This window comes from Acartia tonsa, chromosome 14 (genome assembly GCF_053477335.1).
Source record: "Acartia tonsa isolate MP-2025a chromosome 14, ASM5347733v1, whole genome shotgun sequence".
Lineage (NCBI taxonomy): Eukaryota > Metazoa > Arthropoda > Copepoda > Calanoida > Acartiidae > Acartia > Acartia tonsa.
In genome coordinates this window covers 36331579-36619936 of record NC_137273.1, presented here as the reverse complement: position 1 = coordinate 36619936, position 288358 = coordinate 36331579, and the positions used below count along the sequence as shown (strand labels likewise).

Genomic DNA, 288358 nt, shown 5'->3' with positions numbered 1-288358 from the left:
TTTACCTCCTCCGACTTTTATAACACATAAAAACAAAATAGACTAAGGAATTTAATGTTAAGTGCCACTCCTTAGTTTGAAATAGTTTTGATTTATATTTTTAATGGTTACAAATAAAGAATTGAGTACAATAGCTTTTATATTTCATATCTATCTATCTGTTTATCCATCTACTTATCTATCTATCTACCTATTTATCTATACATCTATCTATGTTTATCTATTTATCAACCTTTCTACTTCAATGGTTGCAAAATAAAGAATAGAGTACAATAGCTTTTATTTATTATATCTACCTATCTTTTTATCCATCAAATTACCTATCTATCTATCGATCCATTTATCTATATGTGTTTATCTATTTCCCTACCTCTCTGCTTTAATGGTTACAAAATAAAGAGTTGAGTACAATAGCTTTTATTTATTATATCTATCCATCCTTTTATCTATCTATCTATCTATTTATCTATCTATCTATCGATCCATTTATCTATCTATCTATCAAACTTACTAACTATCTATCTATCTATATCTATCTCCATATCTATCTAGAAGATGAGAGAGATACTACTAGTTCAATAGTACAACTGCCCACTCTGTCTGTATCAAGTTCAGCTGAGGAAAGAACTAAGACGACATTTGCTGACCTACCAACTACGACATTTGCAGGTAGCCATTTGGTTTTAGTAGTAAAGCTTCTATAAAGGTGTTTGTGTCTGTCTGTCTGGTTCTGTCTATTATGATGCAGAGATGGAGGGGACAATGGGCTGTTTATCACACTAGTCCCCAAAGTTTTATAATAACCTTTTTCTTCATTCATTGGTTTAATAACTTTGGGGACTTTGGTGAATTTTGATTGGTTGGCTCATTAAACCTTTGAATTAAAGACCCAAAAACCATCCTGGAGCCTCCCTAAAAAGGAGATCTTAGCAGACATACATACAAACAGACAGACATCATCTTACTTTGTGTAAGAATAGCTCCGTTATTTATAAATATACCTTATTGTTCCAGGTTCGCCATCCTCTGCTGAACAAACAACAGTGAACACAGACGATGAAACCACCCAAATTCAACAAGGACAAGCACAACAGTCGGAGGGTGACCTTATTCTCCTTCCAAATCTCTCAGAGCAACCCAGATCTTTTGGTAAGTGTCTTCATTTGCAGGAAGCAGCTTTTAGTACCTAATATAAATGACGTCATACAATACAAATGACCAATGATGTAAATGTATATTTGCCTATCATTGGTAATTTTATTGTATGGCATCATTTTTATTAGGCACTATATTTTTCATGAATTGGTGCACATCCCCAATGAAAATAAACAAATTTGTCCCCTTTGCAGATTTAAATTAATTCTGCTATAATCTATCAAGATTTGGTAAAAGAACCCAAAGTTTTTAAGCCCAAATTACTTAAGTAGCATGTTTATAAAACTATGAGTACCAGTTTTCTTCACAGCTCAAAGTCTTTTGAATATTTTCTTTCTTTGAAAGCATATTTCTTGTCTGTTTGTCCATCCATTACTTTTTTGTGCTTCGCTACTTATAGATGTTGCCATCCTTTTTTTTTTTGGTTATCCTCTAACCTTTAGGAAAACTTAACACTTTTCAAAAATAATCAAATTATCATTTTTATTTCGTGTTTTCTGTTTTTCTTTGTCTTTCAATTAGGAATTTTTCATTTCTCTCACTTTTTAAAAAGAATGTATGTTAATACAATTATGCCGAAAAAAAAACGATAGCGTTTTCTACAAGTCTTTGCTTTCCCAACTAAAATTACGCAAGTTTTCTTTATTGACGAGGCTTTAAAAAATAACGTCATATTGACCTACCATTATTAATTAATCTTACAACTAGCTACAAGATACCTTTATGTTAAATGTTCATCAACGAGCAAACAACAGATGTCCACCTGGTTTATACAGACAACTACCTCCCTTTCTTTTCCAATGACCTCTTCCGTCTGGTTCTAAAATATTTTCTAAAACTTGGCTGTGTTTTAATATAAGTGACAACATTGGTTGATTTTCAATGACCCAATAGAAAGGTTGCACACGGTTGATGTGATGGGGAGTTACAGTTATTTAACCCTTTCTCCCTCTAGTGTTGTACTCTAATGAGTAAACTATATCTATTTAAAAACAAAATAGCCATTGTAATATAAGCTGTTTTAAAGAAACATTAAGAATTAATATAAGAATAAATGGAAAAAGGAAAAGTTCAAATTTATTAAAGCCAAAATTAAGTGGGTTGGTTATGGGTTTGAATCTTAGCCCAAATATCTAGGCAAGTTTAAAACTATTTCTACTGCTGCTATGTCAGCTATGTTACACTAATGGTAAATAGGGCAAATGCCTTGATTCTTAAAAAGGTCCAAATCCAAAACTTATAATTCATCTATAAGGATTTTTAAAATGATCCTTTTTCCATGATTTAGATGACATTTCGTGATGATATCTATTTACAAGAAAAACAACAATATGATCTTTAAAGTCCTGTTGTTACCATAAAATTACAGCATAGTAGAGTAATGTAGTATACAGTAAACTAACTGTTATTATTTGGTTTTAAACAACGCTAACACCAGTCATTGTGTAATACAAATTAGCATTAGGTCGAATCTAAAAGAAATTATATACCCCTAACCCAGAGAGAATGAAAGGCTGGGATATTTAAGGGATAATACAATATGGAAGATATTATGATGTACACTCCTTAATATCCCTTGATTAGATTAGAAATGTTTAATCTTATTATTATAGAGTTAAAATAAGTTTATTATTGGCTACATATCTTCTTTTATTAAAGTTTTTTTTAATTGAATTAATCTACAAATGCTTATTTGAAACAATAATTATTATCTAAGATAATTATCTAGATAATGATTTTTACACATAGTAATTAGGACAGAATATTTATATTGGCCATTTTTTTGAGGGGAGGGGGGATTTTGTAGAATATTGTCTCAATTTGAAATTTATTTTTGCTGTTGTTTAAATGTGCCTTAATATTGTTATTACTTAATTTCTAGGAAAATAAAATAAAACCTTGATATGGCCAGTAGGTATTATCTGAAAAGGAGAACCTGATCAGTTTAGCAGTTAGAGAGATCTTCATCTTAACGATCGGAAATTCTTCTATATTATATTAAAAGGCACTGCGCCCTTAGCATCTAAAGGGTTCTTATTCGATGGGGAAGGGATCGTCAGAAAAATAGCCGAAAACCATCCCAATACTTAAATCTAGAAAATGAAAAAGCCTAAAACCATCCAGCGACCTATAAGAAGCTTTCATAAAATGGAGAACTCAATCGGTTCAGTAGTAATTATCGAAATCTTAAACTACAGACAAAAAAACTTACTACTTTATATAATAGGATATATATTTACTAGCGGATGCGCAACTAGCATCTAAGAGCTCTGCATTTAAAGGAGGCAGAAAAAGCCTAAAATAATCTTTAAAAAATTACCTAAATTAAACCATCATGGGACCTATGTAAAGATTCTCTAAAAAGGAAAATCATTTAAGCTATCAAAATCTTAAGCTTCAGACAATAAATTAATACTTTATATAACAGAACTAGCGGCTACGCATCTAGCATCTAAGGACGCTGTCTTCAAAGGGGTGACAAAATAGCCTTAACCCATTCTGGATCTTATGTGAAGATTCCCTTAAAAGAAGAGCTCATCCAGTTTAGTAGTTTTTAGCCTTAGAAAAAAATATATTTTAGATAACATGATAAATTTCTCACTTTTGTCACAATATTTTTAGCTACACAAACATATGTATTACTTAATAAATTAAGAAAAGATTTATTATTAATCCATATTTATATATCGAGTAAGCAAAACCATTTTTATTGTAACACTGTATCCCTCCATCCCAGATAAAAAGTTCTAAAATAAAAGCTTAAAAAAAGAAGACATCTAATAAGATGGTCCATTTAGGATGGTTACACTTCGCGTTTTATTTTTTTCTACAACAAAAAATAATATTTTATCAATTTCTAAAACTTTTGCTATAATAGATGTTGTAGATATGTATTTCTGTAAGTCCATTAGTATCTCAAGAACGGTTTTACCGGTTTTTTCCTGAATTCTCATGGAAGTTTAGAATTGGTCTGGGGAAGGTTTCAGGCTATATTAGACAGAGGGTTGCGTTAGTCCTTCCCTATTTCCTATTTAAAAATATAAAGTGCTATCCTCCCACCCCCCCCCAATAAACCATCAAATTTCTTTCAAATTTTTTGACGGATGGTTCAACCTGAAAAATGTATCCTACCAAACAAATGGCTTTTAAAAAATGTATTTTAAGTAGTTAGAAAACTGGATGCTGAATATATTTTCTACAGTATTTCTGAACATCGTTTCAGTACTTTCCGAGATCTTAAAGGACATACACACACATATAATAACAACTTTAGTATATGGATCTACTAAAACAGTAAAGTCTATATAAAAGACCATCCCATTTAGAATTATCCCCTATGCATTTCCGTAGGGTCTTAACTTATACACTTTAAATACTGCATCAACCAGGGAGGAAGAGGACAATATTGATCATATTTAGAATTATCCCCTATGTATTTCAGTAGGGTCTTAACTTATACACTTTAAATACTGCATCAACCAGGGAGGAAGGGGACAATATTGATCATATTTAGAATTATCCCCTATGCATTTCCGTAGGGTCTTAACTTATACACTTTAAATACTGCATCTGCCAGGGAGGGAGGGGACAATTGACGGTAGAATATATTGTTCTCAAAGCTTCCTTGAGACAGCTGGTCAAGTACTTGCACTTGAGCATGGAGTTTGAGCTGGCCCTGGTGGCTCGCATACAAAAGTGTCTCGTCCTACCACATGACTACTTAGGTCCAAGCACTAAGAAACTATGGCTACACACACATTCAAAGATACATAAAAAAAACTTTGAGGGTTAATATAATTTGAAAGTAACAGTTTCAAAACTTTTCCACCCATAGTTTTAATCTACATAAGGGGTGCCATTGATTATCCTAATGTGAGTAACATCTAATGTTTCTTAACATCCGTGGATATGTAGTTATTAACTTCATAGACGGATAGACTAAACAAGAACGACAACATCCATTAAAACAAATATTAAAAAACATATGAATGGACATTCGTTCGCTTTAAAACGTTATGTATTTTTAATATATTTTGATTGGTGTTCAAATTATTCAACCAATGATTTTAATCTATAGAAAGTTAGGATTTATTATCAAAGGCTGTGTACATTAATTGTCTTTTTATTAACCGAAGCCCATATATAGTTGATTTGCTTGCTAGAGTATGGAAGATGATTAAAGTCCCTCAACGGATTATGACGTCATAAGATAAAATAACCAATGAGAGGCCAGCAAAAATTTTACCATTGGTCAATTACAGTGTATACTGGCCTCTCATTGGCTATTATATCGTATGGCGTCATAATCTGTTGAGAGACTTTAATTATCTTCAGAGTATGTCAAAATGCTACAGGAATCATTCTGCAAGATTTGCTATAGATTTGAAATTCAACACACCCAATTTGGGAACGAGAGTTTAAATACACTCAAATCAGAGAAAGAGAGAGACAGAGAGAGAGACAGAGAGAGAGAGAGAGAGAGAGAGAGAGAGAGAGAGAGAGAGAGAGAGAGAGAGAGAGAGAGAGAGAGAGAGAGAGAGAGAGAGAGAGAGAGAGACAGAGAGAGACAGAGAGAGAGAGAGAGAGAGATAGAGAGACAGAGAGAGACAGAGAGAGAGAGAAAGGGGACAATGGGCTTAACAACTTTGGGGAATTTAGTGAATTATGACCGTTTGGTTAATTAAGTTGAGCGTTAAAACTTTTCAACCACTAATTCTAATCTACAGAATTGAAGGGGTAATTTTGTGTATCATCATTGGGGATGTACTTCAATTTATCGGCCATTGTCTTATCCCTTTAGATCCCTTGCACACAAAAACATTAGCGTACACCAAGGAGTTGCGAGTTTTCATCCGAAAACTTTAACACCCCCATTAATTTTTGCCAGGAAGGAAGATAAATCCCTCCTTCTGACTGCATCTGCTCAAAAAAAGAAAAGTTTCGCTCTGAAAAATATATAGATAGATAGAAAAGGTTTTATATTACATACTTTAAAAGAGATGCATTCAAAGTTTTAAAGTTTTTTTTTATAATTCAGCTAAATCATTTAGAGGGTCAATTCCTCCAACAGCCTCTATAAGCTTACAAAAGAACAGTAAAATATAGTCATACATTGAAATTTCAAAAATAATGCTTAAATTTTAGAACAAATTTAATATAAGATATTTTACGGTTTAGGATATCGGTTTTAATTTTGTAAGTTCGTCCATGTAGACTGTAGTATATAGTATCAACGATTCTAATTCAAGAGATTTTTAAATTTATTCTTTTTAGATTTTTATTTTATTCTTTACTGCAGAGCCTTTGAAGTTGACCCTAATATAACTCTAAATAGCCATGTTATTAAACATAATTGACAAAGAATATCACCATTATATTAATATGCAATTTAATAGATTTTTGTCGACGATATGGTTTTAGTATAAAGTGATCGTGGCTGACATCATATTGATATGCAATTTTTTTTAATAGAAAAGTTGACAATATTAAAGTCGAATTTATTGCTTTAATTAAAGATCATGGCCAACATATTGTATATGCCGTTTTATTGATTATTAATAACTGATATTATTTTACAAACGCATGACGGAGGAACAGACGAACTTAGAGGATATACAGTTTCCATTCTTCTAGCAAACTCTAGTCATTTTTCTAGTATTTATTTTACCCTGACCAATAAATTTCAAAATGAGCGTCCGTACGTTTATGCAAAGATTTTTTTAGCTAAGCCACTCTATAAATGTTTGTGTTTGTCTGTTCTTTTATTCATCAGTATCGTTTGTGTGTTGGCGATTTTCATTTTAGAAAAGCAGCCCCCTTCACTCCCCATACAATCTCTCCCTTCCCCTCCTCTTCTCTTTGCTCCTTTTCCCTTTCTCTCCTGCTCTCTTTTCTCCTTTTTACTTTCCTCCTTTTTCTCTTTTCTTCTTTTTTCATTCCAGTTCTCTTCTCTTTTCTCCTTTTCCCTTCGCTGTCCTGTTTAGTTATTACCCTTCCCTGCCTCTTCTTTAATTTTTCTCCTCTTCCCTTCCCTTCCCCTCCTCTTCTCTTTCATCCTCTTTTCTTTCCTTTACTGTCTCGTTTCGTTTCCTCCGTCCCCTTCACTAACCCATCACTGCAACATAAAAATATTTCTAGAAAAAGGAGAAATTGAGACACTCTAATGAGTAGTAGGAATACTTTTAGTGTACAAATGCCGCAACTTTTAATGTTTCAGAATTTTCTTTCATAATTTTTGACATCTTCGCTACTCTTGGACGAAATCTTCCTTGTTTACAATGAAAATTTCTAAAAGCCAATTATGTGCTGTTTTGATGGTACTATTTGTTTATGGGCTTGTATTTAAAAGCGTAGAGCTGATTAAAAAACATTTTAAGCCTTCTTCCTTCATGGAGTAATTTCTTAAAAGTATCAAAATAAGTTGCATGTAATCTTTGAATTTAAAGATCAATGCATAGTTTCAGTCTATTAAAAAATTCTATTAATATAAATATTTTTATTTTATTTTTAGGTTCTGGTAAGAAAATCTTCAATTTCGGTGGTAACTCATTCCAAGGCGGGTTCAACGGTGGAAACACTTTCTCTAGTAGCGGAGATAACGACAAGAAAACGGCGGAAAGCTTCTGGAAGCAAGGAACGGATTTTTAACATTTTCATTATTTAAAAAAAATCTATATATAATTAATCTTCTTTTAATTAGAAATAGCGACAAGTTCGATCTAGTGGCTCTATATAGGGCTCTAAATAGGGATGTGGGAGGGCAGAATAATAGCCAAAAGCATACCCAGACATATTTATAAAACAAAGAATAACCTAAAACCATCTCACTGTAAAGGAGAACCATAAAGGTTCAATGGTTAGCGAGATCATTTGTTACAAACAAAAAAAGGCATCAGTTCCAATCAGTCTTTTCATTTTGAATCCTTTAAAGAGACTCTTTTATTTTTTTTATATTGTCCAAAAACAATTTTAAGCTACTTAATGTAGAATATTTACAATATATAAAACTTGAAAATCTGTGCCAGGCTTCAAAACCTCTGGCGAGCACGGCAGCTCTGAGTTCAACACTGACCACGATGTTGACTTTACAGTTATTCGGGTTATGACGAGCCATAGCGAGTCAACCAGTAGGGCCACGGACTCACCACCAACTAGAAGTCCAACAGGTATACACTTTAGTCGTCAATTCAATGTCAACATGATACTCTCTGGTTTAACTTAGATTAACATAATTTTTGTGATGACTTTCTTACTGCCTATGAAAATGACGTCATACAATACAAATGACCAATGATAAGCCAACACACAGATTAGATTACCAATGGCAGGCCAGTTCTTATTTTAATTGAACAATGGTAGGCCGGTATGACGTCATTTTATATGCACTATAAAAAGCTTAAATTTTTTATACTTTTTTAAAGAGTTGTTGTATATCTGCCAAAGTAGTAGGATGTATATTTGTATGTGTTTAATATTTTGTGTATCTTTGCATAAACAATCAGAAAATAAATCAATAAAGTAGCAAGACAAAGTGTCTAAAAAATGAGCCATGTGACGTCATAAAAATGAGGGAGATAAGAGGAAAAGTGGGAAAGAAAACCATAATAAAGAGATGAATAATCCCTTATTTTTTGACGTCACATGGCTCATTTTTGAGACACTTTGTCTCGCTATCAATGCAACTTTTAATACATTAATCTGTCTATAAATCTATCTATTAATCTATATCTATCTATCTACCTATCTATCTATCTACCTATCTATCTATTAATTTATCTATCTATCAATCTATCCATTATTATATCTATTAATCTATTTATAGCTACTACAACTGTGCACGATGACTTCCTAGTTAGCCGTGTGGTGAGCCACTCTGTGAGCCACTCTCAAGACACCAAATCCACCATTGTGTTGTCTGAGAATAAAACGTCATCTGCCAATAGTGGGCATGTTTTCACTCTTTCTACACCAATTACTACGCAGGTTAGATTTCTTATTGTAATGTTTTAACGTAGCGCAGCCACTCTATAAATTTGGCATAAGAAATCAGGGATCTAAAGGGATAAGACAATGACCGATAGATTAATGTACATCCACAATGATGATAGACAAAATTACTCCTTTTGCAGCGAAATATTAGGGGTTGAAACGTTTGAACATTCAATTTAAAAAAAATCTCCAATAAAAATTCACAATAAAAGTCCACAATGTTGTTAAGTCAACGAATAAGAAAAAAACATTATTTTAAAACTTTAGGGACTAGTGTAATAAACAGCCCATTGTCCCCTCTCTCTCTCTCTCTCTGATATGAAACCCAATTAAAGGGGTACATTTTTAGTAGCTAAGTTACTTTATAATTTGAAATGTCTTTCTGTCTGAAACATTCTTATAGAAATGTGGTTTATCAACTCTTATCTGAGATAGAAAACTTAAAATAGATTATGGAAAGAAAACCAAGTAGCGGGTGTCGTCGTATTTTCACAGTAGCCTTTCTCCACTTTATAGCCCATGCGGGGAAATCATTAAAATTTACCTAACAAAAACCTATCAAAAGCTGCTGTGAAGTTATAACGAAACCCAATAATTTGTTACATCTAAAAAGATTCGGGTTTAGTCCCTTTAGTGGCAACGCCTCTTAAGGGGTGTTTCGTCGCATTTTCACATTAGTTGTTATAGGTATAAGTTGGGTTAGGTGATTGCCCTGCAGGGTTAAGCAATGGGTCCCGCAGGTTTAGAGCATCACATTGGGGCTAGAAATAGAGGAATAGCTACTGTGAAAATATGACGAAATGCCCCTTAAGAGGCGTTGCCACGAAAGAGACTATACCCAAAATATCTTATGTTGTCTCTAAAATGTTATTCAAGTAAACTAAATAATATAACTTAGGGTTGGACCGGATACTTTTTTGGCCGGATATTAAAATGGCCCCATAATTACCGGATATCTGGCTGAATAACCGGATATCCGACATTACAAATCAACCGGATATTCGTTATCCGGTTAAATTAAATACTCGGGATCCGACCGGATATTAAAAATGGTTGGATATACAGCCAAATCGGATATCCGGCCCAACCCTAATATAATTATAATATATTTCTTATTTCAGTTTGTCCCCTCTTCAATCCACACATTTACTCTGGAATCTGAAACTGATACTACCCAGGTAATTATCAAACTTGCGTTAATTGATTGATTTCACTAAATGTTTCGTCACTAGCATCTAGGTGCTCTGTTTTCAAGATAAGAATAAAAAAGGAAAACAATAGCATAAACCTTTCTAATCGGTTCATAAGTTTTCAAAATAACAGATCTATAGTATAAATGTATATACAGATAACTACCCCCCCCCCCCCCACCCCCCCTCCTTTTTCCAATAACATTTTTTCGATTGCTAGCAAATTGTTTTTCTTGTTGGCTGTGAATTTAATACAGTTATTTAGCCCGTTCTTCCTCTAGTGTTCTACTCTAATATTTAAAAGAATGCAAATATTATCTTTTTAGGAAACCTCGGAGCATACCACCCCCCGCTCTTCCAGCTCCCCCCTGATAGAGGTTGAGCTTGGCAACCTTCCCGGGGGGAGGGTGCACCTATTTTCCACCCCCGCAACTTCAGACGATGTGACAGAAACTACATCTATTGAGGCTGAAATTACAACAACTACAATAGGTTAGCTTTTTTCCTTTTTTTTGTGGCGCAGCTTCTCTATAAAAAGTAGTATATGTCCGCACGTACTTTCATTGGTACGTTATATGTCATTAATATTCTTGTTCTAGTTTTAGTATAGATAGAGGCCTCTAGAGGCACTTGAAGGGACGAGAGAGTACGCTCCAATTTTAATTTTTATTTTAAGATGAAAAAGTACAAAAAATATTTTGGTGGATTATTTTTTGGGGTATTTCTCTCGGGAGAGTGAAATCCATCGGTACACACAGTCTGACGCACATCCTGCTACTTTTAAATAAGATAATTTTATTTTATAGATATCAACGAGAATAAAAGCAATGAAAACAAAGATCTTGACGACAACAAGGATGAAGACAGTGATAAAATAGCCAATGCTTTCTCAATACTTGATGATATTGAACACGAGGAAGAATCTGAACATACCAATGAGGATAATGATGATGATGAATCTTTGGAAGATGAAAACGTGGATATTGAAAGTGAAGGTACTTCAGCAAATCTTATAGTAATTGTTTTAAAATCTATCTATCTATTTATCTATTAATCTATATATCTATCGATCGATCTATAGATCTATCTAATTATCTATCTAACTATCTATCTAATTACCTGCCAATCGATCAATCTATCGATCTATTTATCTATCTATCTATCGATCTATCTAATTATCTATCTAACTAACTATCTATCTATCTAATTATCTACCTTTATTTCTATCTATCTATCTATCTAATTATCTACCTATCGATCCATCGATCTATCTGTATATCTACATATATATCTTTTTATCAATCTGTCTATGTGTCTATCTATCGATTTATCTATTGACTTATCTCTCGATCTATTTATCTATCAATCCATCAATCTATCGATCTATCTAACTATCTATTTATTTAGACGAAGATGTGATAGCTGCCGTTTTAAAGCCCCGGAAACCACCCGTTGTCACCCACAGACCTAAGGTTTGGATTTAATTAAGTTTTAGTTATGCAGCTATTCTAGAAATTGTGCATTTCAATTGTCCATTCGTCTGTTGTAACATGTTTAATAACCCTTGTCACATTTTTAAAAGCAAAGCTTTTCTATAATTAGGGTCAGTCAGTCCGTCCTTCCGTCCGTAACGGATAGCTTTTTTCGTTAATTTAGGCATGTTAGAATTGTCCTATCGATTTTAACTTTGCATGATGGTTCCTGTAGTATTTAGGTACGATTTATAAAGCGTAGCAACTCTATAATCGTTACCAGAATGTCCGTACGTCCATTTTAAACATGTTGATTTTTTACTTTTACATACACACTCACACGCACACCCACAAACACACACACAAACAAACATACACAAACTCACACACACATCCAACTACTTTAGTTATTGTAATGATAATTATTTTAGGTAAAGGTGAACACAAGGAAGGACTTATTCAAGAACCCGAAGCGTATACCAACATTATTTAGAACTAACCATACAGATAGTGATAACCAAAGGAATGTTATACTTTAAAAATAAAATTGTGACTACACCCCTAGTATCTAGGGACTCTAAAGGACAGAGAGGGGTTAGAAAAATAGCTTAAAACCCTCCCAAGATTTAAATCAGGAAATAAAATAGACTAAAACCATCACAGAACTCATATGAAGCCTACCTAAAATATAGAACCCAATCGGTTCAGTAGTTATTAAGATCATAAGCATCAGACAAAAAAAACCTACTACTTTATATAATACTAGTGGCTCCTGTGGATAATATGGTTAATATTTGTTAGAGCAATCGCTCTATACTCATTACATAAGGGGGGGGGGGATATTTTTTGTTTTTAGGGGGGTTGGGGGAGTCCCCCCCAAGAAAATAGCCTAAAACCACCACAGGACCGATAGATATATACCCTGAAGAGTAGAATCCAATTGGTTCAGTGGTTACCGAGATCTTAAGCTTCAGACGGACGGACAGACATCAAGCTACTTTGTATTATTGAAGATAGAGAAAGTCTAGATCTTCAATTACTTAATTGAATTAATAGACACCCAGTGTGGAAACATTGGTCATATAATAGGTCATCTGCCGGATCTTGGACAAAGTAGCTTCGGACAAAGTAACTTCAGGACAAAGTAGCTTCAGGACAAAGTAGCTTCAGGATATTTACTTAAGAAAAGTAGGTTCCTAAGAAAAATAGTCTCCAATATGGCCGCAGCGCTCGGCCTCCTGGCCTGCCTAGCCGCGGGAGCTCGGCTCCCTAGCCTATAACCTAACCTCACCTAACCTATGTTAGCCTCAGAACATTTATTTAAGAAAAATATCATCAACTGATAATACATAGGTGGTTTAGAATTTCGAGGATTTTGCAAAAAGTGGTTGATAGATTTTTACAATTTTTAATATTTTTTTTACAAGTTTTAATAATGTTTTTACAATTTTTTGGTTAGGTTAGGTTAGGTTATAGGCTAGGGGGCCGAGCGCTGCGGCCATGACCTTTATTAACAGTGGATGCTACTTTCCTTAGGAAGCTACTTTGTCCTGAAGCTACTTTGTCCTGAAGCTACTTTGTCCGAAGCTACTTTGTCCAAAGCTACTTTGTCCAAGATCCTCCCTAATCCCATCTGCCTGAATTTCTCAAGTATAAAATTTGGCTTTGGGAAAATAATATCGCCAAAATATTCCTTTGCCTTTGGGGTCTTTAGATTTTGATTGGTTGGTTTATTTACTTGAGTGTCCAAACGAATCAATGCAATCTACAAAAGGGGTAATTTTGTGTATTTACATTGGGGATATTGTACATCAATAACATGCATCGATTAAATAATTAAGAGAGGGAGGGGAAATTGAAATGAAAATTAGCTAAACATTGTGATGGAGGAAAAGGTTTAAAGAAAATTTAACCTAATAATAATCATCTACGGATGGATTAATATTGAGGGGAAATTAATTCACATCCATTGTCCTACCCCGAAATTATTTCCTAAGTATAAACAATGTCCACTAGTGAGGAGAGTGAAGATAACGAGAGACCCATTAATGTTATTGTGTCTCGTCCTCCCCAAAGACTAAATCTGTTCCAGCCTAAGACTGTTCCTTCTCCAGATACACCAGGTACGACCTCCTGTCTATTTATAACTATTTTAGGAGAGAGTACCACAACCCTCCGTATAAAAATCATCCCTTGGGAAAATGCCCTCCACAAAAAACCCCGTAATATTGATCATTTTCAATTAGTATTAAAATTGGAGGGTACACCACCCCTCCCTCTTCAAGTGCCATTTAGGAGCGTAGCCGTTAGTATTTGAAGTATTTGAATGATCTCTAAAAATTGTATAAAATTACCATTGCTATCCTGTGAGTTGAGGTTTTCTTAGCCTAATATAAATAGAAATATGTAAGACTGAGGAAACACTAACTCCTAAACTTAAGAAATTCTGAAGGATTTTTCCCAACATCTTTTCTATTTAGAGCCAGAATCCAGTACAACACCGCGACCAAACAGGTTTTCATTGCGACCTTTCAAGCCACCAGGAATCAAACCTTTTGAAAGTTCGGTAGGTTCAAATTGTTATTTAATCTTAGGGATAAACAATTGACGATTATTTAATGTACTCCCAATTTATGTAAACAAAATTATCCCTTATGTAGATTAAAACTATGGAATGGATATTTGAACACTGCTAGTTTGTACAATTCAATCGATATTTAGATTTAAGACCTATTGGACATTGCCTCTGCTATACCTTCCATTTTTACTTAACCTAACCTAACCTAAAAAAGTTTAATTTCTTATAAAGTTTATATGTGGTCCAGATGCAATATGAGTGAAACCGCCGCAATTTGTCATATAATTCATTATACAAAGTCTTATTTCAAGAGTTTAAGATAAATCTATTTTTAATATTTTAGGCAAATGATGACTCAGAACCCCAATTCTCAAATACAACTCCAAGATTATTTTCTAGCAGCCTTGCTACCTCCGTAGAGACTATCACAAGCCCTAGGTATTTTTCTATCTTTCTATCTATCTATCTACTTATCAAAAACTATCTTTATCTTTCCATTTTCTAAAGTAGCTATCTCCGTAGAGACTATCAGAAGCCCTAGGTATCTTTGTATTCACTATTTGTCTAGCTACCTATCTTTCTATCTGACTGCAACAAACCCTAGTATCTTGCTGTAAATCTAGTTATCTATCTATCCATCTAGTCAGTGATCAATAAAACAATCCCTCTATTAATTTATCAATAAATATTCACTAATCTATTTATCTATCTTTCAATCTATCTATCTTTTTATCCACCTAATTATCTATCTATCTTTCTAGTGATGAATCAACCATTAATCTATCTATCTATTTCTCAATATATCTATTTATCTATCTAATTTAAATCATCTATCTATCTTTCTAGTGATAAAACAATCATTGATATCTATCTATCTCTCAATCTATCTATCTTTTTATCTACCTGATTATATCTATCTATCTTTCTAGTGATAAAACAATCATTAATCTATCTATATATCTACCTACTTATCTACCTAATTATCTATCTATATTTCTAGTGATGAAACAAGTTCTCGTCCCCCTGCCTTTACAACTCCTAAGCCAAGACAAACATCTACTATTAATATAAGGTTACAATAATGAAATTTTGACTGACCTATTTCTTTGAAGGGATGGGGCGGGTAATGGAAGGGAAAATAGAGGAGAAGGTAATAGAAAAGGAAATTAGTAAAAAATTGGTTTAGATTGACAATACAGACTTTAAGAAAAACAGTCAGACAGACGTTCAGAAATTAATATTAAGAAAAGTTGACAAAGTTATCTATATTAGAGAGAGAACCAAATAGACAACAGCGTAAATGATGAAAAAATGAAATACGAGGTTGCGTGTTTATTTTCAGAAACCTATTCCCAAAACTTGGAGGATTTTCCACCTCACCAGAATCCACGTCTGAGGATTCAGAGAGGAGCAGCAACAACCAAGAGGATGGTGATCTTCAAGTTCCCAAAATTATAGATCTTGATAAAATGTAAGTTTCAAACAATCATTGAAGTGCGTAGCTACTATATTTAGTTAGAATATGCCTATACGTCCGCCCGACTGTTCGACTGTATACCGTTTACAGAAGATTTACTTCAAAGACATACTGTATACTATAAACAAGTAACACTTTAACAATATATATTATTTCAAGTCGTTATGTCTTTGGTATATTTAACTGTTTAACATTTTACTGTGTTTTTTAATTACTATTCTTTTACTATTTTAGCATTAGAGTAAAACACTAAAAGGAGAAAGGGTTAATAACTATATATCCCTATCACAATGACCTTGTGCTGACTTTCAATTGAGTCTTTGAAAATCAACCAATGATAACAGGAATATTAACACAGCCAAGTAGCTGAAAATAATTTACTAGCAGACTCAAAAGGTTATTATACATCTATACTATAGATCTTTTATTTTAGCTTTGGATTCAATAAAGAAGATCGCAACACAGAAACAACGGCAAAAGAACGGGCTACAGAAACCACAGTCCTCACAACAAATCCCGCCGAAAGAACAGAGGCGCCATTCAACTTGCCGCCCATCTCCACCATCCGCCCGAGGGTTCCGCCGTTCCGAACAAGCGCCGCACCACAATTCTTCGACGACACCACGGAAAACAACGAAATAGGCAGTGTGCGACCGCCGTTCTTCAGCGGGTCAACCATTTTACCGCGCGTTCCACCGTTTAGAACCACGCCACGACCATCGCCGTTAAGAACCACGCCTGGCAGTGAGGAAGAAGGTAAATTCAATCATCCAAAATCCCCAATCTCTTAATTGGACCAGTATTAACGCACATGTAGGAACAATCCAATCACACTACTAGAAAGTATTCACTGTTTGTAAGAAATGGAAGTTATTTGTTATATTTGATATATGAAATAAGATACAAATAATTGAATTTGTTAGGATAAAGAGTATTAAATTACAATATTCATGGCTACTAGAAATTCCTTTATAATATTGACGATTTATTATGTCTTATTGGCCATCTAGCGAAATAAATCTATTATCTAACCCTGAAAATAAAAGGATCACGGAAAGAAAACGAAGAAACGAGTTTCATCGTATTTTTATAATAGTTTCTTGCTTATTTTTAGCCACTAAGGATGGCTCTAACCCAGAGGGGCTTATTTCTTAACCCTGTGGGGCAATAGTTAACATTTACCTAACCTAAACTAGAATAACCTATCTAAAGCTACTGTGAAAATACGACAAAACCTTCTACTTCATATTCTTTTCATGATCTAAATAAAATTTCAGGAGTATCAAACTTTATCCTGTTGAACTCATTGACATCCACTGACGCCTCCAACATTCTAATACCAACTCCAAACAACGACCAGCCAACTTTGGTCGACGAACAAGGCAATTAGTTTTAACATGTCGAATATTTAGACAAAGTAACATCAAAGTCAATTATGACCTTATTTGCAGATTTTAAAAGAAATTTATGTCAAAATGGACAAAAAAATATGAATAGCAAAGCACAAAAAAATTCTCTGATGGACAAACGGACAGGGTGAGTTATAACAAAGAAAGAGAAAAAAAAGAGAGAAAATCATAAAATATTTATAAATATATACATATATATGTCTTTTTTAGCATGACCGACAGACCAAGTAAATTATATATTGCAGGCTCATTAGTATAACAATTTTCAAATTAAATTTCAGACGTATATCTTAAACAGGAACTGAGAAAACTACAAAAAAAATCTTTATACAGACAGACTGATGGACTTTTGATTTTGGGAAAAGCTACGTCTCTAAAGTTTAAAACTAATCAATATCAGAAAAAGAAACTGTACAAAATCTATTGGGGGAAATAGAAAAATCCGCGAACACAGATGATGAAGATAGTGCGGAAGACGACGTTACAAAATCAGCTGACGACGAGACGAGCACACGAAGGTCGTTGTTTAGACAGAGAAAGCGCCCTGGTTCCTTTACAAGGTAATCATTCCTGGCCATTCATCTATAATACAAAGTAGAATGATGTGTGTCTGCCTATTTGTCTTTCAAGTTTCTGAACTCTGCCTTTCAGGGAATATCCCTACTAGACTGGTCAAAAAAGGTTTTAGGCTATTTTCTATAAACACCAGGGAGGGAGGTGACATTGGACTGTAACTTTTACTTGGGTACTTCTATTAAACTTTTATTAGTTTGTTTTAAACTACCAATGTCAAAAATAATTTTAATCTTCAGAAGGGGGTTATTTATTTATCATCATTGGGGATGTAAATCTATCCAATGTCTTATCCTTAGAATCCCTGTATTCCTAAACATATTTAGCAATGTAAATTTGAAAATTAGATTTATATTTTTTTCTAAAAATTTTTAGAAGACCATTCCAGTTTTCGCCTAGACCCAAGCCTGAAGGAGCACCCCTAATCAGAGACTTTGAAGAAATTTTCAAGAGGTGAGCAAGCTTTACAAAGTTTCTAAAAAAATCAGCCATGTGACGTCATAAAAATGAGTAATTATCAATCTCTTTTTTTTGGGTTTCTTTCCCACTTCTCATCTCATCCCTCTTTTTAATGACGTCACAGATTTTTTTACATTTTTTTACGTGGAATGTTTTATCCTTTTTAGCAATAAGTAATATCAAGAAACATATTATTATCAAGACCATAATCAGAACAATCCATAATTTTATCAAACAACAAATTTGACACCCCCCCCCCCCCCCCCACCCATTCCTTCTTTGATGTTCCGTTATGCAAAATCATAAAAAAAGACGTCTTGTTTTTTACTTTTTCTAAAAGTTAAATGTTATTTAAATTAGAAACAACGTATAATGTCCAATAAAAATGACGTCATACAATACAAATGACCAATGATAGGCAAGTATATAATTTACCATATTGGTCAATTACAATGTATACTGACCTGTCATTGGTCATTTGTATTGTATGACGTCATTTTTTATTGGACATTCTATTACTTTCTTTAGCCGTTTGTAATATAATCTTTAAAAATATTACTATATTCCTGCTTTTCACAATTAATTATAATCACGCATATTTGAACGAAAGGGCACGATCATTCGCAGATTAATTTTGCTACTTTTCATAAAAAAAATAGAAGCTTGGTTTACCTCAAATTATTTGGCGAATTTTTATAATAAATTGAAACCGCACCAACATGACAAATGATTTAATTTTTAAGGCGAAGATCAACAACTACTGCCAGATCCATAGACGAATCAGAAACAGATGAAAATAGGTAAATATGAAAAGAATAACATCGAACCTGCTACATAAGCTTACTTTTTTTAGTTGGGGGGAAGAGTGTGTAAAGTGGTTTTAATGTAAATCCCCCCTCTGTATATGAAGCTAGCGGCTTCACCCCTAGAGGACTTTTGGTTCACTTTAGACAACCCAATTTTTGTATTTTAGATTTTAAAAAAAATCAGGGGATTTTTTTTTGGGGGGGGGGAATCCCACCCCCAAGAAAATAGCTTAAAACCATCAGAGGATTAGTAGGCATATTTCCTGAAGCTTCAGACGGATGAACGGATTGACAGACATCATTCTACTTTGTATTTTAGATAGTTTACTATTATTTTTTTTGTCAGTGAAAGTAGAAACAACTTTGAAGAAGATGATGACAATGAGACAACAGAATCATTTGAATCACCCTCCAGGATTCCAGAGACGGACTCTATACCTGAACAGCCAAGGTAAATAGATAGATAAATACATTAGTCTTTGTATGATTAATGGCTACGCCCTTAGAGGCCTCTTGGGGTACTTGAGGTAAGGGTAGAAACTTTACTGTTAAGGAGAACCCAAGGTCCAAGCCACTGCCTTAAAATTTAGATATAATAAAAATTTAGTAAATATTAATAAATTAAATTTTTTAATTTTTTTTTAGAAGTCTTGGTCAAGGCAGAAGAACAGATCTATTTTCAAGGAACAGAGTTAAAGTTGATAGAAAGAATTTCCCCTCCAGGTAAAAACATTCAAATAGCATTAAACATACCAATATAAACGTTCTTTTTTTATCTTACAATTTTTATATTCTAAATGCAATAGGTTGAAAATATGGAAGTTGAGTTATTCCATTCCCCATTGTTCAAATCCTAAATTATTTTGATATTTTATTTAAGATTGAGGCCTGTGCGTCCATTTATCCGTCGTCAGTCCACCACTGAAGATTCTACCTTTGAGACCACCAACACACCAGTTGGCGCCATTTTTGACCAAGAAGACGACATTTCCAACGAAGTGGACTCCGATATTTTCAGCACAATTCAGACCATAGAAGAAGAAACTGGTTTTGGCGCCAAAACTTCTGGAGACGACGACACATTTGTCAAAAAGTTTGACAATGAAAATATTTTTGTGCCAACTGTGCCGCCATTTATCTCCTCGCCATTTACAACTCCGATTACAACAGAGAGAACGGCTGGCCCGTCCCGACGGCCGTTTAGCCGCAGGTCAACCACTGAGTCAGCCCTGCTAAGACCTGCAGTTACGACTCCCAAGGAAGTAGCTGAGCAAATCAACATTATTGATGATTTTACCTCAGAAAGAGATGAAAATATCCTTGATATTGGCGACGGATTTGTCAGCACTGCCAACGGTATAACAACCCCTCACTGGGAGTCAGGCAAGATTGGCGGTGGCATTCAAGTCACTACACCTTCATCCGGCGGTATTAGAGTCTCACCCTCCGGCGGAGACGGCGGATTTTCACAAACAGCCGGCGGTGGCGGCATTCGCGTGACAACACCTGGTGCCTTGGGATTTTCGCCAGTCGGCGGCGTTTTTGGCGCAAGTCCTCAGCCTGGTGGATTTTCATTGGTGGGCGGTAGTCCTACACCGCCAACGGCGGTTGGTGGACGACCAAGGTTTAGAGTGACAACAGAATCAAACAATGGAATTAGGCAAGATATTTTTTTAAAAATTTTAACAAGTGTGTCAAAAAACAGGGAGGAGAGGAGAAGTGGGAAAGAAAACCCCTAAAAAAAGAGATGCATAATCTCTTATTTTTATGACGTCACATGGCTGATTTTTTAAAGACACTTTGTTATGCTTCAATTTTGATATTTTGGTTTTTAGAAATAAAGATAATTTGATATTTAAAATAAACTTGGAAGGCCCAATTCTATTCAATTTAAAGTTTACAAATGTTTCACCCCCTAAATGAAAAAATAATAATAAAATTTTATTTATAGAATAAGAGGAGGGGATGGAGTAAACGGGGTGAGCTTGAGACCTTTGACTACAGATGCAACTGTTACTATAAGGTATACAAATAGATAGATAGATATAGAAAGACAGGTAGGGAGGGTACATTGGACTGTAAATTGTTTTGGTTCCTAAAGTTTTATAATCTTTCTTTTTGCAAGCTTTAAACTTTGGGTACTTTTATAAAATCTTGATTGGTTGATTCAAACAAGCTGAGAAAAAAGGTTCAAGCAATAATTTGTATCTACAAAGTAGTAATTTTGTGCATCATCATTGGGAATGTATAATTATTTATAATATGATGCAAGAAATGACTATTATACAATTATAATCATAATTATAATTCATTTAACGAGAAATGTTTTTTTTATAGATTTGAAGATTTTGAAGATGAGGAAAATGGAATTCTACCAAATTCTCTAACAAGCACTGGGTAAGAAATGCGATTTGTTGATAATACCTTCCAATTTGTGCGTCTCTAGTTTAATGCCCTAGTGTGTGACATGCCCTAGGAAAATGGGGATATATGTCACCGCTTTTGGTCTACCTATTGAGCTATTGACGTCATAGTAGAGAGAATGAGAAAAGGAAAGAGGGAAAAGAACCCCCTATAAAAGATGGTATTTCCTGACGTCAATAGAATAGGTAGGCCAAAAGCAATGACATCCATCCCCATTTTCTAGGGCACTATAGACAGCTACAAAAAATGTGATTGGAGGAGTTTGTATGTTCCATTTTCAAACTAAAATATTTCCCGGACAAAGTGCCTCAAAAATCAGCCATGTGACGTCATAAAAATGAGAGATTAGCCATATCTTTTCTTTCCCACTTCTCCTCTCATCCCCCTTTTTTATGACATCACATGGCTGATTTTTGGGACACTTTGTCCGGTTACATTTGCATCATGGTAAGAAAACAAAGTAGCAGATTTCGTCGTATTTTTAAATTTTAAAATTCTTTTGATAGGTTATTTAAGGCTAGATAAATGTTAATGATTGTCCCGCAGGGTTAGGAAATAGGCCCTGCAGGGTTAAAGCCCCCCCCCCCCCCGCTGGGGCTAGAAATATGAGAAAAGCTACTGTGAAAATACGACGAAACCCGCTACTTTGTTTTCATTCCATTATCCGAACATTTTCTTTTTGTTTCCTTTTTTTTTCTCTTCCTTATTTCTCTATCACAATTAATGGTTGGCCGTATTTGTTGGTTTACTACTATTAAACATAATTGTCCATGTTTTCTATAAAAACTAATTATATGACACTTTGTTTAGGTACAACCCTTGTGACCTGCAGGGCTCCTGTGGACCTAACGCTGAGTGTGTTGCTCAGGATGCCACCCCTGTCTGTACATGTCCTCCAGGTTTCTCAGGTATATAATTATAGGATACCACTCCTGTCTGTACATGTCCTCCAGGTTTCTCAGGAATATAACTATAGGATGCCACTCCTGTCTGTACATGTCCTCCAGGTTTCTCAGGAATATAACTATAGGATGCCACTCCTGTCTGCACATGTCCTCCAGGTTTCTCAGGTATATAACTATAGGATGCCACTTCTGTCTGTACATGTCCTTCAGGTTTCTCAGGTATATAACTATAGGATGCCACTCCTGTCTGCACATGTCCTCCAGGTTTCTCAGGTATATAACTATAGGATGCCACTCCTGTCTGTACATGTCCTCCAGGTTTCTCAGGTATATAATTATAGGATACCACTCCTGTCTGTACATGTCCTCCAGGTTTCTCAGGTATATAACTATAGGATGCCACTCCTGTCTGTACATGTCCTCCAGGTTTCTCAGGTATATAACTATAGGATGCCACTCCTGTCTGTACATGTCCTCCAGGTTTCTCAGGTATATAACTTTAGGATGCCACTGTATGTATGTATGTATGTATGTAGCCTTGATTCTCTGAAGTTAGGATTCAGATGTCCTCCAGGTTTCTCAGTAATATAACTATAGGATGCCACTCCTGTCTGTACATGTCCTCCAGGTTTCTCAGGTATATAACTATAGGATGACACTCCTGTCTGTACATGTCCTCCAGGTTTCTCAGGTAAATAACTTGGGCGCTGACAATTTTACAACTGGTAGAAATAGAGCTGTATGTTTTTGACAAAATGTACAAACCTCTGCTTTCTACACAATGTTACTTGGAGTAACTGCCATAATTAAAATATCATTCCATTGAATGGATCAAAATTATAATATCACTTGCGGTTACATCCCTAGCATCTAGATGCTATGTATTCAAAGGGACGGAGAGGGGTTAGAAAAATAGCCTAAAACCATATAAAAAGCATAAAATCAAAAATAAATAGCCTAAAACTATTACAGTACCTATGTAAAGCTTACTTAAAATATAGATAACCCAATCAGTTTAGTAGTTATTGAGACTTTAAGGTACAGACAAAAAACTTGGTTTTTCATGTAATAGGATATTTATAAATTCTATTGTTTTATGTTTATGACAGTATACCTAAACATTTCATCAAAAAACATCCATTGTAAAGTTGCCATTTATTCAAATAGATCCTGTCAAATTTTTAAACAATGATGATTGTATTTTTTTCAGGTATACCCCGTAACGGACTGCCTGACCCCCAGAACGGATGTGTCCGTACCCCGCTGGCCTGCCACCAGAACGATACCTCTACCTGTCCAGTTAGCTATGTCTGTGAGAGAGATGCTTGCCTTCTGGAATGTTCAGGTTAGCCGCCAGCAGTTTACCTACTATTGTGAAAAAAAACCACAAACGTTTTTTTTTAGAAAAATAGTATTTGTATTGCATTATTGGTTAGGTTTGTTGAGTATATATTTAAATTATAAGTCATATAATTAAAATTTCAAGTAAAGTAACATCATTTTGAACGATGTTACAATTTATGTTAGTTTGACCTTCATAAAGCTTTTGAAAAAGTAATATAATATTTCTAGCTATTATGCCTCTAGCGTCTAGGAGCTCTGTATTTGTTAAGAAAGCAACAAAAATATCCCAAAATTCTTATTTAAAAGTTATAAACCATCCTGAGACCTTTGCTTCCATAAAATGGAGAAGTCCATCTTTCTGTAATTATCGAAATATAAAGCACTAGGCACAAAATCTTACTTCTCTATACAATAGAATTTAAATAGGTAATGATGGAATAAGTTAAATAATTGGTGAATATTATTTTCAGCTGACAGCCACTGCGCCCTGGGAGAGAGATGTAAAACTACAAGAGAAGTGAAAGGACAACCTTTGTCTGTGTGTATCAAAATATGCTTCTATGATGCTCATTGCTTGGGTAATAATTAGTTATCTGATAGATTTAATGGGTCATTTATAGAGTAGCTTTGCTAATAAACCAATCCATTTATTTTTTAAATACTAACTGTTGCGCCCCTAGCATATAGGGGCACTATTTTCAAAGTGGTTTGGAGGGAGCAGAAAAATAGCATAAAACCATACAAGTCTTAGATCCAAAATATTGCCTAAAACCATCCCTGGACCCATGTGAAGTTTTCCTTAACAGGAGAACTCAATCAGTTATGTAGTTATTAAGATCATAAGCTGCTCTAAAAAACCTTACTGCTTTATATAATAGGATGTACAACAGATATCAAATCTGGCGATTAGTCGTTGGGAAGGTGATGGGATCGAATCCCAGCAAAAACCATGATGTAACTAAAGACGTTGAAAGTTGTAACTATCGTTGCTATGTCAGATGCGCGACATTAATAGAAATTCTGTGGTCAAAAACAAGAGCAACTCATTACAATACAATGGTACTTCTAAACAGAGGTCTTACAATCAAAGGATTGGTTGTCTGCTAAAGTATAAGCCTTTGGATCTAATTTTAAATTCGTGTTCTATGTTGTTATCAACCATTTTCAAAGGTATTAGCAACGATTATTTTTAAGTTTATAGTTTATACTACATTGCTTTATTTTTTATATGTACTGTAATCATTAATTTTTTTTTAGCTGGAGAATATTGTGAAGATAATGTATGTAGACCAGGCTGTCAGTCTGATAGTAACTGTCCATTTGGTCAGGTATTAAATATATAGATAGATAATGTATGTAGGCCAGGTTGTCAGTCTGATAGTAACTGTCCGTTTGGTCAGGTATTAAATAGATAGATGGATAATGTATGTAGGCCAGGCTGTCAGTCTGATAGTAACTGTCCATTTGGTCAGGTATTAAATAGATAGATAGATAGATAGATAGATAGATAGATAGATATATATATAGATAGATAGATAGTCAGATAGATAGATATAGATAGATAATGTGTGTAGGCCAGGCTGTCAGTCTGATAGTAACCGTCTATTTTAAAGAAGTACCATATCGGGTCAGCGGTTGGTGAGATCCTTTGGTACAGTCAGAAAAACAGATAGACAGATGGATATGTGAAAAAGAGGTGTGTAAAAAAAGATAAATAGATAGATAGATAGATATAAATAGATAATAGATAGATAACATGTAAATACTCTTAGATATGTGGAAGCGGGGAGTGTGTAGATGGTTGCAATTTCAACAAAGACTGTCCAACACATGAGGTATTTAGTTATTTTACTATTAAATATTCATAAACATTTTAAAATTGTAATTTTGTCTGTTTCTCTCTCTCCTTATCCCCCTTACCCATTCTCTCTCTCTCTCTCTCATTCTCTCTCTATCTATCTATCTCTTATTTTCTTTTTCTTTTTCTCTTTTTCTCTCTCTCTCTTCTCTCTCTATATCTCTCATTTTCTTTTTCTTTCTCTCTCTATCTCTCTCTCTCTCTCTCTCTCTCTCTCTCTCTCTCTCTCTCTCTCTCTCTCTCTCCCTCTCTCTCTCTCTCCCTCTCTCTCTCTCTCTCTCTCTCTCACACTCTCTCTATCTATCTATCTCCCTTTTTCTTTCTTTCTCTTTACTAAAACTACAAATAATTGCAGGCTTGTGTGGATGGGACATGTTCGAATCCCTGTGAAAATTTTAATGAATGTGGTCTGAACGCTGTGTGTAGTCCTGTGAATCATGCAGCATCCTGTAACTGCCCGGATGGTTTTAAGGTAGACAGACAGTTGAATCTATAGACATACAAATATATCATTGCTCTTAAGGCATAAGACAATGGACAATAAATTGATGATAAAAATGTAAAAGAATATTGTTTTAGCTTTCTGTCAGACAGACAAGGACGTCCATGATTTTTTGAGGGGGATAAAATGAGGAGTTTTTTAAAGATTTTTCTTTTTTTAATGGGGGGGGGGGATAATCTTATGTAGTTTTCAACATATTGAAAGGTGTAAACTATCTATAACTATCCCCCCCCCCCCTTGCAGACAGACAAATATTGATGCACATTTGAACAGAATTTCATTTTGAAAGAAAGAGTTTAAAAACTTAACTTAACATTCAGCTAATCTAAATTTGACTGAAGAGGGTAATATGTAGAAAATTATCTCATTTGAAAAAGCCAGGATGTCAGTATGTGTGTCTGTTTATTTAAACTGAAAAACTCAGGAGAAACTTCCATTATAATAGTTTTTTAATGATATTTTATTTTCAGGCTTTGAACAGTCCCTATGACGCCTGTATAGAGGAGAACGTCAACTTTGAGGCCATTGAATGTTTGAGCGACAGTGACTGCAATACAGGAATGGATATAATACATATACGTGGATATTATGACAAGGGAATAAATGTCGTCAATTTAGATTGCTATCATGGAACTCATTTATTGGTCAGTTCGTTCATCCAGTAGGAAGGGAGGGGATTGGTTGGTTGAGGGGTTTCGTTATTTTACAGGCCAGCTATTCTAACAATAAATTCTACAAAAAAAATCATGAAACCTTTGAAAGTATGGTGAGGATATATTTTGTTTTTCTATGTTACTGAAGAGGGGTGGGTAAGAAGGGGGAAAAAAGGGGAAGGTTGTTGTGGGGAAATTTTCCTTTAGAATTGTTTGTCAGAATATCTTTCCCTTTTCCCTGGTTATTTTAGCCTGATGTGAGTTTCACTTTATTAGAGAACATGAACATCTGTTGTAACATCCAAGTAATAATATATCCATTAATATAGGTGTCTGTTTCAAGGGACAATGTAGAAAGCCATAGAAATAAAAACAAAACAATCTTCTTCTTCATACTTTTTGTGATCATTATAGATAGATAAATTATTGACAATTAAAATCCACAAGACATTAATAGTGAAAATATCAAATTTTTGCTTCAAAAGTGGTAAGACGTACTCTGAAACTACAAAAAAAGGTTTGAAAATCCCCCATTAAAAAGTGTGATACCCAACAATTTCTAGCTTTACATAAACAGTTTTAATATTCTTTAAATGTCATAACTTTAGCTTTACAAAAAAAGTTTTAATGTTTTTTTATATTGAGATCTATTTGAAAATAATAGTACTTAATTTTATATAAAAAAAATTCTGTACTATGCATATGCAGATCTTAATTGAGATATATTTCTATTGATTATATTTTTGAAATATTAAGAATTATCTAAATTGTAAGTAGGACAAGAGATAGTACACCTGTAGAAAACGAATGCAGGGAGGGGACAATGGACTGTAGTACCCAGAGTTTTATATTGGCTAAAACTTTGGGTACTTTTATTAAATTTTGATTAGTGGTTTTTGAGTAGTAGTTTCTAAACTTTTTAAAAAAATCTTTTGTTTATCAACTTTGCCGATGAATATCAATTTATCGTTCATTGTCTTATCCCTGTAGATCCTTGAGGAAAAATTTTAAGGGGAAACTTTTTGAAATCAAAGAAAAATTTATTTGAGGTATTTTCAAAGCAACCCATCTCAGGAAGGGAGGGGACATTGGGATGTAAATTATATTTGTACCCAAAGTTTTATAACCATGTTATATTTTTTGTTGATTCAAACACTTTTATTATTTTCAGAAATAGCATTTAACTAATTATTTAATCAATAAAAGAAATTATTTATTATACTTGATAATATAGAACTTACCTAAATTTATCGTTTATTGTCTTATCCCTTTAAATCCCCGGAAAAATATTTTATCTACAGGTGCCCTAACCCTTGTCAATAAAATATCTAAATTCTAGTCTCTGATAGAAACGTCCCTTAGTTTTTAATCCTAATATAACACGAGCTTTTTATTAAAGTGTTATGAAAAAAGATATTGAAATACATACATAAATATAAAGTATCTGTCTATAGTGCCCTAGCAAAATGGGGATAGATGTCACTGCTTTTGGCCTACCTATTCTATTGACGTCAGGAAATATCCTATATCCCATCTCTTTTCTAGGGGGTTTCTTTCCCCCCTTCCCTTTTTTTTTCCTCTACTATGACGTCATTAATCCAAAAGCGGTCACGTACATTCCCATTTTTCTAGGGCACTAAACAAAGTTACAAATATTAAAATTCTTAGTTATTTGAAAAATGTTATTTGAAAGAAAAAAAGGTTTAATAATTTTGATAAATATTTTAATACAAGGAAAATACAAATTTAAAAACTATCTATTTTTGATATTTTTTACCTTTTATCTAACTTAAAATGTATTTTTTTGTTCATTTTTCTTTCTGTTAAGTTTGTCTTCATTTTAATGTCTACTGAAATAATAAAAGTATTGCTTAATCAAACCCATTTACTCTTGACAAAAATCAATATTTTCTTCATTCCAAAGGTAGTTTTATATCAAAAAAAATATTTCACGGTTTTTCAACAAATTATTCTGTAAAATTTTATATTCTTTAAAATAATAAGTTGGTTATACTAAGCAATACTTTAAGTTGAATAAAAAAACACTGTTTAATGTCCTTTTATGACATCTATGATGTAGTATTAAAACGAATATTGTATATTGTGTAAATCAAAATTTTACCATTATTATAGCTTTAAAAAAAATAATTGCATTCTTAAAAATGTTTTTTTTCTGTTCAATGTTTTTATTTTTACTGTAATATGTAAGTTTGTAAAAAAGCTTTACTATTTTATTTGTAATTAAAATTCAAAGGTGCTAAAAACTCATTATTTGAAAAGATACAATAAAAATTTTAATAATTTCAACAACATTTTAATCACAATAATATTAAAAATTGCAATCTTTTCATAAACTAGTCTCTTTGTATTTAATCTAGTCAATTGATTCACTTAGATAATAATCTAAATCTAAATGCATTTTTTAAATTGTAAAAATAATTGTTTTTTGTTGATAGTTCTTAATATAAGTTTCCTACATATTGAAAGTAAATGTTTTTTTTAATAAAGATATGAAATATAGTATTTTTTACTGTAAGTTTTTGTATAAGTATCAAAATAATGCAAAAATGTAATGTGTATCATGAAATAAATTCAATGTTATAAAATTTTGCTTTTGTATTTGATGTTTTCCATTTGATTTAAGAAAAATAATATTGATTATATTAACTTGCTTGCATTCAAAGTGGCAAAATGAAGTTAGCTTGAAATTATTTTACACAATGATGATAAGTTAAATCATTTTCTACCTTTAAATTTGTTCACAAAATGCTGGAATAAACCCTTCTTTAATTCATGAACACCTTTTAAGACATCGCCGATCGGATCAAATCTAAAAAGATTTACATATTAGTTGTGGACCGATAAGTGTTCGTCAGTCCGTCCTGATAAAGTTAAAATTCTCGAAAACTGAGAATTGATCTCTATCTTAGCGGGCAGAATATACAAGGAATAAGAAAATACTAATAAACCTAGCAGGGTCACCCAGGTAAATAGCTATAAGGATTTTTTACTTAACCAAAGCATTGTATGGGCTAAAATAATATAAAACATAGGTGTCCAAGTCAATGTCAGATTCCAGGTATGATCATGTAAACTTTGAACATCTCAGGTGATCTTATGGGAACTTAAGCTTATCTTAAAATTTTCTAAAAATCCACTTCCGCTTTCCCGGAGACGCCAAAATTTATATTCAAAAAACACTTTCAGAAACATTCAAACCTCAAAAATAAGAAAAACTACAGTTGTTTGAAGTTTTAAAGTAAAAAATGAACCTAAAAGTAATATTGCACCCCTTTTAAGCACTATAGCAATAGGAGTTGAGATAACAGTGATGGGGATGGCCTTTTACTACCCTCTCCCTTTCTACTTCCAACTGATAAAGATCCAGAGGTTGACCTGTCTTTCATCGGAAAAATAGTAGTAGTTGTATGAATACAATTAGGGTTGGTCTTCAAAATTCATGATAATGTAAAAAAGTTCTAAAGTAATATGACTTCCCTTTAAAATCTTAATATTCATTTATACCTTGGGCGATGTGTGGTTCTTGTTTTTGCTGTTGTTATAGTTGTAGGTGTTGTTTTAGGGGTTGTAGTTGTAGGTGTTGTTGTAGGGGTTGTAGTTGTAGGTGTTGTTGTAGGTGTTGTAGTTGTAGGTGTTGTTGTAGGGGTTGTAGTTGTAGGTGTTGATGTAGTTGATATTAATGAACTAGGATACCTAATTACATATGTTTATTAGCAAAGGAAATATTAGATTTAATATCTTTTGAGCTTTTCACTTTTTTAGTAACGAAGCTACTCTATAATTCCAAATGTCTGTCTGTCCGTCCGTCAGACACAGAAAGGGGGAAACGTGATTTTCTCGGCTCCTATTCAAGACAGACAGCTGAAATTTTTAGTGAAGAATCCTATGGTATATGCCCATCTAATCAATACATTGTTTTTTACATCTGTCTGTTATTTGGGATGCTATATCGATTCCTAGATTTTCTAGTTTTTGTGATTTTTTCAACTCCATTTTAAGAAAGAGGGCTGGAATTTTCAAGGATTAATTAAATTTACATTCTGCATAATTTCAATTAGTTTTATCAAGAATTGTCTATTTTTTGGAGTGCTAGATTGATTCCTAGATTTTTAGGTTTTTGTGATTTTTTTGATATTTTACATATTTCCATAAAGTTTCATTAAGATTTGTCAATTAATTACAGTGATGAAATGACTCATAGATTTTTAAGTTTCCGCGATTCTAATGGTTGTGTGATTTTAAAGGTTGTTATGATTTCCCTATTTTCTCAAGTTTCATGTTTATTGTATGACACTGCTCTATAGAAAATTTTTTCTGATATCCATTCAGAATTTTTGAGCTTTGCTACTTATGGATGTTGTCATCCTTGTTTCCAGATAAAAGAAAATTGTATAAAATTTTACCCTGATATGGGAGCACTGCAAATTTCTCTATTACCTTCTTGATAGCAGCACTTGGGACAATGTTCTCTAAAATACAGGTTGTGTCATTTACTTTTTCTACAAATACAAATACAAAATACAAATGCACTTAAATCTAAATATGAATCTAAGAAGTTAACCCAAAAGCAAACTATGAATATTACATATGTTCATTCTGACATTACAAATTGTTTCGAGCAAGTTTGCTCTCTTCTGTGATGTCTCTAAATCTAAACATTATCAAGGAGTAAATGATCAGTGTTCAATTTAGAGAGATAACAGATTTGCAATACCTCGATTACAATTCTGATCTCTAAATTAGTAACAATAGAAAACATTTTTATAATTATTAATGTATGCTACTTACGTGGGTATACTGTAATTAGTGTAGTGAGGAATTTCCTTTCCATCATCGTTCCTTGCATAACATGTTTTCATAGAATTTCTTTCATGACAGTTTGCTGCTTTGTTTGTTGGTACATTACTGCTGATGATAACAATGTTAAATTGCACTTCCAGTTTAAAAATACAGTCATTCCGAAGACGTTGGTCCTGCTCCGTATTACACTGTTCAAAATATTCCCAGAATCTAAAACATTTAGATTCATAAGTAACAAGTACAGGACTAACTAATGTTATAGATAGAAATTCGCCCGAACTGGAAGGAGGGGTTCTTCCCTGAATTGGCACAAAAAAAAGTCTGTCCCTTTGCTCCCAATTTGGGTTTTGCCACTGTAGGATAGGAAGCCACTGGTGTAGATATATTTAGGTGTTTTAATTGGAAAAATAGTAGAGTTTGTGTGTGTAATTACCATTAGGAAATAGAAATTTGCTGGTCAGTCTCTGTAACTAATAATAATATTAAATAGTTAATTTCTAATGTAATTTTCATTAAATTCGTAATTCTCATTTATACCTTGGGCGTTGTGTGGTTGTAGTTGTAGTTGTAGTGGTTGTAGTTGTAGTGGTTGTAGTTGTAGTGGTTGTAGTTGTAGTTGTAGTTGATATTAATGAACTAGGATTCCTAATTATAAATTTCTATTAGTAAAGGAATTATTAGCTTTTATATCTTTTGAGATTTTTTTCATTTTTCCTACATAAAAAATGTGTAAAAATTACCCTGATATGGGAGAACTGCAAATTTCTCTGTCTTCTTCTTGATAGCAGCACTTAGGACAATGTTCTCTAAAATACAGGTTGTGTCATTTATGTATAGTGAGGTATTTTTACTTTAAATAAATATGAATGCACTTAAATCTAAATCTAAAATAAGAGGTTAACATGCATATTTTACATATTCATTCTAACGTTACATATTTTTTTGAGTAAGTTTGCTCTCTTCTGGGATGTCAATGTAAAACTCTAAATATAAATATTAATCAAGGAGTAAATGAGCAGTGCTCTTTTCAGAGAGAAAAAATATTTGCAATAACTTGAATACAATTCTGATCTCTAAATTAGACCGAATAGAAAACTTTTTAATAATTATTAATGTATGCTACTTACATGGGTATACTGTAATTAGTATAGTGAGGGATTTCCTTTCCATCCTTGTTAATTGCATAACATGTTTTCATGGACTTTCTTTCATGACAGTTTGCTGCTTTGTTTGTTGGTACATTACTGCTTACAACTACGTTAACTTGCAGCTGTGACAAAATGCAGGCATTTTGAAGATGTTGGTCACTCTCGTTATTACACTGTTCTAAATCTTTCCAGAATCTAAAACATTTATATTTATAAGTAACAATTATAGAACTAACTGTTGTTATAGATAGAAATTCGCCCAAACTGGAAGGAGGGGTTCTTCTCTGAATTGGCACAAAAAAATCACCATTGGTTTTTAGTAGCTGAGCTACTCCATTATTCACTATGTCTGTCCATCTGTCAGTCATTCAGTCTGTCTATCCATCAGTTAGTAATGTTATGAGTTTAAATGTGATTTTCTTGGCTGCTATTTAAGATAGAAGGCTGAAACTTTTTGTCAACATTCACATCATTAAGGAGCATAATTAATTTAAATCATCCATGTTGGTGAGACTGCTTTTTGGTACGTTATTGGCTATTTTTATATTTTCACATTTTTTCCATATCTTTGGTGTTTTTTGATGATTTTCAAAATTTGCTATTGTTCTAAGAAAGATATTGGTCATGCTGGTTATAATATTGTTTAAAATCTTCCCAAAATTAAAAACTTTTAGATTCATAAGTAACAAATATAGAACTAACTACTGTTATGGATAGTATTCAACCCAAAGAGGAAGGTAAAGGTTCTCTCCCTGCAATTATCTTTTTTTAAACTAATTTTTTTTTTTTGGGGGGGGGGTACAGGGGTGGTTGACTTATTCTGACTACATTAAATGCCCAACATAAAAAGATCACTATCATTGATTGTTAATAAATAACTTACTCTCCTGCATGAACATTGTTGATCAGGAAGACTGAAAAGATTGCCTAGAATATAAAGATATATAAGAGGGAAGAGTGCATGAAACAAGGGTGACATTATCAATCGCCAAAACATTAAAAGATGTAAAGATTACATACAAAAATAACAAGTTTTAAATAAGTTAAAAATTCAGTTTTTTTTCACATGATACATTTTAATGAATAGATGATATGTTAATATTAGATCATAATAAAAGAAACCCATTAACTATTTCTCTGTCTGATTATGAAATTTGACGATTTTAAATGAGATCTGTGTACTATTCCTATATAATAGGATGGGTCAATTTTGGAATTGGAATGTGTTACCAACATCTACAGTTTAAACATTATATAAGAAGAAAATATTTTTTCCATGGAGGGGGGGGGGGTGCGCCGACGCATTTATGGGGTCCCTTCTGGGGAGCATTTTTTTTATTATTAAGTTACTTATATAATGTTCAAAAAGAAAGGGTATGTAGAAAATTAAAAAATTCAACAACAAAAAATCGACTCACTCCACTATATAACGGAATACTAATGTACTAACATATTGTTTACTGAAAAGTTCCTTGGTTTCGAATATTTAATACAAATCATTACTTACAAGAATTTGAATTAAAGCAGTCATTGTGAGTTGAAAATTAGAACTTGTCTTAATATTACTATTTCCTACTTTTTATAGGATGTTCAGAATCTTTGAGGGAGTTACTTGGAAAATCCGTTCTTACTTACTTTGTAAATTAACAATAGACTTAACATAGAATGCTTTGCCAAAAAAAAGATTTTCATTTAAAATGTAATCTATTGTAGCAGATACCTAATAAATAATAAATATGAATAAAACCTACCATCATGTAAAATAGATAAAAGATATGTTACTAGTAGACTACTATTTATCTGACATTTGCTGTCTCTAATTAAATATTATTCAAGACTTCTGTGGATTTTTGATTCCTGTCTTAGTTCATCCTTTTACGTAGCTATAAAAATGTATGATGGTTTGGGTTGAGATTTGAAGCAAGCTTATCTATTTCATAGGTTTGTAAACGACGAGCAAAAAAATGCGTAGATTTATGAAATTTGAATTGCACAACCTGTGTTAATAGTAGTAAAATGTTATGTATACCGTTAGAACCGCTATGAAGTATATTTTTTTGGAAATGCTACGCATAGGTAGCATAGGTAAGGAGCTTCGTGTTAAAATGCCCCAACTGATGTAAAAATTGAATTGCGAGTATAACTCTAACTATTAGAGAATATTGGTATGCAAAAAGAACTGCGTACATTTTTTAAATTTCAAATTGCGCGGATTGTGTTAATAGTAGAAAAATGTTACGCATACCGTTAGAACCGTTATGAACTCTAACGTTTGTAAATATAAAAACAATTCCTGTGCTACAAATCATCTAGGAGCTAGGATGTAAAATGTCTTAAACTTTACTGGCAAGTCAACTTTTAAGTAAGTTGGGACATTTTATCACGTAGCTCCCTAACTATATGTAGCAGAGGAATCGTTCTTATATTTCCAAAAAATACACTTCATAGCCTACCTTTTTGCTACCATTGACACAAGCCGCGCAATTTGAATTTTAAAAATCTATGCATTTTTTTCACAACCTTTATTTAACACAGCTATTTTTATTTTACTTGATTTGTAGTCACATCCGTATAAAAAAAAAATAAGATAAAGAGAAAAAACCACGCCTTACAATCAATTTAGACAATTTGCATCTAAGCTCAAAGTCCAAAGAACGAATTTTGCAAACTATTTATGCTAATTTACTTTACTATTTAAGAGTTGTATTATTACAAACTATAATAAAACAGTTTAGCATAAAATATTTGTTTTAATTGAGTCTAAATATGTTTTGTCTTGTATTTGTAATATGTAAAAGTTTGCCTAGCCCTTTATTAATTTATGCCGGATATATTAGTGTGGATTACATAAAGAAATTTTCTTTAGATTTTAATAATATATAATTTATTTTCAAGTAGCGAAGATACTGCATTACTCAATATTTCTATTTGTATATCCGCCTGGGTTGCTTTTGAGAAAATATGCTCCTATTCAAAATAGACGGCTGAAGTTTAATGTTAACATTTCCATCATTTTGCAGCATATTTAAGTGTGAGACAGTTCTGATTGTTTTTAAGAAGCTTCCATCTTTTACAACATATTGGTGTTATTTCTTAGGTTTTAAAAAGATTTAATTTCTTGTCATTTTAGCAGTCAATAAGCATTACTTTAATCTATGTAAAGGTATGCACAGCATTGTATATATACTTGCTGCAAAATTGCATAAACACATGATTCTGTATAAGGCCATACTAACATTTTTAGAACATGATTATAAAGATGCTTCGCTTATGATATTACAACTTGTTGTACTAGGAATCAATGTTCCAATATTCGGTTGAATAGGATGATCATATAATTCAAAAACTTGATGTCAAAATAGTTAAAAATTTAGCATGCTTCATAGGGACATATGGACCTTGTGATGACGACTACATAGTTGTTACACTTTCCAATATGTACCTAAAAACTGTTACAGGAATCAGCCTTTAAAGTTTTAAATCAATAGGACAATTAAAAAAGTCTAAGTTAACGAAAGAAGATAACTGTTAAGTCCGTATTTACAGACGTACAGACTCTGAGTATAAAAAGATTTGCTTTTACTGTTATAGAAAAGCTTAAGTTTTTTAAAAATATGTTTATGTTTGTTTATATTACATTTGATAAATTAACATATACATAGAGTAGTTTAGCCTCAAATTTTAATCATAAATAAATTTCCTGGTAATTAACAGCTTAAAAAATGAATCAGAAATAGGCTAGTCAACCAATATGTCATTTTAGACAGTAATTGTATAGTTTGTAGAGTAATCTAACACATTCTGTATTATATTACAATCAGCTAAAAATAGCCTAAAGAATTTGTGTTACTATTGTAATAATTATTATCTGATATGCAAAAAAAATTAAACCATAGAGCAAATTATTCTCTTTCCTTATGGATTTAACATTACGTTTTATTCAGTTATATTTTTCAAATCAGTATATGTTATTTATTGGATGAAATATATGATTTCTTTTATATTTTTACATGAAGACTCCTAATTATCTAATATATAAAACCTACTTGCTGCCTATAAGAGAGGCTAATATAAGTTATTTTTCCTTGAAAGTAACTTTAGGGTTCAACAGAGATTGAGAAATTAGACTGTAACTTGAGCTTGTACCCAAAGTTATACAAAAACCTCTGGGTCCTTGAATAAATCTTGACTGGTTGTTATATATACTCTATAAAAACTCTGTATTAGTTTTAGTATAAATATATTTTCAGAAAAACTCCCACAGATATCAATTTATGCAAGAAGAATAAAATTTGACAATGGACTCAGAAAAGGATGTTGTTGGAAAAACTCCCAAAAATAAATCATATGCAAATAAAAATGGCAAGCCTTTATATTATGATAGATGATGACATCCAACAGTTCTAACATGAAGTTAAGCATGAACACTTATGTAAAGTTCTTAATGAGTATTTTTTATGTTAGTACAAATTTTCATATTTTGCTAATTTTTGAACTCGTTCATTTATTCATTTGAGATGGGGTGTCCAATCAAATCTCTATAATCAAGTCTAAAAATGTCATTATGTCCTTAATCATTATTCTGTATTTAAGCAGTTTTTCAAGAAATTTACAATTTTGTGTCAACTTTTATACATTCATATTCTGATAATCTCTGACACTCTACAAGTGTTAATGTTCGTTTGTCCTATCATTTCAGTGGTTTGCTTTTTATATTGATGTTGTCATCCTTGTTAATATTAGTTTAAGTGTGCTACTTTTGAGTATAATTGTTTTTGTATTCATCACAGAGGCGATTTAAGTAGTATAGCTATTTACTTCCAAATATCCGTAAGACATGAATAGGGAGAAACTTGATTTTCTCGACTCCTATAATTGATAGAATTTTACTATTGTTCTGGGCATGTAATTTTGACCGTCGATCTGTCAGTTATCATTTAAAATAAAATAAGGTTTTGTGTTTATTTTCACCAAAAAAGCTATTCTTGACAGGGAGTAAGGGAGAGGACAATGGATCGAATATTTGATTTTAAGGAGTCTAAGACTTTGGGGACTGGCTTTAAGGGAATGTGCACGAATACAGCAGATTTTTACTGATTTTGGGGACTTGCGCATCAATGCCCCGCTAACTAGCTGAGCTAGTTTTGAATATGCAGACAGAAAAGTTTGTTATTTATCGCTGGTTTTAACAAATATTTTTTCCCAAGAAAATGTCTTTTCATGTATAGAAACTCTACTGTGATATTTATGTATTAAATAATCTAAGAACCGCTTGAATATAGGGGTCAGTTATAAATATATCAGAAGGGTTGAGGTAGTTCTAAACAAGATTTTTCTAGTGATTAATTACAGAATGTTTACTACATTGTGATGTGTTGATAATTTAATTTTCAAGTAAATGATTTTTTTCTTAGAACTAATTTTGTTCTAAATTAGGTTACCATGATCCCTTTACAATTTTGGTAAAATTTTCATTGCTTTTCAGCGAACCCTCTTAAATTGAATTAATTGTCCATTGTCCCCTCCCTTACTCCCTGTATTCTTGATGTTAACAAATACTCTTTAAATCTATTTTTACGTATTCCCATCCACAATTTTTGTGCTTCGCTACTTATTGATGTTGTCATCTTTGTTTTATTTCTAACTGAAGAATTTAAACAACCATGTCAAATAGAAATGTTCAGATTAAACAATTCTACAAATAAAAAATCTTTTTTTCAGGTGCTGCTGTTTGTACAAATGGCCAGCTTGATGCATGTACAGCAGTAAGTCTTTGTTTAGAAACAATTAACCCTTAACAGTCGGGAACCTTGCCACACCTTTATCGGCCAGGGGGGGGGGGGGGCAGAATCGTACCTGAAACCTGAAATTGACTTGAAACCCACATTTCATATAATGATTTACTACAGTTTTTAGTATTTTGGTCAGATGAAATGCTTTGTTTAAGTAAAAAAAAATATTTTACTCTTTACCTGGATGACCATGCCAGGTTTGCTGGCATTCTGTGCCCGCCAGGAAGGAGATATTTAAAAAATCCAACTCTCAGTTCTCAGTTAAGTGTCATATTCATATTTAAAAAGTCACTCAGTTATGCCCTTTATCTTTCACACACAGGAAATGAGATAGAAAAAACCGGAGGGATGGGGCGTTAAACGCCCCCCCCCCCCCCCCGACAGTTTAGGGTTAAAACAAATTATCATATACTTTTTTATAGTATGCTTTCAGAAGCTATAACCCATTTTTTAAATTTAGAACTCCTGGTGAATCTTATGAAACTACTACCATTAAAACAACTATTGTTAGGTAAACAATTTTGATTTGTTATTAAGCAACAAGGAATTTTACGTCCATAAGTAGCAAAGCTTTTTTGTAATTTTAAGCTTATCTTTAAGACACGTAGAAAAAAAACAAGATAGAAGGATATTAATAGAAAAGAAGAAAAAAGGAAAATTAAAGGTGGAAATCTTAAAAGATATTAAAAAAGAAAGAAAGAAGTCATAAATGGTGATAAGCAAGCAATTTTAGTTCAAAATGTCATTTGTCGCAAACATATGTAGCATCTACTGTCATTTCAATTAGGCTGGCTCCGTTTTATCTCTTTCCATAAGTGTTGAAAGATAAGTGATGCATGGCCAATCATCTGCACATATGTAATAATCCGGCCACCTTATCATGATTGAACTATCGACACGAAATGTTATATAGTAGCTTAGCCAATAAAAGTATAATATAAATACTTATCTTTAAAAAAAAACATGATGTTTCTCTTTACTACACATTTCAAACTTAGATAAGTTATTTTATTCAAGATATTACTTATAGGATTGATCTCAGTAATGCCTTAATTCAAGCTTTTGGCATTGAAGAAAGCAAAAGAAGCTCTATTTTCCCAATTTATTCGAAATCTTTTGGCCCTTTGTTAAGAAAATCATAAATATCAGCACATAGTTTGTTTTGTTTGTCATTACGAAAAGAGTAAATTCAATATATATATATTATACAAAATAAAGAATTTTCAAAGATAAATTATGATATTTTTAAAGCGAAGCTTTTCTATAACTAGGGTTAGTACTTACGTTCGCCAAAACCTGCAATAGATCATTGCAAAAATTCCGTAATCGCTCCAGTTGTTTACACGTACAATCTTACACACATTCAACCAGACATACAAAGAGACACCCTGATACTTTATATAATAGGGCATTACTTGTGAGATAACTTGCGTAACGGTTATCTCTTTTCGTTAATTTAGACATGATATTATTGTCCTATAAATTTCAAACTTTGAGTACGATTTTAAAAGCGCAGCAACTCTATAATCGTTTCCAGAAAGTTCGAAATTTCATTTAAAACATGCCAATTTTAACTTTTCTGACATCATTTTTTTGTATTTTAAAGTTATCCTATACATCTGATTTTTGGAACAATGATCTTTAGGACAAAAAAAATACAATATTTTATGTGAAGGACCTCTATAATCAAGTTTTTATAGTTTAAGTATGAACTAAGACAATATCCTGTATTTAAAAAAATGAACAAATTTACTTACAATTTGGTTCGATTTTTATGTACATTATATTCTGATTATTAAGTTTTGAAATTCATGATTCAACAAGTATTCATGTTCGTTTATTCTAACGTTTGATTTAAGAATTCCACTGGATGTTCCCATCCTTGTTTTTACAGAATAAAAAAATTCAAATATTTCTTAATACCCGATTAATATTATTTATTATTACACATACGACATTGTAAAAAGAACCATAACTAAAGAAAATTCAGAATAAAATCACTCAAATCATGATGTCACAATGTCATCGTTTTTTAGTGTTTTTTAAAAGCTAAGCTTTTCTATAATAAGTGTCCGTCCGTACGTCCATCCGAAATGGTTAACACTTTTCGTTAATTTAAACATGCATGATGATTCCTATAACAAGTAGATACAAATTAGAAAGCGCAGCAACTCTATAAACGTTAACAAAAAGTCCGACGTCAAATTAAACATGCAGATTTTTTTACTTTTTTGACAACAAATTTTTGATTGTTTAAATTATCCAATTTTGGAATACTGATTCCTATTACAAGGTTCAATGTTATAAGCGAAGCATCTCTATAATCAAGTCCTAAAAATGTAAGTATATCCTTAAACAGCATCATGTATTAAAGTAGTTTTGCAACAAATTTACTCACAATTTTGTTGAGACTTATGCATTATTATTCTAATTATTCTGTTCTGAAAGTGTTCAACCTTGTTTAGTAGCGAAGCTACTCAATATGTCGCTGTATGTGTTTATTATGGACATACTGACTTTCCATAAATAATTTGATATAGCGTTGCTACCTAACTGTAACAGGAATAATAATCTGATTTAAATCAATAGAACATTTCCAACAATAATACATTAATAATAATAGCTATCAATTACGTACAAACGGATTTTAAAAAAAACTCGCCAAAAATGCATATTTTATTTATGCAGAATTTCTTTCAAATAATCCCATAAAATGCTTATAAAAATTTATGCATATGACCTTTAAAATTGTGTTGATATTTTTATGTGATTTTAAATTTTTATTCAGTTGAATTTTTTCTTCTCTCCTGTAAACATTACTAACATTGGAAAACCAAAATTATTAGCTTTTAAATTGTTTTAAAATTTAGTTTATATTATGGGGGTAAAATTAGTTATTTCTTTCATCGTATTATAAACCGCTTTCCGCGGATATAGAATGTACAATTATAAGATTAAAACTAGTTTTTTTTATCCCCGAGGTGCCGAAGGCACGGGCTAAAAAAACTGGTTTTATAATTTACATTCTATATCCGCGGAAAACGGGATATAATACGATGCTAGACATAGTTTTTTTCGTGTGGATGTGAACCGGTTCCTATCCACCAGATTCGAATGAATACAAGAAAATGTATGATAAATTGATGTACATTGTACACCCACAACTATAAACAAAATAACCCTTTTGTTTATTAACATTATTGGTTATAAATTTTGACTCACTAAGTACCCAAAGTTTTAAGCCAATCAATGAGATGTTGTCTTTATAAAACTTTGGGTACTTGGAGTTACAGATCATGTCCCCTTTATCCTGCATTTTATTTTTTAGAACCGAAGCTTTTCTTTATTTACTGTAGGTCCTTTTGCCCATAAGATATTGCATTAATCATTCATTTGTGGATGTTATTATCGGTCTATTTCGTATCTTTTTTTTATAAACGTAAATTTATGACAGCTGAAAAATATAAAGTTAGTTATAAGAAAACAAGGATGACAACATTCAGAAAAGCAAAGCTCTAAAACTGTAGAACAAACGAACATTGACACTTGTAAAGTGCCAAAACTGAATAATCTGAATATAAATGTATAAAAGTTTACACAAATTGTAATCAAATTTGTTAAAAACTGCTTAAATACAGGAATAGTTATTTCTCGTATCGCATTATAAACGGCTTTCCGCGGATATAGAATGTACAATTATAAGATTAAAACTAGTTTTTTTAGCCCCGTGGTGCCGAAGGCACCGGCTAAAAAAACTAGTTTTAATCTTATGATTCTACATTTCTATATTCGTAGAAAACTGGATATAATACGATGCTAGACATAGTTTTTTCGTATTCATGAGAACCGGTTCCTATCCACCGGATTCAAATGAATACGAGAAAATGTTTTAGGACATACTTACATTATTAGGACTTGTTTATTGAGATGCCTCGCTTATAACATTCTACTTTGTTGTCCTAGGAATAAGTAGTCCAAAAATTAGATCAATCGGATAAAATTATCACATAAAAATTTCTTGTTAAAAAAGTTAAAAATCAACATGTTTAAAATGAACATACTGACATTCTGGTAATGATTAAAGAGTTGCTATGCTTTCTAAATCGTGCATAACACTACAGGAATCACCATGACAAGTTTGAAATCGATATTACAATTCTAACATGTCTAAATTAACAAAAATTGATATTATCCTCTTAGAAATATTAATTTTAATTTTGAAAATTTGTATACCAACTAGGGGCCTTAAAGTTGGGGTGTAAGGTAAGTTCACACCCCAGTTTCAAATCTAATTTTTTAATTTGGAGGGTGCTTCTTTTGGGAGAGTGTAGATATTATTCCCCAAAAAAGTTTTAAAAAACATCTTTGGACCTATAAGAAGCTTCAATGTAAAGAAGAGATCCTTTGCTACAGACAAAAAAAGCTTACTACTTAGGGTTACCATATAATTTGTCCAGCAATTTTTTTTAAGCTTCGCTACTTATTGGATGTTGTAATGTTTATTTCAGTTTGAATATGAATAAATTACTGTATCTTCTCATCTTTCTGTCCATCTATTATCAAAATTTAAATGCTCACAGATCAAGGTAACTACATTGTACAATCAATCAGGGTTTTTCATGGATAACACAAACGATACAATACATCCACATTGACAACTCTTTTCAGTATCCTTTTTTATTAGCAGTTTCCCTCAAAGTACTTAGTCGAGCACAGGTTCTTTTAGGTCTTACGTACCATTAAACCTTTTGTAGGTTAGGTCTTTTTTAATCTAGATCATTTGTAGGTTAGGTCTTTTTCAATCTAGATCATTTGTAGGTTAGGTCTTTTTTAATCTAGATCATTTGTAGGGTTAGGTCTTTTGTAGATTAGACCTTTTGTAGCAACGCTGTTTAGAAATAAATTTAATTTAAACAAAGTATTGGAGCTTAGGCTAGGTCTACAGGGTAGACTCGCAGGGTTATGGTCACCTGCTTGGAGTAGGCATAACAATAAAAAATATCCCATCCCCTTTATTTTCAATTTAATTAAAAAGTAAGGGTGGAGGAAGGGGAGGAGGAAGTTGGTGTACAATGGGAAGTTAGGAAAGCACCAAGTTTTCAATATTTTTTATTTCAGGAAGGGTAAATTTATATTTGTCTCATCAACTACAACAACTACAACTCTGCCAACAACCATTATCAACAGTGTCACAGCTACTTGTCTTGTGTAAGTAGTAACATTATTTGGGAATAAGGCTGAATATGTAAAAAAAAAATCTATTTTTTGTAAGAATAAGCAAGAATTTGTGAGAATTATTAAGAATTTGCAAGAATTAAGAGGAATTTTTGAAAATAAGCAAACATTAAAGCTTTTGTATAATCTATAGGATTGTTTTGTTATGTCCTTCTGTATGTAATATATATTACTTTATTTGGGTATGTTGTTTATTCAATTTAAAACTTGACGTGATGATTCCTGTAACAAGTAGGTACGATTTAAAAGGGTTGCAACTCTATTATCATTACAAGAAAGGTTCATTTGAAAAATAATGATATTCTACATGCATGATATGGTATTTATTCATTTTGTTGTTTTATGAAGAAAAGTCATAAATATTTACTAAAATGTAAAATGTGTCAAATAATTAAAAAAGATATTCTGTTTAAGTTTGAAGAATCAAGTGGCACCAGACGGTGGAATCAACTCAGGTGGTACCAACTCAGGTGATAACAACTCAGGTGGAATCAACTCAGGTGATAACAACTCAGGTGATAACAACTCAGGTGATAACAACTCAGGTGATAACAACTCAGGTGGTACCAACTCAGGTGATAACAACTCAGGTGATAACAACTCAGGTGGCACCAACTCAGGTGACAACAACTCAGGTGATAACAACTCAGGTGGCAACAACTCAGGTGGCAACAACTCAGGTGGCAACAACTCAGGTGGCACCAACTCAAGTGGTACCAACTCAAGTGGCACCAACTCAGGTGGCACCAACTCAGGTGGCACCAACTCAGGTGATACCAACTCAGGTGGCACCAACTCAGGTGATAACAACTCAGGTGGCTCAAACTTATTGGTCAAACCAGATAACAAACCAGATAACAAACCAGTGCAAATAATGCAAGACATGCCAATGCAAGGTACACCAACACAAAGCACAGTGTCCAGTGTTGACATGATGGCTAATATGATGATGATGCTAAATAATATGATGCAGGTATAAGGTAGAAACAACAAGAAAATGAATTTAAAAAACAAATAGGAAGGTAAAATGATGCAACTTTTATTTATTTACATTTTTAAGCTGTCTTGGGGGGCAATCATTTGTATGTCACCAAAGATAAAAAAAAAACAGGTAAATCGTGGCATTGTGTGCCTTGTCTGTTAACAAAAATCTATTAATAGCATACAATAAATTGTAATTATAAAAAAGACTGTACACAAGAAGAAAACATTTAAATTTGAAGCATACTTTATATATTGACAGAATTAAGATCAATGCCCAATTAAAATTCTGACCTCCAATAATTAGGTTATCCTCCCCTTTATTGTGCACCTTTAGTGGTGACTTGTGTAGTTTTCACTCTTATTTTTGTCTTTAACATAGCTATATGTCACCAGCAGGATAAATCATTTTTTAACAGTAAGACTGTTTTGATGCTTACAATTTTGTATCTTCCTAAAAACAGGTTTTCAGCATCTATTGTGAAATAGGCTTGAATAAATAATTCACTTGTTAGTAATACCTTATTTATGAATATGAAGATGTTTGACAGTGCAATGATGAATAAAAATATGATTATGGCAGATAAAATGATGATTGATAATAATACAACAAATATCAATGATGAATTGAAAAATCCTTCCAGTAATCAAAACACAAACACACCTGGCAATAATCCAGACAACCTAAACAAGAAAAAAATTAACAACAAAAGTGAAAAGATACATGACAATGATACAAATAATTCAAAGATTGATTTGAACCATAATGAGAAAAAACTTCAGAGAGAACCAAGAACATTAAAGGCTTGTCCTGAAGGCAGAAGAAAGAAAGCATTTTTCAGTAACGATGATAATTTTCAAGTAAACCTCAGCAAACCAAACAGGTAGTTATCATAACAATAGTTTAACCAATAAGGCTGTTCAAGTCTTGTTATTCATTGAGTAAAACATAACTCATGTACAATTTTGCATAATTAGTGTACCTATCTAGTATAATTACCTTGAAGGTCAGTGCTTTCCTTCAAATTAAGACATCCTGTTGAAAAGTACTTGTGATAGGTTGAAATACTATAGTGAGATACTAGGTTAACCCTTTAATTGCATGATATTTTTGGAACGCTAAACTGACTAAAAACAAGCATTAATCAATATTTTAATTTTTTAGGATGAATGATGTGATGATAGAGCCAATTAGTTTAGAATCCAGTGTTGCTGAAGAAGAGAGAGAAGCAAGGTTGGAAATGGATTGCTTGCACAATAATTTTTTTTCCGATAGATAGGAACCGGTTCTCATCCATATTAACACTATGTCTAGCATTGTATTATATCCAGCTTTCTACGATTATAAAAATGTACAATCATAAGATTAAAACCAGTTTTTTTAGGGTTAAAAAACTGGTTTGAATCTATAATTGTACATTCTATATCCGCGGAAAGCTGATTATAATACAATGCAAGAAATAACTATTATTGATTTTGATATATGACTGGACCATGTAATATGTAACTACAGTAAAGGAATGGTTACTCATTTAGGATTTTCTTTGGTTTAATTTGCTAAATATTCAACTACCATAGACCAACTCTTTGATTTCAAGACTTTTGTCTAAAAGTTTTAATAGTGAAAATGCACCTGTTTCGGCCAAAGCATTTCCAATATTTTCTTGTGATATTAACAACTATTGTGCAACCACAAACTATTATTAGATTTGCATGGTACTACAGAACAGATACAATAACAGCAACTGCTTTCTCAACGCAGTACTCAGAAAAAACTGTTAGTAAGTAATTAACTAGATCCATAGCATTATTGTAATTTGTAATCTTCGGCTTGCTGTTGGGCAGGTGTTGGGTTTAAGTCTTGACCATGTTGTGTCATACTAGAGACGTTAAAAACTGGTACATACAAATGCTATGTTATGAGCTTGCCAATAGTAACAGTAGATGGAATGCCTTGGGGCAACTCATTACCTTGCAAAGTTAGAACTTCCAAACAAAAGTCGTAGAATCATAGGGTTTGTTGTCTTTCAAGTAAATGCCATAAGGTGCATGGAGAAGTGTATAACCCTAAGGGACACCTAGACCTCTTGAGGTCAAAACCAGCACCTATTCATTATCTAAAGTTAAGTGTTTAGTAGTGAGCTACTCTATATCTTATTCTGTCTGTCTGTTCAACAGTCCATAGCTCTGTGGTTGATATAAGATAGATTCTGCTAAACTTTAACCAATGAACATCTAGTATATGGCCTGTAAGTCCATCAGTTTGTCGCTCATGCGTTAAGAGTCAATGCAATTCTTCACAAAAAAAGTATTTACTCAGCTGTTATTAGAGATAATCTGCAATTTTTTTCCTTTAATGTTCTGAGAAATATTTTCCTTTAATGTACTGAAGAATCCTTATACTAAAGTAACAGGATGTTTGTGTGTCTGTGTGTTTGTGTGTTTGTATGTTTGTGTGTTTGTGTGTACCGAAGGATCTCGCTAACCGCTGAACCGATCAGGTTCTCCTTAACAGGATAGCTTCCTAGGTCCCTGGAAGTTTTATAACTATTTTCTTGGGGGATGGGACACCCCTAACCCCCCCCCCCCAAAAAAAAAAATGAAAAATACCCCCCCCCCCCAAAGGAATTTTTTTTTTCTCCCCCAAAAATCTATTTTTTTACTTTTTCTTTTAAAATCGAAAATAAGAATTTGGGTTATCAAATTCGACTCTCCCCTCCTCAAGTGCCCCTAGAGGCCTCTAGGGGGCGTAGCCACTAGTATCAAATATAATATCAACTATTTTGCTTCTAAAATTTCTCAATCGATCTTGTGTATATTTGCTTTTTTTTCTCTGTTGTGCTTTTTTAATAGATTATTATTGCTGAAGTAATAATTAATAAAGATTTCATTGTTTTTATTTTTAGAAATCGTTTCTGTTCATGTGATGGACTGTACACCCAGACGTTTTATGGGTTGTGGTAAATAAACAATTCTTTATGGCTTTTAGTAAAGTTTGTGTTTTATCAAAGTAAATAAATTACATTTTTTTTGTTTTAATCCATAGTAACAATGATATAGTCAAACAAAGCAAAACAATGATTTTTTGGGGTTAGGGGGAGGTAACACAATTTTATGTCTGACCATGTAAGGCCTAAATCTGCAGAGTCCAAGCACTGCTTGGTTGCCCTCTTCCCCAGTCTATTGAAATCTTCCAGACCATCTTTGATTAAATATGTGAAGTTATCAATATTTTCTAATTTTTTTAAAAATATATTTTATTTATATAGTTCCAGGGCTACTCTATAATTCATATAAGTATGTCTGTCAGTCTGTCTGTAATGCTATAGGGGTACATGTTATTTTTTCAGCTTATATTCAGGATGGACTGCTAATATTTGTTGATGAATCCCTTACCAAAGAATATCAAGTAAACAGTCTACTTGGTACCCTAGTCTATCAGACATGCTACAAAAGAATAGTATATTTTTTGAAAGATTTCGTGAATATATACCATCTGATAATTATATATTTCTTGTCTTTCTTTTTAATTTTTTGTATAACAACTAGCATCTGCTTTATAACTCACCTTGTTCGTTTGTCAATATCTAGTAATAATTTTTGTACTTCGCTACTTATGTATGTTGTCAACCTTGTTTTAGTATTTGTGATTGAACCTTATTGTTTTAAGCTAAATAAATTGTATTTTAATATCTTATTTTTTCCATAATTGATTAAAATTGAAGAATACATTTTAAACATACTTTGTTTTCAGAAATCTAACGTGAGGGGACAAAGTTGCTCAGAAAATTATCATGTCACGTCATAAAAATGAGGAATTATTCCTCTTTTTTTAGGGGTTTTCTTTCCCTCTCCTCCTCTCCTTATCCCTCATTTTTATGACGTCAGTATTTTTTGAATGAATTTCTCCCCTCACATCTTAACGGATTACAGAGTCCTTTTATAAAAGTAATAGGATATCTCTTGCTCTATGTGTCTGTGCATTAGGATGACGCTAACCGCTGCACTGGACCAAAATGGTTGTATTATTTTCAGTGAAGCTTCTTACAAGTCCAGGGAAGGATATAACTATTTGGATGGAGGGTAAAAAATCCCACCCCCATTTTTTACATTTCCTTTTAAAATTGAGGAGGGTTGACTACCTCCTCTCCTTCCACTCCTTACTTTAATGGCCTTTAAGGGCGTAGCCGCTTGTGGACAATAACTTAAAATAAAACTCTCCCAATCGTTATAACCAAGGCTAAATTATTGATAAAAAAAATCAAAAATTAAAAGAATTGTTTATTTGTCTGTCTGTTTTTTTGTTGCGAAGCATCTCGCTGACTGCTGAACCGATCGGGTTCTCCTTTACAGGGTAGATTCTTACAGGTCCCAGGAAGGTTTGTAACTATTTTCTTGGGGGGTGCGACACCCCCAACCCCCCAAAAAATGAAAAATACCCCCCCCCCCAAAAAAAAAAAAACTACCCGGCCCCCAACCCCCCCCCCCCCCCCAAAAAAAAAACCTCTTGGGGCAAAGCACCTAGTTATTAAGAAAGTATTTGCTCAGATGTTAGCAAGATCTTAACGGGAAAAAAGCATAGCTAAACTGACAGTGATAATGTAAAAAAATTTAAAAATTTGCCTTAGCTTCTATTATATGTAGTTTATTTTTTAGCCGCTAGATGCCTCAAATTTACTTTAAATATATAGAAAACACCTTAATTCAATAATGTAATTACTATTGACTCTTTTCAAAATAATTTTTGTATATACTTAGATAATAGTAAGTTATTTTGGGCACAATAAGGCAAATAAATTTGTGATTAGATGATAAAACATATAATAATCGTAATGTTATTTAAAAGTTCCGAATATCTGTACACGGACAAATGACATACCCTAATTATAGAGTAGCTTTGCTCATTTAATTTAAACGCGACAGCGTCCATAATTAGCGTAGCAAAAGCTTAATTCTTTTATTGAGGGCTCAAAAAAAGCCTAATATTGTTATAGTCGTAATTGAAATGTCTTGCCACGAGTAAAGAAGTTCATTAGAAACTCCGTTTAGATATTATATGATGTATGTGTGCGGGTGGGGGGATGGTGATAAGCTCCCTTTGGTAGTATGTCGATTTTCATACTACTAATGCAATTGCTTCGCCCCTTGCCACAAGAGGTAATAAAAAATTGGTGGTGCAGCACCAATGTTTTAATTAGCTAAATCAGCCAAAAAAATGGAAGGGGGATTTTTTTGGTTTTGAGGGGGGTTAGGGCCAGGGGTTTTCAACCCTCCAAGAAAATAGCCTAAAACCACCAGAGCACCAATATTCCCTGAAGAGTAGAATCCGATCGGTTCAGTCGTTACTGAGATCTTAAGGGACGGACATACATCATTCTACTTTGTATTATAGATAAAAATCGTAGTTATAGAGGTTTTAAAAAATACTGACACAAAATATTTATATTCTATCCTCTAAGATCAATGTAGAAAAAGTGAACAAATGTCGTCTTACTGATCAAACTTTTCAAAAATAGATTTAGTAGAGTAGCCACGGCCCTAGAAAAAGCTACCCTGAAAAGAAAAACCCGATCGGTTCAGCGGTTACCGAGATATTCGGTTAGAAAAAGGTTAATGGACTATGCTTACATTTTTAGAACTTGATTATAAAAATGCTTCGCCTATAACATTGTACTTTGTTGTCCTATAAATTAGTATTCCAAAAATAAGATCAATTAAATTAGTATAGCACATAACAATTAGCCATAAAAAAGTTAAAAATCAACATGTTTAAAATTGGCGTATGGATATTCTGGTAACGATTATAGAATTTATATGCTTACTAAATTGTACCTAAATGTTATAGGAATCATCAAGCAAAGATTGAAAACGATAAGACAATTCTATTATGTCTAAATTAATGAGAAGAGCTAACCGTTACGGACGTACCGACCCTGATTATAGAAAAATTTGCTTTTCAAAAGATTGCGACTCTTTCATAAAATGACTTACCAAAAACCTCATAGAAATCATTTCTTAAACTTACTTGCTAAGAAATTAAAACAGATAATAGCTAAGAAACATAAAATATTTAGATATGGTCACATGGAGCCTTCTAATTTAGGGAATACTTTCAACTATGTCTAGAATCGTATTATTTCCAGTTTTTTTAGCCCGTACCTTCGGCATCTCGGGGCTAAAAAGCCTGGTTTTAATCTTATAGTTGTACATTTTATATCCGCGAAAAGCTGATTATACATGCAAGAAATAACTATTCTAATGCAGTTAGCCAATAAAAATAAAAAAAATCTAATGAAAAATTACAAACAGACAGACGAACATAATCCCTTTATCTTTGGAAGATAGTCATCTAATTTTTGCAGTTCATTATTTTTATAAAATGTTTGATGTAAAAATTACTCTGAAAAATAGGCATAATGTGATATTTTTTTGGTTATGGAAGTGATATCCCTATTTTTAGATCATACCAAAAAAAACAAATTTACTTAATTATCTTCATAATTTTATTTTAATACTTATTTTATATACAATAATAATAATATAATCTTGAAATAAATAAATATAATCTTAATATATTTGATACATTTTAATAGCTGTCTATAGTGCCCTAGCAAAATATGGGGATAGATGTGACTGCTTTTCGCCTACCGATTCTATTGACGTTAGGAAATATCTTACACCCCATCTCTATTCTAGGGGGTTTCTTCCCCTTTCTCTTTCTTTCTACTATGACGTCAATTGAATAGGTAGGCCTAAAGTGGTGACATATATCCCCATTTTCCTAGGGCACTAAACACAGCTACTACATTTTAATTCTAATTGATTACTTGGTCACCATGCGGGCTGGTTGGCCGGGCGACCATGGGTCTAATTTAAAAATTTGCCTATTTGTACGCAGATGGGATGCAGTTATGCGACCTCGGGGGCTGGTGGTGTGACCTCGGGGGCTGGTGGTGCGACCTCGGGGGCTGGTGGTGCGACCTCGGGGACTGGTGGTTCGGTCACAGGGGCTGGTTGGGCAGCCATTGTGACAGTAGCAAAAGCTTTATCATGGTCAGGACACCAAAGACGCAGCTTGCACACAACAAATGCAATCTTGGTCGTGAGATGATCAAACAGCTTGTGAACGGCTGTGGCTACTGTAGGAGTCGGTTTGCTGGGGTCTTTAGGTTTATTTTTGAAAAAGAAACGGGCGTTTTCATCAGTTTCATCAGCAGGGACGGCAACTACTTCCTCAATATTGGTACAGAACTGAGGTTCACCGTTGGCACACAGCAGAGCTTTCACACGGTTGGTCAGGTACGTCTGGTAATCCTAAAAAATAAAAGAAAATTATACAAAGAGTCATATTTCCAGGGAGTAAAGGATGGGATATAGTACTTGGCAACAGAATAGGCCAAAGTAGGCTTTAAAATGCGATTACTTTTTATTAAACTAGCTGTTGCGCCACTAGTATCTAGGGACTAAATATTCAAAAGGAATATGGAAGGGGGGGGGGAAATAGCTTTCTTAAAACTAAAATAGCCTAAAACCATCTCAGGGCCTGTACGAAGCCTCCCTCTAAAAGAGAACCAAATCGGTTCAGTGGTAAGCAATATCCTTCGCTACAAACAAAAGAGATTAGTATTTTATATAATAGGATTATGATAGATTGCATGCTGTCTAAGTAATAATTTTGATCAGCCTTGTTTAAATTTGTGTATTTTAGACTTAAGAAAGGCTTTTGATTTTGTCGTGCGAGGTTTAGTGATTTTCATTCTAAAAGCCAAAGTTTTACGATATAACTTGTCCCAAAACATGGAAAAGGCAAATTTGAAAAAATAAAGCATGCTGCAACTCACCGAATTTAGAATATAAAGAGTCCTTTCATTCTCAATGGTTTCATCAGTAGCAAGCTCCTCGATGGCAGAATTAAGCTGTTCAATGGAGAGGCCATCATCAATGTTGAGTCTGGCCCTGACATCAGCGTTCTTACACACACTAAGGATTCTTAACAAAAAAAAGTTTATTAGTAAGGTGCAAGCAGGGAGGGAAGGGACATTGTGCATCACAGCAGTACCCAAAGTTATGGTGTCTTATAAACTTTGGGTACTTTTATTAAATTGTTTGCCCGTAAGTTTTAACCTACAGAAAGGGTTATTGTATTTATTATCATTGGATATGTATATCAATGTATCTCCCATTGTCTTATCCCTTAAGATCCCTGGTTATATCTATAATACAAAGTAGAACGATGTCTGTCTGTCTGTCTGTCTGTCTGTCTGTCTGTCTGTCTGTCCGTCCGTCCTTCTGTCCCTTAAGATCTCGGTAACCACTGAACCGATCGGATTCTACTCTTCAGGGAATATACCTACTAGTCCTGTGGTGTTTTGTATTTCATTAAAAGCATATCAAAAAATAAAATATTACACATAATTTTATGCATAGTTTCATAACCTGGGTTGGACGTTGCAAAAGCTGAAAATACTTACTTGCAAAGAATAAACTCAATGTTGAGATCCAAAATCTTGAGTAGGACTTCGTTGGTGGCGCCCTGCACAGTTTGTACAGCTTTTACCCCCTCATTAGCACTACAAAATTAATAATAATAATTTATATTACATATTTTTTTCAATAAAACAAGGATGACAACATCCATAAAAGCGAAGCTTTAAAGGGTAGAGTGTCAGAACTTTGCAAAATATAAATATAAAAGTTATAAAAATATATGATAAAAATGTTGCAAAACTTCTTAAATACATAATACTGTTTAAGGATACACTTACGTTTTTAGGACTTGATTATAGAGATGCTTCGCTTATAATGTTGTACCTTGTTGTAATAAGAATTACTAATCCAAAAATCAGATAAATCGGATAATATGTTTCAAATGGACATAGTTCGCCTTTTAAATTGTACCTAACTTCTACAGGAATCATCAAAGTTTGAAATCGAGATATATCAAATAATGGATTGTTTTCTTTAAAAACCTGGTTTTAATCTTATGATTATGTACATTTTTAAATTCGTAGAAAACTGGATATAAATCTATCTTAGACATAGTTCTTTCTTATGGATGAGAACGGGTTCGAATGAATACAAGAAAAAAAAAATTACCCAGTTTCCAAGGTTTCAACAACTTTAGCTGCTCCATCAAATACTGTTGAATAAACTTCTCCAGTGGTCAACACAATATTGGTCTAAAAATATAATGTTCAGTTAGTTGTAATATTAAATCCCGTATCGCTTCGAAACCGATTAATATCCGGTTGATTTGAACCGGTTCTCAGCCATACTGCAAAATTATGTCTAGCATCGTATCATATATATAGTATCATATATAGTAATCTACGGATATAAAACTACGGTTTTTTTTGTAGGGGGAACAATCCCAAAGTTAAAGTTTTAGTTATTTGCAGGGAAACGGAGATAGGGCAAAAATATCTCCTGTTTCCCTAACCAACTTGGAAGACAGGTTTGTAGAATTTTGAGTATTTCTGATGGTCGCACAGTATAACCTTATTCATATTTCAGTAGCTGTGTTTATTGCCCTAAGAAAATGGGGATAGATGTCACACCTTTTGGCCTACCTATTTTATTGACGTCATATTAGAGGGAAAGAGAACGGGATTGGGATAGAAACCTCCTAGAAAAGAGATGGGGTGTAAGGGTATTTCCTGATGTCAATAGAATAGGAGGCCAAAAGCGGTGACATCTAACCCCCTTTTTCTATGGCACTATAGACATATACTAAATTTTAGGTTAGCAAGTACACTTACCCCTAGCTGTGCGGCCTCCTTCAGAGTCCTTCCATTCTCCACATTAGGGGCACTGAACGCCACCTGGTAACAAAAACAGTAATTAAATAAAGTTTATAATAAAAGAAATCAATAGTAGAATAAGGCTTGCACAACAGAAATGGGCCACGCAGGGTTAGAGCCCACGCAGGGGCTAGAAATAAAAGAAAATACCAACAATTTATACTTCTTTATATATCTTAATAAGATTTTATCGTAAGGTTTATTACTAACAACTTTCTGTGGATAGTAAAATGAAATATGATAATTTCCAAAAAATTATCATTGAATGCTTGATGTCTTATATACTATACATGATTTTTTAAGCATGGTACAGAACTGGTTTATATCAGTTTTGAAAACTGGGTAATTAATATTGAATTAATAGATTACCTGTGCAAGCAGTACAACCAAAGCCACACTCTTCATCATGCACAATTAATTGAGACTGAATGATCTAGCTACAACATATGAATTATATACGTCAACCACATATGGTTCCTACCCTTCCCCCTTTTCCCCTCTGCCGTGCCTACCCCATTTCAATTTTCCAAGATTTTTCAAGAGAAGGGTGGGGGAAAGGTTTGAAAGGGGTAATGAGGAGAAAATGGTTTTCAGGTAAATTTAGAAGGGTTTTGAAAGGTAGGCGGAGATTTTGAAATTAATCTCTTTTTAAGAAGCCATGTTAGTATTTATAAAGCAAAGTTTTTCTATAATTAGGGTCGGTCCGTCCGTCCGTCCGTAACGGTTATCTCTTTTTGTTACTTTAGGCATGCTAGAGTTGTCCTATCGAGTTCAAACTTTGCATGGTGATTCCTTTAATAGTTAGGTACTAAATCGTTACTATACTGTCCGCACGTCCGTTTAAAACTAGTTGATTATTAACTTGTTTAACAATAAATTGTTATGCATTATAATTATCTGATTGATCTGACTTTTGGAATACTGATACTAGGACAACAATGTAAAATGTTATAAGCAAATTATATTTTCATATGATTTCTTGCGGGATGATTTTATCTTATTTTGAGGATTTTGGAAATGTTGATTTCTTCTACGATTAGATAAAAAGGTATAAACATAACAAAACAGCAGTAAATCAATGTCTTTTATTCTGTATTAAAAGTTTTAAATTTTCTAATTAGATTTCATTATAAAATTATGTTTATCAAATGTTTGTCAATATGTTCGTTTGGTCATCCCTTTGTTTCGTTTGTTGAACTTTGCTTTTATGAATGGTGTCATCCTTGTTATTGAAATTATTTTAAATCCTACTTGACTAAGAGATTAATTTTTGGTAATAAAAAATAGATAAATTAGAGTAAGATAATTTTTAAAAGCGAAGCTTTTCTATTATCAGGGTCGGTCCGTCCGTAATGGTTAGCCCTTTTCATTAATTTAAATAGGTTACAATTGTTCTATAAAAATTCCTACAACAGTTAGTTAGGTACGACCTAGAAAGTGCAGCAACTCTATAATCATTACCAGAAAGTCCGTACGTTCATTTTTCACTATTTTGACAACAAAATTTGAAGGTTGTAATTTTCCGATTCATCTGATTTTTGGAATACTGATTTCTATTACAACAAGGTACAGCAAAGTCCTAAATCAAGTCTTAAAAATTAACATGTATTTAATTAGTTTTGCAACAAATTTACTTACAATTTGCTTCGACTCTTATACATTTATATTCTGATTATTCAGTTCTGACACTATACATGTGTCCGTCTGTCCTACCGTTTAAGAGCTTCGCTTTTATGGATGTTGTTATCCTTGTTTTTAAATATATTTCATGTACAAGTGGTTATTAAGTATATAATCAGGGATCACAAGGGATAAGACAATTGTTAATAAAATAATATCCCCAGAGATAACAAAATTGCCTCATCTGTAGATTAAAATTAGTGGTTTAAAAGTTTTGAAACTAACCAAACAAAATTAGAGCATGATTTCTTTCTTTATACCTAACCCCTGTAGTAAGCCCATTAGAGTAATACACTAGAGGGGGAAGGGGTTAAATAACTGTATAACCCTATCCCAATGACCCCGTACCGACTTTCAATTTGGTCTTTGAAAATCAACCAATGGTGTTGGGAATATTAACACAGCCAAGTAGCAGAAAAAAATTTGCTCAGCAGACGAAAAAGATCCTTGGAATCTTTAAAAGGTCATTTAAAAAAAGGGAGGGGGGGGGGAAGTTATTTATACATATATCTAAACTTTAGATCTGTTGCTTATCACCTTTTTCCTGAATTATGTAAGAATTAAATCAGTTTTGCAGAGGCGGGGGGGGGGGGGGAATGTTGAGAAGCATGGGGATTGGGGAGAAATTGTGGGGTGGCTGGAGAGATGTTGGAGGGGGGAGGGGACAAGGGGCGGGTGACAGGTCAGCTTAAATAGGCGGAGTAATTCCTACAGAGCCACAATAATATGTTACAGTAAAAGTCGGCGCTCTTGAGGGATCTTAGGGGATAAGACAACGGACAATAAATTAATACATCACAAATATAAAAATGAATAAAATAACCCCTTATGTAGATTAAAATTATTGGTAGAAAACTTAGGACATCGCTAGATTGAACCAACCAATCAAGATACTATAAAAGTATATAAATTTTAAAGCCACCAAATTAGATAACTTGATTTAAAAACTTTGGGTACTAGTAAAGAACGTCCAATGGAGGAGGGGGGGGGGAAATAAGTGATTACCCCCCCCCCCCCCTAAAAAAAAGCTTGGACGTCCTTGCCTAATGAATTTTGAATTTTTACCTCCCCCAAATAAAAAAGCTTGAACGTCCTTGGTACCACTTAAATCCAATGTTCCCTCCCTTCCCTATATTGTTTAAGGAAGAAAAATTTACAATTTATATCTGTCTCCTTGTGGGATAGGACAATAGATGATAAATTAATTGTTATCCCCAATGATCATAAACAAAATTTACCTTTTATATGTAATAATAATCATGAAAAGGGGTATTATTCGCGGCTACCCAGTGCCGAGCCCTGATTAAAAGTCTGACTCCGCCTATTTAACCTGTTTTAATCCTCTCTTTCACACATGTTGTTTAACATACAGGGTGTTTCAAGATAAATGTCTTTTTTTTTAACTTGATTATGCACAGAAAAAAAATAATTATATAATAGTTATTTCTCGCATCGCATTATAAAAAGCTTATCGCGGATATGAAATGTACAATTATAAGATTAAAACCCGTGCCTTCTGCATCTCAGGGCTAAAAAAACTGGGTTTAATCTTATGATTGTACATTTTGTATTCGTAGAAAACTGGATATAATTCGATGCGAGAAAGTTTTTTCGTATTGATAAAAACCGGTTACGATCCACCGGTATCTAATAAATACGAGAAAATGATTCATATTGGAAAACCTGTTGTGGTCCATTTATGTTTCAAATATTTAAACAAAGTATGCCTTGAAAACCCTTTTTTTTTGCCGTAATTCATCTCTGGCGAACAAATTTCTTTTAGTCAGCCGTTCTTATCTTTTATAACTGATTTTTAAATTTCCTATAGGAATCATCATGCAAAGTTTGAAATCAATAGGACAATTCTAACATGCCTAAATCAACGTAAAGAGCTATCCGTTACGTACGGACCTACCCTAATTGTAGAAAAGCTTCGCTCTCTAGCTAATTTAAAGTCCAATATTTTTTTTTGTAGAATAAAATTATTTGTTGAAAAGTTTGAACACTGCTAATTTAAACCAACCAATCAATTATTTAAAGTTTTCCAGCCAATGAAAACGATATCACGATTTAGAAACTGTTGGTACTGATATAATTTACAGAGATGGGTTCTTAAAAGATAATGCCGCGTTTTTTCGACATTTTTTACGCTATGAATAACAAGCGCGGCATTCGCGAAATCTAAAAGAGTATACAACGATTTATTTAATTATTTCGCTTTTGTTGGTACGGCCTTCATAGAAGAAAAACAAATTATCTTCAATCCATTTTTGCTGCATATTAATTAATGCATCTTTTTAGAGCTGTGTTAGACATTATAAAAATTGCTAAAAAAATAATTTAAAATTCAGTATTCTTGAGTTATATACTCTGTTGAAATTCTATCGTCTTCGTTCAATCAATCAATGTCTAAAAAACGCCGAAAAAACGCGGCATTCATCTTTTAAAAACCCATCTCAGTCCAATGTCCCAGGGAGGAAGGGAGGGGACAATGGATCTAACATTCATATTTCTAAAAGTCTTGGACTTTGGGTACCAGAACACATGCAACTTTTATTATTTTGGCAAATTTCAAAGACTTTGGGTACTAGCGCAAAAAATGCCGCGAAAACAATTATTTCCAAAGCAGAAAACTCTTACTGAACTAACCAATACAAATACTAGCAGTCAATTTGAAAAAAAAAATTAAACAAGTTTATTTTGGTTTTTAAATAAAATAGTTTTCTTCTGAGAATGGGTGAGATAAACCAGAAATTCTACTGTGATACTTCTGTAACTATCCATTCTAATCAACCCCTTGTCAAATATGAAAACAAACCCCATTTATGCCAGTACTAAAATCATACCTTTTATGATAAATTACAGACTATTCACAGGAAAATAAGACAGAATAACCTAATGTTAAATACTTTTCTTTCAGTGTTTATTAATTTCTTATTATACAAATCTAATAAAGATTGCCATATCTAAATTTTTGGAATTTTCCAGATATATCTGGTTTTGAAGTTATTGAGTTAGAACTCTAAAAATTGAATTAATTGCCCATTGTCCCATCCCTTCCTCTCTGCCAATGTCCCCTCCCTCCCAGATATATTTAGGTTAGATTATTTCTGCTTGGTTTGTTCCACCTGAAACTCTGGGATATAGAGAGAAATTTCTTTCAAATTTTGCCAATTGGATTTTTGGATGTTTTTTATTACTTTAAACTCAACTAGCGGCTACGCCCCTAGAGGCCTCTAGAGGTATGTATTTAAGGAGAGGGTATGTTGAATTGGCTAGGGTCGATTTCTCCTTGGAGGGCGGTGGTACCTTCCCCCAAAATAGTTATAAACCCTTCCAGGACCTATGAGAAGCTACAATGTAAAGTAACTGTTCAGCGATTAGCGAGATCCTTCGGTACAAACAGACAGACAGACAGACCAACGGACATACAGTTACTTTATTATAAGGATTTGCGGCTACACCACTAAAGGCCTCTAGGGACATTTGAGAAGAAGGTTATTTGAATTGGCTAGGGGCGATTTCTCTTAAGAGGGTAGTGGTACCCTCCCACAAAATAAACCTTTCTGTGACAAGCTGTGAGAAGCTACCTTGTAAAGGAGAACCATAACTGTTGGTGTTCAGCGGTTAGCGAGATCCTTTGGTACAATTAAACAGATAGACAAACAGACATCCTGTGACTTTATTATAGGGATTGACCATCCTTATTTGCCTGTAACCTAAATATAATTTAATTACTAATAATTGATATAATTTAGAACATATTATTTTTGCTCTGTTTATTCTACTCTGTTCTGAAACTCAGAAACATAGTGGTAGAAAAATAGACAATTAATTAATCTTTCAACCAACTATGTCAGATTTTGCCATAGGTTTCAGTTAATCATTAGTAAAACAAGGATGACAACAACCATTAAAGCAAAGCTCTAAAATCAGAAGGAAGGACAAACGAACAATAACTTTTGTAGAGTGTCAGAACAAAAAAAGCAGAACATTAATTTCAAGGTCAAAATGAAATTGTACAGAAATTTGTTGCAAATATAGGATACAATAAAAAGACATACTCTCATTTTTAGGAGTTCATTATAGAGTTGCCTCGCTTATAATACTTTACCTAATCCACACTTTCAAAAAACTCTGTAATATAAGGATAGAATAGTTATTTCTCGTATCGTATTATAAACGGCTTTCCGCGGATATAGAATGTACAATTATAAGATTAAAATAGTTTTTTTAGCCCCGTGGTGCCGAAGGCACCGGCTAAAAAAACTAGTTTTAATCTTATGATTGTACATTTCTATATTCGTAGAAAACTGGATATAATACGATGCTAGACATAGTTTTTTCGTATTCATGAGAACCGGTTCCTATCCACCGGATTCAAATGAATACGAGAAAAACTGTTAATAGACGATGGCTTCAAAACCGATTAATATCCTCTGTATTAGAGCCGGTTTTCAGACATACTGAAAAATCATGTACAAATGTATTACAGAAATTTTTTCTCGAATATCCAACTAAAACGCATAAAAATTTTGCCAGTTTTGTTACCCCGGGCCTTCGGCTTTACGATGCTAACTAAATTGGTTTAAATATTTTAGAATAATTATTTATTTTTATATCCGCGGAAGCTGTCTATAAATATTGCCATAAATAACTTTGATCTATCAAATTAAATCAAATCAAATTTATTATTAACCACAGATCCACAACATTCCACTGATCTTGGACAATTTTCCGCCATCAGGGCATAAATAAATAAATATCATATACATTATATATTTATAATTACATTTTAAAAACATGATGGTTTATTTTTTTTATTACCCATCCATATATCATTATAATTGTTTAAAACATTGTTAAATAATCAATTTTGCGAATAATGCCCTGTCAAGATAACCAGGTACGGAAGCTTAGCCCTAAGGCCGGTGCACGCCCTTGATGGTGCTAGGGCGCTATCGCTGGCCAATTATCCCGACTATTACTTGATTTGATTGTTCGCTGTTATCAATCAATAAAAATCCGCTGTTGTGCTTTAGCAAGATTCCTATACCCCCAGCTTTCCCGGTCAACCGCCGTCTTCGGATATCCCCCTACCGCCGTGAAACGTCACCAGATGCATACTAAAAAAACAGGTTAATACAATTTATTGGTCCTAAGACCAATAAAAAAAGTTATCAGGAGAAAGAACGATCACCAGGCTGAACGAAACCGTTTTTTATGATATTACAAGCGTAGTTCCGGATAAAAAATTCTAAGAATAAAACTTCAACATAAGAATATTTGGGGGGGTATGTGTTTTTTATCATTTTAACTCCCATTGTCCTTTCCCTCTTTCCTGAAACTTACCAGGATAAATTAGCAATAATTAATAAAATATAGAACACATTATTTTGCTCTGTTAATTCTTCACCTGGATCATTGACCTTTTTCTGCCCTAAATAAAATTCAAAATTGATACAAATATTAGCAAAAGTTTATTCTTTTATGTAAAAAATACTTAAAAACAATGTTTTTTTTATATATAAATGGACTTCAGGAGGCAAAAAATGACTTTGACTGTTACAGGCGAAATTTTTTATGAGAAAGGAAACCCAGAGATCTAAAGGGATAAGTCAATGACCGATGAATTAATGTACGTACATCCCCAATGCCTACACCAAATCACCATTTCTGTAGATTACAGTTAGTTGTTGAAACCTTTGGACACTCAACTAAAAGAATCTACGAATCGAAATTGGCTATAGTCCCCAAAATTGTCAAACCAACGAATAAGATACTTTCATTATCATACTTTGAGGACCATAGTAATAAACAGCCCATTGTCCCCTCTCTCTTTGATGGAATCATACAAAAAATTAAAATTTTTTAGATACAATAGAAATTGAAATAGTAAGGTGGGGAGAGGGGGTATTTTTTAAGTCGGCTGAGGGCCATATCTTTTAGGGTTGACCAATGGATATAAAATATATATGGATATTATGAAGGGGAAATTGTCGTCAATTTAGGTTGCTTACATGGAACTCATTTATTATTCAGTTTGTTCGTCCAGTAGGAACGGAGGGAATGGGGTAAACGGAATGGATATATGGGTATCGTTATTGTATTTTCGAGTATCACTTTATTAGAGAAAATGAAAACGACCAAGCTAATATTGCTTGATTCACTTCAACAAGAGACAAAATGAATAAAAAATGATTGCTAAACTCGAAAAATATGTTTATGTCTTAGAATAGTGTATTTTTTTTAAAAATAAGTTGAAAAACAATACTTACTTTAAAACATGAAAATTAACATCCAGGTAATAAAATATCAATTGTTTGATCACATTCTATTCTGCCATGTGCATTCAAGTTGTTTATCGAATCGTATAACAGCTGTGTTGCAAAGCAAGTCACCTGCCATACTTAAAATGGGCGAGGACGAGGTAATAAAAGAAGCTCTCATGAGACAGCGTGTTAGGTTATACTTGAACGTGGAGCTTGAGCTACCCTGGTGGCTATACAAAAATGTCTCGTCATAAAATGAGTCTTAGGTCGAAACTCTAAGAAATTAGGGCTAATCAATCAATTCTATAGTAGGGGTTATTTACTAAGTATATTAGCGATTACTTTTATTTAATGAAATCTTCCAATTTTTAACATTTACAAAATGGCCTGTTTTATTGCATCATCCATGACAGATCTATATAGGAAATAAACGTCTATATATGAGCTCGAGTCTTCCAATGGAAAAGTGTTTAAAACTCATAGTGCTCCAATAATCCATAATAAACTCTCATTGACCAAAGCGATAAGACCTTTATTCTATTTGTTTATGGAATGAATTAAGTTTTTCACTTCATGTAGATATTTGAATTACATTGAAGTATTTAATCCTTATTTCATAAATAAAAAATATACGTTCATAATAGAGTAAATCTAAGAAAAATCTATTTAAAAGAATTTGATTGTGGCGACACTTCCTTTGTGTTAAAATATTAAAACAAAAATTTTAATCATATTAACCCTTTGGTGATGGTAATGAGAAAAAAATATAACTGAAAATCTTTTTAAAATCATTTAAATTAATAAATATTTACTTCTTTCTTTTAGATAGTAATGGCGGAGAGGAAAATTGATTTATTGAGAAATAGATAAATAGATATGTACTTATAGAAAACTAGCCAATAGCGATATAGTTATATTGAGCTAACTCTAGTTTTGTATATCAACATATATGTATATGAATTTATTATTAATTAACAGTTTTTTTGCACATCTGTATAAATTTATAAAATGAAAGAATAATCAAGAAAATAATCAGTTTCTTATCAATATTTAGTATTTGTTTTACATATTTGAAACTTATTTTCCTGTATGGCTTCGAAACCAATTAATATCTGGATTAGAACCGGTTTTAAGGCATACTGAAAAACCATTAATGGTGGAACGTATAGATTATACTTGCACAAAATTTTAACACACATAATGAGGCCTACAAATATTCTAGAATAATCAATAATGCACAGCTATTTCGCAGTGCACATAAATGCGCAAAAAAAATAATTTACGCGCTTTTTCTTCAGTAAATCAATCACAGTGCACAATTGGATTTTTGACTATTTCAGATTTTTTGTAGATCTTCTTATTTCACTTAAAATGATATGTATGTTTAGCCGTTTGGCAGCCAGCATCCTTTAAAATTTGTAGATTTTTGAGATATTCGTGAACACAGTAATAGTGTCTGACAGATTATGACGTAACAAAAAAATTAGCCAATGAGAGGCCATTATTGACCAATGGTAAAATTTATAGTGGCCTCTCATTGGCTATTTTTTTTTGTTACGTCATAATCAGTCAGACACTTTTACTGTGTTCGATATTCGTTACCAGAATCATTTTACCGTGAACTGTAGAGATCCATAATTTTAGCTATAAGCAATCTTTATCTAATTTGTTCCAGATATATACATACATATATATTTTAAAGTTAAGTGAAAATGAAAATATTTACTTGTAATTGTGTTGTCATATTTTTACTTGGATTAGATCTTACCTCATCACAAGGTAAATTTTAAGTTGATTCATATAACAGTTAGGTACGACTTAGAAAGCGCAGCAACTCTATAATCATTATCAGAAAGTCCGTATGAATGTAATTCTAAGTCTTGACCTTAATCAGATGCAGCTACTAACCATGCAGTTAGTACTTCCAGTCAAAGGTCGTGCAAGCAATGGGTTGGCTGTATACAATTATTGTTAATTATTGGTGCCTTGGAACCTGAAGGTCTGACCCTACTTTGGTATTAACTGTTACCAGTTAATTAATAATTTTTCTGTATAGGAGGAATTTTAACCAAAGAAGTGAGAAAATTGAGTAAACTGATGGAAATTTTCAAAGGGGTACTTTTTAAAAAATCAGAGCTACTCAATAATTAAACAATTTGTCTGTCTTTCATCTACGTTAAGGGGAAAAGCTGCAATATAAAATACTAGCGGCTTCGCCCCTATCCCCTAGATTACATTTAAAAGAAAAAGTAAAATTTTTTTTGGGGGGTGGGTTAGTCGACCCCCATTTTATAGTTTTAAAAAGAAAACAAATTTGAGGAAGGGGGGATATTTTACAATTTTTTGAGGCCCCCCCACGAAAATAGCTTAAAATCATCTCACCCCCCCACGAAAATAGCTTAAAATCATCACATGACCAGTAGGTATATTCCCTGAAGAGTATATCCCAATAGGTTCGGTGGTTATTGAGACAGACGGACACACAGACATCGTTCTTCTTTGTATTAGTGATATGGCTGCAAGTTTTCTTTGTGAAGATTCCTTGTACTAATTTTATGAGGGCCAACAAACTTTCAATATTTCATTTTTTTATCTGCAGAAAATTGTCTATACTTTAAAATCTTTAAAAAATTGAACATAATTTCTTAAATCATAGATTACAAATACATTCATATTCTATGTTCTAGGAATTTGGTAATTTGGTTGATCAAACAAACCTGACTAAGGTAATTATGTTTTTTTTTCTTCATATTTCGCGTGAATTCGAAAAAAAATGTGATAAAGAGAGGGGTAGGTTTCTGGTAAAATCCGGAAAGGTTATGTGTTATAAGTAAAAAACAGTAGTAGAACGTTCAAAATGCATTAAATTTTTTTTTTGTCTATAGTTCTTTTCAATAAGAAATACACATATTTAGTGAATATTATCGTTCTACTTCTATTTTTAAGCCTTAAAACACACACCTTTACGGATTCTACCAGAAACCTACCCCTCTCTTTATTTGGAGCTCACATGAAGTTTTCTCCAAGGGTCAACAGCTGCGCCTTAACCGTGCATAAGCCTCGAATTTAAACCTGCTTGTGTAAGAAAAAATGATTGCAAAAAGATGTATTGTGTTTTTAGGAACATGTTTAGAAATCTGGCTAAATTTTAAATTATAATATGACGATTTTAAACGGGTCTGATGAGCGTCTCCTGAGCCCTGGTTGTTTTTACGTGTTGAAAAAACGTAAATAATCATAAATTTTGGATCATGGAAAGAAAACGAGGTAGCGGGTTTTGTTGTATTTTCACAGTACCTTTTCTCCTATTTATAGCCCCTGCGGGGGCTATAATCCTTCGGGACAGTCATTACCATTTACCGAACCTAAGATAACCCATCAAAAGCTACTGAGAAAATACGACCTAACTCGCTACTTTGTTTTCTTTCCATGATGCAATATTTTAGACTAGTGTAGACAATTTGGATGGGAAGATAACAAATGTTGCCAATCAAGCCAATTCAAAATTGAATAATTTGACAGAGCTATCAATCTTGACTCAGGTATCAATTTAGTTGTATTCTGCCTAGCTAAAATCACGAAACCTTTGGAAGTATAGTGGGGGTATATCTTGTTTTTTTCATGTAACTTAAGAGGAGTGGGTAAGAAGGGGGAGGAAATGGGGAAGGAGGTTGTGGGGAAATTTTCCTTTATAATTGTTTGTCAGAATCACATTCCCTTTTCTCTGAGTTGTATGACAAGTGATTTACCTTAAAGTGCCTTTCGAGCACTGAACCCCTTCTCTATTATTTTAAAAACATTTATTTACCCTTTCAGGGGATTTATTTTGCATCGTCTTAACCCTTCAGGGCTACCTAGTTCCCATGTTAACATAACCTAACCTAACCTAAAGCAATAAACATACAAAAAACTACCCTCCAATTACTTTCCAATTACATAAGGTAATGGTGGTATAAGTGCTTTGACTAGGCAATTTGAGAAAAACTGCCTATAAGCAAATAATATCAATCACAAATAAATAAAAAATTTCAAAATATAAAAACTTTTTAGGCTAAGGTGGATAGTTTGGAGGAAAAGATAACTGACATAAAAACTCAAAATGAGGTAATATTTCAGTAATTATATCCAATTGACTATTTTTTGCCATTTATCAACACAGAAAAAAAATATTTGTTTTGCTTTTGAATCTAAATAATTACTGAAGTTTTCTAGTTATTGCAGAAATGTATACAAAATTTATTTAAGATTAAAGAAAACTAAATAACAATTTGTTTTTTTTCTAATGAACCAGAAGTTAACATAGAAATTAGTTAAGTTTTTTTTGTTTGAAGCTTAAGATCTTAATAACTGCCTAACCAATTAGGTAAGCTTTACATAGGCTATGCGAATATACATTTAAAAGGAGAGCCATGTCGGTTCAGCAGTTAGCGAGATCCTTTGATACAGACAGAGATCCTCTTACTTTCATATTAAAGGATTTTTTCGACAAAATAAAAGAATGATTTTAAAATATTCCGGCAACATATAATTTAAAATATTTATTGCATTATTTTTAACTTAGGCTGTATTATCAGATTTGAAAAATATGGGTGACCTGACAAACTTGACTAAGGTAAAGATTTACCTGCAACCCGTTAATCCACTGGATTTAAATCAATTGATTTTTTAATTAAATGAGGGGTTGGGGTTCAGTAATTGATGGATTTTTTAAGGAAAAACACCAAAAAGAAAAAAAAGTTAATGATATATCAATCTTTTAAGATAAATGTCAATAGTTTGGATACCAAGATAACAAATCAAACTAAGGTAAAAACAAGGATGACAACACCCAAAATTAGTGAAGAACAACAAAGTGAATAAACAAATTGAAAAAGAAGAAGGGAAATATGGGATAAATCATGAAAATTATGATAAATTATGAAAATAATAAGCATTGAAGCATGACCAACCAACTAAAATATGTACTAGTAACTCATTGTGAAGGTTTTTTTTCTCCAAAATTAACAATCTTAAGTCGTAGCCAGGAAAATCATTCCCACTTACGGACAGACTGACAGGTTTTATAGCTTATTGTTTGTCCTCAAAAAATGTAAAAACTTTAATGATTAGATAACCTCTTGATGTAAAAATTCTTAAATATTTTTTTTTAATTGTCAACACAGAAGAGAGTATTTAAAAGTATTTTTAAAGGCTCTCGTACATGATTGATATCCTATTATATAAAGTAGTAAGATTTTTGTTACCTGTAGCTTAACCCTTATTGATCGGGGGGGGGGGGGGCTCAAAGGGCCCCCCCCCTCTAGTTTTTTCAATCTCATTTTTTTTGTAGGTAAGATGGAGAGCTGTAACTTCATGACTTTTAAGTTTAGTAATTATACGTCGGCAAAGGTTAATTTTATTAGGATATCTGGTCTGTGTCGGTCGTGGTGTCCGGTCAAAGTCGGTTGGGTAGCAAAAAAAATTAGAAAAAATTCTAAATAAATCTTAATTTCTACATTATGACTTTTGTGTATAAGGTAGAAACCTAAAATTTTTTTGGTGAATACTTAGATATCAATGACCATCTGAGAAAAGTGGTGTTATGACCGTTTGACCGCTCCCTGACCGACTTTATGACCGATTTTTGTCCGGCTTTTACTACAGACATATATCATGAATATCGCGGCTTCTATTACAGCTAGAGACCTACAATGTTTTTTGGTAAATCCTTGAGCAATAATAAACAGATAAAAATATCAATTTGCGCCGCAAATGGCGGTTTCCGTTATTTGCCGTTTTTCGGCGATGATCAGAAAAAGTAATTTTTTTGTTATGAAAAATAAAAGTTCGTCCTAATATTTGGTCATCCTAGCTGCAAAATTGGCCGCTCTACAGCTGTTTTAAAATTTAGCGGCTGGCCGCTAAAAAGCGGCTAAGGAGCGGTCTGACTGCTCTAGAAAAAGTAATTTTCTCTAAAAATACACATGACCCACCAGAAAAAATTTTTACGTCTTTATCTGTACCAGGAGCTGAGATAGAGGAGGGGCTCTTTGAGCCCCCCCCCCCCCCGATCTATTAAGGTGGGAATTGGGGCCCGATCTGTAAGGGTTAAGATTTCGATAACTGCTGTATCGATTGAGTATCATTTAAGGGAAGCTTCATATAGTCTATTTTATTTCCAGATTTAAGTCTTGATATGTTTTTCGGCTATTTTTGCCCTCTAACTCTCCAAATTGAGCTCCTAGATGCTAGGAGCGCAGCCGCTAGTTTCTATATATCTTAGATAACCTTTTATTAAACAAAAATAATTTGGGTTAATTTAATATGATGCCAATTTAGGTTTTGATATCTAAACTACAGAAAATGGAAAATGATTTGGAGATGCTAGCAGGTGAAAAATTTTAATACTTATATTTGCGACAACTTTTTCTACAGAGAAACTGTCAGTTTTAATACTTACAAAAGCTCCCCCCTCTTTGGTGAGCTCTAAGATGTAGACACAGAAAAGGAATTCAATATTCTATGGATGAGCTATGAGAGGAAATAAGAACTAAAAGCAAAAAAAAAGATATTTTTTTTATCATTGTTTTGTAAATATGACAATTTCTAACTAAGGAATTTAAAATATCTAGATGGCAAATTCCTTTTGACCAATAGGAATGCAGTGTAGTAACAATCCAACCCTTTTTCTAGTTAAAATGTATCATAAAAATGCAGAATAGTTCTGTGGGTATATTGTTGATTTTCTTACAATAAAGCTGTATTTTGGGTTTTAATAATGTTCAAAAGATTACCCACAACACCACTCTTTGCTTGAGGCCTTAAGAGGTGAATTTGCTATTAAATTTAAAGCACTCAATTTTTAGGAACAAGTTTACCAAGAACAACTCCTGCACCCCCTCAACCACCAAGAACAACTCCTGCACCACCACAACCACCATCAACAACTCATGCACCCCCTCAACCACCAACAACAGGATCCGGAAAGAAAGTTGTGTGTTACTTCCCAAACTGGCCCTATTACAGACCAGGTTAAAATATAATACATCTTAGGTTTAGATTTTAAAAAATTTGTCATTTGAATAATTATCTAATAATATTTAGATTCTTAATTAGGCATCTAATCTGCAGCAGGGAAAAAGAAATGATATTCTGACAAACAATTATAAAGGAAAATTTCCCAATAATTTCCTTCCCCTTTTCCTCCCCTTTCTTACCCACCCCTCTTCAGTTACATAAAAAACAAGATATACCAACAGCTAACTTCCAAAGGTTTCGTGATTTTTTGTAGAATTGATTGTTACAATAGCTGGGGCAGGGAAAATTTTGAAATTGTTTTACATTGCCAGTTTTTATGTTGCAAAAGATAACTACATACATAAATATCATACAATATTAGTCAAAAAATATATTTTTGGCCAAATCCTATTCGATTCCCCTAAGATTCCTAATATTTATTTATATTTAGGTCAAGGAAAATACTTTGTTGAGGAGATAGATCCAACTATATGCACCCATATCATCTACTCATTTTCTATTCTGGATGCAACAACCTATACAATGAAGGAATAACAATAACTTTATCTAATTAATTTACCCTTATTTATATAACTCAGGGAGGGAGAAGAACTTTGACTGTAAATTTTTAAGGTATACTAGGTTTATTAGTAGGGGAATTTCATTAATTCAATTTTTATAATAAAGATAATTATTTGATAAATAAAAAAGGTGTATGACTCTTGGTTGGATATTGATCTGAAAGGATATGAAAAATTTGTAGCACTGAAAAAGCAATATCCTAATAAGAAGTTCATGATTGCAATTGGTGGCTGGAATGATTCCAGGTAGGTTCTTTTATCATCATTATGCATGAACTAGCAAGAAGGCTTTAAGGGAAATTCATTGGCCTTAGAAATCTTAGTTTTAAATTGTTATTGTTAATTGATCTCTGTTTTTCACAAACATAATAATGGTAACGCAATAAATTGATTTACCTTGTTTTGTAATAGCCTGAATTTTAAGTAGATGAAATTTTGTGACTTTATATATATTTTAATACCAGAAAAGCTAACAAAAAAGTGTATAGAGAAGCCTTTATACAATTAACAAATAATATATCTCAGAACCAGCAAATATTCAACACTGTTGGCAGATCCCAGCAAGAGGGCAAGATTTGTTTCAGAAGCTGTCTCATTTTTGCAGGAATTTGCAAATTTTATTTTTAATATTTATACAGCATGGTACTACACTTATTATTTGTGAATAGGTTTATTAATAACGAAACTAAGCATCTGGAAAAGCTAAATATTTTTTTATTGTAATATTACTCAATTTCTGATTGTGCAATATGTTTGTAACATGACACATTATTCATTAAGTCATATGGTTTATGATATAATAAAATGTAAGGTTGATCAATATTAACTTTTGCCTTGAAGCTTTTACATCTTAATCAATAATGACAAAATTGTTTTTCTCCAAAAGTTTAAGTTATGATCTGAACAAATATGCTAAATAAATATTTGCAACACGTCTGTAGCAATATGGATTTGATGGTTTGGATTTGGATTATGAATACCCAGCCTACCAACAATCAGCTTCAGAAAAACAAACTTTTGCAGCTTGGTGTAGGTAAGAATACATTTCAGATGTAGGGATTATATGGTGGGTTTAATATTTATAATTTTGGCTCTCTTGAACTTAATATACTAAAACAAGCACAATATTTTTTTAGTTTAGCTATTATTGACTTTTCTGATTATTTTTTGTTCAGGGAATTGAAAACTGCCTTCCAGCCATATGGCTATGAGCTGACAGCTGCTGTAGCTGCTGGTAAAGACAAAATAGATGCAGGTTATGATGTTCCTGAGATCTCAAAGTACCTGGATGCCATACACCTTATGTCCTATGATCTACATGGTTCCTGGGAATCCACAGTAAGATTTTTACCTAACATGGATATACTGGATAGTTGTAACTAAAATTTAAGATATAAAATATAAAATAAAGATATTTAAAGTGAAAAAAATTTCTTCTGTTAAAAAATCACTTTTAACATCTTTTTTTGTACAGGTAAACCATCACGCTCCAATGAGTTCAAATGTTCCTGAAGATTACCTCACTGTTGATTATGCGTAAGTTTTAACTGTTTTAATAATAAATAGTTGGCCCAGATCTCTATATACATAAGAGAAGAGATAAATTGTTTAATTTACTCATATTTTGCTTCTTTTGTCTTTCTTTTATTAATACCACTGATCATCTGCTCTATAAGTCACTTTGTCTGTTTGTAATTTCATGATTTTATTTGTGTTTTCTTGGTTTTTACTGAATTACAGCTTCCTTTCCTATTCTTATTTCCTTTTAGTTTTGTTATTATCTATGAAAATTATGTATAATTGCTGTTAAAGATAATCTAAACCATAAATTTTAGTGTTAAGTATTGGCTGCAAAGTGGCTGCCCTCCTGAAAAGATTGTGATTGGTATACCCACCTATGGACGTACTTTTACCTTGTCTTCTCCCACAAATACAGGATATTATCATCATTTTATTTATCTAGTTATATTTTTGTATATAAGAATTAGCATTGTGTTGGTATACTTAATTCATAATACACAGTTGCACTTTCTTTATATGCTTTAAAAAATAAGTCAATTATATTACTTTAGATTTAATATGAAGGGCTGGTTATTTTTTTGTCAAGAAATAGACCTATATGACAAATATAACATAGACCAGACAAATCATTTTATATAGAATCTAAACAAACCTGATAAAAGGACAAAACACAAAATTTTAGAAATCAATGCAACTTTGGCTCAATCTAATAAATGAATAAATGTTGAAAATAAGGATAATTTAGGTATTGGATCCTGGGCTAGTGGAGCAGGACAGGCAGGAACTATATCTAATGAAGAAGGATTACTAGGTAGGCATTTTACATTAGTTTAGCTTCTCACAAAGAACCTAGCAATATATTTTTATAAGCTGAATCTAGGATGATCTAGAATACTAAATTTAGATAGCTCATAAAAGGTTACCAAAGCTTTTTATTTAGAGCCTTTTTTAACAATAGCTTACCCAATATATCTTTAAAAATAAAAATTCTGTGAATATTATGGAGAACTATACCTTCTACCTTTAGAATTACAGCTGTTAGATTTTTTTAAGGCAATAATTGACTTCATTCAAAGGTTGCTAAATGAAAGGGAAAGGAAGCACAATATGACTTTGACTTTGTTATAGTAGGAAATTATCTATTAAACATTTGAACAAAAATGTCTAGCCCCCTAGCTCCAATCTGAGATAATAGGAAAACCTCATTAATTTAATTTTGTTTTAGGTTATCAAGAAATATGTTTGAAATTAGCTGAGGGTGGATGGACAGTAGATAAGGTATATTTGTTTTAGTAGCTTTTCCAAAAAAGAATAACTCAATAGTTGTTGAGTTCTTTTGGTATTGACAGATTACATACCTCTCATGAATTAAGATAAAAATTATTTTTTATCCATGATACAAAGTAAATTTATGTTTGCCCGTCTGTCTGTCTGTCGGTTTGTCTTTAGTTCTGTCTGTTGGTTTGACTGTCCGCCTGTCTGTCAGTCTTTCTGTCCGTCTGTCTTTCTGTCTGTCCGAAGCTTAAGATCTCAGTAACCGCTGAACTTATTTGGCTCTACAAGGGAACATAATGTAAACTTAAATATTATCTTAGTTAAGATTCAAGGTATATATTGAAATATATAGGCTAATTCATTTTCAGATTTAAGTCTTGGAATATTCTCTAACCCCTTTCGGCACATTGAATGCAGGACCCCTAGATGATAAGAGCGTAATTGCTGGTTAATTTTAAAAAAAATATTGAAAACTGTAAGGAGTATAGTATTTGTAAATATGAAATATGATTTGATGTTACAGGCTACAGATGGTTCCAGAGGTCCAATTGCTTACAAGGGAACCCAATGGATTGGTTATGATGATAAAGAAACAGCCAAACTTAAGGTAAAATAAATTTTCATTCTTGTGTTTTAAAAGTTATTCTAATTCTACAACTAAAGTAATAATCTTTGCTTTTGTATATTTCTGTTTTAGTCATTTAGTCATTAACTTTGACACATATGTAGGTTGTAGCTAAGTGTATGTCAAAAATGTTTCTTTTTTAGATTTAAAAAAAAAATATGCAATAACTGTAAGAGAGTTGTATGCCCTAACAATCCTTCCTATTATTATTCCTTATTCTTCTATATGATTTTTAAGTATCATATAATATTGTTTTTCTATTTTTGTCTTACTTAAATGGCCTGTATGAAAACAATGTGTGAATACATATCACTGCACTGCATGAATTATAGACATAAACTAATCTTAAAGTAACATAAACAATTATTTACATGTTTTGTTTTTAGGCTCAGTATGTTATTGACAATGGTTTAGGAGGAGCTATGTTCTGGGACCTTCCATCTGATGACTTTAACAACAGATGCGGTGGTGGTGCCTACCCTATTATCAGAACTGTCTATCAAACCTTGCATGATGCTGGCACATCTGGACCTGTAACAAATACCCCTACTATAGCACCACTAGTAACACCTACTCAATCACCCACCACAGGAATGGTTACAAAACTTTTAGTATAATTGTAAATATAAAATTAGACTGCTTAAAAGTTTAGTTTTTTTTTATATTGTATGACTAGTACAAAATTAACATATAGTTTTTGAGTTACCAAAAATCAACTAAAACCTCACCCTTTGCTTTGTTTATGAATATAAAAGTGAACATTGAAGAATATAAATTATAATTGTTTCCTAACCTAATAGTTACAGGATCTGGCTCAGGAAAATCTGGAAAGAAAGTTGTGTGTTACTTCCCCAACTGGCCATATTACAGAACAGGTAATGTACCTGATGCATTCTTTTAACAGTTTAACAGTTAAAGTTAGTATGTCAAAAATATTTTTTTTCTTCAAAACTGAATGTAAATGATATTCAAAATTTTAAGTGCAATATTTTATTTTCACTTAAATTTATATCTGATAATATCTAGATTTTGAATTAGGTATATAATCTATTGAGCAGGGAATCTTTTGAAAATATTTTACATTGGCAGTTTTCATAAGGTTATTCCTAATATAGATATCAAATAATGTTTGTGAGAAAATATTTTTGAAGTTGGCCAAATCTTATAATAACTATTCCTTTATATTTAGTTTTTTAGGGAGTGTACATATATACAGCATGTACTCTAAAGTTTATTTAGGGGGTTGGGGTGGGAGCATTACAAATTTTTATTTCAATCCCCTTTGGCATAATTGCAGGTACCAAAAGGCTTAACAACTTTGGTTAATTTGGTATTTCATCAATGGGGATGATCAATTCATTTATCCCCTAAGACTCCTGATATTTATTTATATTTAGGTCAAGGAAAATACTTTGTTGAGGAGATAGATCCAACTATATGCACCCATATCATCTACTCATTTTCTGTTCTGGATGCAACAACCTATACAATGAAGGAATAACAATAATTTTATCAAATTAATTTACCCTTATTTATATAACTCAGGGAGGGAGCAGAAGTTTGACTGTAAATTTTAATGGTTTACTAGGTTTTTTAGTAGGGGAATTTCATTAATTCAATTTTTAGAAAAAAGATAATTATTTGATAAATAAAAAGGTGTATGACTCTTGGTTGGATATTGATCTGAAAGGATATGAAAAATTTGTAGCACTGAAAAAGCAATATCCTAATAAGAAGTTCATGATTGCAATTGGTGGCTGGAATGATTCTAGGTAGGTTCATTTATCATCATTATGCATGACCTAGCATGAAGGCTTTGAGGAAAATTCATTGGCCTTAGAAATCTTAGTTTTAAGTTGTTATTGCTAAAGCAAAATTAATTGATCTCTGTTTTTCACAAACATAATAATGGTAACACAATAAATTAATTTACCTTGTTTTGTAATAGCCTGAATTATAAGTAGATGAAATTTTGTGACTTTATATATATTTTAATACCAGAAAAGCTAACAAAAAAGTGTATAGAGAAGCCTTTATATAAGTAACAAATAATATATCTTAGAACCAGCAAATATTCATCACTGTTGGCAGATCCCAGCAAGAGGGCAAGATTTGTTTCAGAAGCTGTCACATTTTTGCAGGAATTTGCAACTTTTATTTTTAATATTTAAACAGCATGGTACTTCACTTATTATTTGTGAATAGGTTTATTAATAACGAAACTAAGCATCTGAAAAAGCCAAATATTTTATGATTGTAATATTACTCAATTTCTGATTGTGCAATATATTTGTAGCATGACACATTATTCATTGAGTCATATGGTTTATGATAGAATAAAAATTTAAAGTTGATCAATATTAACTTTTGTCTTGAAGCTTTTACATCTTAATCAATTAATAACAAAATAGTTTTTCTCCAAAAGTTTAAGTTATGTTCTGAACAAATATGCTAAATAAATATTTGCCATTTGTATATAGCAATATGGATTTGATGGTTTGGATTTGGATTATGAATACCCAGCCTACCAACAATCAGCTTCAGAAAAACAAACTTTTGCAGCTTGGTGTAGGTAAGAATACATTTCAGATGTAGGGATTATATGGTGGGTTTAATATTCATTATTTTGGCTCTGTTAAACTTTATGCACTAAAATAAGCACAATATAGCAATATTTTTTTAGTTTAGCTATTATTGACTTTTCTGATTATTTTTTGTTCAGGGAATTAAAAACTGCCTTCCAGCCATATGGCTATGAGCTGACAGCTGCTGTAGCTGCTGGTAAAGACAAAATAGATGCAGGTTATGATGTTCCTGAGATCTCAAAGTACCTGGATGCCATACACCTTATGTCCTATGATCTACATGGTTCCTGGGAATCCACAGTAAGATTTTTACCTAACATGGATATACTGGATAGTTGTAACTAAAATTTAAGATATAAAATATAAAATAAAGATATTTAAAGTGAAAAAAATTTCTTCTGTTAAAAATCACTTTTAACATCTTTTTTTGTACAGGTAAACCATCACGCTCCAATGAGTTCAAATGTTCCTGAAGATTACCTCACTGTTGATTATGCGTAAGTTTTAATTGTTTTATCTAATACATAGTTGGCCCAGATCTCTATATGCATAAGAGAAGAGATAAATTGTTTAATTTACTCATATTTTGCTTCTTTTGTCTTTCTTTTATTAATACCACTGATCATCTGCTCTATAAGTCACTTTGTCTGTTTGTAATTTCATGATTTTATTTGTGTTTTCTTGGTTTTTTATGAATTACAGCTTCCTTTCCTATTCTTATTTACTTTCAGTTTTGTTATTATCTATGAAAATTATGTATAATTGCTGTAAAAGATAATCTAAACCATAAATTTTAGTGTCAAGTATTGGCTGCAGAGTGGCTGCCCTCCTGAAAAGCTTGTGATTGGTATACCCACCTATGGACGTACTTTTACCTTGTCTTCTCCCACTAATACAGGATATTATCATCATTTTATTAAACTGGATATATTTTTGTATATGAGAATTAGCAATAAATTGGTATACATAATTCATAATACACTGTTACACTTTCTTTATATGCTTTAAAAAATAAGTCAAAATATATTACTTTAGATTTGGTATGAAGGGCTGGTTATCTTTTTGCCAAGAAATAGACCTATATGACAAATATAGCATAGATAAGACAAATCATCTTATAGAATATATAAAGAATCTAAACAAACAAGATAAAAGGACAAAACACAAAATTTTAGAAATCAATGCAACTTTGGCTCAATCTAATAAATGAATAAATGTTGAAAATAAAGATAATTTAGGTATTGGATCCTGGGCTAGTGGAGCAGGACAGGCAGGAACTATTTCTAATGAAGAAGGATTACTAGGTAGGCTTTTTATATTAGTTTAGCTTCTCACAAAGAACCTAGCAATATATTTTTATAAGCTGAATCTAGGATGATCTAGAATACTTAATTTAGATAGCTCATAAAAGGTTACTGAAGCTTTTTATTTAGAGCCTTTTTTAATAATAGCTTACCCAACATATCTTTAAAATTAAAATTCTGTTAATATTATGGAGAACTATACCTTCTACCTTTAAAATTACAGCTGTTAGATTTTTTTAAGGCAATAATGGACTTCATTCAAAGGTTGCTAAATGAAAGGGAAAGGAAGCACAATATGACTTTGACTTTGTTATAGTAGGAAATTATCTATTAAACATTTGAACAAAAATGTCTAGCCCCCTAGCTCCAATCTGAGATAATAGGGAAAACCTCCTTAATTTAATTTTGTTTTAGGTTATCAAGAAATATGCTTGAAATTAGCTGAGGGTGGATGGACAGTAGATAAGGTATATTTGTTTTAGTAGCTTTTCCAAAAAAAGAAAAACTCAATAGTTGTTGAGTTCTTTTGGTATTGACAAATTCCATACCTCTCATGAATTAAGATGCCTAAAAATTCTTTTTTATCCATGATACACAGTAAATTTATGTTTGCCCATCTGTCTGTCTGTCGGATTGTCTTTTGTTCTGTCTGTTGGTTTGTCTGTTGTTCTGACTGTTGGTTTGTCTGTCTGCCTGTCTGTCAGTCTTTCTCTCTGTCTGTCTATCTGTCTCTCTGTCTGTCCAAAGCTTAAGATCTCAGTAACTGCTGAACTTATATGGCTCTACAATGAAACATGTTGTATACTTAAATATTATCTTAATTAAGATCCAAGGTATATATTGAAATATGAATTGATGTTACAGGCTACAGATGGTTCCAGAGGTCCAATTGCTTACAAGGGAACCCAATGGATTGGTTATGATGACAAAGAAACTGCCAAACTTAAGGTAAAATAAATTTTCATTCTTGTGTTTTAAAAGTTATTCTAATTCTACAACTAAAGTAATAATCTTTGCTTTTGTATATTTCTGTTTTAGTCATTTAGTCATTAACTTTGACACATATGTAGGTTGTAGCTAAGTGTATGTCAAAAATGTTTCTTTTTTAGATTTAAAAAAAAAATATGCAATAACTGTAAGAGAGTTGTATGCCCTAACAATCCTTCCTATTATTATTCCTTATTCTTCTATATGATTTTTAAGTATCATATAATATTGTTTTTCTATTTTTGTCTTACTTAAATGGCCTGTATGAAAACAATGTGTGAATACATATCACTGCACTGCATGAATTATAGACATAAACTAATCTTAAAGTAACATAAACAATTATTTACATGTTTTGTTTTTAGGCTCAGTATGTTATTGACAATGGTTTAGGAGGAGCTATGTTCTGGGACCTTCCATCTGATGACTTTAACAACAGATGCGGTGGTGGTGCCTACCCTATTATCAGAACTGTCTATCAAACCTTGCATGATGCTGGCACATCTGGACCTGTAACAAATACCCCTACTATAGCACCACTAGTAACACCTACTCAATCACCCACCACAGGAATGGTTACAAAACTTTTAGTATAATTGTAAATATAAAATTAGACTGCTTAAAAGTTTAGTTTTTTTTTATATTGTATGACTAGTACAAAATTAACATATAGTTTTTGAGTTACCAAAAATCAACTAAAACCTCACCCTTTGCTTTGTTTATGAATATAAAAGTGAACATTGAAGAATATAAATTATAATTGTTTCCTAACCTAATAGTTACAGGATCTGGCTCAGGAAAATCTGGAAAGAAAGTTGTGTGTTACTTCCCCAACTGGCCATATTACAGAACAGGTAATGTACCTGATGCATTCTTTTAACAGTTTAACAGTTAAAGTTAGTATGTCAAAAATATTTTTTTTCTTCAAAACTGAATGTAAATGATATTCAAAATTTTAAGTGCAATATTTTATTTTCACTTAAATTTATATCTGATAATATCTAGATTTTGAATTAGGTATATAATCTATTGAGCAGGGAATCTTTTGAAAATATTTTACATTGGCAGTTTTCATAAGGTTATTCCTAATATAGATATCAAATAATGTTTGTGAGAAAATATTTTTGAAGTTGGCCAAATCTTATAATAACTATTCCTTTATATTTAGTTTTTTAGGGAGTGTACATATATACAGCATGTACTCTAAAGTTTATTTAGGGGGTTGGGGTGGGAGCATTACAAATTTTTATTTCAATCCCCTTTGGCATAATTGCAGGTACCAAAAGGCTTAACAACTTTGGTTAATTTGGTATTTCATCAATGGGGATGATCAATTCATTTATCCCCTAAGACTCCTGATATTTATTTATATTTAGGTCAAGGAAAATACTTTGTTGAGGAGATAGATCCAACTATATGCACCCATATCATCTACTCATTTTCTGTTCTGGATGCAACAACCTATACAATGAAGGAATAACAATAATTTTATCAAATTAATTTACCCTTATTTATATAACTCAGGGAGGGAGCAGAAGTTTGACTGTAAATTTTAATGGTTTACTAGGTTTTTTAGTAGGGGAATTTCATTAATTCAATTTTTAGAAAAAAGATAATTATTTGATAAATAAAAAGGTGTATGACTCTTGGTTGGATATTGATCTGAAAGGATATGAAAAATTTGTAGCACTGAAAAAGCAATATCCTAATAAGAAGTTCATGATTGCAATTGGTGGCTGGAATGATTCCAGGTAGGTTCATTTATCATCATTATGCATGACCTAGCATGAAGGCTTTGAGGAAAATTCATTGGCCTTAGAAATCTTAGTTTTAAGTTGTTATTGCTAAAGCAAAATTAATTGATCTCTGTTTTTCACAAACATAATAATGGTAACACAATAAATTAATTTACCTTGTTTTGTAATAGCCTGAATTATAAGTAGATGAAATTTTGTGACTTTATATATATTTTAATACCAGAAAAGCTAACAAAAAAGTGTATAGAGAAGCCTTTATATAATTAACAAATAATATATCTTAGAACCAGCAAATATTCATCACTGTTGGCAGATCCCAGCAAGAGGGCAAGATTTGTTTCAGAAGCTGTCACATTTTTGCAGGAATTTGCAACTTTTATTTTTAATATTTAAACAGCATGGTACTTCACTTATTATTTGTGAATAGGTTTATTAATAACGAAACTAAGCATCTGAAAAAGCCAAATATTTTATGATTGTAATATTACTCAATTTCTGATTGTGCAATATATTTGTAGCATGACACATTATTCATTGAGTCATATGGTTTATGATAGAATAAAAATTTAAAGTTGATCAATATTAACTTTTGTCTTGAAGCTTTTACATCTTAATCAATTAATAACAAAATAGTTTTTCTCCAAAAGTTTAAGTTATGTTCTGAACAAATATGCTAAATAAATATTTGCCATTTGTATATAGCAATATGGATTTGATGGTTTGGATTTGGATTATGAATACCCAGCCTACCAACAATCAGCTTCAGAAAAACAAACTTTTGCAGCTTGGTGTAGGTAAGAATACATTTCAGATGTAGGGATTATATGGTGGGTTTAATATTCATTATTTTGGCTCTGTTAAACTTTATGCACTAAAATAAGCACAATATAGCAATATTTTTTTAGTTTAGCTATTATTGACTTTTCTGATTATTTTTTGTTCAGGGAATTAAAAACTGCCTTCCAGCCATATGGCTATGAGCTGACAGCTGCTGTAGCTGCTGGTAAAGACAAAATAGATGCAGGTTATGATGTTCCTGAGATCTCAAAGTACCTGGATGCCATACACCTTATGTCCTATGATCTACATGGTTCCTGGGAATCCACAGTAAGATTTTTACCTAACATGGATATACTGGATAGTTGTAACTAAAATTTAAGATATAAAATATAAAATAAAGATATTTAAAGTGAAAAAAATTTCTTCTGTTAAAAATCACTTTTAACATCTTTTTTTGTACAGGTAAACCATCACGCTCCAATGAGTTCAAATGTTCCTGAAGATTACCTCACTGTTGATTATGCGTAAGTTTTAATTGTTTTATCTAATACATAGTTGGCCCAGATCTCTATATGCATAAGAGAAGAGATAAATTGTTTAATTTACTCATATTTTGCTTCTTTTGTCTTTCTTTTATTAATACCACTGATCATCTGCTCTATAAGTCACTTTGTCTGTTTGTAATTTCATGATTTTATTTGTGTTTTCTTGGTTTTTTATGAATTACAGCTTCCTTTCCTATTCTTATTTACTTTCAGTTTTGTTATTATCTATGAAAATTATGTATAATTGCTGTAAAAGATAATCTAAACCATAAATTTTAGTGTCAAGTATTGGCTGCAGAGTGGCTGCCCTCCTGAAAAGCTTGTGATTGGTATACCCACCTATGGACGTACTTTTACCTTGTCTTCTCCCACTAATACAGGATATTATCATCATTTTATTAAACTGGATATATTTTTGTATATGAGAATTAGCAATAAATTGTTATACATAATTCATAATACACTGTTACACTTTCTTTATATGCTTTAAAAAATAAGTCAAAATATATTACTTTAGATTTGGTATGAAGGGCTGGTTATCTTTTTGCCAAGAAATAGACCTATATGACAAATATAGCATAGATAAGACAAATCATCTTATAGAATATATAAAGAATCTAAACAAACAAGATAAAAGGACAAAACACAAAATTTTAGAAATCAATGCAACTTTGGCTCAATCTAATAAATGAATAAATGTTGAAAATAAAGATAATTTAGGTATTGGATCCTGGGCTAGTGGAGCAGGACAGGCAGGAACTATTTCTAATGAAGAAGGATTACTAGGTAGGCTTTTTATATTAGTTTAGCTTCTCACAAAGAACCTAGCAATATATTTTTATAAGCTGAATCTAGGATGATCTAGAATACTTAATTTAGATAGCTCATAAAAGGTTACTGAAGCTTTTTATTTAGAGCCTTTTTTAATAATAGCTTACCCAACATATCTTTAAAATTAAAATTCTGTTAATATTATGGAGAACTATACCTTCTACCTTTAAAATTACAGCTGTTAGATTTTTTTAAGGCAATAATGGACTTCATTCAAAGGTTGCTAAATGAAAGGGAAAGGAAGCACAATATGACTTTGACTTTGTTATAGTAGGAAATTATCTATTAAACATTTGAACAAAAATGTCTAGCCCCCTAGCTCCAATCTGAGATAATAGGGAAAACCTCCTTAATTTAATTTTGTTTTAGGTTATCAAGAAATATGCTTGAAATTAGCTGAGGGTGGATGGACAGTAGATAAGGTATATTTGTTTTAGTAGCTTTTCCAAAAAAAGAAAAACTCAATAGTTGTTGAGTTCTTTTGGTATTGACAAATTCCATACCTCTCATGAATTAAGATGCCTAAAAATTCTTTTTTATCCATGATACACAGTAAATTTATGTTTGCCCATCTGTCTGTCTGTCGGATTGTCTTTTGTTCTGTCTGTTGGTTTGTCTGTTGTTCTGACTGTTGGTTTGTCTGTCTGCCTGTCTGTCAGTCTTTCTCTCTGTCTGTCTATCTGTCTCTCTGTCTGTCCAAAGCTTAAGATCTCAGTAACTGCTGAACTTATATGGCTCTACAATGAAACATGTTGTATACTTAAATATTATCTTAATTAAGATCCAAGGTATATATTGAAATATGAATTGATGTTACAGGCTACAGATGGTTCCAGAGGTCCAATTGCTTACAAGGGAACCCAATGGATTGGTTATGATGACAAAGAAACTGCCAAACTTAAGGTAAAATAAATTTTCATTCTTGTGTTTTAAAAGTTATTCTAATTCTACAACTAAAGTAATAATCTTTGCTTTTGTATATTTCTGTTTTAGTCATTTAGTCATTAACTTTGACACATATGTAGGTTGTAGCTAAGTGTATGTCAAAAATGTTTCTTTTTTAGATTTAAAAAAAAAATATGCAATAACTGTAAGAGAGTTGTATGCCCTAACAATCCTTCCTATTATTATTCCTTATTCTTCTATATGATTTTTAAGTATCATATAATATTGTTTTTCTATTTTTGTCTTACTTAAATGGCCTGTATGAAAACAATGTGTGAATACATATCACTGCACTGCATGAATTATAGACATAAACTAATCTTAAAGTAACATAAACAATTATTTACATGTTTTGTTTTTAGGCTCAGTATGTTATTGACAATGGTTTAGGAGGAGCTATGTTCTGGGACCTTCCATCTGATGACTTTAACAACAGATGCGGTGGTGGTGCCTACCCTATTATCAGAACTGTCTATCAAACCTTGCATGATGCTGGCACATCTGGACCTGTAACAAATACCCCTACTATAGCACCACTAGTAACACCTACTCAATCACCCACCACAGGAATGGTTACAAAACTTTTAGTATAATTGTAAATATAAAATTAGACTGCTTAAAAGTTTAGTTTTTTTTTATATTGTATGACTAGTACAAAATTAACATATAGTTTTTGAGTTACCAAAAATCAACTAAAACCTCACCCTTTGCTTTGTTTATGAATATAAAAGTGAACATTGAAGAATATAAATTATAATTGTTTCCTAACCTAATAGTTACAGGATCTGGCTCAGGAAAATCTGGAAAGAAAGTTGTGTGTTACTTCCCCAACTGGCCATATTACAGAACAGGTAATGTACCTGATGCATTCTTTTAACAGTTTAACAGTTAAAGTTAGTATGTCAAAAATATTTTTTTTCTTCAAAACTGAATGTAAATGATATTCAAAATTTTAAGTGCAATATTTTATTTTCACTTAAATTTATATCTGATAATATCTAGATTTTGAATTAGGTATATAATCTATTGAGCAGGGAATCTTTTGAAAATATTTTACATTGGCAGTTTTCATAAGGTTATTCCTAATATAGATATCAAATAATGTTTGTGAGAAAATATTTTTGAAGTTGGCCAAATCTTATAATAACTATTCCTTTATATTTAGTTTTTTAGGGAGTGTACATATATACAGCATGTACTCTAAAGTTTATTTAGGGGGTTGGGGTGGGAGCATTACAAATTTTTATTTCAATCCCCTTTGGCATAATTGCAGGTACCAAAAGGCTTAACAACTTTGGTTAATTTGGTATTTCATCAATGGGGATGATCAATTCATTTATCCCCTAAGACTCCTGATATTTATTTATATTTAGGTCAAGGAAAATACTTTGTTGAGGAGATAGATCCAACTATATGCACCCATATCATCTACTCATTTTCTGTTCTGGATGCAACAACCTATACAATGAAGGAATAACAATAATTTTATCAAATTAATTTACCCTTATTTATATAACTCAGGGAGGGAGCAGAAGTTTGACTGTAAATTTTAATGGTTTACTAGGTTTTTTAGTAGGGGAATTTCATTAATTCAATTTTTAGAAAAAAGATAATTATTTGATAAATAAAAAGGTGTATGACTCTTGGTTGGATATTGATCTGAAAGGATATGAAAAATTTGTAGCACTGAAAAAGCAATATCCTAATAAGAAGTTCATGATTGCAATTGGTGGCTGGAATGATTCCAGGTAGGTTCATTTATCATCATTATGCATGACCTAGCATGAAGGCTTTGAGGAAAATTCATTGGCCTTAGAAATCTTAGTTTTAAGTTGTTATTGCTAAAGCAAAATTAATTGATCTCTGTTTTTCACAAACATAATAATGGTAACACAATAAATTAATTTACCTTGTTTTGTAATAGCCTGAATTATAAGTAGATGAAATTTTGTGACTTTATATATATTTTAATACCAGAAAAGCTAACAAAAAAGTGTATAGAGAAGCCTTTATATAATTAACAAATAATATATCTTAGAACCAGCAAATATTCATCACTGTTGGCAGATCCCAGCAAGAGGGCAAGATTTGTTTCAGAAGCTGTCACATTTTTGCAGGAATTTGCAACTTTTATTTTTAATATTTAAACAGCATGGTACTTCACTTATTATTTGTGAATAGGTTTATTAATAACGAAACTAAGCATCTGAAAAAGCCAAATATTTTATGATTGTAATATTACTCAATTTCTGATTGTGCAATATATTTGTAGCATGACACATTATTCATTGAGTCATATGGTTTATGATAGAATAAAAATTTAAAGTTGATCAATATTAACTTTTGTCTTGAAGCTTTTACATCTTAATCAATTAATAACAAAATAGTTTTTCTCCAAAAGTTTAAGTTATGTTCTGAACAAATATGCTAAATAAATATTTGCCATTTGTATATAGCAATATGGATTTGATGGTTTGAATTTGGATTATGAATACCCAGCCTACCAACAATCAGCTTCAGAAAAACAAACTTTTGCAGCTTGGTGTAGGTAAGAATACATTTCAGATGTAGGGATTATATGGTGGGTTTAATATTCATTATTTTGGCTCTGTTAAACTTTATGCACTAAAATAAGCACAATATAGCAATATTTTTTTAGTTTAGCTATTATTGACTTTTCTGATTATTTTTTGTTCAGGGAATTAAAAACTGCCTTCCAGCCATATGGCTATGAGCTGACAGCTGCTGTAGCTGCTGGTAAAGACAAAATAGATGCAGGTTATGATGTTCCTGAGATCTCAAAGTACCTGGATGCCATACACCTTATGTCCTATGATCTACATGGTTCCTGGGAATCCACAGTAAGATTTTTACCTAACATGGATATACTGGATAGTTGTAACTAAAATTTAAGATATAAAATATAAAATAAAGATATTTAAAGTGAAAAAAATTTCTTCTGTTAAAAAATCACTTTTAACATCTTTTTTTGTACAGGTAAACCATCACGCTCCAATGAGTTCAAATGTTCCTGAAGATTACCTCACTGTTGATTATGCGTAAGTTTTAATTGTTTTATCTAATACATAGTTGGCCCAGATCTCTATATGCATAAGAGAAGAGATAAATTGTTTAATTTACTCATATTTTGCTTCTTTTGTCTTTCTTTTTTTAATACCACTGATCATCTGCTCTATAAGTCTCTTTGTCTGTTTGTAATTTCATGATTTTATTTGTGTTTTCTTGGTTTTTTATGAATTACAGCTTCCTTTCCTATTCTTATTTACTTTCAGTTTTGTTATTATCTATGAAAATTATGTATAATTGCTGTAAAAGATAATCTAAACCATAAATTTTAGTGTCAAGTATTGGCTGCAGAGTGGCTGCCCTCCTGAAAAGCTTGTGATTGGTATACCCACCTATGGACGTACTTTTACCTTGTCTTCTCCCACTAATACAGGATATTATCATCATTTTATTAAACTAGATATATTTTTGTATATGAGAATTAGCAATAATGTGGTATACATAATTCATAATACACTGTTACACTTTCTTTATATGCTTTAAAAAATAAGTCAAATATATTACTTTAGATTTAATATGAAGGGCTGGTTATTTTTTTTGTCAAGAAATAGACCTATATGACAAATATAACATAGACCAGACAAATCATTTTATATAGAATCTAAACAAACCTGATAAAAGGACAAAACACAAAATTTTAAAAATCAATGCAACTTTGGCTCAATCTAATAAATGAATAAATGTTGAAAATAAAGATAATTTAGGTATTGGATCCTGGGCTAGTGGAGCAGGACAGGCAGGGACTATTTCTAATGAAGAAGGATTACTAGGTAGTTACTTCATTTTAGTTTAGCTTTTCCTCAAGCATAACCTTCTTGGTCCCTCTCTATGTACTGGTTGACAAGGAGGGATGGCACATTGGACTCTCATTTATACCTTAACAGTGCTCCAACCTGAGATAATAGGGAAGACCCCATTAATTTAATTTTGTTTCAGGTTATCAAGAAATATGCTTGAAATTAGCTGAGGGTGGATGGACAGTAGATAAGGTATATATGTTTTAGTAGCTTTTCCGAAAAAGAAAAACTCAATTTTTGTTGAGATCTTTTGGTGTTGACAGAATCCATACCTCTCATGAATTATGATGACTAAAAATTCTTTTTTATCCATGATACAAAGTAAATTAATGTTTGCCCGCCTGTCTGCCTGTCGGTTTGTCTTTTGTTCTGTCTGTTGGTTTGTCTGTCTGCCTGTCTGTAAGTCTTTCTCTCCGTCTGTCTATCTGTCTCTTTGTCTGTCCAAAGCTGAAGATCTCAGTGACTGCTGAACTTATATGGCTCTACAATGGAACATGTTGTATACTTAAATATTATCTTAATTAAGATCTAAGGCATATATTAAAATATAAATTGATGTTACAGGCTACAGATGGTTCCAGAGGTCCAATTGCTTACAAGGAAACCCAATGGATTGGTTATGATGATAAAGAAACAGCCAAACTAAAGGTAAACTAAATTGTCATTCTTGTGTTTATTAAGATATATAAGTTTTCCGGAATTTTAATGTTAGGGGGAGATTTAAAATCTGCATCAAATTTTAAGGATTTTTTATAAAATTCTTTTTTTGTATAATTCTTTATCTAAAAGCGTAAATGCATTTTAAGTTAATTAATTTTGACCAATAGGATAGGTGGATTTTAAACTACCTGCGCTCTAATTGGTGGAATGATGTACGACATCCAATCAGAGCGCAGATTTTTTAAATCCACCAATCACAGATGCCAAAATTAATTAACTTAAATTGCATTTCCGCTTTTAGATAAAGAATTATAGAAAAAACGAATTTTATAAGAAATCCTCAAAATTTGATGCAGATTTCAAAACTCCCCCTAACTTTAAAATTCCGGAAAACTTATATATCTTAATGTTTATAAAGTTATTCTAATTCTAAAACTAAAGTATTAATGTTTGCTTGTCTTCATTTCTGTTTTAGTCAAAAACTTTAACACATATTTAGGTTGCAGTCCAATGTTTATAACAAATGATCTTATTTTTCTTGGTGACCAGTATGTGCTACAAACAAAAGTTTCTACTTTTATTTTTTTTGTTTTTAGGCTCAGTATGTTATTGACCATGGTCTAGGAGGAGCTATGTTCTGGGATCTTCCATCTGATGACTTTAACAACAGATGTGGTGAAGGCACCTACCCTATTATCAGAACTGTCCATCAAACCTTGTATCCTTGACTTATCAAACAGATCAAATCAAAGCTGCTTGAATTGAACCAAGAGCAATGTAAGTTTTGAAAGAGAATCATATTACGTCATGTCCCATGATAAAACTTATGACAAAAAATTATCAGTATTGTTTTAAAACCGATTAATATCTAGTAGATTATTACCGGTTCTCAGAAATATTAAAAAATTATGTACAACGTCATATTATATCCAGTTTTCTATAAATATAAAAATATACAATCATATGATTAAAGCCATTTTTTATCCCCATGATGCCAAGATGTAAATTTTTATATCCGCGTAAAGCAGTTTATAATACAATGAGATAAATAACTATTCTAACATTTAAAAAAACCATTGAATTACAACCCCTGTTTTATTTATCCAGATTTGTCTGACCCAAACTTATTTTATTCAGAACTGCTGTTAACACTCTCATTAAAGGGATTGGAAAGCATTTTCTAATTAATCTAATCACAAAACCTTCTCACAATCAATATCTAAAAGATAAGGTATAAAATAAAAATTATAGAAACATTCAAACAATTGTTATTTATTTATTTCATTTTAACCCTAAAACTTATTTCTAAAGGTCAAATTCAAGATATAAAGATATGATAGTTATATGTATTAAGAAATGCTTTCCAATCGATTAAGTTATCTATTTTTATTTTATTTATTCTAATTTATTTTGCTGCACTCTAAGTTCTTATATACACCATTTAAACTTGATTTTGTTTGATTTTTGTTTTTATTTAATCTTGAATAAATTTTAGTTTTTTTCTTATTTTTATTTTTTTTAAATATTATAAATATCTTTGAAATATAGTAAATACGCAATTTAAAATTTAAAAAAAATATTGTTAAATTTTATATGTATAATCTTTTTTATTATTAATTGGTTTATACACGAGGGTTGACAATTTTAAAACTAAGATTTTAGTAAATTTTTAGAATGGGCTATCAAATCAATATTCAGAATAGTGTATCTTAATAATAATATCTGACAAAAGTTTTGATTTAAACATTCTTTAATTGAACTTTTCGACTTGGAGACTTCATATTTTGGACTTATTAATCTTACATGTATTAGGGACATGTAAAAATATTTCGCCATGAACCGCCGTCGCCGCCAAAATCCATGTTATTAAACTTAAGAAATACATAAAAACAACAATTTTCATAAAAAATCTTCTTTTAGCTTCAAGACAAGACGTTTAAGTTTTAAAGTAACAAGGATGACAACATCCATAAAAGCGAAGCACTGAAACGGTAGGACAAACGGACATTAACACTTGTATAGTGTTAGAACCTAATAATTATCATAATATAAATTTATAAGAGTCAAAGCAAAATTGTAAGTAAATTTGTTGTAAAACTGCTTGATAATTTTTATGGACATACTTACATTTTTAGGACTTGATTATAGAGTTGCTTCGCTTATTACATTATACTTTGTTGTCCCAGGAATCAATATACCAAAAATCAGATCAATCCGATGATTTGATCACATAAAAATTTGTTGTTAAAAAAGTAAAAAAATCAACATGTTTAAAATGGACGTACGGACATTTTGGTAATGATTATAGAGTTGCTACGCTTTCTAAATCGTACCTAACTACTAAAGGAATCACCATGCAAAATTTGAAATCGATAGGAAAATTCTAACATGCCTAAATTAACGGAAAAAGCTATCCGTTACGGACGTACGGACGGACCGACCCTAATTATAGAAAAGCTTCGCTTTTAAAAACTTTAAAATAAATGTTGTAAATAAAAGGCTAATGTAGCAAAATATGACTTATGGTCAGAAAATCTTTCTAATACAGGGGAAAAATATCTTATCTTAGTTAATTAACTGTAGCTATGCTGCGACCCTTGAATATCCCAATATCATAAACTCTCAAAGAAAAAAAGAATAGGTAAGGAATGACCCATTGCAGCTTACACCAATAACGAAATTAATTCAGAAAAAAAAATCACGAAACCTATAAGTATTTTCAGCTGTCGTTGGGGGGACAACACATGGTAAAATTGACGACCTCTCCATCTGCCCCCCAAATATTATTTTAGATTATTTTGCTTGTTGGTCATACCTTGTTCCTGGAATAATATTATTTTTAAAAGCGAAGCTTTTCTATAATTAGGGTCGGTCCGTCCGTACGTCCGTCCGTCCGTCCGTCCGTCCGTAACGGATAGCTTTTTTCGTTAATTTAGACATGTTAGAATTGTCCTATCGATTTCAAATTTTGCATGGTGATTCCTGTAATAGTTAGGTACGAGTTAGAAAGCGTAGCAACTCTATAATCATTACCAAAATGTCCGTACGTCCATTTTAAACATGTTGATTTTTTTACTTTTTTAAATAGTTTTTTTTCGTTAATTTAGGCATGTTAGAATTGCCCTATCGATTTCAAATTTTGCATGGTGATTCCTGTAATAGTTAGGTACGAGTTAGAAAGCGTAGCAACTCTATAATCATTACCAGAATGTCCGTACGTCCATTTTAAACATGTTGATTTTTTTACATTTTTAACAACAAATTTGTATGTGACCTAATTATTTGATTGGTCTGATTTTTGGTATACTGATTCCTGGGACAACAAAGTACAATATTATAAGCGAAGCAACTCTATAATCAAGTTCTAAAAATGTAAGTATGTCCATAATCATTATCCTGTATCAAGCAGTTTTTCAACAAATTTACTTACAATTTTGCTTTGACTCTTATACATTCGCATTCTGATTATTCAGTTCTGACATTACACAAGTGTTAATGTCCGTTTGTCCTACTGTTTCAGAGCTTCGCTTTTATGGATGTTGTCATCCTTGTTTAAATTAGTTTCCTGGGACGACTTTTGGCTTTTTCTCCTTATGGAAGATTCAGAAAAGTTTTATAATAGTTATTTGCATCGTATTATAGACAGCTTTCCGCGGTTATTGAAATAAAAAATCATAAGATTGAAACCAGTTTTGTTATCTCCGATAACTGATATTGATTTTTAAATGTGATTTACATTTTAATATTTAAGAAAAGTGACTGTTATACGATGCTATAAGTGATTTTTTAGTATGGTTGAGATCCAGTTCTAACCCAGCGGATATTAATCAATTTCGAAGCCTTACCCTAAAAATTTTCAAATATGTCTTTATTTTTCATTTGGTAAATTCGCATTTTATATCTGGAAAAATGTATATTAACATAGACAAACTATAAAATGCTGTTTAATGAGTTAAATTACCTGATAATTATGTCAAAAAGATGTCCAAAACCAGCAAAAATTGAATTAATTAGGTTCCTACAAGCTACAGACAAGGCACATAGTACGTACGTTATTAATAAAAAGTTGAAATACTAAAATGTTTTTTTTTTGACAATAGAAATAGATTAAATCTTTTTAATGTTTTTTTAAACAAAGAGTTTATTTATGGTCCACTTCCGTTCTAGTTCATTTACCTAAAATGACGTACATAAAATTATTTTTTATTGAAAAGACTTCTCTATTATTTGCTTTGTCTGTCTGTTCGTCCCTTCATAAGGGTATGGGGTAAATAATATTTTCTCCAATTCTATTTGCGATAAACAGCTGAATTAAATTTAGTTTGAAGAATTCCTGTACAAAAAGTACTTAAAATTGATCAAAGTTTAAATACTAAAATGTTTTTTTTTTTAACAATAGATTAGATTAAATCTTTATTAATGTATTTTGAAACAAAAATGTTTATTTATAGCCCACTTCCGTTTTAGTTTCATTTGCCTAAAATAACTTATATAAATTTTAATTCTTTTTAGTAAAATTACTACTCAATAATTATTTAATTTGCCTGGCTGTACGTAAGGCTCTGGGGTAAATAATATGTTCTCTAATACTATTTGCGATAAAAAGCTAAATTAAATTAAGTTTGAAGAATCCCTGTACAAAATGAGCATCGAGTATATGTATAATTATTTTTTTCTGTTTGTCTGTCGGCCATGCTTCAAAAACAGAGATACTTTTACTTTTAAGGTTTCGGGATTTTTTTTGTTAATTTGATGATCGCATATTTTCTATCTTTCTGAACCTCTGCTGTATAATCAACTTTTTTTGCGTTCAATCATATTTTTTTGCGCTTCGCTTCTTATGGATTGTTATTTTTGTGATTATTATTTTTATATCAATCGATATATAACTACTTGGAAGTTGTACTGTTTTACCGCTCACTATAATAAAATGGTCCTTCCAGCTGAATAATATGACAAAACCCCGAATCCACTCATTTAATTCCATACCCTCCCCTCATACTGGAGGAAAGTACTGACTAATAAATGAGGACTAAAGTATCAACATACGTCAAAATTTAGCCTGTCATAAAATCCACGTATATCATATCCATTACTAAAATATAAATTGAAAGTCAATTGAAAAGAAACACATGTATTGGATTAACTAATTTTATTGTAGAATCCTTTTTAAAAAGTAAAACTATTATTTCCATTGGAATTATTAGGAGCGTTGCTACACTTTATTTTAGTTACATAGGATCATGTACCAAATAGAGGTTAATGGCAGATTTCAAATTTTTTTTATAAATATACAGAAATTGAATAATTAGATAGTTTTTTTCTCGAAGAAAAACATATTGCCCATATTGCACATACACACTTACTCCTAACTTCTCCTGAAATCACGACCCCTTTTATTTTACCTGATACATTTAAATTATTATTAAGGTCGTTTTGGAAAGTTATAATAAATATTAAATTCTAATTTTTTTTAAACATTCTTATTACATCCTTTCGGTGGCTGAAGCATTTAGGGACTAAGTCTAAACCATTCTATTAATAAAAATAAAATATGCTGTAACATCCCTTTATGTAGATAAAAACTATACTGAAACAGTATGAAACAACTTATCAAAATTCAATATGAGTACCCAAAGTTTTTGTCAAGCCAAACAGGCTTTGAAAACTTTGGGTATCAAGTATAATGGGTACTATCCTCCCTGCAACCTACCTCTATGTAATGCCCAAACTGACTGGCTGTCTCGAATCGCCTGAAAAAAAGTTACAATTATTGGTTGAAACGTTTGGACACTTAATTTAAAAAAAATGTAACATGATGTCTGTCTGCATGTTTGTATATCAAGACCACTAGGCTCAGAATGGACTTTTCAAGTCCATTTTTCTCGAAAATTGGACTATTGAAAACCTTCAATGGACTTGAAAAAAAGCAACCTCCCGATTGTTCAATGGACTTCAGAAAATTTTTCTCCCCCTCTCTAGGTTATGCTGTTATCTCGTGCCATAGGTGAAGCTTTCTTAAAAGTTCTGTAGTCATTGAAATCTTAAGCTTCACACTTACCTTACTACTTTATATGAAAGGAAAGACTTCAAAAGTCTTTATCATAGAGGAATATAAAACAAAAACGGAAACGGTCACAGATGCGAAGATATAAACATTTAGTTTAAAATGAATTATTTATACATTTACTAGCAGCTGCGCCCCTAACTAGAGATTTGTATTAAAAGGTGCAGAAAAATAGCTAAACAAAACTAAAGCTGCAATCTAAAATAAGATAGCCTTGCCCTTAAACCATCCCGAGAATTATTCGAAGCTTTCCTAAAACAGGAGAAATCAATCAGCAGTGCAGTGTATGGGTTATTGAAATCATGGGATATACATTATACATATGTATATAGAACGAATACTTATTTATCGCATAGTATGACTTTCCGCGTATAGTAAAATGAAAAATAGTAGAATTTAACAAATTAGATTAGAGGGACTGAAGGCTCGGTATAACAAAACTGATGTATTTATTTTTTTATATTATTCGTGGGAACTTTTCTACACTACTACATATACATTGCATGATTTTTCAGTATGACTCAAAATCGGTTTTCAATAGTTATTTATCGCATCGTATTAGAAACCATGCTGGAAAATAAATTATACGTTTTAATTGTCCTCTCCCCCCTGAAAAGTTTGAACAATTCAAAAATGCTTGAATATAAAAAAATGTTTTAGAGCAAAAAAGTACAAACAGTATTTTTATTCTGTCGCCATACTAATGGAATAAAACTCATGTATAGCATCGTATTGCAGACAATTTTACATTAAATTTTAAAATAAAATTCAATAAAAAAATTAATACTAGTTTTGTTAAAATTTTTCATTACTTTATCCACGACGCGATATATAACTATAACAAAAGCAAAATAAAAATATTATTAATTCTTTTAATTCTATTTTAATATAATTTTATTGTACATTATATATTCTAAAAAAAACATTATATGCTTTTAACTTTTAATTACTTATAGAGATAACCTAGAGACACATTCTCTAAATTAGCCAATAAATTAGCTAAGGCTTCGGCTGAAATTGTGTACTGGTTTTAGTAGGAAAAGGCATATTTATTTATTTCGTCCGCGTAATGAGTCAGCTATAAAAAGTCGCATTTCTTAAAAAAAATGCTTTTCTTGGGTAGATTATGTCGTTCTAAAATTTCCCTCTTAGTATAGTTTGAAGCACATATGACAAAAGAAATAATAGTTAAGCTATGACTAAATAAATTCTATGTAGGATAAAGGAAGCCTTCTAGATATTTTATAATAAAAAATTTTGATGCTTCTATTACTTGAATTGGTCGTATATTCATATTTTAAGTTTGACTAATTTTAAGGTCAGATTACCCATCTAGATATATTATGTGTATTTAATTACTGTATCTATAACAATATCAGTTGATTCCATAAATAACGCAGCAATAACTTATTCATGTGCAGGTTTTTTTTTATCCAATAAGAATGAAGGTAAAATAATCCTATTATAAAAAGTAGTAAGCGTTTTTTGTCTGTTCCAAAGGATCTCGCTAACCGCCGAACCGATATTGTTCTCCTTTACAGTGAAGCTTCTTGTAAGTTCTAGGAAGGTTTTAAACTACTTTTAGAGAGGGTGTCTTCACCCTCCTACCCCACCCCCCCAAAAAAAAATGTTTTTTTACTCTTTTGGAACTCAAATTTAAAAGGGATAATGTCGACTTTTCCCCCTCCCCCCTTAAGTGCCCCTAGAGACTTCTAAAGGCGTAGCTGCTAGTGTTTATTTAAGCAAACAAAGTTTTACTTCTGCTAAATTCTTTTCCTTTAAGAACTATTAAAACTAGGCGGTTTTCCAATAAAACGGTCAGTGATAGGCTCAGGCTGCTAAATCCTTTTTATTTTACTAAGATAGAATTATAGAGAAGCTTTGATAATAATATAAATATAACAATTTAATTATACAAATATACAAGGTTGTAAACGATCATATAAAGTAAAATGAAAGTTAATAATGAAAGTTACTTGAATTTTATTTAAAAAACATTTATACTGGATTAATTACATACATACATGCATTTGCATATGTGTATTTACACAATGCAGCTGGTTGTACTATTTCACCTTTTAAAATATGTTTAATATAGTTGTCTTTTTAGAAGTAATAAATAAGATTATGTTTATAGATAAAGCTTATAGAACATGCGTTGAAAATTAATATCTGGATATTTCCCTTTAACTGAAATGGGACTATATCCATTATTACCGAAGCATAAAAATAGTAAAACATAAAAAAACGAATGTATATATAGATTAGATGATCAAAATTAGAAAAGCAAATTTTATTAAGCATTAAACCTCTTGATCTACATAGATATGTATTACTGAAAAATATTGATACTTTTATATTATTAGGATATACAGTTTTCAGCCTGCCCCCCAAATATTATTTTTGATTTATCGCTTGTTGGCTATATTTTATAGTTTGTCTTTAGATTGGCACTAGTTTTAAGAGGACAAGATTGGTGTTATAAGAGCCTAAAGATTTATAGCTCTTCTATAAATTCAATTCTAGAAACATGTTTTAAAAAATGAAAAAAAAGTGACGGGGTGTTATCTATGTTCCATTAGTCTGTTGTAAGGATCAACTCAGAAAACACTTGTATCTCAAAGGGATACTGCCCTTAAATATGAACATTCAGGACAGATTTCAATCAGTTGGATTTTAATATTCCAACTTTTTACAGCCGCCGAGAACAAGGACGACAAGATGACTTGGCTGAGAGCAGCGGTTCTGGTAAGAATTATTATTCATAAATATTCTGGGTATAGAGCAAAATATTTGCTATGTTTTTTCATAAATAATTTGATTATGTCGATTTTCTTTTATACCTTCCTTTACATTTGGTCGCTACACACATTGGGAGTCGATTTTGAATGTGAATGTTCTACAAACATATACTGTTTAAACATAATATAAGACACCCAAAATTAATAAACATATTTTTTTCGACAACGGGGTGGTCGCATCCATGCACCTTAAAATTTGTAGGGGTCCAATATTTGGGGGGGGGGGGGGGGGTGATTTTTTCTTTCTAAGTATAGCTTTATACACATTCACAAATTCATTTTAAAAGGTATAATAAGAATCAAAATTTGATCCAAGCCAGAGAAACCCTAAAATAACCAACAGATTTTGTAGAAATTACCTTAACTTTACAGTTATTGTAGGATTTTCTCTGAGACAGCTGCAATTTTTAGTGAAGATTCATATGACATATGCTAATCTAATCTATACATTGTTTGGTCCATCTGTATGTTATTTGGGGTGCTAGATCAATTCCTAAATTTTCAAGTTTTCGTGATTTTCTCAATTCCTATTCAAGATATAAGGCTGAAACGTTCAGAGAAAAATTTATATTAGATTCTATACATTTTCACCAAGTTTTATTGGGAGTGATTTATTAATTAGTGTGCTAAATTGATTATTAGATTTTTAGGTTTTTGTGACTTTTACTATTCCTATTTAAGATTGACGGCTGAAATTATCAGGGATTGTATGCTCATATTCTACATATTTCCATCAAGTTTCATTGAGATTTGTTTATTAATTGCGGTGCTAGATCGATTCCTAGATTTTTAAGTTTTCGTGATTTAAAGGTTGTGTGATTTTAAAGGCTTCGTGTGATTTTCCTATTATATCAAGTTTAATGACTATTGTATGACACTACTCTACAGTGATTTTTTCCCTGATATCCATTCATAGTTTTTGAGCTTCACTACTTATGGATGTTATGAAATGCAAAGTTAAACCGAATTTTCGAAGAGATCAGTTACTCAAGGCCGTCCAAGCTTTTAGGTAAATTACCCCCCCCTGAAATCTGTTGGGAGGGGTAAATACCGCCCCATAATCTGTTGTTGGGGTGGGGGGGGGGGGGGTTATTTAATAATATAAAAAAAGTACTTACCTAATTATGAAGTACATTCCTATACATAAAAACACAATAATAAACTCACAAACTGATGAACCAATATGATTCTTCTTTATGGTGTAGCTTCAATTTAAAGCAGAATCTGAATCATAAAGTGTTTTAAGGTTTTTAACTAGTTTTGATTTATATATATTACGGAAGATTCATAATTAATTTTGAATTTTTTCTTAATAATTGTGAAAATTTTACTTCTTTAAATAGACACTAGCGGCTACGCCCCTAGAGGCCTCTAGTGGCACTTTAAATGTTTTTGTTTGATAAAGTCTCTACTATAATTTTTTACGTACGATACCTCTTCATTTGACGTTAAAGTCTCCTAAACGTTTTTTAAAATTTCGATTTTTTTGTCATTTCTCTTGGGAGGGTGGTGGTACCCTCCCCCAAAATAGTTAAAAACCTTCCCGGGACTTATGAGAAGCTACCCTGTTAAGGAAAACCCGATCGGTTCAGCGGTTAGCGAGATCCTTCGGTACACACAGACAGACAGACAGACAAACATCCTGTTACTTTAGTATAAAGATTACAAACTATAACATGTATTTTTATCATGTTTTACAACTTTTGATTTTGGGTGGTGGTAATAAATCTTAATAGTGAAAGTAAAAATGCGCGTGAAGCACACCTAAATTTTTTTTAGGGATTATTTATTTTGATAAATACCCCCCCCCCCAAAAAAAAAAAAAAAAATTCAATGGGGGGTTAATACCCCCTTAAAACGGTGTGGAGTAATCACCCCTTTACCCCCTCCCCCTTTGGACGTCCTTACAGTTACTGGAAACACAACTTTCTGCCGAAAATAAGCCTATAATTATTTTCTAGGCAATGCAATTTAAAATTAAAATTTCTATCATGATCAATTGAAAACCTTTTCATTTACATAAAAAGTCATATTGAAATGGCTATAACTTTTTTATAATTGATGCTGAAGGCTTCAAATGTGTCTACTTGTGGCAGTCTTTCAGCAGTTAAAGTGGTGTCTTTCTTGCAGGCATCAATTAATATCTTGTTTTAGTTCTCTTTGGTTGCTATTGGTTCAGGCTGCTGGCCGACCAGACCTCCAACCAAACCTCCAACTAAACCTCCAACCACACCTACAACAACACCTGCAACAACCCTAAATAAAAATTGTAAGGTTGTATTGATTCTAAATAATTATCGAAATTTCATTAATATGATAATATGTCTGTTACTGTCGAGCCCTATAAAAGACCTATTAAGTAATCAACATTCCAAAATTTGTGCCTAAACAATAATATTTTTTCTAATTAGTGTGGAGTACCCAACAGAGGAACAAGGATTGTTAATGGTAACACAGTTGATAAAAATGAATACCCATGGCAGGTAGGTAATATTGGATTTCATAACAAGTTTACGTTCAAATTAATTAGATTTAACTCTAGCTGTAAAATAAATTACTGTAAAATGAATATAGCTATTATCCTATATAATGATATGTAATATCCATCTGCTATCAATTAGATTCAGAGCTATTATAGAATGCTGTATTTTACATGACTGATAGATTTGAGGTTAAATAATAAATTTAGGTTGGAATAACAGTTTCTGGAACTGGAACCAAAAATATAATCTGTGGTGGTAGCATTGTAAGCAGCATGGTAAAGATTTTAGAATAAAGTATTAAAACTATTAAAAAAATTTTAGGCATAAATGATCAAGTCCTTAGTTAGACCTAGAGGCCCTATGTGTTTTTACTTTTCATAAAGATTTTCTAAAAGTTTAAGCTATTTTTTGCTTCCTTAACTTGTGTTTTATTATCACCACACTTAAAAAGTCAATCAATGACAGCTCTTTATCTATTACACTAAAAAAATTAGAAAGAAAAACCATAAATAGTATAATATCTAATTGAAGTTGATGAAAATGACATGACATAAAATGACATGATAGTGAGAGTTCTTGTTCATGATTATTTCAGTTGTAATTTATTTGAGTTTTGCCTCACTCATGGTGTAAAACTCCTAAAAAGTTCAAATTCTTAACAACCTTTAACACAAGCTCTTCTAAGAAGAGTTCTATGCATTTAAGAAATATGTAATATTTGTTGAGAGGAAGACAATATCAAGTAACTCCCATGCAACTAAGACCATTAATCAAACTGTGCTTGAACATTGCGCTTGTCTAAAAAGTAATGTTAATTAAATTATTTCATTAATTGTTTATTTATTGTTGATTTTTTAGAGTATTGTTACTGCTGCCCACTGTTTTGATAAGATTATAAAGAGGAATAGGGAGGAATTGAAATGTAATTATTTGAACCAATTAAAATGAGTAGACTGTATATTAAAATGTTCCATTGATATTCAATCTACATAAAACTCTTAAAAATATGACAACATCCATAAAAGCGAAGCTCTGAAACAGTAGCACAAGAGAACATCAACACTTGTGGTTTGTCAGAACTGAATAATCAGAATATATATCTATAAAAGTCGAAAGAAAATTGTTAGTAAATTTGTTAAAAAACTGCTAAAATACAGGAAAATAATTAAGGACATACTTTCATTTTTATACTTGATTTTATGTTGTCCTAGGCATCAGTATTCCAAAATTCAGATAAATTGGAAAATTATATCACATAAAAATTCGTTGTTAAACAAGCTGTAAATCAGCATGTTTGATATGAGCATACTGACATTCTGGTAACCCACTAACTACAGAAATCACCATGCAAAGTTTGTAATTTATAGTACAATTTTAACATGCCTTTATTAATGAAATAAGCTATTCGTTCCAGACGTACGGACAGACTGACCGAACCTAAATATATAAAAGCTATGCTTTTATAAATGACAAATAGCTTTAAAATAACAAATACTTTAAAATGCAGCTTCTAAATTAGTTTTCAGCAAAATTAAAAATTACCGGCGTTATCCTTTTTTCAATTTTGAAAATTTGAGTAACCCCCCCCCCCCCCCCCCCGGCAACGACGAACAACTATTTTAGGTTAGGATTTAGGCTAGGGAGCCGAGCGCTGTGAATAGGCAGGCAAGGGGGCCGAGCGCTGCGGCTAGGCAGGCAAGAGGGCCGAGTGCTGTGGCTAGGCAGAATAGGGAGCCGATCGCTGCAGCTAGAGTTCATAGTTCGCTGTCGGGGGGGGAGGGGGGTTACTTAAGATTTTAAAATTTAAAAAAAAAATTCTAAGAGGATAATACCAAATTACCTTTTCAAAATTCATTCATTTTGTTAGAAGTACAATTTTATTTGTTCAAATAACACTTTTCACCCTCCTTAGAAATATTGGCAAAAACAGAGGCTTTATTTGGTGGAACTGGGGTTCAGGTACTTACACAGCAAATGACCGTTTCTATGTATTGGTAAGATTTTTTAAAAATCATTTATGTATGTACCTTCATTGATTTATGGACAGTTGAATGTGGATACATAAATAAACATATCAACTAAATCTCTAAAATTATGGAAATTTTGAAGGGGTAACCTTTTGTAGGATTAGATCTTATGAAGAGGTAGTCCTTATGTAGCAACCCCATTTCTTATATAAATTTTTGTTCAATTTTTAAAGGCTTTTGTCTTCCAGCAACTGTTTAATATTCAAATGTAAAATATTTATTAACAATTGATATATTATAATAATAATCAAGGTTGCAGAACATGACACATCCAAGCCTGATGGGGAAAAGTATTACAGAGTTTGCACACTGGAGAGATATATTTGATACTAATAGAAAATAAAAATAGGAAAAGTTTTCCATTGCTCAAGATAAAAATTTCAATATTAAATTACGACCCCTAGAAACAAAATTATATGGTTATTTTCAGCAGAAAGTTAGGTTGTCAGTTACTAATTACATTTTTACAATAAAAACACGTCTTTTCATAGTTAAAATAATTCGGTTTAAGTTTGCATTTGTAAGCAGAAAATCATAGTGGAAAAAAAATAAATCTAACACAAGTATCTCCAGATGGTCAGCTGTGATTGGTTGTTGAGCGGATTCAGCTTTCTGGTTGGCTGAAACTACTAAAAGCTTGAATTATCACACTTCAGTGTTCTCAGTACAACGCAAAGTTAAAAGGAATTTTTTTTTATTTATTTTGACTATGAAAATTGGTGTTTTTATTGTAAAAAATTAATTACTTACTAGCAAACTAACTATATACTGAAAATAAGCTTATATTCTTTTTTCTGTGTGACGTAATTTAATTTCTAAATTTCTATCATAAGCAATGGAAAAATTTTAAAATTTCATCTACCTAAAAAGTCATTTTAAAATGCCTAAAACTTTTTGCTATTGAAGATGAAAGATTCAAATTTTTGGGTATTTGGTCAAATTATAGCAGCCTTCCAGTAGTTAAATTGGTTTATTGCTAGCAGGCTTCCTTAAAAGAAACAAAATTTTCATGATTTTTTAATTGTTTTTCCTTTTTTTCTTTAAAAAGCAGCAAAAACTGATGTAATCAATTTGATTTATTTGTAGAGCTAGAAATGCTTAGAAAATCTTATTTATAAGCATAAAAAGTTACTTCCCAGTCCCTTTAAATTAACAGCAAATAATATCTATTCAACTATCAGGAATATCATGATAAATACGATTATTATACAGTTGATTATGATTATGCTGTTCTGACTCTCTGTGATGAATTAGATTGGGCCAAGGTAAAACATTTTAAATAATTTTCGTTCATTTGTCTTCTAACAACTGAGAATTAATAGATAATATTAACAATCAATTTCTTTCCTTTCTGAATATTGGACTTGCATAATAGATTAAGAAAATAAACAATGTTCTGTAGGATGTAGCTCCAGTATGTCTACCAGAAACTTCTGAACAGGGTAAGTTCTTTCACAGGTTTACTGGCATCCTGACCCCCAGAAAAAAGGTTTTTATCAATATAAATAGCCTCTGCTATTCATTCTTTAGAGAAAATGATATATTTTCACCTCGTTAATCTCTAAACATAAATTAAAAATTTACTGTACTAAATATATCCAAAGTAGTTAGGTAATTGTTTTTACCGTGAATGACAGTAAACTATTTTATTAATAGTAAGAAAAACAAATGTGCTGATCTTCTAAGCTCCAAAATTAATTTTTTTCTATAATATTTTAGTTAAAAGGACTTTTTTGGTTTAACTGTGTAGTTGTGGGTGCGTAGGAAATATGATTCTTTCCAGGTTTTAAGTACAAAAAGTTACTTTCAACAGTTGATATCACAAAAAGTTTACATTTTTTATGCTATTTTGAGTTTATTTATAGGTACTCAGTATGAAAATGTTGATTCCATTGTTACCGGTTGGGGTTACACAACCTCTGAAGGATCAAATTCTGACACACTGATGGTAATGTTTCTGTTTCTCCTAGTATATGTAATTCAAATGATAATACTGCATGTCTGTCTGATTTAAAATATACCACCAATCTGACTGAATGCTCAAGACTTTAGCAAATGTGCTATGCAGTGTTGCATCATTCCCTTTTATTTAGTGTAAGAAATAAAGAGCAACATGGTTTGCAATATATTATTAAATTGTTTATAACCTATTTTTTAAAGGTATATCAAAAACATACTATGACACAAGTAGTCTCATACTGCAGGGCTTAAATTTGTATTAGGCTCCAGATTCACCAATTTAAGGGGATTTAAAAATTAATTCTTGGACAATATTGTATTCTGGTATAGAGTAGAATTAGGCTTTTTAATTTCATATATCAAAATTCAATAAAAAATTTATTCTTTACAATATATCTATGAATTAAAATTAACATGTTTGTGTTCTATCACCCATTTATAAAACATAAAAATTGGCTGTAAAGGGTTAAATTTGTAAGATGAAAATAAATGTATTATGCAATACAGCAAATTTATTTTTGTCACATATACAAATATGATATAAAATATGATTATTCAAACTTATTTTTTTAATATTTTTAAAAAGTATGTATCTTTTATGTGTATGGTTTTCATTCTTGCAATTTTAATTAAATAGCAATTATTTAACTACACTGGAAATAAGTCACTTTGTGAAACACTCTTTCTAAAATGTAAAGATTTCTTATTGGTTTATTCTTGGCATTTATGCGTATTATTGTATTATGTTAGATTTTTCAATGTAATTAATTGTTTTAGAAAAAAAAAATTTCCATTGAACAGAGTAATGTTTTATTTTGTATTAATATAAAGTGAATTGTATAAAATTGTTCTGTAAGCAACAATTTTATCCCAAACAAAAAGACTTTTTCGCTCTGACAAAAATTTCCCAAGCAACAGTAAAAATTAATTTTTAAATTCCCCCAAAAATTTTAATCAGGGGCTCAATTAAAATTGAGGCTCAGCCTGATTGTACAGGTGGCATAGTATATTTTTGACCCCACATTCAAAAATAACAGATTAATCTATCTCTATTAAATATTCACATAACAGGAAGTTACAGTGAAATCTCTATCCAACAAGGCCTGTTGTTCTGGTTCCTATGAATATGACTGTAGTGAGATAACTGACAGGTAATATAAGGGTCTCTACTTGTAAAATAATTTCTTTGATAATGAATATTCTAATTTTCATTTTACCTTAATAGGATGATGTGTGCAGCTGCTAGTGGCAAGGATTCATGTCAAAACGACTCTGGTGGTCCCCTTATTACTAAAGAAGGCTCAAGTTACATTCTTACTGGTAAATAACTACTATTCTTTGAAAAAGGACTTTCAAGCAAAGACAGTTTCACATGATTATCAAACCTAAATAACATCTCATTTATGATATATTAGTGTTCAGGATTAGAAAAATTTTGTTATGGCCCCCAGCCAAATATGGCTGATTTATGCTGAACAATGACCCATGCAAAATATTTTTTCTGTAATGCAAAAATTGCGATGGTACAAGTTATTTCTAAGGCTAGGAACGAGATATTTTGAAACCGACAAAGGTTCCTGATTCTACTCCTCAAGGCCTTTCCTGGGAGCACCATGAATAAATATGTATATTCCTTATTGAAAAGAAATATAGTAAAAATGTTAGGGAAAAATATTTAGTTAATATTATCGTTCTACTACTGTTTTTAAGCCTTAAAACTCACACCTTTACGAAATTTTAACCTAACTCCCGTTTTTAAATACTTATGTTTTTACTAAAGATAAAGGTGCTTAGAAAATGGATTTATATCCAGTTTTAAAGTATGAATAATACTATGCAGTTCCTTTGATTATTTGATCCTGACACTATAACCTAAATGTGGTGCATCTTACTGTAAACAGGGAAATGATTTCTTCCACATTTTGCTCAAATGTATCAAAATACATTGGAAGTTAAACCAACTGCTACTATGTCTGATGGTTGAAATTGAAAGTTAAAGTAAGGAGAATTTTTTGTGGTCCCATATAATCCCAGATCCTTAACTTGGGCATTATATCTTAGGTCTGGTTTTATTTTATCAAACATTTTCAGGGGAATTGTTCAGGTGTATATCTGGTACAAAGAAAATTTTTCAACATTGGGTTATGATATCTCATTAAAATGAAACTCTGAGTTTTGTTGAAAATATATTACTTTTTGTTCCAGGTATTGTTTCATGGGGTTATACCTGTGCAGATGTAAGTATACTTTCATTTCTTTATTCTTAAGTGTGTCAGAACTATTAAACTTATTAGAATTCATTTTTATTAAACTCAATCATTTGATTTGTATAGTCCTAATTTAAATAACATTTTCTTTACAGCCTAAATATCCTGGAGTTTATTCAAGAGTAACAAACCAACTTGGCTGGATAAAGGTAAGTGATTGCTTATATCTGGTTAGGTTATTTTTAATTTGGCTAAGAGTATATAACCCTTATTAAGTAACAGAGGGTCCTCAAGAGTCTAGAGTCACTCTTTCTAGTTTATTATCATAAATAGCAGCATTGCATCTAGCCTCTAGGGTCTTCAACCAAAGAGGTAATGGAAATTATCCCTCCTATATTATTCTTATAGGCTACAGAAATATTATCAAAAAATTTATCTTTAATCTTTTAGGGGTTGATTTTAATAAAGGGGGCGTTGATCCCTGGTGCTCTGGGGGTTACCACACTCCCTTTTTTTGATGTTTACAAAAAAATAAAATATAAATTTAAGAGGGGTGGTTTTTTTTTCTTTTTTTTTTTGTAGGGAGTCTTGTGTCACACCCTTAGGAGTAAAGCCCAATCAATTCAGCGGTTTGTAAGATCTTAAGTTTTAACAGACAGATGTACAGATTTTTATTTTCTTATGTTTTTTGTAAGCAACATAGCTTGCATAATTATCATTTAATTTATCTATTTAACTATCTAACTATCTTTGATCTAACCATCTTATGATTACATACAGTGAAATACCTTAAAATGGCTAGCTTTATCATACATATTCAAACTTTTCATCACCTTATATTTTTCTACAAAGGTTTACTTTTATTTAAACAACTTTTTATAAAGATTTGATAGCTTGAATATCTTTCAGGACAAAATGGTAGGTGAAAGATGTAGTAAAGCATGAAGACCACTGATCTGAGACCTTCTGATGAAAACTATTCTGTGTGAAAATGGATTACGAATTCGCCTGGACTAGGATATGGCACCTGGATAGAAACTGTTTGACCTCCGCTTTATTATTTCATAAACATGAAATCTATTTATTAAAAAAATATTTATTTATTTATTTTATTGTGTTTATCCAAGTTCCCTAATTTTCATATAATGTACAATGCTTAATAATAATTCATTTTCTTGTTAACTAAATAAATATTCATGAATCTTAATAATTATAATTTATTCTCATATATCTCTGTGTTTAAATGAACTTTGCATGATCTTATTTAAATATCTTATTCTCTATCTGCGACGTTGGCCTAAAAGCCTTGATCCAAGAAATGTTATAACATTGAAAGTGAAATCACTTTTTCTTTGCCTTTCACATGACTTTAGTAGTAATTGAAATAATTGTCCTCAAACAATTTGGACAAAGCCAAAATTGTGTTAAAATTGTGTCAAAATGATCCATGTGACATAATGTAAGGGAGATGAGAGGAAAAGTAGGAAAGAAAACCTCTAAAAAAGAAATGGTTAATCCCTCATTTTTATTACGTTACATGGATCCTTGTTGACACAATTTTAAAACAATTTGGGCTTTGTCAATAATTTGAAATACACTAAGAGGTTGTTGGTTGTCTAAAAGAAAAAAAAATTAAGAGTTTGTTTTGGATGGTGGTGGTACCATCTACAAAAATAGTTATAAACCTTACCAGGACTTAAGAGAAGCAACCCTGTTAAGGAGAACTACATAAATTTAACAGTTTACGGTACAAACAAACAAACTAAAAGTCAGAGAGACAGACATCCTATTACTATCAATTATTTCAATGATGATGATTGTGTGAATTGTAAACAAAAACGTTTTATTGAATAAAAATCACAGAAACATCATAGTATCAAATTTATTTATTTAAATAATAAAGCTCATTTAAAATTCTGAAAAATCTGATAAATAGAAAAGGTTTTATTTTCCACTTAATGCTGCAACAGCAAGTGTGCCCAGAAGTGCACCCTTGAAAACTCCAAACAGCCCACCAAGGCCCAGAGGCAGCAGTCCAGTATTGGTACTGATAGAAGTTGCATTTTAAAACAAGGATGCTTACATACAAAAGTAGTGAATATGTTTGAAGAGAGAAAGAGTGAAAAAAAGAGAAGGAAGGTTCAGAATAAAAGAAATAAAATAAGACTGAGAAAGAAAGAGAACTACAGAAAAATATCAAATAGTGATGGAGAGTAAAAGAGAAATAGATAGAGAGTGAATGAGATAAATGTACATATGTAGTAGAGTTGGAATAAAAAGCAGTCTTGCTACTAAAACAACATTTATAGATTCTTTTAGATTTGCATTTTTGAGTGCTTTGTTGCATTTTTTTTTGCTTTGGATATATTCATATTTTAAAGCTGCATTTATTTTTCAAGGACTGCTACAACAGCAGAGCCGAGTATGACTCCTTTGAAAGCCCAGGAATCCAAATTTGCCATTTGTTAAATAAAAAATTATTTTCTACAATCCTTATATAAAAGTAGCTGGATGTCTTTGAGTTTGTACCAAAGGATCTTAATAACCATTGAACCAATATGGTTCTGTACTAAAGAATCTTCCTAACCGCTGAACCGTTATGGTTCTCCTTTACAGGGTAGCTTCTGAAATGTCCCGGGAAGGTACCACCACCCTCCCAAAAGAAATCACCCCTTAAAAAAATAACCCCCCATCGAAAAAAAAGAAAAAAATTCAAACTTAGATTAAAAATAGGGGGATTTGCTTATCTCCCCCATCCTCAAGTGCCTCTAGAGGCCTGTAGGGGCGTAGCCACCAGTGTATAATAAAATGACATCTTTCCTTTGCTGTCTAGCTGGGCGATAACTATTGTTGTTGTTTCTGTAACCACCATATCCTCGATGTCTAAAAAAATAGACAGATTAATGGATATAACTTTCATCTTCCATCAGATTTTCATGTTCTATAATAAAGTGAACTCTGTAGCGGGCTAAAATCAGAATCTTCCTTTTCCCCACTTTCAACACATCCCTCCCCTCCAACTGGATAAACAGCTCGACCAAAACAAGGGAGGGGAAATTGCAACTTATATTGACGACAATTTGTCTCATGTCATAATATTCACGTATATTTTACATCCATTGATAGATTCATTATTGCCATGTGGTAGTCGATATATAATTGTATGGATATTGCACTAGATTTTCATCTACTCCCTATTGTGACATTGCCTCTTAAAGGGGTTGTATTGCATTATCATAGTAGCTTTTGAAAGGTTATTTTAGGCTAGGTTAAGTTGGGTGATTGTTCTGCGGGGTGGTTAGGCAATTGGCCCCGCAGAGTTCTAGCCCCCCGGCAAGAAAAAGGCAGAAAAGCAACTTTGAAAATGTATTTTTACATTACCCTGCATCTCTTTTGACAGTGTTGAGTCCTTCTCCAGGTGAAGTAATGGGAACAGATCCTGCGTGTACCAGGCTTGCCAGCTGCAGGCTTATGAACAGTACCTAAATTTACAAAATTGATAATTAAAAATTGGGGTTAGTCAATTCCCTTTCCCTCCCCCCCCCAAAAAAAAAAAAATATTTTTTAACTTTTTTTTGTTTGAAACTAAATAAAAAATGGAGGGGTCGAATTCAATCCCCAACCACCTCAAGTGCCCATAGAGACCTCTAGAGGCGTTGCCATTAGGCCCTAGGCAATATCATCATGTAAATAGCATACAACTAACTATTATGTTGCACTTTTATTGCAAAACCCTTGTCTAGAAGTCCTAAATGATTAATTAGTTAGTTTCACCAAGGAATAAGGTATAACCAACAAGCGAAATAAATCTAAAATAATATTTGGGGGGCAAATGGAGATGTCGTCAATTTTACAAAAAAACACGTATAGGTTTCTTGATTTATTTCCTAATTAATTTCGTTATTGGCAGAAGCTGAGTTTCACCTATTTTAGACTTTTAGACTTTTTGAAAAAATAAAAAAAGGACCCACCAAAAGTTGAACAGATGCCTTCATTTTGGACAGTAATTATCTTGATGTCTTGTCTACGACTGATACATAATTCATGTATAATGTCGTTTTTATAGACTAATTGTACACGTGGCTATTCCGCGCCAAATCAGGCAGTGTTGCATGTGTAGGTTCTAATTATGCATTTTTTCTGCTCTTAAAAAGACTGTCGGATAAATTTGTTGCAAGAAAAAAATCTAACCTGAAACTAATTTCTTTAAATTAACACTTTGATTTAAAATTTTGATCCTCTCTCTTCAACATGAAGTGCAAAACTTTACTATACATAGCTTTGCAAAAATAGCTAGCCGCATATTTTTCAAAGGCAAAGCTTTTCTTTTCTTACATCTGTATGTCGGTGTAGTGCTGTAAATATATTTTACGCTTCAATTTAATCAAAGAACAAAAGCTTCAGGTTAAATTCTTAAATTAAAATTTCCAACGATGACAGTCCTTTTATTAGAGATTACTTAATAAATAAAGGCTTTAAAGCTAGATCAAATTTAAGGTGCACCTATATTTAATATACATAATTTACACAAGGACAAACATACGACTGTACAGTGTAGAACATCCATTTAATGGGGGGGGGGAGGAGGGCGTGATGGGTTCTAAAGGTAAATTCAACATCAAAGTGTGCCAATAGAGACCTCTGTGGAGCTTAGCTGCTAGTGTATGGTAAAGCAACAGACTAACATAACGGACATGCTTTAAATAAATAGTAGCTATTAATAAAAGAGGAGTTTTTGATATTTAATAAAGTTAAAATCCTAATTTTTGTTTCTGTATTATGTAATCAGTTTTTAAAAGCGAAGCTTTTCTATAATTAGGGTTGGTCCGTAACGTTTAGCTCTTTTTGTTAATTTATGTATTTTAGAATTGTCCTATCAATTTCAAACTTTGCATGGGGATTCCTGTTGTAGTTAGGTAAGATTTAGAAGGCACAGTAACTCTATAATCGTTACCAGATTGTCCTTACGTCCATTTTAAACATGTTGATTTTTAACTTTTTAAACATAAAATTTTTATGTGATATAAATAATAGATTGTTCTGATTTTTGGAATACTGATTCCTAGGACAACAAAGTACAATGTAATAAGCGAAGCATCTCTATAATTAAGTCATAAAAATGTAAGTATGTCATTAAACATAATTCTGTATTTAGGCAGTTTTTCAACAAATTGACTTAAAATTTTGTTCGACTTTTATAGATTTATATTTTGATTATTCAGTTATGACACTACTGGTGTTAATGTTTGTTTGTTCTCTTTTAGAGCTTTGCTGTTATGGATGTTTTTATCCTTGTTGAACTAGAACTATATAAGTCTAGGGTTAGTGAGATGCTAAGCTACAGACATATTGATATCATGTTAATTATTCATAACGATAGAATAGCAATGAGATTAGTATAAACCACTGCACTGGTGGAAAAAAAAGAGATTCTGCCTTAATAATGGATGTAGAATATACGTGGATATTATAACAGGATAAAATTGTCGTCAATTTAGGTTGTATTTTCCTCTTGCGCTTTTTTAGGTTGTATATCCAGTAGGAGGGGAGGTGATGGGGAAGATCGTTATTTTAGCCCACTACAGAGTTCACTGTATCATAGAACATGAAAATCTGGCGTAAGATCCATGTAATAATAAATCCATTGCCTTAATAAATTAAATGAGGCCTTTTTAGTAGATGCAAGACAATAAAAAATCCATAATTAAAAAGGGGAATTATTTTTCAAATCTTTTACATGCAAAGATTTTTTAGCAGCACAAATTCTCTATAAATATTGAATGTTCGTAAATTGATCCTTTACTATCATTAAAGTAACTATGTTTTTTTTTCAGGTAGGCTTTATAGTTATATTTTTAGTTAAACTATATATATTTTAGGGAAGTTTCACATAGGTTTAAGGATGGTTTTTGGCTATTCATTTTAAGATTCCAGTCTTGGCCTGGTTTAAGGCTATTTTCTGCTCAACCTTTTCTTTCAAATACGAAAACTCAAATGGTTAGGGTGCAGTCACTAGTATTATATAAAATAGTAAGGTGTTTTTGGTTCGTCCCGAGTAGGTTTCAGGCTATTTTTAGACTCTTTCAATGTTGTTAGTGCAGCAACATATAAAACATTTGTGATAAATAAACTCAATTTATTTTGTTAATTTAAAGCATTAAATATAAATAAAACAATTATAAATAATATACATGAATGATCATACAGTAATATACAAAATTACACTAATCAAAGATTTCTCAGGGATTGGCAGCCGCACATCACTTACCTGACGTCTCGGGAAATCTATTTTTTACAATTTAAAAAAAAGCAGCTGTTTGTCTAACTTTAACCAAAAAATGACGATTCCTCTTTTTAAAAAATTAAAAAATATTCAAAGTATCTAAACGGGTTAAAATTTGAGACTTAATAGCGGCTGATGCGCAGCTGCCAAGCCCTTGTGATACACCTACAAAAATAAAAATATAAATAAAATTGTCAAAATAAATATTTTTATGCACGTTTTGCTTTGAATAAATATCACCGATGTGCAGATTTTATTAGTTAATACAATTATGAAAAAAATAAGGATACAATTTATGACAAGGATGATAACGTCTAATAGATGCAAAGCTTATTCAATAAAATGATAAAATAAGGATGACAACATCCATAATTAGCGAATCACAAAAATATCATTAATGGACAAAAACTCACTGCCTCACTAAAATCAGTGAAGCACGCTAAAAATTAGGTGGGGATAATTTTACCTCACTGTGAGCCTCACTGATTTTAGTGAGCCAGTAAGCCAAAAAAAGTTTTATAAGAATCCACCTTTGTATACTGGATGCATCGTTGGTAAGGAATATCACATTTTCCCTATACCATGACGGACTGACGGACGGTCAGACAACGTGTATTGTAGAGTTGTTATGCTACAACCTGTACATTTGTTATGTTACCGACAGGAAATTTGACTTATATAGAATAGGTAGGCTTATAGTATTAAGGATATTTCAAAAACAGATTATTTATAAGGATGAAGCTTGATTTGAAAAAATAAATGGCAGAAAAAATGCCACAAAATAATTTTAATTAAGCTTTTGTGTCGACATATGAAAAAATAAAATGTTTGGTCCCCTGTACAAAAATACCCTATTTCGTTCGGAATTACTTGCAGCTACACTAATTGAGGTTTCTTAAGGTTTCCAAGTATAGGGGGATGGGCCGCGACCCTTCACTTAAAATTTTAGTTTAAAAAAAAAGTAAAAGTAATTTTTTTAGAAGGGTGGGACGATTCCTCTCATTTGTTGGAGGTGCCCTCCCTTCAAAAATAAAAACCCTTCCCAGAAACTACTAGAAGCTTCACTGTAAAGCAAGAAAGTCAATAATTCTGTCAACATGAAAATAGTAGAAAGGAGAAGTATCCATCTTTCATTGAGTAGATTTTATTTATGTCTTTCAGGGGAAGAATCATTTCATGTTCTCATGTTTGTCTTGATATCTTCAGGGGGCGGGGTGAGCATGACCCGCGGGGAGGACTGAACCTTGAACTCGTGTTCTGGAGATATGGATTTCACTGACTGAAATATTATTATTTGCTTTTTATTAAATAATACTGTGCTGGATTTGATTGTAAGGCGGCTTTCCTCGATTTTTACTTTAGATTAGGAAAGTTAGGTTATATTTGGTACAGGTATCCCTTCAAGGTTGGGACCCCCCATAGGGGTTTTGCATTAAGAAAAAAAAATATCCATCACCCTGAATTTACAACTTATTCCAGAAATAAAAATTATTTTTTAAAAAATGAATGTAAAAAACTTTAAAATGCGCAACTGCTGCTATGTCAAGCGCATTTAATTCCAATGTAAATTGAAAAGCTCCAAGACAAAGGCCGTGTAATCGATAAGATGGTGCTCGGTTCTACAACGATCTACGGAAGGCTTTAACCAGTGAGCTCCGCTAATAAAAAAGCAAAAAATTTCCTTATTAGAATGGCTCTTGGATAATCCATCAATGGTTGTTGAATTCGCCAGAATAGAGGGGGACATGGAGCGTTCTTTGGTGACCAGGGGGGTTCTCTTCATTCTAGTTATGGATGGATCATCCAGTGACGTAGAGTGCTGTAAACCTGAATAATAAGAAAATGGTCATTAAAGGGAGTAGTATCTTTTGAAAAATTGTGAGTAAGCTTTCTGTCAAATGCGCTTATTAGGTCAACTGTTTTTAAATGTGCATTTAATTATACTATGCGTTTGGTCAACATTAAGAACAGTGTGACTTAATAGGCGCATTTGACTAGAAGCTTACTTACAACTTTACGAAATTTTGCAAAAGCTAATATTTCATTTATTTAGATCTTTCGTAAAGATAAATAAGATTATCCCTTCCGCAGATTTATTTTATTGGTTGAAAAGTTTGTACAGTGCTTAGTACGAACTAACCAATCAAGATTGAATAAAAGTACCCAAAAGTTTTAAACCAACCATTATATAAAGCTTTAGGTACCAGTGTAATTTACAGTCCAATGTCCCCACCCTTCCCTGATAACACTAAAAGATGAAGAAAAACAAGAATATTTATGTATCGCATCCTATTATAAACAGTTGTCCGCGGGTAGTAAAATAAGAATTATACTTTGTATTTCACCAAGCGGATTCGCCCCTTGCATCTAGGTGAGGAAGCAGAAAAAAGAAACATAATAAAACCAAAAACTTAAATCTAAAACTATCCTGGGACCTATATGAAGTTTACTAAATACGGAGAATTTAATTGGTTTAGTGGTTAGCGAGATCTAAACGGACGAACACAACCTTTTACTACTTACATAATCCTATAAAAAAGGTTGTGCAATCAAAGGGTTCTGACCTCTATTAACTTATACCTGTAATTTTAGAGGACAGCCCCTTGGATGCCGCCTTGAACATCGTGGGGGACTTCGCTCTTTCATTGGCTGATTTCAAAATTTTATTTTAACCAATTTTTAAAAATTCTTTTAGGTCAAGTCAAAAAATAAAATCTTAGGGGGGGGGGGGGGGTTAGTTGAATAGAAAACTTTTTCTAGAAAAGTATTTTTTCCGACATTGACAAATCCCTAAAACCCTTAAAAGTTATAAATTTACCCAATACTGCAGAAAACTAAAAATGTTTATTTTGATGGTAGCAATTTAAAAGTTTGGTTAATATAAATTCCTTTTATTCTTGAAGGGGATATTGGTCGGTCACTGTCGGTAGATCTCACCCAGCTAGGCGATTCTTCACGGTTTGGGGATAGCTTTGACTGAAAAAATATTATTTTGAGAGATATTTTCTGTTTGTAAGAGTGTCTGTCTGTATGTATGTCTGTAGATTTGTCTCATCGTGTCGTGTCTATCTTTGACTTTGTCCGTCTTATTGTTTATGTGTCTGTCTGTTTGTTTGCCTCTTTGTCTGTCTGTTTCTCTGTATTTTATATTAATCTGTTTTCAGTTTATGTGACTGTCTGTATAGCTGTATGTTTATCTGCCTTTTATTTTGTTTGTCTGTTTGTTTACCCATCTGTGTCTATTTGTTAGTCTATATTTTTGACATTCTTTTAGTCTATATTTCCAACAGTTTGTTTTTCAGTTTCTCTGTTATTTATTTATATACATTTTTTACAGTCTGTGTGTCTGTTTGTCTATCTGTTATCTGTGTGTGTGTTTACATGAATTTGTCTGTCAACCTTTCTGTCTGTCGTTCTGATTGTCTGTATTTCTATATTTATAATTGACTGTTTGTCTGTCAGTTGCATGTTTGTATGTTTGTCTGTCTGTATATCTATCCAACCCACCTGTGTAGTAGAATCTATAAAACTAGATCTCAAAAAGTTTGGAGACTGGGGGGTGGGAGATTTAGACCTCCTTGCAAATTCAAGGGGGGAGGGAGACTTGGTTCTTTCTGTAGATGGGGATTTTAATCCTGTTTTATCAATATTTATATTATTAATTATAGTTTTTAGGAGTAATTAAACCCTGAACCACTTCATTATGCAATCTACATTTTTCTGGATATTTTGTCTACGGTAGTCCATAAGTTTACAGCTTAAGAGTACATTGTTTCTATTTGTTAAAGCAACACGTATGATAAAAGAAAAAGACTCTGTTTAGAGTTAAATGCTTATATTTCAATCAAAATCTTTATTTTTGTATTTTTTACCGATCCACTTCATTATGCAAATCAAAAGAAAATCAATAGGAAAACGTTTGTTTTGCCCTTTTCTCCACTTTTATAAATTAATTCTGATAAAATAACAATTTTTTAAGGGATTTATGCATTAATTATAATGAAAAACAGTTTAAGGAAGATTTTAATGATTTTTCTAAATAAGAAATAATTGAAAAAAAGAAATTCTATCCCTATCACTTTAGAGGACAGCTGCCGACCCCCAGTCTTATGGATGAAGCTAAATACATGTTAAAAATAAAAATTAGCCTGAAAAGTATACAAAAATGTTTTTTGATGTGTTAAAAAACTCCATTTTAAAATCTTGATTTTGAGGATGATGGCCTTTAAGATGCTCTTACTGGTGGTGATGGTGAGCTAAATGTTATCAAAGTGCATGCCCATGATGAAAACTTATATATTGAACTATGGTCCAATTTTTGTAGTCATAGCAACCTCCAGCCAAGCAATATTAAAAACGAAAAAAATTGCAATTTTAATTACTAAAATTCATAAAGTAAATAATGTAGTTTTTAGATAATGGTTATATTTCATATCGAGAAGCTCCACTGGAGGCTGCTATGACTACAAAAAATGGTACATAGGTTAATAGACAAGTTGTTATAATGGTCATGTACTTAGATAACATTTAGCTCACCTTCACCACCAGTAAGAGCATGTTAAAGGCTATCAACCTCAAAATCAAGATTTTAAAATGGACTTTTTTAACACATCAAAAAATATTTTTTATACTTTTCAGGGTAATTTTTATCTTTAACATGTATTTAGCTTCATCCATAAGACTGGGGGTCGGTAGCTGTCCTCTAAAGTGATAGGGATATAATTTCTTTTTTTCAATTATTTCTTATTTAGAAAAATCATTAAAATCTACCTTAAACTGTTTTTCATTATAATTAATGCATAAATCCCTTAAAAAATTGTTATTTTATCAGAATCATTTTTTAAAAGTGGAGAAAAGTGTAAAACAAACGTTTTCCATTAATTTTCTTTAGATTTGCATAATGAAGTGGATCGGTAAAAAATAAAAAAATATAGATTTTGATTGAAATATAAGCATTTTACTTTAAAAAGAATCTTTTTCTTTTATCATACATGTTGCTTTAACAAATGGAAACAATGTACTGTAAAGCTGTACACTTATGGACTACCATAGACAAAATATCCAGGAAAATGTATATTGCATAATGAAGTGGTTCTGGGTTTAGTTGACAACCTGAGGTGGATTCTTTAAAAAATCTTTGGCTCAATGCCTCACTAAAATTAGTGAGGCTCGCTAAAAATTTTCGTGAAAAAATTCTTCAAAAGCGCACTAAAGATATACAAAATTAAATAAAATCATAAAAGGGTTATCAACATAAGATTTTGTTTAATTTTTGTAGATTTTTGATGCGATTTTGGAGGATTTTAAAAAAAAATTCTTAGCAAACTTCACTAATTTTAGTGAGGTAGTGAGCCAAATTTTTTTAAAGAATCCACCTCTGTTTAGAATTGATCTTTAGATCTTAAACTTGGTATAGTAAACATTTTAAAAACAGAAAATATTAAAAGTTTGGTAAAACTATGTCTTTTTTAATAAGTAAGTGTAGCATATATATAATTATTTAGACTATTCTACCTTAAAGCTTTACAAAGTATCTAAAAAAATCAGCCATGTGACGTCATAAAAATAAGGGCTGAGAGGAGAAGTGGAAAAGAAGACACCTAAAAAAGAGATGGAAAAACCCTCCTTTTTATGACGTCACATGGCTGATTTTTGAGACACTTCGTAAAGCTTCTTCTACCTTTAAGTCAAAGATAACTAAAGCTTTAAAGCTTATTCCCTTAGACTTTTCATTGCAATATTTGTTTTCAGAAATAAAGCAATTTTTTTTTATAAAATTTGCTTTGTCTGTCAGTCAATATGCTAAATTGAATTTCACAGCTTCTGTTCAAGATAGACAACTGATTTTTTTATGTAAATTTTTTATCAATAATCATTCAGAATATAGATTATTTGGTCCGTTGGTCCACAAAAGAACAATACATAAATAATGTAAAAAGGTTTCGTGATTTTTTAATAAATATATTCCTGAATCATATGTGATGGTTGACTTCAGAGATAACTCCAAGGGGGATGGTGACTTAGATCTGATGTTTGGCAGGGTTTATCATTTTGATAAAAAAATTTATTTTCATTGTAAAGCCCTATGAAAAATTCGACGTTTGCTATATTTTAGCGGCATGCTGCATTAGTACCCAAAGTCTCAAAAAATAGTGAAAATAAGCAAAGTTGCATTAGTCCTGGTACCCAAAGTACATTGTCCCATTACAATATCCCTCCTAACACACGTAATCTTCTAGAATTTATAACAGCCCTAAAATGGTTTCACCCTCTATATAAATCATAAACCATCAACAAACAAAAAATCTTAGTCTGCTTTTGTTGAATCTGCTGTTTTACGATTCTTTTGGGACCCTTCAAATGACGATATAGAAAGCAAAAAGAAGATAAAATTTACAAAATTTAATGCATTCAGACATTCATACGATCTAGTACCAAGAATCTAAAGGGATAAGACGATGGTCGATAAATGTATGTGTTTGTGCAATGATGATGCACAAAATTATCCCTTCTGTGTATTAAAATAAGTGGTTGAAACGTTTAAACACTTAACTTAATAAACCATCCAATAAAAATTATATAAAAGTACCTAAAATTGTTAAGCAAGCGAATAAGATTTTAAAACTTTGGGGACTAATGTAATAAACAGCTTTTTGTTCCCTTCCTTTTGTCTAGTACCTTAAAGAGAACCTGCAAATCCTGGGGGTTAATTAATCACAACTAAATATATTTCTAAGTGAAAATTGTCACAGTTTTTTTTTCCAAATGTTTAAGCCTGTCCCTAGATTTGATAGACTCTGTTGGCGAATTTGACTTTGTAGACTCTGCTGGGTTGGATTTATCTGTTCTTGTTGGGCTTAACTGCATTTCAAAACTGAAATAATATCATAATACGATGTATAGATTTAGTACAATTAATTGGATTGGTGTTAAATATTTATTTTTCCGCGAAAAGCTATTAATAATATTATGAGTTGAATAGCTATTTCTCGCATGGTATTATAAACAGCTTTCAGCGGATTTAAAATGTACAATTATGTGATTGTACATTTTTATATTCGTAGAAAACTGGTTATGAGACGATGCTAGACATAATTTTTGCGTATGAATGAGAACCGGTTCTTATTCACCGGATATTAATCAGTTTCGAATGAATACGAGAAAAAATATTAAAACATACATATGTACAAAAGTTATAGGAACATTACCGACTTACAGACGGAAACGGCTAACTCATCATTTTTTGCTGCTAACAATTCACCTTGATATTTTTCTGACAGCTGTCTCATTGGTCTTTTCTTCTATAGGACTTGTCTTTTCTTTCACAGGGTTAGCATTGCCCGCAGGGCGGCTATACCCTGCAGGGCTGCTATACTCTGCAGGGCTAGCCTTCCCCGCCGGGTTTAGGACACTCTGTTGTCCTGTAAACTTCATTGGAGGACATGACATCTTTTTCTAAACAAAAAATAAAAAAGTTTGACCAAAAGCTTCCTTTTAAGCCTTAAAAAATATGCTTCACTTTCTGTATAAAAAAAGAAGACATTTAACTAGCGTATTAAATCAGGGATCTAAAGGGATAAGAAAATGGCAAATAAATTAATGAACATCCCAAATAATGATACACAAAATACTTTCTGTAGAATAAAATTTGTGGTTGAAACTTTTAAACAATCAACAATCAAAATTCACAAAAGTCCCAAAAGCTGTTAAGCCAACGAATAAGAAAACGTTATTATAAAACTTTGGAGACTAAAGTAAAAAAACAGCCAATTGTCCCCCCCACCCCTATCTCTCTGGTATTACATAAATTACAATAATTTGAGAACTAAAGCTGTGTCATTATATGATTTTTACAATTTTTTTTGTATTGACGTTAAAGGTTTAAACCCGTGCAGAATGTAATTTCAAAAACGTATACCTTCGCAAAACTGTTCTTTTCTTCTTTTGTCTAAAACAAGCATTTAAAAGCATTAAATTAAAATAAAGTACTACATAAAATATTTTAAGAATCATTGCAACAGTATTGGGACTAATATAAATATTAAACAAAGATGACAACATCCATAAGTAGTATAGCTGACCAAAAATAATTATAGATTTGCACGGGGAGAAAGTCGCTCAAAAATCATCCACGTGATATCATAAAAATGAGGGATTATCCTTTTTTGGAGGATTTTCTTTTCCCCTTATCCTCTCATCTGCCTCATTTTTATGACGTCACGTGTCTGATTTTTGATCGACTTTCTCCACGTACAAATAGATTAATAAAAAGACAAGATGATTATAAAAAATCATATGATCAGTTGTCATATTAAAAGAGAAAGCTAAAATAGTAGCCAAAAAATACGTTAGGACAGACAAAGTGAATTATAGAGTAGCTTCGCTTTTGAAGAATAAAATTTGTATCATGTATTCATCCTAATAAAACAGTACCTCTTCCAAAACTGCCAAAGCAACCGCCGACGGCTGAATCGAAGCTTTCTGACTGGCGGGTGAGGGAGACCGTTTCGGCGGTGACCTTCCATCTCTAAACCTTGAGATTAATGGATGTAGAATATACGTGGATATTATGACAGGAGAAAATTGTCGTCAACTTAGGTTGCAATATCCCCTACCATTTATTAGTCGTGCCTATTATCCAGTAGTATTGGGTAAATGCGGTTGGTGGGGGAGATCGTTATTTTAGCCCGCTATAGAATTCACTTTATTATATATAGAACATGAAAATCTTGTGTAAGATCCAAGTAATAATAAATCCAGTTTGAGAATAAATATTGACAATAATAGATCTATTACTCTAGATACGCTGTCAGACTCAAGTATCAGTCAAACATAGAAAGCTTTTTCAGCTGACTTATTATATATTGATGAAATAAAATAAAACTGCCATTTCATACCAATATTTTTACACGTTCTAATTTATAATAAAGTCGGATTGTTTCTTCATTGGGTTCTTATTGGTCGAATTTACTGATTAGGTATCTAGAACAACCAATGGGGTTGTTTACCTTCCTCAAACAATTACCCCCCCCCCCCTTAGCATTAAAATAAAACACTAGAGAGGGAAAGGGTTAAAAAGCTGTATCTCCCCATCGCACTGTCATTGTGCCCACTTTCAATTGGGTCATTGAAAATCAACCAATTGTGTGGTGTTTATTAACACAGCCAAGTAGCAGGAAATAATTTGGTAGCAGACGAATAAGGTCATTGAAAAAGGAAGAAAGGTAGTTATCTGTATATACATCTATACTATAGATCTGTTCCCCCAACAATTTATAAAAAAATACATTAAATTATCCCTATTCAAACCTTTAAAACCCCTCATTTTATCCCCCTCCAAAAAGCTTGGACGTCATTAAGAACAACTATATCTATATTATAAGTTACCTTCTATAGAAGCTTTGTACATAGGTAAATACACACTTCCAGTCAGGCTTTTGAAATCTAAATCATTTTAAATCTATTATTTAAATGGATGGATATGTGATTCAGCAATGGATATATAATTATTGGATATTGTGACAGGGGAATCATTGTCGTCAATTTTGGTTACAAGTTCTCAGATATAGTGCAGGCCTCACTGAAAATGAAAATCATGCTTTCCTAGGACTTTAAACCAAAGATCATGCAATCAAGGGGTTGCTTGTCTGTTACTAAATTTCATAAGGTCTTTGAATTATGCCTTGACCCATAATAGTTATTTCTCGTATCGTATTATAAACGGCTTTCCGCGGATATAGAATGTACAATTATAAGATTAAAACTAGTTTTTTTAGCCCCGTGGTGCCGAAGAATTATAAATAATTAGAACTTTTAGGCAAACATCGTTCAATCAAAGGGTTGGTTGTATGTAATAAATACTAGAGTGATCCCGCAAGTAAATATCTTCTTACCTAACCATATCATCTACCTCCAGTAATGGGTAAATATCAGCCAACTCTCTAAAATTCAAAATTAATGAAATAAAATAAAATCACGAAACCTTGGAAACTAATAAATCACACAACCTCCCAAAATAAATTTTAATGTGTTATTTATTACTTTAGGTCAGGTCAGGTTAGGTTGTTTTTGTGTACTAGGAAGCCCCGTAAGATCAGAACCCCCCCCCCCCCACTCGTGGTTGGGAATAGAAAAAATACACCCTCCATTAAAACACGTCCAATGGGAGGAGGGGTAAATGGGTGATTACCCCCCCCCCCAAATAAATTTGGGGGCACCACCAAAATTTTGAAGTTAGAATTTTTACTCCCCCCCTCCAAAAAAAATTAAGAAGCTTGGACGTCCTTGCATATATGATAAGATATTACCCCACCCAAATGAATTTTAAAATTTGAACTCCCCCCACCCCCAAATGAAAAAGCTTGGACGACCTTGCCTCCATTATTATCAATTTATTAAAAAAATATGGTTGGAAGGGGAGAGGGGGTTAGTGCTCGATATGCGCTTTGAGGGAAAGCACCAAATAATTCTCAGTCATATATTACAAAACAAATAAATCACGTGACTTGACACACACACACACACACACGCACAGTAGTAGTAAAAATAATACATACTCTGCGGCCTGGAATGCCAATGTAAAGTTATATCTTCTATTTTCTGGTCTCAGTGAGCTCCAATCAAATGCCTACAATACAGGGACGATAATCTTTAATAGCAGCCCAGCTGTTTGAAATTATATGCCAAATAAAGGGCATTTATAAATGTATTTTAAGAGGGAGAGAGAGATAATGACATAGAAATGAAGGGAGGGAGAGAAAGAGAGGAAAAGTGAGAAGAAAAAAAGAATAAGAGAAAGAGAGAGCAAGAAAGAGAGGAATGGAGCGAGAGTCAAAGATCATGAGAGGAAAAAAGTAAGAGAAGGAGAGAGAGAGAGAGAGAGAGAGAGAGAGAGAGAGAGAGAGAGAGAGAGAGAGATAGAGAGAGAGATAGATAGAGAGAGAGAGAGAGAGAGAGAGAGAGAGAGAGAGAGAGAGAGAGAGAGAGAGAGAGAGAGAGAGAGAAAGAGAGAGAGAGAGAGAGAGAGAGAGAGAGAGAGAGAGAGAGAGAGAAAGAGAGAGAGAAGAGAGAGGGAGAGTAATGAAAGAAAAAAGATAGATAGGGAGTGTTAGAGAGAAGAAAGAAAGCAAGAAAAAGATAGAGAGAGAAGAAAGTAGAAACAACCAAAATAGAGAGAGAGAGTTGTTGTTTTTCTTACATCCGTTGGCATTAGAGTATCATATACCATTACAAACAAGCGGATGATGCTCTGGCTTCTCTAGATGATCACTTAGAATCTATGGACTATCCTGCCCCAACAAGGTAAATAACTAGATAGGCCATCTTACCTCCGGATAGAAAACATGTATAAGAGCACAAAACGCCAGGCCGTCGTTCCAACAGGTTGAGAAATTGGTTATACTAATCTAAAATAAAAATCAATTATATGCTTTCTTGCGATCACAGAAACCCCTCCCAAATTCTTAAATAAAATTTATAAAAAGTGGTAAGGGGAGTTTTTTTTTCTGTATGACCAACTACCGCAGAGACCTTAACCCTTTTGGACCTATACCTGTGGTGCCCTAATCCCCCAGGGCTACCTTGTACCTTATCTAAGGTGAAACACCATTTTTAGTTTTATTTTAAAAGAAAAAGAAATTTTTTTATTGGGGTGAAATCCTTCCCAAAACAGTTTTAAATCTTCCCAGGAACTATGAGACGCTTAATTTGTTAAGGAGAACCATTTCGGTTTAGCAGCTAGCAAGATCCTTAGGTACAGACACACATCCTGTTACCTCTATATAAGGATAAGGGGGATAGTTTCTTATTGTTCGCAGAATTTCTAGGAATCGACCTAGCACCACAATTAATAAACAAATCATAATGAAACTCTGTACAAATTAGTAGAATGTAAACTTATTTAATCCCTGAAAATTTTACCCGTCTATTTTAAATAGGAGTTGAGTAAATCATGAAAATCTAGGAATCGATCTTAATGAAAAATGTAAAATGTGAACTTGTTTAATCCCTAAAAATTTCAGATAATAATCTTAATAAGAGCCGAGAAAATCTGACTGACTGACTGACGGACAGACAACATTAATTATAGAGTAACTTCACTACAATTAATTTTAGAGCGGCTGCGCCACTAATTTGAAATAAAAAATAATTTACTGGATAGTCCTGAAGTTTGTTCTGAACCCAGAATAAAATTATTTCCTTCGCACCAGAACTGGATCTGAAATAATACATTAATTAATTTTAATTTTATAAAAGTAACATGATGTTTGTCTGTCTTAATATCTATAGTTTGTATTTAAAGATCTCTTTAACAGCTGGGGTGATTAATTGAGTTAGCTGAAAGAGTGAAGCTCCGGCTAATGTTTTAAAATATTTTTTTGAGGGGGGGAGAATATCTTTGCCACTTTTCAATATTAGATACAAATCGAAAATAGCGGCGGACTGACCCTCCAACTTAGGATATCCTTGAAAGCCTTGTGGAGAGCAGTAGTTTATCTTATAATATAAAGAAGAAATATTGATTGTATGAAGCTAAAGATCTTTCATACTGCTCTATAATTGTTTTTACTTTTTAGGGAAGCTTTATAATAATTTGAGTGGTTTTTTTTTCTTTGCCATCACCAAGAGTCTAGGTGAGAAGCAACTAAGTAGTACAAGGATAAGTAAAAATAAATTGGTCCCCAAAGTTTTATATTAAAGTTATATTATTCGTTGGCTTAACAAATTTGAGGACTTCTGATTAATTAGTTAGCTCGTTAAGTTGAGTTTCCAAACGTTTCAACTTCTGATTGTTATCGACGAAAGGGGTAATATTGTGTTTCATAATTGAGATGTACATTAGTTTATCGGCCATTGTCTTATCCCTTTAGATCCCCGGATAAAAAAAAAACGTTTTATGACTACAAATTTTCTATAATTGGTTCTATAATTTACATCACTGTAATGTCACTCGTCTGACCAATGTCCCATGTTGATATGATAACAACAAAGAAGATTTGCAGGGAATGTTCTCACTTACCTGATGGCAGGAGCATTACCCCCTTCTGGAGGTTTCAGTGAGTTGCCAGATCCTGCCCCGGTACCTCCCAGGTTTAAACCAGAACCGCGTCCTGCAAAATAGAAAAGTTTTTTTATTCTCTTCTATAATAAGAATGGGTTTCATACGTATCAACTAAAAATTGATTACCCATTTTTTCCCTAATTTCCGAAGATGTAACTAATGCAAAAGCTATTTTCAGCTACTCCGGTCAAAGGGAAAAGCGAAATAATTTATAAACATTTTATACATTCAAAATTTTATTTTTTCAAATTTAGATTTTTTAAAAGTTTGAAGCTTTTTTAGCTAGTAGTAAATGTTGAGATAGGATGAGGGTGATACGTACACAATCGGAAACTATAATTCAGCTCACCTTCATTCGTCCGTTGGGATTTAGTAAGCGTTGTAACTCTTCAATTGTTAGCAAAAAGTTCGTAGTTTCATTAAAAACATGTTAATTTTAAAAACATTTTTTTTATATAATTATTCTATTTATCTCATTTTCTAATTTTTTTATGAATTATTGGACAACAAAATACATGTTTAAAGGCAAATCATCTCTATAGACAAATTAAGAAATGTAAGTACGTTCTCAAACATTCTAAAACAATGTATTTTAGGTCTCAAGGCACTAACATAAAACCAACCCTTTGATAGAATATGTTTTGTCCTATAGTGATTAAGCCTGTTCTGGGCCAAGGCATTTCCCCTAATCGTACCAATAATGTTGCTCACCTGATGTAGAATTAGTAGGTACAATTATTAACGTTTTTGGTTATGACGCAGTTTGGGACGAGATTCGAACACACCACCTCCCCAACGACGAGCTAATATGCTTCATTTTCATAATGCTGACCTGCGCTAGGAGAGGAGGGGGCGGAGTGACAGTTCATTATATAGGCTCCCCTTCCTCTGAGGAATGATAATCCTTGTTGCCTGGCTAGGTTTACTCCGCCTGGCCGCTGCTGGTGGCCTCCAGGTACAACTGGTGGCCGGCTTCCGGGTCCTAAACAAAGAATATTTTTTTATTCTTAAAAGTAAAGCTACTCTATAATTCACGTTGTCCGTCTGTCTGTAAAGGAAATATGATTATCTTAGCTGCTTTTTACGAAAGACAGCTTAATTTCTTGAACCAAGAGGCATCCAGTATATAATTTACAAAATACGGCGGTCTATTGATCATAATTTGTGATTTATCGAGTACTCTCAATACTCGATTTCGTTGCTCGGATGGCACTTTACGGGACAGCAACCATTTTTTTATTTATATACAACTGCAGTTAACAACACGCCATACTTATTGTACTCAAAGCTCTTCAGCTATACAGTTCTTAAACTTTAAAGTTTAACAAGGATGACAACATCTTAAAGTATCAAAGAAAAATATCAAAATTTTTCAAAAATTAAACAAGGATGACAACGTACATAAGCTATGAAGAGTATATGTTATTTATCAATATAAGACGTTTTTTTCCTGGTATCTAAAGGGGTAAGACAATGGACGATAAATTTAATGTACATCCCAAATGATAATACACAAAATAATCCCTTTAGTAGATAACAATTAATGATTAAAACGTTAGAACACTCAACTTATTAAACCAACCGATCAAAATTCACTAAAGTCCCCAAAGTTGTTTAGCCAAGAAAACATTATTATAAAAATTTAAGAACTAGTGTAATAAACAGTCCATTGTCCCATCTCTCTCAGCGTTTTTAAAAGCAAAGCTTTTCTATAATTAGGGTCGGTCCGTCCGTACGTCCGTCCGTCCGTAACGGATAGCTTTTTTTCGTTAATTTAGGCATGTTAGAATTGTCTTATCGATTTCAAACTTTGCATGGTGATTCCTTTAGTAGTTAGGTACGATTTAGAAAGCGTAGCATCTCTATAATCATTACTAGAATGTCCGTACGTCCATTTTAAACATGTTGATTTTTTTATTTTTGAACAACAAATTTTTCTGTGATCTAATCATCCAATTGATCTGATTTTTGGTATATTGATTCCTGAGACAACAAAGTATAATGTTATAAGCGAAGCAACTCTATAATCAAGTCCTAAATATGTAAGTATGTCCATAAACATTATCCTGTATAAAGCAGTTTTTCAACAAATTTACTTACAATTTTGCTTCGACTATTTTACATTTATATTCTGATTATTCAGTTCTGATACTATATAAGTGTTCATGTCCGTTTGTCCTACCGTTTCAGTGCTACGCTTTTATGGATGTTGTCATCCTTGTTTTTTCTTTTATTAACAATTGTAGAAAAATTTGAGTAAAACACTGAGGGAGAAAGGGTTGAATAACTATACCTCCCCATCGCCACCGTCTTGCGCAACCTTCTTATTGGGTCATTGAAAATCAACCAATGGTGTCGCATATATTAAGTAGCAGAAAATAATTTAGAAGCAGACGAAAGAGGTCTTTGGAAAATGAAGGGAGGTAGTTGTCTGTATATACATCTATACTATAGATCTGTTGTAGAAAATATTTGCTTCTGAAAAGAGTATTGACAGGCCACCAAATTTAATCTTATTATCCAATCAATTTGTCTTCAATTTAATTGCTTTATTGTGTTTTCTCCAGAAAGAAAGGGAGGGAGGGGACATTGGACTGTAAATTATACTGGCCTCTCGCGCTGGCTCAAAAACTTTGGGGACTTAAACTTAGTTAAATCTTAAATGGGTCATATCATACAAATTTTTAAAACTTTTTTACCAATTATTTGATATAAATTAGAGTTATTATGTTTATTTCAACATAGAGTGTACATCAGTTTAATTGCCAATTGTCTTATCCCTTAAGATCCCTGTTTTAAGCCATTGTCGCGGGATGAAGGGATAAAAATAGGTAAATAGAAAATATTTGATTCTAAGCTTAAATTTAGTGATGTGAGGTTGATTAAGAATAATAAATCTTCGTTTGACTTATCCCTAAATCCATGAAAAGCTGAAATGTATTAATGGTTAAAATCATTTATATAAAAAGTTCAATTTTGGGGAATTGTTGATGTGTGAGTGTGTGTGTTGATGTGTATGAGTGTGTGTGTGAGAGTGTGTGTGTGTATTAGTGTGTGAGTGTGTGTGTGTAAGTGTGAGTGTGTGTGTGTGTAAGTGTGAGTGGTGGTTCTAAAAATGGCTTTAATTGACAGGGCAAGGTTGGACCACGGGTAAAGAGATGGAATAATGGACACACAATTTTTTTCTATAATCTAATCAATTCTAAATTGTTTAGCCAAATAATATTTACCTATATAAGTACAGAAAAGGGACTTATGATTAATTGATTTTATTTCTTTAAATTATTTTGCGTTTGGTTAGATTCTTTTCAAAATAGTCTAAAACCTGCTCATGACAACAATAATTAAAATTACAATTTTTTGGGTGTAAAGATATTTTCTATGGATAATTTCTCTTGAGAGGATAGAGGTACCCTCCCCTAAGAAAAAAAGCTTCACTGAAAAGGAGAGCTACATAGGTCATGCAGTTCACTACAGACAAACGGACATACACGCTGGCATACCACGTCTTCAAGACAGACAGACTTACTGACGGACATACATCCTTTTACTTTTATATAATGATTATGAATGAGTTATATCACCTTTATTCCTGACTTGGGCTGACAAATCCTTTTTATTTGGTGTTTTGACGCTGACAAAATAACATAATGAAAGGCCACACTTATCCTCCCTCCCATGGTGTTCCTACACTTATCCTCCCTCCCATGGTGTTCCTACACTTATCCTCCCTCCCATGGTGTTCCTACACTTATCCTCCCTCCCATGGTGTTCCTACACTTATCCTCCCTCCCATGGTGTTCCTACACTTATCCTCCCTCCCATGGTGTTCCTACACTTATCCTCCCTTCCATGGTGTTCCTAACTTCCTACACACTTATCCTCCCTCCCATGGTGTTCCTAACTTCCTACACACTTATCCTCCCTCCCATGGTGTTCCTACAGACCAGACAACTATTTTTGGAAAGCTGATCTCTAAAACCACTTGGTTCAATGTTATAAGCGAAGTTTCTCTATAAATGTAAGTATGTCCTTAAATAGTACTCTGTATTGAATAAGTTTTGCAAAAAATTTACTTACAATTTTTTTAGACTAATTCATTAACATTTTGCTAATTCTCTACAAGAGTTAATGTTCGTATGTCCTACCATTTCAGATCTTCACTATTATGGATGTTGTCATCCTTGTTTAGAAGCTTTTTAGGTGTTGCGCCAACAGATCAAACCATAAATCCATCTCTTTTTACAATAAATATAGAAAGTCTAGATCCACATTCCCTTTTATGTACCAATAGGAACACAGTGTATAACAATCATACCATATTATTGGGTAGAAAATGTACATTTTTTTGATTGAATTAATTTATTAAATGGCAGTTTTTTTTATTTCGCCCAAATAAAAAGGCACCTATGATTAATTGAATAACAGATCTATAGTATAGATGTATATACAGATAACTACCTTCCCCTATTTCAATGACCTTTTTCGTCTGCTAGCAAATTGTTTTCTGCTGTTTTACTCTCATAGTTGAATTTGTAGGATAAAGCGAGCTATAAGGAAATCATATCATAAACAATTTTGTTACCCATTTTATTGGATAAGTCATACGTGATTAATTGTAAAAAAATTTGGGTATGGTAGAAATTTTGGGTATTGTCTGTTTTGTGATATCGCCTCTTAAGGAGCATTTCTTCGTATTTTCATAGTAGCTTTTGATAGGTTATGTTAATGATTTCCCCGCAGGGTTAGATCTCCCCTTAGTGTCGAGAAAAAGAAGAAAGGCTACTGAGAAAATACGACGATCGCCCATTAAGATCGTGATCTCTTGCAGGTTAGACGGTTTTAATGTGTCTGACTAACCATCTAGTGTATTAAATCTGTTCCCTTTGCCTTACATTGAAAAAGAAAACTATGTAATAGATATTTGTACATTTTGTACTATTAACATTAAACTTTTTTTGATTGTTTTAATAGAAAGGAATTTTAACGAATAGAGAAAGAAAGAGATACCAGACATAATCAGGTTCGCAGAGATAGATAGAGAGAGAGATAGATAGAGATAGGGAGAGAGAGAGAGAGTGAGATAGAGATAGAGAAAGAGAGAGAGAGATAGAGAAGTAGAGAGAAAGAAACAGAGAGAGACAGAGAAATAGAGAGAGAAATAGAGAGAGACACACATATAGAGTAGTTTCGTCGGTAAAAAATTATAATAACTTTTGTAAATAATTCTGTACAATCAGATGTTTATCTGAGGTCAACTGAAAATAGTTGCCGAATGTGTACGCAGTTTCCTGAGTGTTTCCTCATCCTAGCTCAATATTTACTACTAGCAAAAAAAGCTTCAAACTTCAAAAAAAAAAATCAAAATTTAAAAAATTCAAATTTATAATGTATAATGTATAAATCGTTTACACATTCAAATTTTGATTTTTTTAAGGGAAGTTTGAAGATTTGTAGCTAGTAGTAAATATTGAGCTAGGATGAGGAAACACCCAGGAAACTGCGTACACATTCGGCAACTACTTTCAGTTCATCTTATCTGAGATGTATGGTCGCGGCTTAGAGTGGACCATCACATCCGCATATTAATACGTCATTCTCATTCACAATACAACATCCAGACTGACTGACGGACGGACGGACAGACAAATTGAGTTACAAAAGTACCGTCGCTATTAAAAAGTGTGTGTTCCATGATTATAATTTTAAGCAAATGTGACTTTTTTTCTGTAGCTTATGATTTCAATTAATGCTAAACTGATCGAGTTTTCTATTAAATGGAAGCTTCACATATGTCCCGGGATGCAATGCTTTTGGGCTATTTAATATTTAGATTTAAGTTTGGTATGGTTTTATTTCTGCTTTCTCTAACCATTTAAATACATACCTCTTAGATGCTAGGGACGCAGCCGCGAATGAATTACGGTTCTGATGCAGTTTACTAGTTTGAACATGTGCGAAAACGAATGCATACCCTGGCTTAGATAGATACATTCAAGATTATGAGAAAAGTAAATTTGAGAAAAAAATGCCAAATTGAAAGGTTAATTCAAGATTGAAAATAAGGAGGAGGGGAATGTTTTCGTTTTTTTTGTCTGTTCATTTGTTTAGTTCGGGTTAAGATAGTTTATTGTGTGAACTAGAGCCCCCTTGCAAAAAAAGTAACCTATCCTCTAAATGTTTTTTTTATTAAAAAACTAAATAAATCACCATTCGAATTTTTAAATTGCATACTTATCAATTTATCCATGGCTTAAATAAATATACGTGATAGATTGTCTTTCAATGTGCCAAAATTTTTAGAAAAAAAAGAATAGTTGTTTCTCGCATCGTATTACAATCAGCTTTACGTGGATATGAAATGTACAATTATAAGATTAAAACCATTTTTTAGCAACAAGATGCTAAAAGCACGGGCTAAAAAACTAGTTTTAATCTTTTTATTGTACACTTTCATGAAAAACTGGGTATAATACGACGCCAGACATACTTTTTTCGTATGGATGAAAACCGGATAATAATCGGTTATATCAATATTGAGACGAAAGGATTTTTCATAATCCAAAATATTCAATACAGAAAGTCTAAATGATTAATATCTTAATTGTAGCACAGAATAGGACCAATTCGACCACACTTTTAGTTAGAAAGTGTACACATTTTGTAAGAAAGGGTCGTCAAGGTCCTGGAAGGGTTGAAAGCAATTTTGGGGGAGGATAAATCCACCCTCCCAGGGGAAATAGGAAAAAATGCAAAGCACCGCCCAGCGGATGTTTTTGGTAGAAGATGATCTTAACATAGATTAAACACAAATCTTTGATCACTTGAAATTCCCTTTTGAATTAGCTATATCAATCTGTCTAATTTGGCATCTAGGGTAATAACTCTATTGCTAAAATAAATTTAAATTTGTCACAATTTAAAAACACTTTATCCCAGATAAAGATCTGAAAACCTCAATTCCAAATCATTTGTCCATGTTTCAATTGCTTTAGTTGGTTTTTATCTTAGAATTGTCAGGGATAAGACAATGAAAGTTAAATTGGTGTTTTGCCCAATTATGATCAACAAAGTTACCATTTTTGTAATTATTGGCGGAAAATACTTAAAATTATGTACAACTCAATCAAGAGTACCCAAAAGTGTTTTAAAAATGGGTGCAAGTGTAATTCATATTTTAATCAAAAGGGAGTGGGCATTGTACTGTAAATTTCACTGGTACCTAAAGTTTTATAACTGCGTATTTTATTCGTTGGCTCAAAAACTTTTATTGAATTTTGATTAGTTGCTTCTAAACTTGAAGTGTCAAAACATTTTAACCAATAATTTTAATCTACAGAAGGGTGATTTTGTTTATCAGCACTGGGGATGAACATCAATCTATCATATCAATTGTGTTTTGCAACAAATTTAAGTATAATTTTGTCAAGACTTTTATATAATTATATTTTGTATGTTCAGTTCTGACACTATATTAAAGTTAATGATCGTCTGTCACACATTTTCAAAGCTTCGCTTTTATGGATGTTGTCATTCTTGTTATCTTCTTATTGCTAACAATTTCTTGTCAAATATTACACCATTTTGTAGACATGCAAATGGTTTATTTTGACAATACGGTATTTGATAAAAATGGTCATGGTTGACATATTTTATGAAAGTAAAAGAAATACAGGATCTACTGCAGTTCATGGTAAAACATTGCTGGTAACGAATGCTTCCTGTTTCCTAGCAATATTCCAAGAATCCTGGATCTAGCATAACAAGAAATATTTCTGGAGCCACCAATTGCTGGCAATTTATGCACATTCCTGGACTCTGGCAGGTTTGAAATATTCCTGTTAAAAAGCAATATTTCCCTTTTTAATTCCCATTACCCTTTTATCACACTTACCCCACAAATAGAGGTCGATAGCACGCTACTCGAAGCGGCTATTTTGGCATGTTTGTCTGAAAGACCAATGGTAAGGGTTTTGGTAGTGGGAGGGGGGGGGGGGGGTAGATCCTACTCTGTACTAATTGGGTATGGATATGAAAAAAGGGTCATATAAATAATGATAAATTTGTTTCATTCAGTCATTTGCTTTTGTGATTTGACAGCTTCGAATTTACTGTACAATTGGCCCTTAAGTCCATGTTTATAAATATTTGAGAAGATTGCTTAAATTAGGTTTAAAAAGATTTAACCTGTTAATTTTTATATTCTAGTAAATATTCTTGTGTAAAATTGTAGACATTCCATCGAATATTGCTTTAATTATAGTGGGCATTGCTAACATAATATCGACAAGCTAATTTCAAAATAAATTTTATTTCTGAATATTTTACTGTAAGGCTGTAATAAAAAGTAAATCAAATGGACATAATGTCTTTACATATACTATAAACAAATTGATTTTTAAATATTTATAAACTTACGGCTAAGCCCCCTACAGGCCTCTAGGGGCACTTGAAGAGGTGGGAGTTGAATCCCAAAAACCCGTTTTATATAATTTGTCTATGTTGCGTTTAAGTCTGTACGAAAAAAAGCATTCTGTGATTTCTCTGGTACCCTCCCCCAAACTAATAGTTATAAACCGTCCCGGGACCTATGAAAAGCTTCCCTGTTAAGGAGAACCCGATCGGTTCAGTGGTTAGCGAGATCCTTCGGTATAGCTAAACAAACAGACATCATGTTTTTTTATTAAAGGATATCCATGGATCTCCGGGGATAATATAATGATTAGTTCTGTAAACTTAAATTTTTATCTAAACTATTATATAAAATAATATAAATGTGCTAAGAATTTCTCTAACTAAATCCTAAATCAAATATCTACCAATTAAAATCTCTTTATTATTAGACGATAATAAAATTCCATTTGCAAATACGATTGAAATAAAGACTATCTTTTTAATTTATTATAAAAATAAAGAGGCGGTATTGATTGTTAGGTCGTTGGGCACTTTTGATGGATGCCATTCAAATTTTGGCGCGAAAGCGAAATTTAAAATAAAAGCAGTTAAATTTGTAGGCGAAGATCCCCAACCCCTTTCTCCTACCTCTTTTAAGTATGTATATAAAGTAATTACAGCTAGTTTCACAGCATTAGAAGCCACTGTCCCTTTTTAAGCATTGCTTTACCCCCTAAGAAATTGTGAAAAAGGGTATGGGGTAAAAACTCCTGTAAGCCAGTAATCTTCTGTCATTGCTGGTAACCTGGAAAATGTGCAGATTGCCAGCTAACAGGAACCTGGGATTTAGGGAAATATGCGTGCTGCTGGACCCAGGATTCTTGTAATATTGCCAGTAACCAGGAAGCATTCGTTACCAGCAATAGTTTACCATGAACTGCAGTAGATCCGAAATACATTTAATGCAACAAAAACATTCTCCATTATTTTTAATAGATGGATATTTTGTTCTATACATATTATATACTATGATTTACAATACAATAATGTATATAGTATACAGGATTATACAGATAACTACCTGCCCCCCTTTTCCAAGGATCTTTTTCGTCTGCTAGCAAATTGTTTTCTGCTACTTGGCTGTGTCAATATTCCCGACACTATTGGTTGATTCTCAAGGACCAATTGAGAGTCTGCAAAAGGTCCTTGGAATGGTCATACAGTTATTTAACCCCTTCCCCCTCTAATGTTTTACTCTAATGAAAGTATAAGGAAATATTTTGTAAAAAAAAATTTATTCCACCTTTGTGAAATCAACAGGAATTTTAAGGTATAAGACAATGAACAATAAATTGATATACATTCTCAATTATTATAAACAAAATTACCCTGTCTGTTGATAATTTTTTAAGTATGGAGACTATAATGTTTAAAATTGAATAAAATTACCCAAAATTTTCGATCCAACAAAAAAAATAACGTCGCTATAAAACTTTGTATATTTTAAAATGCGATGTCCCATCCCTCCCGGGTTAATAATTCAAATTAGAAAAAAAAACTTCGAGATCCGGTGAATTAAATGCTTATAGAGAGGCTAGGCGCATTTGAAAGAATTTAACATATATCAATTAATCTAAATATTTCTTGGAATTTTGAATTCTAAATTATATGTTTTATATGCAATCATGTAATGTCTGTATAATATAATTGTACTAGCGGATTCGCCCCTAGAGGCCTCTAGGGGCACTTTAAATGTTTTTTTTAATAATACGATACCTGACTATGTTGCTTTCAAGTCTCTATAGGTAAAACGAATTTCGATTTTTGTGATTTCTCTTTAGAGGGTGGTGGTACCTTCCCCCCAAAATAGTTATAAACCCTCCCGGGACCTATGAGAAGCTACTCTGTAAAGGAGAATCACATCAGTTCAGCGGTTAGCGAGATCCTTCGGTAAAATGTACAAACACACAGAGACAAACAGCATTCCTGTTACTTTATTGTAAGGATTACAAATTTTCGTTACTTTCATATGATATTGATTGGTTGGTTAAAACTAAGAGCATACAAACCATCCAATCAACTTTTTAAAAAAGGTAATTGTAAACACTTAAGCAATTGATTTTTGCCCATGGGGAGAGAGGGGTTCGTTACAGGTGGCAAGTATCCTTTCAAAGAATCTTTATGCATATTTTCTCAAACCCACGCCACCAAAGTTACTATTTACGCCCGGCCTTGTCTGTCTATAAATCAAAGTTTTCATGTTCAACGACCATCTATCTAGAAAAAGAGTTAAAGAGGTAGCTGTCAGGAAGGAAGGGAGGGGACATTAGAATTTAAATTACACTCTTTCCTAAAGTTTTATAAACACGTTATCTTTAAGCTTTGGCTAGTTTTTATTGAATATTAATTGATTGGATTGAAACTAGTAGTGGCAAAGCTTAAATATTTTAATAGGGGTAATTTTGTTTATCATTATGGGGGATGTATGACAATTTCTCGTCAGCTATCTTATCCCTTAAGGATCCTTGGTAGCTGCCAAAAGCCTTAAGGGATAAGACAATGAATGGTAAATCAAAAAACTATTTCCAATGATGATAAACAAAATGACCTCTATTATAGGTTAAACTATTGATTCAAAGTGAGAACACTACCAGTTTGAAACCAACAAATCAAAATTCAAAATATACATACCCAAAGTTTTGAAGCCAGCAAATAAAAAGCATGTTTATAAAAACTATGGGTACCAATCCATTGTCACCTCCCTCCCTGGCGGGTACGGTAATTCTTTCATCTTTGCGAAATGGTCACTAGAGTAACTTGGAAGCAATTTTAGAGCTCTTGTAGTGCAACTAATTCTATTTTATCATAGCGAATTTGATAATAGTCATACTAGAGAGGCTTAAATTGTACCTACTTATTCTTTCATAGAGTGTATACATGATACTTTTCCACGTAACTGGACAAAGTGTCTCAAAATTCAGCCATGTGACGTCATAAAAATGAGAGATTATTATTATTTCTTTTTTAGGGGGTTTCTTTCCCACTTCTTCTCTCATCTCCCTCATTCTTATGACGTCCCATGGCTGATTTTTGAGACACTTTGTCCAGTTACCTTTTCCACCAATGATATTAATCTACAGAAGGAGTAATTTGTCAATCGTAATTGGAGGTAAACATCAATCCATTATCCATTGTCTTATCCCTTAATACTCAGGCCAAATACTCAAACTTACCTAAAATACAAAGAATTTTTGATAAATTATCTATAATGCAAAGTAGAACGATGTATGTCTGTCTGTTTGTTTATCTTTTTGTAGCGAAGGATCTCGCTAACCGCTGAACCGATCGGGTTCTCCTTTACAGGGTAGCTTATCATAGGTCCCGGAAAGGTTTATAACTTTCTTCTTTGGGGGTGGGACATCCCCCAACACTTACCAAAAAATGAAAAATACCCCCCCCCCCCCAACAAAATTTTTCTTTTCTTTTTAAAATTAATATAGTGGGGTCGACTAACCCCCCCCAGAAAAAAAAAATTTAAAAATCCCCCCTCCAAAAAAACAAATTTAAAAAAATCTTTCTCTTAAATCTAAATTACGAAAAATTAGTTTGATCAAACCTCTTGGGGCAAAGCCCCTAGAGGCTAGGGGCGACGCCGCTAGTTATTTAAAAAATATGAATTAAACAAGAATACTACAGATCAGAAACAGGGTAAAATGACAAGAATACAGATGGACGGACAAAGTTAGTTATTTCGGATTGTTGAACCCAGGACTTATGAGAAGGTACACTGTAAAGGAGAACCATATCGGTTCAGCGGTAAGCGAGATCCTTCAGTCAAGACGACAAAGATTCTTTTACTTTATTAGAAGGGCTATTCCTTTGTTGGTTTTAAGCTATTCTAACACATTAAGTTCAAAATATGATAAACTGCGTTTTTACTAGAACACCGCCATATGCGGTAAATGGTTTGATTCTCTGTGGGGGGCAACCATAACAACCCCCCCCCCCCCCCTCCCCTCAACCAATATTTAATGGGAGGTCAGGTCATGATATAAAACAAGTTTAATCTCCCTCAAGAATGGTTTTCATGAATTATCATTTCAAGATTTCAAATGATTTGTGTCTTTTATTTTTTTTTATTGAAGTTTATATAAGAACTAGCGGATATGCAGCTAGAGGCCTCTAGTGGCACCTTAAATTTTCTATGTTTCGATCAAGTTTCTACGTAAAATAATTTTTCTCGCTTTTTTGTGATTTCTCTTGGGAGGGTGGTGGTACCCTCCCCAAAAATAGTTATAAAATTTCCCGGGACCTGTTAAGGAGAACCCGATCGGTTCAGCGGTTAGCGAGATCCTACGGTACAAACATACACACAAACACATATTTTGTTACTTTATTATAAGGATAAGCCCTCATTCCCCTCCCCCTACTTGAGGATACTTAGTAGGGAAAGAGGGGACTGTTAATTACACTGGTACCCAAAGTTTTGTACAAAAGTAATTTTTTGTCATTAGCTAAAAACTTTGGGTACTTTTATTTTCATTAAACCCAAATTAGTTGCTTGGGTTCAAACATCGGTGTCTAAACTTTTAATCAATAATATTATTATTGGGGATGAACATCAACTTATCGTCCATTGTCTTATCCTATAAGATCTCTGTTGATTTTATTTATATTTTAGTAGGTTTAGGTAAGTTTTTATTTTATTAGATTTAAAACCATTTAGAAGGTTTTACTAATTCATAAATAAATAAGTTATGACATTAGATAAAAAAAGAATGATAACATCCATAAAAGTGAAGCTCTAAAACGGTAGGACAAACGAACATTAACACTTGAGTAGAGTGTCAGAACTGAATAATCAGAATATAAATTAATAAAAGTTGAAGATTTGTTGAAAAACTTAAAGACATACTTACATTTTTAGGACTTGATTATAGAGATGCTTTGCTTATAATATTGTATTTTGTTATTATAGGAATCAGTATTCCAAAAATCAGAACAATCGGATAATGTTATCACATAAAAATTAGTTGTTATAAAGGTTAAAAATCAACAAGTTAAAAATGGATGTAAGGACATTCTAGTAACATTTATAGAGTTACTACGCTTTCTAATTTGTACCCAACTTCTACAGTTACAAGTTAGGACAATTCTAACCTGTTTCAATTAACGAAAAGAGCCAACTGTCTATGACGTACCCATGGACGGACGTACGGACGACGTACCAACCCTAATTATAGAAAAGCTTCGCTTTTGATAAAGTATGACATTAGATAAAATAATTGATATATTTCCCTAATGATGACTAACAATACTAACCCCTCTATAGATCTTAATTGTTTGTTAAATTGTTTTTAGACATTTCTAACTTTAAACATATTAATCAAAATTCAATAATAGTCAGCTTATACCAACTATGAAATTAATTCGGAAAGAAATCACGAAACCTTTACTTGTTTTTCAGCTGTCGTTGGGGGGCAACACATAGTAAAATTGACGACCTCTCCATTTGCCCCCCAAATATTATTTTAGATTTATTTCGCTTGTTGGTTATACCTTATACCTGAATAATAGTACTGTATACTTAAGCAAACAAATTCAAATTTAATGAGACAAATACATCTAATATCAACAATAACATTAATAAAGGATAATTACATTACATAAAATTTGTTAATAAACTATTTTTAGTTAAGAATTAATACTATATATAGGTTTATCACAATATAATTAAAGTATCCAAGGACTAAAACAGTCTTTTAAGTTAATGTGGTTATAAAACTTTGGGTACCAGTGTAATTTACAGTCCAATGTCCCCTCCCTCCATGTGATTCACCCTAATGAAGATATATTAAAGTAGGATGTTAAAATAAATGCAGTAATGATATTTTCGGGGGAAATACAATGTAACCAAATAATTATTAGAAAAGAGTCCCCACCCCGATGACCCTGCGCCGACTTTCAATTGGATCTTTGAAAATCAACCTATAGCGTTGGGAAGCCAAGTCGCTATAAAAGAGCAGAAAACAATTTACTAGTAGGCGAAAATTTCCCCAACAGGGGGATCCAGGTAGTTGTCTGGTTATAGATCTATAGATGTATTTACTGTATAATAAAGGTATGTTCGTTCGTCCAACCGTCATAGAAATACACTACATATTATAGATCTTTGTCTTAGTCTATGTGCTTTTTAATGATTTGTGCCTGTTTATGAGACACGGCATTACTTTTATTTCACTAAAAAATATTATTTTTCATGTCTCTAGTATAATGCAATTAATGGTATTAATGTATAAATGTATCTTTTATTTTGAGGTACTCATCTATCTTTGGGGGGTCCTAGCACCCCCCACTGTTTTTTGGGTCCTAACAAATATTCTTTAAACATCTAAGTAAACCCTACTGGTACCCAAAGTTTTATAAATTCTTTGTCTCATTCGTAACTTAAAAAACTTTGGGTACTTTTATCTTATCTCCCGCTGAACCTCTAAGAAAAATTCACAGTAAAGGAGAACCATATTAGTTGAGCGGTTAGCAAGATTTTTTGCTAAAGACAGATAGAAAAACACACAAATATTCTGTTGCTTTTATAAAAGGGTAAACAAAAGTATTTTAAAGAATTCGGCATCTAAAAATCCTTTTTGATGTTGGGGAACTTTTTAATGTTTAATGTCATTTTTTTACTACAGCACAAAAGAAGACATTTTATGTTCATAACAAAAATGACATTTTGATTTAATAAGAAAGATTGTGAAGATGATTAAAGTCCCTCAACAGAAGTCATATGATAAAATAACCAATGAGAGGCCAGCATAAATTTTACTACTGGTCATTTGCAGTGTGTACTGGCCTCTCATTGGTTATTCTCATAATCTGTTGAGGGACTTTAATCATCTTCAAAGATTTTGTGATCGTTAGCCTTTTATTAAAGTATCAGGAGGATGTCTGTCTGTGTATCTGTGTGTAAGTAGCATAATATCTCGCTAACCGCTGGACCGAAACAGTTCTCCTTTTCAGTAAAGCTTTCCACATTTTATTGGAGACTGTTGATAAAGTAGAACGAATAAGTAGTATACAGGGAAAAAAAGAGTGATATTATAAAGATATATGACCCTAATGGACGAAATTGGTCTTTTGGTTTTGTCTTTTCGTTAATTTATACATGTTATAATTGTCCTATCGATTTCAAACTTTGCATGGTGATTCCTGTAGTAATTTAGAAAGCTTAGCAACTCTGTAATTTAATACCGGAATGTTCGTACATCTATTTTTTCAAATGCCTCTAGAGGCCTATAGTTTTAGGATATACTTTAACATTTTGTGACTTTTTTTTATAATATTTCAATTACTTTTTTAATGCCATATCGTCGACATAAGTAATGTTTGTTGTATCATTTGACCATTTGAGAAAAAAGTTGTATTATTATATATCGAAACAATAGTTAATTGCATGCCGACAGAAAATCAGAAGTCTTTAAATCGAATTATAACAGTAGCTCTAAGGTTTAACCAGTAAAAACCGCAGAGAGAGAGGTGACAATGGGCTGTTATTACACTAGTTTAAGTTTTATAATAACGCTTTCTTATTCGTTTGCTTAACAACTTTGAAATAACTTTTACTGATTTTTGATTAGTTGGTTTATGAAGTTGAGTGCGCAAACGTTTCAACCAATTATTTTAATCAACAGAAGTAGAAATTTTGTGTGTCATCATTGGGAATGTACATCAAGTCATTGGCCATTGTCTTATCCCTTTAGATTCCTGGTAAAAACGTGTATTTTATTGCATCTTTTATATGAATAAAATTTGTTATAGGCATTTTTGAATGGAGAGGCATTTTCGGGGGTATAGGGATAGGTCTGCAACAACAAAATTTTATCCTTAAAAAAAGTAAAATGATGTCTGTATGTTTTTCTGTCCGTCTCTCTGAAGCTTCAGATATCGGTAACCGCTGAACCGATTTGGTTCTACTCTTCAGAGAATATACTTACCCTTTCTCTTGTGGTTTTAGGCTTTTTTCTTGGGGGATGGTACACCCCTAAAAAGAGCAAGCCCCCCCCCTCTAAATTTTTTTCTTCTTTTTGTTTCTAAAACAAATAAGCGGGGTGGGGGTAATTCCCAATACTTCATGGGGCGAAGCCCCTTGAGGCAATGGGCAAAGCCGCTAGTATTATATAAATTAGTGAGGAGTTTTTTGGTTTGTCCCTTTAGATCTCACTAATGTTTTGGAAAGTTTCACGCTAATCGCGGTATGGCTTGAGATAACTTCTTAAGTTTAGTGTGGTTTTACGCCATTTTTCTGCTCTTTTTCTTTCCTGGACCTACAAGAATCGTAACTGAATAGGAGAATTATTTCGGTCCAACAGTTAGCGAGAACTTAATCTAAAAACTAACACACAGACAGAAGAAAGCTTGTTACTTTTAGAATATAATTCAGCATAACCTTTATCCCTGAAGAAGCCTGCACCTTAAATCCTAAAATATATTTTGCAATTCATAGACCCAGAGATAGGGGATAAGTATACGTGGGTATTTTATTCCATTTAGATTTTGGTTATATGAGCGTTTTTGTGCAGGGATCTAAAGGGATAAGACAATGGCCGATAAATTGATTTACATCTCCAAGAATGATACACAAAATTACATTTTCTATAGATTAAGTAGTTGAAACGTTTGAACACTCATCTTCATGAACCAACCATTCAAAATACACTAAAGTCCCCAAAGTTGTTAAGTTAACCAATAAGAAAATGATCTTAAAGGAGTTTGGGGAAAAGTGTAATAAGCAATTCATTGTCCCCTCTCTCTCTCTCTCTCTTTCTCTCTCTCTCTCTCTCTCTCTCTCTCTCTCTCTCTCTCTCTCTCTCTCTCTCTCTCTCTCTCTCTCTCTCTCTCTCTCTCTCTCTCTTTCTTTCTCTCACTCTCTCTCTCTCTCTCTCTCTCTCTCTTTTTCTCATCTTATAATCAACTAGCGACAGAGCCCCAAGCATCTAGGGGATCTTTATTCAAAAGTGAAGGCAGTGAGGGAAGTAAAATAGCCTTAAACCATACGAAGATTTGTATAAACAAACAAAATAGCCTTAAACCATTCGTGGACCTATGTGATGCTTTACTAAAATGAAAAACTCAATTGGATATTTAGTGTTTTGGTAGAGCAGCTACTTTTTAGCAGTTTTTGAGTATGCCCGACCGACCGACAGTGTGTTCACATCAAAAACTGTACTTGTGGATGGACAAACTGACAAAGTCAGTTATAGAGAAGGTGTTCAGTTTACATAAAAAATAAATTCCTAGAAATTTTCAAAATCGGACAAAGTAAATTTTAGCCGCTTTTATTGAACAGCAGCCGAGAAATTCAAGTTTCAACCCTTCTGTTTCTTACATGCATGCTGAAGGACGGATATTATGAATTATAGAGAAACTTCGCAACTAAAACAAGGATAATAAATTTCATCAAAGCGGAAGCTAGTAAAAGTGGCGGCACAAGTTATGACGTCAAAAAAATTACCCATTGAAAGGCCAGTATACACTGCAATTAATCAATGGTAAAATTTATAGTGGCCTCTCAGTGGTAAATTTTTTTGACGTCATAATATGTGCCGCCACTTTTACCAGCTTCATAAAAGTTAAGCTCTGAAATGGAAGGATAAACGAACCTTAATACTTGTAGAGTGTCAGAACTGAATAAACAGAATATGAATGCATTAAGTAAATTTGTTGCAAAACTTCTTTACTACATGATACATTTTAAGGACATACTTACATTTTTAGTACTTGATCATAGAGAGGCTTTGCTTATAACATTGTACCTTGTTATAGTAAAAATCAGTAAAAAAAATAAGATTAATCAGATAATTCTAACATACAAAAGTGTGTTGTCAATAAAGTGAAAAAACAGCATGTTATAATGAACGTGCGGACTTTCTGGTAACGATTATATAGTTGCTTCGCTTTCTAAATCGCACCTAAATGTTATAGGAATTATCATGAAAAGTTTAAAATCGATAGGACAATTTTAAATTGTCTTAATTAAAGAAAAGAGCTAGCCGTTACCGACGTACGAACAGACTGACCGACCCTAATTATAGAAAAGCTTCGCTTCAAAAAAAATAAGCTTTGTTAAAAGAGTTATAGCGTTAAGTACTTTATTTGTGCTGTGTATTTCTAGCAGATAAAGAGAAAGAGAATCTGATATCCTTATAATAAAGTAACAGGATATCTGTTTGTCTGTCTGTTTGTCTGTCTGTTTGTTTGTCTGTCTGTCTGTCTGTCTGTCTGTCTGTCTGTCTGTCTGTCTGTCTGTCTGTTTGTCTGTCAGTTTGTCTGTCTGTTTTTCTGTCTGTTTGTTTGTCTGTCTGTTTGTCTGTCTGTTTGTCTGTCTGTTTGTCTGTCTGTTTGTCTGTCTGTCTGTTTGTTTGTGTGTACCGAAGGATCTCACTAACCACTGAACCGATCGGGTTATCCTTAACAGGGTAGCTTCTCATAGGTCCCGGGAAGGTTTAAAACTATTTTGGGGGAGGGTATCAACACCCTCCCAAGAGAAATCACAAAAATTGAATTTTTGTAAATAATTTTTTCTAGAGACTTCAACGCAACACAGAAAAAATCAGACAAAATTTGTTAACATGTATAATATCGTTTGAAATAAAAAAAACACATTTAAAGTGCCACTAGAGTCTTCTAGGGGCGTAGCCGCTAGTAGATACAAAAAGTAGTAATGTTTTTTCGTCTAAAGTAAGGATATCATTAACTACTGAACCGATTAAGTTATCCTTTTTATATAAGCTTCATATAGCCACTGCAATAGTTTTAGGGCATACTTTTTAAGATTTAAATCTTGAGATGGTTTTATGCCATTTTTCTAGCTCCTCTCTGCCTCTCCGAATATGGAGGTTACAGAGGCAAGGGTGAAGTCTTTGGTTCTAGTTATAAAGAAGTAATAAAGATGTTTATCTTACAAATTATGTTTCTTGGCCTTAAATAATTATCAAAAACTTTGAAAGAAAAGAAAAAATGTTTACAATGTAGAATATGATTAATTTATCTATTTTTGTGTATGGGTGTGTGTGTGTGTGTGAGTGTGTGTCTGTGTGTATTTTTGTGTTTTTGCAGTGATAGGAACATATATTATGATATTTTGATGCCCTGTTTCATAGTAGTATGGCTTTTTGTTTGTCTGTTAAGATCTGAATTTTTACATATTAGAGAAGCCTTACTTTGGTCTCGAGATTATTCTAAGCTACTTCTTTTTAAAATTCTTTTCTTGGGATGGTTTTAAGCTATTTTATTGAATTCTCTTCCTGGATGCTTGGAACGCTTAGAGTTTTTCATTCGTTGGCTTTGGGAACTTGAGGAAATCACTACAAAATTAGCCATGTCACGTCTTAAAAATGAGGGAGATGTTAGGTGAAGTGGTAAAGAAAATCCCCCAAAAAGAGGGGGGATAATCCCTCATTTTTTTGTGACGTCACATGGCTGATTTTTTTAGGGGCTTATTTCTGGTGTAAAACCAGCAGTATCCATACGTATTCACTAATAATTTTAATCATAATTGGTGTTTACATTCATTTATCAGCCATTGTCTTATCCCTTAGGATCCCTGTTTTGTTCTGGTGGTGACTAATGACATAATTATATAGCTGCACATTAGAAACAATAGAAATGATTATGGAGTGACGTCACTGTCAGGGATCTTAAGGGCTAAGACAATGGACGATAAATTGATGTACATCTTCAATGATAATGGACAAATTATCCCTTTGGTATGATTGAAAAGTTCTTTTATTATATAATTTGTAAGCCATGAACACTTTTATTAACCCTTAACAGTCGGGCCCCTTGCCGCACCTTAATCAGTCGGGGGGGGGGGGGGCCTTCAACGCCCCCCCATGTTATCTCAGTTCCTATTAGAGCTAGAGGGCTAATTTTTTTGTACAAGTCCTCTGTGTTATGATGAATTTCCGACCTTAAGTAAGTCAAAGTCAATTTTCGCTTCCTTCACCCTTTTATTTAACAACCTTTGTTTTTAGGTCCTTTTTTACTTAAAAATTTCAAACGGCTGTAATTTTCTTATTTTTGAAGCTAGAAGAACAATTTTTTTGCAGAAAATGTTTATCTTTATGTAAATTTTATATTTGAAATGTCAAAATATAAATTTCAGCGGCCGCAGCTGTACTTGGCAGCTGCCAGCCGCCGCAGTCGGCGGTCGGCGGGAAACGGCGGTGGATCTTTATGAAATTTTAATACGTTATGTAGACATGTCAGAAAAGCTTAAGTTTAAAATTTGAAGTCTCTAAGTCAAAAATTGAGGCCACAGGAGCCTTTTAAAGATTTCTGGAGACCTGGAGGATCAGGACCTGCAGGATCATACCTGGAACCTGAAATTGACTTGAACACCTGTATTTCATATAAGGATGTACTACTAGAGGATATTTTAGTATTTTGGCAAGATAAAATACTTTGTTTAAGTAAAAAAAATATTTTTGCTCTTTACCTGGATGACCCTGCTAGGTTTGCTGGCATCCTGTGCCCGCCAGGATGGAGATATTCAAAAAATTCCAACTCTCAGTTATGTGTCATACCCAAACTTAAAAAGTCACGCAGTTTGGGCTCTTTATCTTTCACACACAGAAAATGAGATAGAAAAAACCGGATGGGGGGGGGGGCGTTCAACGCCCCCCCCCCCACCCGACCATTAAGGGTTAATTGACATCAACATAATTTTTATTAGTTTTGAATCTACCCATGTCTTCAGGTGTTGGACAATATAAGTTTTAGTGGTTCCCAAAGTTTTAATATCATGTTTTCTCATTCGTTGGCTTTAAAACTATGGGTACTTCTTTCAATTGGTCGTTAAAACTAGCAATGTCCACCCATTTCAACCAAAAATTAAAGGGTAATTTTGTATAAATATTTATATTCAAGGCAAGGAACAGCAATAGACTGTTAAAATCGACGGAAGGCTCTAACTTTTCACACAGAAGGTTTTCGATATTATGATGTTATTTTATCTTGAGGTGTCCTATACCTGCCTCAGCTCCTGCTATGTAATAATATAATTATAGGGGGCTAAATATTATTTATTGAGGTGCCCTATACCTGTCTCAGCTCCTGCTATGTAATAATATAATTATTGGGGGGGCTAAATATTATTTATTGAGTTGCCCTTTCTCTGCCTCAGCTCCTGCTATGTAATAATATAATTATAGGGGGCTAAATATTACAAGCCAAAAGAACCAATTTTCAGCAGAGTTCGTCAAGACTTTAAATAAGCTATACTTCTAAGTAGTAAGATGTTTGTCTGTCCGTATGTTAGTTCATAAGATCCCGCTTACTGCTCAACCCACTAATAAGTTTCTTTTAGTGATGATACACTATTATCCTGTGGTGGTTTTAAGCTATTTTCTTGAGGGGTAGAACACAACTCTCGATGGAAAAGTCTTTCCTATTACAAAAGATTAATGATTTTTTTTCAAAGGCACTAGTTTAACAAAAAAGATTTTGCAGTTTTAGAGACTTTAAATAACATATAAACATACAAACATACAGCTACTTTATCATTTTAAATTCCTAGGCCTAATAAACCCAACTGAGTACAAGAATGAGAGAGAAATAAATTATTGTTTGTACAGCCCCCCCCCCCCCCCGGCCCCACAAAGATAAATTAATTGATTTATTGAAAATAGCTTTAGATAAGAAGTCGGGTAGACTGTTTTGTGCTTTTTAACCATGAATAAGAATAGTTATTTATCGCATCGTATTATAAACAGCTTTCAGGGTATTTTAAGATGAAAAATTATAAGATTAAAACAAGTGATGTTTGGCCAGAGGGGCCGAAGGCTCCTGCTACCAAAACTGGTATTAATTTTATGATTTGTATTCTAATATTCCTGCTAAACTGTCTGTTATATGATGTTTTACTTGACTTTTCAGTATGGCTGAGAACCGGTTCTATCCTGCGGATATCAATCGATCTCGAAGCCATACTGGAATAGTTATTTCTCGCATTGTATTATAATAAACAGCTTTCCGCGGGTAAAAAATGTACAACTATTAGATAAAAACCCTTTTTTTAGCTCCGAGATGCCGAAGGCACGGGCTAAAAAACATAGTTTTTCCGTATGGATGAGAACCGGTTCTAATCCACCACTGGATATTAATCGTTTCGAATGAATGCGATAACATGTATTATCACATTTAGATTCACACAAAACTTTGCTTTGAGTGGTTTATAAGAATATAGGGAGGAAAAACGTTTAAGATTTCTTTTAGGGTCATTGTTCTATCCCTCTATCAATTTATCTCCTACTAGCGGCTACGCCCCCTTGAGGCCTCTATGGGCGCTTGAGGAGGGGAGAGTCGAATTTGATGACCCAATTTATTTATTTTATATTTTAAAAGAAAAAGTAAAAAAAAATTGGGGGGGAGGGGTAATTTTTTCTAGGGGCGATTTATCTTGAGAAGTTGGTTGTACTCTCCCCAAAAATAGTTATAAACCTTCCTATAAACCTATGAAAAGCTACCCGGTTAGCGAGATCATTCGGTACAAACAAGCAGACAGACAAACACACATCCTGTTTCAATTTGTGTTTTGTTAATAATGTACATGGACGAAAAAAATTCCTGATGATGAGGGCAGTTTTGCCCTCGAAACGTTGAATAAATTTAAAAATTTGATGCCTTAAGTTTTTCTGTCTGAGGATTTTACATGTTGGGTCCGTTAACCATTCGTCTTACCTGTTACATTATTACAAGGATTGGCCTATTTGAACTAACATTAAGGTACGAGACAATGGACGATAATAGTTATTTCTCGCATCGTATTATAAACGGCTTTCCACGGATATAGAATGTACAATTAAAAGATTAATACTAGTTTTTTTAGGCCCGAGGTGCCGAAGGCACCGGCTAAAAAAACTGGTTTCAATCTTTTGATTTTAAACTTTTATATTCGTAGAAAGCTGGATATAATACAATGCTAGACATATTTTTTTGTATGGATAAGAACCGGTTCCTATCCACCGGATTCGAATGAATACGAGAAATTAATGTTCTGCATCCTCAATTATAGTTAACAAAATTACTCCTTCTAAATTTAAATTATTAGTTGAAAAAATTTTACACTGTTAAATTGAACCAACCAATCAAAATTTAAAGGGAACCCCCAAAGATTTAAAGTCAATGCAAATTAGAACAAGTTGATATAATTTACAATCAATTGTCCCTTCCTTTTCTACCAACAACCTTTTGTAGGCAAAGATTCTGTGACAAATTTTTCTATTATCTCTGTGCAACTTTTTATAACTAGAGTATTATCGTTCGTCTATGTATGGTGAATTTTGGTCGTGTTTTCCCTTAAAGTGCCTTGATAAGCAAAGAAACCCCATGCCCATATTTTGAGAATAATTTATTAAATGGAGAAAGTTATAGTTTGTTTGTTTATTACTTTAGGTCAAGCTAGGTTTGAGCACTGCAGTGCTCGTCAACAACTTTGAATTTAACCCTATATCTACAAAGCCCTAACCCTGCGGGACTATCCGGAACTTACTTTTGAATTAAGACCCTAGAGTCTGTTAATGAAACAGCTTATAGTGCCCATAAAAAAAATGACGTCTAACAATACAAATGACCAATGATAGGCCAGTATAAAAATTATATTGACCTAAAAATTGAGTTAAATGTATTCAGTCCTATCATTGGTCATTTGTATCGTATGACGTCACTTTTAATTGGCACTATTAAACACAATATTTGTCCTTGGTTTCAATGTAATTATTGCTGCTCTACTCGCAGTTATTGTTTACTTGCTACGGCTGCGCTGCAAACACTCCTACTCGTTCTTGTTGTTTAATTTGGGCGCAGCTATCTATATACTATATGTTATGTCCGTACATTATAGGTGTTTCAATAATACAGTAGGTTTTTTAGTATCTATTTATCTAATAATTTATCTATCTATCTAATAATTTATCTATCTATCTATCTATCTATCTATCTATCTATCTATCTATCTATCTATCTATCTATCTATCTATCTATCTATCTATCTATCTATCTATCTATCTATCTATCTATCTATATATATATATATCTATCTATCTGGAGAAAAAAACAGAAAGATTAAAATAAGAGAGAGAGAAAGAAAGAAAGAGAGAGAAAGAGAGAGAGAGAGAGAGAGAGAGAGAGAGAGAGAGAGAGAGAGAGAGAGAGAGAGAGAGAGAGAAATAAAGAAAATAGAGATAAAAGAAAATAAAGCTTTGGAAAGAAAGAATCAACAGACCGATAGTAAAAAAAATATTAAAGAGAAGCTTCACCACATGTTGATGTTTTGTACGAACGTCAGGCATATTGCGCGTAGTCAGACTTGTACATTTAAAATGACAATAAATAAATATTTGTCATCGTCCATACACATTACATACACACATACGCACACACACACAAACACACTGCATATACACAACACTAACACCCTATCACACACGCATGCAGACTCTAAAATTTAGTTTTCTTACACTAAATATTATACAGATCGGAAAGATTTTATTTCCTTTATGAATGTACTACATTGTGACGGAGAACCATATCGGTTCAGCGAAAAGACAGAAAGACAGACAGACAGACACACTTCCTATTTTTTTACATATTGATGTCCAACTGGTTTTACTAAGTCAAATGCAAAGAAAATATATAAAAAAAACTTATATAAAAACGTAAAATAGATGTAATATGATGTCGATATACTGAATATCTTAAAGTAATAATTGGAATACTTAGTCTATGTGATCACCTTTAAGATAATCTCCTATGAAATATGAGCAGAATACAACTAAAGAACAAAGACGATTTCGTCCAACTGAGAGAGGCAAATAGCTGGGAGGAAGGAGGCAATCGACAGTAAATTACATTGGTACTTTTATAAACACGTTATCTTATTCGAATGTTCAAAAAACTATTGGTTCTTTTTTATTGATTGCTTCAAAATAGCAGTGCTTGAACTAAAAATTATGCAGAAGAGGTAATTTTGATAGGAGATGTATATCAATTTATCCAGAGCCTATATTCGTATAATTTTGTATATTTATAGCAAATGAAAAAATAAAGTATTTTAGATTGTTGTAGATAAGAAGTAAGGTATACGAATACGTAGCCATTAAAAGCTAGGGCGCAGCCACTATTGATTTTAAATAGCTCATTATATCCATATATATCCTAATATATAAAATAGTGTTTAAGATTTTGATAACCACCAAGCCAATTAAGTTCTCCAGTAAAGGTAAGTTTAAGAGATGAATTTAGGCTATTGTAGAAGGAAACTGCCAGCGTTGCTTTTAATAATAAAGTACACATGTCTTTGACTTTCGTGATATCAGATTATAATAGAATTAAGATCAATTGTATTCTAGGTTAGATATAAATAAAAAAACAAGGATGACAACATATATTACTAGCGAAGCATATTTGTAAAGCTAACAAAAACAATCAAACAGAGGTGGATTCTTAAAAAAAACTTTTGCCTCACTAAAAATTCTTTGCCTCACTAAATTCGGAAAGGCTCGCTAAAAATTTAGAGGGGATAATTTTGCCTCATTATTTTAGTGAGGCAGTGAGCCAAAATTTTTTTAAAAGAATTCACCTCATATGTACAAACCCGCACACCATTTAAAGCGGCATAATAAGGCCTACAAATAATGTGTAATAATCAAGATCCAATGACGCACAAGGAAAGCTTCACTGAAGAAAAAACGCGTAAAATAGGTCTTTTTCGCGCATTTCTCTGCACTGCGAGATAATTATGCATTATAAATTTATGGCTATTCCAGATTATTTGTGACGCTTAAAACAGTGTGCGGGCATGCCGTTTGGCAGCTAGCAGCCTTTAAAATTCATAGATTTTTAGAAATATTGCTTACCAGCAATATTTTACCGTGAACTGCAGTAGATCCTAAAATGATATGCACAATAAATTAATAGAAATAAATTACAAATTCTCTATGATGAGCTTGAAAAATGAAATTTAGCCCTTATTTTACTTGGGCCTTAGTCGGCAAACTGATAGGTGTTCAATTTTTCCTACAAATACATTAGATTGGACTATAAATTATATTAGTACCCAAAGTAGAAAAAACAACTCTCAATATGCATTGAAACTTGGGGTATTTATTTACAAACTTTTCATAATGCAATGGGATTCTATTGGCTGTTTAATACACTAATCCCCAAAGTTTTATAATGACGTTTTATTATTCTTTGGCTTAACAACTTTGGGGACTTCAGTAGATTTTGATTGGTTGGTTAATTTAGTAGAGTGTTTGTACATTTCGACTAATAATTGTAATTTACAGCAGGGGTAATTTTGAGTATAATCATTGGGGATGCACATTAATTTATCAACCATTGTCTTATCCCTCTAGATCCCTTGCCAAAGCATGATATCAATTTTCCATGTCAAAGCGTAAAACAAACGTGTTCAATTTGATTATCTTCAAAACAGCAGAAACAAAAAAATAATATATATTTGGAAATGACGCAGCAATAATCAGGGATCTAAAGGGATAAGACAATAGCTAATACATTGATAAACATCCCCAATGATGATTTACAAAGTTACCAGTTCTGTAGATTGCAATTTGTGGTAAAAACATTTGAATACTGAACTTAATGAATCAACCAATCAAAATTCAAAATATAAATTGAAGTTGATTTGATTTAAGAAAAGAAAATTAAATTAGACTTTAACGCTGTATAGAAAAATATCGTAAATTATTAAACAAAATACATGAAATAAATATATGTGAAGCAGTTTATAGTACTTAATAAATAATGACGTCATACAATACAAATGACCAATGATTGGTCAATATATATAGTAATTCAAATTAAAATTTCAAATTCAAATATTTATTGGAACAAAACAACATATACATTTAATATCAACATTTACAAATGATAATTACATTGCATTAAAAATTGAACTTTTTTAAAACGATGAATACTATAGGTTTAACACAATATAATTTAAGTATCCAATGACTGAAAACCGCATAGGGGAGGTGTATGACAAATGGACAAACATACAGACGTTGTTTGATTAAAGAATAGGTGCGCTGCTTAAAAAAATATGCAATTTAATTATAACAAAGCTTTGAAACTGGTCAATACATTAATTTTATAATTTCCTATAATTATACCTATTACCATACTATACAGTTGGCAGTCAAAACAGCTGAATAATTGTATATAGCAAATTTAAATTAATTAATAGATATATTACCAAAGAGAGCCTATCAGGATACTATATTGTAACAGAAAAGGACTTTTCAATATACCTTTCGTACCAAAATAGTTCAATTAATGGATTGTTTTTTCTACACTATGTATACTTTTTTAACTTTGTTTGTCTGTCCGTCCACCAGTCAGTAACGCTATGGGGTTAATGATATTTTATCGGCTGTTATTAAACTTATACGTCTGGATTTTTGTTGTGATGATTCTTTGAACCAATAAGTCTATGATTTGCTTAATCCGACGTTCTGTCAGTTTAAATATAAATATTAAAACATATTAAAATACATGTATTAGGTTTCGTGATTTTTTCTAATAAATTGACCTAGGAATATTGAGAATCTGTTCTTTAAATCACTTTGTCCGTATTTTAATTCAATATTTTGTTGTGCATCACTACTTATGGATGTTGTCATTCTTGTCTTGTTTTATCAGAGAGAGAGAGAGAGAGGGGACAATGGGCTGTTTATTACACTAGTCCCCAAAGTTTTATAGTAACGTTTACTTCTTCGTTGAGTCAACATCTTTGGAGACTTTAGTGAATTTTGATGAATGGTTTAAGAGTTTAAATTTTTAAACCACCAATTTCAATATACAGAAGGTGTAATTTTGTGTATCATTATTGGGTATTTACATCAACTTATCAGCCCTTGTCTTATTTCTGTAGATACCTGAATTTTAACCTTCATTTTTCGCTCCAATTTTAGTTTTCAAATAAGTGTAAACACTCCTGTATTTTAGCCTGATTTTTGCTTAAGGGTGCCTAATTCATTTATGTTCATTGTATACCTAATTATATATAATTCCGGTCAGCTGAATCTTAGTTTCCGATTATGTACGTATCACCCTCATCCTATCTCAAAAAGCTTCAATATTCCAAAAAAATAAAAATTTTAAAAAATTAAATTTTGAATGAAAAATGGGTAATAAGTCGTCTTATTATTTATTATTGAATTAATGATGATGTAGAAAATAGCTTTTGCAATAGTTGGGTTATCTGTTGTACAACTTCGGAAATTAGGGAACAAATGGAAAATCGATTTTCAGTTGATCATAATTCCACTACAGGGGTGGTCATTCGATTCTACATTTTTTTTTACAATAGCATATTAGAAGCTCTATGTATGTGACGTGATTCTGCAATTATCAAACTTTATCTTAATAAATTTTCTCAAAAACACATGGTATTTCTATTTAATTTGATTGGTTGGTTCAAAGTAAAAGTGGCCAAACTTTTCAACCAATATACATAAAAGTAACTTTGTTTCTTAGCATATTAAGCTTTCCATATCATACTTAGCTATTAAAGAATTCACATTAAAAAGTTGAAAAAAAACAATAGGCAAATTCAATTAAAGGCCTAAATTGACTTACAAAGCTAACCTTTATTGAGAAAATAATTTAAATGCAGAAATGCTTTTAAACATAATCACAATATTTTTTTTTTTTTTTGAAGAAACACTGCAAAACTTTTGAAATTAATGTAGATTATAAAATGTTATAGAATTTATAGGGCCCAAATTATACAGTAATGAAATTAAAACGATATACAATAATTAGAAACAAGAACGATATAACACGTCAGTAGCAAAAATAATAAAATAAATAATCAAATTAAATAATATTAAAAAGCTAAATTAATTTTTAGGGTGAGACGGAGCTAAACACCCCTAGAGAATCTATCAACTCTTAAGAACCCGAATCGTTTCAGTAAGATTTTTTGAAACAAAAAGGTAGAGAGTATATTCTACTCTTTTTAAAAGCGACGGTCCGTCCGTCCGTCACTGATAGCTTTTTTCGTTAATTTAGGCATGTTATAGTTGTCCTATCGATTTCAAATTTTCCATGGTGATTCCTTTAGTAGTAAGGTACGATGTAGAAAGCGTAGCAACTCTATAATCATTACCAAAATGTCCATACATCCATTTTTAACATGTTGATTTTTTTACTTTTTTAACAACAAATTTTTATGTGATCTAGAAAACATTACTTTAATTAAAGACAAAAAATTATGAAAGTACAACCAAACTTTTTTTAGTAGCGAAGCTACTCTATAATTCGAAATTTACGTCCGTCCGTCTGTCAAAGAGAGAGTGGGGGAAACGTGATTTTCTCGGCTTCTTTTTAAGATAAAAACCTGAAATTTTCAGGGATTAAATATATTAACATTTTTCAAATTTTCACAAAGTTTCATTACGATTCGTCAATTATTTGGGGTGCTAGTTCGATTCCTACATTTTTAAGTTAATTTTCATGAATATCTCAACTCCTATTCAAGATAGACGGCTGAAATTTTCATGGATTGAATACATTAATATTCTGCATACTTTGATCAAGTTTATCTGAGATTTGCTTATTGGTTGGGGTGCTAGTTCGATTCCTAGATAATTCTTGATAATCAAAATTATCAAATTTTTATTTTATTATTTTGTAGATTAAAAAATGTATTTTTATAATTCTTTTTATTAGGGCTCGACAGCCGCGACTAACGCTAAAATTTTGGACGTTTTGAATTAAAAAAAAAATGGGATTGCCATATCTATGGTCATGTTTAGACTTACAGCTGATTTTTAGAATTGTAAAAGGTTGATTTCGCTTATGCTTATAAATGACTGATGCGCAGCTGCCGAGTCCTGCTTTTTATGTAACTACATTCCATGGATATATCTATGATAAAAAGAGTAATAACATTGCCCAATAGTCCAAATATGGTGGAATAAACAGTCACTACGTGCACTTTACAGTAGAGTGGATACTTTTTCAAAACCACATTTTAATGAAAAGTTTTATTTTAGGAAAATACTCTAAAGCCTACATATTTTGATTTTTTAGAAAAATACACCACTCTTATTGTCAGTTGAACACGCCCTAAAGCTCTGATTTTGGTTGAAGGGGAGTGTAAAATTTTCCAGGAGCGCTTCACACACACCCTACAACTGCACAAACCGGTATGTATAACTTGTTTTCTAGACTAGCCTATGAATATTTGGCCCCTGGAATCTAAAGTTATAAGATAATGGTCGATAAATTAATGTACATCCCCAATAATGATAAACAAAATTACACCTTCTTTATTAAATTAGATGTTGAAATAGTTAACACTCACCTTAATGAGTTAACCATTCAAAATTAAATAAAAGTTCCCAAAGTTGTTGGGCCAACGAATAAGAACACTTTATTATGAAAGTTTGGGAACTAGTGTAATAAACAGCCAAATGGCCCCTCGCTCAATGATTTAGCCATTTCTGAACTAATAAAATGTTGCCCAACCTACAAGCAACCTTTACTGAATTGAGTGAAAAATTAAAACTTTACCAGAGTCATTCTGTCATCTACTTAGAGCTAAAATAGAGTGCCCATTTATTTCTTATATTAGAAAAAGAACTAGTCAGTCTATTATTTACTTAGAGCTAATATAGAGTGCTATTAAAATACCTATGTCAGATTCTGTAATCTACTTAGAGCTAAATTAGAGTGCTATTAAAATACCTATTTGATTCTGTCATCTACTTAGAGCTAAAATAGAGTGGTTTTAAAATACCTAAGTCAGATTTTGTCATCTACTTAGAGCTAAATTAGATTGCTACTAGAATACCTATGTCAGATTCTGGCGTGTACTTAGAGCTAAAATAGAGTGTTCTTAAAATACCTATGCAAGATTTTGTTATCTACTTAGAGCTAAAATAGAGTATTCTTAAAAGACCTATGTCAGATTCTGTCAAAGATGTAAGATAGAGTGCTTACAAAATTATTATGTGAGATGAAGAAAAGATGAAATCAAGATTCTTTTCATATTAGTTGAAAACTATATAGAGCTTGCATATGATCTACTTAGAGCTGAATTTGAGAGTTTACAAGACTTTCAGTCATTCTGGGATCGACTCTAGATTTTAAAGATATGTTTTTTTGGTATGTTATATGAGTCAATTTGCTCTAAAATTATGTATCTGAGCAGTTAAAAATACCTCTATTGTGGCATCTGAGTCACTTGAAGCTGAAATTGTTTAGTTCGCTCCAGAAACCTTATTGATAATTTTCAGGCATTTAGACATATGTATGTGTGTTTAGTAGCATTTGTCAATACAAATTGGATACAAACTATTTTTTGACCCCCTATTAACATATTTTTTGTTGACTTATAACTTTTAAAGTATTATTTAATCAAATTGGTAGTTCTCCGCGGATAAAAAATATAATAATAAAGCAACCTTTTTTGTTTACTATACTGGTTATGTATTTTTTCCTTGTTTATAGCGGAAACAGTGGCGTTCACAGGAATGTGGGAAAAAGGGGTAAGACTGGCTTTTCTAATTTCAAATTTAAGAGAGGTGTTGACACCCCCCTACGCCCTCCTACTGCATGCCACTAAAAAATTTGATTTTGAGGCTGGATTTTTTAATTTACTTTCTCGTATTCATTCGAATCCGGTGGATAGTAACCGGTTCTCATCCATACGAAAAAACTATGTCTAGCATCGTATTATATCCAGCTTTCTACTAATATAGAAATGTTCAATCATAAGATTAAAAACTGGTTTTAATCTCATTATTGTACTTTCTATATCCGCGGAAAGCTGTTTATAATACGATGCGAGAAATAACTATTCCCGTATCGCTTCAAAACCGATTAACACCCGGCGGATAGGACCGGTTCTCAGCTATACGGAAAAATTATGTCGTATTATATCCAATTTCTATGAGAAAAAAAAAATAATTAAAACCAGCATTTTTAGCCCATGTCTTCGGCTTACATTTTTTTATAACCGCGGAAAGCTGTTTATAATACGATGCGAGAAATAACTATTCTCTTTTTCTCTGTTAATTATTATCTTGGACCCATTTTGAATGTCACTTTAATTAAAAAGTGTACGATGTATATGTATATATCTATTTTCTTTGAAATGTTTGTTAGACGTTTTAAATTGAAGGTCGGTACGTCAGTCTGTCCGTACTTAACTAATAGCCCATATTAATTAATTTAGACATGTTAGAATTGTCCTATCGATTTCAAATGTTGCATGGTGATCCCTGTAGTAGTTAGGTAAATTTAGAAAGGGTAGCAACTCTATAACCGTTACCAGAATGTCCGTACGTCCATTTTCAACATGTTGATTTTTTACAACAAATTTTTATATGATCTAATTATCCGATTGATCTGATTTTTGATATTCTGATTCCTGGGACAAAAAAGTACAATATTATAAGCAAAGCAACTATTTTATCAAGTCCTAAAAATGTAAGTATTTCCTTAAACATTATCCTGCATCAAGCAATTTTTCAACAAATTAACCTACAATTTTGCTTCAACTCTTAAACATCTATATTCTGATTAATGCCCTTTTGCCCTAACGTTTCAGAGCTTTGCTTTTATGGCTGTTGTCATCCTTGTTCAAATATAGCTTGATGATTCTTGTAAAAGTAAGGTACAATTTAGAAAGCGCAGCAACTCTTTAATCATTACCATAACCTACCCACGTCCAATTGTCTTATTGATCAGAAATAGGCTTACCTAGAAATAGAAAAAATACTATTAGTCTATAAACATAAAACTGAATACAAATCTTTATATAAAAGTGACAGAGTGTCTGTCTGTTTGTGTGATTGTATCATACAATTTGTATGCCGGTGTGTCTGTAACTTAAGATCTCACTACGGTCGGTACGTCAGACTGTCCGTACTTAACTAATAGCTCTTACCATTAATTTTGGTGCGTTAGAATTAACCTATGGAATTCAAATTTGGTATGATTTAACAGAAAAGTACAATTTAGTAATTGCAACAACTCATTACCATAACCTACCACATCCAATTGTATGTATTTCCTTAGACTTTATTAATCAGAAATATGCTTACCTAAAATTTAGAAAAATTATGAGTCTATAAACATAAAACACAATATATATAAAACAAATCCTTATAAAAAGGTAACAGAATGTCTGTCTGTTGATGTGCCTATAACTTAAGATCTCAATAACCACTGGATCGATATGGTTCTCCTTCACAGTTAAGCACATCATTCCTTCTAAAAGATAATTGGCCCTGAAACTTCCCCCCCCCCCCCCTCCCAACAAATTCTTTTTTTAAACTGATACGAACAGTCGACTCAACCTCCCGTAGCGCTATAAAATAGCTTCAAAGTTACAAGCAATAATCTATTTGGATTACGAAAATACGTACAGACGTAGAGAAAAGCAGTGTATATGAATTAGCTACGCTACCAAAAATAATAGTAGCAGACATTTAAAGAGTAAAATATTAATAAAAACCAACTTATGGGTTGTTTTTAACACAGTTTTTATTGTTATTGGTATTTTATCAGGGAGGGAGGGGACATTGTACTGTAAATTATGCTAGTACTCAAACTTTTATAACTACATTTTCTTATTTGTTGGCTTCAAAACATTGGGTTCAGTAATTGTATTGTGATTGACAAGTTTTAAACTAGTAGCGTTAAAAATTATCCATACAGTCCACAAAAGGGGTAATTATGTTTGTTATCAATGGGTAAGGACATCATTTTTTTATCCATTGTCTTATCCCCTAGGATCCCTGGTATTTTAGTTATTGTTTGTTATCATGTAACAAGTCTACAACATGCAATACGTTCTGTAAAGTAAAGTTCGTCTGTACGTCAATCCGTCAGTATTTTCGATGCAATGTTTAAAAACTTCCAGGGAACTGAAGGGATAAGACATTAGATAATGCAGTCACAGTGATAATAAACACAATTATCACTCCTGCAGGATAAAACTATTGGTTGAAAAGTTTGGACACTGCTAGTCTTAACCAACAAATCAAGATTTAATGTACCTAAAGTTTCAAATCCAACGAATAAGATAACGTACATTGTCTTATCCATTAAGATCTCTGGATAACTGTTCTCAACCTTAGTTTTGTTTCATGTAAACATAAATGTCCTCCAATTGTTTTCAAATCTCTACTTTTATTAGCTCTGTGTGTCTGTCTAAAAAAGTAAAAAAAAACGCCAAAAGTATATCATTATTGATGAAATGTTTTAAAATATTTTTGGATTATAGTTTGCTTAACAGTAAGAACACTACTTACTAGTTTTTAATGCCTGGAGAATGGCTGGGTGTTTATTCAAAAATACTGAAAATTATACAACATAAGAAATAGCTAATTGATTAATTATGAGTTTTATATAGATCTTATAGGTATATAATGAAGCAACTCCAGGGGCATTGCTGAAAAGTGAGATTTTCTCATCTTGCAGTTCACTTAAAAGTCCCATCCTAGTGGTTGTTTTTGGTCCACCTAGTTTTCTCTTTCCTTGGGAGTACCAAGTCAAGGCTACAATTTTTTATTCGTGTTAAAAATCGCTAAATCCATCTCCCATAAAAAGGTCCTGAGAGGTAAAAATATTAATGTACTCACATAAAGTGATACTCAAAGCTGGTTAAAATAAAGATACCCTCTATCCAACCTCTTTACCCCATCTCCTCCCCTACTACTCTGGAGTAAAGAACTGACTAGTGAATAATATTTATATTAGCAACCTGACGACAAATTGCTATTGTATGGTATGGTTTTAGGCTCTTTTTCTGGCATTCCATATTCCTTCAAATATATAGCCACTAGATGATAGGGGCGCAGCCTCTAGTTTAATAAATAGCAATAATTTTACTTTATACTGCTGTTTTTCTATAGTATAGTTTTACAGTTAGGGAGTTGAATCCATTTTTATAGAAGCAGAAATATAATCTATGATTATGGTTTGGACCCTCTAAAACTGTAATCTACCGTTCCACTTTCCCCTCTCTTGGTGAAGATATCTTCAACGCCGATACGATTTTTGAATTATAAGATTCCACTTTTGTCTCTCTTGTTGAAGATATCTTCACCAAGAGAGGCTAAAGTGGAATCTTAAATTTCAAAAATCGTATCAGCGTTGAAGATATCTTCACCAAGAGAGGGGAAAGTGGAATCTTACATTTCAAAAATCGTATCGGCGTTGAAGATATCTTCACCAAGAGAAGGGAAAGTAGAATCTTACATTTCAAAAATCGTATCGGCGTTAAAGATATCTTCACCAAGAGAGGGGAAAGTGGAAAGGTAGATTACAGTTTTAGAGGGTCCAAACCATAATCATAGATTATAGTTCTGCTTCTATAAAAATGGATTCAACTCCCTAACTGTTTTAGAGTATTATATGAACAATTTTTTTATGATTGTGATTCTGTATATCAAAACAAGGGGGATATGAATGGTAAACATATTTTACAATTTCACAATTGACCAAAACTTTATCTTTTATTTATTATACTTATCTATAGAATAAAGTAGAATGATATCTGTCTGTCCCTTAAGTTCTCGGTAACCACTGAACCGATCGGATTCTACTCTTCAGGGAAAATACCTACTGGTCCTGTGGTGGTTTTAAGTATTTTCTTGGGGGGTGGGACACAACCAATCCCCCCCCCCCCCCTACAAAAAAAAACAAAAAATCTGCCACAATTATATTTTTTTAAAGAAGATTTAGCACACGTGGTGCAGCACAAGAGGTACTTAATTGTTTTATTTTTAATTACCTCTTGGGGCAAAGCCCCTACTGGCTAGGGACGAAGCCGGGAGTACAGAGTATACAGTAAGACCCACAAAATATTTTTTTTATTTATTAATGTATCACCAAAAGTAGCATATTGCTTATTAGCATATAGCTTCCACACAAGAATTTACATATAAAAGTAACAGTCTCTATAAGTGTACGTGCAGCTAAGGATCATGATATTCGCTGATAAGCTTCTCCATATCCAGGGAAAGCTAGTAACTTTTTTTGGGTGAGGGTATCACCAACCTTTCAAGATAAATCGCCCATAGAAAAAATGCCCCCCCCACAAAAAAAAGAATGTTAATATATAGGGTCTTTATGTGTTAAACTATAAATACCTCTATTCTTGTATATCTTATTTTTTTTTATACACAAATTAATATTATTTTATATAAAATATATAAAAGGGTTTGGTTTAAAAGAATACACTAAAATATTAATTATAAAAAGGGGGGATGTTTTGGTAATGGGACCTTAAGTTAGCCCATGATGACCCTTAAGGGGCATGGTGCCGCTTCAAGTTCTAGACCTCTCCACGCACCATGAAACATACTCCTCGTCTTAATTGCTGGATAAGCAACCATTCGCCTTTTAAACAACCAATCCTTTGATTGATTGACCTTTGTCTTAGAAGTCCTAACTGTGCATGGTAATGAGATTAATTCCTCTTATTCTAACTATTTCTGTAGCGCACATGATTAGGAACTATTTTTAACGTCTTTAGGTGTGACGCAGTGTTTAGCCGAGATTTGAACCTTCCCGACGACGAGAGAATGAGCTACATTTTTAGCCACGGTCGCGGGTATTATGTTAGACCAAAGTACACTGTGACGCTACTTGAATACTAATTTCTTAATAATGTGCGCACACAAGTCTACTCAAGGATATATGGATAGAAAATTTGGCTGAAAAATTGAATGTTTCTATATGCTTTAAAAATAGGTGTTTGTCTGTTTATATGTCTGATTTGACGAAGCCAAATCTGCATCACTATTGTACCACTTTTGAATCTTGTGACGTAATAAAAAAAAGGGATTCTCCGTCTCTTTTTTAGGAGTATTCTTTCCTACTTCTCATCATATCTCCCTCATTTTTATGACGTCACAGGAATCAAAAGTGGTGCAGATTGGGCTTCGTCGTCTGATTTGAAAGCAAAATCTCTAACATTATTTTCAGGGATATTTAGTTCTTTTGGGTGCTAGGTAGCACTTCAGGGTTAGGACCCCCACAGGAAAGAAAATTACTCGCCTTATTTTATTTTTTTCTAACAAGAGAAAGAACGGGGTGTCAGTGCTGGCCATGCACTTTAAGGGAGAGCACCTATTTTTCATATCATTCATATCAAGTTTCTTTCCTGTCCTTTTTGCCGTGATAATAATTTAAGAATTCATAGATGTGTTTGCCAATAAAGTTACAGGATAAAGGAACAATCATACATTATATCAGAAGCCCGCATGGATCTAGGGAAAGTTATTTGAGAGTGTCAGGGCTTAAAACCCTCCCCCCATGGCAAATATAATTACAAATTATAAATGTTTTAAGACTTTTATTTTCAAAACAACTTAAGAGGGGGGGAGCAATGCACTGTAAATTACACTGGTACCTAAAGTTTTACAATCACGTTATCTTATTCGTTCGGGTTATTCTATTAAATCTTTTTAGATTAGTTCCAAACTAGCATAGTTCAAAGTTTCAAACCAATATTTTAAATCACAAAATAAATCATTGGAGCGCTACATAAGTTTATTTTCTATTGTCTTCTTCCTTAAGACCCCCCAACAAACTAAAGTTTTAATATCTATATCTAATAACTCTTTTGTTGGGCTTTGGTATAAGGGGAGGCTAATGGGAGATAATATTAATATAGGAACAAGTATATTAGCTTAAAATAGAATATTATTCTATATAACCATCGACCGTGCCTTTACATTTAGCTCATCCGTTAGTCGTCGGGGAGGTTCTATTCTCAGCCCGAGATCGCGTCATAATCAAAGACGGTAAAAAATGGGTCCTACTGCTGCTTTGTCATGTGCGCGACAAAAATAGTTAGCGTATGGGGAATGCCTTGATCCACATAACTCATTTCCATGCACAGTTAGGACTTCTCATTCAAAGGTCGTGCAATCAAAAGGTTGGAATGATACCATGGGTTCTCTTGAAATCGAAGGAGAATCCTACCCAAAATAGGTAATAATAATATTATTATATTCTTATTTATTAGGCATTTTTTGGAATAAGGTACTGGACGTACAACCCTAATAATAATAAATTAAGTCACTAAAATAAATAAAGATTATTGGTTTAAAAGATTTAACACTGCTATTTTAAACCGACCAATCAAGATTAAATAAAATTACCCAAAGTTTTGCTTAACATACATTGATAATTACCTATTCCTTTTACTCTGGAGATAGGTGACTTTAAGATTGGCCACTTTTTATATGAGAGTAAAGAGTGAAAACAACAAGATAACAGGATCTAAAGGGATAAGACAATGGCCGATAAATCATCCCAAATGATGCTACACAAAATTACCCCTTCTGTAGATTAAATTAGTGGTTAAAACGTTTGAACACGCAACTTAATGATAGAACCAATCAAAATTCACTGAAGTCCCCAAAATTGTTATATGTCAATAATAAATAAGAAAACGTTATTATAAAACTTTGAGGACTAGTGTGATAAACAGCCCATTGTTCCATCTCTTTCTGAGCATTTATTATACATGTAGCGCAGCAATATCAAGCAAATTATTCTAGATACAATTAGTATGTGTTCATATGTTCAGTAAGATATTAAAAACGACTTAACCTATAAAAATCAAAGTATCGAGACCTACTGTGTTCTTTTAAAGTCTCCAAATTATCTGGAAATAAGTAAAATAATGCCAAAGAAAGTATTTTTACCCCATTAAGTTAGTTTTAAAAACTTTTTAGCTTGTTGGTTTTACATTAATATATCTTGGTAGTGTTTAATATTGAAAAGGAGGTGCCATTAGACTGTAAATTACACTGGTACCCAAAGTTTCATAAGCAGTGTTCTAACTTTTCAACCAATACAATTTAAATCTTAAAAAGCTGTAATTTTATACCAAAATAAAATAATAAATTGTACATAATTTTTTCTTCCATTGTTGTCTTATTCCTAAAAGACCTTAATGATTCCTCAATTCAAATAGCAGAAAAAATGGTTTTCTGTATTATTATGTTTTAAAAGGTCTTTTAATAGTTATTTTAAAATCAAATTCATATATAGTATTTATATGCTGAAATTTATTTCAAATGTTTATTTGTTTGTCATATTAATTATATATATAGGGAGTGGAGTCAAAAAGTGTTTTTAAAAACCAACTCTATGTATTTGCAAACAGCTACGCCCCTAGAGGCCTACAGGGGGTATTTGTTTGAGTGGGAAAGAGAGTGTCGTCCGAAGAAATATAACTTTTGTTAATTGGATTGTGGGGCTTAATTGTAGAATAATATAAACGTCATAGAAAGCACTATTCTAAAGATCAAATAAATAAAATAATAACATCACAAAATATAATGAACATCAATATATTTTAAATAGAAATACTGACTTTCTGGTCATAATTATAAAGTTGCTAAGCTTTTAAAATTATACCAAACTGTTAAGAAATTATCATACCAAGTTTAAAATTAATAGGACAATTGTAACATGCCTGAATTAAAGACAAGAACTATGAAGCTTTTTATAGAGCCAATAAAAAGTGACGTCATACGATACAAATGACCAATAATAGGTCAATACACAAACTAAATTACCAATGGCAGGCCAGTAAACATTTTAATTCACCAATAGTAGGCCAATAAGATACGATAAGCTGTATTTATATTTAGAAAAGCTTGCTTCCAAAAATAACCTTTTCATGTAGGGAGCCACTTTAAGCTACATTGGGTGAACAACACCCATGTAAAATATTCATGTACATTGTATAAATGCCATGTATGTGACATTGTGACATGTACAATTAAGATTGTCACACAAATAAATTACTAATATGATAATAATCAAGAATCTAAAGAGATAAGAAAATAGCCGAGAAATCGATGTGCATCCCCATTTTTGATGCACAAAATTACCCCTTCTGTAATTACAACTAATGGTTGAAACGTTTGGAAACTTTAATTTTTATAACCCACCAATCCAAATTTAATAAAAGTCCCCAAATTTGTTACGCTAACGAATATGAAAACGTTGTTATAAAACTTTGGGGACTAGTGTAATAACAGCCCATTGTCCCCTCCCTTCCTGTGTTATATTATATAAGGATGAAACACGAGTACGAAACACTAAAAAATGATGTATGAACAATTTTACAGATAATGTGTTCAGTTCTCACATAATAAACGAATAAGAGTCGAGAGTTAAATCATAGAATATCACGAAACCTTCTAAACAGAAGTATTTATGTCTTAAGCATGAAAGACAGACCGACGGACTAAGCAAATTATATACTGGATGCTTATTAGTACAGATAATCTGCACCAAAATTTTTAAACTTTAAGATTAAGGTTTTATTCTAGAATAAAAAAATGCATGTTGGGAACGTTTTCGTTTAAAATACGTTCGACCCGTTAATGTAATGACTCTACCTACAGAAAAGCTTTGCTAAAAATTGGAACGTATGTACAATAAAATCAACTAAAAGAAATTATAGTAAATTGTAGGTATGTCAATAATAGTATGTATACTGTATATAAAGTTAAGATTCATTTTAAAATTGTAAAAATTAACATAGAAATTATGTAGGAATGTTTACTGTTTATCTTTGTAGTTATTATAACATTAAATATCAAATATAAACATATTTTATATTTATTCTATATATGTACAGTTTTTTTACAAAGATAACGTAAAAATGATTTTTTTTTTTGGGTGGGGAGGTTTCTTGGTTCAATTTATCTATGGGAAGGGAGGGGGGGGGGGTTGGAACGCCCTCCTTCATAATAGTTTTTTTAAAAATTTCCTAGGCCGGTAAGAAGCTTCACTGTAAATAAATTAATCTCCATTGCTGCAGACTCTTCCAAAAAATCCAGGGAACTAAAGGGATAAGTCAAAGACGAAAAATCAAGGTAAATCCACTATAAAATAAACAAAATTACTCATCTAAAGTTCAAAATTATTGGTTCAAAAGTTCGGACCAGTTTCAACCAACCAATCAAGTTTAAAAGCCAACGAATAAGAAAAAGTGTTTATAAAGCGTCGTTGGAATGGGTGTTTATCTTAATCATTCAAAGTCTAATATACCCTCCCTCTCTGTTAAAATTATGTTAATATGCATAAAAAAGTCATGCAATCAAAGAATTCTAATATGTGTTTACTCTGTTCTACTTACCTAAAATTAAAATAGACATTTTATTTATTATTAAGTTTTTAAATTTTGTTTTATATACGTTATATAGTTTAGCTTTACCTGTTAAATAATTTTTTTGATTGTTTGTTCGGGAAGATTATTAAAGTCCCTCAACAGATTATGACGTCATGCGATAAAATAACCAATTAGACTGGCCAGCATAACTTTTATCATATTGGTAAATTACAGTGTATACTGGCCTCTCATTGGCTATTTTATCGTATGTCCAATATGGTCTTGCTTTTCAGACAATTACCGATAAATTGATGCACATCCTTTATGATACACAAAATTTCCCCTTCTTTAGATTACAGTTATTGGTTGAAACGATTGAACACTCTACTCTATTCAATGAACTAACTAATCAAAATTCACTAGAGTCCCTAAAGCCGTTAAATAAGAAAACGTTATTATAAAACTTTGGGTACTAGTATAATAAACAGCCCATTGTCTCCTCTCTCTCTCTCTCTCTCTCTCTCTCTCTCTCTCTCTCTCTCTGAGTTAATATACATACGGGGGGAAGAGGGAGGGCAATGGTTGAAAAATTTACTTCCCTTTATCACTAAAAATAAGTAGTGAAATAAATACATATTTTTATTGCTGTGCCACTTTTAGGCATTCTTGACCTTGTTTTATCCCATATATGCTACATTATGACGCCTTTATTCTTGTTATCAAATATTTTTTACGAAAAAAATTTTTAAAAATTGAATTATTACTTGGAAATCAATCTTGTTGGTGCCAGGAATCTAAAGGGATAAGACAATGACCAATAAATTGATGTACAACCCCAAGAATGATACACAAAATTACCCCTTCTGTAGATTACATTTAGTGGTTGAAACGTTTGGACACTCAATGAATAAGAAAAAGTTATTTCAAGACTTTGGGGACTAGTGTAGTAAATAGGTGAATGTCTCCTCCCTCCCTGTGGCGATACCCTATAATTGTGCCCGTAGGTATTATTGAGACATTGTAATGCAATTCAGCAACCCAACATTGGTTACCACACGATCCCTTTACAGGTTCAAAATATTTTGTAAACAAAATTTATTTAGGATAAATTAGGATAAACAAATTAATTAGGATAAACAACATTACCCCTTCACTGGATTGAAATTATTGGTTAAATTGTATGGACATTACTTGTTTTGAACTGAACAATCATAATTCAGTGAAATCATCAAAGTTTTGACTTAACGAATAAGATAACGTTGTTATAACTACCAATCAAGATTTAATAAAAGTCTTCAGTTTTAAATCCAAAATAAAAAGGAAAGCTCATTTCAAACTTTGGGAACCAGAATGTCCTCTCCCTCCCAAATTAAAGATACTCAATTGGTAAAACCCAAAAACTAGTAAATCTATATGCAATCCTCACATAACAATAGTAAATAAATCATACAATTTTTGTAAAATCTCTGTGTTAAAATAATTTAAGGCATGGATTTTTTTTACATTTTTGTTGCACAACAAAAACTTTTATGCCGATATTGAAATTATACACAAGCTTGTTTCAAAGACAAACGGAAAAAGTAAGTTACAGAGCAGATGTGCAGTGGCCACCCAAACAGAGATAGAGAAAAATAGGGTATGATAAATGAGAGAAAATCACGAAACCTTTATAGTGCCAAGAAAATTTTTTCCCTTGTGTTACAGATGGGAGGACAGATAAAATACACAATAGAGTAGCTTTGCTAGTAAAAAAATAGTCTAGTTATAGCTAAACTTTAGTTAAAAGGAAGATTTTAACAAATCCTGACGGAAGATTTGCTTAATTTTATGCTTGTAACGTAGTTTCGTTACCTAAATTGAAATTATTCAAATAATGCCTCTTTCTAATGTATAATTTCCAAGAAGAAAAAACTACCTATATAATTTTATAAAGGAAACAAGAATAAAAAACATCAATAAAAACAAAAATAATTTTGATAGAATCATAAAGCAATATCTTCATGAGGAAGTTCATATGGTTATATATTATGTCTTTTTATGATAAGACATTCTACCTGTACTTCTTAGTAACCTTATAGCCAGGGGCGTGCAAGCTTTTTTATTTTTTTTGGGGGGTAATCACCCCTTTACCCCCCCCCCCCCCTTGAACGTCCTTGCTTATAGCCAATGTATAACGTCTCTAGATGCTCAATATTTATAACGGAATAATACACGGCAACGTTTAAATCACATCTAATCCTTGTCAACCTTCTATAGTTCTTTCTTGTACAAAAGTTTGTTTGTAACCTTTATAATTAGAAATAATAAAAGTATATGATTACGAGTCCAGACGTATATATTGAATAAAAGGTAAAAAATAATAAAGCTTCATACGTTTTTCCGTTTTAAAAGAACAATAAAGTTTATCATTCTATAGAAAAGAACATTTGTTGTAATAACGATTGTTTTTATTAAGCGGTTCAACCTTCCCTTTTGAAGATTATTTTTATCTTTTATTGAGCTATCCATATATCGTCTGGCTTTGTCTGATGAATACCTTTTCAACAAATCAATACAACACAAATAAGAGGTGTCCAACCATTTCCGCATATTATCACATCCGCTAAAAAATAACAGATTGTCTCTTTTTCTGTATATTCGTCTATATGTCTGTTTTGTGTGTCTGTGTCTACGTGTCTATCTGTCTGTTTCATTGTCTATCTATCTCTGTGTCTATGTCTGTCTGTAGCAAATGATCTCGGCTACCACTGAACCGATATGGTTCTCCTTTGCAATGAAGCATCTAAAATTGCAAGGTTATTAACTAATTTGGGGGACTTTAACACCGCCCTCCCAAGAGAAATCACCTCCCCCCATAATGTTTTTTTTTTCATATTAGAATAAAATTTGGGTTGTAATGATATGAGGTTCTAATGATTTGATATTTTGATCCCATGGCGGAATTGAATTCACACCAAATAAGATTCTAGTTCCTAAAATCCTTTAAACACTAAAATAACTGAAAAATAATATTAGAATGAGATGGTTGATATAAACTTATATTCTGAGATCTTAAATGATAAGACAATGGACAATAAATTTATGTACTACCCTTATTATGATAAACAATCAAATCAATATTATGTGTGAATCGTACATTGGTACTTTTTCACCAACTAATAAGATAAGTACTAGCATTTTACACGTTTAATCAAATTTTATCTAATAGCAATACTCCTTTGAACGCCTACTGATAATGGATACCACCCCCTTTATTTTGAAAATTTTTAAGAAATTCGGGGGATTTCCCTAAGTTTGTTTATTTAGGGCACCGTAGGGCTAGACATAGAATTAAATATCATTCTTATTCAAATATATTCCTCAAAAATTAGGTGAGGACGTGTTTCAATGCTTAAAATGTTCTTTGATGGACAAATGTAACCATGTTGTCATTCTATTGTATACTATAACGCTAGACCCAACTATCTATTTAAGAATCAAACAAACCATTCTATTATTAGTTGTGACGATAATAGAGTATATAGATCTAGACTGATCTTGTTCAGACGATATTAGAGTATATAGATCTAAACTAATCTTGTTCAGACAATATTAGAGTGTATAGATCTAGACTGATCTTGTTCAGACGATATAAGAGTATGTAGATTTAGACTGATCTTATTCAGACAATAGTAGAGTATATAGATCTACAGTGATATTGTTCAGACGATATTAGAGTATGTAGATCTAGACTGATCTTGTTTAGACGATAAAAGTGTATGTAGATTTAGACTGATCTTATTCAGACAATATTAGAGTATATAGATCTACAGTGATATTGTTCAGACGATATTAGAGTATGTAGATCTAGACGGATCTTGTTTAGACGATAAAAGTGTATGTAGATTTAGACTGATCTTATTCAGACAATATTAGAGTATATAGATCTACAGTGATATTGTTCAGACGATATTAGAGTATGTAGATCTAGACTGATCTTGTTTAGACGATAAAAGTGTATGTAGTTCTAGACTGATCTTGTTCAGACAATATTAGAGTATATAGATCTAGACTGATCTTGTTAAGTTGTTATTAGAGCATATAGATCTAGACTGATCTTGTTCAAACGATATTAGAGTATATAGACCTAGACTGATCTTGTTCAGACGATATTAGAGTATATAGATCTAGACTGATCTTGTTCAAACGATATTAGAGTATATAGACCTAGACTGATCTTGTTAAGATGTTATTAGAGTATATAGATCTAGACTGATCTTGTTAAGATGTTATTAGAGTATATAGATCTAGACTGATCTTGTTCAAACGATATTAGAGTATATAGATCTAGACTGATCTTGTTCAGACGATATTTGAGTATATAGATCTAGACCGATCTTGTTCAGACGATATTAGAGTATATAGATCTAGACTGATCTTGTTCAGACGATATTAGAGTATATAGATCTAGACAGATCTTGTTCATGTTTATCTTCATATTTCATCTAAAGTGCTTTTAGTGAATTCTAACGTCTGCGCCCTTAGTATCTAAGGGGTCTTTATTCAAATTGGTAGGTAAGAGGGGGGGCATGGAAAACATCCCAAGGCTTAAATCTAAAAAAAGTAGCATAAAACCATCCCAGAAAACCTATTTGAAGCTTCATAAAAAGTAGTTCAGTAATTATTGAAATCTTAAGCTATAGACAAAAACCTTATTGTACGTTTTATAGCAGGATGTCTTGGTAGTAATGTAGGCTTTTAGTAACTTGAGACTTGTTAGGGCTTCTAAAATCTTTGTTTAATTAATTAGGGGCTGTGCCCTAAGCATCTTTGGGCACTATATTCGTAGAGTAAGGGGGAGTGATATACAACAAAAATACTCTGGAATAAATCTGCGAAGCCCTGGAAAGTGTCATGTGTGACGTCATAAAAATACGTATATTATTCATATCTTTTTTAGGGGTTTCCTTTCCCACTTCTCCTTTCATCCCTCCTTTTAGGCGTATTTTTATGACGTCGCACATTACACTTCAAATATGCTCATGGATATAAACAAATATTGTTACAATACTTTATATTTACGTAGCTATGTATAATTGTATATATCTATTCTTGTTAGAATTTTGAAAAAGTCAAGCAAAGCATTGAAATATTGGATGTGATGTGTTCAAAGTTGGGGACATTCATTATTAAAATTAATTGTGCTTTTTATAATAACATTTTCTTATTCGTTGACTGGGGGCTATATTAAATTTTGTTTGGTTGGTTAATTAAATTTAGTGTTCAAACTTTTCGACCTCTAATTTTAATCTACAAAAGGGGTAATTTTTGTATCATCAATTTTTAGGTCATTTTCCTATCCTTTCAAATACCTACTAGCAAGCACTGAAGACCCCCCCCCGCCCTGTTTTTTTATAATATTTTGAAAAAAATGGGTAGGATCATAAACCCAATATAATCTAACATAATCTGGCCTAAAGTAAAACACAAAAACTAACTCCCTCCCCTATTATTTCAAATTATGTTGTTTAATAAGGGGAGGTCGGGGTGGTTCTGTGCTCTACTTAGTCCTATAAGCCCCCCCCTCTCCCACAAAAATATCCCTTTTCTGAATTTAAAAAAATTGTAACTCGCTTTTAGACTTTTTCTGGTTATATCCATCCGTGTCCCCTGAACTTTGAATTATTGAATGCCTAGGACTAATCCAGATGAAGGAAGATGTCCATCATAACTATTTTCAGTTCGATTCGCCCCATCTCTTTATGCATTCCCCTTTGAACTGGATTTTTCTGGATTATCTATTCCAAAACTTGATAGCGATAAGGTGTTTATACAAGTGCGCCAATGTTTTTTTTTATAAAATTGTTAAAAAATGACATCTATTTGGTTTTCCTTTGCAATTAAGCTTTTTTTTAGGTACAGGGAAGGTTTTTAACTATTTTGGGAGAGCGTATCTCTACCCTCCCAATTTAAAATCACACCCCCAAATTTTTTTCTGAATATTTCTTATTAAAACTCAGTTAAAAAGTAGAAGGGCGGTTGACTTATCCCCCTCCCACCTTAAGAACACCTAGAGGCTTCTTGGGGGCGTCCGTTGCCCCTAGTCTTTCTTAAAATAAAAGCTATGTCTTGCATTTTTTTCAATTAGGTGTTTGATCACGAATTTCATATGGTAAAAATATTTTTCTTTTTTAATTGTTATCCTAATAAGATAAAAGTTATGCTTGAAAATTGTTTTAATAGCTATTATCATATGTTGCATTTTTAGATAAACGTGAGAATTGCGTTCAGAATTGCGTCAGAATTTGCGTCATTTGCGTCATTTCAATTTTCAGATTTTTATTACCCGTCATCCTAATCCAAATTGTTATCAAAGCATTTGGGTTCCCAGGGATTAAGGGATATTAAATAATAACTCATTAAATTAAGCTGAGAGTAAACCGCAAATAAAATACTGAAGGAATTTGGAAGTTTAGATTTAGAGATTCGCACAGGGCTAGAAATTCATTCAATGATAGAAATGACAAAGCCCAAAATGACTAAAAAACTCAGCCACATGACGTCATATAAATGAGGGATTATCTATTTCTTTTTTAGGGGTTTTATTTCCCACTTCTCCTCTCATCTCCCTCATTTTTATGACGCCACATGGCTGATTTTTTTGTCACTTTGGGCTTTGTCATAGAGTAACGTTTTTTGATAAATTCATAGAGATAAAAATGTGTCCCTCTAGAAAGGGGAGTGGGGGGCGAAACCCCTTGCCCCCCACTAATGTCTTATAATGATAGAGAAAAGTGGATAGACTATTAATGGTTAAGTGAAGAATCTTTATACCAACTGACAAAGCAATAGAACAACTTCGCTTCTAAGAAATTAAGCATAAATATTTTAAACAACTATATCCCTGCACCCCTGAGAGAATTCAAACATTTGACAAGCTTTGACATTCAAATAATTGATTATAAGACCACAAGGTTAGAAGCAGTTCACGAGATATTTTAGATCAAGCGGTAACAGCAGATTTTAAGGGGTATATCCTATTATATATATTCTGTAGCGAAGGATCTCACTAACTGCTGAACTGATATGGCCCTCCTTTACAGTAAAGCTTCTTATAGGTCCCGGGATAGATTTAGGCCATTTTTCAATAAAAGGTCTAGGTATGGTTTTAGGCTACTTTTCTACCCTTCTTTATCCCTTTGAATATAGAGCTCCTAGTATATTATATTAAACTTATAAGAAATCCCAAGGCTTTAAGACAATGAAAGTTTAATTGATGTAAATACATCCCAAATGATAATAAACAAAATTAACCCTTCTCATGGTCAGAATTATTAGATGAAATGTTTTGACCCTGCTACCAACTTAGTTTCAATTAAAAGTCCCCAAAGTTTTGAAGCCAACTTAAAGTAATTCTTTGGGTACCAAGTTAATTTACAGTCCCATGGAAATTATTTTAAAAATTAAGTTTCTATATTGCGTTTAGAGCTGTTATGATATTTTAAATAATGTCTTTAGAACTGGCAGGTTATAAGATCAACCAATAAAGGATGTATGGATAAAACTTGACTTTTAAAGTGTTGATTTACCCTGTTAGACTTAGATCCACTAGAATTAAATGGAATTTATCGATAATATGGAAATTAATATAATATCATATCAACTATGACCATCTTGTTCAATGCTATATAGTCGAAATAAACAATGCCAATGATGACCATTATAATAAAGGCATGTCGATGATATGTCAGCCATGAACATCTTATTTAATGCTAAATAGTCGATATAATTAATGTCAATAATTATAATAAAGTAACAGGGTGTTTGTCTGTGTGTTTGTACCGAAGGATCTCGCTAACCGCTGAACCGATCGGGTTCTCCTTAACAGAGTAGCTTCTCATAGGTCCCAGGAAGGTTTATAACTATTTCGGGGTAGGGTACCACCACACTCCCAAGAGAAATCACCAAAAAAATCATATTAAAATAAAGGATTCTCACTTTTGCATAGAGACTTGAACGCAACATAGACAAATTATTTCTCACATTAGATATTTGAAATGAAAAAAAAAACTTGAAAGCGCCACTAAAGGCCTCTAGGGGCGTAGCCATAGTTATATATTAAAGCCAAATTGATAATATGTAAGTCATAACTATTTTAAATCATTTCATGTAGTTGACGCGACATAATAATGTGAAATAAAATATTGCATGTCGATATTTTGTCAGCTATTGCAACTTTTGAGTGTCATAAATATGAGATGACAGACTATAACAGTTAGGGAGTTGAATCCATTTTTATAAAAGCAGAAACATAATCTATGATTATGGTTTTGACCCTGTAAAACTGTAATCTACCCTTCCACTTTCCCCTCTCTTGGTGAAGATATCTTCAACGCCGATACGATTTTTGAAATGTAAGATTCCACTTTCAATAGAGGCGAAACTGAAATCATACATTCATGTTTACATATCAGCGTATTCATAAACATTGATTTCCTTATTTATATCGACATAATAGTAATGTATCATTCTACTTTCAATAGAGACAAAACTGGAATGATACATTCAAGATAACATATTATATATTTAAATCGACATAGTAGAAATGGTACATATTAAATAGTTTTTTTTTATATTTTTATTAGTTTAAAGTTTTTAAGAAAAAAAGGACCTAAAAATAAAGGTTGCTAACACTTAACAATCAGGCCCATTTCCAGACCTTAATCGTTCAATGCTCCCCCCCTCCACATATCATCTCAGCTCCTATTAGAGTTAGATGGCAAAAAAATTGTGCATGTTCCCTGTTAAATAATAAATTTCCGACTTTAAGTGAGACAAAGTCATTTTTCCTTTACTTCACCCTTTCATTTAACAACTTTATTTTTTAAGGTTAATTAAAATGTTAAATGAATGTAATTTCCTTATTTTTGAAGCTAGAACAATTTTTTCAGAAAATGTTTATCTTAAAGTAAATTTTGTATTAGAAATCTCAAAACATAAATTTTATTATTCGTTGGCTTAACAACTTTGGGGACTTTTACTGAATTTTGATTGGTTGGTTTAACCACTACTACCTATAATACAAAGTAAACGATGTCTTTCTGTCTGTCTGTACGACAATTCGTCTGTCCCTTAAGATCTCGGTAACAACTGAACCGATCGGATTCTACTCTTCAGGGTATATACCTATTGGTCCTGTTGTGGTTTTAAGCTATTTTCTTGGGGGGTGGGACAACCCCAACCCCCCTAAAAATGAAAATCCCCCCCCCCAAAAAAAAATTATGGTGATGCCCAGAAATTATGGGCGCAGCACCAGAATTTTTATTTTTTTTATTTTTTAAAATTTTTTTTCAAAATTTCCACATGGGGCAAAGCTCCTCAAGGCTAGGGGCGAAGCCGCTAGTACTTAATAACATAACCATTCAAAATCCAATAAAAGTCCCCAAAGTTGTTAAGCCAGCCAATAAGAAAACGTTATCGTAAAACTTTGGGGACTAGTGTAATAAACAGTCCTTTGTCTACCTCTCTCTCTGCTAGTTCCCAAAGTTTTACAATAACGTTTTCATTTTTGTTTGATTAACATCTTTCGGGACTTTTACTAAATTTTAATTGGTTAGTTTATTCAGTATAGTGTCAAAACTTTTCAACCACTGATGGCAAATTACAGTAGGGGTATTTTTGGGAATGTACATCCATTTATCGGCTATTGTCTTAAACCCATTAGATCCCTGGTGGCGATAAACTAGAATTAAAGTACCTAGAGGTTTTGAACCAGCTAAGAAGGTAATTTCAGTCCAATGTTCCCTACCTCCCTGGGTACAATAAACTTTGTCTACAGAGAGGGAAAAAAGGACGAAAAATTAAATAAATTCTGTCTATAATAACATGAGAAAACAGAATGAGAAGGACAGTAGCACCCTGTAATCGTTATCAGAAAGTCCTGAATGTTCATTTAAAACATTTGACGAAGCTTTTTATATTAAGAGTTATAACAATATAAATTGATAAGATACGTTTTCTACAAAAAGGGTTGGTAGAAGTCTAATGTATGTCTAAAAAAATCACTCTTATGGTTTGCAGGTTTCTATAACTATATCTTTTTAATATGTTAACTTCACTCTTAGCAAAATAAGGGAGGGTTCAAATTTCAGTAGTACCCAAAGTTTTATAAACATTTGTTGGATTTATAAATTTGTTTACTTTTATTTAATCTTAATTGGTTGATGAAAACTGGCATTGTCAAACTAAACAGCCAAGATTAGTTGTTTATTGCATCTGATTTTCCAGTTTTGTTAGACCCGAAGGGGCGAAGGTCCAGTCTAACAAAACTGGTGTTCATATTAAAACTTTTTACTTTACAATTTGTAGAAAAATGTCTATAATACATTACAATACATGGTTTCAAGTATGGATTAGACGGGTCTGATCCAGCGGATATTAATTGGTTTCGTAGCCATACTGTAAAATCAAAAAAAATCATGGACAAAATGACGGACAGGCAGAAAAGTGAATTTTAGAGTACAATCGCATTTTATTCTTTCTTAGTTATTATATATGTATCCAGAGAGGGAGGAGACAATTGACTGCTTATTACAATAGAACACAAAGTTTTACAATAACGTTTTCTTATTCATTGGCTTTGATTGGTTGATTAAATTGTATTTATAAACGTTGGAACCACTAATTTCAATCTACAGAAGGGGTTATTTAGTGCGTCATCATTATGGATGTGCATTAATCTATCGGCCATTGTCTTATCTCTTTAGAACCCTGATATGTTTCATAATTTTATTTGTTAGCTTTGCTTAAGTGAAAGCTTTTCATTACATTAACCCTTAACGGTCGGGGGGGGGGGGGGGGGGCATCCTTCATCCTGGCGGGCATAGGATGCCAGCAAACCTGGCAGGGTGATCCAGGTAAAGAGCAAAAATATTTTTTTGACTTGACCCTTTACAGTCGGGCCCCTTGCCGCACCTTAATCGGTTGGGGGGGGGGGGGGGGGGGCGTTCAACGCCCCCCCTAATTATCTCAGTTCCCATTAGAGCTAGAGTGCTAAATTTTTTTGTGCAAATCCCCAGTTTGATAATGAATTTCCGACCTTTTATAAGTCTAAGTCAATTTTCACTTCCTTCACCCTTTTATTTAACAACCTTTGTTTTTAGGTCTTTTTTTATTTAAAAATTTCAAACGGCTGTAATTTTCTTATTTTTGAAGCTAGAAGAAACATTTTTTCCCTGAAAATGTTTATTTTTATGTAAATTTTACATTAGAAATATCAAAATATAAATTTCAGCGGCCGCAGCTGTACTTGGCAGCTGCCAGCCGCCGCAGTCGGCGGTCGGCGGGAAAACGGCGGCGGATCTTCATGAAATTTTAATACTTTATGTACTAAACCTGAAAGTGGCTTGAACACCTGTATTTCATATAAGGATGTACTACTAGAGGATTTTTTAGTATTTTGGTATGATAAAATGCTTTGTTTTAGTCAAAAAAATATTTTTGCTCTTTACCTGGATGACCCTGCCAGGTTTGCTGGCATCCTGTGCCCGCCAGGATGGAGATATTCAGCAGTCAAGCAGTTTGGGCTCTTTATCTTTCACACACAGAAAATGAGATAGAAAAAACCGGATGGGGGGGCGTTCAACGCCCCCCCCCGAACGCCCCCCCCCCCCGACCGTTAAGGGTTAAACAAAGCATTTTATCTTATTAAAATACTAAAATATCCTCTAGTAGTACATTCTCATATGAAATACAGGTGTTAAAGTCAATTTCAGGTTCCAGGTATGATCCTGCAGGTCCTGATCCTCCAGGTCTCCAGAAATCTTTAAAAGGCTCCTGTGACCGCAATTTTTGACTTAGAGACTTCAAATTTTAAACTTAAGCTTTCCTTACATGTCTACATAACCTATTAAAATTTCATAAAGATCCGCCGCCGTCGCCGACTGCGGCGGCTGGCAGCTGCCAAGTACAGCTGCGGCCGCTGAAATTTATGTTTTGATATTTCTAATATAAAATTTACATAAAGATAAACATTTTCTGTAAAAACATTGTTCTTCTAACTTCACAAATAAGAAAATTACAGCCGTTTGAAATTTTTCAGTAAAAAAGGACCTAAAAACAAAGGTTGTTAAGGTCTGATTAAGGTGCGGCAAGGGGCCCGACTGTAAGAGGTTAAGTTTTAAGTCTTAAGTATGTGTTATAACATATATAACATAGGCCGAAGTTAAACTTTAGCTGAGAGTGATAGGACAATGGCAGATTGGTTATCATACCTTTTTACATAAAAATGAAATGGTTTGGCAAGGATAATTAATATTCCATCGTCCTTTACCATTATCCCAAAGTTAATTAAATCTATGATGCCTTTGAATCTAATTTATTAAGTTATTTGAAATATATTTAAATCTATTTTTACAGTTTTAAAGAATCCTTAGATAAGAATTACCTTTACATAAATTCAATCCACCTACAATGAAAGCCAAAATAGACAGGCAAAATTTCTGCATTCTATTTTGTACTTCAGTTTGAATTTTCATTGGTTTGAAATAAATGCACATTTAAAATAATCTTTGTCTAAGAAAAGATAAATATACCATACGTGATTTTATTTTACTTTTTGGGCTAATTGTTATCGCTGAGAGAAAAGAAAAATAAGTATTAATTTTAAAAGCTATTGATCCATCTCAACCCAAGAATGCTTTATCAAACTAACATCTTTGTACAGGCCATATATATATTTCAATAACTAAGGTTATCATTCTCAATCGTCCTGTAAAGGAAAAAAAACACAAATCAGTAAATAATACATACATACAAAAAGTCTATTTTTGACAAATTTGAATAAGATATATAACATTTCTTTTTTTCTTTTGATTTAATGAATTGTAGAGATGCATCGCATTTTTTTAAAAGGTTATGTAATTAAAAATGCTGTTAAAATTAAATTTTCATAATTTATATTAATAAAAACACATACCTATAAACTTTTTTGACATTTTAAACATATTTACACTCCCGCTACATATCAATTTATGATCTAACTGCAGACCACAGTGAAAACAAATTTTCAAATTTAAACAAACAAATAAGTATTTTTTCTGTTGATTTTTTGGTATCTGTGCACATAAAAGGAAACGGCATTATCCTCTTAGGAATTGTTTATAAATTTTGAAAATTTGAGTACCCTCCCCCTAGATATATCACACTTTTCTGGGATCTTGCTGTGTCAAGTATCAACTGTGAGGAATACCAAAGGATGACTCCATACAAAATTTGAGCCGGATCCGGCCTAAACTGGCCGGGATTTTTATAAAAAAAAACATTTTTTCCCGGTTTTTATGGGGTATCTGTAAATCAAGCCCCCTCCTAGGTACGCCCCAATATTGATTTTTGCTTGAAGGTCTGATCTGAATTCCTCAACACTGGATATGACCCCTAGAGTTGAGAAAATGTTTAAAATCCGGTCTTTTGACCGGTTTCCGGTCATTTCCGGCCCTAAAAAGAATTAAAAAATAAAAATTTCATCTAAAATTAAAGATAATATGCTTTTAATTCCATTTTTCATTAATAATTTTTCAAAAATCAAAAAGCTTAGGTAATGAAGATAGTTTTAACAACTTAAAATGTGAAAAAAGGTTGAAAATTGACAAACTTATGTTAATTTGAAAAATGTTGGTAAATCCTACAAATTTGACGGATTTATATATACATTTCAGAATATAGGTTGACTATGGTCTTTAAGACATGCCATATCCAACAAAATTACAGTGAGAGGGTCTAAATGTTTTTCTTAACCAAAATTCTACATACCCTGGCGGTTCCAGGGATATGTCAGTAAGGCTTGTCGGCTGGCCAGAAAGCTTTTAACAGGCGGCTGACTAAAAGCTGGATTTGATGGTTATCAACAGTTAAACGTAGCGATTTTCGGTTTTTCTGAATAAATTGTGTTTGAAAGCGTAAAATCCTAAAGGCTGGTATTCTCACACTACATTACTCTCAATACAATGCAAATTAAACTGAATGTTTTTTAAACTGTTTTTAACCTATTTTTGAATGGGAGGTCAAAAATATACTAGGACACCTATAGAATCAGACTGCAGAGCCCAAATTTGAATTAAGTCCCCAATAAACTTTTCTTGAGGGATTTAAAAACAAATTTTTGTGTTGCTGTTGACGTGTAATAATAGTAAGAACAAACAGCTAAATATTCTAATAAAGTGTATTAATTCAAGACAGATTAAACATACAATTATAATATTAAATATAATAGCAAGGATTCACTTTTAGGTTCGTGCCGAGTCGCAGAGCAAAGTCTTGCTCCGAGACGGGTGACACAAGAACTAAAAGCTAATATACAAAATACATACAATGCTCTCAAGACAGGAAGAAAGGGACTATACATCACACTGTTGTCATTTTGACCGGAGCAAAAGCTCTTTCTTTTACTTCGGGTAATATTGTGGCTTACAGAACATTTTTATATAATTCACTTTATATTGATACAATAAAAAAAACATTACTCTGTTCATTGGAAATAATTTTTTTTTCAAAACAATTAATTTCACTGAAAAATCTAACATTTACAATAAAACAAATAAGTCTGAAGTCTAACCAATAAGAAGTCTTGTTTTATTTCAATTCTTTACAATTCAAAAAAAGAGTGTTTTCACAAAGTGACTCATTTCCAATGTAGTTAAATAATTTTTATTCAATTAAAATGAAAAGAATGAAAACCATACACATAAAAGTTACATACTTTTTAAAATTTTTTTAAAAATAAGTTTGAATAATCTTATTTTATATCACTTTTGTATATGTGACAAAAATAAATTTGTTGTCATTTAACCCTTTACAGCCATTTTTTATGTTTTTAAAATAAGTGATAGAACACAAACATGTTAATGTTAATTCATTGATATATTATAAAGAATAAATTTTTTAATTAATTAATTTAGATGAAATCAAATGGCCTAATTTTATTCAATACCAGAATACAAGATTTATGAAGCAAAACACTCTAAAAGCTATGAATTTTACCCCAATAAAAAACGTCCTTTTGCTCTGGTCAAAAATGACCAGAGCATCAGTAAAAATTAATTTTTAAATCCCCCAAAAAGTTTATTGGGGACTTAATTCAAATTTAGGCTCTGCAGTCCAATTCTACTGTTGTCATAGTATATTTTTTATATATGTTTTAAAAATAGGTTAAAAACAGTTTAATGATTTTGACTATAAAAAAGGTGTTTTTATTGTAAAAATGTTATCAGATACTGGCATCCTAAGTTTCTGCAAAAAATAAGCTTATAATTTTCTAGGCGACATATTTTAATAATAAAAATTTTATTATTAGCAATGAAAAACTTTCAAAATTTTCATTGTACTTAAAATATGATTTTGAAATGTCTATAACTTTTTGTTTTTGAAGCTGGAGGCTTCAAATTTTTTGTATTGGGTCTACTTGTGGCAGTCTTTCAGCAGTTAAAGCGTGGTATTTCTTGCTGGCTTCCTTTAAAATTAAACTCACAAAATTTTCATTAATTTAATAACAAACAGAGGCAGAAAAGATAATAAAAAAATCTCCATGTTCCTTTCGAATGACATTAAAAAACATAGAAGCAAATTTGTTTGTTATTAAATTAATGAAAATTTTGTGAGTTTAATTTTGAAGGAAGCCTGCAAGACTGTCACAAGTAGACCCAGTACAAAAAATTTGAAGCCTCCAGCTTCAAAAAGAAAAAAGTTATAGACATTTCAAAATATTATATTAAGTACAATGAAAATTTTGAAAGTTTTTTATTGCTAATAATAAAATTTTCATTATTAAAATACGTCACCTAGAAAATTATAAGCTTATTTTTGGCAGAAACTTAGGATGCCAGTAACTCATAACATTTTTACAATAAAAACACCTTTTTTTATAGTCAAAATCATTAAAAAACATTCAGTTTAATTTGCATTGTTTTGAGAGTAATGTAGTGTGAGAATGCCAGCCTTTAGGATTTCTAGCCAATCAGAAGTCTGAGCCCATGCTAAGTCCGCTGAACAACCAATCACAGCTGAGTATCTGTATTACTTACATTAGTTTCATTTTTTCCCGCTATGATTTTATGCTTTCAAACGCAATTTAAACAGAATTTTTTAAAAGACATTTTGACTATAAAAAAGGGTGTTTTTATTGTAAAATATTATCAGTTATTGGCAGTCTAAGTTTTTGACAAAGATAAGCTAATAATTTTGCTTCCAGATGACGTATTCTAATAATAAAAATTTTATTATTAGCAATGAAAAACTTTCAAAATTTTCATTGTACTAAAATAATCATTTTGAAATTTCTTTAACTTTTTTGTTTTTGAAGCTGGAGGCTTTAAATTTTTTGTATTGGGTCTACTTATGGCAGGCTTTCAGCAGTTAAAGAGAGGTATTTCTTGCAGGGTTCCTTTAATAGTTGGTCTTCCATTAATTAATGAATTTAATTCAAAAATTCTAATAGAAATAGATTATATATAGAAAATTATAGAAATATTTATCCTACAGTCAAGAATCAGTTAACCTGTAGAGTCATATAATGGTCCTATAATCCATCAACTGAAAAGAGAAATTCTAGCAGATAAACACCTTTGTTTATTTTTTGTTATTTATGAATCATTCCAGTAATACAGCAAAGGAATTTTTCAACCATATGATTTTTAAAAGCTACCTTTGTCTTAAGAAATGCAAATTTTATCTTTTTCCTGTCAAAATTTTTTTACCAATAACTTAGCCTTATTATTCTTCTGCAGTTATTCTATTGGCTGATTTAGAGATGGTGTCTCTAAATTTTCTCAATTCTTAATAAGTAAAGAATTCTATACCTTAAAGGGCAAATATAGGTTGAATAAGATATGGGCTTACAATTTAGGTGCAATTCTATTCTTTTAGAATATCTATGCCAAATTTTAATAATAAAAAAAAAATTAAGTAGATATTGCAATTTTTGTGTTCACTTCAACATATAAAAATGAACCAAAATTGGCTTTTTTATCTTTTATAAGACTTTTTTTTGACTATTTTGCTTAAGTTTGATGGACTATTACATTGGCACACATCTTAAATGACAATTTAAATGTTTATTTTTTAGATTACATACTATTTTATTCAATTTATAAAAAGCGTAAAAATATTTTGCGTATTTGTGCGTCAGGAGTATTGACTAGGGTAAATAATATGTTTTAAAGTTTCTTTTCTGTACAAAGAATATTGATTAATTCTGGATGATATAAATACCCTAAAGTACGCATTTTTCAACACACACACAAACGAAGACACACGAATCAGTTGCACAATTTCTCCAGAAAAAAATATAAGAAAAAAGAATCAATGTTCACCTATCATTTTTGTCCCCTTTAAATTAATTATAACAATTACAATATAATTTTCATACTGACATGAAATAAAATTTTTCTGTTAAAGGTTTTTTTTATAAAAAAATCATATACTTTATACTTTGGTGGGGAATATTGTTAAGGAAGTAAAATCCAAGTTACAAAAAAATACATTGATAACTTGTTTCCACATTTCATTTAACGAAAGCTTTTTAATTCAACCTTCCTAAGAATCCTTTTGTGATGCTAGGGTGTTTGGAGTTCTTAGGGAACCATACTAATTAGATAAAATTACATGTCCAGGTTTTAAGCTATAACAGACTTATACAATTAAATATGTAAATATCTTTAAGTTATTTATAATCTATGGAATGGCACGGTTTTTTTGAGCCAATATCATATTCAACCTATATTTGCCCTTTAAACTGTTTTTAACCTATTTTTAAAACATATATAAAAGTATACTATGACAACAGTAGAATCGGACTGCAGAGCCTTAATTTGAATTAAGTCCCCAATAAACTTTTTTGGGGGATTTAAAAATCAAATTTTACTGAAGCTCTGGTCAATTTTGACCAGAGCAAAAGGTCTTTTTTTTTATTGGGGTAAAATTCGTAGCTTTTAGAGTGTTTTGCTTCATAAATCTTGTATTCTGGTATAGAGTAAAATAAGGCCTTTTGATTTCATCTAAATTAATTAATTAAAAAAATAATTCTTTATAATATATCAATGAATTAACATTAACATGTTTGTGTTCTATCACTTATATTAAAAACATAAAAAATGGCTGTAAAGGGTTAAATGACAACAAATGTTTATGCAATACAACAAATTTATTTTTGTCACATATACAAATGTGATATAAAATAAGATTATTCAAACTTATTTTTTAAAATAATTTTAAAAAGTATGTAACTTTTATGTGTATGGTATTCATTCTTTTCATTTTAATTAAAAAAAATTATTTGAATACATTAGAAATGAGTCACTTTGTGAAAACACTCTTTTTTTGAATTGTAAAGAATTGAAATAAAACAAGACTTCTTATTGGTTAGACTTCAGAATTATTTGTTTTATTGTAAAAGTTAGATTTTTCAGTGAAATTAATTGTTTTGGAAAAAAAATTATTTCCAATGAACAGAGTAATGTTTTTTTTATTGTATTAACATAAAGTGAATTATATAAAAATGTTCTGTAAGCCACAATATTACCCGAAGTAAAAATGACTACAGCAACACTAAAAAATTAATTTTTAAATCCCCCCAAAAAAGTTTATTGGGGACTTAATTCAAATTTGGGCTCTGCAGTCTGATTCTATAGGTGTCCTAGTATATTTTTGACCTCCCATTCAAAACTAGGTTAAAAACAGTTTAATGTTTAAGATCAAAAGGAAAACAATTAAAACACAAAGACAAGTTAACCAAATTCAATTCAAATCACAACTGCTGCATTGATTTCACATTAATAAGATTTTATTTTTGTTACAAAAGTATTTAAAACTATACTGAGCACAATTTACAGAAACACATCTTATCTTCCTGTATTCAAAATAGAATTGCCTTGTAAATACGTTGAATTTGGTGTTTTCACCTCAAACCTTAAAAATGAAAGAAGTGCCAAGGAGCTGCTATTATTTCGAACTCAATGGATTCTAAATGTCTCTTGGTCCTATTTGAACGCTGCATTTTCTGTTTTGATAGAAAATTTTTTTTTACTTCAAATGAGTAAGGCAGGATATGAACAATCCTCCCCCTCTCTCTTATTCAATATCTACATTTGATCCATTTCAAGGTTTTTGATTTACAGTGAATTGTTGTAGAACAGAGCAATATTTATAACTTTTCTTAACCCCCTTCCCTCCCCCAATTAGAACAGAGAAACCAGTACAGTACAAACTATCCAAAAATGATCCATTTGCATTAAGTAGGGTGAGGGGGGCATAGACCAGTAAGGGGTTAATCCAGTAATTATCGACCTACCTTCATAAAATGACCTTTATCTCCATGTTCCTTTCGTAGAAGCAAATTTGTTTGTTTTTAAATTAATGAAAATTTTGTGAGTTTAATTTTATAGGAAGCCTGCAAGAAATACCACGCTTTAACTGCTGAAAGACTGCCACAAGTACACCCAATACCCCAAATTTTAAGCCTTCAGCTTCTATAACAAAAAAGTTCTAGGCATTTTAAAATGACATTTTATGTACTATGAAAATTTTGAAAGAATTTCAGTGCTAATGTAGATATTTTGAAATTAAACTATGTGGCCTAGAAACAAAATTATAAGCTTATTTTTGTCATAAATTTAGATTGCCAGTAACTAATTATATTTTTACAATAAAATACCCATTTTTATAGTCAAAATCATTAAAAAAAAATAAGTTTAACTTGGGTTGTACCAAGTGTACTGTAGCCAATCAGAAGGCTGAATCAGCTAAGCAACCAATCACAGCTGAGCTTTGTTTCCGCTATGATTTTTGTTTACAAATGCAATTTAAATCGAATTTTTTTCATAGATTTTGACAATGAAATTTGATGTTTTTATTTTAAAACTGTAATCAGTTACCGGCAATCTAAGTTTCTGACAAAGATAAAGTTATAATTTTATGTCTAGGCGACATAATTTAATATTGTTTTTTTCTTTTATGAGCATTGGAAATCTTTCAAAATTTTCATTGTACATAATATGCTATTTTGAAATGCCTAGAACTTTTTTGTTATTGAAGCTGAAGACTTTAAATTTGGGGTATTGGGTCTACTTAATTGTGGCAGTCTTTTAGCAAATAAAGCGTGGTATTTCTTGCAGGCCTCCTTTAAGGGTAGTTTTAGGGTATCAACGTTTGACAAAAAAAATTTTTTTAATCCATAAAAATCTTTTTAACTAAGAATTCTCCGTACTTTTCAAATCGGTTGAGAGCTTTAAAAAAGAGTTAATATTTTTTTCAAAAATAACCAGAGTTTGTGGCGGGGCATTTTCATTTTTGAAAAAAAAATTTGAATTTGATTTTTAAGGTTAATTTTTAGGTTTTCCAAAATTCAATATGGGCTTTTTAAGAATCAGGCCTAAAAGTGGGTAGGACAGTGTTTTTTTATGAAAAAATTAAAATTTTATTTTTAAATAAAATGTATTCAAAAAAATGTTTTTTGTCATAGAAGGAATAGTCTAATCCTTATGAAAATTTTTGTGGATAATCCCTTTAACCAAACCTAAATACATTTGATTGGCCATTTGGCTGTTTTTCATTGATTTCTTTTAGGTTGAAAATAACGTTATTGGTTTAGCCTTCCTGTGGGGTATTAATCTGTCGACTTTGAGTCCAATTATATCAAACTTCTAAAAGTCCTAGGATAACCTGATAGTCTTTTCCATAAGCTTTCTAATGATCTTGGTTTTATTAGAAAATATTAATATTTTCCCTATTTATTTTCTTCAAAAAACTGAAAAAATTACTGGTTTGGTTAGAGGGATTATCCCAGATTTAGGATTTTTTGGATAGGCCTCCAGGTTCTGGAGCTCCAGGCCTCCAGGTGGTCTCTCTACAAGTAAAAATGAAAAAAAAAATTATTTAAGAGTTAGATGTCAGCTTATGAGACAAAATATGTGAATAACAATCAAAAAGAAGCATATTTTGTTTTATAAGTTAACCTCTAACTCTTCAAAAAAAATCTTATTTTTAATCTTTACCTTTACCTTTAATCTTTTAATCTTTACCTGGAGGCCTGGAGCTCTGGAACCTGGAGGCCTATCCAAAAAATTTTAAATCTGGGGGAAATTCATCATATAAAAATGATTTTATCCCTAATAACCTATCCTCTCAGTCCAAAGATAAAGCCTATACACCAGGTTTATGCAAATGTGTCAGAACTCCCCCCCCCCCCATAATCCCTTCTTTCCTGTAAGCAGTTTATGACGAAAGTTGAAGATTTGGCCGATATAATCCAAATAAGCAAAAATTTTCATCAATTGCTTATAAAAAAATTAACATAAAATCTAATAACCTATTCTCTCAGTCCAAAGATAAAGCCTATACACCAGGATTACGCAAATGTGTCAGAACTTCCCCCCCCCCCTCCCTTATTACTCCTCCTTCTTTTTCTTCAATTCAACTGATACAAGCAACTTTTACTATAAATGTCTAAGGATTTATTTACTCCATCCACTTTTAACTCACAAATCAGACCAAATTGTTCAGTAATTGATCAGTAATTTACCACAAAAATGCACAATTAGATAAGCAAATAACCTCTTAGTGCTTACTTACACGGTGAGAGATTACTAGGGAAATATTAAGATTAAAAAAATGAACAAAAAAATTACAAATATATACAATTGAATTAATTAATAAACAACTTTCTTAAAATAATTTTGAATACTCATTTGATATGATTTTTAAAGTACTTTTTTAAAATAAACAAAATATCTTTTATATACGCTCTTTGTATGTTTCATTTATTTAATTAAGAATATACAACAATGTTTAAATTATATATAAAATCTATGCTTTTTTCACAATTAACATAATTTTAAAATAGTATAGTACATTTCTATTATGTCGATGTTAAAAAAGTAATTGAAGATTACAGAAACATAGATATTAAAAATGTAAACCATGATTCCAGTTTCGCCCCTATTGAAAATGGAATCTTACATTTCAAATATCGTATCGGCGTTGAAGATATCTTCACCAAGAGAGGCAAAATTGGAATCTTACATTTCAAAAATCGTATAGGCGTTGAAGATATCTTCACCAAGAGAGGGGAAAGTGGAAGGGTAGATTACAGTTTTACAGGGTCAAAACCATAATCATAGATTATGTTTCTGCTTTTATAAAAATGGATTCAACTCCCTAACTGTATAAGAAATACAATTTGGTGTAATCGTTCTATCTATGTAAAACATTAAATATAAAGAAAATTAATTTTGGCTAATTACAAGAAAATCTAAGACAAGAGCAAATGAATTAATCAACGCCCCAATCTTCCCCCAAATGATTACATATAGCTAAAATAGGGAGGGAAGGGGTCATTGGACTGTAAATTACGCTGGTACCCAATGCGTTAGAACCAAATTAGCTTATTTTTAAAAATTTGGGTGCTTCAATGAATTTGATTGTTTTTTTTTCATACAAACTTTTCAATAAATAATTTTAATCTACACAAGTAGTGACTTGTGTATATTAATTTATCGTCCATTGTCTTATCCCTTAAGATCCATCAGATAAAGGCAGAATTTACCATAATAATTCTTTCAGTTTCCTATCCCAATAGCCCTAGATTTAAATAGAATAAGACATATATAGCACACAAAAGAAATACTGATAAATAACATTTATCAAAAGCGAAGCTTTTCTATAATTAGGGTCGGTCATTCCGTCCGTCCGTCCGAGACAAATAGCTTTTTTTCATTAATTTAGGTAGATTAGAATTGTCCTATCGATTCCAAATTTTGCATGGCGATTCCTGTAGTGTTTAGGTACGATTTAGAAAGCGTAGCAACTCTATAATCATTTCCAGAATGTCCGTACGTCCATGTTAAACATGTTGATTTGTCTACTTTTTTAACAACATATTTTATGTGATCTAATTATCCGATTGGTCTGATTTTAGGTATATTGATTCCTGGGACATCAAAGTACAATAGTAGCAAAGCGAAGCAACTCTATAATCAAGTCCTAAAAATGTAAGTATGTCTATAAACATTATCCTGTATCAAGCAGTTTTCAACAAATTTACTTACAATTTTGCTTCGACTCTTATACATTTATATTCTGATTATTCATTTCTGACACTATACAAGTGTTAATGTCTGTTTGTCCTACCTTTACAGTGCTTTGCTTTTATGGATGTTGTCATCCTTGTTACTAGATGATAAGCTACTTTATAGGGTACATGGATCTAAAGGGATAAGACAATGGTTTATAATAGATGTACATTCCCAATAATGATACACCAAATTATTCCATCTGTATATTAAAATTAGTGGTGGAAACGCTTGAACACTCAACTTAATAAATTAACCAATCAAAATTCACTAAAGTCCCCAAAGTTGTTAAGCCAACGAGTAAGAAAATTTTATTATAAAACTTTGGGGACTAGTGTAATAAGCAGTTCATTGTCCCCTCTCTATACATTGATGTACATCCCCAAAAACAAATTTACCCCGTTATGTACTCTGTACTTGAGGGTATCCAAATAAAACTTTGAAGACCAGTATAATTTATGCAGTCTAATGTCCTCTCCCTCCCTTGCAATTATAAATTATTAAATTTATTAAATATGATAATATGAGCGTACAGTTTTAGTTGGGAGGGAGGGGACATTGAAACAAAGTTTTATCATGATGCCATCCTATTTGATGGAATAAAACTTTGGGTACTTTTGTTAAAGCTTGATAGGATGGTTTAAACTAGCAGTGTGTAGATTTTTATCCAATAATATTTATTAAGAAAGGGAAATTTTGTGTATCATCATTGGGGATGTACATCAAATCATCGCCAATTGTCTTATCGTTAAGCTCCCTGAGAAAAAGAGCAAAAATATATCATATCATATAACCCCATTCTTATAATGACATTATGACTACAGTAGACTTCGCTACTGTGACAGAAAAAGTTCCTTGTTTTTCAATTCTGAGGTGGATTCCTAAAAACTTTTTGGCTCACTGCCTCACTAAAATTAGTGAGGCTCGCTAAATTTTTTTTGAAAAATCCTCAAAAACCGCACAAAAAAAATCTACAAAAATTAAACAAAACCTTATGTTAATAACCCTTTTATGATTTTATTCAATTTTTGTAGATTTGAAGGATTTTTTAATGAGGCAGCGAGCCAAAAAGTTTTTTAAGAATCCACCTCTGTTATCATTGAGGTATCTTACTTTTGAAATTATTCAATAGAACCTCTTATTGAAACCAAAGCTTTTATTCTACTAAATTATGACTGTCCTTCTGTACGTCTAGTCTTGGTTCTGTTTTTAACATGTATTTTAAGGGATTAGACAATGGCTAATAAATTGATGTACATTTCCAATGATGATATTCAAAATTACTTCCTCTTTGCCCCCTCAAATAGTACTTTAGATTTATTTCGCTTGTTGGCTATACCTTAGTCCTGGGTTGGTCGTTACGGATAAGCAGTATCCTTCATTTTAACCATCAAATTGTATACTAAAGAGGAAATTTTGTTTGTGGGTGTACTTCAATTTATCGCCCATTGTCTTATCCCGTAATATCCCTGAAAAAAAAACACAATGCTCTATTTCTATAACTTTGGGCAACATATGTCGCTTTTATTCAATTTTTCTTTACTTACTGGTAACATCTCTTAAAATGGAATTGGACCACTGTAGGCCCTTTCAATAGATTCATCAATATATTTGTTTTATAAAATACAATAATCCATTAAATTGAAAAAAGCAGTCACGAATTTCAATTATTTAGTTACTTTAAATGTACTAGCGTAGCTGACTCATTGTATGGATAAAAAATGAAAAAAAACCTGCCTTTTCATACCCAATAATGTCGTCGGATGGGCTTACACAAAGATCCTATTAGTCAAAGGGGCTTTGAGGGGATTTAAGGGGATCGGGGATGGGGTAGAGTGTTTTTTTATACTTGCAGAAAAGGAGATTTTGCTGCAGAAATGTTTTGACCGGCGGCTAAACATAATTACATATTCCAACTATTTGAGCATGTAATTTCAAGAGAGGGTCTCTGTAAAAATGGTTTAGTTATTTTATATAAATAACCATTATACTGGATAGTTTTGACAATGCTAGTTTGTACAACCCAATAAAGCCTTTATAAAAACTTTGGGTACTTAATAAATTAATGTGGTTTTGGGTACTTTGCTATTAAAGAAAAGGTTTTGAGTGTTCAGTTCTGACACTCTACAAGTGTTAATGTTCGTTTGTCCTACGGTTTCAGAGCTTCGATTTTATGGATGTTGTCATAGTTGTATAGAACAGGTTTCATTGTAATTAAATTTCTAAAGATGAAATAGTTATCCTTGATTAATGTATCCCTGTGTACTTAGTTGGTGGCTGATAAAGCAATTAATATAAAATATACTAGCAATTCGCCCCTAGCCTCTAATTAAAATTCTTTTTAAATAATTTTTTCTGGTGCTTCCATTTTATGTGAAGTAGTTTCCCCATAATTTTTTTTTTTTTGGGGGGGGGAGGGGAAATTCTCATTTTTTGGGTGGTTGGGTGTGTCTCACTCCCCAAGAAAATAGCTTAAAACCATCACATGACCAATATTTATATACCCTGAAGAGTAGAATCCGATAAGTTCAGTGGTTATCTAGATCTTAAGAGACGGACAGACAGACAAACGGACAGACATCAAGCTACTTTGTATTATAGATAGATGGTCCATCTAACCCAATTTTTCGTCAAAATTAAAAAGGGATTTTTCGCAGATAAAAGCGTTTGTTTACTTTTTGTTATATGCACAATACATGTGACATTATTTGCGACAAATTTTTTGATGATAAAATTTTTTAAAGCTAACTTTATTATAGAAAACTCATTGAATTAATCATAACTAACTTATAATATGTTTTGTCCTGTGCTTCACATAATACTAGGGAAGAAATTTTTACACAAATTAATTTTTGCAATTTTTGCAAAGCTCTGTCCTAAGGTATGCAACTCATAATGTGAAAGAAATGAAAAAATTATGCCCTTACTTAACCCTTACAGATCGGGGGGGGGGGGGCTCCAAGAGCCCCCCCCCTCTAGTTTTTTCAATCTCATTTTTTTGGTAGGTAAGATGGAGTGCTGTGAATTCATGACTTTTTAAGTTTAGTAATTATACTTCAGCTAGAGTTGATTTTATTAGGATATCTGGTCTGTGTCGGTCGTGGTGTCCGGTCAAAGTCGGTTGGGTAGCACCAAAATTAGAAAAAAATTCTAAAAAAATCTTAATTTCTACATTATGACTTTTGTGTATAAGGAGAAACCTAAAATTTTTTTGGTGAATACTTAGATATCAATGACCTTCTGAGAAAAAATGTGTTATGAACGTTTGACCGCTCCCTGACCGACTTTATGACCGATTTTGGTCCGGCTTTTACTACAGACATATATCATGAATATCGTGGCTTCTATTACAGCTAGAGTCCTATAAATTTTTTTGGTAAATCCTTGAGCAACATCAAACAGATAAAAATATTAATCGGCGCCGCCAACTGCCGTTTTACCGCCATAACCGCCGAAAATGGCGGTTTCCGTTTTTTGCCGTTTTTTGGCGATGATCAGAAAAAGTAATTTTTTTGTTATGAAAAATAAAAGTTCGTCCTAAAATTTGGTCATCCTAGCTGCAAAATTGGCCGCTGTACAGCTGTTTTAAAATTTAGCGCAAAAAAGCGGCTAAGGAGCGGCCTGGCTGCTATGACTAGGAAAAGTAATTTTCTCTAAAAATACACATGAACCACCAGAAAAAAAATTTACGTCTTTATCTGTAACAGGAGCCGAGATAGAGGGGGGGGCTCTTTGCGCCCCCCCCCCCTTATCTATTAAGGTGGGAATTAGGGCCCGAGCTGTAAGGGTTAACAAAGTATGTAAAATGTTCAAACCAATGAGATGTCTTAAATGTAAATGATAAAGCAAAATACACCATACTGAAAGTGAGCATCCATTTATCCCTGGGTTGATAAAGCAATACCATAATAAAAGTAAGTATTCCTATATCCCTGGGTTGATAAAGCAATACTATATTGAAAGTAAGTATCCCTATATCCCTGGGTTGATAAAGCAATACCATATTGAAAGTGAGTATCTCTATATCCCTGGGTTGATAAAGCAATACCATATTGAAAGTGAGTATCCATATATCCCTGGGTTGATAAAGCAATACCATATTAAAAGTGAGTATCCATATATCCCTGGGTTGATAAAGCAATACCATATTGAAAATGAGTATCTCTATATCCCTGGGTTGATAAAGCAATACCATATTGAAAATGAGTATCTCTATATCTCTGGTTTGATAAAGCAATACCATAATGAAAGTGAGTATCCATATATCTCTGGGTTGATAAAGCAATACCTTACTGAAAGTGAGTATCCATATATCCCTGGGTTGATAAAGCAATACCATATTGAAAGTGAGTATCTCTATATCCCTGGGTTGATAAAGCAATACCATATTGAAAGTGAGTATCTCTATATCTCTGGGTTGATAAAGCAATATGATAATGAAAGTGAGTATCTCTATATCACTGGGTTGATAAAGCAATACCATATTGAAAGTGAGAATCCCTATATCCCTGGGTTGATAAAGCAATACCATATTGACAGTGAGTATCTCTATATTCCTGGGTTGATAAAGCAATACCATATTGAAAGTGAGTATCCCTATATCCCTGGGTTGATAAAGTAATGCCATATTGAAAGTAAGTAACCATATATCACTGAGTTGATAAAGCAATACCATATTGAAAGTGAGTATCTCTATATCCCTGGGTTGATAAAGCAATACCATATTGAAAGTGAGTATCCATATATCCCTGGGTTGATAAAGCAATACCATATTGAAAGTGAGTATTCCTATATCCCTGTGTTGATAAAGCAATACCATATTGAAAGTGAGTATCTCTATATCCCTGGGTTGATAAAGCAATACCATATTGAAAGTGAGTATCCATATATCTCTGGGTTGATAAAGCAATACCATAATGAAAGTGAGTATCCATATATCTCTGGGTTTATAAAGCAATACCTTATTGAAAGTGAGTATACATATATCCCTTGGTTGATAAAGTAATACCATATTGAAAGTGAGTATCCCTATATCCCTGTGTTAATAAAGCAACACCATATTGAAAGTAAGTATCCCTATATCCCTGGGTTGATAGAGCAATACCATAATGAAAGTAAGTATCCATATATCTCTGGGTTGATAAAGCAATACCTTATTAAAAGTGAGTATCCCTATATCCCTTGGTTGATAAAGCAATACCATATTGAAAGTAAGTATCCCTATATATCTCTGGGTTGATAAAGTAATACTATATTGAAAGTGAGTATCTCTATATCCCTGGGTTGATAAAGCAATACCATATTGAAAGTTAGTATGGTCTGAATAGACCACATTAAACACAAGCCACGACAACCTTCATGCTTAGAAGTTTAAAGGAGCATAATTATGATTGAAACTGTAGAGAGAAAGAAAATCTAGGTAAAAGGTCGGTAAGCTTTAAAATCCAAACAATTTAGACCCCGAGGTATATAAAGGGGTAGTGGCCGATGAATTGATGCATATCCCCAATTATTATACACAAATTACCCCTTACAATTAGATTACAGTGAGTGTTGATATGTTTAGACTCTCAACTTAATGAACAAACCAATCAAAAGTCAATAAAATTCCCCAAAGTTGTTAGGCCAACGAATAAGAAAACAATATTCTAAAACTTTGGGGACTTGTTTAATAAACGTTTAAGTGATAATTCTAAGTGGCTCCTTTTTCTAAGCATTTTATGGTGTTATCTAAGTAAGAAAAGGGCTTACTTTAGTCACTGAAATCATAGAGAGGAATAATTATTAAGAAAAACAAAAGTTTTAAATTAATTTTAAACTAGGAATACAAAAAGGCAATGAATACACAACTTTAGTCTTAAAGTCTTAATTTGTATGATACTGAGGCTTGTTTCTCTATGTTTCAATATAGTCATTTTATATGCTAGGTAAGCTGGTCACGATACAAATATATTAGCATTGGGAATCAATTGAAGCTTTTTATAGTGCCTATAAAAATGACTTCATACTGCCTGCCATTGCTAATTTAGTCTGTGTATTGACCTATCATTGGTCATTTGTATTGTTTGACGTCATTTTTTAAAGGAACTATAACAGCTTTATCTTATTTATCAACTTCATCAACTACCTGGATCCCCCTGTTAGGGACCTCTTTCGTCTGCTAGCAGATTGCTTTTTGCTCTTTTGTAGTGACTTGGCTGTGCTAATATTCCCGACGTTATTTGTTGATTTTCAAAGACCCAATTAAAAGTCGGCACAGGGTCCTTGGGTAGGGGGCACACAATTATTTAACTCTTCTCATACCCCTCTATTGTTTAACTCTAATAGCATTTCTATGAGAAGGACAGTCATATGTACATGTACATTTAATTCTAAAAATGTCACCAAAATGTTGTCATATTTTTTTTTGTTAGAATGTCTATACCCAACCTGATTGGACTATGGGCTGGAGCTTTTTAGATAACATTTGGAGAGACAAACAATGTATTTGATAACAGGGATCCAAAGGGATAAGACAATGGCTGATAAATTTATGTACATTCCCAAAGATGATTTACAAAATTACCAATTCAGTAAATTAAAATCAGAGGTTGAAACGTTTTTAACACAAGATTAACAAAACAACCAATCAAAATTGACTAAAGTCCACAAAGTTGTTAAGCCAACGAATAAGAAAATAATATTATAAGACTTTGGGGACTAGTGTATTAAACAGCCCAATTTCCCTCTCCTCCTTGATTATATAAGGTCACGGACAGATACAAGGATCATTATATCCGTTGGAAGCAAAGCTTTGCTAACAATCCTTATTTAAAAGTAACAGTATCTGTGTCTGTCTCTCTGTACCTAAGGATATCCCAGACCGCTGGACCGATATGGTGCTCCTATAGATCAAAACTCCAGGGAAGGTTTATAACTATTTTGAGAGAGGGTACCTCCAACCAACATCCAGAGAAAAATTCCCATACAAAAAGTTTGAGGTTGACTTGCTTCCTCCCTTTTCGGGAATAATAACACAGCCAAGTGAAAACAAAAGAGCACCAAGCAATTTGCTAGCAGACGAAAAAGGTCCTTAAAAGGGGGATCCAGGTACTTGTCTGGTTATACATCTATACTATAGACATATTATTGAGATGCTTCGCATATAAACAAGTATTTATGTAGAATTAAATGTACTTGATCATTGGACAAGGAATGAAATTCTAAAAATAATGTTCTTTTTGAACTATATAATAGTTATTTCTCGCATCGTTTTATAAACAGCTTTCCGCGGATATAGAATGTACCATTATAGAATTAAAACCAGCCCCGAGGTTTAATCTTATGATTGTAAATTTTTATATTCGTAGAAAGCTAATGCGATGCTAGACATAGTTTTTTCGTATGGATGAGAATCAATTCCATACGAGAAAAAAAATTAAATTTCTATTCATACCTTATAAATCCAAAGGATATTAAGGGAAAAACAATGGAAATAAATTGATATACAACCCCAATGATGATAAACAAAATTAATCCTTCCGTAGATTATAATGAGATTGGAACCAACTACTCAAAATTCAAAAGAGGTACACAAACAAAGTTTGTGAGCCAACGAATGAGAAAACGTAATGTAAACCTTTGGGTGCCAGTGTAATTTACAGTCCAATATCCCCTCTTTACATGCGGCTATAAATAACTAAATGATTTTTAGAAGATTTCCCCTGTCTTTGGATTGCTTATTGAATGTTACTTGATTAAGCACTTTTTATTAAATCAGTTTTTGCACTTGGACCACCAAATATCCCCCCCCCCCTTCCCAACACTTTTTTAGCAGCGGAACTACTTTATAATTCTAAGTGTCTGTATCTTTGAAATATGTAGAAGATGATTAAAGTCCCTCCACAGATTATGACGTCATACGATAGAATAACCAATGAGAGGCCAACACAAATTTTACCATTGATCCATTACAGTGTATACTGACCTCTCATTGGCTATTCTGTCGCATGACGTCATAATCTGTGGAGTTACTTTAATCATCTCCAATATGTAGCTCCAAATATGGCTAACCGCTGGCCAAAATGGTTCTCCTTTACAGTAAAGCTTCTGATGGTCAAAGGAAGATTCTTAACTATTTTGGGGAGAATATATCAACCCTCTAAAGAGAAATCCATTTTTACTCTTTCTCTTAGAACTAAAATTTGAAATTAAAGGGACAAATTTGTTAATGTTCGTTTGTCTGCTTTTCTGATTTGTTAATTTTTTTTAAGGAAGTTGTCATCCTTGTTTTTATTAAATAATTTTTTGCACAAGGAGAGATATAAGATTTTAGATAAATTGAGAGGTGAAAGGGCGCACATAAATATTTATACCCTCCCATTTTTTTGATAGTACAGCCACAATAGAATTAGGGGTTATCTGTCTGTACGTACATTTAAAAAAAAAGTCAAACGATCAACATATTTAGAACTCGATTTTGACACCATGCACAGTTATGGAATCTCGACGACAAAGATTTTTTTATCCAATCTTGACAAGTGAGGTATTTTTGGAAAGAGGAATATATATAGAAAACGTCTATGAAAATTAGAAAATCCGCAGAAATCATATTTGCAAGTTATTTGCAAAAATCTGCAATGCTAATTTGCAAAATTAATTTCATGCCTTAAATGACTTATTTAGAAAAAATCTTTTTATGAAATGTGTTTATTTATAAGTCTAGAACATACTTAGGGCAAAAAAAATTTCTTTAGTGTTACTTTTTTCACCTTATATATGAAAAAAGCAGTTTCTCACATTTTATGATAAAAAAAGGTATAGGAACAAAAAATATGATTTTTCTTGATGTAAACACAATAATTGGCATAAAATCTATCATCCTAAATGTAAAAATCAGATATAGAATCCTTTTTAGAGCTAATATAGTGCAAAAAGTAACCAAGACATTTTTGCAAAGTATGAAAATCTGAAGAAAATAGTTCTTTTTGCTTTTGATATACGGTGCATTATTTGCCAAATGTACCACTTTTCTGCACTACCTCTCCGATTTTGTTAATACTCTATATTTTGGTCCGTTGGGTGATTCAAGGATGCTGGATGGCCAAAAAAAAGTTTCAGAGTCCCTGGATGTCTAGATATCTAGCTATCTATGAAGGTAGGTAACAAAAATTTAAAAAACACCCATTTTTTCACAATTTTAAAAATTAATTTTTTCATCAATCTTACATCCAACCTATACATTTTATACACCAAAATGATCGTTTATTCATGTAAAAAGCGCACATAATGCTATTTTGGCCAAAACTCTAATTTTACAGGGTGTCCAACAAAAAGTGTATTTTGGATATCTAGCGTAATACCCAAAATACCTGTCCAAAAAAAATCATTTTTTTTGGCTTATTTCCTGTGTTTTATCTTTGGGCATATGTGGTATATAACGGTTTGGAGGACCCGGGACTATAAGGTTGTCAAATTTCATTTTGGAACACCCTGTAAATGTGATTTTTGTGTCTGTAGAGCTAAAACTTGGTCCAAATTGGCTATTTTTTTCAAATTACTCTAATATGTGTCTTAGTATGTTTGGCCATAGTGTTTTCTGACCAGATCAATATTTTCCTATTTTTTGGACACCCTGTATTTTCAAAAAAAGAGAAAAAAAATTTTAGTTTTTTTAAAATTTTTTTTTCTATTTTAAAGTTACTTAAAACTGTCATATAGATACAGATTTTGACTAATAACAATAATATTTGCCTATTTTACAAATTTTTACACTTTTGGGACACCCTGTGCATGTTTTTGAAAAATGATGGTTTTTGCCCATTTTTGGGAGGAAGGAGTCGTTTTAAGGCCATAGACTATTTCTTCATTTTTGTAGAACTTTTCAAGATACATCATTTGTTATTAATGCAAAAAGCGCAAAAACCGAACCGTTTTGCCGTTATTCACTGCCAAAGGCGGAATTTTTTACGTTTTTTGCCGTTCCCGAGGATTTAATGCGCATTTTAGGTAGGAAGACGTTGATTTTTCAAGATTACTTTGAAATACTTTAATTTAGGAAATTTAATTTTCTAAAATTCATATTAAGTCAAATTTTTTGTGCAGCTAACCGTTTCTCGTTGAGATGGATTTCAATTGTTAAAACAAGAAAATGAAGTGTATATAATATAAATAATTGCTTTAACATAAGTAATAAAAGAAACATAAACCATGTGCATTTGAAATTCCTTTTGACAAAAATCGGTTGGATATACAAAAATTTTTACTTCACATGAAATTTAGAAAATTAAATTTCCTAAATTAAAGTATTTCAAAGTAATCTTGAAAAATCAACGTCTTCCTACCTAAAATGCGCATTAAATCCTCGGGAACGGCAAAAAACGTAAAAAATTCCGCCTTTGGCAGTGAATAACGGCAAAACGGTTCGGTTTTTGCGCTTTTTGCATAAATAACAAATGATGTATCTTGAAAAGTTCTACAAAAATGAAGAAATAGTCTATGGCCTTAAAACGACTCCTTCCTCCCAAAAATGGGCAAAAACCATCATTTTTCAAAAACATGCACAGGGTGTCCCAAAAGTGTAAAAATTTGTAAAATAGGCAAATATTATTGTTATTAGTCAAAATCTGTATCTATATGACAGTTTTAAGTAACTTTAAAATAGAAAAAAAATTTTTAAAAAAACTAAAATTTTTTTTCTCTTTTTTTGAAAATACAGGGTGTCCAAAAAATAGGAAAATATTGATCTGGTCAAAAAACACTATGGCCAAACATACTAAGACACATATTAGAGTAATTTGAAAAAAATAGCCAATTTGGACCAAGTTTTAGCTCTACAGACACAAAAATCACATTTACAGGGTGTTCCAAAATGAAATTTGACAACCTTATAGTCCCGGGTCCTCCAAACCGTTATATACCACATATGCCCACAGATAAAACACAGGATTTAAGCCAAAAAAAATGATTTTTTTTGGACAGGTATTTTGGGTATTACGCTAGATATCCAAAATACACTTTTTGTTGGACACCCTGTAAAATTAGAGTTTTGGCCAAAATAGCATTATGTGCGCTTTTTACATGAATAAACGATCATTTTGGTGTATAAAATGTATAGGTTGGATGTAAAATTGATGAAAAAATTAATTTTTAAAATTGTGAAAAAATGGGTGTTTTTTAAATTTTTGTTACCTACCTTCATAGATAGCTAGATATCTAGACATCCAGGGACTCTGAAACTTTTTTTTGGCCATCCAGCATCCTTGAATCACCCAACGGACCAAAATATAGAGTATTAACAAAATCGGAGAGGTAGTGCAGAAAAGTGGTACATTTGGCAAATAATGCACCATACATATCAGATAAATGTATATAAAATTAGTGATTAAAAACTATAAAACATGTTATAAGTTTTTTCAACACTGTCATTGATTAAATTGCACTTTTAGGTTTAAGAATTACTGAAGTAGTGCATAAAAACTCTTTTTAAAATATAATTAAACAAAATAAATGCAAAAAAAAACAACTATAAAATGGTCTACTGCATTATAAAAAACGCCTAATTGTTGATTTGAATTTATTTTGTTTAATAACTTAATAAAAAGAGTTTTTATGTGCTACTTTGGTAATAAGTAAACCTAAAAGTGCATTTTAATCAATGATAGGGTTGAAAAAGTTATAACTTGTTTTTTAGTTTTTGATCACTAATTTTATATACATTTATCTGATATGTATATCAAAATCAAAAAGAACTATTTTCTTCAGATTTTCATACTTTGCAAAAATGTCTTGGTTACTTTTTGCACTATTTTTGCTCTAAAAAGGATTCTATATCTGATTTTTACATTTAGGATGATAGATTTTATGCCAATTATTGTGTTTACATCAAGAAAAAACATATTTTTTGTTCCTATACCTTTTTTTATCATAAAATGTGAGAAACTGCTTTTTTCATATATAAGGTGAAAAAAGTAACACTAAAGAAATTTTTTTTGCCTTAAGTATGTTCTAAACTTAAAGATAAACACATTTCATAAAAAGATTTCTTTTTAAATAAGTCATTTAAGGCATGAAATTAATTTTGCAAATTAACATTGCAGATTTTTGCAAATAACTTGCAAATATGATTTCTGCGGATTTTCTAATTTTCATAGGCGTTTTCTATATATATTCCTCTTTCCAAAAATACCTCACTTGTCAAAATTGGATAAAAAAATCTTTGTCGTCAAGATTCCATAACTGTGTGCATGGAAACTGTCCCAATTTTGTATAACTTTTGCGGAACATGTTCCAGTTACGTCATATTTTTCTTTCCCGAAAAAGAGAAGGGGGGAAGAAAATCTCTTCAAAAGAGATGGGGAAAACCCCCTTTTCTCCCATCTCTTTTTTCTTCCCCCCTTCCCTTTTTTTTCTTTCCCCCTTCCCTTTTTCGGAAAAGAAAAATATGACGTAACTGGAACATGTTCCGCAAAAGTTATACAAAATTGGGACAGTTTCCATGGTGTCCTCGATTTTGTACAGTACGTTTTTGTATACATAGCAAAGAGATTTCTGATAAAAATTATTTTTTCAACTTTTAAAAACTGTATTGTGTTAGATAACTGTCATTGTACTTTTAATCTTCAGTAGATTCTTGGTCTACTTGGTGTCTGTCTTCAATAGAAATGAGTAAATATTTATCGCTAAGTATTATAATCAGCTCTCCGCGGATATTAAAATGAGAAATGATAAGACTAAAACTAGTTTTGTTAGCCCCGAGAAACAGAAGGCCAGAGCTAACAAAAATAGTATTAATTTTATGAGTCTTATTTTAATATTCGCTAAAAAATTTTTTGTAATATGATGCTATATATCATTGTGTTTGAGAACCGGTTCTCATCCAGTAGTTTTGAATATTGTTATCCTTGTTAAATTGATGTACCCTGTATGGACAGTAATTTTATCTTTGGATGTTATACTTCAAATCTAATATTTTGTACAACTAATGAAATTGTTAAAATTGAGTAGTTTGTTCCAAGTAGAGAGAGAGGACAATGGGCTGTTTATTACACTAGTCCCCAAAGATTTATAATAACTTTTTCTTTTTCGTTGGCTTTAAATCTTTGGGGACTGAATTTTGATTGGTTGATCTGTTGAGTGTTCAAAAATTTTAATGACTAATTTTAATCTATAGAAGGGGTAATTTTGTGTATCATCATATGGGATGTACATCAATTTATTGGCATTTGTGTTTTCCCTTTAGATCTCTAGACTAGAGGCTAGGGACGAATCTGCTAGTTTAATATAAAGTAGTAAGATTCATTTTCGTCATTTTAATGGTTAGAAGCTATTTGATTTCTTGGGATGGTTTTAGGCAATTTTCTGCATCCTTCTCTCACCTTTGAAAACATGCCTTCTAGATGCTATAAAGTAAAACATTTTGAGTATGAAAAAAGTAAATTCTAATTACAGGTATCTGAGCTATAGAAAAAATATTGCAAAAAAATTATTTATGACTTATTCAATATCTTTTATATTGAGTAATCTTTTTTAGTTCTGTAATATCTCTAGAATGGCTGTGTATTACTTTAATTAGGCTTTGTCTTTAAAGGGTCCTAGAACAAACGCAGGAGTGACAAACATCGGCGGGGGCCTGATTTATGTATTCATATCTTAACCTAACCTAATCTGTATAGAAATACTAAATTAGCATATATTTTAGACACTTCTGCATATGTCCCCTCCGACGTTTATCACTCCTAGGTTATTTAAAAATATTGAATAATTCAATCAAATAGTTAATTGGTTGGTACAAACTTACATTATCAAAAGTTTCAATCTAATAATATTGAACTAAAGAATGTCTTATCTTTTGCTGTGCTTTTTTAATAAATACAAAAACATTTTTTAATTGGCGAAAAGCTGCTTTGTTAGATTTAATATCTTAAATATATTTTAGTGTTGATTTTAAAAATCAAGCAAGGATGATAATTTTCATAAATACGAAACAAGGATGAAAGCATTCATAAAAGCTAAGCTCTGGAACGGTAGGAGAAACAAACATTAACACCCTTAAATACAAGTTTGAAATAGGTAGGACAATTATAGCATGCCTAAATCAACGATAAGATGGACGAACAGACGTACGGACGTAAGCCAAACATCTGAAACACGAGAAATTTGTAATTTAACGGATAGACCAACGCACGGACTAGCATTGATTTGGGAAAGCTACGCCGTAAAAATTAGAGCATGCTAACGTTAGGCCTTAATTGAAACATAATATCTTTTCATAGTGTTCCTTTAAAACAGTAATAAAAAATTGCTAAAGGTATTAGTTTAGTACAATTTTGAATTTTGAAAAAAAGTATTAAACTAATATAAAAAAAGAGAAAAAAGAGAATAATGGACACTGATACCCAAAGTTTCTAAAAAATCAGCCATGTGACGTCATAGAAATGAATGATTATCCATCGCTTTTTTAGGGGTTTTCTTTCTTATTTCTCCTCTAATCGTCCTCATTTTTATGACGTGACATGCTATCTTATACAATCGCTCTGAAACCTTGGGTTCTTTAATTGAATATTGATTGATTGATTGATTCCAAACTAGAAGTATCAAATTTTTCAACCAATAATTTCTATATACAGAAGTTGAAATTTTGTTTATCATCATTGGGAGTGTTTATCAATATCAGGTAAAAGGGAATGTGATTCTGACAAACTATTCTAGAGGAAAATTTCCCCAAAACCTCCTTCCTCTTTTCCTCCCTTTCTTACCCACTCCTCTTCAGTTACATGAAAAAAAAAACAAGATATACCCCCACCTTACTACCAAAGGTTTCGTGATTTTTTTTGTAGAATTGATTGTTAGAACAACATGATACTTTTTTAATTGATAAGATTTTGTGTATACAATAATATATGGTTACTTCTTATAAACACCCGTTTTTTCATGTCTTAAAATATAACAGGCGTTAAAATTTGATTTTTAAAGCTTTATTTCTTTTTTAATTTAATTTAATTCTTTCTTATTAAAGTTGCGTTGTTGGTATATAACTAAGGGTCTTATCAGGGAATTTAAGGGATAAGATAATGGACAATAAATTGATATACATCCCAAATGATGATAAACAAAATTATAGATCAAATTATGACGCTAATTGTTGTAGGCTTTTTCTTACTTAACTTCTCATGAGAAATTCCTCTAATTCCTCTGCAATGTGTAACCGCAAACGTTCAGAAAAATCATTTATTTTTAGTCATTTTGTACCCATAATGTGGGTTTTTAACCCCCCGAAAAATACATGTTGGTTGAGCAAACAAATATTTTGTACCCCCTCAAAAAGCTTATACGTCCTTTTAGTTGATATTTTCCTTCGATGAACTTACCTAAATAAAATAAATAAATTATAAGATAAAAAATATTTTAAGTAATTATCAAAAGTTCATATTATTCCAACAGCACAGATTTGTGTATGTGTTTGTGTGTCCCATCAAAATCTCTAGAACAGATTGTTGACTTGAACTTTCATCCGTTTATTTGAACTAGTGAACACAATAATAAAAGCCCCTAGGGGCACTTAAGCAGGAGGGGGGAATTCGATCCGACCCCATCTATTTAGGTCTTTATTTAAGTAAAAAAAAATTGGGATAGGGGGCGTAATTTTTTCCAGGGGCAATTTATCTTGGGAGTGTTGAGATGCCCTCCCCGATAATAGTTATGAACCTTCCCTGAACCCAGAAGAAGTTTCAATGTAAAGAAGAACCATATAGGTTCAGCAGTTGGCGAGATGATTCGATACATACAAAAAAAAGCTTACTACTTTATATAATAGCAAAGACGAAAATAGCATGTTTCCTCCAAAACGTTTTAGACCGACATACAAACGAACATTTGGAATTATAAAGTAGTTTTGCTACTATGGCATAGCTTCAAAAAAAACTCTAAAAATGGTCAAAACTATGTAAAATGGAAGCTAGACAAAATAACATCAAAATAATGTGTTTTAAACCATAACAATGGATTTAGAATATACGTGGATGTTGTAACAATAGAAAAATTGTCGTCAATTTAGGTTGCAATTTTCCCTCGCTTTTATTGGTTGGGGCGTATATCCAATAGGAGAGGAGGGGATTGGGGAGATTGTTATTTTTGCCCGCTACAGAGTTCACTTTATTATATAACATGAAAATCTGGTTTAAGATCCAAGTAATAATAAATCCATTACCATAATATTTAACATTTAAGGGAGGATACCTTTTACCAAAACATGGATAATGGGTTTTCAAAACAATTAGGAGCAAATCCACTCTATAACCTGATTCTACTGTCTGTCTGTCCATCTATTTTTTCAGATTTTTTAACGAAATTGAATCTTCCCCTGAATTCGAAAATACAAGAATTATTGCCAGGTCTGACCCCTTATTTTGGAATGAATTGAAATTGACCGACGTGGTAATTTTTATTTTATTTTAGGTCATGCTAGTCTAGGTTTTATTCAGTTTAGGGTAGTCCCACAGGGTAAGAGAACCGCAGTTATGAGCCAGGTAGAGTTAGGTTCCCACGCAGGGGTTAATCATAGGAAAACTTTATCTTCCAATGACCTATTCCGTCTCCCCTGGAAAGCAGATAATATTCCAAATTACAAATCATTGTTTGAACATTTGGTAAGTGTGTCTATAAAATAGTTTAATTTTTATTTTGTGTTTTTAGAGAAACTGTTTATAGTGCCTTATAAAAAATGGCGTCATACAATTCAAATGACCAATGATAGGTCAGTAAACATAGTAATTGACCAATGATAAAATGTCTACTGGCCTCTTATTGGGCATTTGTATCGTATGACGTCATTTTTTAGTCATTTAATCAATAAATCTATAAATCTTTACATGTATAACCTGACAAATACCTGGATCCCCCTCTTTCAAATTGCGTTCTACTCTTTTATAGCGACTTAGCTGTGTTAATTTTCCCGACGCTATTAGTTTATCTTCAAAGACCCAATCGAAAGTCGGTACCTTGGGGTGGGAAGTACAGTTATTTAACCCCTTTCCCATCTTTTGTTTTACTCTAATCTTAAATATTTTTTTGAAAAAAATATGAAGTTGTTTGGTCTGGACACCAATTGAGTCTGCCCTTTACCCATGTTTGATAAATAACCCGGTAATTTTAGAAGGCTGACCTTTGTAGCCCACAGCTATTTTTTAGGGGTGCACAGTAGCAAAATATAAAAAAATTTTAAAATGGAGTTTGAAATAAAAAAAAAGATATATATTTAAATTGAATTTTTAAAAATTTTAGAAGGTTGACCTTTGTAGCCCACAGCAATGTTTTTAGGGAGGCACGGTAGCAAAATATCAGATATTTTAGAAGAATGGAGTTTCAAATGAAAAAAAAACTATTTGAAATGCTGTTGTAAAATAGATGAATATTTTTAATATTTTGAAGGCTGACCTTTGAATCCCACAGCAATTTTTTAGGAGGGCAAAGTAGCAAAATATCAGAAAGTGTTAAAAGAAGGAGTTTTTAAAGAAAAAAAACTATTTGAAATGCTTACAAGTTTTTTTTAAATGAAAAAGAACAATGTAAATTAACAGAAAACTTTGTTTTTAAAAATTAGATATTTAATTGAAAAAAAAATATTTAAATAATTTAAGATATATTTTACTTTCTACTGAAGATATTTCTAAGTTTTATTTATCCCTTCATTTTATTTTCCACAGATAGTAAAATAAAAACTTAAAGATTGAACCCATTTTAGTACATTTTTGCTAAAAGTAAGAAAAGAAAGTTTTCTAAAATTCCAATATTTGATTGTTAAAACCACTGTGACTTTTAGGGAGGGTTCTCTTTAACGCATAAAAATTGTAGTAATATTTTTTCAATTGTCCATTTTTGACGTTGAACGAGTAGTTAGGTGTGTTCTGTTTAATATTGACAAAAATCCACCAAAAAATTATAGGTGGCTGTAAATATTAGGTTTAGTAGCTTTGTTTTTTTCTCAATATTTGAACGAATTAACTTTTAATGGACAAACGGACAGATGGACGTAAAGCATCTCTAAGGGTTCTTTTTTCGAAGGGGGAGGAATGAGGGAGAAAAATAGCTTTAAACCATCCCAAGAATTATATGAAATGGAGAATTCAATCCACCCATCTAAATTGAACAAATAAACTCTTAATGGACGAACGGACAGAAGGACGTAATGCATTTAAGGGTTCTGTATTCTAAGGGGGAGATAGGAGGCAGAAAAATAGCCTTAAACCATCCCAAGAATTATGTAAAATGGAGAATTTAATCCGCCCTTCTAAATTGAATGAATAAACACTTAATGGACAAACGGACAGACAGGCATTGTTCGCCCCTAGCATCTAAGGGGGAGGAAGGAGGCAGAAGAATAGCCTTAAACCATCCCAAGAATTATGTAAGATAGAGAATTAAATTAAACCGTCTAAATCTATCCGTAGGTGCAACCTTCCAGTAAGTCCGCAGTCCGCCTTTCAGCTTTTATCCCTAATCTGCATCTAAGCCGCAATTTTCAATAATCCACGACTGAGCCGTGAATATAAAAGCAAGGCCATCTGGCAGACCTTTAATAAAGACCTTATCATTATAGGAATCTTAATGATATGATTTCTCGATATTTTATCAATTGATTTATATTAAAGAATTAAACATACACCAATATTAATTCAAATGTACAAGGACAAATATGATCAAAAATATAAATATACAAAAATTATGCATAATGAATACTACATTGTGAAAGCCAAGGCAGTCCCATTGCTTTGATTAGTAATCTTTTTTCCCCTATCTATCTATCTCTCTCTCTCTCTCTCCCTCTCTCTCTCTCTCTCTCTCTCTCTCTCTCTCTCTCTCTCTCTCTCTCTCTCTCTCTCTCTCTCTCTCTCTCTCCCTCTCTCTCTCTCTCTCTCTCTCTCTCTTTCTCTCTATATTTTTCTTTCTCTTTCTATTGCTCTACCTAAATGTTTAAAAGAGCAGCTTGTCTACTATTGGACGTCTTTGATTGGTAAGAAATACTTTAAGAGAAATTACGCGCATCTGCAGAATGTCTTACTGCTTATTAACCTTATTCTCATAAGAACAAAAACTGACCACGACCAATGAGTGTTTTTACGTAAAATCACAAAATAAACAATTAAACAGCCAGAAATTAACAACAACAAAAAGGGGTTCATCTGATATATATTTTTAGCCAACTAATCAAGCCTTATAAATGTACTCATGACGAATAAGATATTATGATTATAAAACAGTGAGTATCATTGTAATTTAATGTTAATTTGAATAAGCTAGAATTGTCCTATCGATTTTAAACTTTGCTTGATTTTTCCTTTATCAGTTGAGTGAATACGATTTAGAAATCGTAGAAACTCTTTAATCGTTACTAGAAAGTCCGTACGTCTTTTTAATTCGTATTATATTATTATCCTTTTTAACTGATTTTTTAAATAATGATTCCTTGGACAACAAGTTCCAATATCATACGAGAAGAATCTCTGTATTTACGCAATTTTGCAACAAATTTATAAATAATTTTGTTTAGACTTTTGTTTAGACAAATTAATGCTAATTAAGTTCTTACCCTCTACAAGTGTTATTGTTTGTTTGTCCCTCCTTCAGATTTTAAAGATTCACTTTCATGGATGCTGACATCAGTTTAAATTGCGGATAGAGAAAATTGCGGTTTTGGATGGACACCTAGCATAAAACCAACTGATAGGACCTGTTTGAGTCTATAGGACTAATTGATTTATTTAGATCTTAGTGACAAAAAGTCCATTTAGGTATTAGTTCACGATACCCTTTAATTTTTTTATGAATATTTTCCAACTCTTTATTTCCCTAACCACTGAACCGATATGGTTCTCCTTTACAGTGAAGCTTCTAATTGATCCAAGAAGGTTTTAAACTATTTTAGAGGTGGATGCCACAAACATTTCCCCTCTCTCTCCCCACCTGCTTTCAAAAAAACTCTAAAAGTTCTAAATGTTTAAAAAGAAGAGTTGGAATTGTTATTGTAGGCGTGTTTTTCAGTCTATACCAAAAACATCTTACTACAGTTAGGGAGTTGAATCCATTTTTATAGAAGCAGAAATATAATCTATGATTATGGTTTGGACCCTCTAAAACTGTAATCTACCTTTCCACTTTCCCCTCTCTTGGTGAAGATATCTTCAACGCCGATACGATTTTTGAAATATAAGATTCTACTTTCCCTTCTCTTGGTGAAGATATCTTCAACGCCGATACGATTTTTGAAATATAAGATTCCACTTTCCCCTCTCTTGGTGAAGATATCTTCAACGCCAATACGATTTTTAAAATTTAAGATTCCACTTTTGCCTCTCTTGGTGAAGATATCTTCAACAAGAGAGACAAAAGTGGAATCTTATATTTAAAAAATCGTATCGGCGTTGAAGATATCTTCACCAAGAGAGGGGAAAGTGGAAGGGTAGATTACAGTTTTAGAGGGTCCAAACCATAATCATAGATTATATTTCTGCTTCTATAAAAATGGATTCAACTCCCTAACTGTACTAGACTCTGCATGGTGGACAGCAAACAGCTTCGCTACTTTTCAACGTTATCATCCTTGTTTTGTATAATTGTTAAAATAACAGAGAGAAAGAGAGGAGACACTAATCCCTTATAATCACGTTTCTTGTATCCATTCGAATCCGGTGGATAGGAACCGGTTCTCATGAATACGAAAAAACTATGTCTAGCATCGTATTTTATCCAGTTTTCTACGAATATAGAAATGTACAACCATGTTAATGTCGTGTGGGTGAGTTGCACCTGGACTGAATAGTCAACTTGTCAACTCAAGGCCAGACTCTTAGTCCTTCACCTCATACCCGTGGTACAGTACATTGCAGACAACCAACCCTTTGCTTGCACGATCTTTGTCTGGAGATCCTAAGTGTGCATGGTAGTGAGTTGCGCCTGTTTGGGGCCAAGGCATTCCCCCTACTCAAACTCTTTGATGTCCTGTGCCGAACAGAGCTGGTAGGTACCATTTTTAACGTCTTTGGTATGACGCGGATTCGAGTTTGCATCCTTCCCATCATTTCCCTTGACACTTTTAATTAGGGCTTGTGGGTAATTTACACTTCAACCTTATGGATGGTGAGTTAAGGTTTCGTGATTTTTGTCACGATATTATTGCGACTTTTAATGCAACCAAGGCACAGGACGTGGCGCTGTTTCGACAACGACACAATGAAGTCACATCAAATCCTAGGGGCTTTTCAGTCAACCTAGTATTTAATGGTGACTCCCAGTAGATGAACTAACAAACGCTACTAACACACTAGCTAGCTACTACACAATGCTAGTCCACAGGGACTTTTCAGTCAACCTATGACTGAGCAAAGTTTTTCGATCACTAGTGTACCATGCCAAGGACCACCCATTCATACCTGATTTAGGGCTAAGGCTTCCCCCCTACTCTTACTCCAAATCTCTAACGCCTGAAAGAGCAGCAGTAGGTACTAATTTTTACATCTGTAGTATTGATGCGGTCTGGGGACACGAACCCGACTCCTCCCCAACAGATAAGCGGACGTTAAACCACTGAGCCATATCTGCGGGTAATGTACAACTATAAGATTAAAACTAGTTTTTTTAGCCGGTGCCTTCGGCACCACGGGGCTTAAAAAAACTAGTTTTAATCTTATAATTGTACATTCTATATCCGCGGAAAGCCGTTTATAATACGATACGAGAAATAACTATTTCTTATTCGTTGGGTTAACAACTTTAGAGACATCTTTGAATTTTGATTGGTTTATTTACTAAGTTGACTGTTAAAACGTTTCAACCACTAATTAAAAGGGATAATTTTGTGTATCATCATTGGGGATGTACATCAATATATCGGCCATTGTCTTATCTCTTTAGATCCCTGTAAAATATCCTATGTAAGGTAGGTGTTGTCATTGCAACCTTGTTCTTAAGTTAGTTTTATAAAGATATGTCCACTCAAAACAGACATAAACCTTTTTCCAGTATGGCTTCGAAACCAATTAATATCCGCTAGATTAGAACCATTTCTTAGACATACTGAAATCTCATGTATTGCATCGTATTACAGACAATTTTTCGCGCATATAAAAATAAAGATCATAAAATTTATACCAGACAAGGCCTTCGCCCCCTTTGGTCAACCAAACCGGTTTTAGTCTTTTAATTTTTCCTTTTTTATTCGCGGCAAGCTATCTATAATACAAAGCGATAAAAAAGTATTGAAAGCGAAACCTTTATCACACAGGAAGTCTATTAGTCCATAATTAGCATCATGATTTCTTTGAATCAAAAAAAATATATCATTATTAGAATTGATTCCCAGAACCGCTAGGCACATTATAATGAGTAAAGCTTCACTATAATCAAAACTTAAATTGTAAGTATGTCCTTTTTTTGGAATATTTACGGAATTTTCAGAAAGACTTCTGAAGATTTAATAAGTTGCTACTCTATATATGAATACCCTTAGATGCCTCTAAAGGCCGTTGAGTGGGGTAGAGGAATGACAATCCCCCGCTTTTAATTGTAGATTTTTAAAGTTTCGCCACCGTTGTATGAAAGGAAGTCTAGTAAGTTATACAAAATAGTCATAAACCTTACCAGGACTTATGAGAATATGCTTTGTAAAGGAAGACCACATCGGTTCAGCTATTAGCGATGTTCTTCAGTATGAAATACTAGAGTTGGCTCGATATAATTATCTCCCTATTGGCTAGTTTTCTATATGCATATCTATTTCTCAATAAATCTATTTTCCTCAAACGGCATTACTATCTAAAAGAAAGTAAATATTTAATAATCTAAATGATTTTAAAAATATTTTTTAAATTATATTTTTTCTTTACATTACCATCACCAAAGGGTTAATGATGATGATTACAATTTTAGTTTAATATTTGAACACGCAAAGTGTCGCCACAATCGAATTCTTTTAAAACAGAGTTTTCTTACATTTATTATTTTATAAATTTAAATTTTCTTTTTTTATGATTAGAAATTAAATACATTGATATAAGGTAAATAGCAACATGAAATTAAAAAAAGGAATTTATTTTTGATAAAGTAAAATAATGGGTCTTATCGTTCTGGGCAATGAGAGTTTATTATGGATTATTGGAGCACTATGAGTTTTAAACAAATATTCCTTGGAAAACTTGAGCTCGTTTATAGACATTTATTTCCTATATAGATCTGACATGGATCTTGAAGCGATTAAGCAGGCTGTTTTGTACATGTTAAAAATTGGAAGATTTCATTAAATAAAAGTTATCGCAAATATACTTAGTAAATGTTAATTAAATCAGGGATAAGGGATGGGAAACGTAAGAAAATATTATTCCAGGCCTATTTTCCAACTAGGCCTAAAAAACTAGTTTCGGGATGACGCAGTAGTTAGATTTGAAAACTATGAACAATGATGAAATAGCTATTATATGAATGCAAAGAAAAAAAGTATAGAATAGAATTCAGGTAGTTGATTTCACCAATCATAAAATATAATAAAAACTTTCCAAAGAACCAATATGTTAGTGGCTTTAAGTAGAATCCCGTTATTACTTCGCCAACCCCCCCCCCCCCCCCCATTTAAAAAAAAAGTTTTTTTGAGATGGTTAAATCTGATTTATTTTCAAACATTTTAAGGGGGGATCTACTTCGCCCCAAAATTTGTATTTAGAAATATACACCGCTTTAGCCCCCCAGCTTTAATAAATAAATTAAGTAGATTTGAATAAGTACATGGGTAACATTCTATCAACTAATTGTTCCATAGCATACATATAAATAAAGAATTTAAAAAAAAATTATTTTACGTTAAATATTAACAGAAAAGTTCAATTAAGTGTGCAATAATTTTTACCAAAATTAATGAAAAATTTTTTTTAACAAAACACAGTACACTTTTATTTACACATTGAACTAGTTTTGTATTTGTAATCATTTAGATGGGTTATCAATTCCACATGAAATGTAACTTTTAAATTGTCTAAAGACAATGAGTTTTTCACATTGTTCTAAAGTATAAAATGTTGAATCCTACTCAGTCTTCAAAAAACGATCTCTCAATTTATGTTTTGCTATATGGACATTTATTAATGTGTAGATTTAATAATAAGTTGATTTGATTGAACGTCATATATATTGTTGTCCTTCTGATAGCAGAAACTTTCCATTGTTGTCTTTCTAATAGCAGAAATTTATGTTTGCTTGAATTAATTTAGCCAATAATAAACTGGGGGACGCGTTTGTTATTAATAATTGGTTAATGCTAAAAGCAAGTTTCAGGCTATTGGATATTGGCCTACAGCCAATAATGAACTGGCGAAAATGAGTTGATTTTATAGGCAAAAAAGAAAAGTTGCCCCATCACTTTTAAAAGGAGGCTGAGACCTAATTTTCGGTCAGGTTTCCCATCCCTTATCCCTGAATTAAATAGTAGAGTGTGTGCGCTTCTGAAAAACTGCAAAATTCTTTTTTTGCAACATATAATTCACACCAATTTCTGCCCACACACATTTACAAACATGCACACACACACACACATAAAACGTAATGGATGCAATCCCACTTTTTGCAACATTTTTGCTAACAGCAAAAAACGGCGAAAAGAAACAATTGAAGAATTGGGCAGTTTTTATAGTCAAACATTATTGATTTTCACAATACATTTTTAGTTCTTGCCAGGCTGTTTACATGCTGTTACACTGGTGTAACTGGATAAACTTAGAACCTAGCTTTTGTTTTTAAAAAGAGTGTAAATGAGATAATATAAAAATTGTAATTTGTTTAAAAATTGCGGCTTTGTTCCAAAATAAAAAAAAAACTTAAACAAGGTCAATTATATCCAACTAGCGGCTACGCCCCCAGAGGCCTCTAGTGGCACTTTAAATGTTTGTTTTTGTTTAAGTTTCTACGATACCTATATATGTTGCGTTCAAGTCTCTAAGCATAAATGAGAAGCTACTCTGTAAAGGAGAACCCGATCAGTTCAGCGATTAGCGAGATCCTTCGGTACAAACAGACAGACATCGTTCTACTTGGTATTATAGATTGTATGTTCTTTTATTAAAAAACAAAATTCAAGGGACTTTAACAGGTTTTTTTAAAAGAAACTCTCATATGAATGTGTAAATCTGTTTTAATGGGATAAGGACATTTTACAAGCTTAAAAAATATAATTAGTGCAATTTTTATGTTTAGCATTTTTTAATTAGTTGCAATTTTCGAGTGTAACTTTACAGGGAGGGAGTTGACATTGGACTTTTATTATTTTAGTCCCCAATGTTTTATAGTAACTTTTTCTTTTTCTTTAGGGACTTTTATGGAAATTTGATTGTTCTGTTCATTAGGTTTCAACCACTTATTGCTTTCTTCAAATGGGTAATTTTGTGTATCATCATTGGGGACAAACATCAAGTTTTCGGTCATTGTCCAATCCCTTAAAATCCCTGGTAGGTGAGTGGAAGACCCACCCACGTGTTGTCACTCAATGTCAAGACAAAAATGGTTGCTATAAACATGACCAATATTTTGTTTTCATTTTTTGTGATAATCCACAGAGGAAAGGAGACATTGGGCTGTAAATAACACTTGTACCCAAAGTTTTATAATCATGTTATTCATTAGATGAAGTTTGATTATTTAGTAAAAAAAACTGAATGTGTTCAAACATTTTAACCATTATTTTTAGTCTACAGAAGGGGTAATATCATTTATCATCATTGGGGGAGATATAATAATCATAGATATATACAGGGAAATAATCAATCTCCAAGCCCGTATCAAAATTACTCATATAGAATAATACAATTATTGGAGAAAAAGTTACTCCCTATCCATATCAAATCTTTCTATATGATTCTAGGCAAACCAAAGCCAGAATCAGTTCAAATTTACAATTCAGAAAGTTGTTTTCCAGTTGTGCCTTTTATTGGCCATGGCATTGCACCTGGCCTAAGTCATGTGAAACCAAACTATAGTAAATCAAAAATTGAATCTTTTACTTGCAGTACTTGCAGAATTCGAGACTTGACTGTTTGTCTACAGACATTCCAAGACCAACCAAATATACAACTCAATAAGTAAAAATGTCAAAAAATTAATTAAACCTAACAGAGGGACATGGATAAATATGCAGTAATATGTAGCATTTGAAATCATTTAATGTTTGTATGTTTATTAATACTAAATTTAAAGCAAAAACAAAAGGAATAATGCAAGGGACAATCCAGAGATTCATTTGTAGGGGGTAAAATGAGGGGATTCATTTGTTTAAGGGGACTAATCTGAAGAATATTTTAAAATTTTGATGGCGGGTAATCGCTCTTATACCCCCACCCTTAGATGTCTATTGATAATGCATCTATAAAACTATGTATTTGAAATACACAATCATTAAACAATTTTTAAAAAAATTTTATATCAATAAACAAATAAAAACAGTACTTGATTCATATCAATGAATATAAGTCTGTCTCCTTGAAATTTCATATGCACATTAATTGCCTCTAAGCAAAATTAATAATTTAAATATTAATGTATAGTAATGACTAATTTCTGAAAATGTGAATAAAGACAAAATTTTGTTAATTTTAGTTAATGTTTCAAATAGTGCTTTCATATGTAACTATTCTTGATTTATCCTTATATGAAAGTAACATTTTGTCTGTCTGTCCTTCTTAGGTAAAGGATCTCACTAAACGATTGACTGATATGGTTTTCCTTTGCAATGAAGCTTTAAATCAAGAGCAATAGTCCCTTGATAAAAAATATATCCCCACAACAAATTTGTTTATTTCTTTTTTTAGTAGCAAAGCTACTCTATAATTCACTTTGTCCGTCAGTCCGTCTGTAAAGCTAGGGAGAAAACGTGATTTTCTCGGCTCTAGTTCAAGATAGACAGCTGAAATTTTTAGTGAAGATTCCTATAACATATGCCCATCTAATCTATGCATTGTTTTGTCCATCTGTCTGTTATTTGGGGGGCTAGATCGACTTACCCCCTCTCCCCCAAATATACTTCCCAATATAGGGACTTACAACAAAAAATTGGTCTGTAATTTCACAACACTAGAAGGTGGCATTTACAAGCTAGATTTAGAGGCTGAGAAAAAGGGAAAAGTAGTTGATAGGCAATACAAATATTAAATAAAAGTGTACTAATGTATATAGAGTATTTTTCCAGTAACGCTTCGAAACCGATTAATATCCGGTGGATTAGAACCAGCTCTTAGCCATACTGAAATATTATGTAGAGCATCGTATTAGATCCAGATTTCTACAAATTAAAAAATTAACAATCATAAGATTAAAACCAGTTTTTTATCCTGTGTCTTCAGCATCTTGGGGCTAAAAAACTGTTTTTAATCTATAATTGTACATTTTTATATCCGCGGAAAGCTGTTTTTCATACAATGCAAAAAATTACAATTATTATTTTTCACAATTCTAATTATTTGTATCAAGCACTTAAATCTGTCAAATAAAATTTTGAAAATCCGCCAAAAATTATTAAAACCTAAAAAAAAGACACAAGCTGCCACTAAAATAAATTGATTTAATTCAATCAAATTGTCAACTGGGTTACTAATTCCTTTTTTCCCTTATGATAAGATTGCAAAAAGTGTGTATAAGCAAGAATAGGTGCGCAATTAAAAGCAATTAGTCATCGAGTTCGGAGCTGTTTTTGGCTTTGGTCGATGATAAAATCAGGATTATCATGACCTAACGTGGCGAAGCTTTTTTAGTATTGAATTTTGATGAAAAGGGATGATGAAACTGTTGTTATTTTAGCATACTTTTTAAAAAGCGAAGCTTTTATATAATTAGGGTCCGTTTGCACGTTCGGAATGGGTAGCTTATTTGTTAATTTAGGTATGTTATAATTGCCCTATCGATTTCAAACTTTGCATGGTGATACCTGGTAGTAGTTAGGTACGATTTAGAAAGCGTAGCAAATCTATAATCGCTACCAGAATGTCCGTAAGTCCATATTAAACCTATTAGTTCTTAACTTTTTTTTATTACAAATGTTTATGTGATATAATCATTCGATTGGTCAGATTTTTGGATACTGATTCCTAGGACAACAAAGTACAATATTGAGCGAAGCTTCTATAATCAAGTCCAATAAATGTGAGTTTGTCCTTAAACATTATCCTAGCTGTATTTAAGTAGTTTTTCAACATAATACTTAAAATTTTGTTACGACTTTTCTACATATAAAATCTGTTTATTCAGTTCTGACACTCTACAAGTGTTAACATTCGTTTGTCGTACCGTTTTAGAGCTTCACTTTTATGGATATTCTCATCCATGTTTTTATATATATTGGGGAAGATAATTCCATTTTCAATCATTTTTAGCAGGGCTGGGTTGTTTATAAAATAGAATAGCTATTTTTAAGGCGAAGCTTTTCTATAATTAGGGTCGGTCCGTCCGATAGCTTTTTTCGTAAATTTAGGCATGTTAGAATTGTTCTATAGATTTTGTATGGTGATTCCTTTAATAGTTAGGTACGATTTAAAAAGCGTAGCAACTCTATAATCATCACTAAAATGTCCGTACGTCCATTTTAAACATGTTGATTTTTTTACTTTTTAAACAACACATTTTTATGTAATCTAATTATCCGATTGATCTGATTTTTTGTATATTGATTCTTGGGACAACAAAGTATAATGTAGTAAGCAAAGCAACTCTATAATCAAGTCCTAAAAATGTAAGTATGTCCATAGACATTATCCTGAATCAATACATTTATATTATGATTATTCAGTTCTGACACTATACAAATGTTAATGTCTGTTTGTCCTACCGTTTCAGTGCTTCGCTTTTAAGGATGTTGTCATCCCTGTTTTTTATATATTATTGAGGGGGGAGGGGGTTGGAATATTAGAGTAAAACACTTGAGGGGAAAGGGTCAAATAACTGTATATCCCCTTCCCAAGGGCCCTGAGCCGACTTTCAATTGGGTCTTTGAACAGCGCGACGTATTGACACAACAATATCGCTACAAAAGAGCAGAATACAATGTGCTAGCAGACGAGAAAGGTCATTACCAGGAGGATCCTGGTAGTTGTCTCGTTATATATCTATGCTACAAATTTATTGGAGTAATATTATAACCTAAGCAAGTTTAAAAAGTAAATAAAAACCTTCGAAAAAAATCACCTTTTTTTACACTTTGAAACAAAAATTTCTAAAATATGTTAAATTTAAATGCATATAAATATTCCTATTTTAAGGTTGAACCTAGTGACCTAGAAAATATCCCATGGACGAACACAAATAATCCGAAATTTTAAGCTACTTATTCGTTTACTAACAAGAATGACAACATATATAAAGCAAAGCTCTGAAACGGCAGGAAAAAAGGGCATTAACACTTGTATAGTGTCAGAACTGAATAATTAGAATATAAATGTATAAGAGTCAAAGCAAAATTTGTTGAAAAATTTATTGATGTTGGATGATGTTTAAGGACATATATTACATTTTTAGGACTTGATTATAGAGTTGATACATTTGTCATCTTTGGGGGGGAGGAGAGGAATCTACACAAAAAAACATTCTCAATATAAAATAATTTAATTGAATACCTATCCTAGTATATGGCTAAATATATCTGCATCAAACTTGCATGTACATAAAAAAAATAGATAAAATGGGACTAAATGGTGCAAGGAAAAAAAGCATTTTTTAAGAACCATAGTGTCGCTAAAAGTGTTTAATTCCCTCACTTACTATGTTATATAGCTTATTAGATTGTTTTATGTATTTTTACAAACATAAACTATATAAATAAAAGTATATTTCAGGACGTCCTCTTGGGTGGGGGAGGGAGGTAAATTATCAAAGAACTAGCGGCTTTGCCCCAAGAGGTGATAAAAAAAAATGAAGGTGAAATTCTTAAAAGGACTAAGGAAATCTTCAGCAAAAAAAAGGACCAAGGAAATCTTCTGAAAAAAAAACAAAAAAAAAGGTCCAAGGAAATCCTCAGTGGTTACCGAAATCTTAAGCTTCATACGGACGGACGGACAGACGGACAGACAGACAGACAGACAGACAGACAGACAGACGGACAGACATCATTCTACTTTGTATTATAGATAGAGGAGAATCAAAACTGTGGTGCAGACTCACTATGAACATTGGCTAAACAGCAGCCCAGTATTCTCAGGTATAGGTCCCGCAGGGTTAGGGCGCCCTACGGTGGTTAGGCATGAAAAAAATTATAGGAATTGTAATTACATAAAAAATACCTATATGAAATATGATTATATGAAACAAAATATGTGAATTCATATAATTTATATCAATTGAGACTGAATCAAATTACATAAAAATAAACATACAATTGTTTTTTATCAAGGTGGGGGGGGGGGAATGAAATAAATCTATCCCATCTTCATAATAAATTTTATTTTTTTCTTCTTCTTTTTTGCACCTTCCTCTCTTTATATCTATGGATATAAGTGTCCATTCATTTCTCCTATTTACTTTCAACGCAATCATGAATGAACACGTCCTTGTTAATCTAACTTTTATTTTCAAAGAATGAAAATGGTAAATGCAACGTGGATTTTGAACATTCTTAAATCTTTGCAATCGATGTAGAATATACGTGGATATTTTAACAGGGGAAATATTGTCGTTAATTTATGTCGCAATATTCCCTCGCATTTATTGGTCCGGCCGTTTATCAAGTAGGAGGGGATGGGATAAAGGAGAGGGGTGGTGGGGGAGATCGTTATTTTAGCCCGCTACAGAGTTCACTTCACTATAGGACATGAAAATCTGGTGTAAGATCCAAGTAATAATAAATCCATTGTCTTTGTGCTTCATTTTTAGACAATTTCTTTTCCACTTTATCGGTTTTTATATCAAACCCACTTTTCTTTGTCAAACTTTACTTTTTTTAGAGGGGGGAGATATATACCCTCCCCCAATAAACAACTGCTTAATTGCATAAAATTATGTTTATGATTGTTTTTCTTCTAATTCATAGCACTTACCTAAGAAGTAAAAATAATTAAATATTATTAATTTTATAAACTTGAAGATTAGCCTTGAAGGTACCCTTATACAAAAGTAACAGGATGTTTGTCTGTGTTGCGAATGATCTTGCTGCTAACTGCTGCATCAATATGCTTCTATTTTACAGTGACTATTCTTAGACGAAGATGTTAATGACGTCAGACGATAGAATAACCAATGAGAAGCCAGCATAAATTTTACCATTAGTCATTTACAGTGTATACTGGCCTCTCATTGGCTATTCTATCGTATAACGTCATAATCTGAAACTAAAATTGAAAGTAGACGGTCGACTTTTCAGCTACCCTCTTTAAAAGATCCAAAAAGCTTTTTAGGCAATAGCCGCTACCAATAGACTATTAAAAACTTTTTACTAAAGGTGGGTTGATGATTTAGTATATTTCAAACAAAAAGAATGTTACCTATTTTTCGAATGAATCATCATTTTAATTTTAAATTGCAGGAATTTAAAATTTAAACTACAGAGAACATTTTCATGTAATACGCATTCCTTTCTTTATGTGTTTTTTTAGTAGCAAAGCAACTCCATAATTTTCTTTGTCACTCCGTCTGCCAGTCCGTATCGCCATGGGGGAAATGTTATTTCCTTTTCTCTTATTTATGATCAAGCATCTATTATACACCTTTATTTGTCGGTCATTTTGTCAAACATGCTAAAAAAATTTTTGATCAGACTTCGAAATGATTTTATGTCATACAAGTTCTTTTTATGGATTTTTTGTTTAGATCTCACTACTGAACCGATTGATTTCTCTATTTTAGAAAACCTTATTTAAATCTTGGTATAGATTTAGGCTATTTTAATAAATGATGGGGTTCGCTAGTTATACAAATATTCTCCAAGTGAAACATTATTTATAAATGCAATCTAGACGGACCGACATGAATTATAAATCATAGAATAGCTTCCCTACTAAAATAACCCACATTTTTAGCTTTCGGCCTTTCAGAGATATAACATTTTACATAGAAGTAAAACTAAAAATAATTGTTCTAAGAAATCTATATCTTAAACTACAAAATTTAGATTTCTAGTTGCAAGGATTCAAAGGTGTTTGTGTTCTTCATTTAGCGTTTTTTTAGTACTCGATTATTTCAACTTAGTTTCCTTTCTCTCTTTCTCTTACTTTTCCTTTCTATCTCTCACTCTCTCTCTTTCTCTCTCTCTCTTACACTCTGACTCTCTTTCTCTCTGTCTCTCTGTCTCTCTCTCTCTCTCTCTATCTCTCTCTCTCTATCTCTCTCTCTTTTTCTGTCTGTCTTTCTGTCTGTCTCTCTGTCTGTCTCTTTCTCTCTCTCTCTCTCTCTCTCTCTCTCTCTCTCTCTCTCTCTCTCTCTCTCTCTCTCTCTCTCTCTCTCTCTCTCTCTCTATCTCTCTCTCTCTATGTTTCTCTCTATAACTCTGTAACGAACACGAAGAAAGTTCCTCAATGACGTCATAAAAATAAGGGATGAGGAGAGGAGGAATGGTAAAGAAAACCTCTAAAAAAGAGATGGATAATTCCTCGTCTTTATGACGTAACATGCTGATTTTTTTTAGGGACTTTCTTGAACACAGTAAAAGTGTCGGACTGATTATGACGTAAAAAAAATTAGCCAATGAGAGGCCACTATAAGTTTTACCATTGGTCAATAATGGCCTCTCATTGGCTATTTTTTTTACGTCATAATCAGTCCGACACTTTTACTGTGTTCGACTTTCTTCGTCTTCCGATGTAACTCTCAAAGTATCTCCTAATGTTTAGCATATAATTTGAAACAGCTTTACTATTAATCTACTTTATCATCCTTGTTGAATTTCCACATTTCTATTAAGTTTCTTTAGCCCTAAGATATAGGAATACAACTTTTACTAAAGCGTCAAAATAAAATTAAAGCCAAATATAGTTCCTTTCCTCAAAGTGCACTGAAAACCTAATATAACCTAACCTAAACTGATTTAAAATAATAAACAAACAAACAAACCTCCTGTATTATTTTTAATATATTTCAAAATAGGGGATGGTTTTTTTTGTACTTGACTAGGCACTTTAAGGGAAACCGCCCAATAATAAATCATACGCAGCTGTTTAAGAGACTTTAACGAACAAAAGGACAGACATCGTACATCATTATTTAGATTAACATAAAACATTATACATTTAATAAGTGGCAATTGTATAGTAGTGTTTTAGCGCAGAATTTATCATGAAATTAATCTTTTAAATCTAGCTTATTAGAAAAAAATATAATTATGGACGCGTTGACAGGACGTCGTTATTAAATAAAGATAGATTGACAAATTTTGACATCGTCTACCATAAAATATAATTATTTTTGTCTCCTTACCCATTGAATTGAAAAAATTGAATTGTATTAAGGGTCTAGAGGGATAATACAATGGACATATTGTGCACCCTCAATTACAACAAACACATTACCCCTTCTGTAAATTAAAATTATTCGTTGAAAAGTTTGGACATTGAAGTTTTGTACAGATTGGTAGTATAAAATCAGTATTGATAAAAGTACCCAAAGTTTTTAAGCCAAAGAATTGGAGAACGTGTTTAGATGTATCTTTCCGCCCAGAAATTGTGTAGAATATTTGGTATGAATCCTTAAACTCAAGAGTTGACCATTAAATTGTTTTCAAATGACATAGCTAGCCACCAAATAAATTTATTGGTTTCTATTTTTTTTTAAAGAAGGTGTATCAACTTTTTTTTTATAGCTAGCCGGTTCTTTTAGTAAGTAGTAGATGTAAAATTTTTCATAGAATTCAGATATGCAATCGGTTTTTTTGTAGACCTCTTATTTTTTAAGTAATTTAAGTTTTTAAAAAAAAATCAAGTCGATTTTAAGGTACTAAAATGCAACAAAAAAAGAAAGAAAATGGCCATTATGAACAAAAATAGTAAAATCTTTAATTTGACACCTTACTTTTTCAATTCTGTCAGGTAATTATTGAAAAAATTGATTTTTTTAAACCCACGAGAATAAAAACTTTGAACTTAATTTTATCATTTCACAGGTAAAAAAATATGGGTTCATATATACCTTTAGAATCAGAAAAATATTACGAATCCATTGTAAGCAAAATTGAAAAAAAAAGTTTACAATATAGTATATAAACTACAATAAAAGGAATTATATGAAAATATCATATTATATTATACAGGCAACGTCTTAATTCTTGAATTGAGTATAAAAATGGGAAGGGGGTAAAGAGGGGGTAAAAAAGGGAAGACGAAAGTGTTGCCTGAACAAAAAATATAATTGGCCATTTGTTTATTTTTTATTTTTTTACTTTTTTTCAATTTTGCTTACAATGGATTCGTAATATTTTTCTGATTCTAAAGGTATATATGAACCCATATTTTTTTACCTGTGAAATGATAAAATTAAGTTCAAAGTTTTTATTCTCGTGGGTTTAAAAAAATCAATTTTTTCAATAATTACCTGACAAAATTCAAAAAGTAAGGTGTCAAATTAAAGATCTTACTATTTTTGTACATAATGGACATTTTCTTCCTTTTTTTTTGTTGCGTTTTAGTACCTTAAAATCGACTTAATCTTTTTTTTAAAAACTTAAATTACCTAAAAAATAAGAGGTCTACAAAAAAACCGATTGCATATCTGAATTCTATGAAAAATTTTACATCTACTACTTAGGTACTAAAAGAACCGGCTAGCTATAAAAAAAAAGTTGATACACCTTCTTTACACTCTCCATGGCCATTAAAGGGTTTGTTTTCTAGGGGTGTAACTAGGGAATCTACCCTGGGGGTGAATACAACCCTCCTACCCCTCAAGCTCTTAGGTAGAGCATTGATGTGTTCTAATTTTGATTAAAGGGAAACTACCAAATATGTTGTTTTAGCTCCGAGGTGGCTCAAAGGGCTTAAAAAAACAATTTCCATCTTATTTTAATTGCGCCCTTCTAAAAAATACTTAAGAGGGTTTCGTAATCCCTCCAAATAGACTAAAACCTTCCATGTACTAATAAAAACATGTCTGAAAATTGTAGATAGGATCTTATTTTTAGAAAGTTTGGGGGTTGGGGGGAAGGGTGAAATAACTAACTCAGATATTGTTTTGCATTGTTAATGATAGACCATATGATGTTGGAGGGATGTCAGAGCCCTTTTATCATAACATTCACCAGGGAGATAGGGATAGACAATGGTTGTAAAATCCAAATATCCACTTACCTCCACCCTTTAAGGAGACTTTAAGCTTTTAACTTGAGGCATTACAAAGTTAAAACTATTTGAGCATACTAAATTAAACTAAACTCTGGCAGATATAGCAGGGGGTGTTTTAAATTTTTTCTTTTTTGGGGGGGGGGGAGGATTGGGTTAAATAGGTGAAATTATTTCAATACCCCCCTAAACCAAAAAAGAAAAATATTCTTAAGGTAAAATCTACATGTTGAGGTGGGGGTTTAGTACATATTTTTATGGGAGGTATTATCCTTCCAACCCCCTCCCTCAAGGGCATTCTGGGACACGATACATTTTGTGTTTGTTTATGTATTCCTTTATCCCTGGTGTCAGAGCCCTTTTATCAAGCCTTACAATGTAAACTATTATTTTCTTTTTATCATACACAGTACTCACCAGGGAGGGAGGGGACATTGCTCTGTAAATTATAATAGTACCCAATGTTTTATAAACATGTTTTTTAATTTAAAAACTTTAGGTACTTTTATTAAATCTTTACTGGTTGGTTTAAAACCAGCAATGTTTAACATTTTTACTAATAATTTGAATTTACAAAAGGGTTATTTTTGTACATTATCATTGGGGATGCACATTAATTTACCGTCAATTGTCTTATCCCTTAAGATTCCTTTAATTAATAAACAAGCAAGATATTGCCTATAAGTAGTTTTGTTTTTTGTTTGTCAGTTAAGATCTCGCTAACCAATGAACCAATTGAGTTCTCCTTCTTAGAGAAGCCTCACATAAGTCTTGGAATGGTTTTAGAGTATTATCAGCCCCCTTCCTTAAAAGAGCCCATACATGCTAGTGGGGCAAATACAATAAAGAACAATAAATTGTAATACACCAAATAAAAGCATTTTAATTAATCGTTTTCATCTGAAATTTCTTGAGAAAAAAATATAATTGCTATTTATTCAGGGATCTAAAGGGATAAGACAATGGCCGATAAATTGATATACATCCCCAATGAGGATACAAAAAATTACCCCTTCTAGTGATTAAGATAAGTTGTTGAAACGTTTAAATACTCAACTTAATGAATCAGCCAATAAAAATTCACGAAAGTCCCCAAAGTTGATAAGCCAACGAATAAGAAAAGTGAATATAAAACTTTGGGCTCTAATGTCCTTTCACCCTCTGCTAGTTATTACTTCAGAATATTTTTGCCCGTTGCAAAATTGGCATAAAAAATTAAAATGCAGCTTTTTGATGAAATTAAAAATTATGAAATTTTAGGGAAAATGCATTCTTTCTTTTTTTTGGCAAAGGTTTTCTATAAAATTTAGATTTTAAAAAAAGATAATTGGTTCAACATCTTTGATTAAAAATTGTTGGGGGCATTGGGCTGTTTATTACATTAGTCCCCAAAGTTTTATAATATTGTTTTGTAATTGACTGGCTTAACAACTTTTGGGACTTTTATTGAATTGTAATCTACATAAGGAGTAATTTTGCATATTATCATTATCATTGTCAATTTATCGGCTATTGTCTTTTCCCTAAGGATCCCTAAGGTCTACAAAAAAACGATTGCATATCTAAATTCTATGGAAAATTTTACATCTACTACTTACTAAAAACACCGACTAGCTATAAAAAAAAGTTAAGACACCTTCTTTAGGAAAATCCAGAAAAATCAAGATTTTTTAGACACGTTGGTATAAAATATTTACATGATATAGCTGTCCTTGAATGATTTTGAATGATGATTCCTAGCATAAATTGGCTTCAAGTAACAAGTAAATCATCTTTATGATCAAGTCTTATCACGTTAGTAAGCTTTTATCAATTTCAGTTGAAGCTTTTTGACTTTTTAGTCAAGCCATACCGTCGACATAAACCATTAAGACAGAATGTCGACAATTTTGACAGGGTATCGGATTACCAGATTTTTTGGTACTTTACCAAAACTTAGGTGCAATAATTCAAGGGATCTAAAGGGATAAGACAATGGCCGATAAATTTATGTACAGCCCAATGATGATAAACAAAATAACCTCTTCTTTATATTACAATCAGTGGTTTTAACATTAGAACACTCAAATTCATGAATCAACCAATCAAAATTGATAAAAGTCCTCAAAATTGTTAAGCCAGCGAATGGAAAAAAATTATCATAAAACTTTTGGGACTTGTGTAATAAATAGCCTATTGTCCCATCCCACTCTGAATATTTTGCTGTGAAAAAAATAGAGTTGCCCTCATTTTTTCACTTTATGGCAATGTAAAATGTTTGCCCCAAAAATATGGATAGACCATGGAATACGACAAATAGAATATTAATCATGAAAATGAGAAAATAAGGCTAATAACAACCAAAGTTGCGTAGAAATATTTATGACTTATATCATTTAACAAAGAATGAATGACATGTATTACATTTACAGAGAGAAGAGAAAGAGAGATTTATTATTTGATTTTTCAGTGTAACTGAAGAATCCAAAAGGGTTAAAAAATGGTTATAAGCTTAGTTTACAATGAATTAAAAGTTTAAATCAGTAGAACTATTCTATCACTACCATTAAAATTGAAAATAAAAAAATAAGGGTGTTGTTATCTAACACATATGACTCTTTGACTCTAAGGATCATTTAACAGAATATACTCTAATAGTCAGTAAGGAAAGTATACATTTATAAATATCATACACATAATAAATTCCACAAAAAAATTGTTAAAGCTACGTGTACGTATTCTATATTATTACTTGCGATAATTTGGGTCCCTTTTAAACAAGATTGGACCGCCCGTTATTGCCATGTAGAGGAATTACTACCAAGGATATAAAGGGATAAGACATCTGACGATAATTTGATGTATCTCCAAAAATTATAGTAAATATACGTACCCTTTATTTTGATTAAAACTATTAAATACAAATTTTGGACACTACTAGTTGTTAAGTATTTAAGCCAATAAATAAAATCAGACTTTAGGTATCAGTATAATTTATATGCGAATGTCCCCTCCCTCCCTGAATTACTCTAAGGAGTTCCTATAATAATGACAATATTTCAGTTACTAATATTCGACAAAACTTGAAAAACTTGCATTTTTATTGCAATAGTGTAAGCACTCCCTATAAAAAAATATAAAAACCTTCCCTGGACATATTATGAGTATTACTGTAAATAGGAAATAAATTGGAAAAGTGGTTAGAGAGATCTTAATCTACAGAGGGACACTAAAACCGAACACATTTCTAAATAATTTCTTAATTAACCTCATTTTCTTTATTAAAAAGGATTCTTACATACTAATAAACATAAAAATCAACCAAGAAATTTTAAAAATCTGCTAATAATTTAATTTGCTGTTTTTAAATGAATATTTGCGAATTACTACTTCTGCCCTCTAGTTATATTTCTACTCAACAAGAGACAACGACAATTATTATCAAAATAAATTAGAACAACAGAACAAACTGAAGACTTCTATCTAAAATTGAACTGGGAAAAAAATGTGTAGAAATATAACATTTCTTTCTACATTTTTTAAAAAAGGATCAAATTTGATATCTAGTTGAAGTTAAAAAGCCAGATATTTAGAAACAAAATATCAAGACAATGGCCACTAAAAATACATCCCCAATGATGATACAAAAGATTACCCCTTCTGTAGATGAAAATAGGTGACTGAATCATTTGAACACTTAACTTAATGATTCAATTAATAAAAATTCATTAAAGTTCCCTAAAATTTTCATGCCAACGAATAAAAAAAACGTTATCAAAAAAATTTGAGGACATGTAAATAAAAAGTCCATTTCCTCTCTCTCTCTCTAGGGGACACTTGACTATAAATTACTTAAGTAAAAAATAATTAACACGTTTTCTCATTCGTTAGCTTATACACAGGTAGTGTTATCAAATCTTTGTTGGTGAGCTAAAACTTTTCAACAAAAAAGGGGGTAATCATTATTAACCCTTACAGCTCGGGCCCCAATTCCCACCTTAATAGATCGAGGGGGGGGGGGGGGCTCCAAGAGCCCCCCCCTCTATCTCGGCTCCTGTTACAGATAAAGACGTAAAATTTTTTTCTGGTGGTTCATGTGTATTTTTAGAGAAAATTACTTTTATTAGTCATAGCGGCCAGGCCGCTCCTTAGCCGCTTTTTAGCGGCAAGCCGCTAAATTTTAAAACAGCTGTAGAGCGGCCAATTTTGCAGCTAGGATGACCAAATTTTAGGACGAACTATTATTTTTCATAACAAAAAAATTACTTTTTCTGATCATCGCCGAAAAACGCCAAATACCGGAAACCGCCATTTTCGGCGGTTACGGCGGTAAAACGGCGGTTGGCGGCGCCAATTAATATTTTTATCAGTTTGATGTTGCTCAAGGATTTACCAAAAAAATTATAGGTCTCTAGCTGTAATAGAAGCCACGATATTCATGATATATGTCTGTAGTAAAAGCCGGACAAAAATCGGTCATAAAGTCGGTCAGGGAGCGGTCAAACGGTCATAACACAACTTTTCTCAGAAGGTCATTGATATCTAAGTATTCACCAAAAAAAATTTAGGTTTCTCCTTGTACACAAAAGTCATAATGTAGAAATTAAGATTTATTTAGAATTTTTTTTCTAATTTTGGTGCTACCCAATCGACTTTGACCGGACACCACGACCGACACAGACCAGATATCCTAATAAAATCAACTCTTGCCGACGTATAATTACTAAACTTAAAAAGTCATGAAGTAACAGCACTCCATCTTACCTACAAAAAAAATGAGATTGAAAAAACTAGAGGGGGGGGCTCTTGGAGCCCCCCCCCCCCCCCCCCGATCTGTAAGGGTTAATTGTGTTTATCATATCAATAAACTTATCATCCATATGCTTATGCTTTATATTCCTGAACGATTTTTTCTAAGAACAATTATCTCAATCCTAATATTGAGCCGCTAGAAAAATTAAAAAGATGTAACTTTTTTTTACATGGGGTATTTATCATAAACTTATGTAGTAATGAACCTATGTAATTTATTCCAGGGATGGCGGGTAGGGTCGTCCATGAAACTTTTTTATTTCGAATTGAGATAATAGTCACAATTTCGGCCTTGGTCAGTTTTAGCCAATTTTATTGAATGACTTAGGCTCGCTTTAAAATAAATATCATGGCGATCACATGTAACAGGATGTTTATGTGTCTCTGTATCAAGGGATCTCTCTAACCGCAGAACCGATATGGTTCTTCTTTGCAATGTAGCTTCTTCTTGGTCCTGGGAAAATTCATAACTATTTTGGGAAGGGGTAACCCCACTCTCTCAAGTAAAATCATCCCTAGAAAAAAACAACCCTTCATTTTTTTATATTTTCTTCTTAAAGCTAAAAATTAAAAATGAGGAAAGGGGGCCACACACATCCCCCCCCCCCCCCCCCAAGCTCGATCTGTTTGTATATGTTATTAGAATATCCCTATATCCATGAATATTTTCCCTCTGGCTAGGGTTTTACAACAACTTTTTTTCATGTTCAATGATTCTCATAAAAATTAGTACCCACAAAAATTACTGAATTTTTTTTACTACTTAAAAAGCATAATTTGAATTTGACATACCATCTAAGCAGGGATCCATATAGGAAGATAATTTGAGTTTTATTTGCCTTTAAATCGTACTAGTACCCAAAGTTTTATAAACAAGATATTCCATTTATTAAATCAAACACTTTGGATACTCTTATTAATCTTTAATGATTGTTACTAACTAGCAGTGTTTAAACTTTTCAACCAAAAGTTTAATCTACAGAGAGGTTAATATTGTATAGCAACATTAGAGATGTTCATCAATTTATCTTCCATTGTCTTATCCCTTAAGATCTCTGCATTTAGCGAAACAAGGAAAATTATCTTTTTTTCTTTATGGGGGTTGGGTTTGAAAGGTATAAACACATTTTATTTGATCAATAAAATTTTATTTATGGACGTGCATCTAAATTTAAGGTTGATAGTTAAAATTCTTCAGTTGCAATTGTCATGGTTATAAGACAATATATCCCCATTTAATTTGATAGACAAAATTACCCTTTCTGTAAATTAAAATTATTGGTTAATACGTTTGGACACTACCAGTTTGTAACCAACCAATCAAAATTCCAAAAGAGTTCCCAAAGATTTGGTAAAGTACCCAAAGTTTTTGGCCAACAAATGAGAGATTTTGTATATACAACTTGATAATCCAGTATAATTTACTGTCTAATGTCCCTACACACCCTTGGACAGTTAGAGGCTGGAGGCCCAGTCACTAGGCTTAGATTTAAAACAATAAGCACAAGGCTTTTATTTATTTTAAGCATTGGCTTAAAATATTACCTCTCCAACCATATGATTACTGATGCAGAGATAAGACCATGGGTTTCATAGTTATTATAAACCGTTGTGTCACATTAGAATATTTGTTTTCCTTTTGTCTGTATTAATGTCTGTATGTCTGCTTGTCTGTCTATTTGTATCTTTGTTTTTCTAAAGGCTTGTTTGTCTGTCTGTTTCTCTGTCTATTTGTATCTTTGTTTTTATAATGGCTTGTTTGTCTGTCTGTTTGTCTTTCTGTTTGTATGTCTGTTTGTCTGTCTGTTTGTCTGTCTGTTTGTCTGTTTGTTTGTCTGTCTGTTTGTCTGTCTGTTTGTCTGTTGTTAGTGTGTTGATTGGATTCTAGATTATTCTTATTTTTTCTATTAACTTATTTATCTGTTTGTCTGTTTATTTGGGTAGCTATTTGTCTCTATGAGTCTAAAATGTCTATTAATTGTAATAATGTGTATTTCTGTTTGTCTGTTTATTTGTTTGTCTATATGTTGTTCTGTTTGTGTGTAGGTGTGTATGTAGATTTCTTAATAGATCGCCAATATATCAGAACTTTTTAATTTGTCTTTTGAAATGTGATACTGTACTAAATTTCGTTTTAGAACCCGGAAAAGTTTTGGCTTGTTCATTTATATTCTACTTCATTGAATAACATTTTTAGTAGCCAAGCAATTCTTTAGCTATAGGATGAACTAAATGTTGAAAAGAAAAAAAAACTAAGTTGCTTTTTGAATATCTTTTCTAAAAAACTATTAGGATTATTTCATATTGTACTATAGCCATGACTAAGTGAGGAGCTACTCACTAAGTTTGTTAGTTTGTTCATCTATCTCGCAATTTATGTGAATTTCAAACGAAACTACAGATCTCGTAACAACAAAATATGTTAAAAGTAAGGGATCTACTGCAGTTCACGGTAAAATATTGCTGGTAAGCAATATTTCCAAAAATCTATGAATTTTAAAGGCTGCTAGATGCCAAACGGCTGAACGTACAGAGCATGCTCGCACACTGTTTTAAGCGGCATAAGAAGGCCTACTAATAATCTGGAATAGCGATAAATCAATAATGCATAATTATCTCGCAGTGCAGAGAAATGCGCGAAAAAGACCTATTTTACGCGTTTTTTCTTCAGTGAAGATTTTTCTTATGCCGCTTAAAATGGTGTGCGGGTATAATCTGTACGTTCAGCCGTTTGGCAGCTAGCTGCATTTAAAATTCATAGATTTTTGGAAATATTGTTTACCAGCAATATTTTACCGTGAACTGCAGTAGATCCAAAGTAAGTATAACCCAACTGCTGATATTAAGAGTAAGAGTAAAGGGAATGCCTTGACCTGTAATTAGAACAAACTCAATAAAAATATATAAATATAACTTTGAAAAAAGAGAAAAATTAAATTAAAGTATAAGATAATGATTTTTCTGTTATTATATCTATTTACTAGCGGTTACGCCCCTAGAGGCCTCTAGTGGCACTTTAGATGTTTTTATTTGTTAAAGTTTCTACGTTACTTCTTTATTTTACGATAATTCTCTTTATGTTACGTTGAAGTCTCCAATATATTTTAAAATTTTTCGATTTTTTTTCATTTCTCTTGGGAGGGTGGTTGTACCCTCCCCCAAAATAGTTAAAAACCTTCCCGGGACATAAGAGAATCTACCATGTTAAGGAGAATCCGATCGTTTTAGTGGTTAGCGAGATCCTTCGGTACACACAGACACAAAAACAAACATCCTGTTACTTTAGTATAAGGATTTCAAAAGCTTTGCCATTATACTTATGGTAAAACTACTCCATGATTACCCTCGTCTGCAGATCTGGGTTTATCCAAAGTAGAAAGATTCTAATTTACCTTAACAATAAATAATGAATAAATAGACAAAATAAATACAAATTAAAAAATATTATTTTTAAAGAGTAATATCTTTGCTTTTATGTTTCAGAAATAATTTTTCAAAACTCATTTTTACAATATTTAATAGTTTTTAGTAATTTAGTTAGATTTTTTAACGATCCTGTCAAAAATAGATACAAAAAATTTTGCAGGGTTTCTAAGGGATAAGACATTAGACGATAAATTGATATTTATCCCAAATAAAAAAAAAAACATTTTAATTGGGCCATTGAAAATCAACCAATGGTGTCGGTTATATTAACACAGCCAGGTAGCAGAAAACAATTAGGTAGCAGACGAAAAAGGTCACTGAAAAAGGGAGGAAGATAGTTATCTGTATATACATCTGTTGTTTTAAAGTTTGTAAACAACCAGTTTGTAATCAAATAATCAAATTAGAAAATAGTACCCATACTTTTTAAACCAAAGAAAAAGACGTAGTTACAAAACTTTGGGTACCAGTGTAAACATTCTATTAACTATAATTGTAGAAAATCTCCACTTTTGAAAATATGAAATTTCTACGGAAATTGCTTTTTTTGAAACTCATTTTCATTAACTAATACTTAAAACTAGACATATCTATAATATCTTTTACTTTTATCTGTACTAAAATCTTTGGTCTGACGCGGTTACGACACAGCAAAATCAGATTATAGCAAAATTTCTAAGTGTGAGGGATCTTAATGTACAGGACAATGGACGATATATTGATGTACACCACCAATTATCAAATACAAAATTACCCCATGTATAAAAATAATTGTTGAGTTTGTAGTTTGTAAAGAAGATGATTAAAGTCACTCCACAGATTATGACGCCATACGATAGAATAACCAATGAGAGGCCAGCATAAATTTTACCATTGGTCAATTACAGTGTATACTGGCCTCTCATTGGCTAGTTTTTCGTATGATGTCATAATCTGTGGAGGGACTTTATTCATCTTCGTTTGTAAACTTTACAAATTTTTGAAGAGATTTTCTTCCCTCCTTCCTTTTTCTTTCCCGAAACGTATATGACGTAACTGGAATCGTCTTGCTCAAAACTGGGACAGTTTGGGGTTTGTCACGAATGAGATAATGTTAATATAAAATTTGGGGAACAGTATAATTAGACTTTTAAGGGTTCTGGGCAGGTTTTAGTCAATTTTTAAAAGAGCTTAAGACAGCTATTATAAAAAAAATGTCCATTTAAAAGATAAGTCGTAGGTTTAAGAAAATACCAATTTTAGGTTTTAATCTTTTTTATGGGTTTTAAATTTTTAAACGCGAAGCTTTTTTACAATTCGGCGTATCAGTATTCTATGTAACGTCTTATAATGTAAGAATTTCTATATTAGGTATCCTTTATTCATGTAATTTTCAAATAGATTTTAAGGAATTTTTGTTCAAACTTCTAATGTAATATAATGAGTTTTTACTCTATATTTGTTAATGTTCGTTTGTTAAGCCTTACCTTTTTAAGTAGCGAAGCTTTTCTTTAATTAGGGTCAGTCTGTCCGTAACGGTTAGCTCTGTTGATAATTTAGACATGCTAGAAATGTCCTTGCGATTTTAAACTTTGCATGGTGATTCCTATAATAGTTAGGAACAATTTAGAAAGCTTTGCAACTCTATAATTGTTACAAGAAAGTCCTTACGTCAATTTAAAACATGTTGTTGTGATATAATTATTTCTTTAATCTGATTTCTCAGTTCTGACACTCTACAAGTGTTTATGTTCGTTTGTCCTACCTTTCCAAAGCTTCGCTTTGTTGGATGTTGTCATCCTTATTTTTCTTTTACTTTTAAGGAATTTTAGAGTTACTGCAGTTTGTGTATTTGAGTTCTTATCTAAAAGTGTATTTAGAACATTTTTGAGTAGATTTATAACACTTACAGTTAGTACTGAAAAAAAGTAAATACAAGCAGGGAGGGAGGGAGGGGACATTGAGCTGTAATACTGATAGGGTACCCAAAGTTTTATAACCAAGATATTTTAACCGTAGGCTCAAAAACTTTGGGTACTTTCAATGAATTTATATTAATAAGCGGTTCCAAATTAGTAGTGTCCAAACAATCTAACCAATAACTTTATTCTATAGAACGGGGTTAAATTGTTTATCATCATTTATAATCCATTGTCTTATCCCTTAAGATACAAGAGACAAATGCTGAAATGCACGGCACATAGTGTTAAAGATAACATGAGGGGGAATGTCTGGGCCAATAAACAGACACAACTTGTTAATATGTAAAGTTCAGACTTCAAGATAAAGAGAATTTAATAAAAGGGTTCTGTTCGATTTAATATTACACACTAATGGATTAACTTTCAAGACAAATCTAAATTACAGAGTTGTCGATCAAGCAAACAAACATCAATCTAATTTTGTACGTTATATAAGTTTAACTTATTTTCTTGGTAATTATATGAAAACCTCCTGTTTCTTTTTCGATATTCCTAAAACTAATTCGAATTTACTTCAAACTTAAATTATGGCCATTGGATGATTTTTCTTATTTTCAGTGGCTTAACTTTGACCTAGAATAATTTAAAAAGAAACGTGTCCGTACGGTCGAACGCGCGTACATGCATTAATGTTAGAATTCTCTTTTCGATTCCTATAACAGTTAGGTACAATATAGAAAGCGTAGCAACTTTATAATTATACCCAGAAAGCCCATATTGCCACTTAGCGAGACATCTCTATAATCAAATATAAGAATATAAGTATGTACTTAAGCATGCATTTAAGTAATTTTAGAATACATTAGTTTTAAACTAGTGTATCCAAACATTTCAACCAATGATTTTGATATACATCAGGGGTAATTTTGATTATCATCATCGGGAAATCAACAAGTTTATTCTGTGTGAACATTATTCCCTGGCACTGGTTGTTTACTAGTCCCCAAATTTTTATGATTTAATATTGATTTGTTATTCGTTGGCTTAACTACTTTGGAGACTTTAATTGAATTTTATTAGTTGGTTCATTAATTTAAGTGTCGCAACGTTTCAACAACAATTACTAATTGTAATATACAGAAGGGATTATTTTGTGAACAGATCTATAGTATAGATGTATATAAAGACAACTACATCCCTTCATTTTTGAAAGACATCTTTCGTCTGCTTCTAAATTATTTTCTGCTACTTGGCTGTGTTAATATAAGCGACACCATTGGTTGATTTTCAATGACCCAATAGAAAGGTTGATGCGAAGGGGAGATACAGTTAGTTAACCCTTTCTCCCTCTAGTGTTGTACTCTAATATTCTGGGAATCAAAATTAGTTTGTACATCAATTTATCGGCCATTGTCTTTTCCTTTTAGATGCCTGGGTTGTTTATATTTTGTGTGTGATTATTAACATCTAACAGTTAGGGAGTTGAATCCATTTTTATAAAAGCAGAAATATAATCTATGATTATGGTTTGGACCCTCTAAAACTGTAATCTACCTTTCCACTTTCCCCTCTCTTGGTGAAGATATCTTCAACGAGAGAGACAAAAGTGGAATCTTATATTTCAAAAATCGTATCGGCGTTGAAGATATCTTCACCAAGAGAGGGGAAAGTAGAAGGGTACATTACAGTTTTAGAGGGTCCAAACCATAATCATAGATTATATTTCTGCTTCTATAAAAATGGATTCAACTCCCTAACTGTCTAATGTGTCTAAACAATCATTATCCACTGTTTCAATCAAGTTTAGGTCACTTTTATCATTTCAGAAGGAGACCTTTTCAGACATAATTTAAAATTTTAATTTTTAATTTTTTTTGTCTGAAGCTTAATATTTTAATAGATTCTGAACCTTTTGAGTTCTCCTTTTCAGGGATGGTTCACCTAGGTCCCAGAATGGTTTTAGGCTCTTGCTTTAGATTGAAGTCTCCTTAAAAACAAAGCCACTAGATGCTAGGGGCGCAGCCGCTAGTAGTACTTTAAACTAAAACTAGTTGCCTCGCCTTTAACAACTAAGGGCTCTGTAGTAAAGGGGTAGAAATACAGCCTAAAACCATGTGAAGACCTATGTGAAGCTTAAGACAAAAAAACATACTACTTTTTTAAGGATGAACGTTTTAGAGATAACTAAACAAAAATAAATTTTCTCAATATTTCTCCTTACAAAAAAAACCTTCTGTAAACAATATATATTAAGGTTGATCTGAATTTGATAAAAAAAAAATCGGGGAGGGAGGGGACATTGATCTGTAACTTAGACTAGTACACAAAGTTTTATAACAAGGTTTTCTTATTTGTTGAATACAAAACTTAGGGTACATTCATTGAACTGGAAGTGTTTAAACTTTTCAACATATAATTTTAGTCTCCAGAAGAGGTAATTTTGTTGTTAAACATTGGGGGTGTATATGAATTTATCGTCCATGGTCTTATCCCTTATATCCCTGACATAATGGTGTTTTCGTGGGTCAGAAACAAACATTAGGCCCAGAATAGATATAGACAGATAGATCCATAATTCCTAGATTGTACCAATGGGAAAACATGAAACAATCCGGCTATGTAATTGGTTTGAAAGTGTAAACTTTTTGGTTCGAAAGATTAGTTATTTTTTCATTTAATCCTTATCATATAAGTCAGCTGCAAATAGTTTAATTTTTAAAAATAAATCTAGCTGGTTTTTTTTTATAACAACATTGTAAAACTTATTCGTTGACTTATCAAATTCTTTGAATTTAGTAAATTTTGATTGGTTGGATCATTGAGTCGAGTGTTCAATCGTTTCAACGACTAATTTTAATCTGATGAAGGAGTAATTTTGAGTATCATCATTAGGAATGGACATGAATTTATCGGCCATTTTCGTATCCCTTTAGATTCATTTATTAAATATAAACCAAATTCGTCGTCTGCTAGGATTTATCTTTAAGAAGGATAGACTAACATTCTAGGGTAATACATCTATTAGGTCAAGGTCTGATACAAAAAGCATATGATAACTTTGTATTACAAATATAACAAGGATCAAAACATCCATAAAAGCGAAGCCCTGAAACTGTATGACAGACGAACATTAATTCTTGTAGAGTGTCCGAACTGAATATAAATATAAGTTTTGACAAAATAATACGTAAATTTGTTGCACAACTTCTTAAATACAGAATTCTGTTTAAGGACATACTGTGACATTTTTAGGACTTGATTATAGAGATGATTTGCCTATAACTTTGTACCTTATTGTGATAGGAATCAGTACACCAAAAATCAGATTAATGGGATGATTATATCACATAAAAAATTGTTGTTGAAGAAGTTAAAGAATCAACATATTTAAAATGGGCGTACGGACATTCTAGTAACGATTACAGAGTTGCTAAGCTTTTAAAGCGTACCTAACTACTACAGATATCATCATGCAACGTTTGAAAAGGATAGGACAATTATATCATGTCTAAATTAATGAAAAAAGCTGTCCGTTACGGACGTACGGATAGACCCTGATTTTAGAAAAGCTTCGCTTTTAATAAAATCTATAACACACACTTAATAATGGTGTATTAGTATAATGTGGAAATGGCATTAGGCGCGCAAGGCTTGATTATTTTCTAAGCAAAGCTTTTTAGATTTTCCCTAACAAACAGCGGCTTCGATTTTGACCCAATTTTTGATGTTCTGGGCCGTAAAAATAAGTTATCTATCGCATCGTATTATAACCAGCTTTTCGCAGATGTCAAAATTATATGTATCTTTTTTATATTCGTAGAATACTGGATATAATTCGATGCTAGACATAATTTTCGTATTGATGAGACCGGTTCTAATCAACTGATTACGAGAAAGATTCTTATATGTCATGGGAAGGTTTAAAGCAAATTTGGGGTAAAGCTCCTCCATCTTGCTAAAGAGAAATCACCCTTGGAAAAAAAACATCCCCTTCCCACAATATTTTAAATCTATTATCACTGTTTCTATTAACCTATCACTCCCAGAAAGAGAGAGGCGACAATGGGCTGTTTATTACACTAGTTCCCAAGGTTTTCTTATTCGTTGTCTTGTTAACTTTGGTGACTTAATGAATTTTGATTGGTTAATTCATTAAGTTTAGTGTTCTAACGTTTCAACCACTCTTTGCTTTCTAAAGATGGGGTAATTTTGTGTATCTTCATTGGGGATGTACATCGATTTATCGGCCATTGTCTTATCCCTTTAGATCCCTGAATCACTCTACAAATTTGTCGATAATGATCTAATGATGGAGGAGCGTGTAATAATGACCTCATAATTTTATGTTAACTTTTAGATAGTTTTTTGATTATTATTTATCGTGCTATAATTTGTATCATATTTACAAGGATGAAACATCCATAAAAAGCTCAGCTCAACTATAATCAGAAAATCGAACATTGACAAATTTAAGAAACAGAAAATTGTGTAAAAATTGATCCTAATTTATTCATTTAGGAATCATCGTGCCTAAAGACGAATTTTTTAAGTTTAATTGAATTCCATACATTTTGGGACTGATAAAGATTAAAATCGATAGGACAATTCTAAAAGTTTGCGTGACTTTCAATGCAGCGCTACTTATCAACATACATGTCCTTGTTCTATAAACATTATGCCGAGCCAAAAAAAATTGTATTTGGTATAATTAATTACAATCGTAATTTATTCTAATTGGGCGAGCTCAAATTTCTTAGTCTAAACGAAAATAAGAATATGACAAGGAAGGCAATATTCGGTATTTTCATAAAAATACCTTGTTGAGCAAAAATAATCCAACCCCCCCCCCCCCTCCAACGTTTGCCTGTTTCTGTATAGACTTTTTATATGCCTCAAATGTTATTACTTTGATGGATTTAAGCTATTTTTCACTAATGGGAGACAACCTAGGAGTTTAAGTTTCTAAAAAGCAGTTAATATACTAGTATATAAAGTAGTAAGGTTTTTATATTAACTTTTACTATAACTCGTTAACCATCGAATGGATAAAGTTTCCCTTTAAGGTAAGATTTATATAGGTCCTAGGGTGTGCTTAGACTTGTAGAACTTTTGTTACGTCTTGATTGGTTGGTTAAAACTAGCAGTGTTCGACAAAAACCAAACTGCTGCAAAATTGTGTCTAAAAAATGAGGAATTATCTATCTCTTTTTTAGTGGTTTTCATTCCCACTTCTCCTCTCATCTCCTTCATTTTATGACGTCATATGGATCATTTTTGACACAATTTTGCAGCAGTTTGGTCTTTGTCGCAGTATCCAAACTGTTTATCACCATTTGGGATGTATATGAATTCAGAGAGAGAGGGGACAATGGGCTGTTTAGAACACTAGTGCACAAAGTTTAATAATGACGTTCTTTATTCGTTGGTTTAAAAACTTTGGGGACATTGGTTAGTTGGTTAATTGTTTTGAGTGTTCGAACGTTGCAACCAATAATTGTAATCTTGTAATTTTGTGTACATCAATTTATCGGCCATTGTCCTATCCCTTTAGATACCTGATATCAATTTAACGTTTATTGTCTTATCCCCCATTATCCCTGAAGTTTACACTCCAAATGAAATTGCGTGTTTTTCAACATTATTTTGTTGAATGATGAGCCTAATTTTTCTGGGTATAAATTTTTCATATTTTGATGACTAAATCATATTTAACGTGTAATTAGCATTCCTATTTGTACAGGGATAAATATTAAATAATGACTAAAAAAAACATGCTTTTCGTAGAGCACTAAAAAAACATTATCCTGAAGAAAAAAATAAGGTTGGTAGGGTAGTTTTTAGTGTTTTTGTTATTTACTTTAGGTCTCGTTAGGTTGGGTTATATTTGGTAAAGGTTAGCCATTCAGGGGTTATTCATAACCTTAAAATCTAACTTCCCCTCCCCTTTATTCAAAATAAATTTAAAAATAAGGGGGGAGGTTGTGCTCAAAGAGGTACTTTTAGGTAAAACTCAAGACATTCTACAACTTCATAAAACGACTTAAATTCTTAAAGTCATTGAATATATAACTTCATAATTATCAACAATTGTTTTTGTAATAATGATCCTTTTCTGTGACTATTAGATGCTTTGTTAGCGCATTAAATTTGAACATGCGAAATAAAAATTAGCAACAATAGAAATATTACAAATAGATAGTTAATTTATATTTTATGACAATCGAAAAATCCCCAATGAGTATAAACAAAACAACACCTTGTGTGTATTGAAATGATTGGTTGATAAGTTTGGAATCTTCTAGTTTGAAGCAACATTTAAGAGTGATTAAACTACTTAAAGGTTTTAAGACACATATGACGGAAACTAGTTCATTAAACTTTTGGCACAGTATAATTTTATATAACACTAGTGGCTTCGCCCCTAGCCTCTAGGGGCTTTGCCCCAAGAGGTATTTTTTTAAAAATTAAGTATTTCTGATGCTGCCATTTATTTTGAAGTAGTTTCCCCAGGAAACTTTTTTTTGGGGGGAGAGGAAATTTTAATTTTTTTTGGGAGGTTGGGGATGTCCCACCCCCCAAGAAAAAAATAGTTTAAAACCACCACCGGACCAAAAGGTATATACCCTGAAGATTAGAATCCGATCGGTTTAGTGGTTACTGAGATCTGAAGCTTCAGACGGACAGACAGACGGACATTCGGACAGACAAACGGACAGACATCAAGCTACTTTGTATTATAGATTCCCATATCCCTAATATCTAAACAACTCTATTTGTAAATTTCTACTATCAAGACCCCACCCTGTAAATCTAATAGTGTTCCAAGAAAATCACCGAAATTGCAAAACAAGATAGTTTCTTCTGCTAATATCACATTGTATATTCATGGCAATTTAGCAAAAATTTAAAATTGTTTTTTTTTAAATAGAATAAATAATGGCTGTTTCTTATTTTTTTGTTTCACTAAAGGTAGGGTTAGCTTAGGTTATACTGGGTAAAGTAGCTGGACAAAGTGCCTCAATATTCAACCATGTGAAGTCATAAAAAGTTAGGGATTATGAACACAGTAAAAGTGTCGGACTGATTATGACTGATTTTTACGTCATAATCAGTCCGACACTTTTACTGTGTTCAGGGATTATCCATATTTTTTTAGGGGCTTTCTTTCCCACTTCTCCTCTCATCTTCCTCATTTTTATGACGTCACGTGTCTGATATTTGAGCCACTTTATTCCCCTACAACTGGGCAAAAGGTATCAATAAAAATGAATTAATAAACACCCGTACCCCCTTTCTCATTTTGAAATTAGGAAGGCAGGGAATGGTGAGGGGTCATTTATTTGTTTATAAAATTGTTCTCCAAATTGCCCATGACATTATTTATATTTTGCTCAAATGTTTGGACACCGCGAGCATCAGACAATAAATGATAAAATATTTGTTTAAATTGCCCACAAATTTGCAACTCTAACAATTCTGCAAAAAAATTGTCACAAAAAAAAGCAAAATAATGAATTTAAGATTTAAACCAGCGACTGAGCCTCTTGAAAAGGCCTCTATTGAAACAATTTTCGTTGAGAGGAGGAAGAATGGGGGAGGGGGAGGATTTTCTGCGAACCCAAATCCATCTTTCGCTACAATACTAGTAGTTGTGGGGCTCTTATCTTTTCCTTATCATTGATCAAGAAGAACCGCAACTTACCTACAAAAAGAAATAAAAAAAAATAATTATGATTTAAAATCCACGAAAAAAAATTAGAAGATTGGGGTAATTTATATTCGCCTATATATCACTAAGCCCCCCTTTCTGCAGTGATATTTTAGAAAATAATAAAATATGTTTATACAAATAAGATCAACATATAAAAAAATTATGTTGTTTTGTTGCGCCACCCTGCAAATTTATGATATGCTGTTTGATAGTCACAATTTTTTTTAACTTTGTCATGCAAACAAACAAAACCTTAGGACAAATATTCATACGTACATTTTACCTTATTTTAATAGACGAAATTCTCTGTGTACTCACTAGCTGTTTAGCCCCTAGAAGACTCTAAGGTGGAAGGGACAGGTTGACACTACACAAATTTTAATTTGAGATAAAAAAGTAAAAGTAAAAAAAACTATATTTCTTTTTTGGGGGGGTGGGGGTATTTTTTATTGGGAGGGTGGAGATTCCCTTCCCCTAAAATAGTTAAAAACCTTAGCTGGACCTACAAGAAGCTTAACTGTAAAGTAGAACCATGTTTGTTTGACGGTCAGTGAGATTCTGTGGTAAAGTCTAATTATTTTTTAATACGTTGCTTTTTTCAGACTTTATATGCATGGATGTTGCAATCCTTGTTTCAGCCATAAATGACGTTATTTTTCATGTTACATTACTTTTTTCATTAAAATTATAATCACAAAATACATGAATGAATATTTGTTTTCAAATATGAACATTAAACAAGTCTTTTTAAAAGCAAAGCTTTTCCATAATAACAACCGGTCCTATCGATTTCAAACTTTGCTTGTTGATTCATACAATAATTAGGTATAAATTAGGATGCGTAGCAACTCTATAATCCTTACCAGTAAGTCCGTACGTCCATTTACAACATGCTTAATCTTAATCTTTTACTTTTAATTTTTTATGTTATAATTATCCTATTCATCTGATTTTTAAAATAAAAATTCCTTTTACCACAAGGTACAATGTTATAAGCAAAGAATATCTCTAATCAAGTCCTAAAAATATAAGTATGCCACGCTTTTTATAATTGAAAAAGATATAATATTACAACGTATTGACTGACGAAAAAAAATTTTAAACTTTAATGACTAGGTATGGAAGTTTGAATCCAAAACTAACCAAATCAATATGTTCAAAATATAAACAAGGATGAAAACATTCAAAAATAGCGAAGCATCGAAGAAATAATAAGGACAACTATTTTTGAAAATTAAAATTCTTTATTATATGACTTTTTATGTTTATTTTCTGTTCTCGAAGAAGTATAAAGATAAGAAAAAAAATAAAGGGTATAAAAAAGGTATAAAACTCACAGAACAAGGACGTCCAAGCTTTTTTGGGGGTAAAATAAAAGTTTTCAAAGTGTCAGGAAGGGGGGAGGAACACCCCTTTCCCTTCCCCTTAGAGATATATGTTATAGGCCATGGTGCATGGCTAGTAGAGTATTTTTGCTTCAGAAACAAATCAAGATTTGAACCTATTTTCAGCTAATTGGTAAAAAAAATGGGGCTAGAATAGAAATAACTAATAAGATCTAATGATTTTTTTGGGGGGTGAACTCATTAATTTATTTTTGTCATTAACGCAGGGAATTTAAATTTAAGGGATAAGACAACAATCGGTAAATGAACGCATAAAGATTTAAATTTTAAGTGTATAAGTTTTGACACAGAACTAGTTTCTATAACTCAATAATGTTTAATGTAAGTACCCAACGTTTATAAAACTTTGGGTACTATCCAGGAAAAGTTATTTCCATTTCATATTAATTTTATTTTAATATCTGTGGAAATCTGTCTTGAATACTATGCGATGAATAACTATTATAGTCAATTGCCTTATCCTTAAATCACTGCACTCAAATATATTTTTTTGCATAGAAGGAGGGGACATTGGACTGTAAATTACACTGGTACCCAAAATTTTAATCACTTTATCGTATTCGTTGTCCTCAAAACTTCGGATACTTTTATTAGATGTTTATGTTTTGGTTCTAAACTAGTGTTGTCCAAACTTTTCAACCGCTAAATAATTATAATTCTAGATGGTGTTGTTTTGAATATAATTATTGAAGACGATATTAATTTAGCACCGACTGACCTATCCCTATATCCCTCCCCCAAATATATTTATGTGCCTCAAATAAATTGCGTTATGCTAAATTAAAAATTGAAAATTTAAAGCAAATATATACATAAACTTTCCAGTTTTAAAATCAAATCATGCATTTATAAAAATTTAATATTTGAAATTCAAAACACAACATGATTATTAAAGTGAGCATATTCATAATTAGCGCAGCAATAACAAGCTAAAATATTTCTGAAGATGATAAAAGTCCCTCCACAGATTATTATGACGTCATACGATAAAATAGTCAATGAGAGGCCAGTATAAAATTTATGCTGGACTCTCATTGGCTATTCTATCGTATGACGTCATAATCTGTGGAGGGACTTTTATCATCTTCATATTTTTTTATTATTGGGGGGGGGGGAGAAAGAGATGTAGAATGAATTAATCAACATCGTCCTCTCCTCCTTCCCTGGCAAATATGCAGGAATATTACGGGATAAGACATTGGGATTTATGTAAATTCCCAATGATGATAAACAAAATTATCCCTTCTTGAAAGTTTGGACACTGGTAGCAAATCCAGATTTAAGAAAACTAGCAAAACAAATGAGATAGCCTGTTTACAAAACTTTGGGTACCAGTATAATTTACAGTCCAATGTCCCCTCCCTTCCTTTGACTAACATGTCAACACGTTTGTAAAGAAAAATCTCATAAGCCATTTTTTTACCACGCAAAAAATGTTCCATTTGAATTAGGTTTCCAGTTTAGGAAAAAAACACAAAATATGAAAATGAATATGGAAATAATGTCAGGAATCTAAAGGGAAAAGACAATGGCGGATATATTGATGTACATCCCCAGCCATGATGCACAAAATTACCCCTTCTGTAGCGTAAATTTAGTGGTTGAAATGGTTCTACACTCAACTGAATAAATTAACCAATCAAAATGCACAAAAAGTCCCCAAATTAGCTAAGCCAACAAATAAGAAAACGTTATTATGAAACTTTGGGGACTAGTGTAATTGTTCCCTCTCTCTCTGATATAATGTATTTTTATTATTAAATAAGGAGCTATTTTTCGAAAAAAAAACTCAAGGTCTGATTAAATTTTGCGTCTTATGAACAAATATTTGAATTGTGCTTCATAAGCAAGTCTAATACCAGTCTATTTTTATAAAGAAGGTGTATCAACTATTTTTTTTATAGCTAGCCGGTTCTTTTAGTAAGTAGTAGATGTAAAATTTTTCATAGAATTCAGATATGCAATCGGTTTTTTTGTAGACCTCTTATTTTTTAAGTAATTTAAGTTTAAAAAAAAAAAAAATTAAGTCGATTTTAAGGTACTAAAATGCAACAAAAAAAGAAAGAAAATGGTCATTATGAACAAAAATAGTAAGATCTTTAATTTGACACCTTACTTTTTCAATTCTGTCAGGTAATTATTGAAAAAATCGATTTTTTTAAACCCACAAGAATAAAAACTTTGAACTTAATTTTATTATTTCACAAATAAAAAAATATGGGTTCATATATACCATTAGAATCAGAAAAATATTACGAATCCATTGTAAGCAAAATTGAAAAAAAAAGTTTACAATATAGTATATAAACTACAATAAAAGGAATTATATGAAAATATCATATTATGTTGTACAGGCAACGTCTTAATTCTTCAATTGAGTATAAAAATGGGAAGGGGGTAAAGAGGGGGTAAAGAGGGGGTAAAAAAGGGAAAACAATAGTGTTGTCTGAACAAAAAAAATAATTGGCCATTTCTGTAATTTTTTAATTTTTTAATTTTTTTCAATTTTGCTTACAATGGATTCGTAATATTTTTCTGATTCTAATGGTATATATGAACCCATGTTTTTTATGTCTGTTTGAGAAAATATTTAGGTCTAAAGTTTTTATTATACCGAGGTTAAAAAAATAGATTTTTTCAATAATTACTCAACAGAATTTTAAAAGTAAGGTGTCAAATTAAAGATCTTACTATTTTTGTTCTTACTGACCATTTTCTTCTTTTATTTTGTTGCGTTTTAGTACCTTAAAACCGACTTAATTATTTTTTTAAAAAACTTAAATTACTTAAAAAATAAGAGGTCTACAAAAAAACCGATTGCATATTTGAATTCTATGAAAAATTTTACATCTACTACTTACTAAAAGAACCGGCTAGCTATAAAAAAAAAAGTTGATACAACTTCTTTTAAATTTTTGTATTTAGATAATCTCGATCTTGTTAAAGCCTTAATTTTTTTCCAACCCATTTATGGAAATACCTTTATGGAAAAATATTTCATTTTTTTAGTAGCGCAGCTGCTCTATAGATGAGGCATGCCCGTCTGTACGTCAAACTCTAATATATCTTTTGTCGAGCATCACTGTAGCGGGACAAAGTATCTCAAAAATCAGCCATATGACGTCATAAACATGATATAGAAAAGAGGAGAAGTGGGAAAGAAAACCTCTAAAAAAGAGATGGATAATTCCTCATTTTTATGACGTCAGCTATACAAAAGCTTCACATTTTCTATACTTTCCCTAAGAATTACTATATCATTAGTTTATTATAGTTGCCCTAAGATTAAAGTAAAACACTAGAATGTGAAAGAGTTAAATAACGGTAAGTCCCCATACCAAGGACCTTGTGCCGCCTCTCAATTGGGTCTTTAAAAATCAACCAATGGTGTCGAGAATATTGACACAGCCAAGTAGCAGAAAACAATTTGCAAGCAGACGAACAAGGTCCTTGGAAAAATGGTGGAATGTAGTTATCTGTATATACAGATATACTATAGATCTGTATTCATTCGAAACCGATTAATATCCGGTGGATTAGAACCGGCTCTCATCGTTTTACATCCAGTTTTCTACGAATATAAAAATGTACAATTATAAGATTAAAACCAGAAATTTTAGCCCCGAGATTCCATATTATATCCGCGGAAAGCTGTTTATAATACGATGTGAGAATAGTTATTTCTCGCATCGTATTATAAACGGCTTTCCGCGGATATAGAAAGTACAATTATGAGATTAAAACTAGTTTTTTTAGCCCCGAGGTGCCGAAGGCGCCGGCTAAAAAACTGGTTTCAATCTTATGATTGTACATTTCTATATTCGTAGAAAGCTGGATAAAATACGATGCTAGACATAGTTTTTTCGTATGGATGAGAACCGGTTCCTATCCACCGGATTCGAATGGATACGAGAAAAGCTATTTCTTTTCAGTGACCAAAGTGCTTTATAATTCTAAATGTTAGTCTGAATGCCCCAGATATTTTAGGCGAAACTGATTTTCTAAGCTACAATCTATAATACAAAGTAGAATGATGTCTGCCTGTCTGTCTGTTTGTTTGTCTGTTTGTTTGTACCAAAGGATCTCGCTAACCGCTGAACCGATCGGGTTCTCCTTAACAGGGTAGCTTCTCATAGGTCCCGGGAAGGTTTTTTACTATTTTCTTGGGGGGTGGGACACCTCCAACCCCCCCAAAAATGAAAAATCCCCCCCCCCCCAAAAAAAAAATTATTTTTTTAAAACTAAAATAAAAATGAGGGGGGGGGGGGCACCCCCCCCCCCAAAAAAAAAAAACCTAATTTTTTTTTCGCCCCCCCCCAAAAAAAAATTTTTTTTTTACTTTTTCTTTTAAAATCTAAAATAAGAAATTGGGTTATTAAATTCGACTCTCTCCTCCTCAAGTGTAGCCGCTAGTTTAAGATAAAGGGCTAAATTATTTGCTTTGTCCGTTTGTCTGTAAGTCATGAAAAATGCACTTTGTTCATTTTTTTTGTAGATTTGTAAGTTGTCATCCTTGTTTTACTTTATAATAGTAGACCAAGCTAAAAAAGATTATGGGGCATAGTGCTAACCATAATAATACCATTTTTAGTAGTGAAGCTACTCTATAATTCAAAATGTCCGTCCGTCCGTAAGCGCTAGTAAATAAATACAGGATTGAATCATGATTTTCTTTTCAATGAAACTTTGTTTAGTGTGAGGGCCGAAGCCACAATGCTTTCTGTAAGGCCAAGGTTAAAAAGAATATAATACAGGGAGGTAGGGGTATGACAATGACATACAAATTAATCCTACAAAAAAAACTTACAACATATAAAAAATATAACACATATGACTTGGAGTGGTTTCCCTCAGAGTGTTTAGTAATCAAAGATCCCCCCCCCAAAAAAAAAAAAAAAATCTTAAATAAATTAAAATTAGGAAGGATATGATATTTTAAGTTAAACCCTCTGCAAGGGGCTCTGCTTATATGGGGCTAACCATGCGGGGAACATTATCCGAGGTAAACTACCCACCTCTTTTCTTTAAATTTTTTTTTTCAAAATAGAGGTATGTGTTTTAAAGGCACATAAGAAGAAACCGCCAAATTGGGAGAAAATAAATTTTACCCCATTATCTTATCCCTATATTATCCCTGCGCCGTAAATAAATAGTTTGTCGTAAAGATTAGACCTTATAAGATTTTTATCCTTTACAGTGGGGGTTTACTCAAAAATTGCGTGATAAGATTTCCATTATGGCTTCCATACCGATTAATATCCGTTGGATTAGAACAAGTTCTCAGCAATACTGATAAATGATGTATAGCATCGTATTACAGACAATTTTCTACGGTTAGTAAAATGGAAGTCATAATTTTAATTCCAGTTAGCTTGATATTTTTTTAAAAAGAAGCTTTAAAAACCATAAGATAGATATAAATGTAAAAATTACTATTTTGTTTCAGGTGGTGAGCGAGATCTTTGGCACATACAATCACAACTATCTTATAAATTTTGTGATTTTTTACCAACATTTGACAAAATTGTATTTATTAAAATATAAAATGAAAATCTTGTAATGTTTAAGCCACACCATATTTCACCGTACACCACACTGTCGTATTATGGATTAAAGCACGGATAGATGGATACTGTAGATTGGCCCAGAATAAGGCCTAATTCATATTACGATGTGCGGGCGTGATTTAATCATAATACATCATTTATAAAATAACTTTCATTAAAAGAAATTTAAAAAAAAATATAATTCTATTACAGAAAATGCATTTTACTATTAAGATTTTGTTTTTCTAATTTCCATGAAGAACGACGACTTTTTTTTATAATTTAATGCTTTTTCGCATGCGTACGAGTCGTACAATTGTAAACAAACAGACAAATTAAAGTAAATAAATACAACAATATTTTGTTTTCATTAAAATTTCTTTCTTTAACCCTAGCATTTTTAATATAAAACTTAGAAATATGTGATAATAATGAAACAGCCTTATGTATTAAATAACCTATAAGATAATATTCTTTTAAAAAGTAAAACTTTTCTATAATTACGGTCTGTATGTCCGTCCGTGCATAATGGATATCTTTATCATTAATTTATACCTTTGATAATTTTCTGTTTAATTTCAAATTTCCTATAATATAACAGTTCAAATTAGAAACAGTAGCAACTCTATAATCGTTACTACAAAGTCCGTACTTATACACATTTAAAACAAACTCATTTTCAAATGAAGTGAAATTCCAACTTATACTTTCTGTGATAGTAATTTATTGCATCATTTTATAAACAGTTTTTCGTCAATATTAAATTGAAAAATTATAAGATTACAACTAGTTTTGTTAGTCCTGATAGTCTAACAAAACTGGTATTAATTGTATGTTTTTTTTTACTTTATTATTCTTGGAAAATTGTCTGTAATACGCTGCTATAAATGATTTTTCAGAAGGGATGAAAACTGGTACTTATCCAGCGGACATTAATCGGTTTTGACTCCATATTTGAAAAATTATTTATCGACACTGAGCTTTTATAAGTGATTTTTCAGTATGGCTTAGAAACGTTTCTAATCCAGCGGAAATTAATCGGTTTCTGAGCCATACTGAAAAACACTTTCTAACACTGTCTTTTTATATCCAAAATTTCCTTGCTTGCTATTTCTACGCCTGCATTTTAAAATTTGTACATAATAATTTATGTGTTAATGTTATTTTTAAAGATAATAATGAACAAGACAAGAAACCAGTGGGCAAAACAAGGGGTCGGCCTTTGTCCTAGTGAATCTTTGCCAAAAAACCAATTACCCCTTGTAAAGGATGTTTTGAATAGATATCTCTTTATAATTGAATGCAAAAAAATAGCACAAAATGTAAAAGATATTTAAAACCAGCTGATCTAGTTGGTTGTACATCTAAAACTAAATCAACTTCGCTGACATGTGGATCAGGTGACAGTTGTAACAAAAGTGAAATGTGTTTGGTGGCAGAAATTCTAACAATATGGAAAATAGCTGGGCTATTTATGTTTGAAAACAAGTATGACAATATCATTAAAAGCGAAGCTCTAAAACGGTAGAACAAATGAACATAAAAATTTGTTGTGTCTGGACTGAATAACCAGAATATAAATGTTTAAGTCTAGACAAAATTAAAAGTCAATTTGTTGTAAAATTTATAAATATAAGCATGTAAAAAAATAGACTTTTAAAGTGACTGGAAAAAATTTCCAACTTATTTGGAGTTTCAAAATTTTGTTATCAATTTAAAAACTGTAAATGACTATGCAGAAAGAAATATTAAACTAATTCAGGCAGGAATATAAGTAACATTATAACAAATATGAATTAGGAACAATTGGACCTTTTATTTATGTTTTTGTACCGAATGAGTCACAATTTTTTTTTTAAATAAGATCAATTAAAGCTAAAGGAAATATTTTTCTTCGGTTACTAAATATCTTATATTCCCTTTTTTAGGATTTCATTGATTGTACAAAAAATGAAGAAAATCGGCAGTGTTATATAATATCTGCCAAAAAACATAGAAAACTTTTGTCGAATTTAATGACTAAGGATAGAATTTTTTATGTTTTTTATTCAAGCAATGCAAAAAGCGTGAACAATATTTTTAAGAACTTTCATTGGCATAGAATAATCTCATTAAAATTAGGTATTATTATTGATTTCAATGGCTTTAACCAACAGTTTACTTACAGAACATAACATATTTTATATTTAGTCGGAATTCACACATAAAAATTGAAAATTTACCTATTTTTGTTTGTTACCAGTGATTTATTATTTGTTTATGTCTTTAACATTACTTAATTTAATTTTTCAATAGTTCTTTTTATGCTCATTTAAAAAATAAAAACTTTTGTTTCTTAAGTTTTTTTTTTTTTCACTAGTTGCTTTGCCATTTTAAATATAAAGCAGATTTTGTTTGTCTGATTTAAATGATCCCTGAATCAATATAAATTCAGTTGTGCTTTTCATTAAATCCTTATATAAATCTTTAGGTAGTTTTCAGCTTTATTTGACACCCAACCCTCATTGATTTAATGCTCCAATAAGCTACGGTATTTAATATCTAAAAACAAGAACTATTCAGTATTCATTCATTTCAGAGAGGCATTGTGTTTGTCCTATGCATAATACAGACATGAGAAAAGTAAAATAAGGCTTACTGGTGGATTTTTAACTCTAAACTTATTTTATGTGATTAAATTAGTATTTTTAAAATTAAAATCACGAAACCTTATGTTTATTATGATAGTGAAAATGGAAATCAGTCTGACGAAATCAGTTTTCATCGTAGAAACAAAATTTTTAGCTTAGAATGCCTGTATAGGCAGTGGTTACAAAGTTTGAAGAACCGCACATTAAATTAGGCATAAATAAAAAAGTAGCCTGATTTTGGGCCAGACTAATGGATAGGCATTAGCGTACACAGGGACGTTTTGTCGATGGGATGTGAAACCCCCATATCCTCTTCCGCACGCCCTATGGGGATAGGTCAATATAAAATAAACCAAATTTGTCCTAATTTTAAAGATTTTATTTCTTAGTTTAATAACCAGGTTTTCTTATTCAAAGGCTATAAATTTGGGTACTTTTATTAAAGTTAGTTTTATTCTTGTAGTGTCCAAACTTTTAACCAATAATTGTAAGAAAGAGTTATAATGTTTATCATCATTGGGGATTTATATCAAATTAAAATCAATTATTTTAACCCTTAATATTCCTGGACTGAAATCAATACTGCTTAGATCAATCTCCCGAAGGCCTAGGCTAACAAAACTGGTATTTATTTCAGGATTTTTTATATGAACATTTGTTGAAAATTGTCTGTAATACGATGTATGGCTGAGATCCAGTTCTAATCTAGCGAATATAAATCGGTTTGGAAATATCATTCACTTACATATTCCTTTGCTATTGGATTAGAGTCAAACTTTTACTGGCGTTTCTTCAATATTACTTCGATTTTTGTATAGAAAAACAGCAATTATTTTAGTAAAGATATTTTGAGGGACTAGCGGTTGCGTCCCTAGCATCTAGGGGCTTTGTAGGGATAAAAATCTATAAGTAAAAGAGCCTAAAGCCATCCCAGGACTTAAATCAAGATTCCCCAAAAAGGCAAACTAAATCAGGTCAGTTGTTAATGAGATCTTAAGCTTTAGACTACTTTACATTATAAAATAAGACCAACGACAATAAATTAAATAACATCCCCAATAATTATGAATAAAATTAACTATCCTGTAAATTAGATTTTTGCTTTAAAAGTTTAAAATCTGCTAGTATGAACCAACCTATCAAGATATAATAAAAAGTCACCAATGTTTTAATCCACTAACTTTGGGTACTAGTGTAATTCATCATCAGCAGAATCGAAGGAACACTAATAGGACTTGAGTGCCTGATATACAACTTAAAATTTTCATTTTCTCGTATTCATTCGAATCCGGTGGATAGGAACCGGTTCTCATCCATACGAAAAAACTATGTCTAGCATCGTATTATATCCAGCTTTCTACGAATATGAAATGTACAATCAAAAGATTAAAACTAGTTTATTTAGCCGGTGCCTTCGGCACCTCGGGGCTAAAAAAAAATAGTTTTAATCTTACAATTGTACATTCTATATCCGCGGAAAGCCGTTTATAATACGATGCGAGAAATAACTATTATTATACAACAATATTTATCTAAACATCTCCTAAATACTAGCTGCTGCGCCCCTAGCAACTAGGGGCTCTATATTCTATGGGATGTGGAAGGGCAGAAAAATAGCCTAAAACCACTCCGGGACCTATAAGAATTTTCTGCAGGGTTAATTTCTTAATTTTAATTTTTTAAAGTAAGGGAGGGGGGGACTTTCAAAACTCTATCACAAAAGAACAGTCGGATCATGGAACGAAAACGAAGTATCGGATTTCGTCGTATTTTCATGGTAGATTTTCTCTTATTTCCTTGCCCCTGAGGGGGGCTCTATTTCCGCGGGCCAATCATTAACATTTACTTAACCTTATATAACAAAAGCTACTGTGAAAATACGACCAAACCCGCTACTTTGTTTTCTTTCCATGATCCGAGATATCTTATTTATATGTTGGTTTCACTTCTTTTAAATGTAATAAAAGCATGATATTTAGGTTTTGCCTAAAAAGATTCTTTGTAAATAAAAAAAGTAAACATGTATAAAATGTTAAAAAGGACAATCATACCATTAAGTAGCGAAGCAACATTAATTCACATAAATATTCTGTGTTTAAAGTTAATAGGGGGGAAGGTAAAGGGGTGTTAACCCCCCCCCCCTCTCCAAATTAAAATACTTAAACGTTCTTGTATAAAAACACCAAATATTAGGAAGTATAAAACTGTTTAGAATCTATATTTTCAGAGATAAGACAATGAATGATAAAACAATGTACATTCTCAATGATGATAAACAAAATTACTCGGGTTGTAAACTAAAATTATTGGTTGAAACGTTTGGACACTTAAGGTTTGTACAAGCCAATCAAGATCTAATAAAAAGTACCCAAATTTTTTAAGCCAAGTAATGGAAGAATGTATCTATAAACTTTGGGTACTATTATAACTTGCAGTCCAATAGCCCCTACCTTTTTACTATATATTCTACTAGCGGCTACGCCCCTAGAGGCCTCTAGTGGCACTTTGAATGTTTTTTTTTTATTTAAAATATCTAATTACAGAAATAATTGGTTTATGTTTCGTTGGAGTCTCTTTTTCGGGAGGGGTACTTTTTTTCTAGGGGCGATTTCTCCTGATAGGGTGGTGGTACCCTCCCCCAAAATAGTTATAAACCTTCCCGGGACTTATGAGAAACTACCCTGTTAAGGAGAACCCGATCGGTTCAGCGGTAAGCGAGATCCTTCGCTACAAACAAACAGACAGACAAACAGACAGACATCGTTCTACTTTGTATTATAGATAGCTATTATCGTCACACACCAACCAACAAATTACAGAGTAGCGGCGCTTCCAGCAAAAATGTTAAAAATCACTGTTTACCGTCTTTAACTACTTTATTACACTGATGGGATATACAGGGTGCGGCACATAAATCGAGACATTTTTTAAACGGCCATGGCGCGAAAACTACTTGACCAATCAGGACGTTTGACCCCACTATAGAAAGTTTAGGTAATGACCTTTTAGCACAAAAAAATCTTTGGACGAAGATGGACGTGTACACCGAGCTGGCCGCGCATATGTTCAACAAGGCAGATTCCAAATGCGCCGGTGGTTTAATGCGCAAAATCACAAAACGTAGGGTCCGACAGGGAAGGAGTTGGAATCTTGACCCCAAATTTTGTGGGTGTTTTAGGCTCATTGAGACACACATTTTGCCGTGTTTAAATCCATTTTAGCTCAATCATAGCCGAAATGAGGTCGATTTTTAAAGATTTTGAGCCTTAAGAAATCACAAACTGTAGGGCCCGACAAGGAAGGAGTTGAAAATTTGACCCAAAATTTTTTATGTGTCTTAAGCTCATCGAGACACGCATTTTGAGTACTTAGAGTCCACTGTAGCTAAATCCTAGCCCAAATGAGAGCAAACACATGGATTTTGTCAATTTGGCGGTTACTCATGTTCCTAAGGAAATGTGGCCTCCCAGCAGCCCGATCTTAATTCAATGGACTTTTGGGCCTAGGGCTACTTTAAATCATGCACCAATAGACGTGCCCATACCACAAAGACCTCCCTCATTGCCACTATCAAGGAGAACCACGCCAGCTTGGACAGGTACATTTTGACCTGGACCTGCCGGTGGTTGAGGAGGCCGGTAGAGGCGGTGATTGAGGCTGGCGGCGATTTTATTGAATAATCTACTAGTCATATACCTATTATGCTTCCCAGTTTTTAAAATTCAATAAAATCTTTAAAATTGACGATTTTATGTTCATTTCTTTAAAAATTACAAAATGTCTCGATTTATGTGCCGCACCCTGTATTATAATAGATCCCGAAAATACCCCGACAAAAATAAGATAAAAAAGTTCTATTTGATGATTTCAAAATTGAATTGGTCAGTAATGGATACCTTGTCGTTAATTTAGGCATGTTAGAATTGTCCTATCAATTTTAAACTAGGTTTGATGATTCCTGTATGAGTAGGCTAATTTTCTAAAAGAGTAAATAATTATTAACAGAAAGTCTGTACGTCCATTTAAATTATTTTTACACAAAATTTTTAAAATATAATCATCTTATTCTCTTGATTTTTTAGTATGGATTTCTAGGGCAATTAGGTATACTGTTATTAGCGTAGCATCTCTATAAAAAAAGTTTTTAAACATAAATGTGTTCATATTAAGCATCTTGTATTCAAGTAATTTTGGAAAAGTTAATTTTATTTCATAATTCGTGGATATGTATTTAATAAGTAACATGATTATTCAGTATGGCTATGACTTGGAACCGTTTATGGATATTCCCATCCTTGTTTTATTTGTATTTTTTGACTTTTGGGCTGTCATGCATAATTTCATTTATTTACTTAAATGCTTTTGAATGACACTGAGAAATTCATTTTTATTCATAATTGAATTTATATAAGAGAAATTTACTATTTTGATACTGCTTGCAAGTGAGTAAAGGTAAGATGAATGGATTGGCCCATAAACAGGTAGCTTTCTATAGTGCCCTAGGAAAATAGGGATAGATGTTAGTGCTTTTGGCCTAACTATTCTATTGACGTCAGGAAATACCTTATAACCCACCTTTTCTAAGGGTTTTCTATTCCCCTTCTCTTTCTCTTTCACTCTACTACAACGTCAAAAGAATAGGTAGACAAAAACCTGTGACATTTATCCCCATTTTATAGGGCTCTAAACACAGCTACCATAAACAGACGTAAATTATCATCATGTAAATTATCTATTCAAGATTAAAGCCGAGCAATTTGGAGATTAGACAATGGACGATAAATAAATTTAAAACCCCAATAATGATAATTAAATAAACCTTTCCGTAGAATAAATTTATTGGTTAAAATGATTTGTCAAACTTTGGGTACCAGTGTAATTTACCAGAAAGAGAGAGAGAGAAGAATGGGCTGTTTACTACACTAGTCCTTTTTCGCTTAACCACTTAAGGGACTTTTATTGAAATTTGATTGGTTGATTTATAAAGTTGATAGTTCCAAAATTTCAACCACAAATTTTAATCTACATTTAGGGTAATTTTGTGTGTTACATTGGGGATTTCCATAAATTTATCGGCCTTTGTCTTATCCCTTTAGATTCCTGGTAATTTACACTGCTTGGAACTATGGATTCATAAATAGATAAAAACACAAACGTAATTTTGTGTGTAGTTGTCCATAAAATAAAATAAAAAGAATATTTTTAGTAAACTTGAAGTATGGCAATTTATACAGGGAGGATTTTAGTAAACTTGAAGTATGGCAATTTTATACAGGGAGGGAGGGGACATTGAACTGTAAATTATATTAGTAACCAAAGTATCACAAACTCACTCTCTAATTCAATGCCTTAAAAACTTAGGGTAGCATTAATAATTCTTGATTAGTTCAAAGAAACTAGCTGTGTTCTAACTTTTCAACCATTAATTTAAATCTACACTTAGGGGTTATTTTATTTATCATCTTAGGGGACGTTTATTTAAAAATATTTTGTCTACTGTCTTATTCCTTAAAATCCCTGAATTGTATATGAATGTCATGTCGTCCAGGGATCTAAGGGGATAAGACAATGGACTATAAATTGATGTATCTCCAATAATGATGCACAAAATTACCCCTTCTGTAGATAAAAATTAGTGGTTATAATATGTGAAAACAATACTTAAGAAACTTATCATTCAGAATTCAATAAAGTCCCCAAAGTTGTTAAGCCAGCGAATAAGAAAATGTTATTTTTCAACTAAGGGGACTAGTGTAATAAACTGCCCAATGTCCCCTCCACCCCTGAGTTTCGTCGCGTTGCAATATTTGTATTGAAAAGTAATTATACAGAATGACAAATTTAAATAAATAAAATAAGAATTTAATAAATGCATAGAGGAATAATCATACTGTAAAATTCTAAAATGAAAAATCTTGATGACTCCTTTAGTAATTTAGTTTATTTATTGATAAAAGGTTAATATCTTATTAGATTCTTGTTGCCTAGCCTCAAGGAATAGAGGTGGGAGCTCAAGAAAATAGCCTTAAACCAACTTAAGTAAATAATTATGCTTCCCGGAAAACTACTGAACATATTGAGCTCCTCTTCATTCAAGAAATGCTTCATATAGCATGTTTTTATGCTATTCTATTTTTCAATTAAGGCCGTGGGATTGTTTTAGGCTAATTAAGATACTATTAAAGCTACCCAATTTCTAAATTCTTTTAGGTATTTTTAACTTGGAGTCTATTTGAAAATTTTAGAAATTATTATTTTTTTAAATTTAATTTATATATGAAGATATATTCAATTTTTGAATATATTATCTATCACAAGTTGTATACCGAAGAAATAAAAAATGAATAAACTGTTAATAGACAAATAATTACATATGAAATAGAGGATTTTTTTCATTTTTTCGAAGATTTTTTTGTAATAATAAAAAATATTTGATTATGGCTCTGAAACTAGTTCATTGCGATCTTTCATTCGTTGGATAAAACTTTTGGGAACTTTTTCACAATAATGGTTGCTATCGATTAAATGCAAGTAAAATTGATACAAAAAAAGGGCTTTTAATGGCTCTAAAATATCTCTTTTATATTTAAATTAAACCTTTAAAACGTTGTCAGCGGGTTAATATCTTTAAAAAATACTTCCATATGCTTAAAAATAAAGATTTGATTTTTTAAAATAAGAATTTCTTAATAGTTATTTACAAAAAGAATATTTTTATCTATTTTAACTAAAACTGTCCTATAATTCAAGTTTTCCGTCCGTAATTCCGTATAGCTATAGCGAAAATATGGTTTTCTATTGATTTTCGCTGAATAGAGAACATAATACTGGTAAACATTCACTATAGTGTATTAATCTTTAAAAGCCTACCTTTTTGTTTAAATTATTTACAAATGAACTTTTTGTTTCACATTTATGTAATGTATCACTTATACACTTTAAGATTAATTTTTGATATATTTTCGTATATGTCGCGCGTTAAATGCGCTTACACGCACACAACGTCGTCCGTTCAATGACCAACTAACAACGCCCCGCTCCGCGCCTCTGACGCGAAATTGACGCACTTATACTGAGCGCTATACGCGTCATTTTTACGGACAGACCTTTAAATTTTTACGGAGATTTTCCTCTTGAAAATGCAATTGGCGCATTTTTTCGGGAAAAAGAAAAAAAACTTTTAGTCACTAATTTTTTCTGGCAAAAATTGATAATATTTTAATTGTATTTCTTATTTTACTGTACGATAGCCTGTTTTAATTGATAAAAGAAATGAATAACCATAATATAAATGTATAAGAGTCAAAGCAAAATTGTAAGTAGACACAATATTGTACTTTGTTGTCCCAGGAATCAGTATAACAAAAATCAGATCAATCGGATAATTAGATAACATACAAATTTGTTGTTAAAAAAGTAAAAAAATCAACATGTTTAAAATGGACATACGGATATTCTAGTAGTGATCATAGAGTTCCTACGCTTTCTAAATCGTCCCAAACTACTACAGGAATCACCATGCAAAGTTTGAAATCGATAGGACAATTCTAACATGCCTAAATTAACGAAAAAAAGCTATCCGTAACGGACGAACTTACGGTCTTATCCCTAAAGAGCCCTGTGATTATGCATATTATTTATTAATTAGGTACCCCAATTGTGTGCTATTTAAAAGCATATTACTTATTATAAAACAAGGACAGGGCTAGATAGGGAGTGCGAGAGATAGAAATAAAAAAGAATGAAAAAGATATAAATGAAAAAGAGATAATTGAAAAGATACAAGAAACATAAAATATTAAAGAAAGAGAAAGAGGGATAGAGAATGAAAATTGAAGAAAAAGAAAGAAAGAGAGAGATAGGGAGGGAGAGAGAAAAAATAGATAATAGAGAGAACTAGATATAGAACTATAAGATAAACAAAGAGAAAGAGAGAAATACAACGTGAGAGAGAAAGAGAAAAACAGAAGAAACAAGAGAGAGATAGAGAAATGAAAAGGTAGAAAGATAGATAGATAGATAGAGAGAGAGAGAGAGAGAGAGAGAGAGAGAGAGAGAGAGAGAGAGAGAGAGAGAGAGAGAGAGAGAGAGAGAGAGAGAGAGAGAGAGAGAGAAGAGAGAGAGTGAGAAACAGAGAAATCTGAGAAGAGAAATGAAAAAGAAAGATAAACATGTAAAGTGAAAGACAGAGAGAGAGAGAGAGAGAGAGAGAGAGGGAGAGAGAGAGAGAGAGGGAGAGAGAGAGAGAGTGAGAGAGAGAGAGAGAGAGAGGGAGGGAGAGAGAGAGAATCTCAGAGAAAGATTTTAAAATGCCTTTAAAAATGACGTCATACATACAAATGACTAATGATAGGTCAATTACAATGATGTCATTTTTATAGAAAGTGCAGAATAAGCTGCTTCAGTTGTACTTATTAAATCAAATTTGGATTGAGAAATATGCGCGTTTGATCCATGAACAATTTAATGAGCTTAGCTTATTATGGATGTTGGCATCCTTGTTTATTAATTAAATGTCCTATTGTTTGGTATTTAATAACCCATTATATTTTATAAAGCTTAAAATTGCTCAAGTTATAAAAGTGTACCTATTACAAGCGAATCTTTTCTATATTAAAATTATGCCCGTACGTACGTATTAACGCGAATTATAAGAGCTTTATCACATAGTTTTATAGACAGCTTTCCGTGGATATCTTAATAAAAAATCATAAGATTAAAACCTATTCTTTAGCTCCGAGGGACTGAAGGCCCTGGCTATCAAAACTGGTGTTAATTTTATGATTTATATTTTACTTTACGTGGAAAATTGTTTGATATACGATGCAATCCAGCGGTTCTGAAGCCACTGGATTAATAGAATTAGTAATAGGAATAATAATCCATTAGGCAGATCAATCGGATGATTATATCACATAAAAAATTGTTGTTAAAAAAGTTAAATATCAACATGGTTAAAATGGACGTACGGACTTTCTGGTATACGCTTTCTAAATCGTACCTAACTACTACAGGAATCACCATGAAAAGTTTAAAATCGACAGGACAATTCTAACATGCAAAAATATACGAAATAAGCTTTCCGTTACGTACAGACGAACGGACCGACCCTAATTATAGAAAAGCTTTGCTTGTAAAAGACAATGAAAATTACTTAGTTATATAAAAGCTTTCTTTTTCTTTTTTCTAGATATCTTTAAAAAAGAAAGAGAGTAAAAAATGCTTAGTTTATATAGCTTTGCTTATAATATGCTGCAACGAACTATTATGTAAACTAGTATAGGTCATTTTAAAGTGATTATCTATTATAATATATTTATTTAGAATAAAGACCATAAAAATTACTTAGTTAAATAGAGGCTTTGCTTATAATATAATGCAACGAACCATTATGTAAACTAGTATAGGTCATTTTAATCTATTATAATATATTGAGTTAAAACCAAACAAATTACATAGCTATATAAAAGCTTTGCTTATAATTTAATATTTATGTAATTTTTCAATGATTATTATAATATATTTAGTAAGAATAAAGACCATAAAAATTACGTAGTTATACAGAAGCTTTGCTTATAATATACTGCAAAGAACCATTATGTAAACTCTTATTGACTGTATTTTTTCTAGATATTTTCAAAAATGCTTAGTTAGGTGATTTTTAAGTGATTATCTATTATAATATATTTTGTTAGAATCATTTAGTTGTATTTAGTTGCTTATAATATACAGCTATAGGACCCAGGGTCCAAATGGATAAGTTAATGGCTGATAAATTCATTTTAATCCCCAATAACGATTCACAAAATTATCCCTTCTGTAGATTACAATTAGCGGCTGAAACGTGAAGACCCTCAAATTATCAAACCAAAATTTAATAAGAGTCCCCAAAGTTGTTAAGGCAACAAATTAGAAAACGCTATTACAAAACTTTGGGGACTAGTGTATTAAACAGCCCAATGTCCAAGTCCCCTATCCCTGTATAGAACCATTATGTAAACTATTATAGGTAATTCAAGAATGTGCAGCAGTATAAAAGAAGCATTAAAAAAACTGCACATTTTTATGAATATTTGCATTAAGGGGCATTAAGGGGCGTGCGAAGGGTTGGTGTTGACATCCGGGGAGGGAGGGGACATTGGATTGTAAATTATACTAAAACCCAAAGTTTTAAAATAACTTTTTTTTATTTTTTGGCTCTAAAACTTAGGTACATCTATCGCATTGGCTAAAAAACTTTGGGTACTTATATCGAATTGGTTAAAAAACTTTGGGTCCTTTTTATCGAATTTTGATTGATAAGTTTCAAAATAGCAGTGTCCAAACTTCTCAACCAATAATTTTGTTTATCATCAAAGGGGAAGTGTATCAACTCATCAATTATATACTGTGTGCAATTTTGACCATGGGATTAATTAAAAGGATTCTCTTTACAGTGAAGCTTATTCTAGGTCCTGGAAAGGTTTATATCTATTCTGTGGGAGGGTCCCTTACCCGAACGCCAAAAGAAAGTACCCCTAGAGGCATAAAAGGGCATAGCCGCTAGTTCTAAAAGTTATAAGAGCACTTTTCCTCTTCATATTTTAGTAATTTATAATGTTTCCATCCTTGTTTAGAAAACAATTCCCGTATACATAATACATTAAATATACTTTTCGCCACACAGAGATAGGGCCGGTCCAATGGACAATAAATAATTTTTACAAAAAATCTTTATAAACACAGTCTTGCATTGGTTAGTTTACAATTGTTTGGGTGAAAACATGGATCATGATTGAATTGGAACAAGGATGACAACATCCATAAGTAGCGAAGCTCAAAAATTATGGATGGATATATGGCAAAAATTTATTATAGAGCAGTGTAATATGAGCATATTTAATCCCTGATAATTTCAGCCGTCAATTCTGAATAGGAATCGGAAAATCACTAAAACCTAAAATCTAGGAACCGATCTAGCACCGCAATTAATGGACAAATCTTAACAAAACTTAATGAAAATAAGTAGAATCTAAAATTGATTAATCCCTAAAAATTTCAGCCCTCTATCTTGAAAAGGAATTGAGAAAATGAAGACAACTTGAAAATCCAGGAATCGATCTAGCACCCCAAATAAGAGACAAATGGACAAAACAATGTATTGATTAGATGGGCATTTGTCATAGGAATCTTCACTAAAAAATTTAGCTGTCTATCTTGAATAGGTGCCGTGGAAATCACGTTTCTCCCATAGCGTTACGGACAGACAAAGTGAATTATAGAGTAGCTTCACTACTAAAAATTTATCAAACTTTTCCACCAATGATTTTGTGCATTATAATTGTAGGAGAGTGGGGTAGGAGGAATTATTTACAGTCAATTGTCCTAAAGATCTAAAGGGATAAGACAATGGCGAACACAGTAAAAGTGTCGGACTGCTTATGACGTAAAAAAAATTAGCCAATGAGAGGCCATTATTGACCAATGGTAAAATTTATTGTGGCCTCTCATTGGCTAATTACTTTTTTACGTCATAATCAGTCCGACACTTTTACTGGGTTTTCAAACTTTTCCACCAATGATTTTGTGCAATATAATTGTCGGAGAGGGGGTAGAATGAATTATTTTCAGTCAATTGTCCTAGAGATCTAAAGGGATAAGACAATAGCCGATAAATTTATGTACATCCCTTATGATGATACTCAAAATTACCCCTTCTGTAGATTACAATTAGTGCTTGAAACGTTTGGACACTCAACTTAATGAAACAACCAATCAAAATTCAATAATTTAAGAACCCAATAATTTTAAGCAAACGACTATGATGAAGACGTTGTTTGAAAACTTTGGGGACTAGTGTAATAAACATCGCAATGTCCCCTCCCTGCCTGCCATTGTCCTCTCCCCGTATCCCTTACCTTCAGCTCGCCGCTCTGCCCATTTACAAGTGAAGGCAAAATTTTTCATCTTTCAATATACAGTATACGTTACGAAAAATGACCGGTCTTTAAAATGGTCTAGCCCCCCCCCTGTAATAAAGTTGTAACCCTTTTTTTTGTATGTGTGATCTTTATATACATGTATAATGGTGTTTGTTGCGGTCAATTAGATCAAAGAACATTTTCCGACATTGAGCAGGCTTTAAAAGAAGAAATTCAAAATGAAAAAATTCCGACCCTTATTTTTTAAAGTACATTTTATTTAAGTTGAAAAATCACATAGTAAAATTGAATTAAGCATAGGGGTTGTGTCGAGTTTTATCTTCAACATAAAATTCTGCTTCCATAGACACCTTACCCGACTTCCTAGCTCTCATACAAGTCACTTGAGCCCAAAAAGTATGTATCAAGACCTCAAAATCTATGATTTTTCGGCTTAACCAAAATTCACTTAAAATACAAAAGGGTTGGATTTTTTTCATTTTGAATATTTTCTTTCATAGCCTGCTGAATGTCGGAAAATGTTCAAGGATATAATTTACCGCAACAAACACCATTATACATGTATATAAAGATCACACATACAAAAAAAATGGGTTACAACTTCATTACAGGGGGTACTAGACCATTTTAAAAACCGGTCATTTTTCGTAACGTATACTGTACATTGGCATAGATAAGGACTAGTAAAAACAAATAAATGGCTATGAACCCTACCCTTATTTTGAATCAAATTAAAAAAGGGGGTAGTTTTATTTTTTGTTTAATAGAAGTAATAATGTGTGTGAGTTAAGGTTAAATTGTTTACAGGGTAGTCCTGCAGGGTTACGGCACTGCAGGGTTATGTTCCCCCGTAGTGGGGTGCTGCCACTTTTACCACTAGCAAAAGTACAGCCACTGTGTTTTTGACAAATATTGGGTGTGTTTTTGTCAATTTCGTTTTTAGCTGTATTTTTGGCAATATTTTTTTACCCACTGTCAAAATTACACCTTTCCGCTGTCATAAACACAGTTTTACTGTCAAGTTCACACCCATGAAATTCAAGTATGCTGTCAAATTCACAGTTTTGATGACAAAAATACACCTACTTTTAAATTAATATTAATTATAAATATTTTGACCAAGTTGATAAAACTTATAACTATTAATAATAATTAAATCAATCTACTAATTGTTTAGAACAAAGCCATGTTTAAATGAAAGATTAAATAGGTGAACAACAGGATCTATAATACTTGGCATAATTTCTTTTAAAAGTTTAGTAGAAATATTGTCAGGTCCACAACTTAGTTTAGGTTTTAGTTTATTGAGAGTAGAAAAAATTATTTGAGGGGTGATTTTTTGAAAGACAAAATTTTCATTGACTGGAACCCCAAGGTAGTCATTAAAATCATTTTTGCAAAATGGAATTTCATCTTAGAAAAATAGTACTCTTTTTTGGCTTTCCTAACTGCAGATTTATAAATATTATTTGCATTGACAAATTTTCTATTGCTATTAACAGTTTTATCTTTAAATTTTTGTCTTAATAAAATTTCTTTTTTCTTTCTTAGGTTTAGTAAAACTGGTGACATCCAGGGATTTTGGGGGATAACTCTTTTGTTGGGTTTTAAAGTTTTAAAAGGGAAAATTTTTCAAAGTTTTCATTTATAACATTAGAAAAGTTTTCAAACGCACTCTCTGGATTACTTGAAATTAATTCTATATCATCATCAAAGCCCTATAATAACAGATAAGTTTAAATTAATTTTATAAGTTATACTACTTAACCCCAAAATAGTAAACTTGTTTTAATCTTTAAGTTTAGATTCTATTTAATTCTTTTTTTTTTTTTACATATTTTGGCTTTGTATCAGATTTAACACCAACATGTTTAGGCAGTTAGCTGTTGATATCACTTATGGTGTAAGTAAACGAATTTTCACTTTAAGGATAATAATGTATCTATATGTAATAGATTTATTAATATTATGGATAAATAAGTAGGTATAAATTTAATAGATGTATATTTGTCAATATGTAGGTGTATAATTGACAAATTATAAATTTAATAGATGTATTTTTGTCAATATGTAGGTGTATAATTGACAGCAAAACTGTGAATATGCCAGTGCAATAACTGTATTTTTGTCATACACCCTAAAAACGCAGGTGTGAATTTGACAGTAAAACTGTGTTTATGACAGCAAATCACTGTGTTTATGACAGTAATATCACTGTATTTTTGCTAGTGGTAAATCTGCCATGAACCCCCCGTAGTCAAAGACAAAACTAACCCCTACCCCTTATTTTATCTAATTTTTAAATGTTTGTGTACGTATTGTCTTGTAGATAAGGTTAGGTTAAGTAAAGTTAAGAAGAACTTTGAAGGACTAAATCCACTGCAGATGCTATAAATAAGTTTTTTTTATCTCAAAAAAATAAGATAATAAAGGGGGAGAGGCAGGGGCTTTGGTAGTCAAGAAATGGGTTTAAGTGAAAACACGAACTAGATTTTCTTTGCTTAAATCTAGTTTTGAGAATAGGTTTCTTTTTCCATATACATTTATTATGCATGGTCAAAGTTCATACAAAATATGCTTTTGCAGTTTATTTAGTAGCGTGCCTACTCTATTAGGTGTTTGTATCTGTCTGTTCTTCTGTACTGCTTATTTTCTCAAGTTTTAGAGAATCTTTCTCTCTCTTTTACTCTCTCTCTCTCTCTTTCACTCTCTCTCTCTCTCTCTTTCTCTCTTTCTCTCTCTCTCTTTCTCTTTCTCTCTTTCTCTCTTTCTCTCTTTCTCTCTTTCTCTCTCTCTCTCTCTCTCTCTCTCTCTCTCTCTCTCTCTCTCTCTCTCTCTCTCTCTCTCTCTCTCTCTCTCTTCTCTCTCTCTCTCTCTCTCTCTCTCTCTCTCTCCACAAAAATTTTTATTTTATTTTTTCTTGTTAAATCTAAAATTAAAAATGTGGATTATCGTATTCAAATCCCCATGGAGTCCTTTAGGGGCGTAGCCGCAAATTCATGATATAATGACATCATTTTTTCATTTACAGTTAAATTTTAGAATTTAAGCTTAAAATGTATAAATAAACAAGGATCTTCATTTAAAATCTTTGGGATTGGTGCAGCATAAGATTGTTTATAAATCTAATTATCTATCTATCCATCAGCCTAAGATTGTTGTGAATCTTATATATCTATCTATCCAACTAGCAGCCTAAGATTGTTTATAAATCGTGCTAAAACTATAATAATCATTTCAACGCATAAACAAAAGAGTCAAATGAATAGAGTGTCATTTTTGAGAGATGTAAAACAAAACGGATAGCCACTTTATGTAAGACCCATCAGAGGCCTCTAGAGACACTTGAGTTTGTGGGGTGTTTATTTAAAGGTTTTAAAAGAAAAATTAACAAAAATATTTTGGGGTTGTGGCTTAAGGGGGGGGGGGGGGGGGTTTAATGCAACCATCTCGTAATCAGTGAGCAAATGGCACTTAGAATTCGAATTTCGATCTGAACTTTTGCATGAGTAATCCTTGGTAGGTCTATTTTCCCTAAATCGAACAAAAAGTTGGAAAAATAACAGCTGGCGGCTCAGCCGTTTAGCCGTTTTTTGCCTATTTTCAGGGTAAATCCATCATCAATTACGTAGGAATCAACTTTTTAAAACATATTTTTGGTTTAATTCATGTTAAATGATAGTAATAACCATTTTTAAAACTTCTAGTACCAACAGCTACCGTCTAAAACCGTTTGATAGCGTTTTGGAGTGGAAAAGAATATTATGTGGGGATAGGTTTCGTGACTAATTTGCAATTTAGATATCCAAAAAATGACAAAACGGCTAAGCTGCCAGCCGTTAGCCGTTACTTTTCCAACTTTTTGTTCGATTTAGGGATAATAGACCTACCAAGGATTACTCATGTAAAATTTCAGATGGAAATTCGAATTCTAAGTGCCATTTGCTCACTGATTACGAGATGGTTGCACTAAACCCCCCCCCCCCCCTTTTACGAGGGAGTCGACCTGATGACCCATTTTAAACTCTAGTTTTGAAAGAAAAAAATGAGAAAGACTAAACTGCATAACTTTTGTGTCACTTTTGAGAAAGACGATACCTGTGACGTCATATACATTTCGGGAAAGAAAAAGGGAAGGGGGGAAGAAAATCTCTTCAAAAGAGATAGGAGAATAGGGAATCGTCTTTCTCAAAAGGGACACAAAAGTGCAGCTTAGTCTTTCTCAAAAAAAATTTACGGGGTAATTTTTCCAAAGGTGATTTCTCTTCGGAAGATGGTGGGGTACCTTCCCACAAAATAATTATAAACCTTTCCTGTATATAGTAAAGGAGAACCATTTTGACTGGACATTTTAATGGCCTCCTTAAAATGGGACAATGATCTATAACCCAATATAAAAATACTGATTATGAATCTATTCTAAAATATCTCATATGGCATAAACAATAATGCTTAAACAATTTGTAAATTCAACTACACACAATTTCGCACAGATAAAGGGTAAAGGAATAAGTCTTTAAAGGGTCATTTAGATGATTGAAAATCCCGCGACAATGGCTCAACACGTAGTGCATCTGCATGATAGGTTCGAATCTAGGCCCGACACCACGTCATAACCGAAGACATGCAAAATGGTTCTTACTGCTGCTATGTAAGATGCGCGACACAAAAAGGGGAAATGCCCAGGGTCATAAACAGGCGCAACTCATTACCATACACAAAACTTCTCACACAAGGTCGTAAAATCAAAGGGATGGTTGTCTGTTGGATGTTACTTAACCTAATATCTAATGGTGGGCGTTAAAGTTACATTTAAATCAATCTTCAAAATCCCCCCACTAATTAAGACTAGAACTTAATAGATACTTTTTATACACAATTTCCCACTTCTCCATTCGTCCTTCCCTTTTAGAAGTTTTTATTTATGACTTCGCACATGACACTTTCCACTGTCCCTTTAAAAAGTTCTAATTATCTTAAGCTCCAATATTTATACCTTTTTCCCTGGAAAGGAGTTTTTTTGACCATACACTCCTTACCCTATGCCAGGGAAAAGGGATTGGCTAATAAATTTATTTGGAATTCAAAATTGATTTTATTTAATTTAAATTAATTTAAAAATGTAAAACCAACCCTTAGTCAAGAATAGTTTCAATTGTCAACCCTTAATAGTCGGAACACCTTCGGTATCTTTATTGGTTGGAGACTGAGTTTCCATTCCTCTACAGGAAGAGAGGGAGGGGACATTTGGCTGTTTATTACACTAGTCCCCAAAGTTTTTTATAATAACGTGTCTTACTGAAATTTTATTGGTTTAATCTTTAAGATGATTGTCCAAACGTTTCAACCACTAATTATAATTTACAGAAAGGGTAATTTCGTTTATCATCATTGGGGATATACATCAATTTATCGGCTATTGTCTTGTCCCTTTAGATCCCGTAATATCTCAGCTTCTGATAAAGCTAGAGAACACCGTTCAGGGTTTAGTAATAGCCATTCTCAAGACAAGTTATAAACTTGATATGTTAAAATCTTGATTTCATGAGTTTCTTCGATCAAAAAAGAAACAAATAGCATCCCTAAAACGTGATAAACAAGGAAAAAACTTAAAAGGGATGGAAAATGTAGAAAAAAAAGATGACCAAAAATTGTTATTGGAATAATATGCAAATAGCAAACACTTTAGCTTTGATGTGCATTCTTTTAAGCTAAAAATAAAAGAAAATATAGAATTCTCAAATATGATAAACTAAATAACCTTTAGTGAAAACCATTGGGGAAAAAGTATGAACACTTTAAGTTTGATCCAACCAATCAATATTTTATAAAAGTGCCTGAAGTTTTAAGCCAAGAACCAAAGATTGTAATTATAACTTCTTACTTTATGATGTAAATGATTTCTCCTTCAAATGTCCTTCAGACAAACAACAATTTGATTGCACGATCGTTGACTGGAAGTTTTAACTGTACATGATAATTGATCTACCTATTTATGCCATCTGTCAAAGCAGCACTAGAAACTAATTATGACGAGGTGTTGGGCCGAGATTCGAACCTGTTACTTTTCCGTCAACGAGCAGATGTGCTACGTGTTATGCCTCATCTACTGGTTAATAATAAGCACATTGCAAAAATACCAAATATTGTTATGTTTTGTATAAGTGTTTTAAAATGTAAACAAGGATGATAACGTCCAACCAAGGACGTCCAAGCTTTTTAAGGGGTATAATAAGAAGTTTCAATTGATTTAGGGTGGTATCTAATGTATTTTCTTATTTTGGGGGTAAAATGAGGGGTTTTAAAGTTTCAAGGGGTATCCTAATATATAAAATAGTAAGCCTTTTTTGTCTGTCCCGAAGGATCTCGCTAACCACTGTACCGATATTGTTCTCATTTACAATGAAGCTTGTTATAGGTTCTGGGAAGGTTTTAAACTATTTTTGGCGAGGGTGTCTTCACCCCCCCCCCAAAGAAAATTTTTTGTCCGTCCAATAAGATCTCCTTAAAGTTGACATACCTGTTTTCAATTATATCAGCAAAAATAAAAAAAACTTTCTTTACTCTTAAGATCTTACCAACTATGTAAATCAAAGATCAGAGGTAACCGTTATGGACGGACAGACAGACGTACCATTTTTTAATTAATTTAATCTTCGCTTTAAAAATTAAAAAAAAAATATTTCATTATCAACAAGGAAAACTGGCTGAGACAAAACAGAGTTTTAATTTAACATGACATTTTGATTAGTCATTATGGTGTTTTCCCTAAAAGTGCTTAGTCGAGCGCAGACCCCCCCGCCCCCCTCTTATTTTGCAAATGATTATCCTTAATATTAAAAGCAAAGCTTTTCTTTAATTAGGGTAGGTCCGTGCGTCACGGACAATTCTCTCTTTTCGTTAATCTAAACAGGTTAGAATTGTCCTATCGATTTCAAACTTTGCATGAAGATTTCTATTACAATTAGATATGATTTAGGAAGCGTAGCAACTCTTTAATTGTTACCTGAAAGTCCGTACGTCTATTTAAAACATGCTATTTCTTTCCATTGTTGACAACAAATTTTAGTATGCTATGATTATCTTATTCATCTAATTTTGGAATACTGATTCCTATTACAACAAAGTACAATCTTCTAAAGCATCTCAATAATCAAGTCTTAAATATCTAAGTAGATCCTTAAACAGTATCCTATATTTAAGAAGTTTTGCAACACATTTACTTACAATTTTGTTTAGATTCATGCATTAATATTCTACTTATTCAGTTTTAACGCTCTACAAGTTTTAATGTTCGTTTGTCCTACCGTTTCAGAACTTCGCTTTTATGGATGTTGTAATCCTTTTTAAATTTTGATTAGGGTTAGGTTACCATATTTGCTTAGGCAGAATTAAAATTTAAAGTAGTGTTTTATTTCAAAACAAATATATTCCTACATTTTTATTTTATTTTTTAAGAATCCTTCAAATACTATATAGTAGTGCAATGTTTATATGTATGTCTGGTAAGATCCTGTAAATTTATAGAAAATTTATTATTGATCTTAGGCAGGTTTAAAGCTATTTTTGGATGATTCTTTGCAACTTTAAGCCTAGAGATATAACATAAAATTTCAAAAATTTTTAACAAATAAATTTGGAGGTTACCCTATTCCCCCCTTTGGTTATATTTGGTACAGGGTAGCCCTGCAGGGTTAGAGCATTTATTGACATACTTATTACTAGCGGCTTCTAGAGGTCCCTTGAGGGCGGGAGGGGGATTGGTAACCCCCCCCCACACACACTTTCAATTGTAGTTTTAAAAAGAAAAAGTAAAAAAAAATATTAAGGGGGTATTCTAGAAGCGATTTCTATTGGGAGGGTTATGGTACCCTCCCTCAAAATAGTTAAAAACCTTCTCATGACCTCATAAGAAGCTTCGCTGTAAAGGAGAACCATATCAGTCAGTGGTTAGCGAGATCCTTCGGTACAGACGATGGAATATTTCAAAATATTGGTGAAAATAGCACCCTTTTTAGTCTAAGGTTACAAAAAATCTGAATTCCTTGTCAGAAATACTTACCGATTCGCTTTTATGGATGTTGTCATTCTTGTTTAAAGAATGCCTATCATTTGCATTAGGTGTGCATTAAATTCCGCCTATTTCATCCAATGCAGTGTTTTATATTCGCAAATAATAAAAAAAGTGTGGACTTACCTTTATAGAAGGCCACAAGGTACTAACATCCCAACTATTACAGACAACCAACCCTTTATTGTATGACCCTTGTCTAAAAGTCCTTACTTTGTATGTTATTGAATTTGGACTGATTTGGGTCAAGGCATTCTTCAACTCTTCTATTAATGTCTCGAATCTGTCATAGCAGCAGTAGGTATAACTTTTAACGTCTTTAATTATCACGCAGTTTGTGCATATTCTAACAAATCACAACCCATGACAAAGAGCCGTTGCGCCACAGACGCAAGTTAGAATGGCGCAAACGGGAAGGTAAAAAAATAAATGCGCGAAAGTGATTGGACACCAATGAAATGTTAGTTTATAGGGGTTATAACCCTACTTTTATTACTGATTGGTTTACAGCACCAACTACCAATCGTTTTAAAGCAAAGCTTTTCATAAAGTTAGGTTTTGCTGTTCAATTGTATGCTTATACAATATCTGTGTCCATTAGGGAAAAGACAATGGACAAAAAATTTATGTACATCTCCAATTATCAAAAACAAAAATAGCCTTGAATAAATAATTATCTTCTAAAGTATGTAAGAGCTTCAATGTTTAATTATTTTTTATGATTTTTAAGTTTTGCTATTAAAGATGTTATCATCCTTGTTTGTTTTTATTTACTGACAATCTTTACTGTTTAAAGAATAAACTTCTAGGAGGGAGGGAGGGGACATTATTGGACGGTAAATTATTCTGGTACCCAAAGTTTTGCAACACCGATTTTTTATATGATGGCCTAAAAACTTTGGATACGTAATCTAGATGGGTTGCTGCAAACTTTCAGTGTCCAAGCTTTTCATCAACAATTTTAATGTTTAAAGGGTTATTTTTGTTTATTTTAACTGGGATGTGAATTGTAATTGTTCTATACCTTATTCCTTCAGATCCCTAAATAATCTCAGTTTAATCGTTTACTATATAAATACAGAGAGAGAGAGAGAGAGAGAGAGAGAGAGAGAGGACAATGGGTTGTTAATTACACGAGTCCTCATAGTTATAAAATAACGTTTTCTTGTTCGTTGGCTTAACAATTTTGGAGACTATAGTGAATTTTGATTGGTTGATTTAATTAAGTTGAGAGTTCAAATAATCCAACCACTAATTTTAATCTACAGAAGAGATGTATCATTTTATGTATGAACATTGGGGATGTACATCAAATTATCAGCTATTGTCTTATCCTTTAAGATGATTATAGAGTGGCTGATTCTTCATTCAATATGCTTACTTTTCTCGAACTCAAGGATTTATTACTGTCGCCAAAGCTTCGTTGATAAGTGCAGCTGCAGCTTCTGAAAAGCTGAATGGGGGATGCTGGCTACGGACGGCTTGAAGCGGCTTAGTTTAGAATAGAAGCTGCTTTGGTTGGCTGAGGCTAATTTAGGTTTAAGACAGCTGAGGCTGTGGTTGGCTAAATTAAAATTTTATGGCTGTGGCTTATTGGGTGGCTTATAAAAGTAGCTACTATGACGTTGAGGCTTCTACAAGCCGCGCGACTAAATGCTACTAAGGCTGCCGAGCCCTTATTTAGATTTTACATTTAAATGCACAATGCAACTTGATAGTTTCAGGGAGTAAGGGAGGGGACAATGGGCAATTAATTCAATATAAGAGTTATCAAAGAAAGGGCATGAAATCCAGTTTAATCCAATAAATTTGTAGAAAATTATAAAGGGATTGTTAATTGAAAAATAGATTTCCATAGCGTCATGTAAAGTGAAATCACAACTTGTTTTTGATGAAATATATTGAGGTTTTATGGTGTGATTTTTATATTACAAGATTATTGGACCCGGCCAGCTGCTAGCAAGAATATGACTGCCCCTTTTATTCTGTTTATTTCCCTTACCCCCACCTCCCTTCTCCCCGTCTGCTACATTCCAAACTAACACAACGAGTAGTTATTTCCCTTGCCCCCACTTCCCTTATCCCTTCTCCCCGTCTGCAATATTCAAAACATACACAACGAGTAGCGGCATTTCATGCGCAAGTCCCCAAACTCATTCAGAAACTGCTAAATTCTTGCACATTCCCTTTAAGCCAGTCCCCAAAGTCTGAGACTCCTAAAAATTGAATATTCGATCCATTGTCCCCTCCCTTACTCCCTGTGATAGTTTACTATTGTAGCGATTCTATTCTTTAAGATCATTTTGTTGTTTTTGTCATATACGACCATAAGGCAATGGACGTTAAAAATCTATGTATTTCTCCAATAATTATCCTTTTTGTAGATTACAATTATGTATAGGTTTCAAAGTCAAATGAAAGATTTGATAAAAGTACCCAAGGTTTTTACGACAACGAATAAGAGAACATACTTATACCCTTTCGCGTTTCATCGCGTAATTTAAATAATTGAATAAATGTACCAGTGATCTATTGACAATTTTAAAACAAATTTAATTTATCATACTTCAACATTAATTTCTTTAATAGTTCAGATAAATGTTTTCAACTTGAATAAAACCAGAAATATACCATAAATGAAAACTATTCTATTATGGTCTTGAAACCGATGGACTATAATCGGTTCTCATCTGTACTAAACAATCATGTATAGCTTGTATTATAATTTTCCACAAATATTAAAATAAAAATCATAGAATTAATTCTAGAATAAATAATATTAGAATTATTAGAATTACTTAATTAAAATTCGCTTTTAACCTTGCACCTTCTTGAAATAGGAATCAGAAAAACAAAAATCATATGAATTGGATAATTTTATCATACAAAATTTGTTTTCAAAAATTTGAAAATTAACATGTTTTAAATGGACATACAGACTTTTAGGTAACGATTATAGAGTTGATGCGCTTTCTTAGGCGTACTTAACTGTTATAAGAATCATCATGCAAGTTTAAAATCGACAGGACAATTCTAACATGTTTAAATTAAAGAACAGAGCTAACTGTTACGGATGTACGGACCGACCCTACTTATAGAAAATCTTCGCTTTTAAAAACACAAACTCTCATAGAGCAACTTCTTAACCAAAAGGAATATCAAAGCGAAAAAAACAAACGAAAATAAAAGTGTAAAAATGGTAGTTGTAGGGTGCTTTTCATATCAAACAAGGAATTTTTGTTTAGAAATTTTCTTTGAAACAAAAATCTTAACTAAAGTAATGGAGGGAGGGTACATATGGTTACACTGGTACCCAAAGTTTTATAATCGCATTTTCTAATTTGTTGTTTCAAAAACATTGGATACTTTTATTAAACTGTAAATGGTTCTAAACTAGTAGTGTTCAAACTTTTCTACCAATAATGTAATCTACATAGGGGGTTAGTTGTTTTTATCCACATTGAGGATGCATAGTAATTTATCATCCATTGTCTTATCCAATACGAACCCTGGATTTTCACCCCTTATTTTATTATTTGAAGTTATTTATACTTCTTTTAGTTTCCTCGTTTTCTTTTAGATACAACAAAAAAAAACTTCAAACAAAAATGGTCATAGACAATTTATAAGTATTGATAGGATATTTTGAATAAAATATTCATTCTTTTATAATTTAGGCATGATGTATATTTGCATTAGAATCGAGAATTATTATTACAGCATAAACTGTATTTATAATTTTGATTAGGTCTTTTTATTAAACAACCCCTCTATTTTTGTTAATTATAAAACGTAGTGGCTTCGCCAAAAGGTGGTGTTGGTCTATCGTACTAAAATATTTTTGTTTTGAAATTAATAAAAAATAACCTAGCTCAATGTTTAAAAATCTTCCTTGTAAATTTAGTGAACTTCTTTAAAAATTGCAAAGCAACTGGTACAACCAAAGACGACATTTTTGGGACATCTACAACTGAATAAAATAGTAAAAGGGAATCATTTAAAATACTGAATTCTTTTAAAAAGAGAGGCTTCTCTATTAGATATACATGTTTGTCCATGAGCATTCTAACCAACTGTCCGTCAATTCAATTTTATAGTCTACAGTATCTACACAGTTTACACTTAAATATTGTAAGATTGCTTTTGCTGTATAATAATTTTGATAGAAACTGTTTCTTTATAATTGTTAAAGTCTGAAAGTACATCCACAATGATTTTACACAAAATCATCCTTTATGGTGATTACAATTAATGGTTGAAACGTTTGAACACTCAACTTAATAAACAAACAGATCAAAATTGACTAAAAGTCCCAAAAGTTGTTTAGCCAACCAATAAGAAGACGTTAATATAAGACTTTGGGGACTAGTGAAATTAACAGACTATTTTTCCCCTCTCTTTCTCTGAAGTTAATTTGTTGTCTATGACTTCATGTTAGATACACAAACATGCAAATGCTAACTCTGAATGGTGGGGGTAAAGTCAGCAAAATTAAAACAGCTACCATGGATCTGGGGACTGATAAATTTATATATATCCCAAACAAATTTCCCCTTTGGTAGATTAAAGTTAGTGGTGGACTCAACTTAATGATCCAACCGATCAAAAGTCTCCAAAGTTGATAAGCTAACAAATAAGAAAACATTATAATAAAACTTTGGCGACTAACTTAAACTTTAAAAACTTTAAGGACTGGGTGTAATAAACAGTCCATTGTCCCCTCTCTCTCTCTCTCTCTCTCTCTCTCTCTGATAGCTTCAGTTTCAAATTAAATTCTTATATTAAAGAAGTAGGATGGCTGTTTATTTGTCTGTTTGTACTGCAATATTGACGGGTAAATCCATACTTTATTATTGTCTTTTTAAGTATATTTTCACAATGGACTTAAAATATACATTTAGATTTTACAGCAGTTGGTACTATTTTAACTTCTCTAGCATGACGAGGTGTTGGCGATGCGGGCATGCTACCTTTTTAGAAAATGCATTAATTGGACGAAGCCCAATCTGTCCTGCTTTTGATTCCTGTGACGTCATAAACATGAGGGAGATGAGAGGAGGAGTGGAAAGGAAAACCCCTAAATAAAGAGATGGACAATCCCTCATTTTTATGACGTTACAGGAATCAAAAGTAGGACAGATTGGGCTTCGTCCATTAATTTTCTTTGATGTTCTGAACCCACACTCGCCATGGTGCAAATTCAGACTTTGGCATAAAATTTAAATAAACCCTGAGAAACACAATTCAAATACAGAAAAAAATATTTTTCTTTTGGGTATATTTGATATTTTATTTGTTTTTTTTAGCAGTAGCGAACCTACTTTATAAGCGTTCTATAAGTGTTTGTATGTTCTTCCTTTAAACTATCTTTAAAGATGCTCTCAATTTAGTACTTACTTAATTCAATTTATAAATTGTTAGATCAAATATTTCTTTCACCATTGCTGCTATTGGTAAATTTGTTCTGTTTGATAAAGAAATTTGAAATTTGAAAAAATGTTTCAATTGAATAAATCAATCAGTTTTAAAGTGTAATTTTAAAGGATTGATATTCATTATTTTTTATTCTTATCACCTTCAAGTGGTAACCTTTTAGCTAAATCACATATTATAACCAAAAAATAAAATAATAACACACAAAAAACTATCCTTTTCCATTACTTTTATTTTATTTTAAAATAAATAGGGGGGGGGGGTCTCCGCTCGGATACTCACTTTAAGGGAAAACCAACCCTTTTTCTATTACTGTTGTTGTTCCTTTTTTGTCCCCATATGTTATCCTAACAAAAAATTATTGAAAGGATTTTTTGTCAACTCTACCATTCTTCTTTTAAATAAATTGTGAATCCCTTATTTTGGCAGAATCTAACGATGCATAACCCCAACCCTCCTCTATTTTCAAGCAAGTATGACAGGTTGACATTTTCCAGTATAGCTTTAAAACCGATTAATATCCGTTGGATTAAAACCGATTCTCAGCCATACTGAAAAAAATCATGTATAGCATCGTATTACTGACAATTTTCTACGAATATCAAAATAAACATAATAAATCAATACCAGTTTTGTTAGCCCGGGACATCGGCCCCTCGGACCTAACAAAACTAGTTTTAATCTTTAATAAGTTTGCATTTTAATATCCGCGGGAAGCTGTCTATTAAACAATGCAATAAATAAGTATTCCATATTAGCAAAGCTTTATAAAGAACTATTAATAATTTTGAATATTGAAAAAACTGAATTTTATTCAGAAGTTTGAACACAATATATTTGATAATTTTACTAAACGTATTTCATTTGGCCGTAACTAAATTTTAAGGCGTAAATTCTAATTCTAAATTATGTGCTCAATCGTCGTGGGAATCACTGTTTAGAAATATAATTATATACCAAAATCTATTAAATTTCTATAGACCTGCTACAATTTACACTTTTAACCTAATTTTGAAATGGAAAGGCCAATTTTAACAAGAGAGCCAAAGGCTAGTAATCAAAAGTGAGAAAGTGATATAAAATCTAAATTGGGGGTTAATTACGTTCCAAAAACGAAAAAGTGAATTTTCCTTTTTTTTCCCAAATACTTTTATCTTTATCTACCCTTTGATCATAAAAATAGAGTTAAGACAACTAAACAAATCATAAACATATTTTCAATCAAAATTTAAGTGTCATCCTTAAAACATTGAAAAAATTGAGAGAAAAAATAGTTGTAGGGATCTTAAGGGATAAAACAATGGAAAATTATCCATTCTCTAGATCAACATTTTAAGTTGAAAAGTTTGGACACTGCTCGTTTAAACCAACCAATTTCAGATTTGTAAACGTTTTTTAGTTTTTGGACTGAGATTTGGTTTATGGAAGTTCTGAGTTGCGCCTGCTTCAGGCTAAGACATTCCTACACACTCACTATTAATGTCGCGGTCCAGCAGATACAATTTTTAAAATCATTATTTATGGCAGGGTTTTTCTATGATTTAAACCAATCACGCTCTTAAATACAGAATTAGAGTAAAACACCAGAGGGAGAAAGGGTTAAATAACTGCATCTCCCCATCTCAACCATCTTGTGCAACCTTTCTATTGGGTCATTGAGAATCAACCAATACTGTCGCTTATAACAACACAGCCAAGTAGCAGAAAAATAATTTAGAAGCAGACGAAAAAGGTCTTAAAAAAAGGAAGGAATGTAGTTGTCTGTAAATATATCTATACTATAGATCTGTTACTACAGAAGTGTTACATATTACGCCACAGTCGCGGTTTTAGTAATATAGTAGCTACAAAATGTTAACTAAAAATATAAACTCTAAACTTATGTCTAATATTTTACAAGCAATGATAGAGAATTACAAAGGCAACCATTTTTGATGATGTTAATACAGATCTACCAAAACAAAGGATCATGTAAAGAAGAAGAAGTTTTTTTGAAAAAGGACAGAAATCACCTTCCTAGGAGTAGACCTCATTTATGGGTTTAAAGCTTATTTGTTTTCGGACGATTTATTCGAACTAAGTGCAACGTAGAATAAATATCAGAGATAGACCCTATAGAAGATGATTAAAGTCACTCCACAGATTATGACGTCATACGATAGAATAACCAATGATAGCCCAGCATAAATTTTACCATTGGTCAATTACAGTGTAAACTAGCCTCTCATTGGCTATTCTATCGTATGACGTCATAATCTGTGGAGGGACTATAATCATCTTCGACCCTATATTATGTCGAGTTTTTATAAAGCATGTCAAGACGCTTCTATAGGCACCTTAACTTCGATTGTAGCTCATACCTAGCTCATCTGAGATCAAATCTTAGAAAGGTAATATCTGCCCTTTTTACTTCGTCTTCGATACATGAAACTATATGTAAAGTTGCAGGCACTTTTAATAATTCTTATACTAAAGTAACATGGTGTCTGTATGTCTTTGTGTATGTTTTTACTGAAGGATCTTGCTAATCGCTGAACCGATATGATTCTCCTTTACAGGGTAGCTTCCTATAGGTCCTGGAGAGGTTTTTAACAATTTTGGGGAAGGGTAACACCACCCTTCCAAGAGAAATCACAAAAAAAAATTTACCTAAAGAGACTTCAACGCAACATTGAAAGGTATCGTAGAGACTTGAAAGTTCCACTAAAGGCCTCTAGGGGCGTAGCCGCTAGTAATATAATAATGTAGGTATCTTAAAGTTACGCCTGCTTGATGACTAAAGCATTTATTCCTAATGTACCAAGAACTATTTTAATGTCTTTAGTTATGATACAGTTTGAAATCTGCCTCTAATCGATCATGACAAACATTAGAGTATAACACTAGAGGGGATAGGGATTAAATAACTGTATGTCCCATTCCAAGGACTTTGTACCGACTCTCAATTTGGTCTTTGAAAATCAACCAATAGTGTCGGGAATATTAACACAGCCAAGTAGCAGAAAACAATTTGCTAGCAGACGAAAAGGTCCTTGGAAAAGGGGGGCAGGTAGTTAGTATATACATGTATGCTATAGATATATTTTACAAACAAGAAAACTACCGAATTTACATTACACTGTAGAAACATCTTATCTTCACTTCTTTCATGTTAATAATTCAGGGATCTTAGGGGATAAGACAAAGAAAGATATATTGATGTAAACCCCTATTAATCTTTCTTTACACATAATTATTGTTGGAATAGTTATTTCTCGCATCGTATTATAAACAGCTTTCCGCGGATATAGAATTAATCTTATGATTGTATATTTTTATATTTGTAGAAAGCTGGGTATAATACGATGCTAGAGATAGTTTTTTCGTATGGATGAGAACTGGTTCCTATCCACTGGATTCTAATGAATACGAGAAAAGTTTTGACACTTTTTTTTACAAACTAATCAAGATCCTATTATATAAAGTAGTAAGGTTTTTTTTGTCTGAAGCTTAAGATTTCAATAACTATTGAACCCTTTGAGGTGAACTTCTGGGGTGGTTTTAGGCTTTTTTTCTAGATTTGAGTCCTAGGAAGATTTTAGGTTGTTCTTCTACCTCTCCTTATTCAATATAGAGCCCCTGGATGTTAGGGGCGCAGCTGCTAGTTTATTTAAAAGTACCCAAAGTTTTTAGACTACATGTCCCCTCGCTTCGCGGAAAAATAACAAGTATGACAAGAACATCATTTATTGGTCAGTTTGTTCATCCAGTACGAGGGAAGAAAAGGGGATGGATGTGGGGGGGGGTCGTTATTTTAGCGAGCTATAAGTTTCACTTTATTAGAGTACATGATAATCTGGTGTAAGATGCAAGTAATATGCTATTTTATTTCTAAGTTTAAATCGTTAGACGGTTCAAGGATATTTGTATGCCCCCCCACCCCTCACACCCATCCATATTACATATGTGCATGTCCAATAAGATCTCCTAAACGGTTTCATAATATATATCTTTCAGGCAAGTTGAATATCGGTCCAGGGCAGGTTTTAGGCTATAAAAAAATGTATATTAAAGTTAATATATTTTTGTTAGGTGCTTTAACCCTGTATCTTTTTAAATATGTTTTATTAAGAAGCATCTAAGCATATAATTTTTTTGACAATCAAAGAGTTATTACTTATATAAAAGCGAAGCTTCTCTACAATAAGGGTTGTTATATACGTTTATTGTACTTTCTTAACAGTTAGCAATAAGCATGTGATGATTTTTTCAAACTTTACATGAGGACTCCTGTAACAATAAAGTAGGATTTTGAAAGCGTTGCAAATCTATAATTGTTGCTGGAAAATCTATGTATCCTTATTTTAAATGGTGATTCTTATGCTGATTATACAAAATGCAGGTCTTAAAAATGTAAGTATGTCCTTCTTTAGTAAACTTTTCTTGTTAGGCTAAGCTTTTTTGGATGTTGTTATCATTTTTGGACAATTCAAAGAATTATTAGTTTCTATTTCTTAAATTGCTGCAAATTTTCGGATCATAGAAAGAAAACGAGGTACCGGGTTTCGTCATATTTTTACAGCAGCTTTTCTAAAACCTAAAAAAACTATAAAAAACTATTGTGAAAATTTGACGAAACCCACTACTTCGTTTTCTTAGAAACTCAACATCATGTCTAGATGTCTGTCATACCTATACATATACCCTAGGGGATAAATACTTTATTTTTTCAGGATTCAAAGAAACCCCATCAAAAGAATTTAAATGTCTTTTCATAAACATAAATTGCATACTTTTATGTCTTTTAAATCACCATAGAATTTGTTATGAGAAAAGCTACTCTATGATTTTTGTTTCAATATAAAAGTAAGAGGATGTATGTCCGTGTGAAGCCAAGGATCTCGCTAACCACTGGACCATTTAGACATCTTTTAAATAAAGCAAAGTTCAAATTTGTCTAAAATTTGAAAATTCAGAAAATTAAATATGTAACTATACATTTCACACAGTTTAAATGAGAGGTAGAAAAACTTATTGGAGGGGGGGGGGGGGTCTTTAAAGTCACCCCCCCCCCCCAACCCCAACCCAACTCTACAAGAAGGTTAAACTTTTAATTTAGATTCAATGAAACGGGTCATGTTTGAAATAATACCAACATGCTTTATCTTAAAAAGTGGTTGAAACGTTTGAACACACAACTTTATGAATCAACCAATCAAAACTTTGATTAAAGTCCCAGAAGTTACTGAGCCAACGTATAAGAAAACGTTATTATAAAACTTTTGGGACTAGTGTAATAAACAGTCCAATGTCCCCTTCCTCCCTGGAAAATGGTATTGTCATCCTTGTCTATGAATTTAAGAAATAGTCGATAAATCAAAATCATAAAAAGACCATTAAACGCTTTGAAAATTCTAAGGATATATTAATGTTTTAAATAGCGAAGCTTATCCATTAATCACCAGGGCCTGTACGTCATCAAGTTAAGTTTATTGGTTAAACATATTTCTAGGTGGGAGGGGGGGGAGCCATTTTCCATCAACATCCAAAACATTCAAAAAAGGTGATAGTAAAAATATTCAGTTCTTTTCCAAAAAGAGCAATAAAAGCCTTTTCCTAGTTTTAAAAATAAATAATTACATCAAAATTTAATAAAAGGGATTGATGGAAGGGTAGGGGGTAGTTATTCAGCACCAATTATTAACTATCCTAACCTAACCTAAAATAATGAACAATCAAACTACCCTCCCCCCCCCCTTTATTCATAATTTATTTTAAAATAAGTAGAAGGATTAAATTTCTGACAGTATCGTGGGCTACACTTTTGTAAACAGTAAGTAACTTCAAAGCAGACATACAAACGATACAAAAACAAAAATCAGACCAAACGGATAATTAATAAAAATTTGCTGCGCTTACTAAATCGTTCCCAACTACTACAGGAATCATCATGCAAAGTTTGAAATCGATAGGACAATTCTAACATGCCTTAATTAACGAATAAAAGCTATCTATCTCGGACAGACGGACGGACGTACCGACGGACCGACCCTAATTATAGAAAAGCTTCGCTTTTAAAAACAAGAATAACCTCACCCGTATGCGGCGAAAGCTGAACTCTGACGAACGGACAAAGTATATTATAGAGTATATGGTCATAGGCCTTGAATCATAAATAATAAATACCCAAAGTCAACGAATAGTTGCGCATTGGCAAAAGAAATCTACACAAGAAATTTTAGCCATCCTATCATATAAAGTAGTATGCTTTTTTTGTTTGTAGCGAAGGATCTCGCTAACTACTAAACCAAAATGATTTTACTTTACAGTGAAGCTTCTTATAGGTAAAGGGAAGGTTTTAAACTATTTTAGGGGACTGTATCTCAACCCTCTCAACAAATGCCCTTCCGCCACCTTAAAGGACCCTAGAGGCTTTTAGGGGCGTAGCCGCTAGTTTTATTTAAAGAAAAATATTAAGATAAAAAAGAATTAAATAGAAACTACCTCAAACTAAAACTTCTCTTTAACTAACTGTAAAAAGAAATGATAAAATTAAAATTCACCAAAAAATGTTTAATATACACTGATCTAATAACATGGATTTTTATCAATAATTGAGTAAATGTGTTAAAACACATTTATGAAAATAAAAGTAAACAATAAAAAAGCATCTTTCCATTTTTTAGTAGCAAAGCTTTTCTATAATTAGGGTCAGTACTTCCGAATGTCAGGACCTGTTAGCTCTTTCTGTAGGTATGTAAAAATTGTCCTAACGATTTCAAACTTTGCAATTCTATAATCTTTAACAGAAAGTCAGTAGTTCATTTAAAACATGCTGATTTTTTGAAATTTTGAGAACATTTTTTTGTATGTTATGATTATCCCATTCATATTATTTTTGGAATAATGATTCGTAGGACAAGGTAAAGTATTATAAGCGATGCAACTCTATAATCAAATCCTTTTGCAATAAATTTATGTAAAAATTTTGTTTAGACTTAAAAATTAATGTTCTACTTATTAAGTTCTGATTTTAGAGCTTCGCTTTTATGGATGTTGTCATCCTTGTTAATCACGAAGCTACTCTATTATTCAGTTTGTAATGCTATTGGAAAATTTATTCTTTTTAGTAAAAAACACTTTGAAAGTGCATTCAGTATATAAATTCATTGTTCGTTACAGCCATTTTTATTTAAAACTACATGGTCGAAAATTTTTTTCAAGATTTAGAAATAATTTAGAGAATTTTTCAGCAAGTTGTTTTGAGTTTCAAAAGCTTGTCTTTTTTTACAGCCTTATGAAGACCATATCAAACACATAAAATGAATTTGTGTCATGTAAAACCGCTAAATAAGTTAAATAAAGCAAAGCAATTCTATTTTTTGCTAGCTGATTCGCAACTCGAGGCCTCTAGAGGCTCGAGTAATGAGAGGGGGGTTGGAGTCGACAAAAAGTTTTTTTTTACAATATTTGTTTTAAAAAGAATAAGTAATAATATTGTGTTGTGCAGTCATCAAATAGTTAATTGGCGGAAAAGTGTGAACACCCGCCACCTTTCTGTGTTGATTAGCATGTAGAATAGCCAAGTCCCAGTTAGACACGCCATTAACCCTATACAAACTATCTCAGGGATATCAGGGGATAAGACAATGGATGACAAATTGATATAGATCCATAATCCATAATATAGATTTAAATTAATGGTTGAAACGTTTGAACTGAACACCCATCTTAATAAACCAACCAATCAAAATTTACTCAAGTCCCCAAAGTTGTTAGGACAACGAATAAGATAACGTTATTATAAAACTTTGGGGACCAGTGCAATAAACAGTCCAATGTACCCTCTCTCTCTCTCTGATACAAGCTGCTCACAGCCTCAGGGATATCAGGATTACCCCTAGTGAATATTTCAATTAGTGGTTGAAACATTTGTACCCTCAACTTAATAAACCAACAAATCAAAATCTAATAAAAGTCTCCAAAGTTGTTATGACAACAAATAAGAAAACGTTATTATAAAACTTTGGGGACTAGTGTAATAAACAGCCCAATGTTCCCTTCCTCCTCAATGTATGATAAGTTGATGTATATCCCCAATCATAATACACTTAATTACTTCTAGTGAATAGTCAAATAGTGGTTGAAACATTTGAACCCTCAACTTAATAAACCAACAAATTAAAATTTAATAAAAGTCTCCAAAGTTGTTATGACAACAAATAAGGAAACGTTATTATAAAACTTTGGGGACTAGTGCAATAAACAGTCTATTGTCCCCTCTCTCTCTCTCTGATACAAACTGCTCACATCCTCAGGGATATTAAGGGATAAGACAATGGATGACAAATTGAAACACATCCATAATAATGATTAACAAATTACCCCTTCTATAGATTGAATTATTGATTGGAATTTGTAAAATTCAATGAAAGTACTCAAAGCTAAAACTTAGAAACAAGGTAAAGTATTACAAAACTTTGGGTACCAGAATAATCTATGGGCCAATGTCCCCTCCATCTCTGGACCTGTAAAAATCTTCACGGTAATGGAGAACCATATCAGTAACGCGGTTAGAAGGATCTTAAGCTGCATGCAACTGTTACTTTTATAAAAGGTTTTGGTAGCATGCAAATTAGATTTATAAGTTTGGCTGTAAAGAATATTAGCTTCCAAGTTGTCTGGTTTTCACACGTCTGACTTCGCAGCAGTAGGAACTAATTTCAAAGTATCTTGAACGATGCAATTTTTTAAAAATGCATATTTTGGTATGGATTATGATTTTTAGAGTGCAATAGTGAAGTCAAAGCCATGTGAATTTGTAAAGGTTATTTTAAAAGAAAATTTATTTAAAATGCAAATAAGAAATTTTTTATGTATATTTCTACTTGAAAAAAAAACACACTTATTTAAAGAGATGAGACAATGTACTGTAAATTGATGCACATTTCCAATGATTGTAAACAAAACTACCCCTTATGTAACAAAATCAATGAAGATTTATTACAAGTACCCAACGTTTTCAGGACAACGTGATAATAAACCTTTGGCAACAATTTTAATATAATTTACAATCCAATGTCCACTCCCTTCCTGAATTTTATACTTTTATGCATTTATGTTTTCATTCAAATAAGCTTAACTATGTTTTTGACTACGTTACATAATCAGAAATAATAGCTTAAAACCACCTTGGAAGCTATGTGAAGCATCCTTAAGATGGAGAACTCAATCAGTTTTGTAAGATCCTAATAGTTATTTTAGACAGTTTTCCGCAGATATTAAAATGAAAAATTTAAAGATTATAACCAGTTTTGTTATTCCCGAGGGGCAGAAGGCCTAGGCTATCAAAACTGGTAGATATTTATGATTTTTATTTTATTTTAGTATTCTAATTAAGCTGATATCAATCACTTTGGAAGTCGTACTGAAAAAAATTACTTACCTTAAATTTTTGCTTTATTCAATTGAATGATACAATTGTTTAAAAATTTTTAAATTGATTTATTTTGTTACAGCATAACGTGTTAAAATCAATAGCAGCAATCAAATCAAAAAGGTGTTATTACATAAGAGTAGAAATGTATTTTAGCCTTAATCCTTATAATAAAGTAACAAGATGTCTGTTTGTCTGTTTGTTTGTTTGTTTATTTGTCTGTTTGTTTGTCTATCTGTTTGTCTGTCTGTACCGAAAGATCTGGCTAATCGCTGAACCATTGTCTCGAAAACGTCTCGAAAATTTCCAAATTTTCGAAAAATCTCTATTTTCATGTTTACGAGCAGGTTTTGGTCTGTTTTGAAGAAGGTAAGGTCATCTTATTACTTGTAATGAATCTTTAGGGATAAGACAATGAACAATTAGTTAATAATATACCCAGTGATGATAAACCAAATTACCCCCCTATAGATTAAAAAATTGGTTGGACACTGCTATATTGCAACAAACAAAATAATCCAATAAAGATCCAAAGTTTTTGAGCCGTACCAGCGTAATTTACTAATCCTTATGTAAAACTTAACAGGATCTGTTTCTGTCGGTACCAAAGGATAGTACTAATCGCTGAACCGATATGGTTCTCCTCAACAGTGAAGCTTCTGCTGGTAAGGTTTATGACAATTTTGAGAAATCGCCTCTAAAAATCACCCCCCCAAAGAAACATTTTTTTTGCTTTTCCTTTTTAATACTAAAGCTGAAAAGGGGGTGGTTGACTACTCCACCCCCTATAACAAGTGCCCCTAGAGGCCCCCATGAGCGTATCCGCTAGTTTATGCTTCTATAAAGAATTGTAGCAATTCAAAAAATAGCTAAAATATAGAAACACAGTAATATTGTTTTTGTAAAACGATCGGAAGCAATTTGCATCAAATTTTCTCACTTTACATTCAGAGATAGAGGGAAAAATAACTATAGCTATTTATAGCATTGTAATATAAACAGGTTTCTATTGATAAAAAAAATTAATTAATTCTAATCATATGATTGTTCATTTCTATATTTGTATAATACTGGATATAATAGGATGCTATACATAATATTTTAGTATGGCTGAGAACCAGTTTTAATCTACCGTATATTAATCGATTTCGAAGCGATATTGGAAAATATATAATGTAGCACATTTGGAGAGCCTCTTTTATTAAGGGACACCTGCCATACTCATTAAGGATGGGGTAATGATAATGAGGAGCTTTTATGAAAAAACGGGTCAAGTCATAATGTGCTTGAACGTGAAGCATGAGCTGGCCCTGGTGGCTATACAAAAGTGTCTCAACTGACGTATAGTCGATGTACAGACGGATGAGTGTCTTAGTGTAGAGCAGTAGCGATACAATATAAATATTAATATTAATGATCAACAAGCAATTAGTCTAAAAAATCTTTACATATAAGATAATAAAACATGAATTAATAATGATTAATAGGATTGTTA

General features: G+C 32.1%; 8 protein-coding genes and 3 long non-coding RNA genes across 11 annotated transcripts in view; 6 read left to right on the top strand and 5 right to left on the bottom strand.

Moving 5' to 3' along the window:
* LOC145305449 (uncharacterized) overlaps positions 1–12345 on the top strand; it is a 183625-nt gene extending 171280 nt beyond the window's left edge. The window contains exons 13-22 of the mRNA XM_080147066.1: positions 553–669; positions 1015–1149; positions 7667–7790; positions 8182–8321; positions 8978–9138; positions 10266–10322; positions 10661–10826; positions 11141–11329; positions 11742–11806; positions 12238–12345. Coding sequence (XP_080003192.1) covers positions 553–669; positions 1015–1149; positions 7667–7790; positions 8182–8321; positions 8978–9138; positions 10266–10322; positions 10661–10826; positions 11141–11329; positions 11742–11806; positions 12238–12345 — 1262 coding nt within the window. The remainder of the gene's footprint in view (positions 1–552; positions 670–1014; positions 1150–7666; positions 7791–8181; positions 8322–8977; positions 9139–10265; positions 10323–10660; positions 10827–11140; positions 11330–11741; positions 11807–12237) is intronic.
* Positions 12346–13811: 1466 nt separating this feature from the next.
* On the top strand, positions 13812–26806 carry LOC145305448 (uncharacterized). Its single transcript, XM_080147063.1, has 22 exons — positions 13812–13929; positions 14287–14372; positions 14728–14822; positions 15385–15456; positions 15727–15855; positions 16295–16617; positions 17139–17243; positions 17671–17830; positions 18219–18296; positions 19046–19102; positions 19455–19559; positions 19754–19831; positions 19989–20768; positions 21060–21131; positions 21446–21505; positions 22343–22440; positions 23648–23782; positions 24252–24359; positions 25039–25109; positions 25554–25616; positions 25995–26111; positions 26612–26806. The coding sequence occupies exons 1-22, from the start codon at positions 13812–13814 to the stop codon at positions 26804–26806; spliced, it is 3105 nt and encodes a 1034-aa protein (XP_080003189.1).
* Positions 26807–29325: 2519 nt separating this feature from the next.
* Positions 29326–34310, bottom strand: LOC145306621 (uncharacterized). The gene is made up of 9 exons (XM_080148850.1): positions 34271–34310; positions 33647–33690; positions 32743–32958; positions 32356–32421; positions 32153–32260; positions 31604–31825; positions 31219–31284; positions 30320–30508; positions 29326–29624 (listed from the first exon to the last, which is right to left on the bottom strand). Exons 1-9 carry the CDS (start codon positions 34292–34294, stop codon positions 29531–29533), a joined length of 1029 nt encoding a protein of 342 aa, XP_080004976.1. The 5' UTR covers positions 34295–34310; the 3' UTR covers positions 29326–29530.
* Positions 34311–38490: 4180 nt separating this feature from the next.
* LOC145306550 (uncharacterized) lies at positions 38491–39716 on the top strand. Its single transcript, XR_013875062.1, has 3 exons — positions 38491–38528; positions 39016–39066; positions 39586–39716. It is a non-coding gene; the product is annotated as an uncharacterized LOC145306550 (long non-coding RNA).
* An 11544-nt stretch (positions 39717–51260) lies between these two features.
* On the bottom strand, positions 51261–55002 carry LOC145305920 (uncharacterized). The gene is made up of 6 exons (XM_080147796.1): positions 54941–55002; positions 54530–54592; positions 53868–53950; positions 53243–53341; positions 52613–52760; positions 51261–52085 (listed from the first exon to the last, which is right to left on the bottom strand). Exons 1-6 carry the CDS (start codon positions 54977–54979, stop codon positions 51681–51683), a joined length of 837 nt encoding a protein of 278 aa, XP_080003922.1. The 5' UTR covers positions 54980–55002; the 3' UTR covers positions 51261–51680.
* Positions 55003–64196: 9194 nt separating this feature from the next.
* On the top strand, positions 64197–85402 carry LOC145305447 (putative chitinase 10). The gene is made up of 48 exons (XM_080147062.1): positions 64197–64302; positions 64580–64638; positions 65211–65249; positions 65970–66065; positions 66574–66627; positions 67085–67135; positions 67285–67329; positions 68842–68893; positions 69369–69533; positions 69971–70069; positions 70232–70346; positions 70626–70689; positions 71042–71133; positions 71276–71438; positions 71575–71636; positions 71936–72037; positions 72368–72432; positions 72847–72899; positions 73420–73503; positions 73908–74114; positions 74330–74396; positions 74919–75010; positions 75178–75293; positions 75584–75662; positions 76002–76093; positions 76244–76406; positions 76542–76603; positions 76904–77005; positions 77346–77410; positions 77825–77877; positions 78275–78358; positions 78763–78969; positions 79185–79251; positions 79774–79872; positions 80034–80148; positions 80439–80517; positions 80857–80948; positions 81099–81261; positions 81397–81458; positions 81759–81860; positions 82201–82265; positions 82680–82732; positions 83130–83213; positions 83618–83824; positions 84040–84106; positions 84629–84727; positions 84889–85003; positions 85294–85402. Exons 1-48 carry the CDS (start codon positions 64236–64238, stop codon positions 85400–85402), a joined length of 4494 nt encoding a protein of 1497 aa, XP_080003188.1. The 5' UTR covers positions 64197–64235.
* Positions 85403–85528: 126 nt separating this feature from the next.
* Positions 85529–89228, top strand: LOC145305446 (acidic mammalian chitinase-like). The gene is made up of 9 exons (XM_080147061.1): positions 85529–85555; positions 85712–85803; positions 85954–86116; positions 86253–86314; positions 86615–86766; positions 87038–87112; positions 87279–87331; positions 87704–87787; positions 88396–89228. The coding sequence occupies exons 1-9, from the start codon at positions 85529–85531 to the stop codon at positions 88525–88527; spliced, it is 840 nt and encodes a 279-aa protein (XP_080003187.1). The 3' UTR covers positions 88528–89228.
* Positions 89229–96539: 7311 nt separating this feature from the next.
* Positions 96540–106545, top strand: LOC145305841 (trypsin-1-like). The gene is made up of 15 exons (XM_080147664.1): positions 96540–96614; positions 98822–98941; positions 99079–99150; positions 99357–99425; positions 100009–100058; positions 101063–101144; positions 101430–101491; positions 102361–102442; positions 102580–102619; positions 103043–103125; positions 104208–104287; positions 104362–104456; positions 105342–105373; positions 105499–105552; positions 106253–106545. The coding sequence occupies exons 1-15, from the start codon at positions 96588–96590 to the stop codon at positions 106286–106288; spliced, it is 984 nt and encodes a 327-aa protein (XP_080003790.1). The 5' UTR covers positions 96540–96587; the 3' UTR covers positions 106289–106545.
* A 666-nt stretch (positions 106546–107211) lies between these two features.
* Positions 107212–109436, bottom strand: LOC145305842 (uncharacterized). The gene is made up of 4 exons (XR_013874747.1): positions 109315–109436; positions 108725–108825; positions 108166–108226; positions 107212–107392 (listed from the first exon to the last, which is right to left on the bottom strand). It is a non-coding gene; the product is annotated as an uncharacterized LOC145305842 (long non-coding RNA).
* Positions 109437–111904: 2468 nt separating this feature from the next.
* On the bottom strand, positions 111905–115258 carry LOC145305556 (uncharacterized). Its single transcript, XR_013874616.1, has 5 exons — positions 115134–115258; positions 114517–114602; positions 114207–114277; positions 113310–113453; positions 111905–112907 (listed from the first exon to the last, which is right to left on the bottom strand). It is a non-coding gene; the product is annotated as an uncharacterized LOC145305556 (long non-coding RNA).
* Positions 115259–117498: 2240 nt separating this feature from the next.
* LOC145305444 (uncharacterized) lies at positions 117499–259051 on the bottom strand. The gene is made up of 13 exons (XM_080147060.1): positions 258894–259051; positions 125519–125668; positions 124645–124735; positions 123780–123843; positions 122954–123031; positions 122183–122253; positions 121520–121567; positions 121014–121070; positions 120060–120159; positions 119545–119574; positions 118888–119081; positions 118411–118500; positions 117499–117655 (listed from the first exon to the last, which is right to left on the bottom strand). Exons 2-13 carry the CDS (start codon positions 125553–125555, stop codon positions 117499–117501), a joined length of 1017 nt encoding a protein of 338 aa, XP_080003186.1. The 5' UTR covers positions 125556–125668; positions 258894–259051.
* Between the last annotated feature and the right edge of the window lie 29307 nt (positions 259052–288358).

Coding starts and splice junctions, on each gene's coding strand:
- LOC145305448 (XM_080147063.1), top strand. CDS start 13,812: ATGTCCACTAGTGAGGAGAGTGAAGATAACGAGAGACCCATTAATGTT. Junction 21,132..21,445: donor GATGCAACTGTTACTATAAG/GTATACAAATAG, acceptor TTTTTTTTATAG/ATTTGAAGATTTTGAAGATG. Junction 23,783..24,251: donor TTGCCTTCTGGAATGTTCAG/GTTAGCCGCCAG, acceptor TATTATTTTCAG/CTGACAGCCACTGCGCCCTG.
- LOC145306621 (XM_080148850.1), bottom strand. CDS start 34,294: ATGACTGCTTTAATTCAAATTCTT. Junction 31,285..31,603: donor ACTAATTACAGTATACCCAC/GTAAGTAGCATA, acceptor CCTGTATTTTAG/AGAACATTGTCCCAAGTGCT. Junction 29,625..30,319: donor AGAACCACACATCGCCCAAG/GTATAAATGAAT, acceptor AAATCTTTTTAG/ATTTGATCCGATCGGCGATG.
- LOC145305920 (XM_080147796.1), bottom strand. CDS start 54,979: ATGATGAAGAGTGTGGCTTTGGTTGTACTGCTTGCACAG. Junction 54,593..54,940: donor TGGTTGTACTGCTTGCACAG/GTAATCTATTAA, acceptor TTTTGTTACCAG/GTGGCGTTCAGTGCCCCTAA. Junction 53,342..53,867: donor GTTGAAACCTTGGAAACTGG/GTAATTTTTTTT, acceptor TTAATTTTGTAG/TGCTAATGAGGGGGTAAAAG.
- LOC145305447 (XM_080147062.1), top strand. CDS start 64,236: ATGAAAATATTTACTTGTAATTGTGTTGTCATATTTTTACTTGGATTA. Junction 74,115..74,329: donor CTCAATCACCCACCACAGGA/ATGGTTACAAAA, acceptor ATAGTTACAGGA/TCTGGCTCAGGAAAATCTGG. Junction 80,518..80,856: donor AAGCTGTCACATTTTTGCAG/GAATTTGCAACT, acceptor ATTTGTATATAG/CAATATGGATTTGATGGTTT.
- LOC145305446 (XM_080147061.1), top strand. CDS start 85,529: ATGACACATTATTCATTGAGTCATATG. Junction 85,556..85,711: donor ATTATTCATTGAGTCATATG/GTTTATGATAGA, acceptor ATTTGTATATAG/CAATATGGATTTGATGGTTT. Junction 86,117..86,252: donor ATGGTTCCTGGGAATCCACA/GTAAGATTTTTA, acceptor TTTTTTGTACAG/GTAAACCATCACGCTCCAAT.
- LOC145305841 (XM_080147664.1), top strand. CDS start 96,588: ATGACTTGGCTGAGAGCAGCGGTTCTG. Junction 100,059..101,062: donor AAGATTATAAAGAGGAATAG/GGAGGAATTGAA, acceptor CACCCTCCTTAG/AAATATTGGCAAAAACAGAG. Junction 101,145..101,429: donor ATGACCGTTTCTATGTATTG/GTAAGATTTTTT, acceptor ATAATAATCAAG/GTTGCAGAACATGACACATC.
- LOC145305444 (XM_080147060.1), bottom strand. CDS start 125,555: ATGAACTGTCACTCCGCCCCCTCCTCTCCTAGCGCAG. Junction 123,844..124,644: donor GGTAATGCTCCTGCCATCAG/GTAAGTGAGAAC, acceptor GTATTATTTCAG/ATCCAGTTCTGGTGCGAAGG. Junction 120,160..121,013: donor GTACAAAGCTTCTATAGAAG/GTAACTTATAAT, acceptor ATTAATCTCAAG/GTTTAGAGATGGAAGGTCAC.